Source organism: Rattus norvegicus, chromosome 1, assembly GCF_036323735.1.
Source record: "Rattus norvegicus strain BN/NHsdMcwi chromosome 1, GRCr8, whole genome shotgun sequence".
NCBI lineage: Eukaryota > Metazoa > Chordata > Mammalia > Rodentia > Muridae > Rattus > Rattus norvegicus.
The window spans coordinates 102,730,666-103,005,910 of NC_086019.1; the positions used below are offsets into that span (position 1 = coordinate 102,730,666).

Below are 275,245 nucleotides of genomic sequence, written 5' to 3' on the forward strand. Positions count from 1 at the left end.
TATGTGGTCTGTGGATTGCATCTTGGGTAATTTGAGCTTTTGGGCTAATATCCACTTATCAATGAGTGCATACCATGTGTGTTTTTCTATGATTGGGTTACTTCACTCAGGATGATATTTTCTAGGTCAATCCATTTGTCAATGAATTTCATAAAGTCATTGTTTTTGATAGCTGAGTAATATTCCATTGTGTAGATGTACCACATTTTCTGTATCCATTCCTCTGTTGAAGGGCATAGGAGTTCTTTCAGCTTCTGACTGGTATGAGGTGGAATCTCAGGGTTGTTTTGATTTGCATTTTCCTGATGACTAAAAATTTTGAACATTTCTTTACGTGCCTCTTGGCCATTCAATAATCCTCAGCTGAGACGTCTTTGTTTAGCTCTATATTCTCTGGAACGATACAGAGAAGATTAGCATGGCCCCTGTACAAGGGTGACAGGCAAATTCATGAAGCAATCCACATTTTTGGTACAAAGTGGGATACTCAAATCAGAAGGAGGACACAATATTGGGACAAAACAGCTATGTGACCTTTTTTGTAGCAAATTTTTCCATTTTCTACCTTCCTTTCCACTTTTTATCTCACAGTCAGTAGTGAAAATTGGAAAGTGTTTTAATGCTGAAAACTAGCTGCTGTAGGGCACCTAGAGATGGGATCTAGAGCTCGCAGTAAAGACAGTTGTTACTGAGTGTATATATGTTGGGTATCTGCAAACCAGTGGCATCCTCATCTCCAAAGACGAAGGCAGTACTCAGCAGTTTCTGTGGGGTTCTCATTAGACTTCCAGTCATTTCTGCAGGTCAGCTTCACCTGTTCGACACAAATGTGTGCCATGACAGTCCTGTGAGGACAGCCTGATGGGAATTGGGTCTCACCCTCCTCACTCTGTCCCTGTTTCTCTGCTTCCTGGAGTTTGGTCTGACGGGTTAGGTTTATATCCAGCTAACGGGTGGTATTACTTGCTAAAGTCCTAAAAGGTTGCAGGGACTTGGTCTGTCTGTTTAACCTCATCCCCAAGGACAGTCCTGGGAAACTTGAGCAGGGGGACAGCTGTCCTTTCCAAAGTGCAGGCAATCTGGTAGAGCCAATCAGGTAGCCCCATAAACCATTACTCCAGAGATGGGAGTGAGTGCTGACCATCCCAGGGATTCTCTGAAAATGTAGGCACCTGTAGTCAACACTTGGCAATACTTCAGCAAACCACATACTGTATAGGAATGGCCAGGGCCAGGGCACTGGGCTACCCCAAGTGGGTAGTGACCCAGCCTTCAGCACAGGTCAGTTCTCATGCACACAGGTGTGTTGCTACCAAGACTGAAACCTTCAGATTCTATTGGGCATATTTTCTTTTTAGGAATGAAGAACAATTCTCCTATTTTTGAGCCATTCTTTTGTCATTTCTACAAAATTACATGTAAGTTTACAAATATTTTTAAAAGATAGAGTGTTGTAAATATTTAATATTCTGTTAATTAGATTTTAAATCGGAACTGGCAAGTATTCTGTTTTTAGGGTTTTTTATGTTTTATTATACTTGATTAGAAAGGAAAATTGTACATTTTTTCTGTTTTTATGAGTAATTTAATGTATGGGAAATAAAATTTTAAAAGAAAAAGAATGTCATTCCTTTTTAGAAGTGCTTTGATATTTGTTTTTCTTTAGAGAAATACGTTTTAAATCTCAGACTTGCCTTAGGCTATGTAAATAAAAATTGCTTTGTACACCTATCCTGCCTCTGTGGCCCAGGCACTTGAATACAGTCTTTCAACTCTTTCAGGCTTGGCACATACTAGTCAGTGAGATGGAGAAGATACCACTGCATGAGTGTGCTCTGACTTCAGTGGCTGTCACTGGGCACTGACACATGTAATGGGACTTGAGTTAGAATTTATTTCCCTGAGTAACCCTGATGCTAGTGTATTCCCAGGACAGAAGTACCCAAGTGGTACTGGTTTTGAAGGCATAAAGTAGTCATGAAGAGCAGCCGAGGCTTGGCACTGTTAGAAACCATGGAAGAGCATTGGTGAAGGTACAGCCTCAGTTGTAGTTGATGGCCCAGAATTGAATGGTCATGCAAAGGACTTGAGGCTTTGCATCATGAAGAGAGCCTAAAAGAGACTATTGGTGAAATCTACTTACAGGAGAAGACGCCAGTATATTGGAGATGCCAGTACCATGGGATTAACACCAAGAATAGCAGCAGCAGTGGGGTGGCTTAACCTGAGCCTAGAGTACTACAGAGGGCAGAGCTGTAGAAGTGACACCAGCCTTTTGGAGGAGCACACAAGATTATGTGTGGATCCCAAACACTGAAACCAGAAGCTGTAACGTTGACGTTGTCTTTGGAGACCCAATTGTTTGACATGTCAGGACCATCAGCTATCTGCTGGGGAAAGCTTCTAACAGGGAGTGGAACCAGGCCAAGAGAAAGAAGTTTGTTGCAGTCAACAAAGATGAAAGCATATGGAGCTTTGAAGAACCCTTTGACCTCAGACATCGAGATGTAGAGTTTGGAGTTTGCCCAGCTGGTTTCCTGTCTTGCTTTAGGGATTAGAGTTAAGTGATTGGATGAATCTCAGGACTTTCAACATTGTTGAGACTGCTGTAGACTATGGGGACATTTGAAGTTATAGTAAATGTACTTTGCATTATGCTATGATTAGATATGGCCCCTATAGGTTCATATATTTGAATAAGTCTATGGGTGCCAGAAAGAGGAATGTGATGGTTTCTTTATGCTCAGAGAGTAGCACCATTAGAAGGTGTAGCCCTGTTGAAGTAGGTCTGGACTTAATGGAGTAGGTGTGTCACTGTGGGTGTGGGCTTGAAAACCTTCATCCTAGCTACCTGAAGGCCAGTATTCTGCTAGCAGAATTCAGATAAAGATGCAGAAGTCTCAGCTCTTCCTGCATCATACCTGCCTAAATGTTGCCATGTCCCTGCCTTGATGATAATAGACTGAACCTCTGAACCTGTAAGCCAATTCCAATTAATAATATCCTTTATATTGCTTTAAATACGTTTAGTTATGTGCCTTGAAGTCCTGATTTCTCAAAGACATTTAACATGAAGGGGTACTCTATTTGCTCAGAGGCTTTTTTTAGCATCTAATGATATGATCATAAGGTTTCATATTTGAGTGTGTTTATATAATAGATTATGTTGATGGATTTTCATATATTGAACCATTCCCACATCTCTGGGTTGAAGCCTACTTGATCACTGTGAATAATGGTTTTATGTGTCTTGGATCTTATGGAGTATTTTGCATCTATATTCATGAGTAAGATTGGCTTAATGTTCTATTTCTTTGTTGGTTCGTTGTGAGGTTTAGCTAGCAGTGTAACTGTGATGTTGTGAAATGAATTAGGTAGTGTTCTGTCTCTAGTTTGTAAAATAATTTGAGGAGTATTGGTACTAGCTTTCTTTGAAGGTCTGGTAAAAATGTCCACTATTCATCTGGCCCTGCACATTTTTTGGTTGGGAGGTTTTTGATTACTGTTCTATTTCCTTAGTGTGGGTGGGACAGTTTAGATACTTTACCTGATATTTATGTAAGTGTGGTACATGGTATCTACCTTGAAAAACCATCAGTTTCGTGTAGATTTTCCAGTTTTGTTACATATAGGATTGTGTAGTAGGATTTGATGATTTTTTTCTTGTTTCCTCAGTTTCTGTTATGTCTCCCTTTTCATTTCTGATTTTGTTGGTTTGGATACTGTCTCTATGCCCTTTAGTTAGTTAGACTGAGAGTTTATCTATCTTACTGCAAATGCAAACATTGCTCTATCAGAGAACAAGACTTAGTTCCCAACACTTACATCAGGCAGTATAAACTGTATGACACAGTAGCTCCAGGATAAACACTTGTGATTAGTTTGAGTCCACCATGAACACCCACATTCATGTGCATATACACATGTGCATGCACACATGCACACATACACACACATAGACAGAGACAGACAGACAGATGGAGATAGAGAGTGACAGATAGAGAGGTTCTCAAAAGATGCCACCACTTTTTCACAAGAGCAGTCCATCAATCTCTTATCACTCAGTGCCATTTATAGTCTAGTTTTCCAAAATCCTCTAGCAAAATTGTTAAAGTCATAAAGCACATAAATTCAAATTCTTATAATTCCAGCCCCATTTCACTGGTACAATGTTCATTTTCATTCCATTCTACATTAATTTGTACTAATATCCTGACTAAATCAACTCTCAACAGAAAGAAGATACACATTGTTACTATTCCTATAATTACTGAGAATTGAACTTGGGTCCTGTGAAAGAGCAGCCAGTGGTCTTAGACACTGGGCCATCACTCCAGCTCCTTGACATGCCCTTTCAATGCTGCTGATATCTACTAATTTAAAGATATCTCTGTCCATCAATCTTTGAAGAAAAGTAATGATTTCAAATCCAAATTAAAATACATCCCCTCCACACATACACAGACACTTTAGTGAGAGAACTTGTAGGAAAACAGGATGTAAATGTGGTATTTAGTTGTGGGCTGGCTAACGCATTCAGATAGTCCATTAATATCATGGTGAGAAGCCTGGAGGCACTTAGGAAGACATAGTGCTGAATAACGAGCTGAGAGTTCTATGTCTTGAACTATAGGATGATAGAGAGAGGGGAGAGACAGAGAGAAAGAAAGAGACAGAGACAAGCAGACATACACAGACAATGACATACACACAAACACACACACACACATGCTCAGAACATCTGGGTCTGCTATGGGATACAATATATGTAATCAAAATTTATAAATAAATGTTCAATAAAAAAAACAATTGCTAGACCAAACGCTTAGCAGTTAAGAGCACTGCATGTTTTTACAGAGGATAAAGATCCCATTCTCAGAAATCGTAGAGTAGCTCACCAATAACTGCTGTAACTCCAATCCCAAGAGATCTACTGGCAAATACCCACTTACCATTATGTAAAATAAAAATAAAGTTTACAAAAAGTAGCATACTCTACATCAATGTCACAGCCATGAAGACAACACTCAAAGCTAGTTAAAATGAAATCCTCTAGTCATTCATGGAAGCAGCAAGGGTCTTTTTGAGCCAGCCTCCTCATAGGCAAAAGAAGCCTCATTTTGAACTTAGAGTAGTTCAGCATAGCTGTTCAACTAAGAAAAATATTCACATTGCTGATAGCTGAGTTTTCCTTGTAGTTTCTGTATTTGTGTTCTCTGTTCTTTGTATATGAGACTTATGGCATTGATACATGTATCTGTTAAATCCTACATTACGATTAACAGGTATAAGTGCCTCCTGAGCAATACTATTTCAGAAGGATTTCAATCCATCGTTTTTATAATTTGCAAATGTTTCTGAATGACATTGAATTAAGAATTCTTTTAAATGGGACTGAAGAAATGACTCAGTGATTAAGAGCACTGAGTGCTCTACAGAGGTCCTGCGTTCAAATCCCAGAAACCACATGGTAGCTCATAACCATCTGTAATGGGATCTGATGCCCACTTCTGGTGTTTCTGAAGACAGCTACAATGTACTTATATATAATAAATAAATAAATCTTTTTAAAAAAACCCTACGCAGATTCCATTGGGGAAAGAGCTGAACTCCGAGAAGTGCAGACAATCCTAAGACCATAGGACAGACTGCCACTTCTTGATCAAGGACCTCCACCAAACCAGATACACTCAAACTAATAGAAGAAAAAGTAGGGAAGAGTCTCAATCAAATGTGCATGGGGAAAATTTCTTGAACAAAACAACAATGACTTATGCTCTAAGATAAAGAATCGACAAATGAGACCTCATAAAACTGGAAAGATTCTGTAAGACAAAGGACACTGTTATTAGGACAAAACAGCAACCAACAGATTGGGAAAAGATCTTTACCACTCCTACATCTGATAAAGGCCTAATATCCAAAATATACAAAGAACTCAAGAAGTTAGACTCCAGAGAGCCAGATAACCCTATTAAAAAATTGGGTACAGAGATAAACAAAGAATTCTCAGCTGAAGAATATTGAATGTCTGAGAAGTGCCTAAAGAAATGTACAACATCACTAGTCGTCAGGGAAATGCAAATCAAAACAACCCTGATGTGTCCACCTCACACCAGTCAGAATGGCTAAGATAAAAAGCTCAGGTGACAGCAGATGCTGGCGAGGATGTGGAGAAAGAAGAATACTCCATTGATGGTGGGATTGCAAACTACTACAACCACTAAGGAAATCAGTCTGGAGGATCCTCAGATATTGGACATTGTAGTACCTGAAGATCCAGCTATACCTCTCCTGGGCACATCCCCAAAATATGTTCCAACATAAAACAAAGACACATGCTCCACTATGTTCATAGCAGCCTTATTTATAATAGCCAGAAGCTGGAAATAAACCAGATGCCCTTGAAGAGAGGAAGGAATACAGGAAATGTGGTACATCTACACAATGGAGTACTACTCAGCTAACAAAAACAATGACTTCATGAAATTCATAGGCAAATGGATTGAACTAGAAAATATCATCCTGAGTGAGGTAACCCAATCACGAAGAAACATACATGGTATACACTCACTGATAAGTGGATATTAGCCCAAAACTGAATTACTGAAGATAAAATCCACAGACCACACGAAGCTCAAGAAGGATGAGCAAAGTGAGGATGCTTCGTTCCTTCTTAAAAGGGGAACAAAAATATTCATGGGAGGGGTTATGATTGCAAATCATAGAGCACAGACTGATGGAACAGACATTCAGAGCTTGCCCCACAGGTGGCGCATATATATATATTTTTTTGACCAAAACTAGATAATACTGGTGAAACTAGGAAGTGCATGCTGACAGGAACCAGATATAGATTTCTCCTGAGAGGCTCTGCCAGAGCATGACAAATACTGAGGTGAATGCTAGCAGTAAACCAAGGAACTGAGAATGATACTCCCTGTTGGAGGAATTAGAGAAAGGATTGAAAGAGCTGCAGTGGTTTGCAACCCCATAAGAATAACAATGCCAACCAACTAGAGCTCCCAACTAAACCACTACCCAAAGACTATACATGGACTGACACATGACTTCAGGTGGCATATGTAGCAGAGGAGGGCCTTGCTGGTCACCAATGGAAGGACAAGTTCTAGGTCCTGCCAAGGTTGGACCCCCAGTGTAGGAGATGTGCGGGAGAATGGATGGGGTGAGGAACACCCTTAGAGAAGAAGGGGATTGGGATGGGATAGGTGGCTTATGTTCTGGGAAACCGAGAAAGGGAAAAACATTTGAAATATAGATTTTTTAAAAATCCAATAAAAGGGAAAAAATAATTCCCTTGAATATCTCCGCTCTTTATATTGTGACCATGTTCAGAAGTGGACTGACTTAGCATTCTTCGAAGTAATTGAACCTATATGTGAACATATCCAGACTCACTGATTAGAATCCTAAAGCTTCCTTTGTTGAAAAAAAGCATTGCTCAATGCAATCACCATCAAAATCCCAACACAGTTCTTTTTTTTTTATTATTAACTTGAGTATTTCTTATTTATATTTCGAGTGTTATTCCCTTTCCAGGTTTCCAGGCAAACATCCCCCTAATCCCTCCCCCTCCCCTTCATTATGGGTGTTCCCCTCCCCATCCTCCCCCAATTGCCACCCTCCCCCCAACAGTCTAGTTCACTGGGGGTTCAGTCTTAGCAGGACCCAGGGCTTCCCCTTCCACTGGTGCTCTTACTAGGATATTCATTGCTACCTATGACGTCAGAGTCCAGGGTCAATCCATGTATAGTCTTTAGGTAGTGGCTTAGTCCCTGGAAGCTCTGGTTGCTTGGCATTGTTGTACATATGGGGTCTCGAGCCCCTTCAAGCTCTTCCAGTTCTTTCTCTGATTCCTTCAACGGGGGTCCTATTCTCAGTTCAGTGGTTTGCTGCTGGCATTCGCCTCTGTATTTGCTGTATTCTGGCTGTGTCTCTCAGGAGCGATCTACATCCGGCTCCTGTCGGCCTGCACTTCTTTGCTTCATCTATCTTGTCTAATTGGATGGCTGTATATGTATGGGCCACATGTGGGGCAGGCTCTGAATGGGTGTTCCTTCTGTGTCTGTTTTAATCTTTGCCTCTCTATTCCCTGCCAAGGGTATTCTTGTTCCCCTTTTAAAGAAGGAGTGAAGCATTCACATTTTGATCATCCGTCTTGAGTTTCATTTGTTCTAGGCATCTAGGGTAATTCAAGCATTTGGGCTAATAGCCACTTATCAATGAGTGCATACCATGTGTGTTTTTCTGTGATTGGGTTACCTCACTCAGGATGATATTTTCCAGTTCCAACCATTTGCCTATGAATTTCATAAAGTCATTGTTTTTGATAGCTGAGTAATATTCCATTGTGTAGATGCACCACATTTTCTGTATCCATTCCTCTGTTGAAGGGCATCTGGGTTCTTTCCAGCTTCTGGCTATTATAAATAAGGCTGCTATGAACATAGTGGAGCACGTGACTTTTTTATATGTTGGGGCATCTTTTGGGTATATGCCCAAGAGAGGTATAGCTGGATCCTCAGGCAATTCAATGTCCAATTTTCTGAGGAACCTCCAGACTGATTTCCAGAATGGTTGTACCAGTCTGCAATCCCACCAACAATGGAGGAGTGTTCCTCTTTCTCCGCATCCTCGCCAGCATCTGCTGTCACCTGAGTTTTGTTTTTTTTTTTATTAACTTGAGTATTTCTTATATACATTTCGAGTGTTAGTCCCTTTCCCGGTTTCCGGGCAAACATCCCCCTCCCCCCTCCCCTTCATTATGGGTATTCCCCTCCCAGCCCTCCCCCCATTGCCACCCTCCCCCCAACAGTCCAGTTCACTGGGGGTTCAGTCTTAGCAGGACCCAGGGCTTCCCCTTCCACTGGTGCTCTTACTAGGATATTCATTGCTACCTATGACGTCAGAGTCCAGGGTCAGTCCATGTATAGTCTTTAGGTAGTGGCTTAGTCCCTGGAAGCTCTGGTTGCTTGGCATTGTTGTTCATATGGGGTCTCGAGCCCCTTCAAGCTCTTCCAGTTCTTTCTCTGATTCCTTCAACGGGGGTTCTATTCTCAGTTCAGTGGTTTGCTGCTGGCATTCGCCTCTGTGTTTGCTGTATTCTGGCTGTGTCTCTCAGGAGTGATCTACATCCGGCTCCTGTCAGTCTGCACTTCTTTGCTCCATCCATCTTGTCTAATTGGGTGGCTGTATATGTATGGGCCACATGTGGGGCAGGCTCTGAATGGGTGTTCCTTCAGTCTCTGTTTTAATCTTTGCCTCTCTCTTCCCTGCCAAGGGTATTCTTGTTCCCCTTTTAAAGAAGGAGTGAAGCATTCACATTTTGATCATCCGTCTTGAGTTTCATTTGTTCTAGGCATCTAGGGTAATTCAAGCATTTGGGCTAATAGCCACTTATCAATGAGTGCATACCATGTATGTCTTTCTGTGATTGGGTTACCTCACTCAGGATAATATTTTCCAGTTCCGACCATTTGCCTACAAATTTCATAAAGTCATTGTTTTTGATAGCTGAGTAATATTCCATTGTGTAGATGTACCACATTTTCTGTATCCATACCTCTGTTGAAGGGCATCTGGGTTCTTTCCAGCTTCTGGCTATTATAAATAAGGCTGCGATGAACATAGTGGAGCACGTGACTTTTTTATATGTTGGGGCATTTTTTGGATATATGCCCAAGAGAGGTATAGCTGGATCCTCAGGCAGTTCAATGTCCAATTTTCTGAGGAACCTCCAAACTGATTTCCAGAATGGTTGTACCAGTCTGCAATCCCACCAACAATGGAGGAGTGTTCCTCTTTCTCCACATCCTCGCCAGCATCTGCTGTCACCTGAGTTTTTGATCTTAGCCATTCTCACTGGTGTGTGGTAAAATCTCAGGGTTGTTTTGATTTGCATTTCCCTTATGACTAAAGATGTTGAACATTTCTTTAGGTGTTTCTCAGCCATTCGGCATTCCTCAGCTGTGAATTCTTTGTTTAGCTCTGAACCCCATTTTTTAATAGGGTTATTTGTCTCCCTGCGGTCTAACTTCTTGAGTTCTTTGTATATTTTGGATATAAGCCCTCTATCTGTTGTAGGATTGGTAAAGATATTTTCCCAATCTCCAACACAGTTCTTTAAAGATATGAAAGGGCAATTCTCAAATTCATCTGAAAAAAAAAAAAAACAGAAGAGCAAAAACAATTCTTGTCAACAAAAGATCTTCTGGGGTAATCACCATCCCAACCCTCAAGCTGTACTAAAAAGTGATAGTGATAAATCAGCATGGTATTAGTACAGAGAAAGCAAGGTTGATTAATGGAATAGAACTGAAGACCCAGAAATTAAACCACACACTTACAGACACTTGATATTTTACAAAGAAACCAAATATATACAATGGACTAAAGAAAGCATCTTCAATAAATGGTGCTAGTCCAACTGGTAGTCTGTATGTATATGTAGAAAAATGAAAATAGATGAATATTTGTCATCTTGCACAAAGCTCAAGTCCAAGTGGATCAAGGACCTCACAATGAAACCAGATACACTGAATCTAATAGAACAGAAAGTGGGAAAGAGCCTTGAACTCATGGGCACAGAAGAAAATTTCCTAAACAGAACACCAAAGCTCAGGCTCTAAGATATAGAATTGACAAATGGGACCTCATGAAACTGGAAAGTTTCTGTAAGGCAAAGGACATAATCTATAAGACAAACCTGCAACTTACAGATTAGGAAAAATATCTTCAGTAATCGCACTTCAGATAGAAGGCTAATATCCAAAATATATAAATAACCATCAAAAAATGAAAAAAGCCAATCAAAAAGTGGAGTATAGAACTAAACTGAGAATTCACAACACAAAAATCTTGAATGGCCAAGAAGCAGTTAAAGAAATGTTCAGAGTCCTTAGTTATCATGGAAATGCAAATAAAAATGACTCAGAGATTCCACCTTACACAAATCAGGATCTCGAAAATCAAAACTCAGCTGACAGCACATGATGGCGAGGATGCGTTGAAAGAGGAACACTCCTCCATTGCTGGTAGGATGGTTAACTGGTACAGCCACTCTGGAAATCAATCTGGAGGTTCCTCAGAGAATTGGAAATAGATCTACCTGAAGACCAAGTTATACTACTCTTTGCATATAAACAAAACATGCCCCACTATGCCACAGGGGCATGTGTTCCACTTGCTAATAGTGGCCTTATTTGTAATATCCAGAAGCTGAAAACATTCAGATGTTCCACAAGAAAGAATGGATACAGAAAATGTGGTTCATTTACATACTGGAATACTACTCAGCTATTAAGAATGAGGACATCATGAGTTTTGCAGACAAATGTATGGAACTAGAATATATCCTGCATGAGGTCATTCAGACCCAATAGGACATGCATGGTATGTACTCACTAATAAGTGGATATTAGCCAAAGCAGTACAGAATTCCCATGATACAACCTACAAGACTCAAAATGGTTAGCAGGTCAAAAGACCCATGTGAGGATGCATCAATCCTACATGGGAGGGAGGAGAAATGAATCATGGAGGGTAGAGGAAAACTGCACAGGGAGGGAAAAGGAGAGAACATGATCAGGTATTGAGGGACAGGAAACAGAGCTGAATCTCTGAGTGACAACAGAAAGAAGGGAAACAGGCAACCTCAGAAGATAGGAGGTGGGGGAGCACCCTATAGAATGTACCAGAGACATGAGTGGTTAGAGACTCTCAGGACTCAAAGGGAGGGACCCTTGGATGAAGTACTCTATTGTGGGGAGGGGAAACTTGTAGAGTCCACCTCCAGTGAAGGGTCAGGACGTCAGATGAAGAATAGGATTGCTATCCCACAGTCAAAAGTTTTTAGTCAGAATTGTTCCTGTCTGAAAGAACTACAGGGACAAAAACTGAGAAGAACATGAGAGAAAGGAGGTCTAGAGACATATCCAAATGGGGATCAAGCACAAGGGAAGGCCCAGTGCCCTGACGCTGTTACTGATGCTTTCTTGTGATTGCAGCTTAGTGTGGCTGCTCTCTGAGGCCCAACAATCAGCTGAAACACTTAGATGCAGACACTAGCACCCATCCAGTGGTCAGAAGCCTGGGAGCCCAAGGGCTGGATTGGGGAAAGGCTGGAAGAAGCTGGGGAGGAGGTTGTCCCCAAGGGAAGGCCTGCAGTCTCAACTAACCTGGACCCCCAGGGTTTCTCAGACACTGAGCCACCAACCAGGCAACATACAACAGCTAATATGAGGCTCCAGAACATATACTGCACAGAACTGCCTGTTTTGGCCTCAGGGAGAGAAGATGCTCCTAAGCCTTTTCAGATTTAAGGTTTCAGGGATTGGGGTGGCCTGGTAGTGTGGGGACAGTTGTGTGGGGACATCCTCATGCAGGCAGAGGTCTGTATGGCAATAGGAGTGATGGTGGGGAGCAGACTGGGAGAGGGATGAAGACTGGACTGTAAAAAAGAATTAAAGGATAAAAATAAATATATTCAATTTTTTTTTTAAAAGCATTGCTTTGAAAATGTTCCCATGTTCTCGTTTTCAACAATGGAAATCTTTCTCAGCTCTTCTGTCTTAGGTCATGTGATAGTTATTCCTGGTAGTCAAATTGGCTATATATAAAATTAACTAAAACTCCAACAGTTTAGTACTGTGAGGGATTTTGCTTGATTATACATTTTTAGGTTATAAAACCCTTTTTTAAAAATCAGGATCTTTCAAAGTCAGAAGAAATACCATTAATCTTGGCCACAGTTTATGATGGCAGCCTACATTTATAAAGGTCATTGAAGATGGTAGTTCTTTCTCCTTGACATCATGTCCTACTGCTTGCTTACAAGTTGATTTTTTTAAACTGTCATTAGAGGCTACTTCTTTGTAATTCTGGTATACACTGAAGATCAGCTGAGACACCCAGGTACATGGACAGAACCACTAGTGTACTCTCCATCAGTCCATTTGAAGTCAGCCATTGATGGACTAGTTTGACTGGACCTTGTAAGTGATTCCAATCAATCCACTTCCTAAGTACACAGAGAGATCCATTCCATCCCTTCTGTTTGCTTAGATACCTTTCTTAATATAGCTGCGGCCTTGTTTTACCTTCCCACAGAAGATATGCTGGTAAAAATAGTGTCCCATTGAGTTTTTCAGATTTTCCTGCTCTTCTCTCAGGATTGTTTCAGGTCTGATACATACCAAGTGAAAAGTAGCTGCACTTTACCTGATCCAACCATGGAAGCACAGAAAAAAATCTTAGTGTTTCCTAAAAATCTCTCTCTTATCTTTAATACTCTTAGCACCCTTCCCCGATGGGCCGGATTGTTTATTTTGCTGCAAGTTGAATAGTGGGCCCTGCAAGCTATCTGCCTTCATTCCAAATGGAAGGGGAGATAATGGAAGAGAGGATAGGGTATGAGAGAACAGGCTTAAGTCCTGCTGAAATGCAAATGTCTTGACCTAGAAAAGTTCTACCTCTGGAATGGAAGCCTGGTAGAGAAACCATCTTTCCTTGTCCATTCAGTGCACTAGCAACATACATACCTGAAAAGCGTTGGCTCTTGATTAGGTGGGGCCGGAATCGCTATGCTGTGCACCTTCGCCACACTCTAACCTTAACGGAAGTAACCATGTCACTCAGGACTTGCTGGCCAATCAGGACCTCAAGTCTGACCTGCCACTCAGAAGTGGTGGAGGGTGCTTCCGGGTTCCACGTAGCTGTTTCAAAGCTGTAGCTGAGGAGGCTTGAGTGGTTGGTGTGACCTGATCTGTGTGCTACGGCTGGGTGCTGTTGGAATTCAGGCGAACATTGAACTCACGACATGGTGAGTGTATATATGGCAGCTGCTTCCAATGGGAATGGGGCAGGCGATTGAACAGTGTGGAGCTAGTGTGGTGAGTCCTCCTTGGGGCTGGGTGAGAACCGAAACTTAACTTGAATACCTGTGAGCCACACCCTGAGCATGGAGGTAACCTCTGAATAACTTTGATCTGTCACTACCTCTGTGTAGGCATTTGGGGCATGGGGTTGTGTGTTGAAACAGCCTTAGCAAGATCGCAAGCACAGAAATGCCTAGTTTCTACAGTATCTTTTACAATGTTTACACTTGTTTTAACATTGTGATGTAAGATATATGTGGAGTAAATGAGAAAGTTGTAAACATCACCTCTTAATATTTGTCAGTCAAATATTAAGCTGTGAAGCATTGTTTTAGACTCATCCGTGTTTATCCCATTGTGTAACAGTGTTTACCGACTTCATACACATTGTCTCCTCCCCCTCCAGAAAGTAGTGTAAAAGATGATATTCTTCTTAAGAAGCTGACTTGACATAAGATACAGCTTGTGCAAGAATTCCACATCCCAATTTTTATACTTTGTGACTTCTACTTTGTTGTCCTTGTCGTCCTTTGTGATCTTCAACCAAGGACTGTGGCACTGTCTCTGAACTGTGGTTTAATCCCTGGGAGCTCTGGTTCATTGGTATTGTTGTTCTTCCTATGGGTTGCAAACCTTTCCATCTCCTTCAATCCTTTCTCTAACTCCCCCAGTGGGGACCCTGTTCTCAGTTCAGTGTTTGCTAGCATTCGCCTCTGTATTTGACATGCTGTGGCAGAGCCTCTCAGGAGACAGCTATGTCTGGCTCCTGTCAGCATGCACTTTTTGGCATCTACGATATTGTCTAGTTTTGGTGGCTGTGTGTATATGGGCTGGATCCCCAGCTGGGACAGACTCTAAATGGCCATTCCTTCAGTCTCTGCTCCAAACTTTGTCTCCATATCTACTCCTATGAATGTTTTTGTTCCACATTCCAAGAAGAACTAAAGCATCTGTACTCTGGTGGTCCTTCTTGAGCTTTATGTGGTCTGTGGATTGTATCTTGGGTAATTTGAGGTTTGGGGCTAATATCCACTTATCAATGACTGCATACCATGTGTGTTTTTCTGTGATTGGGTTACCTCACTCGGGATGATATTTTCTAGTTCAATCCATTTGTCAATGAATTTCATGAAGTCATTGTTTTTGATAGCTGAGTAATATTCCATTGTATAGATGTACCACATTTTCTGTAACCGTTCCTCTGTTGCACGGCATCTGGATTCTTTCCAGCTTCTGGTTATTATAAATAAAGCTGCTATGAACATAGAGGAGAATGTGTCTTTGTTGTATGTTGGAACAACATTTAGGTATATACCCAGGAGTGGTATATCTGGATCCTCAGGTAGTGGAATGTCCACTTTTTTGAGGAACCTGCAGACTGATTTCCAGAGTGGATATACCAGCATACAATTCCACCAACAATGGAGGAGTGTTCCTCTTTCTCCACATCCTTGCCAGCATCTGTTGTCACCTGAGTTTTTAATCTTAGAAATTCTGACTGGTGTGAAGTGGAATCTCAGGGTTGTTTTGATTTGCATTTCTTTGATGACTAAGGATGATGAATATTTCTTTAGGTTCTTCTCAGCTGTTCAATATTCCTTCCTGATAATTCTTTGTATAGCTCTATACCCAAATTTTAATAGGAACTAAAGTTGTTGTTCTTCTTTTTTTTCCTTTCTGACTGTGTTTTTTTTTGTTCTTGAATATATTTCTTTATTTATATTTCAAATGTATTCCCTTTCCTGTCCATAAGCCTCCTATTTCACTTCCCCTCCACAATAAGTGTGTTCCCCCCCATCCACTCCCTTAACTGCACTCCCCCCAACCCCGGGACATTCCCATGCAAGGGGGTCCAACCATGGCAGATACAAGGGCTTCCCCTTTCACTGGTGCCCCAACAAGGTTATTCTCTGCTACATGTGTAGTTGGAGCCCTGGGTCAGTCCATGTAGTCTTTGGGTAATGGTTTTAGTCCCTGGCAGCTCTAGTTGGTTGGCATTGTTTTTCTTATAGGGTTGCAAGCCCCTTCAGCTCTTTGAATCCTTACTCTAATTCACCCAAAGGGGGGATCCTGTTCTCAGTTCAGTGGTTTGCTGCTAGCATTCACCTCTGTATTTGGCATGTTCTGGTTGTATCTCTCAGGAGAGATCTCTATTCAGTCCCTTTCAGCATCAACTTTTTAGCTTCATCAATGTTATCTAGTTTTGGTGGCTGTACATATATGGGTCACATGTTAGGAAGGTTCTGAATGGCTGTTCCTTTAGTGTCTGCTCTAAACTTTGCCTCCATATCCCCTCCAGTGGATATTTTTGTTCCCCCTTTAAGAAGCAGTTGAAGTAGCCACATTTTGGACATCCTTATTCTTGAACTCCCTGTGGTCTGTGGATTGCATCTTGAGTAATTCGAGCTTTTGGGCTAATATCCACTTATCAATGAGTGCATACCATGTGTGTTTTTCTGTGATTGGGTTACCTCACTCAGGATATTTCCTGGTTCATTCCATTTGCCTATGAATTTCATGAAGTCATTCGTTTTGATAACTTAATAGTACTCCATTATGTAGATGTACCACATTTTCTGTATCCATTCCTCTGTTGAAGGACATCTGGGTTCTTTCCAGCTTCTGGCTATTATAAATAAGGCTGCTATGAACATATTGGAGCATGTGTCTTTGTTGTATGTTGGAGCATCTTTTGGGTATATGCCCAGGAGAGGTATAGCTGGGTCCTCAGGTAGTGGAATGTCCACTTTTCTGAGGAACCTGCAGACTGATTTCCAGAGTGGTTGTACCAGTTTTCAGTCCCATCAACAATGGAGGAGTGTTCTTTTCTTTCTCCACATCCTCGCCAGCACCTGCTGTCACCTGAGTTTTTAATCTTTGCCACTCTGACTGGTGTGAAGTTGAATCTCAGGCTTGTTTTGATTTGCATTTCCCTGATGACTAAGGATGTTGTACATTTCTTTAGGTGTTTCTCAGCCATTCGTTATTCCTCAGCTGAGAATTCTTTGTTTAGCTCTATATTCTATTTTTTAAGAAGGTTATTTGGCACATATACTAAAATTGCAACGATAAAGAGAAGATTAGCATGGCCCCTTCACAAGGATAACATGCAAATTCGTGAAGCGATCCACATTTTTGGTACAAAGTGGGATACTCAAATAGGAAGGAGGACACAATGTTGGGACAAAAAAGCTATGTGACCTTTTTGTTGTAGCAAAATTCTCCGTTTTCTACCTTCCTTTCCACTTTTTATCTCACAGTCAGTAGTGAAAATTGGAAAGGGTTTTAATGCTGAAAACTAGCTGCTGTAGGGCACCTAGAGATGGGATCTAGAGCTCCCAGTAAAGACAGTTGTTGTTGAGCATATGTATGTTGGGTATCTGCAAATCAGTGGTATGCTCATCTCCAAAGACGACTGCAGCTGGCCTGTTAATACAGTACTCAGCAGTTTCTGTGTGGGACTCATTAGGTCAGCCTCACATGTACCACACGAATGTGTGCCATGATAGTCCGTGAGGACAGCCCGATGATAATTGGGTCTCACCCTCCTCACTCTGTCCCTGTTTCTCTGCTTCCTGGAGTTTGGTCTGACATGTTAGGTTTATATGCAGCTAACGGGTGATATTACTTGCTAAAGTCTTGAAAAGTTGTAGGGACTTGGTCTATCTGTTTAACCTCATCCCCAAGGACAGACCTGGGAAACTTGAGCAGGGGGACAGCTGTCCTTTCCAAAGTACAGGTGACTCCTGTAGAGCCAATCAGGTGGCCCCATAAAACATCACCCCATAGATGGGAGTGAGTGCTGACCATCCCAGGGATTCTCTGAAAATGTAGGCACCTGTAGTCAACACTTGGCAATACTTCAGCAAACCACATACTGTACTGGCAGGGCCAGGGCCAGGGCCAGGGCCAGGGCCAGGGCCAGGGCACTGGGCTTCCAAAAGTGGGTAGTGACCCAGCCTTCAGCACAGGTCAGTTCTCATGCACACAGGTGTGTTGGTACCAAGACTAAAACCTTCAGATTCTATTGGGCATATTTTCTTTTTAGGAATAAAGGACAGTTCTCCTTTTTTTGAGCCGCTCTTCTGTCAATTCTACAAAATTGAATGGAACTTTACAAATATTTTTAAAAGATACAGTTTTGTGAATATTTAATATTCTGCTGATTTGATTTTGAATTGTCAATGTCAAGTATTCTGTTTTTAGGGTTTTTATGTTTTATTACACTCTGTTAAAAAGGAAAAATTGTACATTTTTAGTCTGTTTTTGTGAGTAATTTAATTACAGACAATAAAAATTTAAAGAAACTCAAAATAATTTCATTCCTTTTTAGAAGTGCTTTGATATTTGTTTTTCTTTAGAGAAATACATTTTTGAATCTCAGGCTTGCCTCAGGCTCTATAAGTAAAAATTGCTTTGTACACCTAATCTTTCCTCTGTGGCCCAGGCACTTTGAGACAGTCCTGCTACTTTTTCATGCTTGGCCCTTACTAGTCAGTGAGATGGAGAAGGTACCACTGCATGAGTATGTTCTGACTTCAATGGTTGTTATTTGGCACTTACACATGAAATGAAACTTGAGTTAGAATTTATTTCACTGACCAACCCTGATCCTGATGTATTCATAGCACAGAAAGGTATGGGGAAGGAGAAGGAGGAGAACTTTACTGTTGGACAATATTTGGTTGTCATTAACAATGAGTAGTCTGGTAGTCAAATTTTGATGAACAATAAAAATCCTTACTGGCAATTTGTTTAGTTTCATAGACGGGCAATCAAAAATCTAGATATGGAATTGAACTTATTTGTAGAAACCAAAATTCTGTACTCGCACTAAGTTATCCAGTACAGAAGACTTTAAGATTTGTTTATTTTTTGTATGAGTATAGTGTTGCTGTTTTCACACACACCAGAAGAGGGCATAAGATTCCATTACAAATGGTTGTGATGCACCATGTCGTTTTCGGGAATTGAACTCAGGTCCTCTGGAAGAGCAGTCAATGCTCTTAACCTCTGAGACAGCTCTACAGCCCCCAGATTATATTAAATCATTTCTACCTTCTCATTCCTCCCTACTCTTAAGCTTCAATCCCTGGGGCAAATGGCTGAGTAGCTATTTAACAAGTCAAAGTGGGCCTGGCTGTCAGGTTCTCCTAGTAGCCCTCAGTGTCTTCCATTAGAGGATATAGCTGTCAAATCCCACCCCTCCTTTCACCGCCCAACCCAATGTTTGGGCTGCCCTTCTCTGTACAGCCTTTCCTGATTTGATCTAACCACTTTGGTTACCTGTTCCTTTTCTGCTTTTCTTTTAGAAAGCATTTCTCTCCTTTCTGTTTGGTTTGAGTCTCCTCTCCTCCCTTCTCACAGGCCTCAGGTTCATGACTACTCATAACTTCAGTTTCTTTCTTCAAAGACTTGAAATTTTCATCATATAAGTCTTTAACATGCTTCTATATAGAGTTACTTCACCATGTTCTATATTATTTGAGGTTATTTTGCAGGGTATTATTCCCCTAATTTCTTTCTCAACCTATTTATCACTTTCATATAAGTTTTTTTTTTATTAAACTTCTTTTTTTTTAAAGATTTATTTATTTATCATTATATATAAGTACACTGTAGCTGTCTTCAGATACACCAGAAGAGGGCATCGGATCTCTTTACAGATGGTTGTGAGCCACCATGTGGTTGCTGGGAATTGAACTCAGGACCTCTGGAAGAGTAGTCGGCGCTCCTAACCTCTGAGCCATCTCTCCAGCCCTTTATTAAACTTCTATCTAGGAACTTCCTTTAAAATGTATATCAGCTATAGGACTTAATACTTAATGAATGAAATTTTGAGGTCACTTATGTATACCATCATACCATCTGCCAATAGGATACTGTGACTTCTTCCTTTTCAAATTAAATCCTGTTGATCTTTTTCATTTGTCTTCTGCTCTAGCTAGAACATCAAGTACTGTCTTGAGTAGATATAGAGAGATGGGAAAGCCTTGTGTTGTTCCCGATTATAGTGAAATTTGTTGGAGTTCCTCTCCATTTCACCTGATGTTAGCTAAAGGCTTGCTATACATTTCCTTTATTACTTTTTTTTAAGATTTACTTAGTTATTTTATGTTGGTACATGGCAGCACTGGGACTTGAATTCAGGACCTTTGGAAATGCAGCCAGTGCTCTTAACTGCCGAGCCATCTCTCCAGCCCCTTTATTTCTTTTAAATATGTCTCTTGTATCCCTGATCTTTCCAGGCCTTTTATCATCAATTACTCTTGTGTTTTGTTAAAGGCTAATTGAGTGTCTAATGAGGTTTTTTCCATCACTTTATATAGTGGATTACATTTTTTTTATGTTGATCCATCTTCCCTTCACTTGGGTGAAGCTTAAGCAATCATGGTTAGTAATCTTGATGTGGGTTTTTTTTTATTCCGTTTGCAAGTATTTTATTGAATATTCTTAATTGGATATTTTTTAAATTACATTTCAGATTTATCCCCTTTCCTGGTATCCCGTCCATAAAGCTTCTATCCCACCCTCCCTCCCTTTCTTCTATGAGGGTGTTCCCCTATCCATCCACACATCCCTTCCCGCCTCCCCACTCTGACATGCCCTACACTAGAGGGATTCTCCTCCAGCTGGTGCCCAACAAGGCCATACTAGGCTATATATTCAGTTGGAGCCAAACTTATCCCATACCCAACCTCTTACTACTGAGACATCAGGTTCCTGGGGATCCTTTATTTACTTCTTTATTCACTTAGGTTTTTGTTGTTAATCCATGATAAATTTTTGTTTATGGGATAAAAAGTTCTATCTGGGCTGGACAGGTCATCAGTAAATTTTCTTCTTGGAGTTGACCTGAATTCAGATACCAGCACTCAGGTGAGGAAGCTCATAAACAACTGCTATGACAGATCCAGAGGATCTGACAACTTCTTCTTTGGTGGTCACCTTTACATACATAAAAAGAATTCTCTCTCATACACAAAAATACATACATAAAATTGAGGATAGACTTGTTTTCAAAAGAGCAAAATAAGTTGTTTATCTAAATATCAAAAATCATACACTGTTTCTTTTTTTTAATGATTGATTGATTATAAGTATACTGTAGCTGTCTTCAGACACACCAGAAGAGGGCATCAGATCCCATTACAGATGGTTGTGGACCACCATGTGGTTGCAAGGATTTGAACTCAGGACCTCTGGAAGAGCAGTTAGTGCTCTTAACTACTAAGCCATCTCTCCAGCCCCATAGACTGTTTTTTTCAGCTGTTATCTTTCATTTAGTTTTAAAAGTGTGCATTTCCTCACTCTGCTGCAGACTGTCATCCAATCATCATAAATCATAGGAAACAAAATGGTTTCTAACAGACAGCCTTTTCTTTATCATTAGTAGTCAAAACTATTTTGTATAGTCTTTTTTTCTTTTTTTTTTTTTCTCAGAGCTGGGGACCGAACCCAGGGCCTTGCGCTTGCTAGGCAAGTGCTCTACCGCTGAGCTAAATTCCCAACCCCTGTATAGTTTTAAAACATTAGAATGTTTTAAGGAAATCTCTCTAATCAGAATTGTCCTCACCTGACAATATATTATTTATTATTGCAAAAGAACACATCACAGTGCATGGGGTGAGTGCTGACCAGTGATTTCTTTGATTTCAATTTTGACTATACTCCTGTGGGGGTTTTTTGTTAAAAGAACTATTGTATTCTTGTATCTTGTATTTTGTAGTTAAAAGAACGATTGTATCTTTGTGTCTTCTTTATCAGTTTTGCCATCTATGTTATTTTTCTAACTATGACTTAGTTATGTTGTTGTTCCTCTGAAAAATGATAGGCCTTTATCAATTTTTGTATTTTGAAAATTTGCTATATTATTAGTTCCTTAAGTTTTACTTGATTTGGGGACTTTCTGTACAGAAAGTTTTAGTTTTCTCTTCTTGATTCTAAAGGCTTTACTGTTCTTCAGTTCTTGGGACTTCTATGTTTTCCAATTATCACAGTCTTTAGTGCTTCAGTTTTTACCGTTTAAGTCATCAATATGCTCAACACATTGGTTTGATTTTTTTTTTAAAATTTAAACATATGTTGTCTTTTTGTTCTAATTAGGTTCAATTGTCAACTTTTCATCTGAGGAGTGTCAGTTGAAGGTATATACCCATCAAAATGACTGGTTGCCAAAAGTACAACAATGTCAAGCAACCAGAGCTTCCAGGGACTAAGCCACTACCTAAAGACTATACATGGACTGACCCTGGACTCTGTCCCCATAGGTAGCAATGAATATCCTAGTAAGAGCACCAGTGGAAGGGGAAGCCCTGGGTCCTGCTAAGACTGAACCCCCAGTGAACTAGACTATGCGGGGAGGGTGGCAATGGGGGGAGGTTTGGGAGGGGAACACCCATAAGGAAGGGGAGGGGGGAGGGTGATGTTTGTCCAGAAACCGGGAAAGGGAATAACACTTGAAATGTATATAAGAAATACTCAAGTTAATAAAAAAAATAAAATAAAAAAAAAATAAACTATAAAAAAAAAATGACTGGTTGCTATGTTTGTGAGAGCTTGTGTTCATTGGTGATGAATGTGGATATGTTCTTTCATTGAGGGTAGAAAAATCCCTAAGTAAGTGGTCCTGGTCTGGATTATATATATACCTGATCAGGAGGCAATAACCAAACCAGAGAGAAAGCTAGATAACAATGTTTGCCCGTGGATTTTGTTCCTTTATTTTATAGCTTGAGTTTCTATCCTAAGTAATGGCCTGTGATCTGATGGAATCAGTCAACTAAACCCATTCATTATATGTGATATTTTTGTTTAGAGAATCTAATCACAGCAGCAGCAATTCAAATTAGGACAAAAAGTAGCTTAAAAGTGATTTTTGTTAATGGATAGAACTCATAAACTTGTCTTTGATGAATGTGGAAGGCATCAGGACGTAAGATGGTCAAAACCAAAGTTGTACACAAAGCTTACTTGGCCAGCCTTTTTTGTTTTTTGTGTGTGTGTGTGTGTGTGTGTGTGTGTGTGTGTGTGTGTGTGTGTGTGTGTGTGTGTATTTCGTTGTTGTTGTTGTTGTTTGGGTTTTTGTTTTGTTTTGTTTTGTTTGTATGACCTGGGTGATTGGAGTGATGATAGTATAGAGACAGAGGAATTCAAGGTCAAAGGATATCAGCTTAAATACACTCCAGGAAAAATTAAGTTAGAGGTCATCTGTGTGAATTTTTGTTTTTCTGCCCATGCCCAGAGAAATTGAGTAAGACAGAATTTAAAAGTAATGGGCTGATTTCTTACAAGGAATACTCAGTCTGTTGGGTGATTATTACAAGGGGCTAATTCAAAACTAGAGTAAAAACATTTTAACTACTGGGGCAAAAATAAAACAAAGTCTGTGGTTCACAGAAAAAAACAGCACTAGGTAGTTTCATTGTCTCTCAAGGGCTGAAACCGGCAGTTTTCTAGGAGCTTATAACCACTAAAGAGAAGGCCTTTGCTCTCCATTGGAAGCCTAAGAAGGTGCACATGAGGTCACACTCTCCTACTAAGACGGCAGTGAATGTTATGAGTAAGCAAAGTGATTCAGAGTCCCAGGAAATGACTTTATACAAAAGCTGATGCAACTGTTGTCCAAGCATGGCAGGGTCCATCTCAAGTTGGAAGCCTAACTTGGCAGGGTCACTTATGTTTTACTGGTTCTGGAAACAAGAAAGATGAAAAATGTCATGAATTCTTAGTCTGTGGCTTTAGTTGCTCACTTATGTTTAACAGAATCAGAGCTGCACTGAGGAGACTGTAAGAACTCTCTGCATGAAACTCTGAGGTTGAAGGCTGAGTTGCATTTTGAGACCATAAGATGTTGATCTCCCTACATGATGAGACATCTGCCATGGACAGCTGTGTGAAGGGAGTGGAAGTGACCAAAGAGAAAGATTCGTGAGATGTTGAAGGAGTAGGGCCGTCCAAGTCCTTTGAACCTGAAGCTGCATGAGGCTGAGATGGTGTTTGTCCTGCTGTTTTTCTGTCTTGCTCACTGTGCACCCATTCATCTCTACTGGAATAGAAATGGGTATTCTGTGCCCCCGTATGTTGGAAAGATATAAGTTGTTTTCTTATTTTGCAAGGTGAGTCAATCAAGAGACTGCCTTGACTGTTAAAAGAGACTGGACATTTGAACAGGTACAAGTTCCAGAATATGGGAATCACTGAAGTTAGACTACAAGCATTTTCGTCATGGGATGACCTTGAACTCATAGTGACCAGAGTCAGAATGCAGTCAATTGATCGAAATATCTCCCTCTGTGTGATGATGTCTTTGAGCACTAGTCTGCTGTTAATGATATCTAGCAGCTTATCTAAAGCTTATCAAGGCTTGTGTAGAGAAGCCTTTCTAGATGAAATTACTCATGGAGATTAGGATTAGAGTGTCCATACACATAACCCATTTCCTATTCTTTGTTTCTACTGTTTTGTGGTTGAAATTGATCAGTTAGCTTCTTTCTCTTGCTGTCATGCTGTCACCATTGTAGATTTCATCCCTAAATCAAATAATCCCTAAATCATGTAGAAGCAATTCCTATTCAGTTCTACATGATTTTACTATCCTAATGTTTTTATACTTTTACTTTTGTTGTTTTAATTTTTTTGAAAAATATCCAAATTTATTGTACTACCCACAAGAATAAAACCTTAAACATGATTATATTAAAAAGTATAACTGAAATTTATGAATTTAGGGCATTAATTATATGGAATATTAATTATGTCCATGTTTTTATTTAATTTTTATTGAATATTTTTAATTTACATTTCAAATGTTATCCCCTTTTCTCATCCATAAACCCCCTAGCCCATGCCCCCTCCAGCTCCTTGTATGAGGGTGTTCCCCCACCCAACCACCCAGCCCTTCCCGCCTTCTCGCCCTGACATTCCCCTACACTGGGGTGTCCAGCCTTGGCAGGACCGAGGGTTTCTCCTCAAATTAGTGCCCAACAAGGCCATTCTCAGCTACATATGCAGCTGGAGCCATGGGTCTGTCCGTGTCTACTCTTTGGGTAGTGGTTTAGTCCCTGGGAGCTCTGGTTTGTTGGTGTTATTCTTATGGGGTTGCAAGCCCCTTCAGCTCCTTCGATCCTTTCTCTAACTCCTCCAGTGGGAACTCCGTTCTCAGTTCAATGGTTGGCTGCTAGCATTTTTCTCTGTATTTGTAATGATCTGGCAGAGCCTCTCAGGAGACAGCTATATCAGGTTTCTGTCAGCATGCACTTTTTGGCATCAGCAATATTGGATTTGATGGCTGTATGTATATGGGATGGATCCCCAGGTGGGGCAGGCTCTGAGTTCCTTCAGTCTCTGCTCCAAACTTTGTCTCCATATCTCCTCCTATGAATATTTTTGTTCCCCCTTTTAAGAGGGACTGAAATATCTGCACTTTGTGGTCTTCCTTCTTCTTGAGCTTCATGTGGGCTATGGATAGCATCTTGGGTAATTTGAGCTTTTGGGCTAATATCCACATATCAGTGAGTGTATACATGTGTGTTTTTTGTGATTAGGTTACTTCAGTCAGGATGATATTTTCTACTTCGATCCATTTGCCTATGAATTTCATAAACTCATTTTTAATACCTGAGTAGTAGTCCACTGTATAGATGTATCCCATTTTCTACATCCCTTCTTCTGTTAAAGGACACCTTCTAGCTATTATTAATAAGGTTGCTATGAACATAGTGAAGCATGTGTCCTTGTTATATGTTGGACCATCTTCTTTTTTTACCTTTTTATTGGATATTTTATGTATTTACATTTCAAATGTTATCCCCTTTCCCAGTTCCCCCCTCTCCCATCCCCTTCCCCCTACTTCTGTGAGGATGCTCCCCCTCCCATCCACCCACTCCCAACTCACCGCCCTGGCATTCCCTACACTGGGGAAACTAGCCTTCACAGGACCAGGGGCTTCTCCTCCTATTGATGGCAGACAATGCCATTTTCTGCTACATTTGTACCTGGAGCCATGGGTCCCCCCATGTGTACTCTTTGGTTGGTGGTTTAGACCCTGTGGGCTCTGGGTGGGGGGAGGGAGTCTGGTTGATTGATATTGTTGTTCTTCCTATGGGATTGCAAACCCCTTCAGTTCCTTCAGTCATTTCTCTAACTCCTCCATTGGGCTCCCTGTGGGAAGTCTGATGGTTAGCTGCAAGCATCCTCATCTCTATCGGTAAGGCTCTGGCAGAGCCTCTCAGGAAACATCCATATCAGGCTCCTGTCAGCAAATACTTCTTGTCATCAGCAATAGTGACTGGGTATGGTGGCTGGATCCCCAGGTGAGACAGTCTCTGGATGGCCTTTCCTTCAGTTTCTGCTCCTCTCTTTGTCCCTGTATTTCCTTCCGCGAGTATTTAGTATGTTGGACCATCTTTTGGGTATATGCCCAGGAGTTGTACAGTTGGGTCCTCAGGTAGTACAATGTCCAATTTTCTGAGGAATCTCCAGACTGATTTCCAGAATGGTTGTACCAGTTTGCAATCCCACCAACAGTAGAGAAGTGTTCCTCTTTCTCCACATCCTCATCAGCATCTGCTGTCACCTGAGTTTTTGATCTTAGGCATTCTGACTGGCATGAGGTGGAATCTCAGGGTTGTTTTGATTTGCATTTCCCTGATGGCTAAGATGTTAAACACTTCTTTAGGTGCTTCTCAGCCATTGGATATTTCTCACTTGGGATTTCTTTATTTAGCTCTGTACCACATTTTTAACAGGGTTATTTGATTCTCTAGAGTCTAACTTTTTGAGTTCTTTTTATATATTGGATATTAGCCCTCTATCTGATTCTCTGCAAATATCTCTGAACTATCTCTCCTGGGCTATGTTGTTCATTTATGGTCAATATTTACATTGCTAATGTTTTCATTTGTTCATTATAACTTTAAACATCTGTTGCCTTTGAGTAAGATCTTATCAATGTTACAGTTTAAACTGGGAAATTTCAGGTTCCTGGAATATGAATACAGAACTACAGTGAATGTTTAATTATCTGTAGGAAGTTCAATAAAAACCTCAGAGGGTCTTTCTATCTTTCTTGTTTGTTTGTTTTAGTTGTTGGGGGGTTTTTGTTGTTGTTCTTTTTTTGGGCTTTTTTTTTTTTTTTTGCTGTTGTTGGTTTTTTTTTTATTGATTTTTCCATAAGAGACAGGTTCATAATAGGTACCACTGGTTTTCCTGGAACTTATTTAATGTCACTTCTGTCTCTGTTCCGCAGAAAGGAGCGACACCACAGAGTTCTTCTCAAAGCAGTTTATTCAGCAATCTTTCTTTTCCTTTCTTCTCTTTCCCTCTCAGCCCCCCCCCCCAGCACACTCCCTTATATCCTCCCTCAACTCCGCCTCCTCAGTCCAGACTCAGTTCATAGGTCCACGTCACATGGCCTGATCTTGTGTCATGGTGCGCCTGCGCAGCTCTCACAATGGACGTGGCTAGTTTCAGGTGTGTGAGGAAGTCAGGTGCTAGTCATGAGACTTAGCTGCAGTCCTGGGCGCCATCTTGGGACTGCCGCCACACCCGCTCCCCACAATTTAATAGACCAGTCTGGAATCCAAGTCAATGAAAAACACCTGCCTCTACTCGGGGAGTGTTGTATTAAAGGCATGAGCAAATAAACCCAGCTTGTTCGTAGTTTTTTATAGTTCATACTTGTTTATACTAACTTCTCAGTGGTGTTAATCAGTTGCACCTCCCCCTCCCCCCTCTCTCCCTAATCTCTATTAATTGGCATTTCTTTTGCTATACTATATTCTGTTAAAGGGTACATCAATGGCAGGTGAACCTCATAATTAGGTTTTCTTCTAAAATGATTTCATGGTTATAGCAGGATTTCTCGATCATGGGCCGAGTATGGGAATCATCAGAATTATATGAATATATTGTCAATGAAATACTCGTTTCAGTGTTATCACTATCATGCTTTGTGTTGTACACATGTATGGGATATTTTAGGATGCACTGACCTATGATGATGTACACATAAACTTCACTTGGGAAGAGTGGTCCTTGCTGGATTCATCTCAGAAGAGACTTTACAAAGATGTGATGCTGGAGACCTACAGGAACCTCACTGCTATAGGTAAAACTGAATTTTCCTTTAAGTTTTAAAATAAGGGGGTTGGGAGACAACTGTTTCTTGGTTATTGATGCTCTTTTGTAATCCTGAGTGAGAATGAGGAAGAATGAGGTGAATAAAGGAGACATGGTTCTCAGGTTCACTGAAGATAATGGCTTATTGATGCATTTACAATAATGTATCATACATTTTCTGGTACTATATTTTAGGATACAATTGGGAAGACCATAATATTGAAGAACATTGTCAAAGTGATAGAAGACATGGAAGGTAATTTTCTGTGTGTGAAAGCTGATTGAAATGTGCTTTTGAAGAAAATTTGCTAAGTTTAACGAGAGCTACAGTATAGAACTGCCATGTCCTGTACTTTCATACCACTCAGAGATTGCAAAGTGTATGCACACTGGGAAGGTGATGTGTAAATATCCACAACCTTCCGTTAAATAGTCCACAGTAAAGTTGCTGTTACTCATACACTTGTCTAAATTTGCTAAGTTTGGTGAGAGGGGAAGTTTATGAGAGTTAAGAATGTTGCTGTGGAGGAACCCTAATCCCTACACTTCATGTCTACGAGGAACAAAAGTCAAGCTGTGTGAAGGCAAGGTGGAAAACTTTTATTTGTTATTCTTTTAATAGGTAAACCATATGTCACACTGGATACAGGCCATATGAGCAAAGGGCTATTAGAAGAAGAGAGCACCTCTCATTCCTAGAACAACTAGATGCTATATGGTTGTCTCCACTTTGAGGAGACTTTCTGGATGGGATACAAGTTTGTAATCACTTAGTTTTTCATGTTCATTTGGAATACAACCACATACTCATACTGCAGAAAATCACCATGAGCATTAGGAATGTGGAAATTCTGTTTGTCCTTCACCTTTCAAATACAGGATGACTCACAGTGTAAGAAAACTTATGAATGCAATCAGAGTGGTAAAGGTCTGCGTACCTGCAGTTTTCTTCAAATCTGTGAAAATCTTCATGTAGAAAAAGTCTGGGATAAGTGTGGGTCATGTAATAAATGCCCTGACCATCATGGGGGTCTCTAGTGATGTAAAACAACCCACAGTGAAAGACTGGAAACAGTGGGATAAAAGCTTACGATCTCATTCTACCTTACAGTTAGAACAGATTGTAAAATTAGTTCAAACAGATAAAAAAGATCTGTCAGTGTAATGAATGTGATAAAACTTTTACATGTTCTAATTATCATTGCAGGCGTGAAAAAAGCCATGCCTCAGAGAAACCATATGAACAAACTCAGTGTGATAAAGCCTTCCGTTATCACAGTCATCGTCAAAAGCATAAAAGAACTCATACTGGAGAGAAACCCTCTGAAGGCTTTCAACATAGTGAAGCCCTTGCAAGTCACAGTAGTCTCCAAATACATAAAAGAACAGATTATGGAGAGAAACCCTACAAATGTAATCAGTGTGATAAAACCTTTGCGCATCACTCTACTTTGCGTTTGCATAAAAGAACACATACGGGAGAGAAACCATATGAATGTAATCAATGTGGTAAAGCCTTTGCACAACGCAGATATCTTCAAAAACATAAAGTAACACACACTGGAGAGAAACCCTACAGGTGTAATGAATGTGATAAAGCCTATTCACAACAGAATCGTCTCCGAATACATAAAAGAACACATACTGGAGAGAAACCTTATAAATGTAATCAGTGCGGTAAATCATTTGTATGTCACGCTTATCTTCAAACTCATGAAAGAGTTCATACTGTAGGGAAACCTTACAAATGCAATCAATGTCATAAAGCCTTTTCAGACCCCAGGTATCTTCAAATACATGGAAGAACACATACTGGAGAGAAACCTTATAAATGTAATCAATGTGGTAAAGCCTTTGTGTATCATTGTGCTTTGCATTTGCATAAAAGAATACATACGGGAGAGAAACCTTATGAATGTAATCTATGTGGTAAAGCCTTTGCACAAAGAAGTCATCTTCAAATACATAAAGTAAGGCATACTGGAGAGAGACCCTACAAGTGTAATCAGTGTGATAAAGCCTATTCACAACAGAGTTATCTCATAATACATAAAAGAACACATACTGGAGAGAAACCTTATAAATGTAATCAGTGTGGTAAATCATTTGTATGTCTCAGTCTTCTTCAGACTCATGAAAGAATCCATACTGGAGAGAAACCTTACAAGTGTAATCAATGTGATAAAACCTTTTCACAACACCCTAGTCTCCAAACGCATAAAAGAGTACATACTGGAGAGAAACCCTACAAATGCAATCAATGTGATAAAAGTTTTTCACAAAGTGCTACCCTCCAAACGCATAAAAGAACACATACTGGAGAGAAACCCTATGACTGTAAACAGTGTGGGAAAGCCTTTGCAAAGCAGTCTACTTTGTGTTTGCATAAACGAACACATACTGGAGAAAAACCTTTTCAATGTAATCAATGTGGTAAACTATTTGCACATTACAGTACTCTCCAATCCCATAAAAGGAATCATACTGAAGAAACCTTATGAATATAATCACTGTGGTTGAAGCCTTTGAAAAATCACAGTAGTCTCTAAAAACTAAAGGATTCATCTGGGAGAGGAACCCTATGAAGGTATTTGATGTGGTAAGGTCTTTGGACATTACCGTAGCCTTCATCATTAAAGTATTTATACTGGAGAGAAACCTTATGAACAGAAGAAATGTGCTTTTGCACATCACAGTTATCTCTTAATGTAGAAAAGAACAGATATTAGAGAGAAATGCCTCAAGTATAATAGAAGTGATAAAGTCTTTTCACAACACAGTTATCCCTGAATGCATTAAAGAAAATAGACTGGTGAGAAACTCTAGGAATGTAATCAATGTGGTAAACGCATTGCATAACATGGTCTTCTTTGAATAAAAGAACACACACTAGACAGAGACCCTATGAATGTAAGCAATAGGGTAAAGACTTGAAACAATTTATACTGGAGAGAAACACTATAAAGCTATTCCATATGGTGAAGTCTTTGCATGTAGTCTCCAGATACACAAAAAATAATGCTGGAGAGAAACCCTACAAATATAACTGATGTGATAAATCATTATGTTTGAATACATAAAAGATACTGAAGAGAAATCCTATGAATGTAAGCAATGTGATAAATCCTTTTCATATTAAGTTGAACATGAACTTTATAAAAGATTATATACTGGAGCAAAACCCTCCAAATGTAGTCAACATAATGAAGCCTTTTTACATCACAGTCATCTTCAAAGTCATGCGAAGAATCATCCTGGAGGAAAGCCTTATAAATGTACTTAATATTGTAAAGCCTTTGGACATTTCTGTAATCATCTTGACAGTATTCATACCGGAGAGAAATCCTGTGAATGCAAGCAATGTGGTAAACCCTTTTATCACCAAATGCACAGAAGAACACATGCTGTAGAGAAACCTTATGAATGGACTCACTGTGCTAAAGCCTTTACACATCACAGTAGTCTCTTCATACAAGAACACATTCTGGAGAGAAACCCTATGGATATAATCAATGTAATTTGCATTTGCAACAGTAGTCTTTGACTATATAAAAATACATACTGCATAGAAAGTCTATGAATGATTTAGGACTTTTAAGAAGTCATAATGAAGGGAATCTGACTATAAATATTTGGTAAGATCAATACATTCAGCTACACAAGATTGTTCTAGAGAACAGTAATCAGATAAGTGTCAACCATCTATTCAAGCACAATGTTCCTTTTCATTTTAAATACACCTGCAGACTCATCTGGACAAAACCACTGGATTTAAATGAAAAGGAAACAACCCTTTTAGATTTTACACTTCTCTTTAATTACACAAATAACTCATCCAGGTATAAAACTTTATGAGTGTGTATTGCTGTCTTTTCTGTTGCTGTTCTAAAACATAATGTCTAAGGCAACCTGTAAAACTGTTTAATTTGGCTTATGGTTCCACACCATCAAAGTATCATTACATTAGTTCTGAGACATGGCAGTAAAGGAGGATGCTCAGAGCTCACATCTTCAACCTGCATTATGGAGCAGGGAGTGGGAACTAGAAATGGCATGTGGATGTAAACTCTCAAGTGACGTATTTCCTCTACTAGGGCAGCGTTACTTAAATCTTCCCAAATGATACAATCAACTTAGAAGGATGGATTTCTCTGACTACAAACACACATTCTTGTTTTCTCTTACATGAACCACGATAAGGAAGAACTGTTGGTAAGCCTGTAGACGCCTCAACACAGTTGTTATAGGAGTGAATGCTTATACAAGAAAAACATGAGTACACATTTATTTGTTTAATAATTTGTTTATTTTTAATTATGTGCTGTCAGTGTATTTTTATATGGCTTTGTGCATGTACATACTGGTTCTGAAGAACCCCATGGGTAGTCTTGGAGCAGGAGTTACAAGAAGTCATAAAAAACATGACCCTTGGTCCTAGAAATAAACTTGTCTTAAATGTTTGGCCATGCCTCTAGCCCTGTAAATATTTGAAAGTGTTGATCTATTGTGTTGACATTGGGTAATGAGAAAAACATTCATATATGAGAAAGATCCTATTTCTTCAAACAGTTTGATAAAGATTTTGACATCACATTCAATCACCAGAAAAAATATTGTTCCATCTCTTTTTCATAATAGCCTTGAAGCAAGTAAATAGTTCACCATGTTCACACAAGTCTAATGATTCATAGCTCTGCATGTGCTTTATATTTTGACAGTTTTGAAGTTAGTGTTGAATTATGCTGTATTTGTAACAAATCCCTTCATTAAAGCTTATTTGATGGCCTTTATATTACTTCTGTGGCTACAGGTGTCTTCTAGTGGGCTTTTCCTTGGTGGCAGGTGTCTTTTGGCTTTAATGTATATAATATAATGTCTATAAACTAAGCAGTCCAGTAAGGGTGTTTGTGAATAGGTGGGGGCTCTTGTTCCTGGTTTTGTTTGTCATATTTTCACAAATTCCCTAGAGGTGTTGTTTTCTTATTCAGCCTGGCTTGAATGTCAGTAATTAGGGCTGCATAGAACTCTAAGTTATCATACATCTCCCTCCTGAGTACAAGTCCAAAAATAGAAGATTTACCCCCAATGTATTCCTGTTTTGACAACACACTTTAAAACACTAATTGTTAAAATGCTTAATAGAAGAGAATATGAGAAAAGTTAAATACATAATGTGTGTATCCAAAGTAACATTTTCACCTATCTGGTAGAGATGTAGTAAAGTAGGATAAACTGTAATCGAATGTATATCTCACAACATAGCTTGATATGCTATAAATATGCATGTATTACTCGGTGCTCCATGCTTCTTCATCTTCACATTAGTTATCCATTGAACACTTTATCTTGAACTATTGACTTTTAAGAGAATTACTTAGAAATGCTAGACAATGTAACATAAATAAGAATTATTAAAAGAATCTGGTGTGTGTGTGTGTGTGTGCATTTATATATGATTGCATATTGTGGAAAGGGTTTTATTTACATATATGTTGTTTTCCTAATTAAAACCAATTTAATTTATGTATTTAAAGATTTGCCACCATGTACCAAATGCATGACAGGTATGAGTGGAGACCAGAATGTGGCATCTGACCCTCCACGACGCAAGCTACAAATAGTTAGCAAGGTGTTTTGTAGGTGCTGGGAGTCGAAGTATAGCCCTGTGAATGAACAGCCAGTTCTCTTAGGGACTGAGCCATCTGTTTACACTCATGAACCCCATGAACATGTCAGAGCAGTAAGATGTGAATGGCTGACCCTAAGTCCATCTTTACCTCAGCCCTGTTGACTCAGAAGAAGTAAAGTTGATGAGCATCGGAAACTTACACTTGATGTGAAAAGAGCTTCCCAGCACAAATCACCACAAAATGAGGAAAGGATGCAAAGAATGATGAGAGAAACTGCAAATACATGTCTTTAGAAAGTGGCTCACCACAAGACTCAGCTTATGTCAAATGTGGTAAATCAGTGGCAGTCAGAACTTACAAGGACACATGACTACCCTTCCTGGAGTTTATGACTCCTGTAAGGAAAGAAAAGAAACCTCCAGGCATGAAGATCTACTTGTTTGGATGGGATCGTATTTTGCTTCCTTGCAAAATGTTCATTAAGGAGCCCTGAGTGGTTGGACTCCTGATGACATGGAGGTTGTTAGGGAACTCAAGACTGAAAGAGAAATCACTCTAAGGCTGGGGAAGTCAGGTGTGTGCAGAGAGCTCTGGAGTATGGATGAATTGTCAGGGTGGGAGCTTTAAGTGTGAAAGCCAGAGGATCAAAAGGCCAGAAAGCAATACTTGTGGATTACCAGAGGTCAAGCTAGCTCCTGTTGTACTTTCTGTATTCACTCAGCTGTTTTGGGTCAGCCTCTCCTCAGGTCTCCCATTCTTCACAACTATAAGTAAGCAGGTGTCAGTGACAGCACCCCGCAGTCCTCCCATTGGCATGACCCAGTTGTACCTTAAACTGAGGAGTCTCGACCGACACTGTCATCCTTGTAACCTATTTGCCTGGTAAGAATAATAATTTTCTAAAGAGCATTTATAGATCTCCCTTTGGCTACCATGCAATGAAACAGTGTACCCTTTGACTTTTGAATTTCCCCTAAACTCTCAATCTGGGAAAGCTCCTCCAGATGAGAATGTCTTTGTTGAATAAGAAAGGAGCTAAGAAGCAGGAAGGGATTTTTACAGTTGGGAAAGATTCATATTGATTGGTTAGACTGCTTAGTTGTGCATATATCTTGCGTGCATATCTATCTACACCTGTTAGGAACCCAAGGATAATTGACTAATTTATATCTTCATCATTGGTCCAAAGAACTCACACTGAATAATTCAGTAATTGGCTTTTTCTTTTCCTTTGAGATCTCTCCCCCTCCTCCCTCTCTCCTTCCTTACACCTCTCTCTCTCTCTCTCTCTCTCTCTCTCTCTCTCTCTCTCTCTCTCTCTCTCGTCTGGAAGTCAGTAGAACATCAGACAGACAGAGCCTTGTCACAGCTAGGTAACTTGATTCTTTAATAAGAATGAGTGGCTAAGCCCATATTATGAGTAGCCAGTACCTTGGCTCTTGTCCTGACTTGAGTAACAGAAGAAAGTCCCATTAAATGTAGCCCTCTTGCTTCCTTCCAACTATGAGCAATATAGTTTTCCTTTATCATTGACTCAGCAAAGTTTTAACTCAGTCAAGGACTGAGTTAAGGTGTCCTTATGCTACAGTTAGTGAAACCCAGACTCACACAGAGTAGTTTTGCAATATGGTTAAGTGTAACTGCTCATCTTACTCATCCCATCATTCTAATGACTCAATAAAGGAAGTTGAAGTCATCTAAGACAGGCATTGTGACACTGGCCTGTAATCATGGTGCTTAGAAAATGGAGACAGGGGGCTGGGGATTTAGCTCAGTGGTAGAGCGCTTACCTAGGAAGCGCAAGGCCCTGGGTTTGGTCCCCAGCTCCGAAAAAAAAGAACCAAAAAAAAAAAAAAAAAGAAAAGAAAAGAAAATTGAGACAGGAATTTCAATGCCGTGTAGTGAAAGGCCCATAGAACGAAGGGAGATGGTGACTGACTCATGCCAATGTCCAAAGTCTTCCATGCAGCTCCAGAACTTCCAGACCATGACACCACCAGGTGTTGGCTGAGGTAGTTACTATGCTGTGTTTCCTATTCTCTTGTTTTTGTCCATGTCAGCCTAAGTCACTTCATTCTCAGACTCCTGTAGCTCATTAAAGAGTGGAATTCTCTGAGCTGCTGAAATGGCTCAGCAGTTAAGAGCGCTGACTGTTCTTCCTGAGGGCCTGATTTCAATTCCCATCAACTACATGGTGGCTCACAACCATAGATAATGGGATCCAGTGCCCTCTTCTGTGTTTGACAGCTACAGTATACTCATATAAATAAAGACTTTCACAAAAGAGTGGAATTCTCCTGCAATTGAAAGCAGTTAGCCTCAGGTGGGAATGAGATCCTTAATTGCATATCCAAAAAAAGTTTCCTGCCATAAAACTATATGAATACAATCAACAGAAATGAACATGTTTTATTCATATAGCTGTGCATACATACACATAACAAGGAAGAATTTGGAAAGTATGGAGAAAGGACAAGAAAGATAGAAATTGATGTAACATTTTAATTAAAATGTAAAAGAACAAAAAGTTAAAAAAAAAAAAAAGCTGCCAGAAAAAATAGGATGTTAGTTAAGTGCACTGGTTGCTGTTACATAGGACACAGTTTCTATTAACAAAAATGGTCTGGTAGCTAATCATTTCCTATATCCCCAGTCCCAAGGGATCTGATGGATTTTGCAGATATTGTGCACAGACACATGCATGAAAACACCCATTACATAAAACCTTAAAACAGAGTTCTCTTCAATGATGTCATACCCCTGAGTCATGTAGCCAACTGTACATTACACACACACACACACACACACACACACACACACACACACACAAAGGATTTGCACAAGGACCATTGGTTTCGCCTTCAAACCAGACTAGAAGAAATAGTTTGTTGTGGCCAGTGCTGGGAGTAGTAGGGTAGACAAGCTCCTGTGGTCACCATTATGAAAAAGGACCTGAAGGAGCCAGGGCTTTAAAATTTCCCAGCATGTACTAACCCCATGTGTATTGGCTGGGTTTGTGTGTCAACTTGACACAAGCTGAAGTCATCACAGAGAAAGGAGCCTCAGTTGAGGAAATGCCTCCATGAGATCCAGCTGTAAGGCATTTTCTCAACCAGTGATCAAGGCGGGAAGACCCAGCCCATTGTGGATGGTGCCATCCCAGGGCTGGTAGTCTTGGGTTCTAAAAGAGAGCAAGCTGAAGAAGCCAGTAAGTAACATCTCTCCATGGCCTCTGCATCGGCTCCTGCTTCCTGACCTGCTTGAGTTGCAGTCCTGACTTCCTTTGGCGATGAACAGCAATGTGGAAGTGTAAGCTGAATAAACCCTTTCCTCCCCAACTTGCTTCTTGCTCATGATGTTTGTGCAGGAACAAGTACCCTGACTAAGATACCATGTTATGTGAATGGAGGCTGACCAGATTGGTGGCTATACAGTTTGGGGAGGTTAGCTTCATTCAATGAATATTGAATTTCCAGCTAGCAACCACTTTTTTCCTTGATATGTCCAATGCATTTGTACAGTTAAGTCAACTCAGAGAATTGAGGAAAAGGCCATTGGCTGTACCTGTATTTGGTTGGTCAAACATATCTTTTAATGCCATTCCCTCAGCCAGTAAATCACTGCTCTTATCTCTTAATTAACTTTATTTTCCAATGTTTTCTGGTCATTAAGAATTTCTTGGGGCTGGGATTTAGCTCAGTGGTAGAGCGCTTACCTAGGAAGCGCAAGGCCCTGGGTTCGGTCCCCAGCTCCGAAAAAAAAGAACCAAAAAAAAAAAAAAAGAATTTCTTTCCTTTTTTTACAATGCTATTGATTATTTCTTTTAGAGCAATGTCTCCTGTGTCTTAAGCATGCTTTTGCTATACAGTTGAGAGTTGCTTTGAGCACCCAATCCTGCCTCTGCTGCCAAGTGCTGGGAAGACAGATAGTCTTGCAACTTTTTCCAGACAGGATCTTGGCTGGTCAGTGAAAAGGAAAAAAATAGATCAATGAATGAGTGTCCTCCAATCTCTCTGGCTTGTATTGGGACTTAGAAATGAAAATAGACCTATGTAAGAATTGAGTTCTATGATTAACTTTGAAGCTCATATAGTCACAGCAAAAACATGGGATGGGAAAAGGGGCTTTGACAGTAGTTGATACTAACAATGAGCAGTGAGGTAATCAGCTTCAGATGATCATCAAGTGTTGGAATTGGCCATTTTTCCCTCACATCCAAAACCCAGGCAACCAAGGATTTCAATTTTAAAAAAATAATAAAACCTGAACTTATTGTGAATTCAAATTACTGTAACTCAACCAAGAGAGATCAGGGTAAAATGAAGTGGCCCTGCTTAACAAAACTGCACATTTCCAGATTTCAGATGTTCATCCTGAGAGAAAAGGTATGGGTAGAACTTTGTGTACACTAATACAAATCCCTAGGCTCTAGGATCACAAAGTGTGGTTGAACTCCTTGCAATGTTTTTGGCATTATACTCCATCATTCCCACCATCCCGTTCCTGCCTCCAAGCCCTGCCACAGATCCTTCACTGTTTTTTAATGTATGGCCTCCTTTTGCTTTAGCAACAGTTATTTGAATGTGTGTATGTTTGGCTACAGGAACTCACACCACTCAATCAAAGGGATGACTACATAGGACATTGGGTGTGTAATGTAATGTACACAAAAAGCATCCTGTGCCCAGAAGAGGAGGAAATGTGCTCTGGAAGATGTGAAGAACATCCACAGAACTATACAATTTCCACAATGAGGCCTTTTCTGCCTCTAGGGTGAAAGGGCAGAGCTGGAAAGCCCTGTGCTGGTAGAGTCAGTTGATATCTGTTCAATAACTAGTGTAGCTGCTACTGTCCTGGGGCCAAGCTGGGTGACCCCAGCCGCTGATGCACCATGGGAAAGCCTAGCAATCAAGAGCGCTAGTGGGAGATAGCTTGCTTGTACTTCCCAGAATTTTCATCTTGTGCAGCTGTAGGGAGCTGTGAAGGAGACCACAAGCCAGACCATGGTGAGTGTGTTGTGGACACTGTCCCCAGAAAAGGAAGAGCAGATTGGCTGATGTATCAGAATCTGATCTGCTAGATTAGGAATGGACTGTGAGCCATATTGTAGTTCTGTTGTTAAATGCGGTGATCTTGGCAGGGCCCTTAGACTCTCAGTCATCCTGAGTGTACATTCCATGAGGAGGGTAAGGGTCTGCAGCACTAGGAAGCTACATTACAGACAGTACCCACAAGTGGGCACACACAGGCACTGCTATTGGTGTGCACTATGAAGAAAGGCAGTTTGAAAAATGAAAGCCTGTTTTTTTTCTTTTGAACATTGCATTTTTACATTCAGTTTTGCATGACAAATTTCCAAACAGTTTAAAAGCTGATAGAAAGGAGGTATGGGGGTTATCCTTCAGCAATATTAGATTGGAATCATTTTAACTTTTAATGAGCAGCAGTGGAATATGTAGCAAAGGATGGCATTGTCTGGCATTAATAGGAGGAGAAGCCCTTGTTACTGTGAAGGCTCATTTCCCCAGTGTAGAGGAATGCCAGGATGTTGAGTTAGGAGTGGGTGGGTTGGAGGGGGTCTTCATAGAAGCAGAGGAAGGAGAGAGGGAACATTTGAAATGTAAATACATAAAATATCCAGTAAAAACTAAAATGAAAGTTTCCGGGCTGGAGAGATGGCTCAGCAGTTAAGAGCACTGACTGCTCTTCCAGAGGTCCTGAGTACAATTTCCAGCAACCACATGGTGGCTCACAACCATCTGTAATGAGATCTGATGCCCTCTTCTGGTGTGTCTGAAGACGACAGCTACAGTGTCCTTATATGTAATAAATAAATCTTAAAAAAAAAAAAGAAAAGTAAGTAAGTAAGTTTCCAGGGGAGAAAAGTAGGAAAGGGGGTTGTGAATGTTGATATAAGAAACTACTTCCTCCTCCAGCAGTGACACCACCTTCAGGTGACAATGACCTGCACATCTGTTGCCATGGCGATGGCCATACATTCCCAGCATACATTTGGTTCAGCTCCCACCTTCACCTGGGAGTAGTTACGTCACAGTTTAAATAAAAGGCAGACCCTCTCCTGCCCCCTTCCCCTTCTCTTTCTTCTTTCTCTCTTACCTACACTGGTCTCCCATCATCCTCAATAAACCTCTTCCTTGTGGCCTGGTATGGTCTGTCCTGACGCGAACTGCAATTCTATCACAACATTGGTGCAAAACTCCGGGATCTCCTCACACTGTGCCTGGTCCCAGTGACTGACTGCTGCTGCATTTTTCCAGCACCGTGGGCCCAGTCCACCATCGCTAGCACGTCTCTCCCACAGAACCTCCTCCTGGCCACTGCGAGACTCACAGACTTCCACCATGTGAGTTGCTGTTGCACGTGACCACGCAGGACATCCAGACTTCTACTAAGTAAGCTGCTGCCTGCCTTGGTCCACCACTTGGTGCTAGCTCTTGCCACAGGGTTACGTTGTCGGACAGGCCTACACCAACGATACGGTTTTAAAATTCTCGCACAAACATCGGCAGATTGGAAGGAGTTGGCAGGGAAGACCCCTGATTTCCGAAGTAGGGCATGGCCAATCTTTATGGGATGAAAGGGTTAATGCTTCACAGACACGGTCCTTATGACCAGCCTTCTAGCTGACATACAACGGAAGACTTGGACCCTTGAGCGAAAATTCCCTTAGAAGCAGTTCTCGATCCCCTCCCACTTCCGGGCTCTTGCAGCCGTTTAGAAACTCCCAAGCCGGGCTGGAGAGATGGCTCAGTGGTTAAGAGCACCGACTGCTCTTCCAGAGGTCCTGAGTTCAATTCCCAGCAACCACATGGTGGCTCACAACCATCCGTAATGGGATCTGATGTCCCCTTCTGGTGTGTCTGAAGACAGCTACAGTGTACTCATATACAAAATAAATAAATAAATCTTTTTAAAAAAAAGAAACTCCCAAGCCTGGATACAGAAGTACATGGTCTCTAGAGAGTCTAGGTGACAACTTAGACATCTAGCTTAATGTTCATGCCAGTAAGATTAATTTAATAACCATCTCCCCAATGGCTGGGATGACTCCTGGAAAATTTCAGATCTCTGAAGTGAACACCCGACTTGAGGGCATCAAAACTAATACACATATGCAATAAGGTCTGGATTCAGTACCCGTTAGACAGTGGCTCCAAATGTCCACATAATGGCACATCTGATCCAATAATCTTTCGGGATCTTCATACATACTGCCAGCAGTCTGGTAAATGGAAAGAGGTCCTCTATGCCCAAGCATTTACCTATCTTCCCTCCAACCCCTCTCTGTGCTCCTCTTGTAACACCCACAGATAACAGTCTTTGCCAAAAGGGTCAGGAAACTGCATCATTGCCCAGTGCCAGGAACCGATCCAAATTGCTGTCATCCCTGTATCGGTTATCCCATCTAAATATTATGATCTCTTTACTTGATTTCTCTTTGACCAGACAAAAGATGGTTGTAAAAAGTGGCCAGACAAATATGGGGACTGCCCATATTGGTCTTTTCAAATGCATATGCTACAATCGTGGATTTTTTTTAATCAACAAGGCAAGATACTTTTTCTACATACAAGACCCATGGAATCCCAAGTGGGAGACAGGAGTTGTTGCTAAGCTCTACCATGAAAAATCAAGCAGGATCTCCAGTAAGTACTATCAGCATCCAGAGAAAATGTGTCTCAATTGCCCAACCTCTAGATATCAGAAAACAAGGAAAAGTAATCAAAAACTGCTCCAAGTTTCTTACGTCTTTCACATACTCCATCATAAATGGCACTAACTTGTCATTTTGCCTTTTGCTTCAGACCCTGACCTCGGCATACCAACTCCTTATGTTGTCTTAGAAAAGGCTTTCAACATTGTTGAGACTGTTTTAGACTATGAGGGCTTTTGAAGTTATATTGAATGTATTTTACATTACCCTATGGTTAGGTATGGTTCCCCATAGACTCATATGTTTGAATAAGCCTACAGGTACCACGGAGTAGTTATGCTTGGCCCAGGGAGTAGCACTATTAGAAGGTCTGGCCCTGTTAAAGTAGGTGTAGCCTCATTGGGGTAGATATGTCACTGTGGGTATGGGCTTTAAGACCCTCATCCTAGCTGCCCGGAAGCTAGTATTCTACTAGCAGAATTCAGATGAAGATGTAGAAGTCATATATCTTTTGTACCATGCCTGACTGAATGTTGCCATGTTCCTGCCTTGATGATTATAGACTGAACCTCTATATGTAAGCCAGCAGCAATTAAATGATGTCGTTATAAGAGTTGCCTTGGTCATGGTGTCTGCTCCCAGCAGTAAAACCCTAACTAAGAAAGTGGGAGTGCTTCAAGTTTCTCCCCATTTAATTTGATGTTGGCTAATGGTTTGCTGTATATTGCTTTTATTATGCTTAGTTGTGTTCCTTGAATTCCTGATCTCTCCAAGACATTTAACACGAAAGGGTACTGTATTTTGTCAAAGGCTTTTTTAGCATCTAATGAGATGCTCATATGATTTTTGCATTTGAGTTTGTTTATATAATGGGTTGTGTTGATGGATTTTCATATGTTGAACCATCCCTGGGATCAAGCCTACTTGATCATTGTGAATGATGGTTTTAATGTGATCTTGGTCCTTGAGTATTTTTGCATCTGTACTCATAATCAAAATTTGTTAATGTCCTATTTCTTTGTTGGGTCTTTGTGTGGTTTAGCTAGCAGAACTGTGCCTTCATGAAATGATTTAGGTCGTGTTCTGTCTATTTCTATTTTGTGAAAGAATTTGAGGAGTATTGGTATTAGCTTTCTTTGAAGGTCTGGTAAAATTATCCACTAAATCTATCTGGCCCTGAGCATTTTTGGTTGGGAGGTTTTTAATTATTGCTTCTATCTTTTTAGCATTTGTGGGACAGCTTAGATACATTGTCTGATATTTATTATCTTTGGTACATGGTATCTGTCTAGAAAAATCATCTATTTCATCTGAATTTGACAATTTTGTTGCATGTAGGCTTTTGTAGTAGGATTTGATGACCTTTTGAATTTCTTCTGTTTCCATTGTTATGCTTCCCTTTTCATTTCTGATTTTGTTGATTTGGATACTGTCTCTATGCCCTCTAGTTAGCTAGGCTGAGCGTTAATCTATCTTGTTGCAAATGCAAACATTACTCTATCAGAGAACAAGACTTAGTTCCCAACACTTACATCAGGCAGTGTAAACTGTATGACACAGTAGATCTAGAATAAATACTTGTGATTAGTTTGAGTCCACCATGAACACATATATTCATGTGCATACACACGTGTGCATGCACACATACACACATACAGAGACAGAGACAGACAGACAGACAGAGATAGAGAGTAAGAGAGAGTCTCAAAAGATGCTTCCACTTTTTCACAAGAACAGCCCATCCGTCTTTCATCACTCAATGCCATTTATAGTCCAGTTTTCCAAAAATGTTCAGTATCCTTTAGCAAAATTTTTCAAAGTCATAAAGCACATAAATCCACCTACCTCCTAAGACCAACCCCAATTTACTGGTATGAATTATCATTCTCATTCCATTCTATTTATTTTTTTGTACCAAAAATAATAACCTTTCAACAGAAAGGAGTTACATATGGTTACTAGTCCTGTAGGTACTGAGAATCAAACTTGGGTTCTCAGAAAGAGCAGCCAGTGCTCTTAGACACTAAGTCATAACTCCAGCTTCTTGGCATGCCCTTTCTTTCTTTCTTTCTTTTTTTTTTTTTTTTTTTTTTTTTTTTTTTTTTTTTTTGGAGCTGGGGACCGAACCCAGGGACTTGCGGTTGCTAGGCAAGCGCTCTACCGCTGAGCTAAATCCCCAACCCCTTGGCATGCCCTTTCAATGCTGCTCATAGCAACTAATTTAAAAATCTCTCTGTCCATCAAACTTTGAAGAAAAATAATGATTTCATATCTAAATTAAAATACACCCCCCCTACACAGACACTTTAGTAAGAGAACTTGTAGGAAAACAGATGTAGATGTTATATTTAATTGTGGACTGGCTTACACTTTCAGATAGTCCATTAGTATCATGGTGAGAAGCTTGGTGGCACTTAGGAAGACATAGTGCTTAATAAGGAGCTGAGAGTCTATGTCTTGAACTATAGGATGAGAGAGACAGGGGAGAAAGACAGAGAGAAAGAAAGATAGGGACAGAGAATTAGAGGCAGAGACAGACACACAGACACACATACTCATAATATCTGGGTTGGCTGTGGGATTTTGAAACTTCCCAGCGTACCTCATGACGCACTTCCTCCAATAGGGTTACAACTCCTTATCCTTTAAATCTTTTAATATTGCCACTTTGAGGACTACGAATTTAAATAAATGGACTTATGGGGAGCATTTTTTTAAGATCTATTTATTTATATACAAGTACGCTGTAACTGTCTTCAGACACACCAGAAGAGGGCATCAGATCTCATTACAGATGGTCGGGAGCCACCATGTGGTTGCTGGGATTTGAACTCAGGACCTCTGGAAGAGCAGTCGGTGCTCTTAACCGCTGAACCATCTCTCCAGCCCTATGAGGAAATTTTTAATCAAACTGCCACAAATACTATGCTTAACCGTTCCCAACTTTGACAGTCCTGGGGCTGATGTCACTTTCATCACTCATAATAGTCCACTTGTTGAGAGTAAACTATTAAAGCAATAAAATAGGAACACTGTCAGTAAACTAAACACTTTAGCCTAAGACTCGATCTTCAACTGTAAAACTAGCATGAGACAAATCCAAAGGACAGAGATAATAGGATGAAAGACACAGGGACAAAGCAATCCCATTATCTGAGGACTGGGAGATGATACATTTCCCTACACAGGTGAGCATGTGTCAGCCCATTGAGGCCTCAGTCTGGAGAGAAGATTCAGAAGGGACAAGGTCTCCAAGAACTGGAGCAAACCTGGCAGGAATGAACTGACTTTAATGAAATCCTTAACAGAAATGAGAATTTTTTCCCTTTTTTTTTTTTTTTAATGTATAAAAAGTTTTGGGGCTTTATTTCCACAAGCTATTTCACTACAAACATTTTAATTTTATAAAAATAACACAAAAATAATTATCTCTATGGCTAATAGCACAAACTTAACTCACATCACATACTATGCAACTATGCTTTGAGATTTTTGGTGCACTATGTAATCAAACACGTACAGAAATCAAGTAAGTAGTTTGACCACATTTACAGATAAGGACATCAAGGTTTAGAGAAATCATTATCTTGCTCAAGACCACACAGGTAAGAGGTTACTAAGCCTGGGTTCACTCTAAGTAAAACTGACTTGAACACTTGTGTACTCAACCTTATGGCCACCATAACTGCTAATGCTTTAGGAAGTCCATGGAGGGCCGACCTGCTGCTCTGACTACTCTGTGATCTGTTTGGTCTGTGACTTCTTGCATATCAATGGCCCCAGAAACAGCAGGTACAAGTAATTCCTATACAGATATAGGTATACAGATATAGATATCATATAGATATATCATATACACACACATGAAATAAAAATAAGTCTTAGAAAGTATACATCACCAAGTTACATTAGTCTAGGCATTCATAACTGCAGCAATGACCACTCAAAGCACAACTCAATGTAGGCAAAATTACATTTTAATAACCAATTTAGGAGAGTGTTCTTAGGGTAGAAAGTGTTCTTTAAACTTCTCCTATATTAAAAAGTAATGAGAGGCAAAATTCCTCTAGGACCGGCACCTCCTGTGTTCACCGGAAGTCCCACACCCGCGGATCCCGGCCCGCAGCAGCTCTCCGCTCCCAAACCCCGAGGGAGAGAGACCCCACCGCCCGATCAGGTGGGCACTCCCGAGGCTGCAGAGCGGAGGAGACCACCAACACTGCCCACCCCCGCCCACATCCCCGGCCCAAGAGGCAACCGCACAAGGCCTCTGGGTTCCCGCAGGGGAGGGCCCAGGGGCGGCAGGACCCCCGCGCCCGAGACACCGCCGGAACCTGAAGGAAACAGACCGGACAAACAGCTCTCCGCACCCAAATCCCGCGGGAGGGAGAGCCAAACCCCCAGAGAGGCGGACACTCCCGGGAAACCAGAAGAGACCGCACTCCGCGCACACCCAGACGCCAGAGGAAAACACCAAACGTCATCCGGAACCCTGGTGCACGGAGGCTCCCTTAAAGAGCGGCGCAGATCCTCCCGGTCGCCGCCGCCGCGGAGAGGACTCAGGCAGCACCCCACGAGCAAACCCGAGCCCCGGAACCGCAGGCAGGACCAACCCCCCCCCCCCCCCCCCCGCAAGAAACCCGCCTGGCGAACTCAAGACACAGGCCCACAGGAACAGCCGAAGACCTGCAGAGAGGAAAAACCACACGCCCGAAAGCAGAACACTCTGTCCCCACAACTGGCCGAAAGAAAACAGGAAAACAGGTCCACAGCACTCCCGACACACAGGCTCATAGGACAGTCTAGCCACGGCCAGAAACAGCAGAACAAAGTAACACCAGAGACAATCCGATGGCGAGAGGCAAGCGCAGGAACCCAAGCAACAGAAACCAAGACCACATGGCATCATCGGAGCCCAACTCTCCCACCAAAGCAAACACGGAACATCCAAACACACCAGAAAAGCAAGATCCAGTTTCAAAATCACACCTGATCATGATGCTGGAGGACTTCAAGAAAGACACAAAGAACTCCCTTAGAGAACAAGTAGAAGCCTACAGAGAGGAATCGCAAAAATCCCTGAAAGAATTCCAGGAAAACACAATCAAACAGCTGAAGGAATCAAAAATGGAAATAGAAGCAATCAAGAAAGAACACATGGAAACAACCCTGGACATAGAAAATCAAAAGAAAAGACAAGGAGCTGTAGACACAAGCTTCACCAACAGAACACAAGAGATGGAAGAGAGAATCTCGGGAGCAGAAGACTCCATAGAAATCATTGACTCAACTGTCAAAGACAATGTAAAGCAGAAAAAGCTACTGGTCCAAAACACACAGGAAATCCAGGACTCAATGAGAAGATCAAACCCAAGGATAATAGGTATAGAAGAGAGCGAAGACTCCCAGCTCAAAGGACCAGCAAACATCCCCAACAAAATCACAGAAGAAAACTTCCCCAACCTAAAAAAAGAGATACCCATAGGCATACAAGAAGCCTACAGAACTCCAAATAGACTGGACCAGAAAAGAAACACCTCCCATCACATAATAGTCAAAACACTAAATGCACAAAATAAAGAAAGAATATTAAAAGCAGTAAGGGAAAAATGTCAAGTAACATATAAAGGCAGACCCATCAGAATCACACCAGACCTTTCCCCAGAAACTATGAAGGCCAGAAGATCCCGGACAGACGCCACACAGACCCCAAGAGAACACAAATGCCAGCCCAGGTTACTGTATCCCGCAAAACTCTCAATCAACATAGATGGAGAAACCAAGACACTCCATGACAAAACCAAATTTACACAATATCTTTCTACAAATCCAGCACTACAAAGGACAATAAATGGTAAAGCCCAACATAAGGAGGCAAGCTACACCCCAGAAGAAGCAAGAAACTAATCGTCTTGGCAACAAAACAAAGAGAATGAAAGCACACAAACACAACCTCACATCCAAATATGAACACAACAGGAAGCAACAATCACCACTCCTTAATATCTCTCAATATCAATGGCCTCAACTCCCCAATAAAAAGACATAGATCAACAAACTGGACACGCAACGAGGACCCTGCACTCTGCCGCCCACAGGAAACACACCCCAGAGACAAAGACAGACACCACCTCAGAGTGAAAGGCCGGAAAACAACCCTCCAAGCAAATGGTCAGAAGAAGCAAGCTGGAGCAGCCACTCTAACATCAAATAAAATCAATTTTCAATTAAAAGTCATCAAAAGGGGCTGGGGATTTAGCTCAGTGGTAGAGCACTTACCCAGGAAGCGCAAGGCCCTGGGTTCGGTCCCCAGCTCCGAAAAAAAGAACCAAAAAAAAAAAAAAAGTCATCAAAAAAGATAAGGAAGGACACTTCATATTCATCGAAGGAAAAATCCACCAAGATGAACTCTCAATCCTCATCTTCGATTGGTTTATATACAAGTGTGCAATTTCTAGGCTTGAAAGTAAAATGATGCTATCTGGTGCTGGATAGAGGAGCCTTATTTTTTATTATGGCAGCTTGCTATTTTTGTAACATGGTGATTTGGTTGAACACAATAAAGTACAGTAGTAACTGATCTCCCCCTCTTCCTGGATGAGTGAGGAGATGATTAAATGTTGATGTCAGCATCCATGAGCATATTCAGATGAGCTTCTGCTTCTGTTGAAAAGGATGCTGTGCTTGATTGTGGGCCGAAGCTTTGAAGCACTACTTGGCATTTCCTTCCTTGGAGGTCTCACTGTTTAAACATAACAGATTTGATAGCTTGTTGGTAAGGTGAGGTCCAGCTTGTCTCCACTAGGTCATCCTCATGTGAATCCGGTGGTTATACGGCTTTGTTCTAGGGATATTTCATTTTTTTAATAACGGTTTTAGCTGACATTCATGGAGAGAATGAATCCTTAGAACTGTGCCACTAGTGAAAGGAAATCCTGTCTAGAGTATGTTTCTTTACAAAGCTGTGTCACACCATCCTTTGGGCCCTCTGCTGGAAAAGTAGAATCAAGTCTCAAATAATGCCTTTTAAATTGTATCCTCTAGTATTATAGATGTAGGACAGTACTGTATCATACCTCTGTGGATGTAAAACAGCCTGCACCTGCTTTATGATACGTAGTAGTGACCGTGCTTTATCAGAGCTGTTTTTAATGATGTTGCTCAGAATGTTTTCTTTCCAGATGATGATTGAGAAGCTAATTTAAAAAAAAAATGGTGCCAGGTACCACAAGAGTAACAGAACTGTGCTGTTTTCTCGGGTTTTGTTTTTTTACTTTTTTTTTTTTTTAATGGAGTGTGCTGGATGTCTCTACAGCCTTGTTCAGATGACTGCAGAACCTGGAAAAGCTGCTGCTGCTGTTGATGCACAACACACTGCTATTATTGGTCTTTTTATACAAATATAAATATATATATACAGATATATAATTTGAATTTTTTGAAACTTTACCTGTGCTGTCAACTTTCGAAAAAAGCACCCCCGTTTACTGTGTTGAGTTGGCACTGTACAGAAATTAACAGCCATATTGGTCTAGAAATGTTGAACTTAAGTTTTTTCCATTTGTACAGGGGTAACACACTGTATTGAACATGTAAGGTCTTATATACGTGGGTTTGACTACAAAAACTAATAAAGTATTCTAGAAGGCGGGTGAGTAAGTTGAGCATCACTCCGTTCTGCAGTGTCGAGCATGTCTGCTTGAAACAGGGAATAGACAGGCTCTTCCCATTGTGTTCATGTTTCTTGCCTTTGATTTTTCTTCAGGCCTTCGGCTTTCTTCCTGTATGCCATAATAAAACAGAGTTACAATCAATGCTTGATGACAAATGGTCTCAGGGCTGGGTTTGCTTCTTCTAAGCATATTGGCATTCATATGTATTTTTCCACATCAAAGCTGAAAAATGTCAGGGCTCTCCTCGTGGTTTCTTTACCTGATGCAGAAGCTAACAGATTCAAGAGTATGTTCTTAACAGTGGTTAACTCCTCCCAGAAGCACATCCAGGTTAGGAGAGGATCTGACTTTGCTATGTTCCTATTTAAGCTCTAATATCCTCCATAACAATGACTTCCAGGCCTTTGTGAGTCGTTTTAATGTATCTTGCATTCCATTGTCATCCACTTTAAAATTGTCCCATGGGAAGCACAAAAGCAAGCTGCACACCCTCCGGCCGCGACCTGCCTGCAGGTCTCGTGCAGCAAGCTGACGTTGGAGGCCGACATCTTCGTGACCAGGGGACAGAGTAGCCAAGATGCTGGAGCGAGCTCCTCTGAAGGCCGCCGCTCGCTGAAGGCCGCCGCCGATGGAGACCGGGTCCCGTCGGTTCTGGGGCTGAAGTCTTCCCTGTGTGGCTGCGGTCCAGCTAAAGACGGCGGTTCTGGCACCGGCTCGCGGCGAGGTCGGCGGAGGGGGTCCGAATTTGCCCGGCGCTGCCTGAGGCTGCCCTTTCCACAGGGGCGCTGGAGGGGAACCATTTTTTTCCCTTTGCAAATCAGGAAATCACCGATGGAGGGAATATTACATCTTCCAAAGTGAGGAGGAGGCTTCAACTTGAATTACAGCTACCCTTGAAAAATCATTTTTCCTAAGGTTGCTGGATAACTTTCTAACTAAGCAGCTTCAGATGTCCGTGAAAGTAACTCTGTTCAGAGTTTTTTTTTTTTTTTTATTATGTTCATCTATTTTTCTTTACTTTGATAGCAATGCCACATATGAAGAGCTCAGAGGATATGTTATGTCAACCACCTCTTTCCATCATACGAGATTCCGAGGAACTAAGTTATAAGACTCGATGGGCATTGCTTTTACATGCAGAGTCACCTCCTGAGATCTCATGAGATGCAACATAACTTGACATTAGAGTTAAAAAGGATTCTCCTTCTACAATGAAGGCTCCATTATGTGCTTTATGTCACAAAGGTAAACTTTTTTTTATTATTTCTAAATGTATTTCCTTTCTAAATAAGTGTATGTAGACACCTTTGTTGACAGGCATACCCCACATCTGGCAAAGCTGTTATCAGACATAAAATTGAAATTCTAACTTCAAAGGAATAACCTTCCCAATATATCTAACAATAAGACAAAGCCTGAAACCTGGTGTTTCACATGAACATCCCAAAGAGAAGTAACAAGATATGGGGATGAAACTTTGCTGCCAAGATGACATTCTCCCATAATATACAACATTAGAAAAAACAGACCATTAACAAAATTTGTGGTTATTATAGCATAGTGGTTTTGTTCCCGATAACACCTGGCGATGCCATATTAAAGTACTTCTTGACCCATGGTTCCTAGGAAAAGAATTGATCACTACTTATAACTGTTCCTTTAGGAAAGTCCTAAAGGCCTGGCCTTGTGTTTTTATTTGACACTCGGTTTAAACCGAAGTGCTTGACACTCTTTTACCCTGGACTGAAAGGATGAAAAGGAATATTCAAATAATTATTTGTGAATGATCTCGACATAATTAATGGAAACTTGCAGCAGTACCTACTACCAGTAAAAAAGGATCTTTCATTCTTTGATTTAAAGAACTCACAGTGTTATTAACTAGGATGCACTGTGTATTTCTTGAATCTTTACAGTGTGAAAAAGTTTCCTTAATAGCGAGTTACTTCAGGTGTGAACATAGCTCTGTGTGTAAAGTGCTTTCAAACAATTGTTCTGTCCACAATTTGAATGCACAAAAGCCATAACCATAACAGACATGTTAGTGCACACATTTATTCCTAGTTTTCCTATGGTGAAATACAGGTTTGATCAGGGAGAATACCTGAACACTCAAGGGCATCTAACCTGAAAGACATAATAAGAAACCACAAGAGCAAAGTCTTAAACATTGCAAGGAATGTAAGAATGTATGAAATCTTGTCCTTTGTCCTCAAACACAAACCTTGATACGCACATGTCAACACTTACAGAATAAAGGACCGTGCTCTGGTTGGTTTTCTATGGCTGTGATAAAGAGAATAGCTAAAAGCAACACATGGAAGAAAATGTGTATTTGGTTTGAACATAGAGCATACAGTGCATCATGTAGGGAAGAAAGGCTGAAACTGAAGCAGACCAAAAATCATGCAGCCAGGAAGTGTAATAAAATCAATGGAAGAATTTTGTTTCCTGGATTGCTGCCTAGCCTCATGTTCAGCCATCTTTCTAATACTTCTCAGTACTACCAAGAGTTCACAGTGAGCACATCAATCACTATGCAGGAAATTGCACTACAGAGTTTCCTGCAGTACAATTTGTTGTATGCATTTTCTGAATTGTGGTATCTCCTTCCCCAAAACTGATCAGTTTTTTCATTACACACACACACACACACACACACACACACACACACACACACATTATAATTGACATCTTGTCAACTCAACAAATACACAATTACCAACTGTTAACCTTTGCTTTTTACATTAATCTCAGGATTTTATGTTCTATGATGATATAGCACAGTCCAACTTTTAAAAGTCCTTATTTCTTTCAAAAATGTCAACACTTTAAAGAATCACTGTTTCTTTAATATATCCATTCTCTTAACTGTGGACTCCTGAAAAATCAAAGTGAAGTTACATAGTTTCTTCCAAAGAGGAAGAACCATTGCACAGTGCAACCCAAAAGCACAATAAAAACCCAATGACATAAATAACTGGGTGTTGCTGAGTCCTGCCTGGTAAGGACAGAATGACATGGTTCCTGCCCCTGGGACAGGATCGGCAGACAAAGGCCTCTATGAGTGTCAGTGGCTGCTGTGGGTATAAAGGCTTTTGTTGTTGTTTGTATAATAATGTAATAATGTAAATAATATTTTACATTTGTCCATCAATGAATACCCCCCCATTAACGTTAATGACTCCATGGTAACCAGAAGGAACCCAAATCTGGAAGGCAAAGACGTGGCTAATATTTCAGTAGAATGGTAACATTAGCTAGGATGTTCTGGACAGCCCTTAAGGCTGTGGAAAAGAACTCTAAAAACATGGGTTCGAAAATGCACAATTTATCAAAAAATAAGAATGCACTATGAGCTATATGAGAGGTTTGAACTATATTAGAGGTTTCACGAATCTAAAGGAACAAAAGCAGCTGAGCTGAGCCAACTTGTCAGAGGGATGAGGAAGGAGATAAAGAAACGTAGGGAGTGGTAATAGCCAGAGATCCCATCCAGCTAAATTTTTGTTTTTATGCCTACACACACAGATTTCTGAGTTCAAGGCTGACCTGGGACAGAGCAAGGTTAGGCCCAGGTGTGATAGAAATAGTAATTCCGGGTTTGGGTCCCACCCAGCTAATTTATCATCTGTGCTTACAGAGGCAGATCTCTGAATTCTTTTGCACTATTAAAAGAAAACGTATGCTTGCTGTCTGCTAAGAATTAAGGGGCTGCAGTCACTGGGTGCCAATTGACAGGGTAATGAAGTGGGAACATGGAGTAAATGGCTAGATCAATATGTAAAATAAAAGACTGGGCTTATGATCCGCAAGTGATGAGTTATCCAGAGAATCTTTTAGAATAGTGAGAGAGAAAACTTGGAAAACTGTTTAGAGCAGAAAATAGAGAGGGGAGTGGGTATCTGGAGAACTCCAGAGAAAGCAGAACATAGAGGAACCTGGAAAGCTGTCTCGAGCAGTTCGTAGGCCACTGACTTGGATTCACATCCATTCCCATACACACTTTCCTCAGAAACTCACTCCAAGCTAAGACTGGCCTTTGGCCAGTTAGTTGTCCAGTGTTGAAACTCAAATCTTCTTTGTCGAATGGGGATGATATAGCTTCATTTCCCTGGTTTTGCCATCCACAGCACACACAAAAATTGTCACATAGACTCGGACCAAATCATCCCATTGGCCATCCCAATATCCTGGATCACTGACATGTTATAGGTTCACCGGACTTAGAACATTGCTTTAAATGGTTCTCAGACATTCAAGATTCCTCCATTCAGAATTCTGTGTTTAGCTTTGTGTATATATATATATATATATATATATATGTATATATATATATATATATGTATATATATATATATATATATTACAGATTCAATATGTGTTATACATTATAGTATACTTAGTAGATCAAGGTAATATGGGGTTCTTAATGAGACCCAAATTAAGAAAATTATACCTGTTAAAGGACAGTTGACATTTTCCCTTTCTTTTCCTGCTAAAACCATTAAACTTCTATTTAGTTCTATATTGCTTCCTACGGTGTTTTTCATTCATCATGTTCCAAGTTAAAAGTCAACTTTATTTGATTTGTTCTTTCTCAATAATACTTCGATTTATACATCACACTTTGTTTCCATTGTTTCATGGTGTGTTCTGTGAACTAGTTGATAGTTTACTAAATTATTAAATGTAAAACGTCTGCTTTTGTAATCATTTCCTATGTATCTCAGCCTTGAGTTTAAGTATAATCAGGCTCCCCTGCATTTAATCAGGAATGCTTCTCTCTTCTAACTGAGAAGAGACTGCAAGTTTGGCCTACTTGTAAAATAAAATTGACATTACACTTGAATGGTTGCTCCCGGTTTTAGATACCAGAACAATATTCACTTAAAAAATTTAATTTCGGGGTTGGGGATTTAGCTCAGTGGTAGGGTGCTTGCCTAGCAAGCGCAAGGCCCTGGGTTCGGTCCCCAGCTCCGAAAAAAAAGAAAAAAGAAAAAAATTTAATTTCATTTTAGATGGGTTGTACTATGAAAGTGACTTTATAGACCAGCATGGATATGAATTTGCCTCCAAAGTCCTGGAATTAATAGCATGTGCTACCATGCCTGGCAATATTCATTTTTGAAAATGGTTATATGCTGACTGATGGCAAGCACATGAAATAACCTTTAGATGGAGTGTGTTGTTACAACACTTCAATGTACTTTTTTAATGTATATGGTTTACTTTTGTTCTTTTCCATACTCTGTGTGTGTGTGTGTGTGTGTGTGTGTGTGTGTGTGTGTGTGTACAATGTAGTTCACAAACTCACAGTGATCTTTCTGCCTCTTTGCCCTCAGTACTGGGACTGAAGAAATGCTCTACCATACCCAGCTTTAGAAATAAGTTTTATGGTATAAATTGTCTCTATTTTTTAATAAAAATAAATTTATTCACTATTTGTTTATGTATGAGTGTTTGTCTAAATGTTTGTCTTTGTACTCCAGTCATGCCTCTTGGCCAGGAAGGCCAGGGGATGTTGTGAGAATTCCTGAACCTGGAGTGACACATAGTAATGTGTGGCCTTATATACTGAGAAAGACGAAACTTGGGTGCACCATAAGAAATTTCAGTTCTCTAAGCTTTTGAGCTGTTTTCTACTGCAAGATTTCTTTTCTTGATAATGTTTTCAGTCAAAGGCATTCTAGATCACTTGGGGGCCAGAGTTCTATTGAGTAGGCCCCAGCAGGTAAGAGACAGGAAAGTGAACCACACTAAAAGATGAGAAAGAAATCCAGGTACACACTGACTTTATCAACTTGGATCAGAATTCAGAGAGTGTAATATCACGTGGTTCACTGTTAGCAAATTGAAAACCCATTTACAGTTTGGGAAAAGGATTCCAGGCAAAAATCAGTCCAATTCTAAGTCCACAGTAAAGCTTAGTGTGTGCTTACGTAGAACCCCTTTTACAAAGTACATGTGACTGTGACAGTGGGTTCTACAGGTAAAAGACCTGGCTAATGTGGTTTCTGACCAATAGCAGAGATGTCAACAGGGCATAAGGGACATGTGACATGTGCCCTAATGATTGGTAACAGTGAAAGAAGGAAGGAGTTTAAGACAGTCATTTTAAAGAATTTGGGTAAGGTTGGACTCCACGGCAAAAGTTACGTGAGGTCTGCCTACACAGAGAGCAAAAAGGTCACTGGGTCGTTAAGAAAGTCCACTTCCAGCCTTTTAGGTTGCATGCAGGTATTTTATTTTCTTCATTGAGTGCAAGCCTCTGTATATTTAAGATTCCTGGTTACCCTGGATCTGTGGGTGCAAGGACCTTTGTGCCCCCACATCCTGCTCCTCATTAAAGAGTGGAACTCTCTTGAAAGTGAAGGAAGCAGCATCAGCCAGGGATGAGCTCCCTACATGTTTATCCCAAAATACAACCTGTTCAGTGGATTCATATTCACACAGCCAACACACATGGAGACAGCAAGTTATATTAATATATTTGAGCGGACTTAGTCACACATATGAAACGAGAAAGAAATTGGCTAGGAAGAATTTAGGAAGTACTGGAGAAAGGACAAGGAAGAGGAAAATGATGTAATATATTTAATTAAAATATATAAAAATAAATGTTAAAGAAAAAGCAGTTGCTAGACTGATGGTTTAGCAGGTAAGAGCACGGCATGTTTTTACAGAGGATATGGATCCCATTCTCAGACACTGTACAGTAGCTAGCCAGTAACTGTTGTAAGTCCAGTCCCAAGGGATCTGATGTCTTCTTCTGGCCTCTGCAGGTGTTGTGCAGAGATAAGTGCAGGCAAATACCCACCCACCACTATGTAATAAAAATAAAGTTTACAAAGAGTAGCACACCCTACCTTGATGTCACAGCCAGAAGACAGACAGCACTCAAGGTCAGTTAACATGCAGTCCCTATGATAGTTCATGGAAGCAGCTATGGCCTTCCTTTGAGCCAGCCTTATAGGCAAAAGCAGCCTCAATTTGAAGTTAGAATAGTTCATCATAGTTGTTCATCTAAAAAGAACATTCACAGAGCTGATACCTGAGTTTTCCTAGAAGTTTTTGTATTTGTGTTCTCTGTTCTTTGTATATGAGAATTACGGCATTGATACATATATCTGTTAAATTATACATTATGATTAACAGGTATCAGTGCGTCCTGAGCAATCTATTTTTACAATGTCGTGTACTTGACTTTCTGCTAAGACCTACAGTACGAGGGATTTCTGTCCATCATTTCTACAATTTCCATATGTTTCTGAATGACTTTGAATTAAGAATTCTTTTAAAGATCTCTGCTTCTTAGACTGTGACCATGTTCAGACATGGGATTTATTTAACTTAGGATCATTAGATGTAAGTGAACCTGTGTGTAAACATATCCAGACTCCCTGAGTAGAATTTTAATGCTTCCTTTCTTGAAGGAAAAAAAAAAGCATTGCTCAATGCAGTCACCATCAAAATCCCAACACAATGCTTCAAAGATATGGAAAGAGAAATTCTCAACTTCATCTGGAAAAACAAAAAAGCCAGAATAGCAAAAACAATTCTTAACAATAAAAAGAGGGCTGGAGAGAGGGCTCAGCGGTTAAGAGCACTGACTGCTCTTCCAGAGGTCCTGAGTTCAATTCCCAGCAACCACATGGTGACTCACAACCATCTGTAATGGGATCTGATGCCCTCTTCTGGTGTCTGAAGATATAGCTACAGTGTATTCATATACATAATAAAGGAATTTAAAAAAAAAAACAATAAAAAGAAGGGGAACCACCATCCCTGACCTCAAGCTATAACAGAGCAATAGTGATAAAAACGGCATAGTATTGGTACAGAAACAGACAGGGTGATCAGTGGAATTGAATTGAAGAAACAGAAATAAAACTACCACTTACAGAAACTTGATCTTTGAATGGAAAAAGAAAGCATCTTCAATAAATGGTGCTGGTCTAACTGACAGTCTGTATGTAGAAAAATTTCATATATATATATATATATATATATATATATATATATATATATATATATATGTGTGTGTGTGTGTGTGTGTGTGTGTGTGTGTGTGTGTGTGTCACTTTGCACAAAGCTCAAGTCCAATTCGATCAAGAATCTCAACATAAAACCAGATACACTGAATCTAATTGACAAAAAAGTGGGAAAGAACCCAAACTCATTGGCACAGGGGAAATTTCCTAAACAGAACTCCAATGGCTCAGGCTCTAAGATCTAGAATTGATAAATGGGAACTCATGAAACAAGAAAGTTACTGTAAGGCAAAGGACAAAGACAATAGGACAAACCAGCAACCTACAGATTGGGGGGGGAAAAAACCTTCACTATTCCCACATCTTATAGAAGGCTAATATCCAAAAGATAAAAAGAACTCACAAAGCTAAAGACAAAAAAATAAACAAGTCAATCAAAAAATGGAGTATAGAACTAAACAGAGAGTTCACAGCAGAGGAATCTCGAATGGCTGAGGAGCACTTAAAGAAATGTTGAAAGTCCTTAGTGACCAGGAAAATGCAAATTAAAATGACCCTGAGATTCCACCTCACACCAATCAGAATGGCAAAGATCAAAAACTCAGGTGACAGCACATGTTAGAAAGGATGTGGAGTATAACAAAGACACGTGCTCCACTATGTTCATAGCAGCCATAATAGCCAGAAGCTGGAAAGAACCCAGGTGCCCTTCAACAGAGGAATGGATACAGAAAATGTGGTACATCTACACAATGGAATATTACTCAGCTATCAAAAACAATGACTTTATGAAATTCATAGGCAAATGGAGGGAACTGGAAAATATCCTGAGTGAGGTAACCCAATCACAGAAAAACACACATGGTATGCACTCATTGATAAGTGGCTATTAGCCCAAATGCTTGAATTGCCCTAGACGCACAGAACACATGAAACTCAAGAAGGATGACCAAAATGCGAATGCTTCACTCCTTCTTTAAAAGGGGAACAAGAATACCCTTGGGAAGGAATAGGGAGGCAAAGTTTAGAACAGAGACAGAAGGAACATCCATTCAGAGCCTCCCCCACATGTGGCCCATACATATACAGCCACCCAATTAGATAAGATGGATGAAGCAAAGAAGTGCAGGCAGACAGGAGCCGGATGTAGATCTCTCCTGAGAGACACAGCCAGAATACAGCAAATACAAAGGCGAATGCCAGCAGCAAACCACTGAACTGAGAACGGGACCCCCGTTGAAGGAATTAGAGAAAGGACTGGAAGAGCTTAAAGGGGCTCGAGACCCCATATGAACAATGCCAAGCAACCAGAGCTTCCAGGGACTAAGCCACTACCCAAAGACTATATACGGACTGACCCTGGGCTCCAACCTCGTAGGTAGCAATGAATAGCCTAGTAAGAGCACCAGTGGAAGGGGAAGCCCTTGGTCCTGCCAAGACTGAACCCCCATGAACATGATTGTTGGGGGGAGGGTGGTAATGGGGGGAGGGTGGAGAGGGGAACACCCATAGAGAAGGGGAGCGGGAGGGGTTAGGGGGATGTTGGCCCAGAAACCGGGAAGGGGAATAACAATCGAAATGTAAATAAGAAATACTCAAGTTAATAAAGATGGAAAAAAAGAAAGAAAGAAAGGATGTGGAGAAAAGGGAACACTCCTCCATTGCTCATGGTATTGTAAACTGATACAACCACTCTGGAAATCAATCTTAATTCATTTCTTCAAAAAATTAGAAGTAAATCTACCTGAAAACCCAGCTATACCATTCTTGGGAATATACCTAAAAGAGGCCCCACCATGCCACAGGGGCACATGTGCCACTATGTTCATAGTGGCCTTATTCGTGATAGCCAAAAGCTGAAACAACCCAGTTGTCCCACAAGGAAAAAATTGATACAGAAAATGTGGTTCATTTACACAATGGAATACTACTCAGCTATTAAAAATGAGGACATCATGAGTTTTGCAGACAAATGTATGGAACTAGAATATATCCTGCATGAGGTAACTCAGACCCAAAAGACATGCATGGTATACACTCACTAATAAGTGGATATTAGCCAAAAAAAGGACAGGATACCCACGATACAATCCACAGGACTCAAAAAGGTTAACAAATCAAAGGACCCATGTGAAGATGCCTCAATCCTACTTGGGAGGGAGAAGAAAGAAATCATGGGGGCAGAGGGAAGGAGGGACCTGGTTGAGAATGGGTGCACGGAGGGGAAGAGGGAGAACATGATCAGGTATTGGGGGACAGGAAACAGGACTGAATCCCTGAGGGACAGCAGAAAGAATAAAAACAGGCAACCTCGGGAGGTATGAGGTAGGGGGACCCTGTAGAATGTACCAGAGACCTGGGAGGTGAGAGCCTTTTAGGAGGGACACAAAGGGAGGGACCCTTGGATGAAGTACTCTACCATGGGGAGGGAAAACTTGTAGAGTCCACCTCCAGTAGAGGGGCAGGACATCAAGTGCAAGGATAGGGTTGCCATCCCACAGTCAAAAGCTCCCACACAGAATTGTTACAGTCTGAGGGAATTGCAGGAACAAAAATGGAGAAAGGCATGAGAGAAAAGAGGTCCAGTGACAGGACCAAATTTCGATCCAGCTCAAGGGGAGGCCGGGTGCCCTGACACTGTTACTGATGCTGTTGTGTGCTTGCAGTGAGGAGCCTAGCATGGCTGCCCTCTGAGAGGCCCAACAAGCAGCTGAAAGTGTCAGGTGAACATACTGGCACCCAGCCAATGGACGGAAACCCAGTACACCTGTGGTTGATCTGGGAAAAAGCTGGAAAAATCTAAGGAGGATGGCCCCATGGAAAGACCAGCAGTCTCAAGTGACCTGGACCCCTGAGATCTCTCAGACACTGAGCCACCAAACAGGTAGCATACACCAGCTGATATAAGGCCCCAGACACATATACAATAGAGAGACTTGAGAGATTTAAGAGATTGAGAGACTTGAGAGATCCAAGATCCTTGAGCCCCCAGGGAGTGGGGAGGCCAAGTGGGGTACTGATGGGGGTAGGGACATCCTCTTGGAGACTGGGGTCGCAAGAGGTAGCATGGAATGGGGAGGGGTCAGAGGGCAGACTAGGAGGGGCATAAAGTCTGGACTGTAAAAGAGCATTAAAGAATAACAATAAATAAATTTTTAAAAATTTTTATTTAAAAAGCATTGCTTTGGAAATGACTCCTAGGTTCTCCTTTCCTGCAACAGGAAAGAAATCTTTCTCAGCTCTTCTGTCTTGGCTCTTGGGATGGTTTTTCTTGGTAGTCAAATTGGCTATACATGGAATTAACTGAAACTGCAACAGTTCAGTACTGTGGGAAATTTTTTGATTATAGTTTTTTAAGATGTAAAGCCCTTTTTTAAATCTGAGTCTTTTTTAATGATAAGAAATACCTTTAATATAGGCCACATTTATGAAGGTCATTGAAGACCCTAGTTCTCCTTGTCTTCATGGCCTACCTCTGGCTAGCAAGTCCAATTTTTTTAAGTGAAATTAGAGCAACTCACAGCAGCCATTGTTGGACTACTTGGACTGAAGCTTGTAAGCCTTTCCAGTAAATCCACTTTCTACATATATAGAGAGATCCATTCTGTCAGTTCTGTTCATCTAGATACCTTTATTAATACGGCCGAGTGGTTTTGTTTTCTCCCCCTTCTCACAGAGGAAAGTGTGCTGGTTCACAATGGTGTTCCATAGTGCTTATCAAATGTTTCCTGCTTTTCTCCCAGGGTTGTGTAAGGTCTCATACCTACCAGGTAAAGAGTAACTGCAATTTACCTGACCTAACCTTGAAATCACAGAACAAAAATCTTAAGTGTTTCCTAAAAAAAAAAATTTTAAAAAAATCTATTTAATTAATACTCTGGGTACCATTCCCCTGTGGACCAGACTGTTTACTTCACTATATGCTGAATGATGGCCAGAAAGCTATCCCCTTTGATTCCAGGACAGAGAAGGGGACTTGCTGGAAGAGAGAATGGTAGGGGAGAAATTGGTAGGGTGTTAGAGGACAGGCACAAGCTCTATTGAAATGCAAATCTCTCCAGATCTGGAAAAGGTCTAGCTCTGGAATGGAAGCCTGTCCCAGGAACCATCTTGCCTAGTCCCTTCAGTGCACTCTCATCCTACACACCTGGAAAAGGGTTGGCCCTAGGGCAGAAGCCAAGGACAGGAAACACTACGCTGTGGCCCTTCATCAGACTCTAATCTTAAGGGAACTGCTCATGTCACTCACGACTTGGTGACCAATCAGGGCCTACAGTCTCCGCCAGTCAGAAGTGGAGGAGGGTGCTTCCGGGCTCCATGTTGCTGTCTCATTGCTGTAACTGAGGAGGCTTGAGTGGCTGGTGTGTCGTGCTCTGTGTGCTACTGTTGGGTGCTGTTGGGGGTGTTCAGGCGAGCTCTGAACTCGCGACATGGTGAGTATATGGCAGCTGCTTCCAGTGGGAAGGGGCAGGCGATTGAACAGCTGGAGCTAGTGTGGTGAGTCCTCCCTGGGACTGGGTGGGAACCGCAGCTAGACATGGCCACCCATGAGGTTGTTTTCTTAGCCACTCCCTGAGCATGGAGGTGACCTCTGAATAACTTTGCTGTAGGGCTGTATTTGATCAAGCATTTGGACTGTGGACTTGTGTGTTGAAACATTCTTGAGATGACAAACACAAAAATGCCTAGTTTCTACAGTATTTTCTACAAGTTTTGCACTTTGTTGTAACATAGTGATGTAAGATATACTTGGAGTTAATATGAGGATGCTGTAAATATCACCATTTGTTGCGGGTAGTAGTCCAATATCAAGCTATGCAGCATTGTTTTAGACTGCTCTGAGTTTATCCCATTGTGTAACAGTGTCTGCTGACTTCATAAGCCTTGTCATCCCCCCCCCCCCCCAGGAAGTAGTATAAAAAATGTTATTCTTAAGAAGCTGACTTTGCATAAGATACAGCTTGTGCGAGAATTCCTCATCCCAACGTTTATACTTTGTACCTTCTACTTTCCTTGTCCTTTTCGTCCTTTAGGATCTTCCACTATGTCACTGTCTCGGGTCTCTGGAATAAATGCTTACGAAATACTTCTGAGGCTGTCTTTGCTGTGTAAATCTCCCTTCTGCACAAGTGACTAGACTTGCAGTCTTCTGCCCCTGTTTAAATTGTTGGATGTATAACCTGGAGACTGAACGTAAAAGAGACTGGAGGATGATGGCATCTGTGGAATGCGAAATATGTTCTAGGCTGGGTCGTCTTTGAGCTGGATCCGGTGCTGGATACATACTATTATTAAAAAGATATTTCTTTTTTAATTGCTTATTTACACTCCAAATGTTGTCCCCTTTCCTGATCTCCATATTCTAAAAGTTCTTCACTCCATCTCCCTCTTCACCTCTGAGATTGAGCTCTCTCCCACCCCTCCCCCACCCCCACTCCCAGTTTAACTGCCATCCGCCCATCCCTCTTCCCTGGGGCATCCAGTCTCTCCAGGATTAGGCTCAAGCTCTCCCAGTCAGGCCAGACAAGGTAGTCAGTCCTCTGCTACACATGTGCAAGTGGCCTCAGACAAGTCCATGTGTGTTTGATGTTCTCATTGTGTATGTAGAGATTTCTCCCTGGGAAGGTATATGAATTCTAGAACAGCTGCATTTTTAGGCTTTTAGGGAAAGGTTTCTGAGACATGCTATGTTGACTCAGGTGGCCTTGATCCCTGTCTGTTGCTCTACAGGGCAATGGGCTTGCCTTCGTCTTCCTTAAACTTTCTGAATTCCTACGTTAAAGGGCTGTACCACACTAGAGTTTTAAAATGAACCATCTGCCTTCCAGTTTCTGGCTATTTTGAATAAGGCCGGTATGAACATAGTGGAGCATATGTTAACATCTTTTGGGTATATGCCCTGGAGTGGTATAACTGGCTCTTGAGAAAGAACTATTCCCAGTTTTCTGACTAAGTACCAGATGGAGCTCCAGAGTGGTTGTACATATTTGCAATCCTACCAGTGATGGAGCAGTGTTCCCTTTTCTTCATATCCTTGCCAACATGTGCTGTCCCTTCAGTTTTTGATTTTAGCCATTCTGACTGATGTAAGGTGGACTCTCAGGGTTGTTTTGGTTTGCATTTACCTGATGACTAAGGATGTTGAACATTTCTTTAAGTGCTACTCAGACATTTGAGATTTCTCTGCTGAGAATTCTGTTTAGCTCTGTATCCCATTTTATTTGTTTTTGTGGTATCTACCTTCCTGAGTTCTATATACACTTTGGATATTGGCCCTCTGTTGGATATAGGGTTAGTGAAGATCTTTCCTCGATTTGTAGGCTGCTGTTCTGTCCTAATGACAGTGTCCTTTGCCTTACAGAAGCTTTTCACTTTCAAGAGGTTCTATTTATCACCTGTTGATCTTCCAGCCTGAGCTATTGCTGTTCTGTTCAGGGAGTTCTGTCCTGTGCCAATGCATTCAAGGGTATTTCCCAGTTTGTCTTCTATTAGATTCACTGTATCTGGTTCTGTGTTGAGGTCCTTGATTCACCTTGTGCAGGGTGATATGATCAGCTTGATTCTTCTATATGCTCACTACCAGTGAGACCAGCACCATTTGTTGACGATCCTATCTTTTTCTACTGTATGGTTTTAGCTTCTTTGTCAAAGGTCAAGTGTCCATAGGTGTGTGGGTTCATTTCTGGGTTTTCAATTCTATTCAACTGATGTACCTGTCTGTCTCTGTACCGGTACCATTTGGTTTTTATCACTATTACTATGTAGTATAGCTTGATATCAGGGATTATGATTCCTCCAGAAGTTCTTTTATTGTTCAAGATTGTTTTGGCTATCCTGGGAAGGGAATTGCATTGAATCTGTAGATCGTGTTTGGTACCATGGCCAAATTGACTTTTTTTTTTTTTTCAAAACTAGGTTTCTCTGTAAGGAGCTAGTGGTCCTGGAACATGTTCCGTCAGCCAGGCTGGCCTTGAACTCAGAGTTCTCCCTGCCTCTCCTCCCAAGTGCTGGGATTAAAAGCATGTGCCATCAGCCCCTACCTGTCTTGCATTACTTTAAATTTCATTTTCTTTTTCTTTTTTTTAAATAGATTTATTTACTTGTTTATTTAATGTATGTGAGTACACTGTAGCTACCTTCAGACACACCAGAAGAGGCAGTGGATCCCATTACAGATGCTTGTGAGCCACCATGTGGTTGTTGGGAATTTGAACTCAGGACTTCTGGAAGAGCAGTCAGTGCTCTTAACCTCTGAGCCATCTCTCCAGCCCCAGGTGAAGAAATTCTTAACCATAGTTGGCAAATGGTCCCAAAGCTGGGAGGGTTAAGGTGTGGATACACAAAGGAAATTTAGAGACAAGCCTGAATACTTATGAGTTAACCTGTACAACATGTACAACAGTAGTACATGTCTTCCTGTAGACCAGGCGCCCCAGCCTGGCCCTTCCCTTGATGATGCAGTAGGGCACCCCCATCTTTCAACACAGAGCAGTCAGGAAAACCACCAGCTCAATGGGGTCTACATCATGGGCAATCACCACCAGCTGAGCCTTCTTGTTCTCCACCTAGGTGGTGACTGTATTGACCCCTCCTCTGAGCACAGGTGGTTTCTTAGTTGGGACATCCCCTTTGCCCGCAGCTTTCTTCTCAGCATGGGCCAGCAGCCTTTGCTTCTTCTGTTTTGTCTCTGGCCTGCACTTGTGAGCGAGCTTAAGCAGCTGAGTCTCTGTTTGCCTGTCCAGGGCCTGGGTGAACGGGTTAATGGCAGGAAGTACTTTGAGCCACTTATAGAGGATGGCTCTTTGCGCTGCAGCCTGATATAGTGAGGCCATTTGACGAAGTGCATGAAATCTCTTTAGGGCTGGATGTCCTGCCGGATGCCGAAGTGATGGGGACCGGGGCCACCTTCTTCCCCTTGACTTTCTTTGCTCTGCTGGAGAAAAGAGCAATACCAATGTTTTAACAGCTAGGTAATAATACTCCATTTTGTAAATAGACCCCATTTTCATTATCCATTCTTCAGTTGAGGGACAACAGTGTTGTTTGTAGAGTCCGTGTAGTATGAATAAAGCCACTATAAACATTAATTGAGCAAGTCTCTTTGTGGTAGGATGGACTATCTTCTGGGTCTATACCCAAGAGTGGGGTAGCTGGGTCTTGAGGTGAAACTACTTCCCAGGTTTCTGAGAAACCACAGTTGCTTTCCATGGTGTCTGTGTTTGCAATCCCACCAGCAATGGAGGCCAGCGTGAGCTCTCACTTGAATTATTAATCTTAACCATTTCTACATGTGTGGGATGGAATCTCAAAGTATTATAGAAAATATTTAATCTCAATCTGGGGTTTCTACCCTCCTTTGAGTATTCAGTTCCCAAATAAAAGACACACATCCTTTATAATTATGGCCTTATATTCATTGCTTTAAACAGCACCAGAACTGGGCAGATATCTACCCTTTCTGCTACTGTGTCTGTTTCCCTGCCAGTAACCCACCTATATGATTTTCCATGTTTTATCAGGGCTGTTCTTAACTCCAATTAGCCAGCTTCATTGCCATTTTTTTTAATTTTTATTGGTTATTTTGTTTATTTACATTTCAAATGTTACCCCCCTTCCGAGTGCCTCCACGAGGGTGCTCCCCCACCCTGCCTATTCCTGCCCCACTGCCCTTGCATCCCCTATCAAGCCTTCACAGAACCAAGGGCCTCCCCTCTGTTTGATGTCTGACATGGCCATCATAGGGCTCTGGCACCTGGTGCTCTCCACAGTGATCTTTGACCCAACCAGATGCTCAAGTTCAGGCGATGGGGGGGAGAACTCAGGCAGTGAGGGGGAACAGCCACCCCTGCTGCTGGTCCTTCTCCTTTCTACCACTGCTGAGCCAGGAGACTGACTAGCCGGTAAGAAGTGCAGGGCAGCTCCAGGAGAGCCAATCTCTTCTCCAAGCGGCAATGTTACAGCTCTTATGACAGAAGCTCTGACGATGGAATAATTCCTGCATACCTTTAATTCAGAACACAACACGTAAATACCGATTTTTGGATTGGTCAGTGTCTGACGCAGGTACTTCCTATTGGTTTGGCCTGAGGGAAGACCTCATCTACATATTCGGGGGCGTGGTCTTGTCTCTGTCTTGAGCCTATGTGACCTGTGGCACGTCCTCGCCTGTGGGGGAGGGGTTTGGGGCGTTGTCTTGAGCTTACATAACCTGTGGTCACGTCCTCAACCGGGGAGGAAGGGCTTGAGGCATTGCTCTTGCTCTACGGGACTGCGACTGCTGGCTGTCTCAAACCTCTCTCCTAGGGTCTTTGAGGGGTACAGCTACGTGAGGCCCTGATTGGGAGACTGGGAATGCACCTGCCGCCCCTTTTGGGTCTCCCGAGTATTCGACCAATCTCGACCAGGAATCAGGGTACTTTTCACTGCCCACTGCCCCACAGCTATCCTCTGCAAAATACGCAGCTGGAGCCATGGGTTTTTCCATGTGTATTCTTTGGTTGGTGATTTAGTCCCTGGGAACTCTGGTTGATATTGTGGTTCTTATGGGGTTGCAAACCCCTTCAGCTCCTTCAGTCCTTCCCCTAACTCCTCCATTGGGATCCCCCTTCTCACCAAAGGGTGAATACCTCAGTCCTACTTAGAAGGGGGAACAAAATAATCATGGGAGGTAGAGGGTGGGAAGGACTTGGGAGGAAAAGAAGAGGGGGAGAGGAAAAAGGGGGGACAGGATCAGGTGTGGGAGGAGATGGGGTTGGGGGGGGGGAGGTACAGAAGGTCAGGTAATTAAACAGAGCTGTGTAGCAATGGGAGATGGGAAACTAGGGGTAGCCAACAGAAAGTCTCAGATGCTAGGAAAGCAAGAGACTCCCAGGACCCAACTGGGATGATGTTAGCTGAAATACCCAATAAAGGGAAGAGAAAACCTGTAGAGACCATATCCAGGGGTTAGGAATGGCCCAGGGTTGAGGGATGGGGCACTCGCCCTTCTCAAAAATTTAACTCAGAATTGCTCCTGTCTAAAGGAATTACAGGGAGAAAGAGTGGAAGGAAAAGCCATCCAGAGACTGTCCCACCTGGGGATCCATCTCATATGCAGCCACCAAACCAAGATACTATTGCTGATGCCAAGAAGTGCTTGCTGGGGTTGGGGATTTAGCTCAGTGGTAGAGTGGTTGCCTAGCAACCGCAAGGCCCTGGGTTCGGTCCCCAGCTCCAGAAAAATAGAAGAGGAAAAAAAAAAGTGCTTGCTGACATGAGTCTGATATGGATGTCTCCTGAGAGGCTCAGTGAGAGCCTTACCTATACAGATGGGGATGCTTGCAGCCAATGATGGTCATTATTTTAAGATTCTTAGCCCATGGAATCATTTTTTCTCTCTACATTCCTCTTTCTCTTCTCCTTCTCTGCTCAGACACCAAGCCCAGGAACCCCAATTCAAGCCTATGTCTATTCTGCCCAGGGTTTTTATTTACAAATCAGGAATAACTTGGGAGCAAGGTCACGTAGTATGACCTGCTGCAGACTCTGTCTCCTGTCTGGGGGCAACCTGGCTTTAGGTGCCAATATTTAGCATTACAATACAAACAGCCTTTAAGTGTTTCTCAGCTATTTGAGATTCCCCTATTAAGACTTCATCTGTACCCCATTTTTAATTGAATTTTTGTTTATTTAGTTGAACATCTACTCTCTTGAGGTATTTATATATTTTGTGTATTAGGCCTCTATCAGTTCTGGAGTTGGTGAAAATCTTTTCTCATTCCTTAGGCTGTCTTTTTGTCCAGTTGACTGTGATTTTTTTTCCTTACAGGAGCTCTTTAGTTTCATGAGGTCCCATTTATTAGATGTTGATATTAGCACCTGCAGTATTGCAGTTCAGAAGGTTGTCTCCCGTGCCAGCGTATTCAGAGCTGTTCATTCAGGGATATTTCTGATCCATCAATTTCAGTGTGTCTGCTTTTATTTTGATTCACTTGGACTTCAGTGATAAATGTGGATCTATTTCCATTTTTCTACATGCAAAGATACAATTTAAGGAGCACCATTGGTTGAAGGGGCTGTCGTCTTTCCACTGTGTATTTCTGGATTCCTTAGCAAAAATCAGGTTTCCATAGGTGGTTGGAACTATGGCCGGGTCTTCCATTTGATACCTTTGATCAAAGTGTCACTTTTCATGCCAGAATCATGCAGTCCTTTTAACATACAGGATTGTTCTAGCTATGGTGGATATTTTGATATTGCACATGTGGTGGTGAATTGTTCTTTCCAGGTTTATTGACAACTTGGTTGGAATTTTGATGGGGATTGCGCTGAGTCTCTGAATTGGTTTGGTTAGGATGACCAAACTGCTATACTCTTAGTGATTCATGAGCACGAGAGATCTTTGTGTCATCTCGTGACTTCTTCAGTTTCTCTATTCAAAGACATGAAGATTTCATCACACAAGTCTTTGATGTGCTTTTGTATAGAGTTACTCAACCATATTCTATATTATTTGAGGGTATTTTGCAGGGTGTTGTTTCCTCCAATTTCTTTCTCAGTCTATGTATCACTTTTATGTGTTTGTAGTTGAACTTCTATCCAGGCACTTCCCTGAAAATGTTTATCAGCTGTAGGACTTTAATAATGGAAATTTTGAGGTCACTTACGTTAGGATTTAAATATCAGCCCGTGCCTGGACAGAAGACACTCAAACACCATGGTTCCACGTGGAGAGATTTAATGAGAGAAGAGTAGAAGAAGAGAGAAAAGGCGGCCAGCCATGGACACATGGGAGGGGGGAGGGGAGGATAGGGGCAAGAACAGAGAAGAATAAAGAGCAAGAGGGGTAAGAGAGGGTAAGAGGAGGTAAGAGAGGAGGGGGCAAGCAGCCCCTTTTATAGTGTCAGGCACAGCTGGCTGCTGCCAGGTAGCTGTGGGGGTGGAGCTTAGACAGAATACCAACATTCCCCCAATTTTGTTTAATTACAAAGAAAAATTAGGGGCGATGGTGAAGCAGGAATAGGGTCGTCGTGATCTCTGACTACTTCCTGCTTGCTTTGGGGCGATGTGTCTAGGGGGAACCTAGAAAAATGGGTATGGGAATGTTTGTCCAGTCCTAGACTTGGCTGTCTCCCTGTTGTCCAGGGTCTGTGGAACCATCTGAGGATAAGTCAGAAGGAACCGGTCCAATAGAAGCGTCTGTGTCTGTAGAGGAGATTGGAACATCTGGAGGTGGCTTCTCTGAAGCTGTCCCGGGTGTAGTAAGCGCCTGGACTTGACAAGATGCTGGAGCACACATATGTATTTATTATAGGCAGAGATTAAGTGCATTTGGGAGAAAAGAAAAATTTTCTTAGATGTACATTTGAAACCCAGAGGAATCCCACCCTTCAGAATAGGTAGTAAGTGGGAACTTCAGGCAGATGTACTTATCTGGATGGATTCTATGTCCATGAGAGGTAGGTCTGAGTGGGTTTCCTGTAGCTTATAAGTTTACAAAAGAGATAACAACATGAGTCAACAACCTGAATATTCTTTTTTTTTCTTTTCTTTTTTTTTTTTGGAGCTGGGGACCGAACCAAGGCCTTGCACTTGCTAGGCAAGCGCTCTACCGCTGAGCTAAATCCCCAACCCCCTGAATATTCTTTAAGATAAGCTTTTTGTGGAGCCGAAGGAACAAGAGTTTGTGATTACAGTTGGACTGTGTGGTGGGAAGTGTCATTAGTTAGGCAGATTATAAGAACTTGAATAGGACAGTGGTATAGCAAGAAGAGGAAATATGAAGCATTTAATCAATGAAAACCGAGTTTAGGTAAGGAAGTAACAGATTTCATCTTTGAAAGTTTACACCTGAACTAGTTGCTAGAGGCTGAGTTCAGAGGTCTGTTTCTTAGTTGGTAAGTTAGAGTGTCTCAGCTGTCAATGTAATCAGAAATCTGGGGAAGAATAAACCATAATCTACCATTAATATATTATTTGAAAAATGACAGAGTCCATTAGCCAACCGTTCCCCGTGGTCTCTATGGTCTTCATGGCAACTTGGGCAGAGTCAGTCTGGCTTTCGAGCCCAGAAGACACAGAGCCCCCCTCCCCCCCTCAGAATGGATATGTGTGACATGAGAAATGACTTGATTTAGGTAAATCATCTGACTCTGAGGGTATCCAGCTTTGTCCAGGGTCAGACCTGTGTTTCTCTGTGGTTGTCATAGCACAATCCAGGCAGACTCTCGAAGCTGTGTTCATATCTTCTGAGACCTTGTGGGACAAACTGTTTGTTAAAGGCTTTGGGAAATTCTGTTTGTCCTAAACTTAAACATATTAATAATTACCAGACTTCTGACAAGATTGAGGCCTAAGATCTGCAGGGCAAGGGAGAGGCTCAAGCACATGGGCGCAGGCGTGCGTAGCTGGGACACTGGTACACACAGAGAGAGCTCGCTTGTACGAGGGTCTTAGGGGTCGCATGTGTGTGGGAAGGCAGGCCTAAGAGATAGGGTTCCTGAGGAACGGGGTCAGACCTGCTTTTCACAGGCACAAACCAGGAGCTACAGCAACGAGGAAGGGAGAAGAGGGAGGTCTGAGGATGAGGCCAGACAGAGATATTGTTTTCTGATTAGTGGAAATTAGACCAAAACATCCCAGGATATGAGGACAGGCGGCGAAGACCTATATACCCATGGGTGAGAATAAGGATTAATTGCCCCGACCTGTGCTAGGGCTAGATTTAGAGCCGGTGCTCCTGAGCCAGAAAGCAGTCTATCCAGGCCCGGCTGGCATTAAACTGTCTCAAAAAGAGAGAGAAAGTCTCACCCAAGGGAAAAGGTCCTAGAACAAGAGTCAGTAAAAAGATTCATCCCCAGAGGCAGCACAGGTAGCTCCAAGTTTGAGAACACTCCCCTGAGACCATGTGTACACCATGGAAAGTCTGAGGTAAAGAAAGCACACAGAGGTTGAGTAGGTACAGCTCACCAGCACATGCTTGAAGAGGGCGCACTCATTGGTGGGCAGCTGTAAGCAGGGCATCATGGCGATGGGGAGGCCTGCTGGAATGGTGGACACCCTGAGTCCTACAGCAGCCAGCAGATGGTGGTGGTGCTGGTGGTTGGATGGCCTAGATGATGTGGTGGAGGCAGCAGCTGCGATCAAAACAGAAGTGGCAGCAGATGTAATGGCAGGACACACGCGCGGCGGCAGTGATCTCGGGTCATGTGCGCAGAAGTGGCGTGCATCTCCATTCTTCCTTGCCAAGGCCAGCGTGAGCACACAACCCATGGCAAGTGATCTCGACTGCACCCTGGGCCCTCGACAATGCGGCTGGGGGCCGCCTCAGGTAGCAGAGGCATGTAGTGGGAAAGCCTATCCTCTGCAGTCGGTGGCGGGGTGGCCTGGGCGCCAGGCCATGTGGGCACGGGAAGATCATAAACCCCATCCGTGTCATCCCAGGTTTCAGCACCAATGTTAGGATGAAAAATGTCAAGAAACAGGACTGGAGAAATGGCTCAGAGGTTAAGATCTCTGCTTTTCCAGAGGTCCTGAGTTCAATTCCCCAAAACCACATGTGTCAGACATGGTGGCTCATAACCATCTATAACGAGATCTGGTGCCCTCTTCTGGCATTTAGGTGTATATGCAAGCAGAATGCTGTATGCATAATACATAAATCTTTTAGACTTAATGCCATTATTCCTCAAAGCATTTTACAAAATAGAAACAGAAGGTATATTACCAAAACCCTCATACTCAACACACTTAAAATCTCAACAAAAAAGAGCATTACAATCCAATTTCCCTCATGAACACAAATACAAAAATACTCAATAAAATACTTGCAAACGGGATAAAAAACCATGATTCTGAAATGCTCCTGCTGTATCCTGTCAGACCACCGTGGACTAAAGCTACACATCACCAACAACAGAAATGCCAGGTAGCTTACAAACTCTGAACAACCTTTACTGGGTATAAAATATGTCGGACAGTGATAAAGAAATTAAGCACTTCTAGAATTCAATGAAAATGAATACACGACATATCCAAACTTATGGGACACAACGTAAGTTGTGATAACAGAACAGCACAAAGTGCATACGTTAGAAGGGGGGGGGGGTATGTCTTACTAGCAACTTAATGTAACACCTGAAAGAAAGCTCTAGAAAAAAAAAGGAAGCACACCTTAAAGGAGGACATAGCAAGCAACTATCAAACTGAGGGCCAAATCCAAAAGGAGAAAACAATACAATAACAAAAAGCAACAATCAGTGAAACATATAATTCATTCTTTGAGAAAAATCAACAAAACAGGCAACTCTGAGCCAAACTTAAGAGATGGAATTTTCAGGACCTGCTGTGATAGGATAGCTTGGCTCTATTGCTAACCTATTTCCTGGGAGTTGATGATTATATGCGTATGATGGTGTCTAGGCAGCTGGGTTTGGGGTGATTATAGGTCTAGGTTCTGATTTCTGGGTTTGTTTTATTTGAATGGGAGTTTTGTTCCTGGATTTCTGTTTGCCCTCTGTATTTTCGGAGAGTGCGTTGGCTGAATTTTGCGTATTTTACTATCCTACATGGTCAAGGTCACTATCCTGGTATGGTCAAGTGGGAATATTTGCTGGTGTTGGAGACTTGACGAAGAGGAGACAAGGGAGATATGATCTCACCTATCCATCGGAGGCATAGATGAAGGAGGTGGTGCCCTTGCCTCTGCTGTTCTCTTCCAGTGCTAAGGACAACTATGAAGACTCACAGAACTTATGGAATGTCTCTTTATATTGAGGAAATTTATTGTAATGACAAAGTTCGTGGTACAACTACCCTAACACTTTTAGGCTGGGAATGGGAAATCCAAGAATCTAGTAGTAGCTCAGTCCCATGAGGCTGGTTATTTCAGGTGGTCTTCTGTAGAAGATGATTCCAACAGAGGTGCTGGCAAGTGATTGCAAGCAGGTGAAGAGGAGCGAATCTTCCTTCTTCCAATGTCCGTATGTAGGTCTCCAGCAGAAGGTGTGGCCCGGATTAAAGGTGTGTGCAAACAAGCCTGGATCTGGGACTCATTTTGTTCAAGTCTGACCTTGAACTCAGGAATATCTCCTTGCTTCAGTCTCTTGGGATTAAAGGCATGCGTGTACTGCCTTGCCTGGGCCTAAGCTTTTCATAGCCACTATGCTTCAAGATCTCCATGCAGAGATCCAGGTCAGAAACGTATGTTTTCTAGCCTCAAGATATGGATCACAGGTGAGCCCTCCAATTCTGGTTTGTAGTTCATTCCAGATATAGTCAAGTTGACAACCAGAAATAGCCATTACAGAATAGGAAGACGAGAGTGTCTGTGGTATCTACTTGAGGGGTGGACAATAGGAGAGGAAATTGCAGCACTAGGGCCAGCCATGAGTATTGGGTCTGCAGGCATCCTGCCTTCTCCGATACCCAACATCTTAATACTGAATCATCAGGTTCCTGGGGATCATTTATTTACTTCTATATTCATTCAGGTTTTTGTTGGTGATCTACAGTAATTATTTTTAGTTTACAAGATAAAAGCTTTTGTGTGGGCTGGACAGGTCACTCAGTAGGTATTCTTCTTGGAGTTGACCTGAATTCAGATACCAGCATTCAAGTGAGGAAGCTAATAAATCTCTGGTGTATCACCTGTACACACATGAAAAGCATTCTCTCTCATACACATTAATACAAAAATAAAATTGAGGATAGACTTGTTTTCAGTAGAGCAAAACAAGCTATTTAGCGGGATACACTGTTATCTTGCATTTAGGTTTTTTTTTTATTAGATATATTTCTTTACTTATATCTCAAATGTTATTCCCTTTCCCGGTTTCCTTTCCGTAATCCCCCATCCCCTCCCCATCTCCCATACAGGTATTCCCCCATCCAACCCCCTTACTGCCACCCTCCATATTCCCATGCACTAGGGATCCAACCTTGACAGGACTAAGGCCTTCCCCTTCCACTGGTGCCCCAACATGGCTATTCTCTGCTACATATGCAGTTGGAGCCCTGGGTCAGTCCATGTATAGTCTTTCAGTAGTGGTTTAGTCCCTGGAAGCTCTGATTGGTTGGTATTGTTGTTCTTATGGGGATGCAAGCTTTCAATCCTTCCTCTAATTCACCCCAAGGGAGTCCTGTTCTCCACTTAGTGGCTTGCAGCTAGCATTGACCTCTGTATTGGACAAGTTCTGGATGTGTCTCTCAGGAAAGATCTATATCCGGTCCCTTTCAGCATGCATTTTTTAGCTTCATCTATCTTACCTAGTTTTGGTGGCTGTATATATATGGGCCACATGTGGGGCAAGCGCTGAATGGCCATTCCTTCACTTGCTGCTCTAAACTTTGCTTCCATATCCCCTCCTATGGACATTTTTCCCATTTTAAGAAGGAGTGGGAGCATCCTCATTTTGGTAATCCTTCTTCTTGAGCTTTCTGTGGTCTGTGGATTGCATCTTAGGTAATTAAAGCTTTTTGGCTAATATCCACTTATCAATGAGTGCATACCAAGTGTGTTTTTCTGTGATTGAGTTACCTCACTCAGGATGATATTTTCTAGTTCATTCCATTTGCCTATGAATTTCATGAAGTCATTGTTTTTGACAGCTGAGTAATACTCCATTGTGTAGATGTACCACACTTTTTGAATCCATTCTTCTGTTGAATGGCATCTGAGTTCTTTCCAGCTTCTGGTTATTATAAATAAGGTAGCTATGAACATCATAGTGGAGCACGTGTCTTTGTTGTATGTTGGAGCATCTTTCAGGTATATGACCAGGAGAAGTAGAGTTGGGTCCTCAGAGTGGAATGTCCAATTTTCTGGGGAACCTCCAGACTGATTTCCAGAGTGGTTGTACCAGTTTGCAGTCCCACCAACAATGGAGGACTGTTCCTCTTTCCCCACATCCTTGCCAGCATCTGCTGTCACCTGAGTTTTTGATCTTAGCCATTCTGACTGGTGTGAGGTGGAATCTCAGGGTTGTTTTGATTTGCATTTACCTGATGACGAAGGATGTTGAACATTTCTTTAGGTGCTTTTTGGTCATTCGATAATCCTCAGCTGAGAATGTTTTGTTTAGCTCTGTACCCCGTTTTTTAATATGGTTATTTGGCTCTCTGGAGTCTAACTTCTTGAGTTCTTTGTATATTTTGGATATTAGCCCTCTATCAGATGTAGGATTGGCAAAGATCTTTTCCCAATCTGTTGGTTGCCCTTTTGTCCTAATGGCAATGTCTTTTGCTTACAGAAGCTTTGCAGTTTTATGAGGTCCCATTTGTCAATTCTTGATCTTAGAGCATAAGCCATTGGTGTTTTGTTCAGGAAATTTTCCCCAGTGCCCATGTGTTCAAGACTCTTCACCACTTTTCTTTATTAGTTTGAGTGTATCTGGTTTGATGTGGAGGTCCTTGATCCACTTGGACTTAAGCTTTGTACAGGGTGATAAGAATGGATTGATTTGCATTCTTCTACATGCTGACCTCCAGTTGAACCAGCACCATTTGTTGAAAATGCTATCTTTCTTCCATTGGATGGTTTTAACTCCTTTGTGAAAGATCTAGTGACCATAGGTGTGTGGGTTCATTTCTGGGTCTTCAATTCTGTTCCACTGATCTATCTGCCTATCTCTGTACCAATACCATGCAGTTTTTATGACTATTACTCTGTAATACTGCTTGAAGTCAGGGATGGTGATTCCCCCAGAAGTTCTTTTATTGTTGAGTATAGTTTTCACTATCCTGGGTTTTCTGTTATTCCAAACGAATTTGCAAATTGCTCTTTCTATCTCTATAAAGAATTGAGTAGGAATTTTGATGGGGATTGCATTGAATCTGTAGAATGCTTTTCGCAAAATGGCTATTTCCACTATATTAATCCTGCCAATCCATGAACATGGAAGATCTTTCCATCTTCTAAGATCTTCCTCAATTTCTTTCTTCAGAGACTTGAAGTTCTTGTCATACAGATCTTTCACTTGCTTGGTTAAAGTCACACCAAGATATTTTATATTATTTGTGACTATTGTGAAGGGTATCATTTCCCTAATTTCTTTCTCAGCCTACTTATCCTTTGAGTAGAGGAAGGCTATTGATTTGTTTCACTTAATATTATACCCAGACATTTTGCTGAAGTTGTTTATCAGGTTAAGTAGTTTTCTGGTGGAACTTTTTGGGTCACTTAAGTGCGCTATCATATCATCTGCAAATAGTGATATTTTGATTTCTTCCCTTCCAATTTTTATCCCTTTGACGTCCTTTCATTGTCTGATTGCTCTGGCTAGGACTTTGGGTACTATACTGAATAAGTAGGGAGAGAGTGGGCAGCCTTGTCTAGTCCTGGTTTTAGTGGGATTGCTTCAAGTTTCTCTCCATCTAGTTTGATGTTAGCTACTGGTTTGCTGTATATGGCTTTCACTATGTTTATATATGGGCCTTGTATTCCTGCTCTTTCCAGGACATTTATCTTGAAGGGGTGCTGAATTTTGTCAAATGCTTTCTCAGCATCTAATGAAATTACCATCTGGTTCTTATCTTTGAGTTTGTTTATATAGTGGATTACATTGATGGATTAAACTATCCATGCATCCCTGGGATGAAGCCTATTGGATCATGATTGATGTGTTCTTGGATTCGGTTTGCAAGAATTTTATTGAGTATTTTTGCGTCAATATTCATAAAGGAAATTGGTCTGAAGTTCTCTTTCTTTGTTGGATCTTTGTGTGATTTAGGTATAAGAGTAATTGTGGCTTCATAGAAGGGATTTGGTAGTGCTCCATGTGTTTGTATTTTGTGGAATAGTTTGGATAGTATTGGTATGAGGTCTTCTATGAAGGTCTGATAGAATTCTGCACTAAACCCATCTGGTGCTGGGTTCTTTTTGGTTGGGAGACTTTTTTTTTCATCTTTATTAACTTGAGTATTTATTTCTTATTTACATTTCGATTGTTATCCCCCTTCCCAGTTTCCCCTTCCTGGTTTCGGGCCAACATCCCCTTAACCCCTCCCACTCCCCTTCTCTATGAGTGTTCCCCTCCCCATCCTCCTCCCATTACCGCCCTGCCCCCAAAGATCATGTTCACTGGGGGTTCAGTCTTGGCAGGACCAAGGGCTTGATTGGGAGACTTTTAATAACTGCCTCTATTTCTTTAGGAGTTATAGGCTTGTTCAGATGGTTTATTTGTTCCTGATTTAACTTTGGTATCTGGTATCTGTCTAGAGAATTGTCCATTTCCTCCAGATTTTCCAGTCAATTGAATGAAAATTCTCCCTATCTGGGATGATGTCTTTGAACACTTGTCTGTCATCAGTGACATTAAGCAGGGAGCTTATTGAAGCTTATGTAGGAGGAGCCTTTCTAGATAAAATTAGTCATTGAGTTTAGGATTTTAGTGTCCATAGACACAACCCATTTCCTATTCTTTGTGTCTACTGTTTTGTGGTTGAAATTGATTCTTCAGCATCTTTCTTCTGCTGTCATGCTGTCACTATTATAGACTTAACTCCTAAATCAAATATGTCATGTAGAAGCAATTCCTGTTCAGTTCTACATGATTTTGCTATCCTAATGTTTTTATGGTTTTAATTTTGTTGTTTTTATTTTTGAAGACTAGGTTTCTCTGTGTAGAACTGGATGCCCTAAAAGTAGGTGTGTGGACTAGAAAGGCCTTGAATTTAGAGATACACCTGTCTGGCTCTTTTGGCCTGGGATTATATATGTGTCAACATGCCTTGCTTTTCTGGTTTTATATGATTGGCCCATGAGTTTGGAATGTATGTTTTTGTACATGCCAAGCATATGATGTTATTCTGTGCTTCACCCACATCTTGAATTATGAAATTTAGCAGTGTTATTCTTTTTCCCAAAATAGCATGTGTTCACAACATTAATTCTGACTGATCCCTCTCATTCATTTGATTGTAAGAGTGTAACATTCTTCCTACATGGTGTGCTTGTTTTGAAATTTTAGAATGATTATGACTGTTTTGCATGTATGCATGCATATGAACCTCTGTGTGCTTGGTCCTTACTATAAGCAAAAGATGGTCTTGGAACTCCTAAACTTGGAGTAATAAATGAATACTTCTAAGCTTCCATGGTAAGTCCTGGCAATTGAGTCCCATATCTAAGACCAACAAGAGATATTATTACTGAGTCATCCCTCCTGCCCTATGTTGTTTATTTAAGATCAACGTTTACATTGTTAATATTTTCATTTGTTCATTATAACTTTAAACATCTCTTGCCTTTGAGAAAGGTCTTATTAATGTGACAATTTAAACTGGGGAATTTCAGGTACCTGTAATATGAATACAGAATGAGTGTGAAGGTTTAATTCTTTCCAAGAGGTTTAGAAAAAACCTCTGACTTTTTCTATCGTTCTTGTTTGTTTGATTGGTTTTTGCAAAAGAAACGGGGTCTTAATAGGTACCTCTGGCTGTCCTGGAACTTGGTTAATAGACCAATCTGGTATTGACAATGAGATACACTTGCCCCTGCCTGGTGAGTGCTTAAAGACATGAGCTAATATACCCAGAATGATCATTGTTTTCTCTTGTTAGTAATTGTTCATACAATTTCTCTGATGAATACTCAATACTGTTCACCTGTTTGCTTCTGTCTCTCTGTCTCTGTCTCTGTCTCTCTCTGTCTCTCTCTCTCTCTTCCTCTCTCTCAAGTGTCATTTCTTTTACTAGGCTATATACTGTTAAAGAGCATAGCAATGGCAGGTGAACCTCATAATTTGGTTTTCTTTTAAAATGATTTCATGGTTATAGCAGGATTTCTTCGTCATGGGCCAAGTGTGGGAATCATCAGAATCATATGAATATATTGTCAATGAAATATTCATTACAGTGTTATCACTATCACGCTTTGTGTTGTACACTCGTATGGGATATTTTAGGATGCACTGACCTATGATGATGTATACATAAACTTCAGTCGGGAAGAGTGGTCCTTGCTGGATTCATCTCAGAAGAGACTTTACAAAGATGTGATGCTGGAGACCTACAGGAACCTCACTGCTATAGGTAAAATTGAATTTTCCTTTAAGTTTTAAATTAAGGGGTCAACTGTTTCTTGGTTATTGATGCTCTTCTGTAATTTTTTATGAGAATGCAGTGAATAAAGCAGACATGGTTCTCAGATCACTGAAAATAATAGCTTAAATTTTGCCTAATTTCCAATAATATATCATACACTTTCTGGTACTATATTTTAGGATACAGTTGGGAAGACCATAAAATTGAAGAACGTTGTCAAAGTGATAAAACATATGGAAGGTAATTGTTCTGTGAAACCTGATACAAATATGCTTCTGAAGAAAAGTTAATGTGTTCTGGAAGTTTTAAAGATCAGCAGCAGTGTAAATAAGCACAGCTTTAAGTGTGCTAGTGATTATTAAATTCTAACAAAGCCAGGTCCTTGATGTCAGCTAGCTGATTGGTGCTTGCAAGACATTCCTCAATGACAGTATTTCTTAACACATATAATTGTTTGAATCGTATCACCATTAGAGCTACCCTGTAGAACTGCCATGTCCTATACTTTTCATACCACTCAGAGATTGCAAAGAGTATGTGTGCACTGAGCAGGTGATGTGTAAATATCCACAACCTTGCCATAAGCAAATAGTCCACAGCAAAGCTGCTGTTACTCACACACTTATCTTAAATTTGCTAAGTTTAGAGCAAGGGGACGGTTATGAGAGTTAAGAATGTTATTGTGGAGGAACCCTAATCCCCATACTTCATGTCTACGAGGAACAAAAGTCAAGCTGTGTTAAGGCAAGGTGGAAAACTTTGTTATTCTTTTAATAGGTAAACCATATGTCACACTGGAAATAGGCCATATGAGCGTATGGATAATGAAAGAAGCAGAACATCTCTCTTTTCTAGAACAACTAGATGATATATGGTAGTCTCCACTTTGAGGAGACTTTCTGAAAGTAATAAAAGTTTGTAATCACTTAGGTTTTCATTTGGAATATCACCACATACTTATACTCCAGAAAATTCCTATGAGCATTAGGAATGTGGAAATTCTGTTTGTCCTTCACTTTTGAAATATAGTATGACTCACAGTGTAAGAAAATTTATGAATGTAATTAGAGTGGTAAATCTGAGAATTCTTGCAGTTTTCTTCAAATCTGTGAAAATCTTCATGTAGAAAATGTCTGGGATAAGTGTGGGTCATGTAATAAATGCCCTGATCATCATGGGAGTCTCTAGTGATGCAAAACAACCCACAGTGAAAGACTGGAAACAGTGGCATAAAAGCTTACGATCTCATTGTACCTTACACTTAGACCAGATTGTAAAATTAGTTCAAACAGATAAAAAAGATCTGTCAGTGTAATGAATGTGATAAAACTTTTACATGTTCTAATTATCATTGCAGGCGTGAAAAAAGCCATGCCTCAGAGAAACCATATGAACATACTCAGTGTGATAAAGCCTTCCGTTACCACAGTCATCATCAAAAGCATAAAAGAACTCATACTGGAGAGAAACCCTCTGAAGGCTTTCAACATAGTGAAGCCCTTGCAAGTCTCCAAATACATAAAATAACATTTTCTAGAGAGAAACCCTACAAATGTAATCAGTGTGATAAAACCTTTGCACAACACTGTTATCTTCGAATACATGAAAAAACACATACTGGAGAGAAACGTTATAAGTGCGATCAATGTGGTAAAGCCTTTGCATATCATTGTACTTTGCGTTTGCATAAAAGAACACATACTGGAGAGAAACCTTATGAATGTGATCAATGTGGTAAAGCCTTCGCCCATAACAGTTATCTTCAAATACATAAGGTAACACATACTGGAGAGAAGCCCTACAAGTGTAATCAATGTGATAAAGCCTATTCACAACAGAGTCATCTCGTACTACATAAAAGAACACATACTGGAGAGAAACCTTATAAATGTAATCAGTGCAGTAAGTCATTTGTATCTCTCAATCATCTTCAAACTCATGAAAGAATTCATACTGGAGAGAAACCTTACAAGTGTAATCAATGCGGTAAAGCCTTTTCACAACACCCTAGTCTCCAAACGCATATAAGAACACATACTGGAGAGAAACCCTACAAATGTGATCAATGTGATAAAGCCTTTACACAAAGCAGTAGTCTCCTGATGCATAGAAGAATACATACGGGAGAGAAGCCTTATGAATGTCGTCAATGTGGTAAAGCCTTTACACGGAACAGTACTCTCCAAAACCATAAAAGGCATCATACTGGAGAGAAGCCCTATGAATGTGATCATTGTGGTGGAGTCTTTGCATATAACAGTGGTCTCCAAAAACATAAAAAGAGTCATCTGGGAGTGAAACCCTGACAAGGTATTTAACATGATAAAGCCTCTTCACATTTCTGTAGTCTTCATCATCACGAAAGGATTTATACTGCCGAGAAACCATATGAATGGAAGAAATGTGATAAAGCCTTTGCATATCACAGTTATCTCTTAATGTAGAAAAAACCAGAGATTAGAAATTGTTATTAGAAGTGTTACCAAAGTGGTGAGGGGACTCAATTAGCCAGAGCCAGGCTGATTCCATGACAGGATGCAATCTGGCAGTTTGGCAGAGTGAGCTAAGTTTTTGTTTGCCAGAACTGGCAAAGTGCAAAACAAGTCAATTTCAGGAAAAACCAACCCTTAAGGGCAGCCAATCATGAACTGTGGAAGCTGCTTACCACTTAACTTGAGCCAAGTATAATTAATTAGCAAAAGTCTCCCAAATCCCCTTAGCTAATCAAAAGGCACCATAGAGCCTCAAAATAGAGCCAACCAATCAAGGGAAAGAAAAGTAAAAGTCACCCACTCCTACCCTAACAGTTTTTAAATTGACCCTGAAAAGTCTACACGTCTGTCTTCTATCCTGGTATATTTCAGACCCCTGCCTGCATGTTCTCTGCATAATAAATGCTTTTGCCATCGAATACTTTTTGAGTCTGAGGAGTCACTCTTCATGAATCATGGAATCTTACGGTGATAAAGCCTTTTCACAGTACAGTTATGTCTGAATACATCAAATAAACAGACTGGAGAGAAACCCTATGAATGTAATCAGTGTGGTGAAGCCTTTGCACAAGACGATCATCTTTGAATACATTAAAAAAAACATACCATAATGAAATTCTATGAACATAGTCAATGTGGTAAAGCTTTTGCATATCACAGTCAACTTCAAAGCCATGAAAGAATTCATACTGGAGAGAAATGCAATGAACATATTAAATATGGTAAAGTATTTGCACATCCCAGTTATGACTGAATACGGAAAACACATCCTGGAGAGTAAACTTAGGAATGTATCCAGCATGGCAAAGCCTTTGCATATCACAGTCATCTTCAAATATATAAAAGAACACATACTGGAGAGAAACCCTACAAATATAACCAATGTGAGAAAGCCTTTAAACATCACAGTCATCTTCAAAGGCATGAAAAAAATTATGCTGGAGATAAACCCTGTAAATGTCTCTAATGTGTTGAACCCTTTGCCCATTTTTGTAATCAGCATGACATTATTCTTTGGAGAGAAATCCTATGAATGCAAGCAATGTGGTGTTACTACACATAATAGTTATCAATGAATGCAAGACATATACTGTAGAGAAATCTTATAAATGGACTTGCTGTGGTGAAAGCTTTGCACATCACAGTAGTCTTCTATTACATAAAAGGACACATTCTGGAGAGAAACCCTACGAATGTAATCAATCTTATAAAGCCTTTGCATGTAGCAGCAGCTTTTCATGAGAAAAAAATTCATACTGCAGAGAATTCCTATAAATGTACTAAATTCTACATTTCAGTGTAGTCTTTATACAAGAGTTAGGGATGTTAGTCCTTGAATCTTTTTGGAGCTGGAATTATGGCCTTCATCAAAAATCTGATCCTTGGTCCTGGAATGAACTTGTCTTAAATGTTTGGCCATGGCTCCAGCCCTGTAAATATTGAAGCCTTTATCAATCATCTTGACATCAGGTAATAAAAAAAAATAACTCATACAAGAGAAAAATGCTATTCCTACAAACAATTTGGTAAAGATTTTGACATCACATTCAATCACCAGAAAATTTATTGCTGTACATCTTTTTCTTAGCCTTGAAGCAAGTAAATAATTCACCATGCTCACAAAAGTCTGATGGTTCATAGCTCTGCATGTGGTTTATACTTTGACACTTTTGAAGTTGTTGAAGTGTTCTGTGTGACAAAGCTTATTTGATGGTCCTTATATTGCTTCTGTGGCTATAGGTGTCTTCTATTGTGCTTTTACTTGGTGGCAGATGTCTTTTGGCTTCAATGTGTATAATAAAATGTCTCTAAATAAGTGGTCCATTTTTTTATTTAAATACTGGACAGCATGTAATTATACATTTCAAGGAAGGGTATCTGTGAATCAGTGAGGGGTCCTTGTTCCTGGTTTTGTTTGTCGTATTCACAACCCTTGAGGTGCTGTTTGCTATCCAGTCTGGCTTGAGTGTCAGTAATTAGTTTAGGCTATATAGAACTCTTGATTATCATGTGTCACCCTCCTGAGTACAAGTCTAAGAAGATTTACCCACACTGTATCCTGCTTTGTCAATAGGGTTTAACAAGATTAATACTGAAATGCTTAACAAGTCTAATCACAACCACAATGAAGAGGCCAATTGCTCTGAATGAACCATTGTTATCTAAGACACAAAGTAACAAAAACTGAAAGTCTCATATAATGATGGTACAAATACAAACTAGCACAGCTAATATGAATTACAGTAAGATGCATCCTCACCAAATTAAACATTGCACTACTGTACAATGCTGCTATTACACTGTTGGCTTAGTAGCTAAGAAAAGTAACTACTATGCCCAAACATCTGCAGCTCTCTGTGTATTGCATTGTCCATGAAAGCTAACATGTCAAGGTAAGTGTCCATCTACAGAGACCAGTGAAGAACATGTGGGAAGTAGACTAAGTGAACGACAGTTCTTACACTGACATGGACACATTTGGAGGAGGGCATTAGTATGTGGAGGCATAGTGATGCTCTTTGCTCTTTATCTTATTGGGTATACATATCTGTAGACTTGATTAGTGCACCGAAAGAGTGGTAAAGCACATCCTGCTGTGCTTCAGATGCTAAAAGAAATCATCTCAGGCTTGCTGTACTCCTTAAGGTCAAGTTGTGGGCTTGAATGTAGTCATTGTTGTAAAGGTATAGGCTTACATCTATTTTACTGTTTCGGTTTGGTTTGGTTTTGAAGATAGGATTAATACAAAATGCCCTTTTCCTGTTGTAGATTTGTGTTCATATGGATGTTTGTTCAATGTATGGATAGAAGCATTTAAACTGGTACATTTCCTAATAGTGGACAGAGCATCCCTTTGATGAGTCAGGTGTGGTCATAGTTTGTAATTATTTTATATGCTGGGTGTTTTTTGAGTGTTTTACACCCATAATCATTGGGGATTATGTTGTGAGAATTTCTGGGAGGACATAACACACATGAGTACATGGCCTAGATTGGAAACCCATGACAGAGCACAATAACAATTACACCAAAATCCAGCTCGGTGAACCAGTACATTTCTTAGGGTTGTTTACAGGAATGGGGTTAAGAGGTTACTTACAAAAACAAAGACCACTCAAAAGTATCTGCATCACTAAAAATTCCACTCCGACAAGATTGCAACCTTGGAGTGCTCTACTCAACTTGAAGGGAGCTCAAGTCTAAGATTACCTCAGGAGCTCAGATGACCAGAATTTCCTACTACATAAAGTGCCTGGTTTTTCTATAAAGAGGAAGGTTCTTTAAGAATTTTGCAAGTTTCAGCTTTATCTAACATGACTCGGGTCACTGAGTTTCATGAGCTTCCCCCTCCCTTCTGAGGAAGGGTGTTTCAATTGATTTTCAGTGTTCCACCCATGCCTGTGGTTCTTACATTCCGCCTGTTCTAACATGAAGTTCCCTACACCTCGGTGTAGGGGGCGTAGCCATCCATCTATGGCTAAGCACTGAGCTCCTATGTCACTTGATCTCAGAAACTCAATAGTAGTTGTGTGTCTCTATGATACACCATTGCAAAAGAAACTCTTTCCCTGATAGATTGCAGCTGACAGCAATACTTATAATACTGAAATAAGCACAAATGTTTTAAGGGCAATTTGACTAGCAAACCACTTCTGTTTAACAATAGCGGTTGCATTGTTAGTCAGGTTTCTGTCCTCCTGTACAGAAACCTGTTGGTTGTGCCCACAATCGTGCACAGCAGGCACATTCTGACTGCCACAGGGCTGACAGCTGTGACAGTCTTACTTCCCGAAGCCCCCCAAACCCTCCCATCTTTATGAGAGCTATCCATTACAGAGTGAACTTAAAGCAGTCGGCTTTATCTCTCCATATCCTACAACCAAAGTTTGTGGTGTCTCGTTCTGACATGCCACCAATACCAGTGGCTTATGGTTTGTGGGGCCTGTGGCATCCCTGACTGACAGTTGGTAAGGAAGTAACCCACCATTGACACTGGGATTCTCTTTTAATAATTTTATGGCCTTCAGTGTGCCCTTGCCTACCCATGAAGGTAAAGAGGTGAACCTTACCTACTGCTTTAATAACCCATTCTCTTTTTCAGTTACTCCAGTCCCAATAGTGTGTATGGTAGGTGGAAGTAGTTATTGTAACTGTTGTCTTCAACTGACTCCTGCAAATCAGTATTTGCAAGCTGAAGACCATGGGTACTTATCAGTTCCTGGTTTATGCCCATATGAAAGGCTGGGGTGGGTGACAACCTTTTTAGTGGTTTTACCTATTGTTTGCTTTTATAAAAACACCCAGGAGAGAACTGTTATACAAGTGAGGGTATGTTTGCTTCTCTTGATGACCAGGCAAAAGCTCTACATAGTTGTGGTTTAAATATGCTTGGCCCAGGGAACGGCACTATTAGGAGGTGTGACCTTGTTGGAGTTGATGTGGCCTTGGAGAAAATGTGTCACTGTGCAGGGAGCTTTGAGACCCTCTTCCGAGCTGCCTGAGGATGCTGAGTCTTCTGACTGCCTTCCGAACAAGATGTAGAACTCAGATTCTACTCCAGCACCATGCCTGCCTGCATGCTGCCATGCTTCCTGCCTTAATGATAATGGACTGAACCTCTGAAGCAGTAAGCCCACCTCAATTAAATGTTGTCCTTTATAAGAGTTGCCTTGTGTCATGGTGTCGCTTCACAGGAATAGAAACTCTAAGAAAATAGTCTATTTTCTAATCCTTTATGGAACAAGTTAATTGAAGTTAAATTTAATTTAAAGTTCATTTATTTATTTGTAAACATTTTGAAAGATGTAATTTATTTTTTAACTACTTGTATGTGTGTGTATATGAATATGAGTATAAATTCTTATGGAGGACAAATAAGTTGGGTCTCTCTTGAGCTCAAGTTATAGGTTGTGAGCCACCAGACATGGGTGTTAGCAATTAAACCTGAATCTTCTACATACATAGTATGCACTATTCATTTCTAAGACATTTTTCCAACCTATTATTTCTGATGATTTGTGTGTGTGTGTGTGTGTGTGTGTGTGTGTGTGTGTGTGTGTGTGTGTGTGCATTTATGTACAGGGTGCCTAAGAAGGCCATGGGTTGGTCAGATTCTGGAAACTGGAATTACAGGTGATCATGAACTGCTGGACATGAGTACTAGGAACTTGAGTTTTTCACAGAACTTGGTTGTAACTGCTGAACCATATCCCTTTTTCTCTGAGCAAGTTAGATTAAAGTGCTTGTCAATTCTGTTTGTCATCCCCTTTGTAGCTTACCCTACAAGGACCTTAGCTTTCTTAAGTTTCCTTTCAGTCACAATTTCACATGTCCCTCCCCACTATCAAGTTATAACAGAGTATGAACAACTTAAGAGTATGAAAATCAATGTCCCAAGACTGTCTATAGCTCTTTTATATTTAGAGGCACAGGATGTTGCAGGATTTCTTCAGTAAGTGTTTTAGCTATCAAATATGTCTTGTTAGAGCTTAATTCTCCCAAAAGCTTACACTGGTGCTTGACCCTTGCACTCTGTGTAGACTGTTCCCTGATGTTCCTTCCTTTACATTCACCTGTGTGTCTTTAGGATGCTTTTCTAAGTATGTTAAGTACTCCGATGTTACCATTATTACATCCATGCAACAAAGCCAACTTAGAGATGTCTGGCAACGTAAGAGCAAGTTCCAGGGCCACCATTTCATGACAGATAGTATAAATATGATGGTAACCTTGGGGGAGTACTGTGAGTGCTTGCTGCTAAGCCTGAAGAACCTGAGAACCCATATAATGAATGGGAGAACTGACTCACCTACATACCTGTTCCATGGTAGACTAGGCACCTCACTCCCCATCATACACCTCGCTCACACATCATAAATAAGTGGGTTTTTTTTTAATGCATTAGCAAGGATTAATATAGAATGAGTCTGTTATCTGGCTTAATCATCCTAGAGCACATCCATGGGACTTGTGTGTATTTCCCTACATCGAGATGCCTCAAGCTTCGTGGTTTAGCATAGGTCCAAGGGAGATAAATGGCCTTTTTTTTTTTTTTTTTTTTTTTTTTTTTAGGTCTCAGGCTACACTCCACTTGGGTCTGGCTTTTGGTCTGAATGGCAGCTATAGCTGTAGTCATCCTTCTTGCTTCTTTGAAAGCCCCAGGCTAGGCAGTTCCTACTTCTATCGTACTGTTTTACCAAAAAGAAAAATGTATAGTTTACTCTTGGATTATTGCCCACCCTTAGCGAGAGCTTGGCTCTTTTTATTTGTATTGTTTCCTCTGCATATCCATCAACTGCTGACCATTGCTCTGGTGCACTTGGGGGTTTCCATGGATGACAAAACATTTGACTTTAGTATTGACCAAAGCTTGAGTGTTTTGTACATTAAAAAGGAATCATTTAGTCCATGATTTGGCATGAGGCCTCAAGGTGCCACGTATGGTCCTCACTCCTGGGCAATTTTGGCTCTCCTGTCAGAGGAGAGGGAGACATCTTCCTCCACAGCAGATGGTTCATTGGAGAGTCTCTGCCCCTCCCTGTCCCTCTGCTGAGGTGTTGGTCAGACTTAAAAGCCTTCTGAAAACTCACAAGCCCAGCATTTGACTTTCTGTCAATTGTCTTCCTCCTACAAACTCCATCTGTACTCAAATCTTGCCACATTTGTTTTTAGTAACGTGAAGTAAGCAGGGTCCATTGTGGATTTTCCTCTTTCCTCATTTCTTCCCTGACTCTTCAGCACCTTCTGAACTGACTTGTATGCCAATCTAGATCTTTCAAGTCTATGAAAGCAATTCCTATCTCACAAAGATCTCAGCTTTCCAACCTTATGGGACTCACCAAATCCACTGGGGTAGCACACCAGTTTTGTAGTCCTTGGTGAATTAACTTCTTTAAAACTTTCCTTCCAATGCAATTTTATCTCCCTCAGTGACCTCAGCACCAAACAGCTCTTGTCACCTTTACTTCATTTTCTCCCCCTTTGCTATCCAACTCTTCCCATTGTGTGGGGTTCTGCCGTGAGGTCAAACCCCCTTCAGTGGATATGTATTTTGGTGTCTTTTCTTTTTCTCCTGGGGCACTAAACAGTCAAATGTTCCCTTGCTCAACTACTATGCCTATATAGTAAAAGGCTCATTCTTTTTTAGTCTACCTGGCTTCTTTTAAAATAAAATTTCTGGACTAAGATCTTTTTTTTTCTTCAGCCCATATGTTGAACTGTACAATTGTAGTTGAAAACAATTAGTCAGGCAGTGGCGGTGCATCCCTTTAATCTCAGTCCTTGGAAGACAAAGGCAAGTGGTTCCCTGAGTTCAGGGCCAGCCTGAACTATAGAGTTGAGTTCCAGGGCAGCCAGGACATCACAGAGAAACCCTGTCTCGAAAATAAAAATGGAAACAAAAACAAAATTATTAATTGAAGTCTTTGGGGTTAAAAGATTCAGGCAGTTATGACTATTCTCTCCTGCTCAGTTCATTCTAAATATATCTTTCCAATCTTTTCTTACTCATGTTTCTTAAATTTAATTCTTCATAAAAATATTTTATTACTCCATATGTATGGGTGTTTTGCCTTGATGCATATATTTATATCACATGCATGTAGTACTTGAGGAGGCCATAAGAGGTCATTAGATCCCTTGGACTGGAGTTCCATCCAATTGTGAACCACCTTGTCAGTACTGGGAAATGAATCAGAGTCCTATAAAAGAACAGCCAGTGTTCTTAACAGCCATCTCTCCAGACCCTTAAGTTTTCTTAAAAATCTTCACTTTGGGTATTTATTAGACATGTTAGTGCTACTTGAAAATAATATTCCAGTCTCTAAAGAATGCCAATATAAGCCCTCTAATTAAACTTTCCCATTCAAAGCATATTTCTGAATTAGAGCTGTTTTTATCAATGGACCTACTTTGTCTGTCATAATTTGTTTATTACCTCCCACTTACAGAGCACTGACTCACAAAACCTGAGTTAATCTTCAACTTGGAGCATGGATTTGGGCCATGAAGTGTAGCAGAAGCTTTTATCCAGAGCCTGCCAGATCAGTGCATGCAAACTGAGCAAAGGAGGTCAACAAGATAGGTCATCATGTTGATAGTGTGGTGATCTCCCCCCCCAACAAAAAAACCTTATTTGATTCCCATCCAGATACCAACTACCTTTGATTTTTATAATTTTGACAAAATGGGTTGACTATTTCCTTGATAATTTTTTTCTCTGAATTTTAGATTTTCACAAAATTTAATCCCTATGTGGTGGTTTATATATGCTTGGCCCAGAGAGTGGCAGGATTATAAGAGTTGCCTTGGTGGTGTCTATTCACAGTAGTAAAACCCTAAGACAGCCTACATAGACTTTAGACACTTTCTCTTTGACTTTTTGATAGAAGTTCTTATTTAACCTTTGAACTTGCAGTCTAGATAAAGCTGGCCTTTAACTCCTAATTCTCTTAGTTTCATGACCCACATGGTCCTGTTCTGCTACCTTCCAAGATTATTGCATAGTTTACCTAAGTTCTCAGTTGTCCTCCTTCCCTCCCTGTTGTATACTTCTTTATTAGTCCTTTGCTGACAAAATCTTCCAAGCTTGGTCTCTGATGACCTCTTTTCTCCTTGAAGTACTTCCATTTCAGTAAATGTAAAATAAGAAAGAGATAATGTATCATGGCGAGATATGGACCACAGAGTATTTACTTAGATGAAAGAAAAAAAATCGATGCAATTTTATTGTAGGAATGACTTAAAGCTAATCCATTACTAGGTAACTTGCTATTTGCTTACTTTAACTTTGAAATGAGTTTTTCACATTTGTCATAGGATACACAGATTCAAGACTTGATACCTATCATGGTTACAAAAGAGATTGATAACTTGGAAAAGTTGAATCTGTAGCTTCAACTGAGTCTTTAGCATAGTTCTGGTATCCATCTGTAGAATGTATAAGAAAATGGAGTATCATAATTTCCAGGATGGTGGGTTAGAATTTTGTTCCATGTCACTATGTGGATATAAAAGGATAGTAGAGGAAAGGAGATATTGCAAGAAGAGATAATGAGAACATTTGCTGGAAATGAAAAAAGAAAAAAGAGGTATCTGGACATCCAGGATGAGGGAGGTACCCAGGAGTCAATGCAGGCAACCTTAGCCAAAATGCCCAATAGTGGGGAGATGGATCCTGAAGAGACCACTTCCAATAGCCTGACAGGACACCCAGTGGAGGGATGGGGACGCCAACCCACCTATAAAACTTTTGACCCAAAATTGATCCCGTCTAAAAGAAATGCAGGGACACAGATGGAGCAGAGACTGAAGGAGCAACAGAGCAGTGACTGGCCAAGCTTGAGACCCATCCCATGGGCAGACACCAGCCCCTCACGCTATTGCTGATACTACTTTGTGCTTGCAGATAGCAGCCTTCTGAGTGGCTTTATCCAGCAGATAACTGAGACAAATGCAGATGAGCATAGCCAACCCCTGGGCTGAGGTCAGGGACCCCTAGAAGAGTTAGGGAAAGAACTGAAGGCCCTCAAGGGGATAGCAACTCCACAGGAAGACCAATAGTGTTAACTAATCTGGAACCCTGGGAGCTCCCAGAGACTGAGACACCAACCAAAAAGCATACACAGGCTGGTCTGAGGCCCTCAGCACATATGTAGCAGAAGGCTGCCATGTCTGGCCTCAGTGGGAAAGGATGCATCTAATCCTGCAGACTTGATGTTCCAGTGTTGGGGGACATGGGAGGCTGTCCTCTCAGAGATGAAGAAGAACGGGGCAGGGGAGGAACTCTGAAAGAGGGGACTGAAGGGGATAGCATTTGGAATGTAAATAAATAATTTATGAGAGAGAAACAGAGAGAGAGCAGAAAATCTGAAGGGAAATGAAAGAAAAAGGGAAATAATCCATACCTCACCCCTCATGACCATGAGCAGAACCAAAGTCACAATCTTAATGTCAACGCAGAATCCCAAAATCCTTTTGCCTATAAACTGATATCCGTGGCCAGAAGAAAAACCTATGGTTTGGGAGGAGGGGGGAGTTAGGTACATTAGACTAGCCTCAAACTCATCAAATTACCAAGAGCTGGTTTTTTGTTGTTGATATTGTTTGTCTAGAAAAACAGAGATTTGTCACCTTAGACCCTTCTAAGGTGCAAGGATTAAAGACATGCACAATCATACCTGGCCCCAAATGTCTTAATGAACATTATCTGCATTTTCAATCCCACAAGAAAGTCTCCCATACTGGGTAAGGAAATCCTGTGAATAAAAGTAATAATGGCAATATCGCCACACAAAATATTAGTAACAGAGATACCAAGCTCTTAATACCAAAGTATATTCAAATGGTCACTACCATCTCTTTTTCGACTGTATTACCAACAACCCAGGTTTGAAAGAGGGATCTTTGAAAGATGGTACCTTGAAAGTTCTTTTCTACACACACAAGACTAAAAGGAAATGACTATTTTTCAAAAGTACAAAAGCAAAGGAACAAAGTCCTTAACACAGACATGAACTGTTGAAAGTGTTGGAGAAATGAATGGAGATAACTAAAGATAAAGCCATGGGCAGTTACTTCCAGAAGAAGAATATGAGTTGTATCTATTTTATTGATAAGTCTGGCATGGCATGGTCCAGTATGCTTATAATCCCTCCAGGAGCCAAGTGTTTCAAGATCACCCTCCACTATACAATGAGTTCAAGGCCATACAAGAGACCATGTATCAGAGAAGAAGAAAAATGTTGATTAAAAATTTCAGAAGCTATATGATAATGTAAATTTTCTGCCTAGCAATCAAATGAGGGACTATCCTATATATTAAGAAAATATATTTGCCAACCATTTATTCAATATTAGATGACTATTTAAAATAAAAAAATGAGCTAAAGAGATAGCTCAGCTGTTAAAGGCTAGGCTCACAACCTATGTATGAGAATTTTAAATATATTCTTAAAAAATATAAGAACATTCAAATTATGAACCTTTGCGAACTATTGGTGTAATGTATATTTTTTCAGAAATGAAAAATAGAGCTACCATATGATGAGCCTATCCTGCCCCTGGATAAATATCTGATTAAATTAAAATCAGGAAACAATGGGGCTGGAGAGATGGTTCAGAAAAGTTAAGAACATCTTTTGCAGATGTTCTGGGTTCAGTTCCCAACTGACCCATATAACATCTAACGACTGACATTAAACTCTAGTTCCAGGGGATTCGATGCCTTATTTAGGCTTCCTTGGATGTGTTATAAACTTAAACTTAAGACAGGTGTGCACACACACACAAAATAAACATAACAAACGTTAAAAGGATCGAGTAGCTATGTTTGCAGCACCATGTTAACTGAAGCATTACTACAAATAATAGATGTGGTATATTGTGGTAGGAATACCCTTTTTCTAAATATAACCAGATTAATGAGCGAAAGACTATATGAAATGAGGGTTGTTGGTATGTAGTCATATTAGCTATCATCTCCCCAGCATCTATTTTTCTCAGTTCCCATGTCCAGGTCTGAGGACAAGAAGAGGTTGAACCATGATGCTATATTCATGTCATACATAAGACTGAGGAGGAGGTAGAGGGGCAAGGAGTGGAAGGGCTCAAGACCCAATGAAACCTTCATTTTAATAGGTTTGTCACGGAGACAGAACATTTGGTGGCAGCATCTGTGCCTTTTGCTTTCTTGACCTGGGTATGGTGGACCCATAGTGTAATGTTGCCTATTTTCATAGCTCTAGAAGTTGAGAAAATCATTATGCGGGGTCCTTTCCAAGTCAGTTCTAGTGTTCCTTTGGCTACTCAGGTGACCCAGACATTATCATTAAGCTTGAACAAGGGGAAATTTGTGGGGGGTTCAGAGGTCTGTGGGATCTCTCACTGCCCAATAAACTGTCTGTATAGAAAACTGAAATGTCTGTAGTGACTTGAGAAAGCAATGGTTAAAAAGTTTTGCCAAGGTTTCTCAGAAAACTGGGAGTAGTTCTACCTCAAGACAAGCTATGCTATTCCTGGATATATACCCTAAAGATGCTCCACTATACCACAGGGATAGTTGCTCAACTATGTTCATAGTAGCTTTACTCATAATAGCCAGGCACTGGGAACAACCACCTAGATGTTCCGCAACTGAAGAATGGATTTTAAAAAATGGGATACATCTACACAACAGAGTACTATTCAGCTATTAAAATAAAAGACATCATTAATTTTGTAGGCAAGTGGATGGAACTTGAGAATATCATTCTGAGTGTGGTAACCCAGCCTCCAAAGGATATGCATGGTATGTACTCATGCATAAGTGGATATTAGTCAGAAGAAGAAGCAGGATACCCATGCTACGCTCCACAGACCCAAAGAAAATAAACAAGAAGGAAGGCCCAAGCAACGATGCTTGAATCTTATTTAGCATGGGGAACAAAATAGAAAGAGGCAGGTGGAGAGAACAGGGTGGGAAAAGGTATGAGGAGGGGAATTGGAAGTTTTCAAGATCAGCTGTGGGGAAGAACAGGAGAGATGGCCAGATGAGTATGAGAATGAATGGAAATACACAATTGTCAGGAGTGAGGAGTTGGGGGGCATCTCCAGGACAAGACAGAGATCTGGGATAAGGGAAGAGCCTAAGAATCAATGGGGGTGACCTTGGCTATGACTCACAACATTGGGGATACAGAAACTGAAGAGGCTACCTCCTGTAGCCAGACAGGAACTCCTCTGTGGAGCTATAGAGACATCAACCCACCCACAGAACTTTCAACCCAGGGGTGGCGTGAGTGGAACAAAAACTGAAGGAATGGCCAACTACCAGCCCAACTTGAGACCCATCACATTGGCAAGCACCAATCTCTGACACTAGGAATGATACCCTGTTATGCTTCCAGACAGGAGCATGTTGTCCTCTGAGATGCTCCATCCAGCAGCTGACTTGGAAAGATATAGACATCCACAGCCAAATAGCCAAATAGCGGATGGAGCTTCTGGACTCGTGGAAGTACTTAACCTCATAGAGACTTGATGTGACAGTGTTGGGGAGAACCCCCACCTGCTCAGCAGAGGAGAGGGGGTATGGAGGAAAGGTTGTAGGAGAGGGTGGCCAGGAGGAGGGCAGTGAGCAGGATGTAAAGTGAATAAGTAAAAAATAAAAATGTTAAAACCTCAGATAGATAGATAGATAGGTAGGTAGATAGATAGATAGATAGGAAATCAAAGTATTGCTTAAGATTGTTTGTTTGTTTGTTTGTTTGTTTGTTTGTTTTGAGAGAGGGTCCCACTATGTAGCCCTGGCTAGCCTGAACTCACTATTAGGCTAAGATGACTGGTGAATTAGACCCAGGTATACATCCATCTCCACTTTCCCTATATCAGGAGCCATAATAGGACAAGCTAATAACTAGCAGGTGACCTTCCTGAGATGGTCTGCTTCAGATTATAATATAGTCTGTGACAGATTCTCTCTTATTTGGCAAGACCATAAGAGAATTCATTTTAGGAAAGATTCCTGCTATTAATATGCTTTTCCTGTCATTATTAAACATATATAACAATCACTAGGTATTAGCCCATCCCTTTTGAGAAGATCTCTGCAGATCCATGAAGAGGTACTGTCTTGTAGTGAGGCTATATGAACAAATAGGACAGAGGATAATATATTGACTGGGTTTATCTATACAAAACCTCACTAATAGTTATGGTTTTAAACATCCTGTGAGCCTGTAGAGCTGTGACAGGTGATGGATGTTGAGCCAGGTAATTACTCCTAATGGAATGCAAACATTCTCTGTTGTAAACTATTTCAATTTATGAATTGATTTTTTTCGGGTGTGAACTTGTGATGAACTTTTTAACGTGATCATATATTCTGAAAGATGTATACATACTGAGGACAAAGAGATGAGAAAAAAGAGTAGAGAATTTTTTTCCCTTCCCTTGCTTAGAGAATTTTTCCCTTACTAGAATTTTTTTTTGCTTTTCCCCACTTAGATTTTTCCACCTTTCTCCAGTTAGGATCTCTCCGCTTTTCCCATTAGATAACTTTCATAGGAAACTTTTTATAACTTTGTAATAAATGCTATAATTACTTTTCTATGTGTTCCTTTTTCTTCCTGCAACTTCTGACTAGCAGGCTGAAAGTTAGAACTGAGCAGTTCCTGCTGAGATAGTACAAATGCTATTTAGTTAATCCTTTGCTGTTTGAGGAAGAGGTGCTAAGTGTCAGAGACTGCAGTTCCTGGCCTCAGAGGAACACAGAAGACAAGTCAGCTACAACAGCAAGGTAACTTAGACTTAGATAAGTAAACTTTTAATTATACAGCAACCCTAAATACCTTGTAAGACAGAGTCTTAGCCTCCACTAATCCTCTTCCTCCTCTACTGCCTCAAGAAGAACGGACAAAAAAGAAGACCCCTGCCAGGCCTGCCACCCCTCCCACCTCCCCACCCCCACATCCCTATGCTGGGATTACAAGTGTGCAGGACAAAACCCAGATACACAATAAATTATATTCTCATCATATAATCCTGGCTGCCCTATATAAGCCACACTACCTTCAAACTCATAGAGATCCACCTGCCTCTGCCTCTAGAGTGCCAGGCCTAAAGGTGTGCGCTACCATCTCTAGCAGAATACCTAAGTATTTTTATGTGGGTGCTGAGACTGAAATGAAAGCTTTGTGCTTGTAAGGCAAGTATTTTACATATTGTGCTATCTCTTCAGCATAAAGTATCTTTATTTCGAAAGAGAGGCACTCAGTATCCAGCTATTTTCAGTTTATTTTAATTAACCTTATTGTTAAGGAAGTTTCTAGCATTAAGAGCATTTGGGTCTTTGTTTTGTTTTGTTTTATCTGAGACAAGTCCTTGCTGTCTGGACCAGACTGGTCTTGGATGACTTATCCTCCTGCTTCAACTTTCCAATTGCGGGGATTATAGACTAGTATCACCAGGCTCAGCTAAAGTTGTTATTATAAACACATGTTGAACATTTAAAATTCTTCTACTGGTAGAAATTGTTAAAGACTTTTTTAGGTTTACTTATATTTTATGTTATATGTCTAGGTGTTTTGCCTGCATGTGTGTATGTATACCATGTACCTGCAGAGGCAGAAAAGGGTAATGGATCTCCTGGAGTTATAGATGATTGTGAGTCACCCTGTGGGTGCAGGGAATCAAACCCAATTCCTCTGGAATAGCACCCAGCACTCTTAAATGCTGAGTTATCTCTCCAGCCCAAGAACATGTGGGAGAGGGGGGAGAATGCGCACACGAGCTTGAGCATAAATACATGTGATGAAGGTGTCCAGTTAGATTCCCTGAAATTGGAATTACAAGCAATTATGAGCCATCCATCACATGACCAGTGGAAATCAAACTCAGGGCCTCTACTGCAATTTTACAGTTCCTCTGTAAAAGATTTCAGGTAATGCAGGGCATGTGGTGCACACCTTTGATGCCAGCAAACCTGAGGCAGAGACAGGTGGAACTCTGTGGGTTTGGGTGTTGGTATCAGGAATTGCCTTCAGCAGCGATGCTGTTTAGGCTGTTTGGTCACTGTTGCCATGGAAATGACCATACATTCCCAGAAGACCTTTTGGCTCAATTCACAACTCCACCTGGGAGTAGTTACATCACATTCCAAATAAAAGGCAGACAGCTTCTGCGCTCTCTCATTCATTCTCTCTCTCTCTCTCTCTCTCTCTCTCTCTCTCTCTCTCTCTCCCCCCCCCCTTCCCCCTTGTCTTGTTCTCCCATTAAATCTCTCCACGTGAAACCATGTTGGTTTGGTGTGCTCTATCTGGATGGGCTCAGGCCAATATTTAACAACAAGATATTTTAATAACAACATTGGGGCCACACAGGAATTTCTAATCCAGCCAACACTGTAATCTAAACCCAGAGTTGCATGTGTGCTTACTTTTGTCTAGTGGCTTCTGAAGTTTTACACCATGCACGGCCTCATTGCTGTATGTCTGTGAAGAGGCAGAGCATCGTAATGGAGAGAATATGATGAAGATAGAGGAGGGAGGGAGGGAGGGAAGGAGGGAGAGAGGAGAGAGGGAAGGAGGGAGAGAGGAGGAGGGAGAGAGAGAGGAGGGAGGGAGGGAAGGAGGGAGAGAGGAGGGAGGGAGGGAAGGAGGGAGAGAGGAGGGAGGGAGGGAAGGAGGGAGAGAGGAGGGAGGGAGGGAAGGAGGGAGAGAGGAAGGCTAGCTTACCACACCAGAAAAGAGAGAAAAGGGAGAAAGGAAAGGCAATGGGGATGAAGGGAGAGAGAGAAGAGGAGGTAGACAAGAGAGAAAAGGGACAGTGGGAAATGGGGGAGGAGAGGAAGAGAGGGAGGAGAGAGGAAGGTGGAAGAGAAAGGAAGAACTAGAGAAGGAGAAAAAGAGAGTGAAGGGGAGGGGAAGGAGGATCAGGAGGAAAAGAGGAGTGGGGGAGGGAGAGAAGAGGCTAGAGCTAATATTGTGCTCCAAAGTGTTATGCCAGAAGGTTTCCCTCTGGTGCAATGGTTCTCAACTTGTGGGTCAGGACCCCTTTGGGGGGTTCAATGACTTTCACAAGGGTTGCATATCATATATTTACATCACAATTCATAACAGTAGCAAAATTGCAGTTATGAAGTAGCAATGAACATAATCTTAGGGTTAGGGGTCACCACAACATGAGGAAGTGTATTAAAGTGCCACAGAATTAGGAAGGTTGAGAATCACTGCGCTGGTGGTTCTCAGAAGTGTGTTGCAAATGCTGTGATTATGCAGTGCTTAGGAAGCACAGCATCAGAGAGGGTGTGGAGACCAAGAAGTCATTTCTAGTAAGCAACACCTACCTGTTCCACAGGGAAGTGGCCACCACGGGGTGATATAAAACAGATGTCTATATTTAGGGATCTGAGCAAGGTAAAAAAAAAAAAAATGCCAAGAGTAGCTGAACCTTGCTTTTGCTGTGAGAAAGCATAGTTTAGTTAAATGGGTGCTGAGGCAACAGAAACTTTTTTTAAAATTTTTTTAGATTTATTCATTTATTATATATGAGTACATTGTAGCTGTTTTCAGATACACCAGAAGAGGGCACCAGATCTCATTACAGATGGTTGTGAGCCACCATGTGGTTGCTGGGAATTGACCTCAGGGCCTCTGTAAGAGCACACAGTGCTCTTAACCACTGATCCATCTCTCCAGCCTACACAGTCTATGTCTTTTTTTTTAAATAAAAAATACATCTTTTTATGTAAAAAAAATCACCAGTATTCTATTATAAAAATTCATAAGAATTATATGAATTAAGAGGCTGCATTTGCAAGGTAAAAGACTGAAAGACTATTAAAACTATATAAATTCTTTTTAAACTAAGTAGAACGTAAATTAAAATTCAGCAAGCAACCACACAATCCTTTCCTTCTCTTTTTCTACTTCTATGAACCAGAGCTTTTCTATGTACTCAGACTGGTCTTAAACTCTTGATCTTCCTGTCTTGGCCTCAAAATCCTGAGATTACAGACCATCACACCTAGCTCCAATCAGGACTCGTCTGAAAGTGAAAAGATACTGTTAAGTACTTTAGAACAAAAAAAACCTCATAAATTAACAGAACCAGGCACAGCAGTGAACACACACCTGTGGTCCCAGCTACTTGTGAGGCTGAGGAAGAAGTCATTTAAGGCCAAGTGTTTGAGGTCAACCTTGGCAACTCAGCTACTCCTTTAACCCACTCCCCACAAAAGGAGACAGATCTATGATATGTATCCCGTAGATAAGGTAGGTGGGAAACAGTATTCCCTGGTGTGCCTTGCTCCCTCAAAGTCAAGGCTGACTAGCACAAGCACTGTGACATGTGGTTAGCACCACTAAAGAAGTAAACAGTTGCGGTCCCATTCCTTCTACTATCCCCCACCCCACACTGGAGACTGTATCTAGTGGTTTATGTGCTAGGTAAGTGTTCTAGCACCGGGCTTTACTCCTGGCCCTCTTCTTATGTTAGGACAGGGTCTCACTGGCCTAGAACTAATTCTGTAGTCCAGGCAGACCTTAAATCTATAACCTCGGCCTCCCAAGTATCTGAGATTACAAGCCTGGGCGTCCTGCCTGACCTAGAGGTGGATTTTAACATGAAGGCTTTCCTCCTCCATGAGACACTTAACACACAGTAACCACAATAGCTGAGATGAAATTTCAATGGGTATTAAGTCTCTGGTCAAGCTCCTCTCCCCAATGATTCCGGCTTCTACAGGTGAGAAGCTGGCAGAACTGTGGGTTGGTCTACTGCATGTGTCTCCCTGGGACTGCTAATTTTCTGGAGGATTCTGGGCCAGATGCTGCTCCCATTCAACTTCAACCAACTTGTACAGCTCCAATGTGGCCTGGGCATCTTCTACCGAGGAATGTCCACTTAGTCCAGTCTGGATGTCCCGACTCAGCAGCTTCTTGGTGAGACGCTTCAGTGACAAAGTGACATTTTCTGGGCAGTCAGCCTTCCGGTTGAGGAGTGGTATTTGGGAAGTGTCTCGAGTGAGGGACTTGGGATGAAAGTACTGTAGGGCTTTGTAGTCATTGTGAATGGCATGCCCTACCACTACCTTCCCTGAGAGTATCTTCAAGATCTGACTCCGAGCAGTCTTAAACGGGGTAGCATTAACCATGTGGCACTTCCGGATGCCACTCCACCTGGTCCGGTAGTCCACGATATAGCAGGGGGGGCGGATGTACTCATCATAAAGCACATCTCCATTGTAATTCACGATGCTGCAGCGAGCCAAGGAACTCACACGCCCCTTGGGTCCGGTGCCCACCATTTCACAGTCTATTGCCACCATCTTCCTTGGCAAGCTTTGAGGGACTTTAGGGCACTTATCCTCTGGTTGAGCTTGGGTGGAGTTCTGTACAGCATTTTTCTTCAAGGGCTTCTTGTTGGAGCCTTTATCCTTTGACTGAGCTTGGGTGGAGTTTTCTGTAGCAATTTTCTTTTTCAAGGGCTTCTTGGAGCCCTTCTTCTGGGTGCGTCTCTTAGGCTTTGGAAGGGCACTCTGAAACTCCCCAAGCAAATCTATTTTAGCCACAACAGAATCAGTCTTCTTTGAAGGAGCAGGGGTCAGCCATGACGATGCTTTCTTGTCTTTGGACTGCTCTGAGTCCCTCTTGGAGGCAGCTGCCTCTTTTTTCTTCTTTAGGCATGAAAGGATCTTCGAAATGCTATCTACTCTTGAAGTTTCCCCTTTCTTTGGAGGTTCTGAGTTTAATTTAGACACCTTGCTAGGGGGTTGGTTCTTTTTACTCAGAAATCCTTTCTGTTCCAAGAACCTTCGCTTCTTGACAAAACGTTGATGTTTGGCATTTCCTCCAAATGCCTTTTTCGAAGGTTCCCCAAAGTCCAAATTCAGGAGTATGGTAGACATGAGGTCAGTGGATGGTGGGAGAAAGCTGGGAAGAGTGGCTCACTGATGGAAAAAGGATGAGAGTCTCATTCTCTATGGAATCCCGTAGTTCAACATGAGGAGATCTGCAATTAGCCTTGGGGGCAAAAGTAATCCTGATACTTGCACCATAGGCCTCCAAGTTAGGTCCCACTAAAATCGCAAGCGTCCGGAGCCGATGCAGGCGCGCGTCGACGTATGCCCGGACGGCAAGAACGCGGGCGGCAACGGGAAGGCGGCCGGCGCACACGTGCCCGCAGCGCCCCCACCTCAGGCAGCGAGGCCAGGGACTCAGAGTGAGTGAGCAGTGGCAAGGGTGGCGGCGGTGGCGGCGTGGGTGGGGGGCGGGGACGGGATGCGCTCCCCGGCCCCTCGGCGGTGGAGATACAACTCGAAGGTGGTGGGCCGCGGAAAGCCACAGTCTATGTCTTAATGGACTCCACTCTTTAAATCAGGCACTGGGGGTCTTTTCCAATCCCAATGAACGTGAGCACATGCCCACCACGCTGCAGGCAGCCATATCCATCACTCAGCCTCTAAAGAGATCTGTATAGACCACCACAGTGAATGCCAGCTCCAAGCCTACTACCTGTCTGCGTATGGTGTGTGGCATCAGCAGCAGATGCCTTAGTCCACAACCATTACATCCAGCATGATCACCCGGCCTGCCCTCAGCACTAGTAGCTACATCATCACTAATCTAGCTTTCAACCCTTTTAAAAGGTCCCCTAACATCACAGTCAGACTTCTGTCTCCCAGCACTCCTTCTCTGGTCTCTCTCTGTCTCTGTCTGACTCTCTCTATCTCTCTGTCTCTGTCTCTGTCTCTCTCTGTCTCTGTCTCTCTCTCTCTCTCTCTCTCTCTCTCTCTCTCTCACACACACACACACACACACACACACACACACACACACACTCACTCACTCACTGAGACAGTCTTTTTGCTCCCTACACCTCCAATAAATCCTTTGCATGAAATCTGTTGCATGGTGTGATGATCTTTGCAGCATACCTTGGCCCTGACATACCAAGGTACTCTGCCACTAAATCCTAACACTGGTGCCATACAGGTCACTCCACCTGCAACAGATCCACCTTCTGGTCCACCAATCCTTTGGCCTTCCATCTATCAACAGCAACTGGTGAATGGATCCTCTCAGTTGGCTTAAATGCTTCCCTGATTCTCTGGTACTCTTGGAGGCAGAGGTACCCACCTCTCACCCTTTCCTTTGGGTGAGACTTAGATCTTGAGCATAGTTTTCACCTTCTGGCTTCATTCAAAAGTCAGGTATCAGTTACCATGTCTCCTTGGGTCCTGGTTCCCAACCCACAAGGTGACAACCTACTGTTTGTCTTGTGCCCTCTTCATTCAGTCCCATGTGCTTGAAAAAAACCTTGGACTTCAGGCCTCAGAACTCCTCCTCTACCTCACCTCTGGGAACTAGGCCATCTTTATCTCCTGGTTCCTCCTGGGGGATGCCTCTTGGAGAACCTCCAACTGCTCCACTTAGCACTCGACTTAAGGGCCTCTGTCTTAATTAGGGTTTCATTGTTATGAACAGACACCATGAGCACGGTGATCCTTATAAAGGACAACATTTAATGGGGGCAGGCTTACAGTTTCAGAGTTTCAATCCATTATCATCTCGGTGGGAAGCATGGCAGCGTGCAGGCACATGTGGTACTGGAGGAGCCAAGAGTTCTATATGTCGATCTGAAGGCATCCAGATGTGGACTTTCTTCCAAAGGCAGTAGGAGGAGGGGCTCTTCTTCCTTGGGCAGAATTTAAGCACAGGACCTCAAAGTCCATGCCCATAGTGATGCACTTCCTCCAAGAAGGCCACCCTTCCTAATAGTGCCAAGCATATTCAAACCACCAGAGCCTCTAAGCTTATCTGCCTTTGAGGTTGAAAATGGCTTCAATATCCCTTAGACAATCAATCCAAATGGACCAACCAAGCAATTGGAACAGAAAAAAAAAAAAAAACAACGCATTCCCTATTTCCCTATTTCTTTTTTTCTCTGCTTCAAGTGCTGTTTGTTTTTGATTGGCCCCCCACTCCCACCCCCACCACTGTGTAAATGTCTTATCTTTACATTAAGGCTGGTGGATCTGTAAATTTGTTCAAAGTGGGAACAGGAGCCAGACCTAGCAGAACCTGGCGTCGGGAAGCAAAGGAGCAGGCCAGATACAGAGTGCACACACCCGGCGCAAACCTTTTCTCTCTGGAGCGTCTGATGCAAACATAACCCCCTAAGCTCCCTATGGCTACCTTCTCTCCTGCTCGCTCCTGGTTATCTCTGGCTCCGGCCCGCAGTCCCTCAGCTTCAACTCCCTGCTCCTTCTTGGAGCTTATAGGAACACACCTGCTCAGTGTTCTGCTTTGTGACTCCCTCTGTTCTGCCATAGACAGTTGGCCTCTGTACAGACCAACGGCAAAATAGTGGCATGCTTGATTTCCAAATTCTCACAGATTGTAACAACTTCTGCCACCACACAAATGATCCCAAAGTCTCGTCTCTAAGGTTCTACTTTCCCCTCATAGATCTTTAATCTCTATGATTTCTCTGAGCTCTGCTCTCAAAAAAAATCTTTTAAAACTATGCTGTAAGCTTTCATCTAGCTCTGGTAAAGCACTGCTACTATTAGCATAGTCACAAACCCAAGATTTTAGATTTCCTTTGGCTTTCTTCTAAATATAGACTTAAAAGTAAGTCTCGTTGTGCTAAAAATATTTATCTAATCTATATACATTCAGTCTTCTGGATAGAGGGGAAAGACCCCACTTTCATGGTCTCTACACATACTGAAAATCAAGGTCAAGTGAGCTTTGAGCCTTCTATTCCACAGGAGGAGTCTGTCTTCCCTGAACTCATCTTAAAGAATGTTCATGCTTTAAACCAGAAGCACTTCCCACGCTTCTACTATGATACAAAGGTGCCGAGTCTACTTCCTTTCTCAAGACGTTGATTTCAGTGCAGGTTACAAATGATGGTAAAGCTAATAATATAGCTAGAACCCACCTTTTTTCTTTTAAGCTTTAGGAACTCAGTTTGAATTTGCCTCGCATGGGTCAAACCAACTCCAGATAAGTGCTGCCAATCAGTAGATTGTTCCTCCACCTGCCTATTTCACTTATCCCCGAGGGTTGGATCCCCCTCTTCCTGGCTTGGGAACTCTCTTCCTCTACCACCAGGAGCATGGGCCTAAAAGTAAGAAAAAAAATTCCCCTAAACTCCTTAACTTTGTCTTCCGCCATATATATACATATATATATGTATATATGTATATATATGTGTGTGTGTGTGTGTGTGAGAGAGAGAGAGAGAGAGAGAGAGAGAGAGAGAGAGATTATATATATATAGGTATATAGGTATATAGGTATAAAGGTATATAGATATAGATATAGATAGATAGAGATAGAGATAGAGATATAGATATCTGTTTCAGCATCCTGCCAGGTCTAGATGTTCCCTCAAAATCTAAATCCTGGGTAGCTTCAAAGAGGTTAGCCCAGGTGGTCCATCCTCACAGACTGCTTCAACTAGGTCTGCACTGTAATAGGCACAGATCGTCCCACAGAGCCAGAACAATGAGGAAAACAGCCTGCTCTTCCAGGATTTGGCCAGCATCCCACCTTTCTTAGGTCCCCAAAGATGTCGACACTCTCAGAAAGTAGGACACGGTCTAAAAAGCAGCATCGTGCCTTACCCGGTCAACTCTTCCTATGTCCTCACCTTTTATAATAGACAAAATGGAGGAATGTTAGAACGCAGGCACACCCACACACACTGCCTTTCCTCAGAACTCAGTGCTAACACCTGCATCATTGCTAGTCACCAGCCATTTAAAAGGTCCCCTGCCATCACAGCCAGCTCTAGCTCCTGGTCTGTCTGCTGCTCTTTCTCTGACTCTTGTCACATCCCCACTCCTAGATAACCTTTTACTTCCCCCACTCCCATCAATAAATCTCGTGTGAGATCTGTGTCATGGTGTGATCTTTGCAGCATACCTAGGCCCAGACCACCAAAGTACTCTGCCTCTAAATCCTTATAGCAGCACTTCAGACTCCATGGCAGTGCCCAATCTGGAGGGGCAGAGGGTAGTGTGTTGTGCATCCAGAAGTGCACATCCTGACAGGCCTTGCAGGGAGAGAAGTGGTAGCCCAGGATGTCTACACAGTGAAAGGGGTTGGGGCGGGGGGCACACCAGAATGTCTGCACTGCAGAAAAGAAAGCAGTGAGTTACCCAGATGTCTACATTGCAAAGGAGCAAATGGGGGTTCGTCAGGGATGTCTACACCATGGAGAGAAGTAGGTTACCCATTTACACTTTCTAAAGAGAAGTGGGTTGGCAGGTATACCTGTATAGAGAAGAGATCACCTGGGGCATCTGCACTGCAGGGCTGATGGGAGGAAAAGGGAAAGTCGATTACCTAGGATGTCTGTACTTTGGAACAGAGAGAAGCGAGTCATACAGATAGTCCGTGTTATAGGGGGGCTGTTTAGATGGTGTCTGCCCAGAGTGGTCCTTGCAGAGGGGAGCCCACGGGAAGAGCAGCTTCCTTCTCCACCAAGGAAATAAGGCTCTAAAGATGTGGTTACAGAACAAAGCGGGAAGCAGCAAAGGAGGTGCAGAACGGAACTGTGTTTTAGGAAGTGGAGTGCCTTTAAGGACCTGTTGCACAGCCTTGAGGAGACCACTCTTGTATGTGTATTGTTTGTATATATGTCTATGCACCATGTGTATACCTGATGCCCACAGAGGGTAGAAGAGGGCATCGGATTCCCTGAACTGTAGTTACAGACAGTTGTAAACCACCACGTTCTTAACCAGTGACCTACCTTTTCATCTCTGTACTTTTTGTGTTTTGAGACAGGGTCTCACGTATCCCAGTATGGCCTTGAATTCCTGATCCTCCTGCCTCCTTAGAGCCGGGATTATGAATGTGTGCCATCATACCTAGTTTTATGCAGTGCTGGAAATCAAACTCAAGGCGTCAGGTATCCTAGGCAAGCACTCTACCAACTGAGCCTCATCTGCAGACCCCAGAATTTCTAGTTATACAGTATCTTTTGAAGGGGTTTCACAGCTTCCCTTTAGTTTGCCCTTACTTTCTGGGACCTTGGACTGACTATAGTGCGTTATTTAGAGTCCCAGTTCATTGAAAAGAGGGCCTTCTTAAGCCTGGATTAGATCACACGGAGTCCTGGATACTGCCTCTCACCTCTTGCTCCCTTGGCCTAATGAAGAGCTGGGAAAGAGCAGGAGTCTGGCCTCACTGGGAAAGGGATCGCACACATAATAGCACGGCCCAGTCATGGACATACGTACGATTGCTTCTCGACTAACACCAGAAGTCCACCCAAGTATGGGCCCCAGCTCATACAACCTGGAAACCTGGAGCTCGAAATCCGAAGGCAGCGTGACAAGCCACAGGGCGTCTTTTCCAAGCAGCTTGGCTGATTTGAGCGTCCCTTGGCCATCCTTAAGGAAGGGGGAGAAAGAGACCTGGTGCATCTGGTGAGTTTCCAGGACGTCCTGGAGACTTGGTATTGTTTACTTACGGTGTGGGTTTTTGCTCATGGGCGCCAGTGCCAGGGAAAACTGGACTTGGGCCCCACCAGGAGCAGTATCTTCTTTTAGCAGCCAAGCAGGTTCTCCAGTCCTTGCTTCCTGGGTTTTAATGAGCTTCCTTGCAGGGTGGGATGTTTCACCTCCCTTTAGTACATGCTGTTTCCTAACCCCTCCAAGATGGAAAGCTTTATTTCAGAGGAAACTGCTTCACAACAAACAAGCAGCAAGCTCTCTTAACTGCTGAGCCAGCTCTCCAGACCTTAAGAAAAGCAACCCTAAGGACCCTAAACTCTGGAGATTTGTGCATGGGCCTCTGTGTGTGCACATGTGTGTCAGAAAGAGCATCTGATCCTCCTGAACTACAGGAGTTACAGGTGACTGTGAGCCATTTGATGTACGTGCTGCGAACAAAACTTAGATCCTCAATGAGACTGGTGTGTCCTCTTAGCCTCTGAGCTGTCTCTCCAGCTCCCACAGCAGTTAGTCACTGTGCGCACCCCTGATATTATGGACTGGTGTGGTAGAAGCCATCTTGTGAAAAGTGAAATGAAAAGTGTATCTCTAGGTTCTACCCACAAGTTATCAGTAGCAACCTCTGTCCGAAAAGTCAACCAACAATGGCTTGGGCTAGTCATACGGTTCATTAGATAAAGATGCTTGCTGTCCACCATGACAACTAGAATTTGATCCCGAAACTCATATGGTAAAAGAACCAACTCTATCCTCTGATCTCCATAATAAGCCCACATACATACATACATACATACATACATACATACATACATACAAACACATACATACACACATATACACACATACATACATACACACACATACATACACACACACAAACACACACATACATACATACACACAAACATACATACACACACATACATACATACACACACATACATACACACATACATACACACACAAACACACATACATACACACACATACATACATATACACACAAACACATACATACACACATACATACATATACACACAAACACATACATACACACATACATACATATACACACAAACACATACATACACACATACATACATATACATACATACATACATACATACATACATACATACATACATACATAACAAAAAAGTAAATAAATGAGATCTAGAGAAATGGCTTAGCTGTTAAGACTACTTGCTGTTTTTTGAGAAGTTACATGGTGGCTGACAATCTGTCACTCCAGTTTGAAGGTATCCAATGTTCTCTTCTGGCCTCTTCAGGTACATACATACATACATACATACATACATACATACATACACACACACACACAAATTATAAATCTTTAAAAATTCTAAATTATGATTATTAGTTTTCTGACTATTTGGAGCCCTGCCTGCCCTGGAACTCACTATATAAACCAGACTGGTCCCAAATTCAGAGAGGCACCTGTCTCTGCCTCCCAAATGCTGGGGTTAAAGGTGTACATGACCAGGCACATGACTTACATACATGTGGGAGACAGTGGAGGACGTCAGATGCCTTGGAAATAGAAGTTATAGGGTTATAAGCCACCTGACAGGGGTGCCAGTAACTGAACTTGGGTTACAAACAAAAGCAGTGCTTCGTCATACTTTCCCTTGGTAAACTGGAATGAATGTCCGCTCACCCAAGAGTGGAAATGAACCACCAAAGTCCAACTTGGTGAACCAACAAGTTCATCGGGGTTGCTTACAGGAAAATGGATGAGAGGTTACTCATAAGACTCCAAGGGAGCTACATCACCAAAGCCCACCTCAGCCTGGGTGACAGAGCGCTCTCTCTGCATAATTTACAGTCAGCTCTGAGGCCTCTGTCTCTTCTGGGCAGCTAGGTTGGTCTCAGTATCTTTCTTGTACATGGGGGACTGGAGAGGCCTGGTGCATTTGGTCAGTTTCTGGTACTTCTTGAAGCTACTGAGTTTATTTCTTGCAATTTTTTTCTAAGATTTATTTTAAAATTATGGAAGGAGAGGATATGTTCACATGGGTGCTGTGGAGGCCAGAATCATTGGATCCCATGGAGCTTGAGCTATAGCCAGTCAGCTGGAGCCTACTGACCTGGGTGCTGGGGACTGAACTGGGGTCCTTGCCGAAAAGCAGTGCCTTCTCTTAAGAGCTGAGCCATCTCTCTAGTGCCAGCTTCCTGAATTTTAACAAACTTCCCTAGAGGAAGTTAAATGTTTCCCTCTCTTTAGCACATTCTGCTCTTAGTGAGCTTCCCTCCAAGATGGGATGCTTTACCTCAAGAGCACCACACCACACCACACCACACCACACCACACCACACCACACCACACCACACCACACCACATACCACCAATGACTTTAAAAACAATGTCTTGAGACAATGCCAAATGCAACCTGGGAGGCAAAATCTCTCCCGGTTTAAACTTCTGCTGTAGAATAGCCTTTTAAACACTCCCTGAGCAAGATCCAGATCCAGCTTTAAGATTTAACCTTGAGGGGGCTGGAGAGATGGCTCAGCGGTTAAGATCACTGACTGCTCTTCCAGAGGTCCTGAGTTCAATTCCCACCAACCACACGGTGGTTCACAACCATCTGTAATGAGAGCTGATGCCCTCTTCTGGTGTGTCTGAGGACAGCTACAGTGTACTTATATATAATAAATAAATAAATCTTAAAACTGTCTTTAAAAAAAATGATTTACCCTTGATCAACATTCTAACATTCTCCCTTCCCACAGCAGGGTCTTTTATACTGCATACTCCCTCTCCTCCAAGTTCCACAAACCACTCGTTTTTTGTTTGTTTTTTTTTTTTAAATATGGGACATGAAAATGAATGGGTATTAAAACCCTGCCCTCCTCAGAAACCTGTTAATCTGATTGGCAAGGCAGTCACAATACAATCCAGGACAGATGACAGCAGCGGGCGACCTGTGAAAATACTAGAGGCTATGTGGTAGTTGAAGACCAGTCAGAATGAGTCCAAGTGATCTGGAACATGCCCTAGTCTTAGAACAATGCTGAGATGGTGACACATCTTAATCACTACTTTACTGGCTTAGCAGAGTGAAAGCTAGAGCTGGGGATATAAGTCAATTGGTAGAGTGCCAGCCGGGCATGTATGAAGTCCTTCATTCCACCTATCCATCCTCACACCATATAAACCAGGTATGGTAAGACAGGCCTGCCATCCCACCGCAGGCTCATGGCATTCAGTGGTTTAGGGCCATCCTCTCATTCTGATTTTCCCTGTTGTGTATGCAAGGCCAATTAGAAGACTGGATGTATCAGGTGGGCCGAGCCCTAAAGGATTATATGGGGTTGGGGATTTAGCTCAGTGGTAGAGCACTTACCTAGGAAGCGCAAGGCCCTGGGTTCGGTCCCCAGCTCCGAAAAAAAGAACCAAAAAAAAAAAAGGATTATATGAAGTTTAATTCAACTGCCTTCAAACTGCATCTTCAAGTATAGGTTTCTCATCCTACCATATGAATAAGGTTTTCTAAGTAGGGGTTTTCGAAAAGGCTAGAGCAACCATCTAGCAAATGGGGAAACAAAGTATCCTTTGCTGCTGAGAATGATACTGGGCATTGATGTCCACCCCAGGTAAAAATTGTTCAATGGAGACAAGCTACAGTGTGGATTCCTGGGGTACCATGCAGGATACCCACAATCCCTACACTTGTGATATCTTTTCCCTCACATGTCTTCAGGTCCCAATCCCACTAAATGACTTAGCTAAGGCAGGACTTCGACCTGGTAAACATTCGGCACTCCTCAAAAACCTTGTAAAGTGGGTTTGTTTGCCAGAAAAAGCCATTACTTTGTACCCATTCCTATAGTCCCCAAGTCTCCAGAGAGGACATCTGGTTCTCTATTAACAGACTTCCAACAGATAAGAGCTCCACACTAGTTCTAGGCTGTTCCAGCTAACCTGCCCTCCTCTCACCACACCATAACCCCTTATAACTGGCAGACTCTTCCATCAATATTGCTATCTTCTCTGCTCCCATAGCCCTGGCGACTCCCCACTTTTTCCCTCTGCTTTTCTTTGCCCCTGACAATAATGGAGTGAACCTGTTGACAGTTTCTTGACTACACCACATTGCATACAGAGAGAGAAAACTTCAGTAATGGAATCTTATCAAACAAAGCCTTGCCTTTCCAGGTACCTAACAATACCTATTAATATGAGGGTTTTAGACCATGGTCACCAGAGTGAGTCAAGGAATAGGCCTGGGGAAAGCCCTTACAGGTAGAGAGGGAAAACAAACTAAAACCTCCTTCTCTGTTTAAAGTGTAAACGAGTGAGGTAAATTTCAAAAGAAGGGTTGAAGACCTTTTTGATAAAGGAGGAGGCAAAAGGTTGTTCCAATGGTCTGAAGATATACATGCAAATCTAATGAGAGGTGAAGATACTATCTTAAGGTAAGAGATAAAAAGGGTCAAAATAGAAAACTCTCAAATAAAGAGAAGGGGAATCTAACACTCAACAGGAAATGGTCCTTGGTGTAGTAACTCCTAGAAAGCAGCAGTTATCACAAAGACTGATGGAAAGCTGGGATGCTGTAGGTGCATGGGCTAACCACATTACCTTTGACTCATTTTTGTTTTTATATTTACTATTACTTTATGTTTGTTTTGCTTGTAAGTGTGTTCAGGCAGCAAGTACATGCAGCAGTCAGAAGAGGGTGTCAAATCCCTTGGAACAGGAATTTTATAAAGATAGCTGTGAGCTGCCACATGAGTGCTGGAAGTTGAACCTGGTTCTCTGAAAAAGCAGCCAGTGTCTTTAACTGCTGAGTTATCCCTCCACTCCCCTCTAAGGCTAGCTTTAGCCCCTGGAATAGCCATTCCATGCTCGCCTGTGTCAGAACATACCTCCTGTGGTTAATAAGATAAAACCTATTTTGGAACTTATTAATTTAGCAGACCACTAGATTCCACCTATCCAAAAGCTAAGAATGTCATCAGATAGCATCTGAGGCCTACAGGAGACATCCCTCTACCTTGCTGTGACCACCTTTCTGGTGTACAATATATTTTAAATTGTCTCAATGATGACTTTCTTTGTTCTACAAACTACAAAACTTTGTGAAGCTTGCCTCCACACTTGAACATAGAATTTGGAGTAACTCCAATCTGTGTTCCCAGGCCATTGTCATTCAAATTTGGCTCTAGAATAAACTATCTCTTATTCAGTTTAAGGTAAAAGATGTGGGTTTTTCCACATCAACACTGGAGATCCTGGCCCACTTGTCATCTGAATACCGTGTGCTTCCAACTCTCTCTGCTTCTCTAGGGCTATCTGGAGGGGTGTTTGCCTGTACCACACTTAGCAACTGAGAATAGTTTCCCAATATATCCAGGGATGAGCCCATGACATTACTGTGATATGCTAAATTCTTAGAATTATTCAAGGGTGTGCCAGGTAAGCTTGGGAGCTGGGAGGCGGGTGTTTTTTTGTTTTTGTTTTTTTGTTTTTTTTTTTTTTTCAGATCATATCAGAGGACATTCTCTATCATGGTATCCACTGCACATAACAGAAAAGGTTGTGGAGAAATAGGAAGCACAATGTTTGCGCTAAGATTATCAACAGACAACAGGGCTCTAATCTAGGCTTTTCTTCACATTATAATAGAAGCTGTTCCTGTGGAAATTCAATTATACTCACGATCCCTCAGTTTGACTTCAAGGGCCTCACCTAAATAAGTTACTCACCTCTTAGCTGTAAAGCTAAAGACATGTTCACAAAGCTATGAACATGCCCCAAGAAACCCCATTTCCCCTCAGATCATCAATTCCAAAGCTAATCTCCCATTTACCCTCCAGATTCTTCAGTCTACTATGGCAAAAAAGCAAACAAACAAAGCCAAATGACTACATTCCTGCTGGGAAAGGGGCAGGGGTGGGGTGGTTGAGCAAGAGACCAAGAGGGATATAAGCATCGAGCCTTGGAGGGGAGGACCAAAGGAGTTACCCTGCACGACCTGAAGAAGGTATGCAGGAAGATGCAGCTTTCTAGAAGAAAAGCTTGCGGTCTGCTGTTTGGGGGAGGGGGTGCATATAAGAAATAAGCATCCACCTGAACACCCCAGATGATAACGGAAGACAGAAGAAACCAAGGACTCTGTAATCTTGGAAACTCATGGCCTGTGGATCTCCACTGTGAATTCAGGATTTGACGAGGCCTGTCCCCCAGACCTCTCTCAATGTTCCCTGAAACTGTTCCACAAAATAAAACACATAAATTTTTAAATACATATACTAGTGAAATTATATCCAAACAAAATCCTTTATTTTTATGGGTTTCATTTTCCCTGTGTGGTTATGTGTGTGTGCTCACGTGTACACATGCATGTGTAGGCCACAGGCCAACAATGGTGCCTTCCTTACTCATTCTACAACCTATTCTTTTCAACATCTTTATTATTACTTATGTGTATGTGAGTATTTCTGCGTGAAATGTATGCTACATGTGTGCAGGAGCTTGTGAAGAAGACCAGAAGAGGACATCACATGCCCTGTTTTAGGTGGTTGCGAGCACACCTAACTGCTGAGTCATCTCACCAGCTCTACATCCTATTTTTTGAAATAAAGTTTCTCACTGAACTTGAAATAAACCAATCTCACTAGGTTGGGTGATAGCAAGTTCTGTGGATCCTACTGTCTCTACTCCCCCACCGCACCCCAGCACTGAGTTTCCAGGCACACCACTTTGCTCAGCTTTTTATCTGTCTTGAGGATACAAACAGGTCCTCAGGCTAGACAAACTGAGCCATCTTTCTAGCCTACAAACTTTGCATTAAAAAATTCATAGGCCACATTTATGCAATATCCATGATTTGTTGACTCCTGGTATATATCTTGCATGAACACATATGAAGAATTGGTAAGATGGCCCACTGGGGGAAAGCCTTAAAACCTAAATTCAATTCCCACAACCCAGATGCTGTGGTGTACATCTGGATTTAAAGCACTCCAATAGCGAGTTGGATAGATGGTGGAGAAAGGAGAACATCTTCTGGAAGCTCACAAAACAGCTATCCTGGATCATGCATGCAATGCAGTGTCAGAAACAAGAGATTCTATATCCACAGATAGGAGAAAACACTCTTGAAAGTTGTCCTTTGACCTCCATGGCTCACAATACCAGCATTCACACACAATTAACTTTTGAAAATATGACTGAATGGTTGGTTCCAATATTATCTCAAACACACACACACACACACACACACACACACACACACACACACACATGCTATAGGTAGAAAGGAAAAGCTGCTTAGACCTGAGCTAATTTCAAAAGAGAAAAGCAATATGAACAGTGAATGCCCTAGATCTCATTTATTCAAAGACATCCATATAATAAAAAAAAAGATGGTGGAAGCTCAATATAGAAACTGTTAAATAAAAATAACAATAGCTACAGGGCAAGATGGCTCAGTGGATAAAGGTGACTGTCACCAAGTCTGACAAATCCAAATGCAATGCCCAAGATCCACATGGTGTGAGATCACTGACTTACTGATTTACTTATCTGACAGCCACATATACCTAGCAGCATGTATATATAATACATACATATATACACATATATATATGTATATATATGATAAATGAATGTACTTTTTAATAATAAACTACTGCTTTCTTTTTTGCAGTTAATTCTATAGAAAACGCCATGAAATTTCAAGATTACATACAAGTCCATACAAGCATTGACTAAATACAGGCACATGTGTATATATACTTACATACATTTATATAGTTCATACATACATACAATGCCCATTTATAAAACCACCCTACTATTCCCATGGCTGGCACTTAAGGGTTTTACTGAACTCCCACAACAAATGGAATATCTTAATGACTTAATTATGACTTTATATTTTAATGACTTAAATTATCTTAAATTTTCCAATACTTTAGTAAAATTTATCTTATATTACATTCTACAAAAACACTTCTAAAATTAGTCAAAGTGAATGTGAAATGAAATTCATGTTTAACAAGACAAATATAAACATATATGCCTATCATTACCAATTTGTGACATTCCTCATGCATGTTTGCTGTCTAAACAATCAATAAACAAATAAATGTTTTCTGTAATATTAATCAGGTGATGTGCAATTAGATTTTGCCATAAAATGAACTTCAAGTAAATAAAGAAATTTCATTTTGGAATATGCTGATAAGCTAGGAATTCATTTCTCAGTAAAACCTGTTATGTAGAACAAACAGCACCTATAAAAAACTACTTGTGGTATGAGTCATGTAATATACATGCTGAATTTGGACCTGTTATGGACCTTCCTTCCTTCCTTCCTTCAGAACACTTAGGGCATCCCCACTTATGAACTGATGATGGGACTAATCTCTGATACAGAAATGATTTCCAAGTCATGGCATTTCAAAGCCTACTCTTCAGTGAGTTCCTCTACAATATGCCAAATCTGACCCACACTGAGAGAGACAATGGTCTCATGCTAGAATGAGACATTCGATGCCTATGAAGTTAATGTGTTACTGAAGACTTTTCCACATTCAGAGCACAAAGGTGTCTCCTGAGTGAATTCATTTATTTATACCGTTGGAGCTGGGCATTAGAAGCCAAGACATTCCTAGTCACTGCATTTGGAAGGCTTCTTCACCATGTGAATTTGATGGTGCACACTCAGTTGTGTATCTGACTAAACAATTTTCCAGTCTTGACATTCCTTAAGGCTTGTCTTCAATGTGAGTTTGTAGATGAGATGTCAACTCTGACTTCTGTAAGAACACTTTCCCACATCTCTCACAGATAAAAGGTGTTACCTTCCTGTGAATCAACTTATGTTTAGAGAAAACTGACCTGCTTCTAAAGGCTTTCCCACAATGAGTGCACACGTAAGGTCTCTCCCCTGTGTGAATTCGCTCATGCTCTTGGAGTTGAACCTTAGTACAAAAGGCTTTCCAACAGCTGTTGCATTTGTAAGGTCTCTCCCCCGTGTGAATTAGAAGATGCACCTTTAGCTCAGATGGAGAACAAAATGACTTCCCACAGAAATTACATTTGTAAGGCTTTTCCACCATGTGAATTTTTTCATGTCTACTCAATGTTGACAACTGTTTGAAGGCTTTCCCACACACAGAACACACATACGGTCTCTCCCCTGTGTGTATTCGAGAATGTGCCTTCAGTTGAGATGTTTTACTAAATGATTTCCCACAGTCAGGACATTTACAAGGCTTCTCTCCTGTGTGGATTTGATAATGTGACTTCAATTGGGATGGATAATTAAACAACTTCCCACAGTCAGGGCACTTGTAAGGCTTCTCACCAATATGAAGTTGCTGATGGGGTGTCAAAGTAGACTCCTGGAGGCCTGTCTCACATTTCTGAGAGACAAAAGGTTTCTCTTTAGTGTGAATTAACTGGTGTTTACGAAAAGATGACCTGCTACTGAAGGCTTTTCCACATTCAGTGCACACAAAGGGTTTCTCTCCTGTATGGATTCTCTCATGCTCTTGGACTTGTTCCTTAGTAGAGAAGGCTTTTCCACAGTGGCTGCATTTATAAGGTCTCTCTCCTGTGTGAACTCGATAATGTGCCTTCAGTTGGGACATTTTGCTGAACAGTTTCCAACATTCACGGCATTTGTAAGGCTTCTCTCCCGTGTGATTCTGATAATGCACCTTGAGTTCACATGGGAAATTAAATGACTTCCCACACTCATGGCATTTATAAGGCTTCTCCCCTGTATGACTATGGCAGTGCACCTTCAGTTGGGATGGATAATTAAATGACTTCCCACAGTCACTGCATTTGTAAGGCTTCTCCCCAGGGTGAAGCTTTTCATGCCGGTCTAGTATTGACTTCTGATTGAAGGCCTTTCCGCATTGAGAACACACATAAGGCTTCTCCCCTGTGTGAATTCGCTGATGCACCTTGAGTTTGGCTGTTTTACTGAATGACTTTCCACACTCACGGCATTCATAAGGCTTCTCACCCGTATGAATTTGACGATGTACCTTCAGCTGGGATGGAAATTTAAATGACTTCCCACAGTCATTGCATTTGTAAGGTTTCTCTCCGCTGTGACTTTGTTTATGGGATGTCAACTCTGATTTACGTAAGAAGGCCTTCCCACAAATGTCACAGATAAAAGGTGTGTGATTCTTGTGAATCAATTCATGTTCATAGAAAGCTGACCCATCACTAAATGCTTTCCCACACAGAGTACACACATATGGTTTCTCTTCTGTGTGAATTTGCTCGTGCTGTTGGAGTGCAGCCTCAGTGCAAAAGGATTCCTCACAGCTGCTGCACTTGTAAGGGTCCCCTCCAGTGTGAACTAGATGGTCCACCTTCAGCTGGAATGGATGGCTCAATGAATCCGACACATAAAGGAAAACCTTCCCACCACTGTAGGAAGCAATCGGTCTGTCCACAGTGAGAGTGATCTCAGGTTTATGCAAAGATATGGCATAGAGTACCTCCTGACACTGAGAACCTTGATCTGCTTTCTCCTGAAAATGGTTCCCATAGATCAGTGGTTGTTTGTGGCTGAGAACGTCTCCATTCCCAGTACTTCTGTATGACTCTCCTCCATGAGGAACCACACGGTCAGCATTACAAGAGCCTGGCATAAGAAGCTGACTTGATGCAACAATGTCAATGAGCCGATCCCTTTCATTCGGACCATTTGCTCCTAGGTTTAGGTCCAAACTTTTTGGAAGTGAGCAATATTGTGGAAGACCCTCTTGTGTTGAAATAAGGTAGGATCTCAAAGGGATGGTTTCCCCAGGCTTTTGATAGTCATGACCACTATTTTTGCTCAGAGTTTTCTTGAGGAAAGAAACAGGAGGGAAAGGTAGAATCTGGTTTTGTTGACCTTTCTTTGTAATGTCAGCACCCTGCCATAGTTCTTGTAAAAGGGAACACCATGAGCCATCTCTTGTGACTTCACTTGCCATATTGCTATGAACGGAAGCTTTCTCAGACACTTTCTGTGGCGAGGTACCAGTTCCTGATTTTTCTACAAACAGAAAGAGATGAAGGAATAGCAGAGTGAATAGAATGGAGGATGAACCAATCATACAGATGGACTGAGACTGAACATTAATGCCTAAGCCCAGGTACTAATGATGCTGATGGTGCTAACAATTAGAAACAAGTAGGAAAAAAAAAAAACTTGTGGATTCAAAAACGAAACAAATAGGGATTCCAAAAATAACAAAATAAAGTACCAAGAGAAAATATTTCAGAAGCCCAGAAGAGAGAAAAATGACTAGCCAGACAAAAAGCCTTTCTGATTTGAATAATGTGGATCCCAATTTCTGATCTCTAAAAATGAAGGAAGGGAACCATCTTAAAAGGAACTGTCCTCACATCTAAATAAGGCAGGAGAGTCTGTAAGGTCAAGGACTAAGAAATATATCTTAAGACAACAATGAGAACTGCATGTTCAAAATGAACAGAGCCTTTAATGAATACCTATCACAGAATGAGAAGAGGAACATAAGGCCTAAGGTGCCACAACTAAGTGGAAAAAAATGAAACAGTCCAGGAAAGAAAATCAATGAATTCAGAGACAAACACGGAAAGCAAAACATATATAGATACCACACATTTGACAGTAAGAACCCAAAAGACAAAACACTAATTCAAAAGTCGGTTATTAGAACACACAAAGTACACCCAGTCCTTTCTCCATTACTTGAACAGTATATTAATCAACTTGATCAATGTCAGCTGTTCACAAACAAGATGTACAAATAAAAATTCTTCTGCACGTATACATGGGAATGTAACTGGTCATCATAAAAAGAAAATGCCTGAGTTAGTTCACTTAAGTTTACTCCTCTCCATGGACAGACAAGCTCATCCCACAAACTCACCTTTCAGAAAGTCTCACATTGCCTCACATCAACAATAAACAGACTGTATTTATTATAAAAATAAAAACTCCAAGGAGGAAACAACCTAATGGTGATCACCACTGGTGATCACCACTTGGTGAGACAACTGACAAACTGACAAACTGACAAAGGCCCACCTGGAAACAACGGCTCACCTTGACATCCCTGGCCTGGGAATTCAGCCTTTCCTGCCTGGGCCTCCTTTCCCTTTTCCAGCCTAAAGATGACTCCGGGGCTGGGAATGGAGTACCCTGTTAATCAAAAGAATATTGGATTTTTGGGTAGTTTCTTGTCTTTAGAGATGATCCAATGAAGCTTTGCACTGCCTCATTGGGAAAACCAAGTCAACACTCTATTTTGTATAATTAATATTAGTAGGTGAACAAAAGAATAAAGCATCAGGACAAATTCAGTAAATACACATACATGTAAGCAAGCACGCACACACATGTATGCGCACACACACACAGGTACACAGAGAGAGGAAGAGAAAGAGGGAGGAAAAGAGGGAGAGAGGGAGGTAGGGAGGGAGGGAAAGAGACTGACAGAGACACAGACAGACAGAGATTACACTTCTGATACCCCCCCACATCCCCCAAGCTCTGGAAAAAGAAGAAAGGAAATCTCCTCACTAAGGCCCATCCTGGACCCCCAGCCAGCCATGCTCGCTCACTGCCATGCTCACCCACTGACAAGAGGTGGCTGTAGATCTCCAGCATCACCTCCTGGTACAGGAGTCTCTGAGCAGAATCCAACTGTTGCCACTCCTCCTGGCTGAAGTTCACAGTCACATCCTCAAAAGACATCCACCTCTGTAATGATGTACCAAAGTTCACTGAGAATCACTCATCATTGGCAAATGGAAAAGTTATATATAAAGTTAAGTTTTTAATGACATTTCACTGCATTTTCCACAAAACATCTACTTTCCATTAATTGGGGGTGGAGGGATAGAGAATGCTTATAAAGCAATCAATCCTGCCATCCGTCATACACAGTCACATTTCTTAAGTACATTAGAAAAGGATTCTTTTTAATACTCTAAGAAAGAGTACACAGCACAACACTGATTAAGCAACAATATTCCAGGTTAGAGTTATGTTGGATCCACTGGATTCAACATTATGAATTTGGCATTTAGAAGCTGCTTTAAGTACTGACTTCTTGCTTGGAAACTAAGTGCCAGATGAAAGCGTGCCCTCTCTGACTTCACTCTGTATCCACCTTCTTGACTTTGGGTCACCTATGTACCTTTGCATATTAGCACACAGTACTCAGAGCAGCAGTCTAAACCACCCCAATCCTCTTCAAAGACAAAGATACAGAGACTGGTCATTGTCTTTATCTTTAATTTTTCCTCTTGAGGTTGTATACTAAAGCAGAACCAACCAAGAACCTCCTCTTGTAATAAGGACTTCTTAGTTATACATGTGGCTGCTTACTGATCGCTATGAAAACAAGACCACTACCACCTGACCCCTAGTACAAAAATAAACAATTCTCTCTCACACTCCCTCCTTTCCTCTTCAAACAGAGCTTCATTCTGTGGCCTGACTGGCCTGGAACTCACTGGCCCAGAACTTGTTATGTAAATCAGGATGGCCTAGAACTGCAGTTATCCTCCTGCCTCTGTGTAATAATTTCTCAAGATGTTTCTATTAAGTATTTTGTCCAGGTGAGGAGAAAAGAACAGAATATACCTGCATTTTATCTTATTAACACTCCTTTCTTTCTGTAGATGTACAATGTACCTCATATAACTTCTCATACGACCTAGAAAAGAATACTCACACAAAAATAAATATACTAACCTTAGACACGGATTACATCATTTGAACAAGGTAATTTCAAAGACCACAAAATCTTACACACAGCTAATGCTAATAAATGTAAGCTTGACTCCATCTTCCAAAGCTCCCACAGGTTTTGGGTGTCTTATGGCCCTTGGCTTCAGAAACTCCAAATTAAGTTCATATGGACACCTCTTAAAACCATTTTCTATAGGTCAACTCGGGATCCTTGGTCTACCTGACTAGAACTTGTGATGGTCACTGTTAATTGTTAACTTAATGTGGGAAGACATGTCCTGATTACAGAAGAAACCATTCTTTGGGCATGAGATTCTAGACTATATAAGGTAGAGGAAAAACAAAAACAAGGACTGGGCTAGAAAGATGACCTAGCAGTTTAAAACACTTGTTCTTGCAGAATACCTGGGTTCGATTCCCAGCACCTACATGGTGCCTTACAACTATCTATAACTCCAGTTCAAGGGGTATCTAATGCTCTTGTCTGGTTTCTAAAAGCACCAGATTGTGCACATACATGAAAGCAAAAACATAAATCATACATATACAATTAAATAACCATCTGATATGAATTCTTCAAATTACACAGTCCACAATGTTGCTCTGAGTCTCCCTGGGCCAAGGACCACTACCCGACATGTGTCACCATCATACTAGACAGCACGTTTATGTTTAGATACCAGTTTACCAGAAAGACAAGGATCAGAGTGCAGGTTAAGTGACACCATCAAAAAGCAACTGAGCCAAATATAAAGCCTGTCACAATCTAAAGGATAACCCAAGTTCTTAGAAATGATTAGTGACTCTGGATGTGTGGGCACTGGCTGGACCTTTCAAGAAAGACTACATATGATAGTAAAAGGAGTTACAGATGATGTGAAAAATAACTTATGGTTATGTAAAAAGGTGATCATCTCAGAGATAAATTCCAACACACAAAGAAAAGGATAGCCTCTAGTATTCGGTTACATATAACCTAGCAACAGAAAAGATGATGAACAGGATGGGACCTACACTGATAATTTCTCAAAGAAGGAGTTGGGAATGCAATTCATTCTATTTTTACTTAGGTATGAAAATCTTAATATTACAACACTGACAACCTTCGGGCTCCCACACACATAACTGAGCACATGCTATTTCTTTCTGAGCTGCAAGCACTTTTGACAGATCTTCTATTCTGACCCTAATGACACCTGCCAACAGGCAAAGCACTGTCACTCACATGCTGCTTCTCTATGTAAAAATATTTTTTATTAAAATTCTTTACATTAAAAAAAAATTCCTTACATTAACATGTTAGGTATATTACTGTAACTAAAATGGATAATTACAGAAATATTCTGTTAGAATGCCTAATAGAGAAAATATCAATTAATTACATTCATATGAGGCTTCTGTTGGAGGAGTCAACAATTTTCCATATATTTCTTCCTATGAAAAGAATGCCTGCACAGCTGGGCTTAGTGGACACAGTTTGAACTTCAGCACTTCTAAGACAATTAGCAGATGGATCTCTGAGAGTTTGAGGCCAACTGGATCTACATAGTGAGTTTCAGGACAGCCAGGACAACAGAGAGAAAAACTTGCACCAAAACCAAAACAAGCTCCCCAGAATGCATGCACCCCCAAAATTCACATCTCCTTTTAATAGATAATCAGTTCATGACAGTGGAGCCTTCAGATAACCAATCTACTAAGACTTCAAAGCCTTAATAACTGAGTGAAGCATGGGGAGCCTTTGACTCAAAAAAACAAGAGTTCAGGACTAGCCTTGGTTATATAGTTAGTTTGAAACTACCTTGGTCAACTAAGAAGACCCTTTCTTTTAAAAAAAAAATGTTTGGTTTTTTTTTAGCAAAAAAATAAAAAAATATTAAATTAAAAAAAAATTTAGGGGGCTGGGGATTTAGCTCAGTGGTAGAGCGCTTATCTAGGAAGCGCAAGGCCCTGGGTTCGGTCCCCAGCTCTGAAAAAAAGAACCAAAAAAAAAAAAAAAAAAAAAAAAAAAAACTCAGAAGAAACAAAAATGAATGGTAAAATAATATAAACAATAAAAACTTTTAAAAAAGTCACATGTGGTGGTATATGCCTGTAATCCCAGCCCCTGGAAGGTGGAGGCAGAAGGATTAGGAATTCAAGACAACTGTCAACTGCATAGGGGTTTGAGGCTAGTTTGGACTATGTAAGACCCTACCAAGAAACAAAGACTGAGGATGAGGAGCAGAAAGAACAATGGCCAAGTAAGTAGATGATCAAAAAGTAAAAGGACACCAGAGTGTAATCTCAAGCACATATTATGAACATATAAATTAAATCTGCAAGCAAATGCCCTGCTCTCAATGACCTGATCAGCAGTGATCAGTAAGACTGCTAATCCTGCACAGCTCTACCTGGCTGCATTTACCCCAGCAGTGGAAATGCTGGGTGTCAGACAACAGACCTCACAAACTTACTTGACTGCAGTTTTCCAACCTGGCTTGACTAAGTGATACTCAAGCAGTGGCACCAATAGCATTCGTCTGCTTCCTTGGGACACAGACACACCTACACTTGATATTTTTAGTGTAGCTAATTTTAGGCATTCCAGTGGAGGGAGCCATGGAGGTTTATATAGCATTTCCCACTCAGCTGAGGAAGCTTAGCTTTTCCTGTTTCCTGAGCTACACAAACAAGTCTCTTGCTCATTCGAGTTTATGTGGAATAAGCTTTACAAGTAATCCAGCCACTCTGGAGGCAGAGGCAGGTGGATTTCTGTGAATTTGGGGGCAACCCAGTCAATAGAGCAAAGTCTAGCCCAACAAGGGCTACTCAGTGAGACCTTGTCTCAAAAAGAAAATGAAAACTTTCTCACTCTATGACTTGCCTCTCTCAAGAGGAGGGAACTTACACTGAGGAGAGTGGAGGGCTTTTGAGATGGGAGAGGGAGTGACTAGGGAGGGAGCACAAAGAGGTTAAGGGTCATGATAAGCTGATGACACGCAGACAATAGAAGACACTGGCAGACACTGCACAGAATAAAGTGAAATGACACAGAAAGCCTAATTTTCATACTATCCATCCAAAAAAGTCACATTTCAAAATGCCACAAATCATGAGAACAGGTTTATGTGCCACTAATCAAACATCAAAACATTTTTGAAATTCTGCTTTTTAGATTTTTTAATGTTATAAGTATGAGTGCTTTACATCTGCACGTGTATGCACCATATGTGTGCCGTACGCTTGGGAGGCCAGAAGAGGCCATGGGATCCCCTGCCACTAGATTATAGACAGTTGTGAGCTACCATACCAGGAACTGAACCTGGATCCTCTGAACACCCAGTAGTCTTAACTGCCAACTCATCTCTCCAGCAACCTAGAGTTCCTTTCAAAAAGAATAGCAACTGAGCTAAAGGATGGCTCAGCAGATAAAGGCATCTCCACCAAGACTGACAATGGAAATTTGATCCCCAGGACCCACAGAGTAGAAAAAAATGATTCCTAACTGAAGTTGTCCTCTGACATCTACACTTTGTGACACATGACAAATAATGATCTTAAAAATTAACAAAAGAGGGGTTGGGTAAATTTAGCTCAGTGGTAGAGCGCTGGCCTAGCAAGCGCAAGGCCCTGGGTTCGGTCCCCAGCTCCGAAAAAAAAAAAAAAAAGAATTTAAAAAAAAATTAACAAAAGAATGAGGGAAGCAGCACATTAAAAATAAACAGTACTGTTTATTTAATAAATCGCTTAGCAGAGTTCACAGTTCAGTTCCCAACACCCAAATGGCGGTTCACACTGCCTGTAACTCCAGGTCCAGTGGATTCTACACCCTATCTGGCTTCCTCAGGCACCTGCTTGCACACAGTGTACATGTGCAAACTCATGCAGGCACAGACATGTAAATATTTTGAAAAGCTTTAAAAATAAATAGCCAGGCATGGTAGAACACACCATGTGTCAGCATGTGGGAGGCATAGGCAAATTACTGTAAGTCTGAGTATAGCCCGGTCTATATAACAAGTTCCAGGGCGGCCAGGGCTACCTAGTAAGAATCTTGCCAAATGAATTCACTCATTCATTCAAATACAACAAATGGCCAAGGAGCCTATTCATCCTATTATGACAGATGCAGGGGCTGAGATGGCTCAGCAGTTAAGAGCACTGACTACTCTTCCAGAAGTCTTTGTGTTCAATTCCCAGCAACAGTATCGTGGCTCACAACCATCTGTAATGGGATCTGATGCTCTCTTCTGGTTTGCATAAAGACAGCTACAATGATGCTGGCCAACTCTCCCAGCACTCCTCAGTACCTGTGGCTCCTCCCAGCACTTCCAGCCCTACCTCTTATCCTAAACCTCTTGGTCTCAGCAGCAGGGCTTCCACTTCTCTTATCCTAGCTGAATCTGTACACAACTCTGCACTCTCTTGGCCTCTTTGCCCTGGTTGGCAGCTCCCGACTTGCTTTCCCTCCCGCCTCTCTCCCATCACGGTCGGGTTTAGTCTGTGGGGCCACGTTCATCCTGGTCTCTTCCCTCTGCCTGCTTTCTCCCTTATATCTACAATAAAAATCTTGCCCATACTTTAGAAATCATGTCCTCCACCCTTTATCTCATTTTTCATTCAATAAATAGCAGTAATTGGGCCTAGTGAGAAGGCTCAAGCCTACCCCAAGTTTGATCACTGGAACCAAGAGGGAAGAATTCTATAAAGTGTCCTCTGACCTCTATGCCCACAAAAAAGGTAATGACATAATCACAAACACATAGGCACACCTCACACAGCAATAAGATGTTTTAAAATGGAAAACTAGTCAGACATGATGGTACACATCTTTACTAGGTAGGCAGAGGCAGGTGAACCTCTGAGTTCAAGGTTAACCATGAACTATACAGTGAGTTCCTGCCCAGCCAGAGATATACAGTGAGACCTTGTTTCAGACAGATATGTAAAACATCTGAATGGTAGGAAAAGCATACTTGGGCTGGGAGTGAGCAACAGAAGGTTTTAGCAAGAGCAAGAGATTTCCAGCCCACAGCGTAAGCTTAGCCAGAGATATATTAAAGAAAAAGTGAAATAGCATTTCCATGATTCATTCAAATACAGGCACATATACCCTGATATTTACTTAAGCACCTAAATCTAGCAGGGCAGTGGTGGCACACACCTCTAATCCCAGCACTTGGGAAGCGGAGGCAGGTGGACCTCTGAGTTCAGGGCCAACTGCCTACATTGAGAGTTTCAGGATAGCCAAAACTATACCAAGAAACTCTGTCTCAAAAAACTAACGAACGAACAAAAGAAAGAAAGAAAAGAAAAGTTAAAAAAAAAAAAGAAACAACTAAATCTGTGGTGTTGTTTTTTTTTTTCTCACATACACACAGTTCTAGGATTTACCTGAATACATCCCATTTAGACACAGCAGGCCCTACCAATGGCAGTTCCACGGACAAAAGGCAGGCGCAGGGGTAAACAAAGAATTTGGCTGGGTAGACAGAAGCCTAAAAGTGGGTGGGTCTTTGTTTCTGGGAACCACCTTTAATCTTCCCCCAAAGGACAGCTACCTTGAGCTGCTGGTCAACTGGGAACAGTCTGCATCAGCTGAGAGACCCCACCCTGCTAACAAAGTCTGCTCATTTCTTTCCTTTTCTCCCCCTGCCCCCACCTGCAGCTTACACCCCAACAAACCTTTCGTTTATGCATGGAGGAGTCTAGTTTAGTGGTTTACTGTGCCTTTGCTTGCAAACCCTTCTCCTGGGGCTCCTCCCTACAAGAGACACCACACAAATTCAGAGCAGCTAGGATTTTGGGACTAAGGGCCCTGGACACATGAAAGGAAAAGAATTCTCAGATGACAGTGTAGCAGGCTCACAGGACAATTCAGAGTGTGGAGTACCAAGACAGCAGCCTGGCCAGGAAGTTTCCTCAGGGAGCAGGGAATTGGCTTGGCAGTCAGACCCTGGAGCACACTGACAGACTTGAATCCCAGGCTGGCAGCTGGGTCATAGGAGCTCAACTGGCTGTGTCAACTGGGCCTCAGCTTCTCCTCTTTAAAATGGGACAACAGCATCAGCTCAGGAGCCTCCTGTGAGGATTAGCACTGGGCCTGGCACACAGGAAGCTGCCCCAGCTGCTGTCAGCTGCTGATAACTCCATGAGCAGGACATAGAAACACTTGGAGAAAATATCAGCACAATGAATATCTAATGCATAGCATTACTCATTGAAAAGAAAAACAAAAGAGTTGTGCATCAGGAAAAGAATGTATGGACAGACAGGCAGCTGGAGTCACACTGGACACAGCTGTTAGGGAAGAGGGATCTGATAAGAATTGCACGCACGGTTAGGTATTGAGATTAGCAGTCTGAGAGGCTAAAATTAATCCTTTCCCTTTGATGTCCACTTTAAACTCTACCTGCCCCAGGAACACCAGAAGGCAGACCAACACAGTTGTTCCTCTTTAAGATTTAAAATACCTTATAAAAGTGTGGTGGCATCAGAGCTTTTTGAGACACATTAAGGGAAAACTACTTCTTCCTGGCCAAAAGAATGAAATCTCAGCTTTACCTCTAGTCCAGGGTGGAAACAGGACTTTTTGATCTGCTCTAAAGATTGGAACTTTATAAACTATTGTCCCATCTGAGAAAAGTTAATCCAACTCCTGGTTACTATCACTTGGACAGGGGACACCCATTAGGAAAGCAGAGCCATCTGAGGACATGGTTAATAGTTGGGAGTAATAGTTATCACACTAGCCAGTCTCCCACAGAACAGTGCTTACAGACCTTCACTATTAAGCTTCAGGCTTTTCTGAGCTCTAATACAGAAACTAACGTTTCCTTCTCTTTCACAGATGCTGGCCCAAAAGCATACTAAGCATGCTTTCTCTGGTACACTAGGCTTCCTCAGTTTCTCTGAAAATGCCACACCCACAGCTGTCCCTTTCTACTGTGGCTTGCTGGCCTCATGGCCTGGATATCAGGCTTATGTCTCCTCTATCTCCCTCCTCCCTGCAACTACAGGATGCCTGCCTTGTTACCCTGCTCTGTTTCCCTAAAAGAAGACATGAGACATAAAATGGACCCATGAGACTAAGAACTGAAAATGAAAACGCTACCTCTCCAGATTCACCATTTCTTACAGGGATGGGCATAGCAGGCAAGCTTTAGGAACCGGGGATGGCAAGATGTCAAAGAGGAACAAACCAAAAAAAAAAAAAAAAAAAAAAAAAAAAAAAAAGAGAAGTCAAGAGGAAGAATTTGTCATTAAGTAGATGAGACATTATCTATAGTGATGTAGACATGTAATAATCCCACCAGTGGAGAGACAGAGACAAAAAAAAAAAAAAAAAAAAAAAAAAAAAAGTGCTGCATTTGATAGCAGCCTGGGCTATATCGAATTCCAGGCCAGCCTCACATTATGACCCTGTATCCAAAGAAAGAGAGGGCAAGGGGGTGGGGGTAATTACTTAGTGTGGGCATTATAGAATCAATTAATTCCTCACTAGATTAAGGTCATCTCAGAAGTCTGCAGCTTCCTGCATCTGCCCTGAAGACCCGAAGAACCAAGCACAAAGTCGCCCCAGCTTACCTCACGTGACTCATGCTGCTCCTGTGCACCCAATGGCTGGGTTCTCTGCTGGAAAATCGTATCTTCAGCCATGTCCTTTGTCTTCTATCTTGAGGCTTTCTTGGTAGCAAATCCAAACCCCTCAAGTGTCACAGATGTTGAAGAAGGGCACAGCAGGAAATCCTGAGGCCTGAAAGATTTCAGTGGTCTCAGAGACCCCGGAAATCACTAAAAGACAACGGCCCAACATCCGAGCATCGGTTGGTGAGGGCCTGTATGGAAGATCAGATGTAGGCATGTAGAGGACACATCAAAGCCCTGCTCTTGTTATTAGTCTGGGTTATAAAACAAACAACAAAGAAAACAAAACAAAAATTAAAAACCACCCATTAGGAAGAAAGGACACACTGCGGTGCTCATGGGTTAACGAGTGGAAAACCAATGTGCTAACTTAGTCATTGCAAAATGAGGACCTGGATGTTTATTATAGGGATCCAAAATGCCCTGCCAGAGAAGGCTCACTAAGCCCTCAGCCCCTGCCTGAAAGGAGGCAAAATACTAACAAAAACTCGGTAAGCTGCCAACTTAATTGTGATTTCATTTCAAACGATCTTTTCAGCTACACATAAGCATTAGCATTCTGCTTGATTTGCTCACAGGTCACTACATAGAAGAACAGGGGTACACATTCAAGTTGTTTTCATTCTAAGGAACACCCTGGCCACTGTATCTATGTACTCCCTTCTGTAGTCAGCATCTAAAAACAGCACTCCTGTTTCCTGTTGCACAAAGAGCTCAGGATGACAGCCAATTCTGATTCTAGTGTGAGTTTCTAGTCATTTCCCTGTCCACACACAGCCACATTAAGAAAAATTGGCTTACCCAATTCTCAGTCCCCCACCCCGAACACCCCACCCATGTCTGTCTATCCCTTTCTCTCTCTCTGTGTGTGTGTGTGTGTGTGTGTGTGTGTGTGTGTGTGTGTGTGTGTGTGCGCGCGCGCGCGCACGCGTTTGAGACAGGTAGCTCTGGCTGTCCTGGAACTTGCTATGTAGACCAGGCTAGCCATTAACTCTCACTGACTAAGCCTTATCAGTGCTGGAATTTAAAGGTATGATCTACTACTTTCGGATTAATACACAGTTTTTTAGGGACTCCATAGCAGCACAAATACTGGAGTACAAGTACTATGGCCCAATATTATTTTGGTCAACTGCCAATCAGTGATCTTTAAGATCCCCAAGAGAGGCAAGCACTGATGCACATAATCTCCAAAGGATTCCCAAATATAACTCTAAAGTGCCCGAAACAATGAAAATTTGTTTTTAATATTCGGGTTTATTCCTTCAATAATGCCGGCCCACCCTGAGGTAAGAACGAACTAGTTGGTAAAGGAGACCCAACAGCAGCCCATAAAACAAAATTCCTTACTTTTACAGATCTTAGAAGAAATCTCTTGAGCTCAGCAGCTGAGATACTTGGAAGCATGCAATGCCTGGGTCACCCTTCCTACCTCATCAGTGACAGCCTGAGCACACACAGTTCAGACACCTGTGGTCCTGACACTTTCTTTGGTAAAGCCGACGCTGTTTCTCTTCACGTAGTACTATGAGGAATCAAGCCTCAGTCACTGGCCACACGAACACTAACCAACCAGAGTCGCCCAAACAAGCATCCTACAACACCCGCACCAGGCTCCATCGCTGCCTGTGCTGACTCCTACGCCAATCACGGCCTGAGTGGGTCACAAGCCACCTCAAAGTCCTTGCTCTTAGGCTCCCGGCTCCCACCCGGGACCCGCTCCCGCAGCGCCCACTCACTGAGTCCTGCCCCCAGTGTCCTCAGATGACAACTTTCATGGACGACTTGTGAAATTCCACAGGAGAGCACACTGAGAAGTGACAAAACACACAAGACTCGGAAAACCGTCGAGAACAGGGTGAATACGAACCAAACGACCCCCGCCCTATCCGACGACCCCTGCAGCCACCTCAGCCCGTCCCTCAGCACAGACCAGCGCTCCGCGCAGTACAGCGTCCCTCCTTGCGCCGCCGCGGTTCACCTCACACAGCACCTCAGAGAGCTCTGCACACCGCACGCCAGACGGCGACTTCCGCCTATGGAAGCCAAAGAGTCCCGGATGGAAAAGTTCCAAACCACCTCGCGGATCCGCCAGCGAAGTAACACTAGAATTACTACAACATTTAAGATTTCACGGCCACTCTATTTCCGGTGTCTTTTAGATTTCCGGCAGGATTTGTCCACGCCCAGTAGAATACTGCGCATGCCCACTAACACTTTTGAAACTGAGTGCCTGCCAGCAGTCAGCATGGCAAACCCGGTGGTGCCAGTTTCCTTGGAAACTGTCAGCGTTGTCCGTCCTCCGCTGACGTTGGAGGCCACCATCCAGGAACTTGGATTCCATATGGTCAGGAAAGCTAAATACAATGCCTTTGAGTGGAAGTATGAAAGCTGTCCCATATGGTGTGACAGCCTGGCAGGAATTATGATATTCTAAAGAGACATTTTGTGCCCCTTCTTTTATAGACTATTGAGACAACGGACCCCAGAGATAGAAATCTCTTGATGGGAGAAAGGATGTGCTAAAGCGAGGAGGCAGTCAGAGCACGGACTTGTCACGGGAAAATAGATTTCATACCATTCTGACAACTTCTTAGACCACTTTGCAGGACAGACAGGAGCCAGAGACAATGTTAGTGAGGGGCCAAAAAACTAAGATCGCTTAGTTACATACCTCTTGCCTTCTATTTAAACCTAATTCTGCAAGGGAGAAGGGATGAGAGAGTAGAGCAGTAGCTTAGCAGTTGTGTGCACAAACTGCCCTAACTGGCTCAATTCAAGCATTCACATCAGCTCACAACTATCTGTAACTCCTGTTACAAGGGGACTCTCTTCTGACTTCCAAAGGCACCAAGCACACAGACATTCATGCAGATAAAACACCTATACCCATAAAATAAAAACTGAAATCTTGCCCAGTGGTGTTGGTACATGCCTTTAATCACAACACTCTGTAGGCAGAGGCATGCAGACCTCTGAGTTCAAGGCCAGTCTGTTCTACAGAGCAAGTTCCGGGATATCCAGGAGAAATCCTGCTCCAAAAAAAACAAAAACAAAAGGATTAAATCTTAGTCAAGTATTTGTCTCATACCTTTAATTCCAGCACTCTGGATGGAGGCAGAGAAAGGCAGATCTCAGAGTCTGAGGCCAGCCTGGGCTACATAACAAACTATAATCTCATAACTCCATTTTGCTATTGTGGAAAGGTACAATAGACAAGATAGATGTCCATTGTTTTTAAATTGTATTTTCCTAAATTATGCAAACGCTTTTGAGAAAAAAAACTTTAATGGGTTAACAAACTTTCAAATTAGTAAAATGGTCTGAGCTCACCTTTAATCCTAGCATTTAGGAGGCAGACAGGCAGATCTCTGTGAGTCGGAGGCCAGCCTGATCCACATGGTGAATTCCAAGTTAGACCGTATTACATAGTGAGACTATCTCAAAAGACAGTGGAATAAAACAAATAAAAGAATAGAGTGTACATCCATGTTTTTCCAAGGCAAGGTGCATCTGGGAATATCTAAAGACCTTTCTCGTTTTCACTTTCGTAGGCTCTGTATAGCCATACTGGACCTCTTGTTCCTAGGCTCAAATTGAATACATCTCCTTTTATCTGTTTGTTTCCCTATTTGTCTCTTTGGTTACAGATGGTGTTGGCCAGATCCCAGCTTGGTAGGGCTTTCAGGACCAGACTATAACACTAAAAAAATTTTTGGTGACATATCTTTGGAACTCAGGTCTTCAGGCTTGTCAGAAAGCACCTTTACCCACTAGGCAATCTCGTTATCCCCTTACCCGCTTACTCACTTTCTCTCTCTCTCTTCCTTCCTTCCTTCCTTCCTTCCTTCCTTCCTTCCTTCCTTTCTGTTTGTTCCCTTGTTTCCCTGTTCTTTCTCTTCTTTACTCTTTTCTAAGACAGGGCGTCTCTGTATTCTGGGCTGGACTTAAATTCTCCACTCATCTGTGTCAACCTCACAAGTGTTTCCATTACAGTTTCCTGTCCCCAATTCTGGCTGAAAGAAAATTTCTTGTACCTGACAATTTAGAGCCATTTCATGGCCACCACTGACCAAAAGAGCTTATTTACATATGCATAAAGTTCTGAGTGGTGGGTGTCGGTTATTGCTGGTTTCACGTACAAGACAACAGTGAGACAGACGTGGAACAAGGAGGAGACTGGGGAGAGCAGGTCAGAGGATGGTAGCAGACAGCTCTGTAGAATGCATTGACAAACCATTATACAGTGCAATTCTTCACCAGAATGAAGGACGCCAGCAAGATACTGTTGTCAGCATTTGTGGGTGTGGGCATAGGAGGCATACTCCATCTGCCACCCTCAAGATCCTAAGGAGTTCTCCTAGAGACTTCTAGAGAGAGATATTCAAGCCAAACAAGGATTTATGGCTTCCATATTGAAAGTAGTCTAGAGTTAACAATAGAACTCAACATTTTATTAAAGATATTTTTAAAGATGTATTTATGTATATGAGTGTTTACCTGAATGTACACATGTGCACAATTGTGCCTGGTGCCCCCTGGAGAACGGAAGAAGGAGTTAGGTCCTCTGGAACTGGAAATAGTCCTACAAATAGTTGAGAACTATCATGTGGGTGCTGGGAATGGAACCTAAGCCCCCTAACAAATCCTCTTAAACAGAGTCATTAATGGAAAGAATCTCAAAACAATTTCACTAAAAATCAGAAACAAGGCAACCTTATCCATTCTCTCCATATCTACTTGATATGGTACTTGGAGTTTTAGCTACAGCAGTAAGACAACTGAAAAAGATCAAGGTAATACACATTGGAAAGAAAGAAGTCAAAGTATTTTTATTTGCAGAGGATATAATAATGTACATAAGTAGCCCTAAAAATTCTACCAGGGAACTCCTATAACTGATAAACATTTTCAGTGAAGTGGCTGGATATAAGATTAACTCCAAAAAAAAAAAAAAATCCAAAAAACAAAATCAAAACAAAAAAATCCATCAGTAAACTTTCTGATATACAAATGACAAATGGACTGAGAAAGAAATCAGGGAACTGAAACCCTTCACAATGGCCTCAAATAAAATATCTCAGGATAGAGGATCCAGCTATATCTCTCTTGGGCATATACCCAAAAGATGCCCCAACATATAAAAAAGACACGTGCTCCACTATGTTCATCGCAGCCTTATTTATAATAGCCAGAAGCTGGAAAGAACCCAGATGCCCTTCAACAGAGGAATGGATACAGAAAATGTGGTACATCTACACAATGGAATATTACTCAGCTATCAAAAACAACGAGTTTATGAAATTCGTAGGCAAATGGTTGGAACTGGAAAATATCATCCTGAGTGAGCTAACCCAATCACAGAAAAACACACATGGTATGCACTCATTGATAAGTGGCTATTAGCCCAAATGCTTGAATTACCCTAGATGCCTAGAACAAATGAAACTCAAGACGGATGATCAAAATGTGAATGCTTCACTCCTTCTTTAAAAGGGGAACAAGAATACCCTTGGCAGGGAATAGAGAGGCAAAGATTAAAACAGAGACAGAAGGAACACCCATTCAGAGCCTGCCCCACATGTGGCCCATACATATACAGCCATCCAATTAGACAAGATGGATGAAGCAAAGAAGTGCAGGCCGACAGGAGCCGGATGTAGATCGCTCCTGAGAGACACAGCCAGAATACAGCAAATACAGAGGCAAATGCCAGCAGCAAACCACTGAACTGAGAACAGGACCCCCGTTGAAGGAATCAGAGAAAGAACTGGAAGAGCTTGAAGGGGCTCGAGACCCCATATGTACAACAATGCCAAGCAACCAGAGCTTCCAGGGACTAAGCCACTACCCAAAGACTATACATGGACTGACCCTGGACTCTGACCTCATAGGTAGCAATGAATATCCTAGTAAGAGCACCAGTGGAAGGGGAAGCCCTGGGTCCTGCTAAGACTGAACCCCCAGTGAACTAGATTGTTGGGGGGAGGGCGGCAATGGGGGGAGGATAGGGAGGGGAACACCCATAAAGAAGGGGAGGGGGAGGGATTAGGGGGATGTATGCCCGGAAACCGAGAAAGGGAATAACACTCGAAATGTATATAAGAAATACTCAAGTTAATAATAATAATAAATATATCTCAGGATACCCCTAACTAAGCGAGTCAAAGATCTGTATGTCAAAAACATCAGGTCTTTGAAAAAGAAAATGGAAGAAGATAGCAGAAGGCGAAAAGATCTCCCAGGCTCATGGATTGGTACAATTAACATTGCTAAATGGCTATCCTACCAAAAAGCAATCTACAGGTTCATTAATCTCTCCAGGACATCCATCATGACAGGCGTGTTGGATTTTGTCAAATGCCTTTTATGCATCTAATGACAAAAAATCACGTTGGTTTTTCTTTCACTTTGTTTATGTGGTAGATGACATTTACTGATTTTTGAATGTTGAACTATTCCTGAATCTCCGGGATGAGCCCACTCGATCATGGTGGATAATCTTTTGGATGTGTTCTTGGATTCTTTTACAAGTATTTTATTATTTTTGCATCTGTGTTCGTAGGGAAACTGGTCTGTAATTCTCTCCCTTTGCTGAGTGTTTGTATGGTTTGGGTATCAGGGTGACTGTGATTTCATAAAATGAATTGGGCAATGTTCCTTCTGTTTCTATTTTCTGCAATAATTTAAGGAGAATTAGCAGTAACTCTCCTTTGAAAGTCTGGTAGAATTCTGTGTTAAAATCATCTGGGTTTTGTTGCTGTTGTTGTTGTTTTATAGGAGGTGGTTGTTGTTGGGTTGTTTTTTTTTTTTTTGAGGGGGTTGGTTGGGAGAATTTTAATGACTGCTTTTATTTCACTAATAGTTATAAGTGTATTCAAATTATTTATCTGGCTTTAATTTAACACTGGTTAATTGGTACCTATTGAGAAAATTATCCCTTTCTTTTAGATATTCCCATTTGGTGGAGTACAAGTTGTTAAAGTATATCCTTATGATTCTCTGGATTGTCTTGGTGTTTCTTGTTCTTGTTATGACTCCTTTTTCATTTCTGACTTTGAAAATTTGGATATTCTTTCCGTGTCTTTTAGTTAGTTTGGATAAAGGATTGCCAATCTTATTTAGTTTCCCATTCTAAAGCTTTCAGGTATGCTAATAAAAGATGTCTCCAGAGTTTCTATAAAAGCACTTAGTGCTATGAACTTGCCTCTTAGAACTGCCTTTGTTATATCCCATAAAGTTTGGGTATGTTGTTTATTCTTTTTATTCAATTCTAGAAAGTCTTTAATTTCTTATCTCTGACCTGATTCGTTATTCATCAGTAGAGAGTTGTTTAGTTTCTATTTTCCTTGATCCCTTGAGACCTACTTTAAGTTTGAGTGTGTGGTCAATTTGGAGAAAGTTCCAGAGGTGCAGAGAAGGTATATTCTTTTTTTGTTGGGGAAAATATTCTGTAAATACTTGCAAGGTCCGTTTGGTTTATAACATCCGTTAGTCCCAGCATTTCTCTGTTCAGTTTTTGTCTGGATGATCTGTCCTTTGATCAGAATAGGGTATTGAAGTCTCCCACTATCGGTGTACAAAGGTCAATATGTGAATTAGCTATAGTAGTGTTCCTGTTATCAAAGTGGTGCCCTGGTATTTAGGGCATAGATATTAAAAATTGAAATGACATCTTGGTGGATATTTTTCTTTGATAAGTACAAAGTATTGTTCTCCATCATTTTTTAAATTAGTTTTGGGTTGAAGTTTATTTTGTTAGATATTAAAAAGACCACATCAGTTTGCCTCTTAGGTACATTTGCTTAGAGTACATTTTTCCAACACCTTACCCAGAGGTAATATCTATCCTTTATGCTGAGGTGTGCTTCTTGGACACAGAAAAAAAATGGACCCTGTTTTCAAACCCATTCTGTCAGTCTATAAAAAAAATTAATGGAATTGAGACCATTGATATTGAGATGTCAATGATCAATGATTATTGATTCCTATTATTTTATTGTTGCTAGTGATGGTGGTAATGGTTAGGATGGGGAGTGTGTGTGTGTGTGTGTGTGTGTGTGTGTGTGTCTGCATGCACTCACATGTGTGTGTACATGCACATGCTTCCCTTCTTTTATTTTGTTGCTGGCATGGATTGTTTATTTCCTGTATTGTATTCTCATGGGTATAGTTAATCTCCTTGGTTTGGATTTTCCTTCTAGTATCTTCTATAGGGCTGCTTTTGTGGATAGATATCATTTAAATTTGACTTGATCCTGGAATATCTTGTTTTCTCCATCCGTGGTAATTGAGAGTTTTGCCAGGTATAGTAGTCTTGGGCTGTAATCTGTGGCCTCTTAGGGTCTGCAGCACATCTGTCCAGGCCTTCTGACCTTTAGATTCTTCATTTAGAAACCAGGTGTAATTTTAATAGGTCTGTTTTTATATGCAACTTTGTCTTTTCCCCCCATTGCAGCTTTTAATATTCTTTTTTGTTCTGAATATTTAGTGTTTTGACTGTTATGTGGTAAGGAGACATTTTTTTCCTGGTTCAATCTATTTGGTATTCTGTAAGCTTCTTCTGCCTTTGTAGTCACCTCCTTCTTTATATTAAGAAATTTTTTCTATGATTTTATTGAAAATATTTTCTTGGCCTTTGAGCTGTGTTTCTTCTCTATCTTCTATTACTATTGTTCTTAAACTTGGTTTTTTCGTAATGTCCCAGTTTTGCTAAACAGTTTGCACAAGGAATTTTTTAGATTTAACATTTTCTTTAATGTATCCATTTCTTCTTTGTTATCTTCGGAGCCCGAGAGTCTTCTGTCGCTTGTATTCTGTTGGTGGGGCTTGACTCTGTAGTTCCTGTTCGCAACCCTGAATTTTTCATTTCCAGAATGCCCTCAGTTTGTGTTTTCTTTATTGATTCTATTTCCATTTTTAGGTCTTGAACATTTGTATTTTCATTTCCATCAATTATTTGTTGTTTTGTTTTTTCTTGGCTTTCTTTAAGGAATTCATTCATTTCATCTAATTGCTTATGTTTTTCTGGCTCTCTTTAAAGTATTTAGCCATTTCCTTTTTAAGGGCCTCTATCATCTTTGTATACTTGCTTTTAAGGTCTCATTCTTGAGTTTCAGCTATGTTGTATAGTCAAGGGCTGCTGTAATAGGACAGCTAGGTTCTAGTGGAGAATATTGTCCTGGATGTTACTGTGTTCTTATCCTGGCATCAGTGTTTGGGGTGATTATAGTTCTAGGTGATGGTTTCTGGGTTTGTCTTTGTTGTGTAGGTGTTTTGTGCCTTCGGTTCTGTTTCCTCTCTGGATTTTCAGAGTGTGATGGCTGTGTGTCTGTTTGACTGACCTGCTCTGTGATATGTTTACAGAGGATGCCTCCTAATGTTGGAAACTGGCATGCAGTAAAGAGTCTGGGGAGGAAGGTCAGGAGTGGGTGGTCTATGGGATCCATAAGAGGTGTGGACTTGGAGGAAGGGAGGCTGCAGCTTGTCTTCTGGTGTATCTTCTGGAAGAAGTCTGAGGGATTGGATCTGCCAGGGAAACAGAGCAGAGAAGGTCTGTGGGCGAGCTACCTGTTTTTCTGGAAGATGTGGCCTCTGTACAGGTAGGACACAGGAACAAGTAGAGGGAGGGCAGCTAGGAAAAAGATGGTTTGTGGGAGCCACAGGAAGGATAGACATAGAGGAATGGAATGGCTGCAGCTGGTGTTCTGTTGCAGTGCTAGGGTCAAACCTGAGGGACTATGCTGGGTGAACAGAAAACCCATGAGTTTCAACTAAAGTCAAGGAATAACTCATTTCAGGACTTCCATCTACTAAATGGAAGAATATCAAGATACTTAGTTGCTTCCAAAGTGAGGACACAGGTATTTATTATAGGGATCTAAAATGCCATCACTGGTAAAGCTCACCAAGCCCTCAGCAGCTGCCTGGCGGATGGTAACTACCAATAAAAGTCAGTAAGCTGCCAAGTTAGCTTGTATTCACTTTCAAACAACCCCTTCAGCTATACATAATAAGCATTGGTATTCTGTTCAATTTGTTCACAGGTCACTAAATAGAAGAACAAGGGATTGCATTCAATTTAGATTTATTCTTAATGAAATATTGGACATGATATTTCATGCAGTCCCTCCTGTGGTCAGTGTGTAGAAACACTATTTGTTTCCTGTTGCCTAGAGTTTATGGTGACAGACAATTTTGATTCTATTCTGTGTTTCTAGACATTTCCCTGTCTATCCACAGATACATAGTCAATTTCCTTCAGACATATTACTTACATTAACTGACCAATCGTTGGCCTAGAAAATCTGCAAACATGCACCAGGACCTCCTCATTCTAAGCACTTCTGTAGTAGTGAGTTTTTGCTACACCACTTCCTGCTCCTAACAGATCATATGCACACAACTACCCAGGAGCTACCTTTGGGTCTACAAATGAAAGACATGCACACATTAGCTTATTTTTAAAATGCCTTGGCACTCCTAAACCTTTCCCTGTTACCCCAGACCCAATCAGGGAAGTGTCCAGTGGCCACCCAAATGCTCATATGGCTCCTGCAGCTCTCCTATTCCATGTCCTACAGAATTCTTGCAATTCAGCTGTTCCTTTCTGCATCCTAGCTTGCACAACTCTTAAGAATTCTGCTCCGTGCCCAGTCGTTGGCATCTTTATTGCTTGATCAAAAACCAACTGGGGACAAAAACCTTCAGCATTTGGACACACAGTTTCCTTATTGAATCAAATCATTAGGACCAATCCCTAACACCTCACCTTTTCTGTCTAAATGAAAGAAAAAAAACTCTTCTCTCAAATATAAATTGAGTAAAACAACAATAGTTATGTAAATCATAGAGTATGATTGTCTAAGTTAGGCTTTTACTGCTGTGAATAGATACCGTGACCAAGGCAAGTCTTATAAAGGAAAACATTTAACTGGACTGGTTTACAGTTTCAGAGATTCAGTCCATAATCATCAAGGCGGGAGCATTGCAGCACTCAGGAAGATATGGAGCTGGAGGAGCTGAGAGTTCCGCCTTTTGTTCCAAAGGCAGAAGACTCACTTCCAGGCAGCTAGGATTAGGGTATTAAATCCCACACCCACAGTGACACACCTACTCTAACAAGGTCATATCTCCTAATAGTGCCACTCTCTGGCCCAAGCATACACAAACCATCACAACAATATACAATTAACATTGAGTCCATCATATTTCTCAATTAAACAAAGTACTTTATCATCATTCCTAATGTAAAGTATTTACGATTCTATACCTGAATTATGTTTTGATTTTAGCCTGTGGCACCATCTGAAAAGCTTGTTTTTTACTCTATGTCATATCTTTTAATGTTAAACGACTTAAGTTTGCTTATAGGACTATAAATAGTCTGCAACCCTGTCAGAAATCCAAGGGCTAATTAAATGTTGGCTGAATAAATAGGAAGCATAAAAACATAGCTTCCAAAACTTAAACAAGTAGAAACAGGGACCTACCTGGACAGTCCCCTAATTACTTAGAATGTTGAAACATCTGTCTTCAGCATTTTGGCCCAGAGCCATCTGGCAGACCCATAAATGAAGTAGGAATATGAAAGACTAGCTAACTCTGTCTTGGCAGAGATTAGTACTTGCCTATCTCTTTGTCCTTTTCTAGATAATATTTTTTTTTGTCTGTAGATGGATAGGGCAATTTCTGCCCAATTGCTACCTTGCCATGGTAGGCAACCTCACCTGGAGATAAAGATGTTCAAATCCTCTTTGAAGGAGAATGGGGAAGCTATCAGGAACGGACATGTCTCATGGTCAAAGGAAGTAACATTAAATGTCACATTCTGTAGATTTCTCATGTTTTTGAAGACTGTCTATAAAAAGTATACTTGAACTGTTAAACCTTAGCTACTCTTAGCCATTTCTATTTGAGCACATTGAAAGCATGTTTATCACAATCAAATTAGGATATAACATAACTGTGAGTTCACTATCTGGCCCTTAATTTGTGTTACTTAACCATCTTAAACACTTTGTGATAGCAGCTATTAAAAGAACTGTGTCAAAGCCTTGTATTCTTAAATGAGTTGCATAGACACAATGCCTATCTAAGAGTAATAATATTAATTTCAAATTTTGTATTAATATACAGATTTATATCAATTAAACATTAATTCTATATCAATATATAATTCTGTGCCAATATAAGAAATTATATTTAAGTTTACATCAATTACAAAGATTTCTACCAATGTGCGATTATGGCTACATCATAATGCATTCTTCGAGAATAAATTTTGTAATCCATCCCATCTACTTCTTCCCTGTTCAAATGACCATTCCCAAATGATCCCTTAAAATGACAACCTATCTATAATTTATAAAATAACCATAGCCAGACACTCAAACCCAAGGAATTGGACCGAGAACTTTCCATGGCTTCTTCCTGCTGAATAGGGACAACAAGAAATTATGTAAAAGGTTGGGGAGGGGCAAGAAAATTAGGAAAACTGGTTAAACTTAAGAAAGCTAGCTTTCGCATCTGTTGTCTGGTCTCTGTATGCTTAGAAGGCTCAGAGGCTTGCCTGAAGTTCTGATTGGATGGATTGAAGTTCTCCAGGATGGAGCACGCTGTCTGAAAGGTTGGATGAGACTAGATCATCTGGAATCAGTAGTAATTCCTGAAGCTGTTCTGAGAGAAAGTCTTTGGACAGCATCAGGAATCAGGGTGCTGGAACAGCAGGTCAGGTCAGTTCAGCATCTCTGAGGATGAATCTAGGCAAACCTGTACCTTCTGTAATACATGAATCTCACAGCCAAAATTTTAGTACCGTTAAGATACTTGTTTGGATTGTACAGGGTGAACAGATCTGTTAAGAATGAAATTCTGTTTCTTGCTTGAGCAGGTAAAAGACACCAGTCTCTTTTATGAGTTAGTTTTATCAATAACTAATTATAATAAATCTTTATTTGTGTCATATGAAGGAAGGCATGAAGCATCCTAAGAGTTCCATAAACAATGAGATCTATTGTCTGATTTTAACTGAAGTTTTCGCTAGAGACATGTCTATGTCTAAGCCAGTTATAGGGCTGTTGCCTTGACAAGGAATAAACAGACCAAGTTACCCTGTCCTGTTTGAGTTTCTTGACTTTTTCTTTTCTGTAGCTAAGATCTTCAGGAGGTCTCCCCCTGTCATATCTGATCCATATCACACTGGAAGGGGTCCAAAGCCTTTTCTCTTTTCCTGTCAACACAAATACAGAACCTCTTTCCCCAAATAGGATGCTCTTGGGTCAATAACTGAAAATCATTAAAGGTATAACTTGACCTCTCTCCCAGAGAAATTTTAATGTAACCACCAAACTCATAACCACACGCACTCCGATAATTGAAACAATTCAAAGCAATTAAAGCAATCTAAACAAATATTTTCTGCTGAGACAGTGCTTCTGTCTCCAACTTTTCAACCTACAATTTAAGATCAGAAGCCTCAATATGTATATTATCTATGTATACTTAAATTCTCTCTATTGTGGAGATTGATATCTCTGTGGGCACATATTGTAGTATGCCCCTTTCTCTATATGTAACTCTCAAGGCCTAAATTTCTACTGTTCGAGATAGGTTAGGCTTCCTATCCCCTGTTTTCAATCTAATTTTTTAAAAGACCAAATGCCTCAACATTTATACATCTCTGTATTTAACTTTAATTAAATTCCCTTCTACTTGCTATATAAGCCTATTTACAGCCTCCATTTTTGTCATACCAGGGAACCCCACAAATCTCATGTGGACCCATTTGAGAATTTGCCCTGGTGAGACTTTTAAATTTCTCTAAAGCATGTTTTTCATTCACTCTCCCTACCTTCTCCCTGCTGCGGAGCGTAATATCTCTGTATACTTAAGAACATTTAAACAATTAACATTATACACACTTCTATTCTTAAAAACGATTAAATCAAACTGTAAAAAATCCCTGTCCTGCTTGTAGGAAGCAGGCTGTGTCCACCATCTGCCTTTTTGCCTCTCATTGTCTAACTCCTAGCAGTGGCCTGACTCTTTGCACACCAGGGGCTCCCAAATTCTCAGTTTAAGCTCTTTGTATCATTTTTAAACCATGGGAAGAAATATCCCCATGTGGCTCAGGCAGATCCTGAATAGTCCCTTCTATTCTTAAAAAAGAATTGAACTAGATTTATGCACCTCTATCCTTTATTTTTCTGATGGCTGGAGGCAGGCAGATTTTATTGTCTGCTTCTTACTGTCTTCCTCTAAACAGGCAGCTCTGGGGTAAATCCCTGCCATTGGGTGTGTTCTAGTTTTGCGGCTTGCATGGGAACCACATCATTCATGACTAGACTAGCTGAGAAACCAAATCCCCCCTCTTCCTAAATTTGTCTCGTGGTGCGTGTGTATTGTCTCTTTCATTCAGGAATCTCTAAATTATTTAAACAGTGGGTTCTCGCACATAACGTTGCATGCCATCTCTAGCAGAGAGTCTTTGCTATACCACTTTGTTGCAGATCCTAGCAGATCACACGCGTGCACCTGCCTGGAATCTATCTTTGGGTCCATGAATGAAAGACACACACTTTAGCTTTTTTTTAAAAAGATGCCTTGGCTACCTCAAAGACTGGGCACTCCTAAACCTTCCCCTGCTACCCTAGGCCCAACCAGGGAAGTGACCAGTGGCCACCCAAATTCTCGTATGTCTTGTTGGCTCTCTTCTGCAGCTCTCCTCTTCCATCTCCTACCTCATCCTTGCAATTCCGCTCTGTTCCGCTCTGTGCCCTGACCCACGACTCTAAGTGTCTCCACCCAGTGTCCAGCCATTGGCTGTGGGCATCTTTATCAAATGATCGAAAGCCAATTGGGGACAAGGACCTTCAGCGTTTGGACATGCAGGTTCCTGATTGAATGAAAACATTAGAACCAATCCCTAACACACTTCCACCCTGTCTGTAATGCGATGTCCCCTCTGCATCAGTGTCTCGCCCACCTCGTCCAGCAAGGAAGACGCAACACCGTCGGATCCTTGTCAACAGCCTTTATTGCAGGACCACCTCATTTCTGATACGGGGACCTCAAGCAGCAAGAGCGCTCACCTTATATAGACAGCAGGCTGAGGCTATGCTAATTGTCCTTCAGGGATTGGCAGAGCACGAATCACCTCATTAGCATGGTACTGCTCCCTCATTAGCATATTACCCGCCAACTGATGCCAGGTGCAAAGCCTGAGTATGCGCAGTACCGTTGTTCACCACAGGAGGGCGCCCTACACATCAGCGTGCAGATATAAGCACCAATGACTTCAGGAACCTCTAACCAGTGAGGCATAGGACGGTCAGGCTGACAAACTGCCTCCTAACCAGTAACCTCCTCCGGGCCTCTGAAATCATTGCCAACTTGATGACAACCAACAAGTGCTTCACAGAAAAATATAATTTACCCCAAATCACTTCCAACAGAAAGTATTAAAGTAACATGCCCCAGTGTGGAAATAGTCTCATTCTAGTCAACTGTCAATCAGTGGTCTTACTCTTGTAAGGGGGCAGAAAGCACAGCAATACATAAGTAGATTGCCACGAATTCAAGGCCAGCTTGGTGTTCACAGGGTGTTCATACCTGAAGAAAACAATAAAAAGCATTTGAGGCTGAAGAGATAGATGGCTCAGTAGTTAGGAGCACACTGTCTGCTCTCAGCACCCGCATGCTAAAGGAGCCAACTTTCTGGCTTCTGTGGGCACCAAGCACACATACATGCAGTCAACCAACCACTCGTACACAAAATGAAAATAAAATAAAAAAAATCTTTAATTCGTGGTGGCACATGCTTTTAACTCTATCACTTGGGTGAATTTGGGGTCAGCTTGATTTGATTCACATAATATGTTCCAGGATAGCCAGGGCTACATAACAGAGACACCCGTTTCTAAAAATAAAATAAATTATTGCAAAACAAACAAATAAACTCAAAATTAGAATATCAAGTATTAATCAAGAAAACATTCCACAGAATTGCATCCATGATGGAGGCATTTTTTCAGTTGATGTTCCCCTTCCTGGATCACCCTAGCTTGTGTCAAGCTGACGAATAAAACTAACCAACACACAGGGACCACAATGTACAGGGAACCTAAATAAACCCCAGAGAACCCTAAATAAGCCCCAATTTGGGGGTTCAAATAACGTGCTCCAATATGGATGTGGTACTGATGCAGGAGAAACTTGAAGGAATATATATGCTATAAAGAATTTGTTAATTAACTCATTTAGGAAATTAATTACCCAAAGTAGAAATTAGCTGAAGGAGTGCTGTCTTCCATTATGATGGGAAGATAAATAGTTCACTAACCAGGTGTGTCAAAAAACCATAAAGAAAAAGAATTATATCGTAATTGAAGTTTAGGGCTTCTGAGAAAAACGTTTCTGCTGATGTTCATTCACCAAGACTGACCTCTAATTTGGCTCCCACCCCAAGTCCAAGAACATACCTCTAAGGACGGCTCAAGGGTCAGCACGAGGTGACAACCGTCATTAAGTCCTGGTCTACCATTGAGTCCCTGTGCTCTATCCTCACCCCACTCCACCAAAAACCATAGTTCTTGCCAGGTGGGCAGGAGGACCCTTGGTAACAACTGTTTGAAAAGAACAACTACACTGGGGTAGTTTAAAATAATCCTGCTAATATCTTTGCGATGGAAATCTCTCATCTATCAAGTGGCCGGACTTGCAGTTTCCTGTCCCTATACGATTATTCAAACTGTAATGTGGGGCCTGAACCCATATGTAGACAGCATGTGGGGAATGTATAGAATGTATAAGCATATGTGGAATGTATAAGCCTAAGGCCTATGTAAGCTGACAAATATGTCTGTTCAAGGCTGGTTCCCTTTTGTGCTTTAGTTAAAACCAGTTAGACACTATTAGGAAAGATCTTTTTCCTTCATTAATCTCTAATCATGTGAAGTCATTTCTTACTGGGAAGGCATTTTAATTCTGGCTGTCAGTTACTGATCATTACCCTGTCCACTGGCTTGTTTGTGTATCTCTAAAGAATTTATGCAAAGTGAACTTAGAAATTAAGAGATGGGTGTGTGGCACAGGTCTTTAATCTCAACGCTTTGGAGGCAGAAGCAGGCAGATCTGAGTTGGAGCCCAGCCTAGTCTACACAGTGAGTTCCAAGATAGCCAGAGCTACATGAGACCCTGCCTCAAAAAAGAGCAAAAGCAAGCAAACAAACAAAATTCTTCTTAAAATTTTCCTTTTGCAGCTCTAGGTCCCTACAGGAAATACCATTCTGGGGTTGGAAATTATCTGGTTCCAGCACGCAGCACAGAGACTCTGCTGACTACAGAACTCACATCTAAATTAACATACACATCTCCTGAGTTCCCCTCCATTCGTTAAGTGAATTTTTAGCCCTTGTTACTGCAAATAACAAGGCAGATTGAGAATGGTCCTCTGTCTCCTCCATTTGAAGTCAAAATGTAAAGAACTAATTTTTCCATTTTTCATATATTTTGTTAATTTTCCTCTTCTTGGGAATCACAATTTGGAGTCGAATCCTGCGCATGTCCTCATAGTAGGTCCTCCACTCACAGCGCCTGTCCAGAATGCAACGCTGTTACTCACAAACACCTCCGGTCTCTGTGTTTGTGTCTCCATGGTTGTCCTTGGCAGCCTTGCTTTCTTGGCTCCTACAGAGCCAATCACGGCCCGAGTAGGCTGAGTGCGTCACAAGCCTCCTCAAGATCTGCACCCTGAAACGCCCAGCTCCTACCTAAGGCCGGGTTCCGCAGAGCCCACTCCCAACGTCCCCAGCGATTCACTAATCCTCCCAGGACAGCTTTCACAGACGACACTGTGAAATCTCACAGGACAGTACACTGCGGAGTGACAAAACACGGACTCGGGAAACACTGAAAACACGCCAAGAATGGAAAGAAACCAAACCAGCAGATCTCCACCTTAGCTAGAGACTTTCCTCGCAGTTCAGCAATACAGCATCCTCCCCGGACCCCTGCCACTCACTTCACACTTCTCAGGTTTAACAAGAACTCTGACCAAAACCAACCCGGAAGGAAAGAAAGGTTTATTTGGTATACAAGCAGTTCATAATCTAGAGAAACCAAGATAGGAATTCAAGCAGGAACGTGGAGTCAGGAACTGAAGCAGAGACCGTGGGGGAAACATTTCTTACTGGTTTACCCTGCATGGCTCACTTTCTTATGCAACTCATGACCACCTGTCCAGAGGTGGCACCACCTATGATAGGCTGCACCCCTCCCACATCAATCATTAACCAAGAAGATGCCCCACAGACATGCCCACCCGCTACTCTAATGGAGGCAATTTTTCAATGCTGGGCACTTCTAATCCTCCCCGTAGCCTGAACATCTCCCGTCAGGCATTCCCGAGTTAATGCCTCTTAAAGCTATAGTTTATCTTATTGCCCCGGCTTCTTCTGGGCGCCTCTCCTTATCTTTGCTCCCCAAGATGCTTCTAGGCAGGCCTTCCACTTACATTTCTGCTGCTATTCTCTCGTTCCTTTCTGGTGTGGTTTGTCCTACTCTGGGCAGAGCTCCTTTATTTCTCCTCCCTGTGTTTCCTCCTCCAGGAACATAGAAGTTCTCTCTCTCTCTCTCTCTCTCTCTCTCTCTCTCTCTCTCTCTCTCTCTCTCTCTCTCCCTCCCTCCCTCCTTCCTTCCCTCCCTCCCTCCCTCCCTCTCTCCCTCTCTGTCTCTCCAACCATTGGCCGTTGGCTCTTTATTGGTCAATCAAAAACCAATTGGAGACAGGGACTGTCAACATTTGGACAAGAAGGTTCCCGAATTGGTGGCCAAATCAAAATAAAGCATTCCAACCAATTCCCAACACAGATTAACAATAATTTGTGTTGTATCACCTTCCTTAGATCATCATCTGAAATGAAATCACAATCACCTAACTTGCTACTACAAACGGGGCGTGTGTGCTTAGTTTTACAACTCTGTTTCTGCAAGTAATTTTTCTTATGCCAATTTGCAAGCTGTAAGAAGTGCACAGACAGCTGTCCTTTGTGAGTTGTGTCATATGCAATTAGATTGCTTATGAAAGGATCACTCCAAGCACCTCAAGGAGTATATTTATTTGGAAACGTGCTAATAGACTAAGAATTGGTTTCCTTGTAGAGTCCTTCATGTGATAACGGCACCATAACGTCACTGTAAGAACTGGTGTGAATCACCGTGTATCTACTAAAATGTGACGTTGTAAAATGCCTTCCCTTATCTAGAAGGCACGAGAGCTCTTTCCTCGCATGGATTCTGTACAACTTCGGTGAGGCTGAATATCAATATCTCATTTACGGCATTCATAAGGACTCTGTCCGGTGTGAGTTTGCTGAAGTCAACTCTGACTTCTGGAGGGAGACATTTCCACTTCTTTTTTTGGCAGACAAGAGTTATTTCTCTAATGTGAGTCATCTGTGCCTACTGAAATCTGACCTACCATCAAAGGCCTTCCAACAGTCAGTGCACACATAATTTCTCTCTTGTGCAAGTTTCCTTGTGCTTTTGGAGTTGGACTTTGAGGCGAAGCTTTCCCAAAGTCACTGTTTGTAAACATTGTCCCCTCTGTTAATTCTTTGGTCCTGTTGGATGATGACTCCATGTTGAAGCACTCCCATATTGATGGCCAACATGATGCTTTTCTTGTACAAACTGAGATGTTCCTTTTGGGTGAAGTCTTTTCCACAGTTTATATATTCATTAGGTTTCTCACTGGTGTGAATTAGTGATGTAATAGCCTGTAGTGTTTTGGAAGTCTCTTAGATGACCCTGACCACAACTCCAAAAAGGGCCTATCATGCCTGGTGTTAGGGTTTGTTGGACAGTCTTTTGCTCTTGGAGGCTGCATTGTCAGCTTAGATGAAAACATTTCATTTAAACCACACACATGCACACACACACACACACACACGTATGTGTATATGTATGTGTATGTGCATGTGTATGAGTATATGTATATGATGTATATGTAAATGCATATGCAAATGTACATACATATGTATATGTATGTATATATAGACGTATATATACATGCACATTTAGACAAAGACATGCATTATGTGGTTTTTTAGGTAGATAGTTCATAATTTGACTCCTTGTGAATTTTTCACATATCCTGATTGTAATTTTATGCTCCTTCGGTATTTAACTCCTTCCCTGTCCCTAACTGGAGGGCCCCCTTTTCCCATTTCCCCAGTCAGATCACCTGTACCCTGCTATTTTTCTCTATGAAAAGTGTAGAGGCTTTGAGTCACATTTGCTGAAGAGATCCAAACGAAGAAGCACCACAAGAGAAGTAGGCTTTACACAAAATGAGTTTCATGCTGCTTATTTTTTTATTTTTAAAATTTGTATATTATCCATCCTGAAAATTACACTTTTAAAATATCCCAAGACTCTAAGAATCAAAAACACTGCAACAGGGGCTGGTGAGTTCGTTCAGCAGGTAAAGGCACTTGGCACCAATCCCGATGCCCTAAGTTTGATTCCAGGACCCACATGGTAAAAGGAGAAAGCTGACCCAAGAAGGTTTTTCCCTGACCTCCACAGCAAGCTGCATCATGTGTGTGCAGAGGATGGGCATACAAAAATAAATGTTATTTTTTTTAAATCCATTAAAATTAACATAGAGTTATATTAAGCATGTGATGTAAAACAAATTAAAAAAATCTCAATTCTCTAATTTCTTTTAAAAAAGAATGATAACAGCAATTAGAAAGATTGGGAGTTAAAACTGAGAATTTATTTCAGAAAGGAATAAAAAGAAACAGAAAATAGGGCCTGGAGAGATGGCTCAGCAAACAAGAGCATTGGCTGCTTTCCCATGCGTCCCAAGTTCAGTTTCCAGATTGGGCATCTGTAATTGCCTTCCAAGCCGCACCAGGGGATCTGGCGCCCTCTTCTGGCCTCTACAGGCACTTCACCTGCGCGCCTCTAAGATTAACCTGAAAGGCGCTTACCTAGAACAAATTCATTCCGGATGTTCTCACACAGAATGGAGAGTAACTATGGATGGAAGACAGAGGTAAGGGACTCGGGATTAAAGGACACCTAAAAGAATAATAATCTCAACTGACAGTAAAGTGGTCTACCAAAACAAAAGGGAATGACTGGGCTCCAGCTCTTAATTTATCAAAGCACCAATACAGTTTTTCTCTAGGGCTTGGAATTGACAACCTGACTTTGCAGCCCAACTGCCAAGCATTAAGCCCGAGCCGGCTGCCCGCTGACCGCGTGAACTCCAGCCACTTATGTCACTCTGTATCTCAGGCTCCTCTGCTTGATTTATTTAATTTATTTTTAAAATGATTTTGTTTAATTTATCAGTTATTCATTTCACGTGTGTGTTTGCATTTCTTTGGCATGTATGTACACCACCTGGTGTCCGGTAACCACTGAGGTCAGAAGAGGGCACTGTAACTGGAATTAAAGGTGTTTGCAAGCTAATATGTAGATCCTGGGAATTGATGCTCTGGTCCTTTGCAAGAGCAGCCAGTGCTTGTAACTACTGAGCCGTCTCTCCAATTATCTGCTTGCTTGCTTGCTTGCTTGCTTGCTTGCTTGCTTGCTTGCTTTCTTGCTTGCTTGTTTTGAACCATCTCTCCGACCATCTATTTGTTTGTTTGTTTCATGTTTTGCCTGCATGTACGTCTGTGCACCAAGTGCTTGTGTCTGGTGCCAGAAGGGGTCTTTAGATCATGTGAGTCTAGCACAAGAACAGATTCGAACTGCCATGCCATGGGTGCTGAGAATTGAACCCCGGCCTTCTGGAAGAGCAGTTGGTATTCCTAACCAGTAAGCCGTTTCTTCACTACCCACCCCACCCCCCTTCTTTGCTTTAAATAGGGAGCTATCTGGGATAGAACACTGTCTGTCTGAGAGAGCTGTCGCTGTGTCTGGAGCACACAAAGTACCCAACGAGTGGGTGCAACGATTGCTGCTGTTGGGAATAAATATGCACAGCTGAAGATGAGGCCAGTAGCAGGAAGCTCACACGCTCAAGGTCCCAGGTCCTGTATCCTGCAAATGTGCCCCAACCCCCACAAAGGGACATTCACACGTCTACAGAAAATCTGATGAGTAGGCCAAAGACAGTTGTGCAGGAGAAGAGAAGAATTTACACATAGGTTGCTGCGGAAATGGACCTGTCTCTTAGATGGGTAGTTACAGAAACCACGTAATTGCGTGCTGGAGAGTGCTAGTATGCAGAAGAGGGATGGATCTAAACAAGAGAAACCAAGAAGCTGAAGCATGTCGTTTATAAATTATAGGATCTGTGTCATGACCCCTGCCTGCAATGTCTGCATTCCAGGCGCTGAGGCAGGAGGACCAAGAGTTTAAAAAGAAGGGGGGGGGGTCCTTAGCTACATCTCATCAATTTGAAAGAAAACGGGGCTGTGGGATACAGCAGTTAAGAACACTTACTGCTCACCAGAGGACCTCTGCTTAATTTCCAAGAACCACATCGAGTCCCTCACAGTTGCCTGTAACTCCAGTTGTGGGGTAAAAGGATCTCATGCCCTCTGACTGCCAAAGGTACTGTAAATATGATATATATAAACTCCCTCAGGCACACATACACACACACACACACACACACACACACACACACATTTTTAAAAATCTTTAATGAGAGAGTTGTGGCTTTCAATTATGTTTCACCAATTTTTAAAAGATGTTTTTATTTATTTATTTTTTTTAGGGCAACTGTGCCTGTGGAGCATGCGTGCGCCTAGGACTCTCAGGGCGAGAGGCCATCGGAATCCTTGACACTGGAGAGTTCTTCAGCCCTGTTACCTCACCAACATAAAACGAAACAGTAACAATGTAACAGCTCGGCCTTCCTAGCCTGCACAGACTGCTGTCCATTTAAAAAGCACACACACAAAGGGGCTAGACGGATGGTTCAAAATACTTGCCCTGCGATTATGAGGTCCTCAGTTTGCATTTCCAGACCCCAAATAAAAAGCCAAGTGCAAAAGAGCGCTCCCATAACCCCAGGGGTGGGGGGACAGACAGGGGGAGTTCTAAGGCCAATTGGACAGCAGGACTATGTCGATGGATCAGAGAACTTTAGGTTCAATGGCAGGTCCATTCTGAAAGAAAGAAAGAAAGAAAGAAAGAAAGAAAGAAAGAAAGAAAGAAAGAGAGAGAGAGAGAGAGAGAGAGAGAGAGAGAGAGAGAGAGAGAGAGAGAGAGTTCTGGAGAGATGGCTCAGCGGTTAAGGGCACCAGACGGCTCTTCCAGAGGTCCTGAGTTCAAATCCCAGCAACCACGTGGTGGCTCACAACCATCTGTAATGAGATCTGATGCCCTCTTCTGGTGTGTCTGAAGACAGCAACAGTGTACTCATATATAATAAATAAATCTTAAAAAAAATTAAAAAAAAAAAGAAAGAAAGAAAGAAAGTGACTGAGGAAGACATGCAACATCCATTTCTGGTTTCACATGCATGTGCACATACATACACACCCTCAAATAAATAAGTAGTGAATAAATAAGAAGGTTTACAAGGAGAAGCACGTGTCTCTCTTCTACTCTCTGCTCCATTCCTGGCTGGGTGCATGAGACCATCTTGGAAGCAAGAACTGGGAATCTGCCGCTTCCGTTGTCTTCCACGGAGATCCGGAGAACCAAATCTGAGGAAGCTCCAAGTTACCACAGAAGATGCATCTTGCTGCTCTGGATCTAGCACTCGGCGTCTCTGGGATGAATTCACATCAGCAGTCGTGTTACCTCTGGACTTCACGCTCTGTGTTTCTCTTTCTGACGGCTTGTGTTTTCTCAGGCACTGCAACCTAAGTGGACATCTGGAGGCTCCAAGCGGAGGTGCTCAGCCTAAAAGAAGTGGCTGGACCCAAAGGTTTGCAGAGGCACTGGAAAGCTCTGGAAAGGCAATGGCCACAGGGCTATTCTTCTCACATTTGACAGGGATTTCCAAGGCCTGAGGTAAAGCGCATATTTAAATATCGCAGAGTGGATGAAGTTTGGGGAAGTTCAATGGGGAAGCTGGAGTAGGGGGGGACTTTAAGTTTGAACTAAAAATAAGGAGCTATTCATTCAAACTGCTCTCTCAGACTTTAAATGGGAGAGCAGGAAGCTGGTAACTTAGTTGTACTTTTCAAAGTGGGGACAAAGGTATAGTCTTCAGATGTGGGGAAGTGAAGGCAAAATGAGGCCCATCAGGCCTTCAGCACCGGGCTGGAACCTGGGGACTAAGAATAAAACTTGGCATGAGGTCAACTATTTTATGTTTCACATATTTTGTCTACATATCATAAGCATCAGAATTCCTGTTTGAGGGCTGGAGAGAGAGAGAGAGAGAGAGAGAGAGAGAGAGAGAGAGAGAGAGGGCACTCTCAGCAGTTAAGAGCACTTGTATCTCTTGCAGAGGACCTGGGTTTGGTTCCCAGTGAACCTGGGAGAGTAGGGCCTAAAGTCGAGGCAGACTAAGGTTTCAAGCAATATCCAACTTCCTCAGAGCAAGAAGCTCTCTTAAAGGATGCACCACACATGGCAAAAACATGTTTTTCCATGAAGGCACGGATATACCAATAACAATAGCAATTGTAATGAATAATCTGAGGAAAAACGCACTCCTATCTGCCTCATCTGGGAGGGGCACAAAAGAGCACTCCAGGAAGAACTCCATGTTTCTGAAGAAAATTAGTTCACAAGACTCTTGTATTATTTTCTTGGAGTTTTCTCATAAGCACTCAGAGTTTCACTCACACGACTTCATTCTTGAGCTGTGTTCTGACACCTAGCATTCGCATGCTAGCTCACAACTCTCCAGAATTCCAGTTCCAGTGGACCTGATGCCTTTTTTTTTTTTACCTCTACAGGCAGCAGGCACATGTGTGGTGCACATACATATGTACATGCATACATACATACATACATACATACATACATACATACATACATACAGGTAAAGCACTTATACATAAAATGAATAAATCTTTAAAAGAATACCTGGGATTTTGCTGTTGGTTTGTTTTTTGTTTGTTTTGTTTTGTTCTGACATGAGACAAGTGGGCCGAGTGCATTCCACAGTTTGCCCTTAAAGTCAAAACAGGGAAGAAAGGAGGATCAGCCGGAAGGCTGCTCCACTGTAAGGAAACACCATCCCCACCATCTCACATGGTCCTTTGTGTTAACAAGGCAGAAACGAGAGGGCGAGGTGGCACGCACCTATAATTCTGCTACTCGGAAGGTGGAGGCAGAAAGGTCAGCTCAGACTCATCTAGGTGAAGAGGGCGGCCTGAGCTATAGAACCAGAAACGGCTCTGTTTATTGAAGTGGAAATCTAGTAGAATCATTATATCTAGGGTAAACACTAGAATGAAATCGTTGTTTCCATTATACCTAGGGTAGACATCCCAAAGACTGTGTTCTGCTATCCGTAGAGTCCTTTTGTTGAAGGAGATTTTCAGTCTTTGCATGACTTGGGTCACAAGACAGTCCCGGCAGATCTGAAATGTCTTACATTATTGGGTATGGCAGAGAGTGCACAGTAAGGACTAACTTTTGGGTGATGTGATGTTCCCCCTCATGAAACATGTAGATTAGGGGCTTTGGTATGAGAAACTGGCTTTTAAACCCAAAAAAGCAACTTTTGTGTAACTCTCAATAAATATTCTTCTTGGACTACCGCTGAGGTTCAGCTCACTGAGGCTGGACTTCCTGCTGCCTCCGAGCCTGATTACATTCTAGAGTGACCTCTTTCTTCAGTTGTCCAACATAACACTAACAGATTCTGGCTTGAAACGAAGCAACCCTCCCCTGCTCCCACCCCTGGTAAAGTACAGTGATAATTCTTCTGTTTCCTGTTACTTCTCACTCCTATTCCGGGTCTCTAGACACTTCTTTGCCCATTCACAGCATACCAGGCAGCCTATTTTCTTAACAAATAGTTAACTCAGTTAACTTACTCAAGAAACCTACATCCTCACACCCACCCTCCACTCCCTGAACACTTCCTAACTGCCCATAGTGAGCTGTCACAATGCACCTGAATGGGGCCATTTTCACCAAGGATTTTTAGTAACCTCCAAGAGTCGACCAAAAGACTTCCTGGCTGTAAATCACCTCTTCTGCATCCCCATTCCCCAGACTGCTGAAGTTTATTGCTACCTTAAAGGTCAACAAATGCTTTCCAGGGATGTAAATACAAGACTCAGTTCTCACCTTACTGGAGATAAAAGGTAGTTATTCCGAGTCGAATATGTGTGCCACTGGCCTTTCGCAGCGCAGCTGGCCCGAGTAACAAGTCAGATGTGGAAATGGACACACGAACTTTTACAGTCAAGAAACAAGAAGTGAAATCAGGGCATTGTCTAGATAGTCTAATAGGGACATAGGGAGGTAGTCTGAGGGCTTTTTTTGCTTTGCATTGGTAGAAGCTATTGGCCCATCAATATGGTTAAGTTTTACCTGATAGTTAAAAAGATGTAGTGACAGCTACGGAAGTGGGCGATCCAAGATTCCTAACACGGACTGATTATAGCCTAGAATCATTTTGCCTCTAGATGTAGAACATTCCAGAACATTCCAGTTCTCCACAGTCAGGGAGCTCTTCCTTGTCAGCTTTGAAAATCTTTGACATTAGGCAAAGCACACTTTCCAGGGAGCTTCGATTCACAAAAAGAACCTCAAATAATCTCTTCCAGGCCCCAATAAGGAAGCAGCATTGTTTGTTTAAATGCTAGTCACCGATCCCTACTGTAGCCACAGGGTCCTTGGCAGGAGCCAGCACTAACCCAACTGTCCCCAAGAACAGGGTGTGTGTGTAGGATGGGGGACGGTCTGGTACTTGTGGTACTCTGACCTGAAGGTGCAGGCCTGTGTTCTAACACTGTGTTTTCTATCAGAAGAGTTAAATAAGGTAAAATCCCCCTTTAAAATTTGTAAAGAAGCCTCTGGGCAGAACGTCAAGTTCCTCCAGGACCATGGAATCAAAATGTATACCCAGGCTTTGTTTCTCCCTGGAAACTGTGCTGCTCTGGGTTAGTCTCACACATAAGCCTGTGAGGCGGACCTCTGGCCACTGGGAGTAAGTCACCGACCAGCTGATGTTATGAAAACCCAGCTTGTTTCTCTTAAGTTCAGTTATGCATCCTTCTACAGACATAAAACCTGTTGAGAGCATGAGACAGAAACAAAGCAATGTATGAAGAGCTAAACACAGTGGGAACTTCAGGTGAAGGAGCCGTTTCCAATTAAAACCCAGAAAGGAGCACCACTGAAAATGGGAGGGAGGAGGGGAGAGGGAGGAGGGGAGAGGGAGGAGGGGAGAGGAAGGAGGGGAGAGGGAGGAGGGGAGAGGGAGGAGGGGAGAGGGAGGAGGGGAGAGGGAGGAGGGGAGAGGGAGGAGGGGAGAGGGAGGAGGGGAGAGGGAGTGGGGGAAACAGAGAGGGAGAAGGAACAACAAGGGAGAGGGAGAGGGAGAGGGAAAGGGAAGGAGAGGGGGAGGGGAGGGAGAGTGGGGGAGATGGTGAGGGAAAGGGAGAGGGAGGGGAAGATGGTGAGGAGGAAAGAAGGGGGATGGGCACTGTCATCGGAGGGATCCGGTGCTAGCTTGCCGAAATACTTCGGACAGCACAGCTTTTTCATTTCCTTCAGCCCTGAGTGGATCTCAAGCAACTGCAAAGAAGCTCCCGGTTCCCACTGGGACTGCTCCTACAAAGGCCACTCACTGAATTCTGCTTCGAAAGTTCTCACATGACAACCTTCACAGACGACGGTGTGAAATCCCACAAGAAAGCACACTGGAAAGTGACAAACACAGACTCGGAAGACCCACAAGAACAGAAAGAAAAACAAAATGAAACAGGATCCCCACCTCACCTGTGCATTCCAGGGCAGCCACCTCAGGCATCACTCACTCATCAGTAATCAGTGCTGAGCAGTGCAGTGGCCTCTCTACCCTGCAGCCATTTGCCTCACACTGCACCTCAGAGAACTCTCAGAGTCTTTGATGTTAATAGTCCAAACTCCTTCAGTCTTCCACCCCCAATAAGAACAAAGAACAGAGAGAATATATTGGAAATGTCCCTTCTGGACAACTTCGGGTTTGATTTCCAGAACTGACTGGATTACATCTGTGCATGCCTATTAACATGTTGGAAGTTGGTTTGCCTGTCTGCCAACAATTATTGAGAGTTCTGAAAATCTGTCATGCCCGACCCATAAGATCTTGATATTTTCTAAAACCACCATCTAAAATCCCAGAGTAGAAGTGTGGAGGCTTTCCTACATTAGCAGAGGACTCTATACATCTGCATATCTGGCCTAAGAGAACCTGACATTGCTCATTCTGAAAAAGCATCTTTTCTCTACTCTTTACCATCACCCACCCCCTCACGAATTACCAAAGAGGGAAAAGTGGGTAACGGTTATTAGAAAACGTGAAGTATGAAATGACCTTTCTCTCGACGTTAGCTCTTTCTGTTAAAAGTCAGATTATTCATTAAATCTGTCAATCAATAATACCACCAGAAATGTTAAAGGATATTAATGCAAGGTTGGACTTCAGAGTCAGTTTTCTTTAAGAGTGCAGCTCCTGGCAGGTCATGTCAAAGAAATAAAAAGACGATACTAAGTTGGAGGGGTAGAGATCTGGGAAGAATTAGTGGGAGGTGTTGGGAGTGAATGTGATAAAAAAAAAAGGCAGTCTATGAAATTCTCGAAGAATTAATAAAACAAGTCTTTGTTTGTTTATTTGTTTTTAAAGAGTGGCTGTCAAGATGGCACACAGGTATAACAACTCATTGAGAAGCTTGACATTCTGAATTCTATTTCTGGAATTTTGTTGGTAAAAGGGGAAACCAACTCCTGTAAGTTATCAAGTTGTCCTCTGTCTTACATGTGCATAACATGACATATATAACATACACATAGATACATATAAACATGCATACACATATTATATACATATACACACATAGATGTTCACAGAGAGAAAAAGGGAGATACACAATTAAATGTCAATCTTTCAAAAAGAAAAAAAAACAAAAAGAACTCACCTCTAAGACAAACAATTAGTGCAAAGTGTGGCACTTTCTTAATTTTTTTTCAAATAACTGTAAGGTCAGCAATATAGAGGATTCAGTTTGCTGGGCAGTGGTGATGTACGCCTTTGATCTCAGCACTCGAGGCAGAGGCAGAGGCAGAGGCAGAGGCAGAGGCAGAGGCAGAGGCAGAGGCAGAGGCAGAGGCAGAGGCAGAGGCAGAGGCAGAGATCTCTGTGAGTTTGAGGCCAGGCTGGTCTACAGAGCTAGTTCTAAGACAGCCAGAGTTATAGAAAAACCCTGTCTGAAAAATAAAAACAAAATAAAACAAACAAACAAAAAAAAAAGGACTTACCAAGAGTAAGCCTTATTTGGGGAAAGAAGAGGTTGGTTTGGTTTTTGTTTTGTTAGTTCTGGTTTTGGGGGGTATTTTTGTTTGTTTTTGTTTTTGTTTGAGACAGAATTTCTCTGTGTAGCTTTGGTTCTCTGGGAACTGCTCTGCAGACCAGGCTGGCCTTGATTTCAGAGATCTGCCTGCCTCTGCCTCCTGAGTGCTGGGACTGAAGGCGTGAGCCACTATGCCTAGCTGTGAGCCTGATTTGTTATGAAGAGATCTGATCTAGGAAGCATAGGCATCCTCGCTATTGATTGAATCCAATGGCACAGCAAATATGGTATCCAAAAGGAATGGGTAACTTTTGTCTTGAGTCTCATCAAGGAAGAAATTGTTTTCTAATCCTATTCACTCAGAAAAGCACATAAAGTGACAACCAGATATTGTCAATCTAAGGCTCAGTGTCTCTCTGCTTCTGGCAAATGGTTTCAGGTCTAGTGACCACATCTTATGCACAGATACACTGCTCTGAGTGAGGGGCATGAATGGGTCACCAAAGAGAAGTGGGGGGACACATGAAGTCGTGTGTTTAGCTGAGCGTGTAGGAGTTAGTAGCTATGGATGTCCAAATTGTAATGAGATCGGTTGCACTGTTTTCAGTAAACGTCAGTTAATTCTAAGCAGCTGAGTCCAGAGTGTGTAAGCAGAAAGTATACAAGCTCCAAGAGACTTCAAAGTACATTATTAACTAGGTTACGTGTTGGGTGTGGTTTGCGAAGGTGAGTTACAAACAGCATTTCTCAGAAAAATTATTCCCACATGCCAGAAGCAAAAGAGGGAGGCCTGTGTTAAATGATAATCTGAGAAAACAACTCATAGAAATCTAGACTCTATCCCAACCTGAGAGCAAACAAACAGACAAGCAAAAATAAATAAAAACAAGTCTACTTATGAAATTAACAGCATAGGAACACATATGAAGGAAAAATATGTATATATTTAACGAGTCTGAAGACGTTAAGTAGAACGTATAGGCATTGGTTGGCCTTCAGCAAGACAAATACAGGGTAAAAGAATATCATCAGCTCTTCGGCTAGCCTTAACTTGGTTGCCCTAGAGAAGGCCAGCCTTTCAAAACTTTCATTGTAAGACTCACGACTCTCAGTTTACAAACACATGACCTTTCAACGCTCAGAGCCAGTCCCATCTCAGAGGCAGCAGCTGCCTAGAGTGGGACCCCCAAGGAAGTGGAGGTTTAGAGTAGAGGGAGGCAGAGGGAAGGGACTACAACGCTAAGGCTATGAAACATGAGCCATCTCAAATCCTACCAATAGTTTTCCACTTGGAACTAACTCATCTTTATTCGTGCAAAGATTGCTTGGTATCAGGTACTATTCCTGGTGGACGGGTTCTGCATTGGTCCTTGGATGGTAGCACTGGGGTCCCATGGTATCAGGCATCCTCTCCAGTCCACAGAGCTCTACTGTGAGGACACAGAAGAGGATCTGGAGTCAGGCAGTGGTAATGATTGTACAACACAATGAGCACCCTTAAAGCCACTCACCTGTGCAGCACGGCGGTTGAAACAGTATAACGCATATTTCCCATGGCCACTATGAACCACCTCCCCACTACAAAGGAGAAAAAGGAGGTAATAGTCATATTAAAGCAGGCTTACTATCATTGGAAGTTACAGGGTAAAATGGGAATAAGACACCAGCACATACCAATTAGAATAGCTAAAATGATAAAAATGAAAAAAATCTCAAGTCCTATTAACTCCAAATGCTATAAAGAATGAAGAACCATGTAAACTGAGCCAAATACTTAACTTTACTGTACAGTCCACTCATGCTGACAATATGATTCCTTCTGATGCTTATCCAACTGGCAGATAGATAGATTTGCAAGGAGGAAGGAAGCATTTAGTTATATGGTGAGAATCTGCATATGGCTTCCATTTACTCCACACCCAGGGCATCATTAATGAATAACTATGGGAGAAAAAAAAATCCCCAACAGTGCACTAATAGCTCTGAAGACAGTTCTCTCTCTCTCTCTCTCTCTCTCTCTCTCTCTCTCTCTCTCTCTCTCTCTGTGTGTGTGTGTGTGTGTGTGTGTGTGTGTGTGTATGAGAGAGAGAGAGAGAGAGAGAGAGAGAGAGAGAGAGAGAGAGAGAGAGAGAGCTGTGAGGCATGGGGACAGCACCAGGTGGGTACCATAGCACAAGTGTTTCTTCTTGTGTCTAGCTCTGCAAAGCCTAGAGCTCACTGTGTGTTTTCTGGATGAGTAAATGAATGCATGCTACATGTAGTCTACCAAGGAGCCTCCCCTTGCTAGATTTAGTTCCCTTTAGAACATCCCCTATCCCCTGACACTCACCCAAACCCAACAGTCTGTGAGGGACCTGGTCGAGGCAGGATGCTACAAGTAGAAAGCCAGTTTGGGTTATACGGCAAGACCTTGACTCAAAACAAACAAACAAACAAACAACAAAAAAACAACAACAAAACCCAAAAAACAAAAACCAGGGTCAGAATTGTTTAAATATCAAAGCACTTGACAATAATGTTTGAAGATTTGCTTTAACACATTAAATTGGATAGCAAAATAATTGAGTAGGAAGATCCTAGACTCTAATTTTAGTTCAGATCCAACACTGGTGCTGGAGGGAAGTTTGTAAGATGGGGAAGGAAATGTTTTCTATCTGACTCTCCACAGTTCTCTAACATCTGTCTGGTCTCTACCAGGTCAGTGCAGAGGGCAGAACTTTAAATACCTACGGTCTGTGCTTCCCCTCTTGTAAACTGGAGTTTCTGGTTTCTTCCCAACTTCAGTAGGTCCCTCAGGAATTTCTCTTCATGTGATCTTCTGTCTCTGCTCACTCATAGGGGCCCAGGAACCTTTTTCAATGCTGCTGCCCAGGTGTGAGCAGATGGCAGGGCACTTGAAGAAGACCCTCCTTTTGATACAGGATGTGAAAAAAGCAATCATGGAGAGATGCTAGAAAGTGCAGAAATTGGTACAGAGCAGGACAGACTATATATTCTCATGCCCTACACATTCTTCTTTTCCTACTTATACCCTAGTACTGGCTATATCTCAGGATACTGGTTTCAGGCAGGGGCCAACAAGATCAAGTAGTCACAAACAGCATAGAGTGATGAGTTCAAAATGAGACTGTCTTAGTAAGGCTTTACTGATATGAACAGACACCATGACCAAGGCAACTCTTATAAAGACAACATTTAATTGGGGCTGGCTTAGAGGTTCAGAAGTTCAGTCCATTATCAACTAAGTGGGAGCATGGCAGCATCCAGGCAGGCATGGTGCAGGAGAGGCTGAGAGTTCTTTGTCTTCATCGGAAGAACACTAGGAAAAAACTGGCTTCCAGGCGGCTAGAATGAGGGTCTTAAAGTCCACGCCCACAGTGACACCCTTCCTCCAACAAGGCCACACCTCCAAATAGTGCCACTCTGTATCAGTGAATTAGTTAAACCACTTTGGTTCCCAGAGGGTTGCTCTTCCAGTGACCCATCAGAGCCCTCTGGATTTGTGAATGAAAGACACACATAAAAGCTAATTTTGATATGCCTTGACTAGCTCAATGGCTGGGCATTTCTAATCCTCCCCATAGCTAACAAATCCACCTCCATTATTCCTGGGTTAATATCTTTTAAAATCTATATTTTATCTTTGTTACCCTGGGTGACCTCTTATCTTTGCTGCCCAAGAAATGTCTGACAGTCCTTTCGGTCCTTCTTGTATCTACATTTTGGACATTACTCCCTCCTATTTCTTCCCTTTTGGTCCATCCTACCCCTTCTCCTGATGGAGCTTTCTTGCTCCTTCCTTGTTCTTCCCCGGGGAACCTAGAAGTCCCACCTTATTCATACTGTCCAGTCATTGACCATTGGCTCTTTATTGATCAATCAAAAACCAATTGGGTACCTTCAATTATAGGACATGTAGATTCCTGATTTGGGTGGCTGAATTAAGACAAAGCATTAGAACCAATCCCCAACATCTCATCTTTTCTGTCCAGAGAGAGAGAGAGAGAGAGAGAGAGAGAGAGAGAGAGAGAGAGAGAGAGATCATTTCTTAGACATAAATTGAGCATAAGCATAATAATTATGTAAATTATAAAATAACTAACATCCAGTCTATCATAATTGTCAGTAAGATAAAACACTCTACCATCTATCCTAACTTAAAGAACTTATAATTCTATATCTGAATTATGTTTTGATTTTAGCTTGTATTACTATCTGGAAACATCCTTTCTTTCTTTCTTTTTCTTTTTTCTTTTTTTCGGAGCTGGGGACTGAACCCAGGGCCTTGTGCTTGCTAGGCAAGCGCTCTACCACTGAGCTAAATCCCCAACCCCGAAAACCATCCTTTCAAACCTATATAATCTCTCTCAATGTTAAACAACTTGAGTTTGATTGTGAGGCTATAACTAGTCTTCAACCCCATCAAAAGTCCAAGAACAAATTAAATATGAACTGAATATACAGAAAGTGAAACACGTAGCTTCCAAAACTTAAATTGTAGAGACAGCTGACTACCTGGACAGCCCCTGATTTCTTATAACGTTGGGGCATCTGTACTCAGGCTTCTGGCTCAGAGTCGTCTGGTAGGCTTTGAAATGAAGCAGGAACTAGTTTGTTTTGTCTTGGCTAAACTAATCTGTGTTCTTTTCCCCCCTCCCGCCGACTCCTGTGTGTTCTTTCTTGGACAATACTTTTCGTCTGTATTTGAATAGGGCAAATTTCGTTTAGTGGCTACTTTGCCATAACCGGAGCAACTCTCTATGGAGGTTTTGATGCTCAAATTCTTCTTTGAAGGGGAATGGGCAAGCTGTCAGGAGCATATATGTCTTATTTTCACTGACCCTTAATAATAAAACAACATTAAATGAATGTGGATTTCTGATGTTTTTGAAGACTATCATCTATGTAAAGTATATCTGAGCTGTCAAACCTTAACTGCTCTCAACCATTTCTATTTGAGTAAATTGAAAATGTTTTATTATAATTAAATCAGAACTTAACATAACCATGAGCTTATTATCTGGCCTTAATTTGTGTTACTTAATCATCCTAAATAGTTTGTAATAACAGCTATTAGAAGGACTAGGTCAAAGCCTTGTAATCTTAAATGAGTTGTATAGGCACAATGCCTATCTAAGAGTAACAATATTAACCTCAAATTTTGTATCAATATACAGATTTACACCAATGAAAACCTAATTTTATACCAATAAATAAATTCTGTACCAATGTAAGAAATTATAACTTCAATTTTTCATCAATTATAAATATTTCTATCAATGTAAGATTATGGCTACACAATGCTTTGTTCAAGAATAAAATTTGTAATCTATCTCAACTTTTTCCTTCCTGTTCAAAATTATGACCATTCTAAATTATCCCTTAAAATGGCAACCTATCTATAATTTATAAAATAACCATAACCAGACACCCAAACCCAAGGGATCAGGATGATGACTTTCCATGGCTTCTTCCTGCTAAATAGGGTGACAGGAAATTCTATAAAGGTCTGGGAAGGAGTAGGAAAATTAGAAAAATTTGTTAGGCTTAAGAAAACTAGCTTTAGCATTTGTTATCTAGTCTCTGTATGCTTAGAAAGCTCAGGTCTTGACTGAAGTTTTGACTGGAACCATCTGAAAAGTTAGATGAAGCCAGATCATCTGGAATCAGCAGCAATTCCTGAAGCTGTTTTGAAAGCAAGTCTCTGGACAGCATCAGAAAGCCAGGGGCTGGAACAGCAGGTCAGTTCGGTGTCCCAGGGATGAATCTTGCCCAAGTTGTAACTTCTGTAACATATGAATCTCACAACCAAAACTTTAATTCTATTAACATATTCATAAGGTACACAGATCAGTTAAGGATAAATTTTGTTTCTTGTTTGAGAAGGTAAGGCAATTGTCTTTTTTTTTAAAGATTTATTTATTTATTTATTTATTTATTTATTTATTATGTGTAAGTACACTGTAGCTGTCTTCAGACACACCAGAAGAGGGCATCCGATCCCCATTACAGATGGTTGTGAGCCACCATGTGGTTGCTGGGAATTGAACTCAGGACCTCTGGAAGAGCAGTCAGTGCTCTTAACCACTGAGCCATCTCTCCAGCCCCAGCAATTGTCTTTTTTATGAATTACTTTGATCAATAAGCACTTGTAATAAATCTCTATGCCATTTGAAGGATGGCATGATGAATCTTAAGGTTTCTATCACTAATAAGGTTTAGTTTAAATTTATCTGGTTTTGGCTAGAGACCTTTTCATGTCTAAGCCAGTTACTGGGCTGTTCCCATGTCAAGGAATCAGCAGATCAAGTTACCTGCCCTGTTTGGTCTTCTTGATATTTTCTTTTCTGTCTATAGCCAAGATTTCAGGGATGGGGGGGTCTTACCCTATCACATCTAAACCATATCACTCTGGAAGGGGTTCAAAGCCTTTTCTCCTTTCCTTCAACACAAATATAAAGCCTCTGTCCCAAAATATCATGTCTTTGGTCCAGTAACTGGAAACCATTAAAAGTATAGATAGAAGTAATTTAACAGCTTGTCCCCTCTCCCAGAGGAATTTTAGTATAACCACCAAACTCATAACCATACACATTTTGATAATTAAAACAACTCAAAGTAATTAAGATAATCTAAATAAATATTCGAATCTGTTGAGATAGTGTTTTTCAACATCTCTTTTCTGTCCTCACACAATTAATTTTTTTTGATAGTGATACCAAGGCCTAAGTTTATACTCTCTGAGATAGGTTTAGGTCCCCTAACCCCTGCTTATGACCTACAATTTAAGATCAAAAGCCTAAAAGTATTTATTTATCTATGTATTTGATTTTAAATAAATTCTCTTCTACCTACTGTATAAGCCTATTTCTAGGCTCCTCTAGATTTCTCATAACAGGCAAACAATCTCAGAAATTTCATGTAGACCAGTTCAAAGATCTTGAGTATTTGCCTTTGCAAGACCTTTCCAAATTTTCTCTAAAGTATTTTTATTTTCATTCAAACTATTCTCTCATTTCATGTATTTATTTTCTACATTTGAAATCAAAGGACTGGATTTCTTTACTCCATGATTATTTCAGAACATTTAAACAATTACCATTATACTCCCTTCTTTCCTTAAAAACAATTAAATCAAATTTCTGTCCTTTATTATCTGCTTGTAGGAAGCAAGCAGTGCCTACCATCTGATTCTGCGCTCAGCAGCCAGCCTGTGCACAGCAGGGGCTCCCAGCACCTCTGAGCTGAGGCTCTCTGTATTGCTCTAAACTGGGCGAAGAAATCCCCACATGGCTTGAGTAAAATCTGTAGCCTGCTAAGAAACCAATTCTACCCCCAGATCTTTATCTAACACCATGGTATGTGTGTTCCACCCGAGAATCTCTAAATAATTTTTAGTAGTGAGTTCTTGCCCCACTTTGGGCACCATCTGTAGTGGTGAATTGGTTAAACCACTCTATGCTCCCAGCAGGTCACACTTCTAGCCACACACCAGAGCCCTCTGGATTCCCAAATGAAAGACACAAGACACACACACACATACACACACACACACACACACACACACACACACACACACACACCAGCTAAATTCGATATGTCTTGGCTAGCTCAATGGCCAGGCACTAGCATATATTTCCCTCTGGTACTCCTGGCTTAACACCTTCTAATTTGGAGGAGACATTGGCTAAGACTATCTGCCACCTGAACTCCAACTTTCTGCAACTCAATTCTTAGCTCCACTCACACTGTGGATTTTGCCCTTTATAGCCAGTCTCTCATGGTCAGAGCAGGCTATGTGAGTGGCTTCCTTGTAGGAACACATGGCATCCCCAGGAAGACTCCAAGTGTCAGATTGCTCAGGCTCGGGTGACAAAAGCAAGACACTGAGCAACTTAAATCATGGGTTTGTTTTTCTAAGCTCTAAGGCTGGACGTCTCAGAGAAGAGTGTGTGCAGGGCAGATTCCTCTTGTAGCCTCTCTCATCTACCTGTGGATGGCATCTCCTGAGTCTAAACACTGTTCACTCTGGCTCTATGTCCCAAGCTTCTCTTCCAATAAGAACACATTCATATTGGATTAGGACAACGCTAATGTCCTTGTTATAACTGAACATCTTTTATATACCATCTCTCTAGACACAGTCACATTCTGAGGTGCTAGAGGCTAGGACTTTCAGCACATGAACTTGAAAGTGAATCAAGGCATCCCATGATGCTCCAGGAGGGTATATATTTGTTTTTGCCCCTTCTCCAAGGAGGGCAGTGGGTTTAGGGGGCCTAGTTTATACTAGTAGTCTCTGTGCCCTGATCTCTTTCCTATGAGACCACAAACAAAGAAGTCATTGGCACATGTGGGCCATAAGGAGGTGTTTGATGTGGGTAAAACTCAGTATGACCACTGAGAATGGGCAAGGTGGCCCATGTGGCCACCGAGGCATGCTGGTATGCAGATCGGGACAGTATCTCTAAGTGCACAGCAAGTGTTGTTCTTTATGATCCCACAGAAATCTCCTCAGACTGAAAGTTTGGACTATGGTTAATGTTGTTTGACAAATGAGAGGAAAGACTTGGAGGGGACATTGGCCAAGACTATCTGCCACCTGAACCCCAACTTTCTGCAACTCAATTCTTCTCTTCTGTTGCCCCATATGCAAGTCTCTTGGCACCTGCTTTGAGTGGTTCATAGCAGGACCACCTAGAGAAAAGCACCAAGTAAATTAAGAAGACCCCCACTGGGGCCACAATCTCATGAAATTGCCAAAGGTCTTGTCTACCCATCTTACTCAATTATTGGGGATTCTCATAAGCCCCTACATGAATTTCTCCACCAGTAGCATCTCATGCCTTAAAGAGTCTCTCAGTTTCTGAACTACCCAGGGAGAGCATGTTGCATTCATTCACATTCTCCATTTCTTGTTTATTAATTCATCCATGCTTATATCCCCTCATCCTAGGGGAACCATTTAATGCTTCTCTTCCCCACTCCACCCCAAGTTTCTTTGTAAGTTTCTCCTGAGTCCTGCCCCTGCACAGGCTGACTATCTAGAAGCTGTGGGTAGTTACCTAGGACATTAGATAGTGACAGTGGAGTGGGAGGAAGCCACAGATAGGGTTCAGGGTTAGGTTCTCCTCTCTTAGTATGGCCTGCATGAAGCCCCCCATGGAACATTTGTTCTCCAAAAGCCTTCACAGATCAGGTGACATATGGGTGGGAAGTCCCTCTTCTGTGGTCACTCAGCTCTCTGAACTTATTCCTGGAGATTCTTGTGACACAAAGCCTGGCACCATCAGTCACAACAACCTGCTTCCAAGAGCTTAAATCCCATTCTGTGCTCAATCATAAGACCTCAGCGCCTTCCACTGTGCTATGCTAAGGCTGCTGTTGCTGCCTCTCGTAGTGTGGACAGGAGCTCATGGGATATACCAAGATACCTCTAATTTCTTTGCAGCGTCCCTGGCTCAGGATCCGGGATACCAGCTGGTGAGGTCTAAGAAACCTAATTGCCCCCTGCTCATCAGAGGCATAAAGAGCAGTGACACAGGTAGATGGAAATTATTCTATGAGATAAAATTACAGAGAAATCCAGGACTAAGTGAGTGTGACTGGTAAGCAGTGAGGTCACCTTTAAAATCTTGGGGGTCCTCCAGGAATGGCTAGATGGGGTCTATGATTCTCCTCTCATGGGGATCCTATGACACTGGGGCTGCTTGAAGGAACATTGCCTTCTTGAGGCACAGTCTCCTCTGTTGGGATAGCCTTTTTTACTTTGTTTGAAGGCACGGCTCGGCTCGGTATTTTCATTTGTTAATTCTGTACTGCTGGAGAGGTTAGTGCTGGCAGGATTTGGTATTGTCATCTCTATAGCCTATCAGCTGCGGTTTTCTATTTTGTAAATATTCACCCTTCCTCCCCCTCCTAAAGGAACTCTAGAGAGGTAGCAGAGGTTGTTTTGATGCTAAGTGGTTGTAATAGAAATCTGAGGGACAGTAGCTCTGTCAGGAAGAAGGGGAATGGAACTTCCAGGCAGAGACTGTCACAGGAGAAGAAAGTCTGGTTAAGTTAGATGAGCTAGCTGGGTGACTGCCCAAGAAAAAGGCGTAAGCTTTAAATGATATTAAAAGTCTCTGTGTCATTATTTATGCTGCTGATGGGTCTGAGAAAGTCCCTTTATACTCTTCTCTGTGGTACATTTGGGGTCAGCACTATAGCTTATGTCTCCGTCTCTATAGCTCGCACACGCCTGACATTCACATCTCAGGACCCCCAAGATTGTCTGTCTCAGTAACCCTACTTATTCCATGTCCTGAGCCTGTGGGAAGTGGACACCCCACCCCCACTTTCTCCTAAATGTCAGTTGTCCTCATCCACAGTGGCCTAAGACCACCCTCTTCTCAGTGCTGACCCTCCTTCCCAGACCTCAGCACTATGGCACCAACTTCACCTGTCTGGTGACTTTCTCTGTAGCTGGTGTGACTGTGGAGAAGGCCGTGTTACCTGTGAGTGAATCTAGAACATCTAGTTCTTCAGAGTATGAGAGGACTAGACGGTGCTGTTGGAGAGCCATGATGACTGAGTCCTAGAATACTGGCAGAGTAGAAGTCATATAAGAACACAGGACCTGTGCCTCTGTGAGTGTGATTTCTTGGAGATGGGGTCAGGGTGTTGGCATACCTCACTTTTACTCGAAGTGACGAGAGAACTTCCTTTGCTGACATCATGATATGCAGAACCCCAATAAGTTCCTCTCAGAAACTAACACAGCAAGACCACCTCCTCATGAAGCTGTTGCTGCTGTTATAGCCCTGCTTCTAATCTGCCTCACCTTGTTCAAGTGAGCCTCAGCTCTGGGTCTCTGCGTGGAGCAGAGACTGTGGCCAGGGTATGTGAGAATCCAGGCAGCAACCACTTAACAAATATGCCTGTATCCTGGGTGTCCAGAAGAGGCTCTTGGTATCACCGCATCATCAGGGCCACTGGTTGATCTGCCAGAGTCACATCCGCAAAGACAATGCAATGATCCTTAGTCTGAACAAAGCAGGCTAAAAGAGTGAAGTCTCTCGGGAAGAAAGAAGCCAGGACAGTAAAGGAAATAAACTGCATTCACCCTGCCACCAGGCCAGTATCTTGGGTAAATGATATAGGTGTCCCAGGACCCCATGATCCCTCAAGAAATGGCCTGTGCTGACCTATGCTGCTGTCCCATTCATCAGTCCAGTTGTATTTGTGTCTTGTACTCCCTTGACTCTTTTAAGGCACAGCAAGTTTTTCCAATCAGGAAACGATAACCAATGAGAAAACAGTTAGTGACAAGATTCCCAGGGGAAATGTGTATACAAGATTACATAAAATCACATAGGTTGAGACCAGGGCTTATCGTCAGTCTGCATATATGTGGAGATAGAGTGCACTAGAGACTTGAATGTGGAGTTTATGAGGAGGAAATAGATGAGAGTCTATAGTTGTTAGTCTCTGCTGATTAGAACAGCCACTCTGAACGATTCAAGCTGGCTCAGGGGTTCAGGTCATCTCTATTCACCTGTAACCTGGACAGTGAGGTGGAAGTATAGAAGGCCTAGCATGTCAGAGCTCCCTGAAGGATGTGTCTCCCTGAAGGATTGTATAGGATGTTTGCATTGGAAAGATGTATGCAGGGGTTGGGGATTTAGCTCAGTGGTAGAGCGCTTGCCTAGCAAGCGCAAGGCCCTGGGTTCGGTCCCCAGCTCCGAAAAAAAAAAAAAAAAAAAAAAAAAAAAAGGAAAGATGTATGCAGAAGTGGATCCTTCATTGTCTGGAGGATGGTGCTCTTTCTGTCTCTGTCTCTGTCTTCCCTCCCCCTCTCCTCTGCCTCCCATCCCCTCTCAGAGAAGCACTGTTTCCACAATCCTCAGGAGCCTGGATCAGAACATGAGACAGGGTGAGTATATTCCCAAGCATGCTTCTCTTGGTAAGTTACTTTTTCTGTGGCTGTGACAAAACACTGACCAAAAGTAACTTGAGGAAGTTTATTTTAGCTTCCAACTTAACTCCCAGGCAACTGACCTTCCCTGGAGGAAGTCAAGGCAGGAGCTTACTTCCTGTTTACTTCTTACTGCTTACTTCCTCTGGGTGACTCAGCTTTCTTTTGTCATCAGTCTAGATCCACCCTTATAAGAGAAGGGATGGGGGTGGGGACTAAGAGTTTGTACAGTACACACCCAGACACCAACTTCTCAACACAAAGGAGACTTAATACCCCAGAGGGAAAACGTGGGGTGGGATGGGGAGGTGCCTCTAGATTGGGCAAAGACAATCAGCAAAAAGCAGATTTTGTTGTTGTTGTTTATTTTGTTTTCTTTTTTTTTTCTAAGAGTGGGTTTTTTTTTTTTTTTTTTTTTTTTTTTAAGGACAAAGGGAGGAAGCCTGGGCTAGGGTAACTTGGTAAGTCCTGATTGGACAGGTTATTTAGCCAGTGTAGCCAAATAATGAATTTTGATTGCAGGACCTTTGTCTCAGGAATGAGTTTGTGGCCAAATAAGGGAATGGACCTTGGATGTAATCTAGTGGTGCTTAGCAAAGGAGAGGGAAGGGAAAAGGGCAAAAACTGTCAGTGCCCTGTTGGCAAAGCTGGGACCTGTTAGAGAGGCCTTCAACCTGCCTAAGGATGGCACTGCTCACAATGAAGTGGACCCTCCTCCATTAATTAGCAACCGGAAATAACACCCTCCCCCCAACCCATACCCCCTGTCCGATATGATGGAGGCAATTCTCAATTGAGGTTGTTGCTCTGTCTCTCTGTCTCTCTCTCTGTCTCTCTCTCTCTCTGTCTCTCTCTCTCTCTGTCTCTCTCTGTCTCTGTCTCTGTCTCTGTCTCTCTCTCTCTCTCTCTCTCTCTCTCTCTCTTTCCACTCCCCGACTCAGAGAAGCACCATTTCTATAGGTGTGTCAAGATGCCAATCAAGATTAGCCATCACACTGGCATCCAGCCCCTCTGCATCCTTGTCCTCTACCTCTTCTTCCTCTGTAAGGTGCTCCAGAGCATGTCTGTGCCAGTTCTGAATACACTTTGCAGTTAATACTCAGGAAGTCAGGCAAGAGGCTTGTAGCTTCTAGGCCAAGTGGGGCTACAGAGTGAAGTCTTGCCTCTAAAACAGCACAGTCCAGGGTCCCATTGATGGATCTGAGTGGGAGCTCAGATGCTAAATAAATCTTGATGATCAAGCAGCAGCCCACCTGAGAGCACTGAGCCAAGTCTCCACGTCAGAGACGTTGCAGACTTCAAAGACTCCATCAATATCTATAGATGGTAAAATGAACATAAAAGTCATGGATGGTACTAGTGTGGTCTCTCTGAGTAACTTGAAGAATTTTAGTTGTCAATGACTGGCTTGGTCAGCCCTGCAAGCGAATCACCATCACTCTGGTTCCTCCAAGAATGAGGAGCTTCTGACATATTGAAGTGGAGGTGAAGAGCTCATAACCAAATCTGGAGTTAAAGGATGGTTCCACATGGAATGGAGTTTGGATATTCTCCAACTTTAGATCTGAAAGTGGGCAAAACCACAAATAAGAGAAGAGTCTCGGAAAATGCCCAAACCCTCCACCACTCAGAGTCAGGAAGATGAGGCAGAAGAAGCAAGAGCACTGGGAACAGAAGCCACTAAACAAAGCTACTGACAAGGATGGCACAGAGATGGGTCCTTTGGTCACAGGTGATTGATAAATTATTTCTCTGCCAGGGAAATGAACCAATTCAAGCCAGATTATGTTATATTAAATGCAGATTTATTGGGAAGCTGCTCTCACTGAGAGTTCGCTGTCCTCAAGGACTGAGGCCAGGGAAGTCACCATGGGGAGGGGAGCAGGAAGGAGGAAAAGAAAAGAGAGAAAGAGCATACACACGCTCTCAGAAAGAGGAGAGAGAGAGAGAGAGAGAGAGAGAGAGAGAGAGAGAGAGCGCAAAATGTCTCGATTATGTAGGCAGGAACCTCTCCAGAAGGGGCAGCCCAGCCCTTGAGCTAGAAAGTTCAGAGTTGGTGGTTGGTGGCAGGGTATGCCAGGTAGGGACTGAGGGATGCTAGGAGAACCTGGATGCCAGGTTTGTTTTGATATGTAAAATATCCACCTCAGTCCCTTGTCCTGGGGTCCAAAACCAAACAGCGATGGGAAAGTGAAAGAGGAGAATGGCTGGCTGTTTCACAGGCAGACAGGTGCAGCTGGCCAAGGATGAGAATGACCTGGGATTCAAGTGAGCCGGATCAAACCGATATTCACACCACCAGTCTGGGGAGGAAATCTCTTGGGATTGCTGAGCATTGGGGAAAGATGGTTCAGAGATTAAGAACACTTGCTGCTCTTGAACAGGTCCTGAGATCAGTTCCCAGTACCAAGACCAAGAGATTTACAATTTTGCCTATAACTCCAGTTCTGAGGAATCTGGTGTCCTTTACTGGCCTCTACAAGTACCATACACATATGGCACACAGAAACGTATGCCTACCTACATACAGACACTTAAATAAAAAACAATATTTCCAAATGTCTGGGTATAGGTTATAGACAACCACAGGAGAAACCTATAGCTTCTTCTTGAAAAAATATTAAAATAATAAAAATCAGATCGAGCAGAAAGAGCCCCGAATTCTCCAGTAGCACTCTAAGTTATGATGGAATCATGATCATGCCAGCACTCATGGTAATGGCTCAAAAGACAAATAGAATGGTCTGCTGTTGTTTTGAAACCACCAGTGCCCACACTCTATCCCTGCCTATTGAGAAGGACCATTGATCTGTTTGTTATAGAGGGAGTTTGGGTATACTGGTCAGGACATTACAGGGTAATTGGCAGACTTCCGGTCCAGAGAAGATGGCATTGACTCACCTCCACCTCCTTTCTTTAAGCAAGAATAATACACCTCAAAAATAATGCAAGAGGCAGAAAAAACAGACTCGAGGATATGTTGAAAACGCCAGTTGGAGGGTTGGGGATTTAGTTCAGTGGTAGAGCGCTTGCCTAGCAAGCACAAGGCCCTGGGTTCAGTCCCCAGCTCCGAAAAAAAAAGAAAAAGAAAAGAAAAGGCCAGTTGGTTTGGGACTTGGGGTTGAAGAACAAAATAGAAGAGGAGCATTTATATCTCCATCGCACACAACATCTGTATCCTCACCAAACACACCCTTTACCAGAAGAGTCTTCAGAACCTATCTATCCACAGAGAACCCCACAGTGCAAGGCAGTGGTGTGAGCTCATGGGCTCACCCATCTCCTATGTGGAGCCCTCTCTACAGCATTATACTACTGCTTCATCCTTCACTGACCTTAGAACCAGTTTCTTCAAGCTTCTAGCAGAGACTGAGGGCCAGTAGTTCTCCAGGAGTTCTCCAGACATTCAGCACCAGACAGACTGCTGAGACATCAGCTTGTGAACTAGCAAGCTTGGTCTCTAGTGTGAGACAACCATCATTTGGACTACCCACACAGTATCAGATTCAAACAGGTCTGTTCTTCTAGAGAACCCTGACTAATACATACACACATGCACACACACGCACACACACACACACCAAGCAAGTTCAACGTGTTTATTTTTCCTCAGTACCGAGTGAGTCTGGAAGTTCTAGATCAACCTCTTTACAACAGATATCCCTCTGAGGCCTCTCTCTTTGGCCTGCAGAGGGAGTCTTTGCCCCATGACCTCACGTAGATACCCTGTGTGTATATGTCTGTATCTGTGGTGGTTAACCGCTTGGAAACTTGAGATCCAGACTCGCCCGAGACATTGCCCTGAATACACTGCTGGGTGATTATCACGATTAGGTTAACTGAAGTGAAAAAAACCCATCCACTTTTGGTGGCATCATTTCATGGGTTAGGATCCCAGACTATACAGTAACCTGAGAGCAGTCTTTCCTCAACACTCTGCTTCCTGACTAAAGGTGAAAATATGGCCTGCCGCTGCACACTCCTGTAGCCGTGACTTCACCATCACGATGGCTTGTAACCTCCAACCCTGAGTCAACGTAAACCATTTTTGTCTTTAAGTTGCTTTTATCTGGATATTCTTCAACAGCAGCAGCAAAGTTATTTTGGCAATTAGAGTTCCAGTCTCCCCCTCTTCTTAAAAAATCATTAACACACTCTCTCTCTGTCTGTCTGTCTGTCTGTCTCTCTCTCTCTCTCTGTCTGTCTGTCTGTCTGTCTGTCTCTCTCTCTCTCTCTTCCCCCCCCCCACCTCCTTGCCCACCATGGTTTGAGTGTGCCACCGTGCACTGGTGGGGGTCAAAGGGCAACTTTTGAGAGTTAGTTCATTCCTTCCACAATGTGAGTGACCAGGCTGAGTGGTAAACGCCTTTGCCTTCTGAGCCATGTCGCTGACCATCAACCCTTTTTCTTTCTAAAGTTTATTTATTCATTCATTTTACATCCCAATCTCAGTCCCCCTCTCCTCCCAGTACCCACTCACACAGACCCTCCCCCGTGCCCCCTTCTCTTCTGAGAAAGGGGAGCCCCTCTGGGTATCACACCATCATCACCACCCTCACCGCCACCACCACCACCACCACCATCCCCCCCACAGCACATCAGGCCACTTCAGGACTACACACATCCTCTTCTATTGAAGCCAGACATGGCCACAGTCAGGGAAAAGGGATCCACAGGCAGGCAACGGATTCAGGGACAGCTGCCACTCCAGTTGCTGGGGGACCCACATGAAGATCCAGCTGCACAGACGGGGTGGGGGTGGGGCCTAAGTCCAGCCTGTGCTCGCTCTTTGCATTAGCCTCTTTCTTAATAAAAACAAATGAGAAACAAATGCGACAGTTCAGGAGCGGAGGGCGGCTCTTCCTCGCTGACTTTGGCTCCCATGATGCCACACAGGAAAAGTGGAAGTGTTTATTTTCCAAGGGCCTTGATATCGCTGATAACCTGCGGGTGGAAAGTTCCTTCCTTCTCTGTGGTCAGTCACCCTGCCTCTCTTCATTCCTGGGCTAGGTCAGTAGGACGACTTCTCAGTCCTGTGACATTGAAGCCTATGACCCTCGAACTGACCAAGTTTTCTGTCTCTGGAGCCTAGGACCTTTCACTGCGTGATGCTGTGGGCACAGCTGCTGCCCCTGCTGTGGGCAGGTGAGTGGGAACAGGGACAGGGCTAGTGGGACAGAACCAAGATAACGCTCATTTCTTTGCAGGGTCCCTGGCCGTGGAGAATTATGAGCTCTCATTGACTGAATCAGTGACGGTGCAGGAGGGTCTGTGCGTCTTTGTACCCTGCCAAGTCAAGTACCCTGCTTCCGGGGGTTCTGTTTTTGGCTACTGGTTCCAGGATGGGGCCAACACAAACCTCAACTCTCCAGTGGCTACAAATGACCCACATCGACCAGTACAGCAGGAAACTCAAGGTCGTTTCTATCTCGTGGGGGGCATAGATACTAAAAATTGCTCCCTGGACATCAGAGACGCACGGAAAAGTGACACAGGAAAGTACTTCTTCAGGTTGGATGGAAGTGTGAAATACAGTTTCCGGAATCGGATGCTCTCTGTGCATGTGACAGGTAAGAGGGCTATATGGAGGTCCTTGTTCTAAAATCTCTGGGTGCCTTGGAAACCACATAATGAGGCTGGTTGGGGGGCGGGAGCCTGGCTTGAAATAGGGCCAGACGCAGTGATCCCCACCATGTCTTGTGTCCCTATTTCTCTCTGTCCAGCTCTGACTAAGACCCCTAACCTCCAAGTCACATCTACCCTGGTGTCTGGCACTTCTACCCGAGTGATCTGTTCTGTGCTCTGGGCCTGTGAGCAGGGGACACCCCCCATCTTTTCCTGGATGTCATCTGCCCTCACTTCCCTGGGCCGCAGAACCATCCTCTCCTCAGAGCTGAACCTCACACCTAGGCCTCAGGACAACGGCACCAACCTCATCTGTCAGGTGACCTTCCCTGGTGCTGGTGTTACTGTGGAGAGGACTCAACAGCTCAGTGTCACCTGTGAGTGTCAGGACCTGGGTCCCTGGGGGAGGGAGGATAGGGGTGTGGGATGGAGAGGTTAGAACTGGGTGGTGAGTCCCGAAAGCCAAGAGAAGAGAAGAATACCAGGGTGCAATGCCAGCAGCCATGTCTCCTCTGAAAAGCAAACAACCGTGTCTGTCTGCACAGATGCTCCACAGAAGCTGACCATCAGGGTGTCCTGGGGAGATGGCACAGGTAGGGTCAAATGTCTCCTCCCTGGGATGGGTGGAGGGACTGCCTCTGCAGGAGATGAGGAGGTATTCTGGAGCTCAGACAGGAGGAGGCTCAGGATGGGGAAGGGAGTGATCCCCCATGCTCACTCCCCCACCTCACCCACATAGTGCACTCTCCCGGAGACTCAGTCTTCAGTGCCAGGACTGTGTCTTCATCCCCAGGTTGCCCTTGCCCCTCCACCCCATCCAGTGCCTGAGTCCAGCTCCCCAGTTCTTTTCCTCTCTGTGAGGTGATTTTGTCAAATTCAAAGTGTGAGATGTGTCTTACTCGGCCTCAGACTCTGTAATAGGATAGAGACAGCGACTTACACAGCAGAAATGGACTCACTGACTCCAGAAGTCAGGAGACCCAGTTCCATGTGCTATCTCGTTTGGCTCCTGGTGAGGGTACCTGTCTGGGCTATAGCTGATCTTTTCTGCCTCCTATTCTTAAACAACAGAAATGGACTACATAAGCACTCTGCCACCTATTTATAGTCCCAACAATCACATGTTTGGGGCCTCTATTCTACAACATCATCTATCTTAATTACCTCCCAAGGCTACATCAGTTGTCAGGGCCCCAGTATATGGATTTTAGTGAAATATAACTCTGCCCATATAAAAATTTAATAGTAATAGTTCTTGTTGTCTAATGTCTCCTGTCTTGGTTGACCATACACAGATATCCTTGCATGCACATTTAAACACACACACACACACACACACACACACACACATCTTCACACACCACTTTGTAACTTTACCATTGTTAGTTCATTTATTATTATTATTTATATACCACTGAGCTACACCCTAAATGGGTGTTGTTAATGGGGTTCCTAAAGAAATTACCTCCCCTCAAAAGTCAAGGCCCTAAACTGAACTCAAAGTTACAAGAAGCCAGCTCTCTGGGGATAGCAGAAGCAAAGCAGCTACCAGAGTTGCTATCTCAACCCCAGACACCCAGTGGGTGCAAAAGGAGACAACAAACTCTGCAGTTTCAAAACAGCTTGGCTCAGGAAAGCAGCTAACTTCCTTATTCTGCTCCTAATGCCCCCTTGCCCCCTTTCCTGTCCATAGCCACAAAACCCCAGCTGCACCCTACTGAACTCTGGTCATTGTGTTCCTGAGTCCTGTTCCTTGATCATTGTGTAGCCCAATCTGGAGACACCCTCTGGTATTAAATAAAGCCTGCCCTCAGTGTTTGAGGTTATCTAGAGTCTCATCTCTTGTTTCCTCCTACAAACTTAATTCTTACTTATCCTCACGGTTCCTCCACAGTCAAACTCACATACACTGCCACAACACATCTGTCAGTCAATGGCAAGTGACTAAATTAAATTTTCCCTCCTCCAGCTTAGTTTTCTTGGAGCCTTCCTCCTTCACACATATTACTGGCACCATGGTTTTCTAGTGCTATGATGACATATTTACCCATTTATCTCCTGAAAGAGCACCAGCATACTCCTTGTCTTTCATTCCATAAGTGACCTACATGGAAACTCTGTACATTTGTGGCATGTCCACAAAATTACTTCCTAAGGAAGAAAATTCCAGAACAGAGGGTCACTTGTATTTCACATACACAACTGCCAAACTGCACAGCCTGGACTTTGTCTCGCTCATGTTTCCAGGAACAAGATCTTTCCTTAACAAACAGACCCACCCTCCCGACGTCACGTGTGAAGTCGCTGTATTTTTTTCATTCACATTATCATCCTCTCAAGGAACAAGGGTCTCTTTTATGGTGTTTATGTTGTTTATTGGTCTGTGGATGTGGATCAGTTGGTAGAGTGTTATCTTAGCATGCAGGAGGCCTCGGGCTGAATCACCAGCATTGCATAAACCTAGCATGGCAATCACACTCTCGTAATCCTAACATGAGAGGTTTTGAGAGAGAACTTGAGAGGTTCAGAAGTCTCCCTCCCCTACATAGTGAGTCTGAAGTTGCCTGAAGTATTCAAGACCCTCTCCCACAAAACAGAAAGAAAGAACGAAAGAAAGAATGAAAGAAAGAAAGAAAGAAAGAAAGAAAGAAAAGGAAGGAAGGAAGGAAGAGAGAAAGAAAGGAAGGAAGGGAGAGAGAGAGAGAGAGAGAGAGAGAGAGAGAGAGAGAACAACAATAATTTGTATTTATTGGTCTATGACAATTTCCAAAGTTATCTGAAGAGAGATTTCTATTAAGGAGGCAGCTGTTTGCCAGGTGACGAAATGTTTCCGTGTCCTTTGGCTATCATAGGGTGATTTTGCCTCACTGTGGACAGAACAATGTGGCATTGTCTCTGGACAGCTCAATTGTTCTTCATGTCCCCTGCCAGCATTCCTCCTCCTGGAATCTCCTTGGACTTTTAGGACAGCTCCACCATGAAACCCATCACCTGAACTGTGCCGTACCTGCTTTGGGCACCAGTGAGCTCCTGGGATACAGTTGAATTAGTCAGGCCTTAGTGATGTGTTCTTGAGAGACAAAGGCAAACTCTCCAGGACAAGTAGGGCATCTGAGTTGACAGATGCCTAGGAGGGAAGAGTGGGACCCAAGTAGGTTCTGATGAGCTCACACTTCTAAGGGCTACTGTCTGTCTTTCGTCTTTATGATGAGAGGCCGTTAGCCATCCGGGGTTGCGGGGTGGGGGACGGGGATGGGATGGTAAAAGGAGATAATGTAAACGCAGTAAAAGGAGGAGAAAGGCTCTCTGCAACTGGGCTCAGCTTTCTGTCTGCCTCCTCAGAAACTAAAGTCCTGCAGAGTGGAGCATCTCTGCAGATCCAAGAGGGTGAGTCCCTGCGCCTGGTCTGTGTGGCAGACAGCAACCCCTCTGCCATGCTGAGCTGGAAGCGCCAGACCCAGAAGAACTTCCGGCTCTCTAAGGGTGATGAACTTCAACTGCCACGGGTGGAGTTGGAGGACCAGGGAAAATACATCTGCCAGGCTAAGAACAGTCTGGGTACTCAGACAGCCTCTGTGAGCCTCAGCATAAGGAGTGAGTTGGAAAATGATGGAGGTTGGGGGCGGGTGAGGCATTGGGATCACAGCCTGGGAAACCCCCCGCTGATCCCTATCCCTGTGTTTCACTCCCCAGGCCTTCTACAGCTGCTGGCACCCTCCTGCTCCTGGGATTCTGAGGGTCTGCACTGCAGCTGCTCCTCCAGAGCCTGGCCTGCCCCGTCCCTGGGCTGGCGGCTGGGGGAGGGGCTGCTGGAGGGAAACAGCAGCAATGCCTCCTTCACAGTTATGTCCAGCTCTGCAGGACCGTGGGTCAACAGCTCCCTGAGCCTCAGTGTGGAATTCAGCACTGACCACAGACTCAGCTGTGAAGCTTGGAATGACTATGGAGTTCAGAGAGCCACTATCGTGCTGGTTCCAGGACAAGGAGTCTCACAGGGTAAGGTGTGGAGAAAGGGATGATTTATGTCTAGACTCTAAGACATCAGGAATGACCAATATGGGGCTGACTCAGGTTAAAATGGGGCTAGCGTTCGTGGTTTCCTATCTGTTGGCTTGGTGAGGGATTGGGGACACACAGAAAGATATGGAAGAAAGGACCTAGACCAAAGTGGGAGTGGACATTCTCACATGGAATAGATTAGAAAAGGTCGGATGCTAAGATGCCTGCTCAGGAAGAAGACTTTTCATCACCCCAGGTCTCTCTTGATTAGCAGACAAATCAGAAACCAGTGGAGGAGCGGTTCAGGGGGCCATCTGGGGAGCTGGTCTTATGGCTTTGCTTGCTGTCTCCTTCTGCCTCATCTTCTTCATGTGAGTGGTGGTCTCATTTGGTGAAGGCTTCTTGTATTGATTGTTCATTGGTTAAAGGATTCCTAAACTCCGCCCAGTGAAATGATGAGCTAGGCCAGGGCTAGCAGAAGCCCCCTGCTAACCTGGTCAGGTATTGATACAGCCTGTTCAAATCATGCAGTCCCATTCACTGAGAATCTTTAATCCACAGAGTAGTTCTATCTCCGGCCCCTGTCCTTGATCTTCCCTGGTCCCAAAATTCATCTACCTGAGCTGAAAAAAAAATAAATAAATAAACCTTCTTCTCTTTCTCCAGAGTGAAGTTCCTCAGGAAGAAATCAGCATTGGAAGTAGCAGCCATGGAAGGCAACCACCTTGCCAAGAACCTTGTCTCCACCATAAATAGTGCAAGCATGATTTCGTCCAACATTCCATTGAGATACCCCATCCAGGTACCCAGACAGCCCAGCACATTAAAACTGGGCTTCTGTTTTGTCAAATGTCTCTTTTGGTATCCAATTTTCCTCTCAGAGACACAGGCTGGGGAGCTGTCATTTCCCCCCACCTCTATCCCCTGCTTCCAGCATTTCCCCAGGCCTACCCATTGTTCCTGTTAGCAAAGCTCTTCCCAATGTAGCTGCCTCCTTTCCCTGGGCCTCAGCACTGGTCCCATCAGCCCAGAGTAAACTTGCATAAAGGAATTCTAAACACGGCTCTTGAGCCTTTACAGTCCAAATATGTGTTGTCTAACAGAAATAGAATGTCAGGCTGGGCAGACCTATAATCTCAGCACTCAGGAGGCTGAGGCACGAGGATGAAGAGTGTTGAGCGCCTGGCAGGGTGACTTGTGAAATCCTTATAAACTCAAATGTGAAAAGAGAGCTCAAGTGTGGCTCAGCATAGAGCACGTGCCTTGTGCAGAGAGAAACGGGATGTGGCTTGGAAGTGGACTGTCTGCATAGACTCTATGGGATTGTGACCCAAGGGTAGGGCCCTTGGTTAGATCCACCAGGGAATGGGGTGTGGCTCAGAGGTGTAGTGCTTGCCGGAATTTAACAGTGAGGCTTGTGAGGTGTAGCTCTGTTGTAGACTACTTTTCTAACATATGTGAGACCCTGGGTTCCATTCCCAGTAGGGGAAGAGAGAAGGAGGAATCGGGGACGAAGAGAGACAAACATACAAAGGCACAGAAACACAGAAAGACACACACAGAGAAAGACAGAGACAACAGATTGTATGGGCACATACCTAAATTCCTGGCACTTAAGACACATGAGGAAGGAAAATTTAAAGCTTGAGATTCTTGGGCTACATGGGGGTTTCCAGGACAGTCTGGGCTATTTAGACACTAATTTTAAGATTTAACAGGAAAGTAAAGAAGTAGACTGTTGGCCACATATGTAACACAAAACCTTCATTAGTCACATTAAAAAGCAGAAACGTGTAAAACAGATTTCATTCCATATAACCCATCCAAGTGACTGTGATTCTGATTTGTTATCAGTAACCATATGTATCATTTATTAATGACATATCCACATTCTTTTTAATTTGGGGTACTCAGACTTCCAGATCCAGTGTGTACTTTGTTCTCACAGTAGTTCATCTCCCCTGAGACTCCCTCATATTACGTGTGCCACATGTGGCTAGCGTCATATTCAACATCAAGACCTACAGCATTCTTTGGGCTAGTGTTTCTTGATCCGTCCTTGAGTGAAGCCTTCATCATCCTCCATTCATCAGTTAAAATATCCCAAGTCTAACAGGCAGGCTATCATCTGCCTCTTGCAGCGGCAGGCTTATCCCTGCTCTCCCCATAGACTGTGAGCCCCGCCAAGGTGTGGTAGGTCCAGGCTTGAGAGCTCACTGTAGCTCCCTGCTTCTGCCCATCAGATTATAATTAGATGAAGTTTTAATTTTATTTGGCTTTATTTTATCTTATTTTTGAAATTTTACCTACTTATGTTTTTGGAGAAAGGGTCTCTGTGTAGCCCAGTTGTTCTGGAACTCACTATGAAGCTAGAGTTTGCTTCAGACACAATCTTCCTTCTAAGGCCTCCCAAGTGATGGGTTGCTGGCAGGACACATCTGGCTTCACCTTCATTTATTTTCGACAGTCTGATGCTGCCATTTGTGAGTTACTTAACCTGAATCAGACTATGTTCATCCATAAAATGGGAAGGGGGGGATTGTGAAGACTCGGTGAGACTCTATAAAAAATTAACCTTATCTGAGGTTGGGGTGCTGCATATCGTGAGACCCTTTGCATATTATGTCCAAGGTCTTGGATTTGGTTACGAATGCTGTGTATACAGGGCATGTGCACAGAGACACATAATGGGGGAATGTAGAGGAAGGGGCTGGACACATTCATATTCATGTTTACACATCAGTAAGTAAGGCGAATGAGTGGAGGCATGGAGGGAGCACTCAGGAAATACATGTGAGGTAGATAAATGAACGAATGCACACCTAAGCCCCAAGCTGCTTTAGTGACTCTTGCTGCCATCTGCAAAGACCTGACTGATTCCCTTCTCTAATCTGGTTCCAGGATCATCTGAATGAATCAGAGTCACAGACCCAGAAAGAAGAGCCACCTCTTGCCACAGCCCCAGACATCCCAAAGGATGAGCCCGAACTTCACTATGCCTCCCTCTCCTTCCAAGGTCCGAGGCCCCAGCAGCCAAAGAACACGGAGACCATCAAGTCTGTTTACACAGAGATCAAGATTCACAAGCGCTGAAGCTCCTTGCCCCATGTGTCAGTCACAGTGCTGGCTGGAGTCCCAGAAAGGCATGGCTGAAGATAGCATGTGTTAGGAGCATATTCTGGCATCAGTGGCCCTCTTAACCAAAGGATATGTAGTGGAAGGAGGGAGTTTTGGAAGGAGAGAAGGTTACAGAGATTCCTAGGTTCAAATCCATATTCAGTGTTATTCCCAGAGAAGCCACCTTTTTTCTTTGTGCCCCCTCTTCCTCCTCTGTAAAGTGGAGTCATAATCTGAGGAGTACCAAGGAGAGAATGTGTTTATTGTTGATTATATTGCTTTATGTTGCCTGAGCAGTGGGGAAGAACGTTTTGTCTTTATTGCATAACTTGAATTTTACTTGTATATTTTTAAAGAACATATGTTAGTTCCTAAAGTTATTCTGTTTTGAAGTGTGACTGTGTTGTAGCTACCTGTATCTCAGATTGGACTCATTGGACATTCTGCAAACTCTTAAAGATCATACAGATATCAGCCCAGACTACTATACCCAGTAAAATTAACAATCATGGGGCATAAAGCTAATATATAAAGATCTCCCACAAATCAATAAAAGTGACAGACAATTCAATACAAAATGGTAATATGTGAGTGGTAAGCAAACATACAGAAAGGTGACCAATCAGTGCTTGTCAACGAAATATAAATAAATACAGTACACCTACCAAATTGTTCAGCAATTTTGCTCACAACTGCAGACCAAAAAACACAAGATACAGTTACTCATCAGACTTGCACAAGGGTTTGCATGGAAAAATTGGGGATGAAGCTCAGTGGTGGAAGGGTTGCCTAGTATGTCTGAAACTCTAATGTGTTTGACCTCAAGTCCTATAAAATAGTGAAATGCACCCAAAAGCCCATCATTGAACAATAGAATCCAAAAAAGAAAAAAGAGTCTCTGTGTTAGGTTATTAGCATGAGGTTTAGAAACAGGAGAGCTCAACTGGACTTCTTTACCCTTCCCTTCCCTTCCCTTCCCTTATCTTCCCTTCCCTTCCCTTCCCTTCCCTTATCTTCCCTTCCCTTCCCTTCCCTTATCTTCCCTTCCCTTCCCTTATCTTCCCTTCCCTTCCCTTCCCTTATCTTCCCTTCCCTTCCCTTCCCTTATCTTCCCTTCCCTTCCCTTATCTTCCCTTCCCTTCCCTTATCTTCCCTTCCCTTCCCTTATCTTCCCTTCCCTTATCTTCCCTTCCCTTCCCTTATCTTCCCTTCCCTTCCCTTCCCTTATCTTCCCTTCCCTTCCCTTCCCTTCCCTTATCTTCCCTTCCCTTCCCTTATCTTCCCTTCCCTTCCCTTCCCTTATCTTCCCTTCCCTTCCCTTATCTTCCCTTCCCTTATCTTCCCTTCCCTTATCTTCCCTTCCCTTCCCTTCCCTTCCCTTCCCTTATCTTCCCTTCCCTTCCCTTATCTTCCCTTATCTTCCCTTCCCTTCCCTTCCCTTCTCTTGTTTTCCTTTTCTTTTCCCTTTGTTTTTTTTGCATTTTATTGCAAATAGATTCTTTTCTCATAAAATATATCCTGATTATGGTTACTGCTTTTTTTACTCCTTTCAGTTCTTCCTCACCTTCCCTCCCATCCATATTCATCCTTTTCTGTTTCTTGTTAGAAAATAAGAAATTAAAGACTTTGTAGAATTTAATGAAAATGAAGGCACAACATACCCAAACTTATGGGATACAATGAAAGCTGTGCTAAGAGGAAAAATCATTGCTCTGAGTGCCTGCAGAAAGAAACAGGAGAGACCATACACTAGCAGCTTGACAACACACATAAAGCTCTAGAACAAAAAGAAGCAAATACACCCAGGAGGAGGAGAAGGCAGGAAATAATCAAACTCGGGGCTGAAATCAACCAAGTAGAAACAAAAAGAACAATACAAAGAATCAACAAGACCAAAAGCTGGTTCTTTCAGAAAATCAACAAGATAGATAATCCTTTAGCCAGACTAACCAGAGGGCACAGAGAGAGTATCCAAATAAACAAAATCAGAAATGAAAAGGTAGACATATCAACATAATCTGAGAAAATTAAAAAAAAATCAGATCCTACTACAAAAGCCTATATTCAACAAAACTGGAAAATCTGGATGAAATGAACAATTTTCGTTCTTTATTTCTTCTATGACCAAGTTATCATTGAGGAGAGCGTCGTTCAGCTTCCATGTGTACGTGGGCTTTCTGTTGTTATTGTTCTTATTGAAGACCAGCCTTAGTCCATGGTGATCTGATAGGACGCATGGGATTATTTCAATTTTTTCTTATCTAACCAAGCAAGTAAAAGACATGTATGACAAGAACTTTGTCTCTGAAGAAAGAAAGTGAAGAAGATCTCAGAAGACAGAGGATTTCTGATGCTCATGGATTGGAAGGAGTAATATTGTAAAAGATGGCCATCTTGCCGAAAGCAATCCACAGATTCAATGCAATCCTCATCAAAATTTCAACTCATTACTTCATAGAGTTAGAAAAAGCAATTTGCAAATTCATTTGGAATAACAAAAAACAAACAAACAAACCAGGGTATAGAAACTATTCTCAACAATAAAAGAACTTCTGGGGGAATCACTATCCCTGAACTCAAGCAGTATTACAGAGCAATAGTGATAAAAACTGCATGGTATTGGTACAGAGACAGACAGATAGACCAATGGAACAGAATTAAAGACCCAGAAATGAACCCACACACCTATGGTCACTTGATTTTTGACAAAGGAGCCAAAACCATCAAATGGAAAAAAGATAGCATTTTCAGCAAATGGTGCTGGTTCAACTGGAGGGCAACATGTAGAAGAATGCAGATCGATCCATGCTTATCACCCTGTACAAAGCTTAAGTCCAAGTGGATCAAGGACCTCCACATCAAACCAGACACACTCAAACTAATAGAAGAAAAAGTGGGGAAGAGCCTCAAACACATGGGCACTGGAGAATATTTCCTCAACAAAACACCAATGGCTCATGCTCTAAGATCAAGAATCGACAAATGGAACTTCACAAAATTGCAAAGCTTCTGTCAGGCAAAGGACATTGTCATTAGGACAAAATGGCAACCAAGAGATTGGGAAAAGATCTTTACCAATCCTACATCCAATAGAGGACTAATATCCAATATATACAAAGTACTTAAGAGATTAGATTTCAAAAAATCAAATAATCCTATTAAAAATGGGGCACAGATCTAAACAAAGAATTCTCAGCCGAGGACTACTGAATGGCTGAGAAGAACCTAAAGAAATGTTCACCATCCTTAGTCATCAGGGAAATACAAATCAAAACAACCCTGAGATTCCACCTCACAGCAGTCAGAATGGCTAAGATAAAAAAAAAAAACTCAGGTGACAACAGATACTGGTGAGGATGTGGAGAAAGAGGAACACACTCCTCCATTGTTGGTAGAATTGCAAGCTGGTATAACCACTTTGGAAATCAGTCTGGAGGTTCCTGAGAAAATTGGACATAGTACTACCTGAGGACCCAGCTATACCACTCCTGGGCACATATCCAAAAGATGCCCCAACATACAACAAGGACACATGCTCCACTATCTTCATAACAGCCTTATTTATAATAGCCAGAAGATGGAAAGAACCCAGATGTCCCTCAACAGAGGAATGGATATAGAAAATGTGGTACTACTCAGCTATTAAAATCAACAACTTCATGAAATTCATAGGCAAATGGATGGAACTAGAAAATATCCTGAGTGAAGTAACCCAATCACAAGAAAAGAAAAAAAAAAACCACATGGTATGCACTCACTGATAAGTGGATATTAGCCCAAAAGCTCAAATCACCCAAGATACAATCCACAGACCACATGAAGCTCAAGAAGGACGACTAAAGTATGGATGCTTCAGTCCTTCTTAGAAGGGGGAACAAAAATATTCATATTAGCAGATATGGAAACAATGTTTGGAGCAGAGACAGAAGAAATAGCTATTCAGAACCTGCCCCACCTGGAGATCCAGCACATATACAATCAGCCACCAAACCCAAACAATATTGCTGATACTAAGAAGTGCATGCTGACAGGAACCTGATCTACTGTCTCCTAAGAGGCTCTGCCAGATCATTACAAATACAGAGGTGAATGTTTGCAACCAACCATTGAAATGAGAATGGGGTCCCCATTGGAAGAGTTAGAGAAAGGACCGAAGGAGCTGAAGGGGCTTACAACCCCATAAGAACAACAATACCAACCAACCAGAGCTCCCAGGACCTAAACTACCATCCGAAGAGTACACATGGACACACCCATGACTCCAGCTGCATATGTAGCCAAGGATGGCCATGTTGAGCACCAATGGGCAGAGAAGCCCTTGAACCTGGCAAGGCTGGACCCCCCAGTGCAAGGGAATGTCAAGGAGGGAAGGTGGGAAGGGGTGGGTGGATGGGTGGGGAACACTCTCATAGAAGAAGGGGGAAGGAGTATGGGATAGGGGATTTAGGATGGGAAGCCGGGAAAGGGGATAACATTTGAAATGTAAATTTAAACAAATCCAGTAAAAAATGTTTTAAAAAAGAAAATAATAGGTCTAATAAAACACAACAAAAATACAATAAGATAAAAATAAAAACCATCACCTCAAACCAACAAAATCAAAAGAACACAGAAGAGAAGGCACAAGAACCAGGGATCAACTCAACCACACACTCAGGAGTTCTATAAAAAAACACTAAACTGAAAGCTCTAATACGTATGCAGGGAGCCTGGGGCAGACCCATGTGGCCCTAAGCTTGCTGCTTCAGTTTCTGTGAACTTATTGCTCAGTTGATTTAGACAGCCTTGTTCTCCTGGTGTCCTCCATCTCCTCTAGTTTTCACACTCTTTCCACCTCCTCTTCCACAAGGTTCCCTGAGAGCAGAGGTGAGAAATTCGATGGAGACATCCGTTTAGAGCTGTGCATTCCAAGATCTCTCTCTCTCTCTCTCTCTCTCTCTCTCTCTCTCTCTCTCTCTCTCTCTCTCTCTCCATATTGCCCATCTATGTCTCTTTATGTTTGTTCCCATCCTCTGTTGTAGGAATATTCCCAGATGAAAGATGAAGGCGGCACTGGACTACGGTATAGCAGAGTATCTTATAGTCATTTTACCACAACTTTTCTTTTTAAAGACCAGTGCTATTTGGTTTTAGCCTGGGCCTCTAGGTTATCTATTCTCTGATTCTTGATCACCAAAACAGTGTCAAGTATAGGCTCCATCTTGTGGGGCGAAACTTAAGTCAATTCAGATTTGACTGCTTGCCCCCACAAACTTATTTGCAGACAGGAATGTATTGTAAGGCAAAGGGTTTGTGTCTGAGTTGCTGTATACTTTTCACTTTTTATAGCCTGCAGAGTAACTTCCTGTACCAAAGATACTAGAATGTATGGGTAAAAGTACTATACAGGAACCAGTTTGCCCTCTCCATGTTAAATGAGTTCTGTAGGTGTTGTCTTCAGCAATGGGGCCTTACTCAGTTGTGGAGAGCAAACGGTCTTGGCAAGAACCTGGGTTATTTGGGGATTTCCATGGGACCCCTTTGACCAACAACTCAATTGGATGTAACCCAGTCCTGGTATTAGAAGCTTCCTTTGGGGACAAGAGATGTCCAGTTGGGATGCTGTCTCCTCCATTATTTGGAGACTTCATCAGGATTGCCTTCATATATTTTAAGAAGTTTCCACTGCACTAGATTTCCATACTACCCTCTAAAACGTCTTTCAATTCTAGCTGTCTCTCTTCACATTCCCTCCCTCAACCACATCTCTCTTTCCCAATCATCTCATCCCCCAATTCGACCCTTCTCAAACCATAAAATCTATTTTACTTCCCCCTCCCAGGGACACCCTTAGTGCCTTCCTCTATATCTTAATTATCTGGGTCTATGGGATGTAGGTTGGTCATCATTTACTTAATGCCTAATATCCACATATAAGTGGACATATACTGTAGAGGAATTTTAATCCAGCAACATGGCTGTTCTGACAGGAGATCACATCCAGAGACCTCCTAAATCTGTGTGATTTGGCTGGAATGATACATCTTTAATTCCTCTGGCTGGAATACAGACATGCCTTTAGTACTTTCTTTTAATCTAAAACAATGATATCTGATCGAGGGGCAGACAAAATGATGAATCAGACGAAAAATTGACAGGAGTCAGAGATAGGATATACCCAACTGAAGTGAGAATTTCTGGTTTTATTGGAGACTCAGTTGTGTCATGTGATGTTTTTCTGAAAGCTGTCTTATGAGAGGATGTTCTGCTGAGAACAGACACGTGGCATTTTTCTGGAAGTTGCCTGGTGAAAGGACATGTGGTGTTTTGCTAGAAAGGACACTTGAGAGGATACATGATGTTTGGAGAGAGTATAAATATAACCCAACAGACAGTGGACAACTTTATTGTATTGATTCATCATGCAACTCTTTGGTGGTCATCTTTGGGCTTTGCTGGTTGGTTCACTTCATTTTCTTTACTGATCATTGCTTCTCATGACTTCATAGAGAGAGAAATCACCAAAGAACTTCTGATGTTATTCTAACTGCTTCTTGATGCTTTCATGGACTCCTGCCAATTGACAGATCTTAGTGGTTTCTTCTGGATTGGGACATTGCTACTGATTCATATTTGGTGTTTGCCAAATGGACTGGACGGCCACTGCTGATTTGTTTGGTGTTTCGCTAGTAAACTGAACTGCTGACAACAGATTGGAATTACCCCAAAAAAAAAACCCTATTTCTAAACAGGTTCCTATTTCCCCTGTTTTCTGTTAACCTTTCTTTCCCCCTACTGCTGGTGAGTGATAGCCCAGACATGAAGTTGAATCATTCAAAAAAAAATTAAAGTAGGTTTTGAAAAAAATCTAAGCCTACCTCCTATTCTTATGAGAACAGACAGGGAAAAGAGACTACTTAAAGAGCAGTGAGGAGAAACACTTGAAGTCAGTTTGATTGAGTTCAGTTGAGTTCTGAACAGTTCAGTTCATAGAATTCAGAGGCAGTTTTGCCAAGAAGAGCAATTGAATGAGAGGCTGTGAGAAGCCACTTTTGAATCAGTCAGCTAGGAGAGGCATTTGAGCTAGAACAGCTGAGTTGAACCAGCCAGCCAGAGTTCAGAAAGAATTAGTAAGGGTGGCATATTTAGCAATAAGCCTCCAAGGAAAATAAGATACTTTTATAACATAATACATTTATTTTCTATGTCTATGCTCTATTTATTACTATAGCTCTATGGTACAACTTAAAATCAGAATAGTGGGACCTTCATCAATTCTTTAATTATTCAGAATTGTTTTATCTATCCTAGGTTTTGTGGTTTTTTCCATATGAAATGGAGAATTGTCCTTTCAAGATCTGTAAAGAATTGTGCTGGAATTTTGATGGGGATTGCATTGAATCTGTAGATTGCTTTTGGTACAATGTCTATTTTTACTATATTAATAATTCAGACCCTTCCATTTTCGGATATCTTCTTCAATTTTTTCAAAGACTTGAAGTTTCTATCATAAAGTCTTTTATTTACTTAGAGTTACTCCAGGATATTTTTATATAACTCGAGTCTATTGTGAAAGGTGTTCTCTGTGGTTTCTTTTTCAGTCCATTTGTCGTTTGTGTATAGGAGGACTGCTGATTTATGTGAGTTAATTTTGTATTCAGCTACTTTACTGAAAGGCTTTATCAGCTGTAGGAGTTCCTCAGTGGAATAAATAGAGTCGCTAATATCATATGCAAATGGAGAGCGTGAACAATCTTATTCCTGATTTTGGTGGGATGGATTTCAGTTTCTGTTGGGGTACACTGTGTGAAGGTGTGTCTCTGTATATTCAATTGTTAGTTCTGTTGCAGAGCAGAGAGCTAATATTTTATAAACATTTAGTTCTTTCTCATCTGCCAAGAACAATCTAGAATTATATCTGGTTGGCTTTAATAAAGATCTCACAGCCAATAGCTGGGCAGGAAGTGGAAGGTGGAGCTTCAGGCAGAGAGAGAGAGACTATGGGAGAAGAATTGAAAGGGAAGAGGATTTGTCAGTGGACTCTGGGTGGGTGGATAAACCAGAGTGGAACAGAGAGGTAGACTTGGCCATGTGGAGGGACATAGGCTAGCATTAGTCAGAAGCTTCAAGCAGAGAGAGGGACTCTGGGAGAAGAATTGAAAGGTAGAAGATTTGTCAGTGGACTCAGAGGGGGGTGGATGAACCAAAGTAGAGTAGAGAGGTACACCTGGCCATGTGGATGGATGTAGGCTAGCATTATTCAGGACAGAGTAATCAGGAGACTGCATAGCTATGGCTTTAAAATATTAGTAAGACTTTTGTCATTATTTCTATCACTGGCATGCTCAAGAGAGTCCTGGTATAAATTTCTCTCCATTTAAGTTGATGCTGGCTATGGGCTTGTTGTAAGCTACCATTTTCATGTTTAGGTCTATCCCTTGTACTCCCAAGGGCTTCTACCATGAAGGGTTGCTGGATTTTGTCAAAGGCCTTTTCAGCATGATCATGTGGGCTTTGTTTTTTTTTTTATTTCAGTGTGTTTGTGTGGTGAATTACATTGCAAATTTTCATATGCTGAACCATCCAGGCATCTCATAGGTGAAGCCAACTTCAAAATGATGCATTTTGATATGTTCTTGGATTCAGTTTGCAAGTATTGAGTATTTTTGCTTCTATGTTCATAAGGCAAACTAGTCTATAATTCTCTTTCTTCATTAAGTCTTTACATGGTTTGTGTATCAGGGTAACATACAACTGTGGCTTCATACAATGAATTTGGTCATGCTCCCTCTGTTTCTGTTTTGTAAATAATTTGAAGATGATTGGCAATAACTCTTCTTTGAAAAACTGGTACAATTCTGGTCCAAGACCATCTGACCCTGGACTTTTTTATGTTGGGAGATTTTAATCTCTGCTTCTATTTCACCAGAGTTTACAGTTCTGTTTAAGTTGCTTATCTGATCTTGATTTAACTTTGGTTAGTAATATATATTTCTTTTTTGATTTTCTAATTTGTTGGAGTAAAAGTTACTAAAGGGTGTCCTTATGATTCTCTGGATTTTCCCAATATCTATTGTTGTGTCCCTTTATTGTTTCTGATTTTGTTAATTTGGATATTCTGTCTATACTTTTCAGTTAATTTGGATAAGGGTGTGTTGATCTTATCGATTTTCTCAAAGAATCAACTCTTTGCTTCATTGATTCTTTGTATTGTTCTGTTTCTGTTTTATTCATTTCAGTCCTTTGTTTATTTCTTGCCATCTATTCCTTTTGAGTGAGACCTCCTCCCCCTCTTCCTCCTCCCTCTCCCTCTTCCTCCTTCCTTCCTTCTCCTCCCTTTCTCCTCCTCCTCTTCCTCCTCCTTCTTCTAAAGATTTATTATGTGTGTGTGTGTGTGTGTGTGTGTGTGTGTGTGTGTGTGTGTGTGTGTTTTCAATCTTCAGACACACCAGAGGAGGGCATCAGATCCCATTACAGATGGTTGTGAGCCACCATGTGGTTGCTGGGAATTGAACTCAGGACCTCTGGAAGAGCAGTCAGTGCTCTTAACCGCTGAGCCATCTCTCCAGCTCAAAAGATTTCTTCTTTTTTTTTTTTTCTAGAGCTTTCAATTGTGCTGTTAAGTTGCTAAGATGGTAACTCTCCTGTTGTTGCTGCTGCTATTGTTGTTGTTGTTTAATGCAAGTCCTTTTAGCTATGAACTTGCCTATTAGAACTGCCTTCATGAACGGCCATTCAGAGCCTGCCCCACATGTGGCCCATATATATATACAGCCACCAAAACTAGATAAGATTGATGAAGTTAAAAAATGCATGCTGAAAGGGACCAATGTAGATCTCTCCTAAGAGACACATCCAGAGCATGTCCAATACAGAGGTCAGTGCTAGCAGCAAACCACTGAACTGAGAACGGGACCCCCTTGGGGGGAATTAGAGGAAGAATTGAAAGAGTTGAAGGAACTTGCGACCCCATAAGAACAACAATGCCAACCAACCAGAACTTCCAGGGACTAAACCACTACCAAAAGACTATACATGGACTGACCGAGGGCTCCAACTGCATATGTATCAGAGAATAGTCTTGTTGGGGCACCAGTGGAAGGGGAAGCCCTTGGTCCTGCCAAGGTTGGACCCCCAGTGTAGGGGATTGTTAGGGGGGTGGTAATGGGGGGTGGATGGGGAGGGGGAAACCCAGATAGAAGGGGAGGGGGAGGGGCTAGAGGGCTGATGGACAGGAAACCAGGAAAGGGAATAACATTTGAAATGTAAATAAGAAACAACCAATTTAATAAAAATGGTGGAAAAAAAAGGAACTGCCTTCATTGTGTCCCGTAAGTTTGGGTATGAGCCGTATCCATTTTCATTCAATTCTAGAAAGTCTTTAATTTCTTCCTTAATGTCACTCTTGACTCATTTTTTTATTCAGTGGAGAGAGAGTGGCTCAGTTTCCATGCTTTTGTAAGCTTTCTGTTATATCTGCTATTGTTGATATCCAGCTTCAATCTATGGTGGTCTGATATAATGCAGGGCATTATTTTAATTTTCTTCTCTCTGTTGAGACTTGCTTTATGTCTGAGTATGTGGTCAGTTCCATAAGGTTCAGAGAAGAACATATATTATTTTGTGTATGGGAAAAATTCTGTAAATATCTGTTCGATTCATTTGGTTTATAATAACTGTTAGGTCCAGCATTTCTCTGTTAATTTTTGTCTGGCTGACCTGGTGAGAGTGGGGTATTAAGTCTCCCACTATCAGTAAGTGAGGGTCGATATGTGGTTTAAGCCATATTAAAGTTTCTTTTGCAAACTTGAGTGACCTTGTGTTTGGGGCAAAGATGTTAAGAATTGCAATGTCCTCTTGGATTTTTTTTTTATCTTTTCTGATTAGCTTTGATTTAAAACCTATTTTGTCAGATATTAAAATGGCTGAGTCATTTTAATACAAGGTATTTTTTTTCTTTTTCTTTTGTTCGGAGCTGGGGACAGAACCCAGGGCCTTGCGCTTTCTAGGCAAGCGCTCTACCACTGAGCTAAATCCCCAACCCCTGAGGGGACTTTCTTTTCTAGTCTAATCTATTTGGTGTTCTGTATGCTTCTTGTACCTTTATAGGCATCTCTTCTTTGGATTAGAAATTTTTTCTCTAGCTGAAATGCCCAACAAAGGGGAGGAAGAACCTATAGAGACCATATCTAGAGCTTGGGCAAGGCCCCCAGTTGAGGAATGGAGCCACCCACTCATCTCCAAATTTTTAACCTAGAATTGCTCCAGTCTAAAGAAAATATGGAAACAAAGGCGGAATAGAGATGGAAAGAAAAGCCATCCAGAGCCTGCCCCACCTAAGGCTCAATCCCATATACAGACACCAAACCCAGACACTATTGCAGATGCCAAGAAGTGCTTGCTGCCAGGGGCATGGTATAGCTGTCTCCTGAGAGGCTCTTCCAGAGCCTAACAAATACAGATGTGGATACTTGCAGCCAACTATTGGACTGGGCACAGGGACCCCAATGGAGGAGTTAGAGAAAGGATTGAAGGAGCTGATGGGGTTTGCAACCCCATAGGAAGAACAATAATATCAACCAACCAGACCCCTCAGAGCTCCTAGGGACTAAACTACTAACCAAAGAGTACACATGGAGTGACCCATAGCTCCAGCTGCAACTGTAGCAGAGGATGGCCTTGTCTGGCATCAATGGGAGGGGAGGCCCTTGGTTCTGTGAAGTCTCAATGCTCCAGTGGAGGGGAATACTAGGGTGGTGAGGTGGGGGTGGGTGGGTGAGCACCCTCATAGAAGAAGGGAGAGGAAGGATGGGACAGGGAGTTTGCAGAGTGGAAACCAAGAAAGGGGATAACATTTGAAATGTAAATAAATGAAAAATCCAGTAAGTTTTTTTTTCTCCTATAATTTTGTTGAAAATATTTTCTGGGCATTTGAGCTGGGTTTCTTCTCCTCCCTCTTTTTCTATTATTCTTAGGTTTGGTCTTTTCACAGTGTCACAGATTTTTGGGATGTTTTGTGTCAGGAGGTTTGTGGAGTCAGCATTTTCTTTGACCAGTGTGTCCATATCTTGTATTGTATGTTCGGTGTCCACGATTCTCTCTTCTGTCTCTTATAGTCTGTTGCTGAAACTTGCCTCTGTAGTTCCTTTTTGACTTCCTAAATTTTTCATTTCTAGAATTCCTTCCATTTGGGAGGTTTTATCTTCCTTCCTTTCTTTTTTTTTTTTTTTTTTTTTTTTTGGTTTTCTTTACTGACTCTATTTCTATTTTCAGGTCTTGAACACTTTTATTCATTTCCTTCTACTATTTGTTTGTGTTTCCCTGGAAATCTTTAAAGAATTCATTCATGTCCTCTTTAAGAACCTATATCACAGTCATAAAGGCTGTTTTAAGATCTTTTTTCTTGTGCTTCAGCTATATTGGAATATTTAGGGCCTGCTGTTGTAGTGTTTCTGGGCGCTAATGGAGCCATACTGTCTTATCTGGTACTGATTGTACTTTTAAGAAGGCATCTAAGCAACTGGGATTGGCATGATTATAGTTTCAGGTGCTGGTTACTGGTTTTTCTTTTTGGGGTGGTGGGTTTTGTTCCTTGGTTTCTGTTGACTCTCTAGATTTTAGGACAGTATTGTGGCTGTGTTTTGATTGGGAGGAAATTTTCTGTGAACCTGATAGGTGTGGCCCCTAGGGGTTCCAGGTAAAATGTGTTTCTAGGTATTGGGAGGTGAGATTTAGGAATGAGGTTAGGTAGTCTGACAGGATTCGTGGGCGGGAGAAAAGCAGAGTGTTCCACCAGGATCTGTTTGGAATGGGGCCAGAGAGTGAATAGAGGTCATTTTTGAAGGTCTGTTTTAAAGCTGGGATTGAGACTCAGGGATTAAATCAGAAGAAACAGAAGGAGAGAAGGGAAGATTTGTAATAAGACTATTTGCTTCCCTGGCAGGAATGGCCTGTGGGTCAGTATGGAGTACCTGCTGGTGTTGGAGTCTGGGATAGTGGGAAGAGTTCGCCAAAGTAAAGTTGGAGGAGATTTTCATAGTACATTAGGGATAGTGTCAGAAAGGAAAGGAAGATGATAACAGGTGGTCTGCTACAGAGCTTGGGATGAACCTGAGGGATTTATCTAAAGGAGCAGAAGGAGAGGTGAAGACCTGCAGTCAACCTACCTGCTTCCACATCAGAAGTCTGGATCGGGATTCTTGATACCACTGTGGGGGTGAGAATGACTAGAAAAAGAGGAGGTTCTGAGGGCTCCTCCACAGTGAGAAAATAGGTGGATTATCATGTGTTCATCAGAATGTGTTCTTGTTAGTGAGCAGTGCATGAACACCCGACTTAGCAGTATCCAACCACATCTACATCGAGAAACTCAATAAATCTTTGATATGACTTGAACTCAAGCCAGGTGTTGGACTCTACTGAGGTTTTCTGTTTCCAACTCAACCTCTCTAAGTTCTCAGGCGCCACATTCTCCACGGTTTCTGAATGATGCACAGGTTCTATAACCTGGACACATCTTCATCTGGCATCCTCGTTGGTACTGAAGCCTAGTTCTCCTTCAACTTCCCTGTCCATGGTTCATGTTTTTTTGTCATAGTACCCAGTTCCCAGCAGTCTTGATCTACTTGAGCTCCTATAATAAAGTATCAGAAGATGGACAGTTTTAAAGTAACACATTTGGACCTCTAGTGGTTCTAGAAATGAGACATCTAAACACAGTAGATCTGGTTCCTTGTTGTTTTTTTTTTATCCTCATGTATCAGAAGTAAAGGATGAAATTTTTTTTGTGTTTATTCATAAGGTCCCTGGTCCTATTTATCTAATAAATGATGTTCATAATCTAATCATCTCCCTTCTCAAAGGCTCTATCTTTCACTATAATTATATTAGAGTTTCTAAGGATGAATTTTGGATGGATGTAGACATTCAATCTCTATCTCTCGGTAGGGACAGGATCCCTTTCCTAGTTAACTTTAACTGTCACCTTGACATAAACTAGAGTTATCTCCAAGAAAAGTCTCCCTTGAGGAATTTCCCAGGTCAAAATGCCCTGTTGGCATTTCTCTGGGAGACTGTCCTGTTAGTTGGCATAAGTGTTGACATAACATAAAAGTCTTAGTTACTTTTCTATTGCTGTAACAAAACACTATGAGGAAGGCAACTTATAAAAAAGAAGCACTGAGTTTGGGTCAAGTTTCCAGAGGATAATAGAGTCCTTGACGACTATGGCAGGGAGCATGAAACAGGCAGGAATAGTATGAGAGCAGTAGTTGAGAGTTTTCATATTATCCACAAGCAAGAGACAGAGAGCTAACAAGGAATTGCATGGGATTTTGAAACTTCAAAGCCCATCCCCTTACTGACACACTTTCAACAAGATCACACCTTCTAATCCTTCCCAAATAGTTCCAACAACAAGGGAATCAAGCACTCAAATATATGACCCTATGGGGAAATTCTCATTGCAAAAATCACCACAAGGCCTAAGCCCACCTTGGTTGATCTCATTCCCTAGGCAGGTGGTCCTGCATGTATAAGCGACCTATTTGAGCAGCTCGGTATATCTTAAGCATCATTTTCCTATGCTTTCTGCTGATGTACTCCTTTGGCTGTGAGTGAGTTCCCTAGTTAAAGGCAATGCTGTGGGAAAGAGCAAATAGACATGCCTCCAAGTCCCTGCTTGAGTTCCTGCTGTGACTCAACAACAGACTATATATAACCTACAAGTGTAAGTCAAATAATCCTTTTGTCTCCTAAGTTACTTGTGGACAGGATAGCTTATCACAGCAGCAGAAAGGAAACTAGAACAAACATGCTGCCCCTAGATATGTTACCAATACACACAATTTCAGATCCAACCTTCACAGGATCTTGTGAAATAGGCCTTCTCTTTTCCTTCCTGCAATCATATATTAAAATATAGGGTCCTCTTTGTCTATTATTCTAAGAGACTACTGAACTTTGCCTGAGTGTGGTCAGCCTGCACCACAACTTCCCACTCCTCTGGGCTGTAAGCTCTACTGGTCACAGTAGAAAGTGATTTGAGGTCCAGTAACACATTTCTGTCCAGGCTAGACATGGTGGCATGCATCTATATTCTTGTAATTTGGGAGGTGGAGACAAGAATGGTCTAAGCGAGCCTGGACTACACAACAAGAGCCAGGCATCTCAGAGAAGAAGGGGGATTTTAAGTTTGAAGATAGTGTAGGACCTATAATAGGAACTATTTCAGAAAAATAAGTACTGACCATATAGCTCAGTGGTAGAGAACTTGCTTAGAATCCACTACTGAGGGGCAAGAGGTATGGCTCAGCAATTGTTTCTTTTACCTAGCACCCATAGGAACATGTGTTCTGTCCAGAGCGCTACAAAGGAAAAGGGTGGGGTCCTTTCTAGTTAACCTCACAGATCCACTCCTTCCCTACTAGGTACCCACGAATAAGGTCATTCAAATCATCTTACAATCTCACTTTTAACTGTATGAATTCTTCTCTTAGGAACTGCCCCTCACACACAGTAGCCACATCCCTGCCATTTCCTCGCACCACTTCATGTTCCACATCACTGTGCAGTCCCCTGTGTTCTATCCTTAAAGTATACAAATATCTTCCAAAAGCCAATTCAATGCGCACATAGACCAGCTTCCAAGCTCCCTTAAGCCCTACACTCACCTAGAGGTTCATCACAACTCATATTTAAGCATCTGAAGCTGTCTACTCCTTGCCTCATTTTTGATAGCCAAATTTTAAAAGTACTTTAATGTTTTTGCATACGTGTTCATGCTCATGTATGTGTACATGCATAACTGTCATGGCTCACGTGGGAAGATCAGAGGACAACTTTGTCAGTTATCACTTTGTCCCTTGTTTGAGACAGGGTCTCTTCTTATTGTGTTGTGTTGTGTATGCTAGGCCAACTGGCCTGAAAACTTCCAGAGATTCTTCTGTGGTGGTCTTCTATCTCACTGTGAGAGGTCAGGGATTACAGATGCTGTGCTTGCCTTTATGTGGGTTCTGCAGGTGGAACTCAGGTCTTCATGCTTATACAAGCATTTTGCCTGTTAATCCATCCATCCATCATCCCAGGCTCCAAACAATGTCTTGATACTGCACTAAGTATTCACTCCAAGTACAAATGAACTCACAAAGTGAACTAAAACCTCTATCAACACTTGAGCAAAATGACAGAATCTCTCCAGTCATTGCTGTAACAGAGAGCTCAAGTGACTAATGGGCTATTTGTAAATGATTCAGTACACTTTAGTTCCCATAACTCCAGTTCCCTTTCTATCAAATTCATGAAGGAAACCTTGGGAAATCCCCAAGTTTCTCCCATTTCTTTGTTTCCCCAATGTCTTTGTTTCTTAAATACTCTACCTTGGAAATATCAGGGAGAAGGAGAAAAGGTGACTGCCTCACTTTAAGGAATAAACCTAAGCTCATTACAATTTTGGAGCTTGTGCGGGCAGCCCTTCTACAGACAATGACAGAAATGAGGGGTTGGGGCTCTACCGAGGATGGCTAAAGACTTCTTTTTAAACATATATTATTTATTTTTATTTTCTGTGTATGAGTGTCATGCCTGCATGTATATATGTGTTCCATGAGAGTGCAGAGGACATAAGAGGGTTTCAGATCCCCTGGGACTAGAGTTACAAGTGGTTATAAGATGCCATGTGGCTGCTGGGAACTGAACACAGGTCCTCTTCAAGAGCATCAAGTACCCTTAACCTATGATCCATTTCTCCAGTCCCTAAATGGACAAGCTTTATAAGGTGCTTATAGAAGAAAAATAAATAGAATGCCTTTATTTGGTTAAGGTGAATTTTAATGAAATGGTAAGTTATATACTTTCTATTTACAGAACAGTTGGCAGTTTTGGGTTTTCTTTTCTTACCACATGAGCATTCACACTAAGTTTGGGCTTTCTTTTATTTGTGATAGATCCCAAGAGTAATGTCAAAAGAATAATTCCCAGACTCAGAATGAATTTTCTGGTGTGTGCTGTGTGTTGGCTTCTGACTGGAGGCTTTTCCACATCTGAAACACATACATGATTTTTTTCCCCTGTGTTAATTTGATGGTGTGCCTTCTGTTGGAATATATAACTGAAGGATGTATCACAGTCAGGGCATTTCCAAGATTTTCTCCCCTTTGAATTTGGTGATGCATTTGCAGTTGGGAATGTATGACTGGAGCCACAGTCGTAGCACTCATAAGTCTTCTTGACAATGTGAGTCCACTGATGGGATGGCAACCTCAAATTCTAAAGGAAGAACTCCCCACATTTGTCACAGACAAAAGGTCTGCCCATAGTGTGAATTACCTGATATTCATGGAGAGCTGATTTGTGATGAGGACATTCTTGTATTCGGTACATTCGTGCTGTTTAAGTGACTGCTCAGGGCTGGGAGTTTTCCTGCACCGGGTACTCTTTTGTATGATTTTTCTTTTCTTAGAGGAATCTCACGGTTGACATCAGAAGAGTTGAGTGAGGAGAGCGGACCAGATGCAACAAAATCGTTAAGTTATTTTCTGACACGGTTTTGATTTCCATCACTTGCTTGATGGATAGGCTTCAAACTTCTTGCATCTGAGAACTTTGTAACTCGCTTTTCATAGAAACGAGGTGGGAGTCTGAAGAGAATGGCTTTCCCCTAGGCTCTTAACGCTCAAATCCAGTCTGTGCTCAGAGTATCCCTGTCAATAAAAGCATCCAAGAGTGAGATCTTGTTTGGCTGATGTCTCCGTAGCGTCACCATCCTGCCAGAGTTCTAAAGTGGAAGAACATGAACCATCTCTGTGACCTTCACTTGCCATATCATTTAGAAATGAAGCTTTACTAGAAACTCCATACTATGGAATATCAATATCTTTCTGGGGAAAGATAAAGAAATAAGTTTAAGGTACATTGTGTAAGAGGTATCATACAAAGGCAAATCTCTTAATTAGGTAATATGACGATGATGGTGGTGTCAGGGGTGGATATACACACCCCCTGAGCACATGCCACTACAGACCTATGACATATCAAACACTCATCTATCCAGCACTCAGCATGTGCCAGGCAACTTCCTATGCATTAGACACAGAGACTCATTCAGTTTTCACAATCACTCCATTTTAGGACAGTGAGTGGTTGCAGGAGCATAGAAAGCTTCAGTCAGGGGCCCAGATCACTTTGGTCATTTGTGAGGAAAGAAAAGGCTGGGGAAAGGTAGTTATCTAAACTTATGTAGGTCATCTAAACAGGCATCACAGGGTAAGCAAAGGAGACAAGAATTTCAGAGCAATATTAGTGGATAGCTGAAGCTTGAAGGATGGGATTTGAGTACAGGACTCATTAGAGGCATAGAACTGCAGGCTCATATATTTAGCCAATTTTAAAAACAGAGTTTTTGTTAATCTTTTGTGGTACTGATGGTTGTACTCAGGACTTTCTGCAAAGTAGACAAGCAGTCTGCCACCTTTCTGCCCCATTTTCTTAAATAGCAATTGTACGCATGTGGTGGTGCCTGCTTTTTATCCTGAGGTTACACTGTGCATGCCCAGGTATGCATTTGGACTAATTCTTTTTAACTTTTCACTTCACTTGGGTCATGGGGAAAAAAGCCTATATATTTAGGGTACTTCTCCAAAAGGCCAATGTAAATAATGAGAAACTATGCTAAAAACATTCCCAGACTTGTACAGATGCCAAAGCATCCAATGTGTTATAAAGACAGTTATTGATACTTATCACCCATCCTACGATTGTGTTGGCTTCTGCTTTCTAATTCAAATTGAGCCATGAAAATGAACTCCAAGTGCCACCACAACTGTGGGGGTCATTGTGTTGAATTTCAAAAGCAATTACTCTCTAATCTCTGTCATTGACAGTTATATTGTGAGCAGCATAAACCACTCAGGTAGATGGTTATATTGGGAACCAATGGTTGTAACTAAATACTACTAAATGTGTGTGTGAACAGACTAACTTTAACTTTGTACCAAAATATATTAACAATAAAAGAAATATAACAGAGTGGGGTATAACAAAACAGGAAAGGGGGTCAACAAACTCAAATGTAATACATTAAGGCCAAGAACCCAGGAAAACAGGAGAATCGGGGGTAACCTCTCAGATTTTATGATCCCAATTTCTGATCTCCCATCTTCCTAAGCAGCTAAACAAAGAATCAGATGCATCTGAGGCACAGTCACCCATGACCCTGGGACAAGAGTCCCCTTAACAAAAATCACAGGGCTGAGTGCTCCCAACATACTGTTCCTTTCTGATTACTACTGGAAGAGAAGCACATGAAAGGCCAAGCCAGAGATGCCACAATTAGGAGGAGAAAACAAAAAGGGATCTAGTACAGGTGGACCTGTGAGACAGCTAAGAAGATACAGGTGCTTACTGCCAAGACTTGGGGCCTGTGTTTGATGTCAGAAACACATGTGGTGGAAATAGAGAATTGACTTCCACACATTGCTGTGGATGTATACACCCATCCACACACCTCACTCCATCCCCACACACAAATCAATAAACAAATTAATTAAATGTAAAAAAAAAGGGGGGGTTTGCTTAAGGCTCTAGTACAGGAATGGAAACCAATGGATTCAGAGAAAAACAGCAGGAAAAATAGAAACTGCTTGGCATAAAAATGAAAAACAGAAATGTAAATAAAGAAATATATCTAATAAAAATAAAATTTCAAAGAAAAAAATGAAACACAAAAAGGTCATATACACCAGAGAGCTGGGTCAGCAAGTGGAGTGATGAAGTACTCTATCTATGTAGCTGTTAGACTAAACTCAGAATGAGGGATCAGTCTAGCATATCAAATGATGAGCAGTAAGATGTGTAAATATAAATTCTTGTTCATTTGCATGTTAGCGTGCACGCTGGCAAAGGTCATCAGAAGGACTATGTGGCTGAATAGGTAGTTAAGTCATGATCAGGTTAGGCCACTGCCCAGGCCTCAACTTTGAAGAGGTCTTACCATGTTCATATTCCACATTTAGTACAAAGTACACTGTATCCATTGCTTGTTAAAAAAAATGGGAGGGGGTGTCCTGGATAGTTTTTTTTTTTTAGAATTATTTATTTTTTTTATGTATATGAGTACACTGTAGCTGTCTTCAGACACACCAGAAGAGGACATCAGATCCCATTACAGATGGTTGTGAGCCACCATGTGGTTGCTGGGATTTGAACTCAGGACCTCTGGAAGAGCAGTCAGTGCTCTTAACCACTGAGCCATCCCTCCAGCCCCTGGCTAGTTTTTAATATCAACTTGACACAGGTCAAGGTCATCTAAGGAGAGGGAACCTCAACTGAAAAAATCCTTCATAAGATCGACTTGTAGGCAAGTTTGTAGAGCATTTTCTTGATTGACGAGTGGTGGTGGAAGGAGTCCAGCCTACTGTGGGTGGTGGGGGCTCCTGGGCAGCAGGTGGTCCTGGGTTCCATAAGAAAGCAGGCTGAGCAAACCCTGGACAGCAAGCCAGTGGGCAGTCCCTCTCCAAGGCTTTTGCATTGCTCTTGCTCCAGATTCCTACCTTGAGTTCTTGTGCTTACTTCCCTGGATGATGACCTATACGCTGGAAGTGAAAGGAAACCCTTGCCTCCCCGAGTTGCTTCTGGTCATATTGAGGTCGCCTACATGTGCCCCAGCTGGGAACTGGATAAGTGAAGTAACAGATGGTAGCCCTCAAATGAAATCCGTCTCTGATTGGGTAATAGTCACTGATCTTGACACCTGTAACATGGCGTTTTAGTCTACCCCACCCATACCTCAATCAATGGCTTTCTCCCGCCCCTGGATGACCTCAGAGCTTGGAAAGAGATATCCTGTAAATGGAAAGAATACTTAATCTGCTTGTAAATATTATGGGCTTATGTTTTTCTTAAATCAACATTACCAACAGGGCACAGAATACTTAGAGGCACTCCAATGAAATGAACTACTAAGACAAGCCAAAGCAGGGAGTGACACATTTCTGATAGCTGCACCATATTTTGTAAAGAGAAGGAAAGAAATCTTCAATGAAGGCTGTTTTAGATCCCCAGGCCAGCTGTGCTCACCCACTGGTATAGAGGTCTCTGTGCAGGGTCCAGGCATGAGCACTCCTCTGAAGTCCACACCGTCATGCTCAAATGGCACCAACCTCTGAAACAACACAGCTCAGTCAACTGCTGGCCCCTGACAAATGAGAAAGTCAGCACAATGCAAATTCTTTCAGTAATGTTTCAACAGCGATGTGGCATTATCATCTAAAAAAATACCCATTTTACATTGTATTTGGGGAATAAAATTTAATTTAAAAGTAATAAAAATAAAGATCATTATCCTTTGCATGTACAGTTATCTTTTCCCCTCCAAAGAGGGCCCAAGATGGAATCTCAATGCTATTCTAACAAAGGACAAATAGCACGACGGTCAGTAAGTGTTTCAGGCAACACTAAGGGTAAGCACCCTCACCCAAGCTTCTCCTGTTCCAGAAACTCAGACGCTTGCAAAGCAGCAAAGACACAGGCTCAGTTGTACAGATAAAGGGAACACGGTAGAAATGTCTACAAACCACAGTTAGTAGAGTCAAATTAGGGACGAGGAAACATACTTAGGTGTGGTCGACATGATACTTAGAGTTGGAAAGCTTAAACTGCTGGTGAGAAGTTGTATGTGGGATGGGTGATGTGGGATGGTGATATTAAGAAATCTCATTTGACTTTTTTAGGTATGTGAGTGACAGCTACGGGTTTATTAAAAAGTTATCGTTAGGATCTAGGTAAAATATTAAGGCCTAGATGGAATGTTAAGGCCTAGGTAACTATTACCTGGCTAGCCTGTCATTATAATAACAACAAAACAACATCAACAGACAAAACCTTCTCCTATGTTTCTGCCATTACTAGGAGACTTTTTTTTCTTTATTCTCTTTTTCGGAGCTGGGGACCAAACCCAGGGCCTTGCGCTTGCTAGACAAGCGCTCTACCACTGAGCTAAATCCCCAACCCCTCTAGGAAATTTTCTAATGCCAACATTGTTTACATTTTCTGTATGTTCTGTGCCCTTGGAAACCAATTATTATAGAAGTCGGTTAGAACTGTTTTGTATAGTTGCCCACAATAAGCTTGAACCAGAACTAACCACCCCACAGCACTTCTTACACCTATGTATAAGAAAAGCTGCCCCTGGGATGGACCCCATCACTACAGAGACACATACACCAACATAGTAAACTATTTGGGATAAGACTTCAATTTTGAGTAATGGTCTAGTAAAGTTTAAGTCCCCAAGACCTTCCTGGGAACTGACACCCTACTTGGCAGAAAAAGACATGTACATGGGTAACTGACATCATGGTTGACCAGTTAAGACATGAATGTTAGACAAGTACCATCCTGGTAGACAAGTTAGCACATGGATATTATACAATGCAAGTCCCCTGCCATAGTTGATAAATACCTCAACCAATGGGAGAAGGATAAGTGTACAACAAAGACATATTCCTAAGGAAATCCCCTATCCCTAAATCCTGATTGGTGAAATGACTTGGCACAGATGTTTGTGGATTCTGTGCTTAAAACCCTGTAGAATCATAACTCAGGGTCATGGTTCAGTCCTGGGATGTATGCTCAATAAACTATCCCTGCCTGCCTGAGATTGATAGTGTTCATATGGTTTGTGAAGAGATTCCTGGACCCCAACAGTTATCCTCTCTCAGAGGTACACCCTAAATCATGGATGAAGTGATACAATGTTCCTGTTTTCCCACAAGTAACCTAGCAGGCAAACCAATCATACACAATTTAAAAAAAAAATTACAGACAAGTCGTTTGAACTGTGTCTGATGGTGCACACCTTTAACTCCAGCAATTGAGAGCAGAGGCAAGTGACGTCTGTGAGCTCCAGGCTAACGTAGTCTACATAGTGACTTCTAGGCCAGCCAAACCTACGTAGTGAGACTCTGTCTTAAAAACAGAAACAAAAAGCAAGTCCCTAAGAAGCAGAAAGGAATCAAAAAGAAATATTGTTCAGAACCCCATCAATATGAACAACCAACACATTAATAAGCATTTTTAATGAAACATGGGGAAGGTTATACTGTGTAAGTTAAGCTGCTCTCCAGACGAATCAATTCTTTGAAACATTCCAGAACCTTTTATGTGACAGAACATCATACTGCCACCTACAGGAGAATAAGCAGAGCTCAGCGTGCGCTCCATTCTAAGGGCCACAGGTTTGTGCAACCGAATAAAGCATCTTCTAGCTGCAAAGAAAGGGAGAGAGAAAGAGACGAACAGACAGGCAGAAAGAGGAAGTGAGAGAAGAAAGAAGGGAAGGAGGGGGAGATTAGCCACAATAATAACCTTCACCTTAAGATCACGCTAATAACATGTTATAATGGTGTGGAAAAACAAATTTCACATTATTTTTAAAATGTACTCAACTCGGGCTGCAGAGATGGCTCAGTGGTTAGGAGCACTGACTGCTCCTCCAGAGGTCCTGAGTTCAAATCCCAGCAACCACATGGTGGCTCACAACCCTCTGTAATGGGATCTGATGCCCTCCCTCTTCTGGTGTGTCTGAGGACAGCTACAGTGTGTGCATGTATATAAAAAATAAATAAATTTTTAAAAAATGTACTCAGCTCATGAAAATGCAGTGTCCTCCAAGACACATCAAACTGGAAATGCAGCTGTTTGATATTTTATTTGTTTAGTTTTAATGTCTTTACATCCGTGTGTGTGTGTGTGTGTGAGAGAGAGAGAGAGAGAGAGAGAGAGAGAGAGAGAGAGAGAGAGAGAGAGGGATCAAGCATTCATTTCATGGCACTCATGTGAAGATCAGAGGACACACTGCAGAAGATGGTTCTCTCCTTTCACCCTGTAGGTCCCAGGGATCAGGCTCAGGTCACCAGGCTTGGAAGCAAGACCATCTGCTGCGTCATCTCAGTGGCCCCTATTTACTTGTTTGTTTGCTTATTTAATCAGCATAAAAGTATTAAGTTTCATTATAATATTTCTCAAGTAAATGTTGTTGGTTTTCTACTCCCTCCCATGTCCTCCCTTCCCCTTCCACATGCCCTCCTCAGTCTGCTCTGTTTCCAGGCTCATGGCGTATGTGTCCTTTTGCTCACATTCTCCTCAGATCTTCTTGTCCTCCTCTCGTGAGCTCCTGTCTGGACTCCTGATCTGTACCTACTCTCACACAGACATTGAAAGTGAGAGTCTGAACATGAGAGAGAATGTGTGGTTTTTGTCTTTCTAAGCTTGGGTCACCTTACTTACCATACTTTCCAGATCCATCCATTTTCCTAAGATTTATTTATTATTATATTTATGTGAGTACACTGTCGCTGTCTTCAGACACACCAGAAGAGGGCATCGGATCCCATTACAGTTGGTTGTGAGCCACCATGTGGTTGCTGGGAATTGAACTCAGGACCTCTGGAAGAGCAGTCAGTGCTCTAACCGCTGAGCCATCTCTCCAGCCTTTTTTTTTTCTTTTACAAAGAGATTCTCTGTGAGGCCTTGGCTATCCTGGATCCCTTTTTGTACACCAGGCTTGCCTAAAACTCAGAGATCCACCTATCTCTGCCTCTCAAGTACTGGGACTAAAGCATGTGCCATCCCCACTCCACCTGTGATTTCTTTCTCAGCCCACTTATCGTTTGTAGAGAGGAGAGCTACTGATTTTCTCAGTTTTTCTTGTATCTAGCTAATCTACTGAAGGTATTTACATTCTGTCGGGGTTCTCTGGTAGAAATTTTGGGATTGCTTATGTATACTACTGTCTTTTGTACAAATGATAATACTTCAACTTCTTCCTTTCCAATTTGATTTCCTTTAGTTGTCTTATTGCTCTAGCTAAAATTTCAATTATTATATTGAATAGACATGGAAAGAGTGGGCATCTTTAGTTTCTCTCTATTTAATTTCATGTTGGCTAGTGGCTTGCTGTAAACTGCCTTTATTGTGTGTCGGTAGGTAAATCCCTTGTATCCAAGACTTTTTTTTTTTTTTTTTCGGAGCTGGGGACCGAACCCAGGGCCTTGCGCTTCCTAGGCAAGCGCTCTACCACTGAGCCAAATCCCCAACCCCTATTTACTTATTTATATGTAAGCACACTGTAGCTGTCTTCAGACACACCAGAAGAGGGCATCAGATCTCATTACAGATGGTTGTGAGCCACCATGTAGTTGCTGGGATTTGAACTCAGGACCTCTGGAAGAGCAGTCAGTGCTCTTAACCACTGAGCCATCTCTCCAGCCCCCAAGACTTTTATCATGAAGAGTTGTTGGATTTTTTTTTCAGGGGCTTTTTTTCTGCATCTAACGAGATGATCACATGGCTTCTTTCTTTCATTTTGTTTAAATGGTGGATTATATTGACAGATTTTCATATGCTGAATCATCCCTGGATCCCTGGGATGAACCCTACTTGATCATGGTAAACAATCTTTTTGATATGTTCTTGGATTCAGTTTGCAAGTATTTTATCGATTATTTTTTAATTTATGTTCATAAGGGAAACTGGTCTATAATTCTCTTTTTTTTTGAGTCTTCTTATGACATCTTTAGAAACACAGCAATTTCAAGATCAGAATGGGAAGTGAGATAATTTCTTTTAAAAATGTAAACAAATAAAAAAATAACTTCAGTGTGTTTTATTTTCAAAGCATCCACTCCATACAGGAACAACACCATTTAAAAACAGTCCAAAAGAACACAGATAGCTGTTCAAGATACACATATGGGCAATATATACAATTCACAAAGCTCCAAGTCAGTGGTAATTAGAAATACAAGCCAGAGGGATGGTGCAACAATTAAGAGTGCTTATACCCCTCCATCAGACCTCAGTTCCATTCCCAGAATCCATATCGGCCAGCTCACAACCTCCCAGAATTCCAGCTCTAGGGCATCTGAAACTTCCCTCTGTTCTCTGCAGGCACCTGAACATATATGGCCTACACATAGGTAACACACACACACACACACACACACACACACACACAGGTAACACACACACACACACATAGGTAACACACACACACAAGCACAAAGTAGGTAAATAAATATATTTAACATATATCAAATCATAACTATAAAACAGAGGCTGGGAATGTGGCTCAGTTGGCAGAGTGCTGACCTAGCATGCACAGAACTCTGAATTTATTTCCAGAATCACATGTAACATGTGTGGTGGCACACATTTACAATCTTGGCACTTGGTAAGTGAAGACAGACAAATCAGTAGTTTGGGATCAGTCTTGGCTATCGAGAGAGTTCAAGGCCAGCCTGGGGTATATAAAACCCTATCCAAAAAAAAACCCAAACAAAAAAAGTAGTTGGTGAGATGGCTTGTAGAGTAAAAGTCTTTCCCATGCAAGTTTGAAGACATGAGCTTAAGCTTAATTCCTCAAAGTTATGGTGGAAGGAGAAAACCAACTCCTTCCGGTTGGCCTCTGACTTCAACATACTTCATGAAACATGCACATGTACACACTAAATAATAACAAAACTTTTTGAAAATTAAAAGATAAACCATAGTCAAAATATTGTTTTCATTGTAATGTAAACAATAAAAACATGGTGGATTTTCAGAGGGGAGGGCACATCATCCTGTTAAGTGAAATAAGCCAGGCTGAGAACTGCAAGTCTTGTTTTGTGCACAACCTAGAAAAAGCACAATGTTATGAAAGTGGAAGAGAGACCATCAGAGGTGTGGAGGGGAGAGAAAGAGGAGAGAGCAATTGACGGCCAAATCAAATCAAATCTGTCACACATAACAACGTGCCGATAAGAACTTAAAACCAAAATGAGACATCACTTCACATTCATTTAAAACATAATCGCTAAAAGTAGAAAGTGGCGAGTTCTGAGGGGGTTAGAGGAACTGAAACCCCAGGGCATTACTGCTGAGAATGTGACATGGCACAGCTGTGGCAGAGAGCTTGATGGTGGAAACTCCAACAGACACAGACACAAGGCACATCTGACCCATCTACCACTGGTCGTGCACCCTGGAGGCTGAGACCATGTTCTTGAGATAACGCACATGATAGGGGACCCAAGCATAAGAACTTCTTCTTGTGTTCACCTCACCAATGTTGAGAGCTCAGTGTATGTTTGATGGATGAATGAAATCAATGTAGGCTTCAGTTACCCAAGAACCCTCCTCCTGCCAAAACACTCACCACAACCCTATACCATCTTGGTCCTTCAGTACCCACCACCTGTTGAATTTAGAGTGGGTTGGGCCACTGTGAAGCCAGGCATGAGGTCCCCAGGCCCCCAGCTAGAGCACAGAAAGCCCCTCAGAAGTTGAGTGTTAGCGGGGAAATGCTGTCTTCAGGACATTGTGTAGCCAGTGAACATAAGATCTCACAGCTTCTGTGGCTGCCTGTATAAGAAGGGGCTTGCCCACAGGCAGTCACGGACTGGGAAGGAACATATGGGGCCCTATACCCCTCTGTGTTGGTTAGTTTTTTGTCAACTTGACACAAACTAGAGTCACCTGAGGAAAGGAACCTCAACTGAGGGAATTTCCTCCAGTGGACTAATCTAAGGGATGTTTCCTTGGATGCTGACTGACGGAGGAGGGTCCAGTCCGCAGTGGGAGGTGTCACCTCTGGGCAGGTGTTCTGAGCTGACCATGGAAGAGAGGACAAGTCGGGAAGTCACATGTTTTCATGGCCGCTGTTTTAGTTCCTGTCTCCAGATTCCTATATTGTCTTGATTGCCCTCAGTGATGGAGTTATGACCTGAAAGGTATAAAATGTAATAAACTCACCCCTCCCCCAATTTGCTGTTAGTCACACTGTTTTACTACAGCAACAGAAAACAAAATGATCATAGAACTCTTTTCTATGATGGATTTTGAGGGAGGACAAGTGTCTTCAATTTAGTACCCAAGGATGAGCCCACCATGGCCTCCAGTGGATAGCCAAACCTGTAGACGTACAGGAAGTCCTGGTTAAAATTCATGGGTCACAAAACAAACCAAAAAGACATTAATGTGGGGAAAGGCTCTGTAGGGAGAGGGACAACATGGATGAGAGGTAGATGAGAGGGTGGGAGTGAGAGATTAATATGATGCACTATACGCATGTAAGTCAAGGAACAGCTTAATAACAACATGAAACAGGGATGGCAGGCACTGCAATCTCAGCAATGGAGAGGGGAAACTAGTTCAAGGCCAGCCTGATCTACATAAGGGTGTCAAGTACCAGAATAGCAAGGGCCAGTGATGAATTCAGTGACAAGGTGCTAATGAAAGGACCAGGCTTGGGTCCACAGCATTGCAAGAAATGAAAAATAGTGACTCAGAGTAAGAGGAACCATTATGTCCCCTGTGTCTGGTTCCAGTTCAGTGATAGGATCCCCTCCCTCCCTCCACTCCTCTCCCCCTCCCTCCTTCCTGTCTCTCCTTTAGGTGCCTCTCAAATGGCTGTTAGGGCCTTGGCCTCAGGGTTTGCATCTGCTGCATGCAGAGGGTAGGAGCTCCAGTCCTCTGTGGTTGAACTCTGTCAATGGAAGTTTCTGGCTTCTTTCCAACTTGGGCTGGCTCTGGCAACACTTTCTCTTGCACCTCACCTCCCATCTCTGCTCACTAACAGAAGCTTGGGAATCCTTCTCAATACAGTTGCATCTGCTTACTGCTCTTGGTGTGGGTGGTGACTGGAAACTCAGAGCCAAGCCTCCTATTGCCACAGAGTGCAAAAGGATGTTGATAAACATAAGCTGGAAGTGTTGTTGGTGGTGACAGTGCAGGAGGGTCTCTGTGTCCTCGTGCCCTGCACCTCTCTCCTCAGGTTTATGGCCACACAGGTGCTAATACAAGTCAAGAGTCTCCAGTGGCCGCAAACAAGCCGGAATGGCAAGGGTCGAAGGACTCCCAGGGCCGATTCCATCGAACTAGAGACAGGCAGAACAACTGCTCTCTGGATATCTGAGATGCGCAAATAGGTGACAACGGTTCCTACTTCTTTCTGGGAGAGAAAGGAAGCTCACAATGGAGTTATTATGAGAAGTGAGTGTCTGTGCATGTGACAGGTAAGTTGTGGGCTCTAGCTATTCCAGAAGATGATGGGAACCACAGGATGGGAATGGGACCCCATTCTGGATGTGGCTGGGGCTGGGGCTAGAGCATCAGGACTCTGACAGAAGCTACATCAGAGCCAGGGCTTTCCTCACAGCTGCACCTCACACACTACCTGATCTTACATGAATCCCCTTTCCTCACCATCGTACACACACACACACACACACACACACACACACACACACACACACACACCCTCCTGCTTGGAACCCTGGAGCCTGACTGTCCCAGAAGCCTGCTCTGTGCTCTGTGTCAGTGAGAGGGGGACATCCTTACCTTCTCCTGGATGTCACTTGCCCTCCGCCTCCCTGGAGCCTGACTGTCCCAGAAGCCTGCTCTGTGCTCTGTGTCAGTGAGAGGGGGACATCCTTACCTTCTCCTGGATGTCACTTGCCCTCGCCTCCCTGGGCCCCGGGATCACCTTCTCCTCAGTGCTGACACTCATGCCCAGGCCCCAGGCCCCAGGCCCCAGGCCCCTGACACCTACCTCATCTACCAGGTGACCTTTTGTGAAGCTAGTACACTGTAGAGAGGGCCATCCATCTCAGTGTAACCTATGAGTAAAGGCAGAACAATCTGTCCATGGTATAGAGACAGGAAGGTGGGACTGGACAACCATGGTGAGTGAATCTTGAAGACCTGCTGAACTAGAGACACAGAAGGGCACAAACTGAATCCTTCTAGACTGATTTCTGGGATGGTGTCAGAAATTTCTGCCTTACCTCATGCTCACTCCAAGTGAAAAGAGAATTCCACTCTGCACATGCTACAGAGAACTCTTAATCCATGCCTCTCAAGATGGGTCCTTGCTGGGGACTCAGCTGAACCAGCTTTGCTCAGACTCAATGTAGAAAATTCAGTATGAACCACTCATTTAGCCTCCTCCTCAGTGATCTTTGGTACTTGCAGGGATATTCATGAATGACCAGCAATTTCTTCCCTGTCTCTCTATGCAGATATTTTACCTCCAGTTGGTGAACCTCCTGGAGAATTTTTAAAAAATTATCTTTAGTTTTCAGATTGGCTTAAGTTCCATAGTAGAACTAAGTGGTGAATACCAAGATTTCCTACATACCTGCTGCCCTCGCCTGTATATAGCCTCCTGTGTTACCATAATGTGTACCTTTGTCACCAAGAATGAACATTCACAGACATGTCACTCTCACCTAGAGACCACAGGTCTCATCAGGGTCCACTATTGGTGTCATATGTACTTGGGTTTGACATGTGTATGATGGGCTTTCCCACCGTGGAGTCAAACAGAAAGTTAACTCTAAAAGTCTCTTGGGGATGCTTTATTGTTTTTATTTGCTGCCAATCCTCATGCTCTTAACCCTGACCTCTGCCCAACCATCAGCCCTCACTACCCTGTTCACACTGTTAATGGCATGTGTTCTTTACTGGACAGAGAGCCTATCAGAGCAGGGAGTTTCCTTCAGCAACAGTCAAGAGATGCTAAAATAGGTACCTGATTCTGGGTAGTAGAACTCTAGGAGGCACTGCCATATAGTACCTTGAGGGTTCTCTGGGTCTGATTCTAAGCTCAACAACTACTCCCCTAACAACTCTCATCTAGCCTCTTCAGTAGGCACAAATGTCCACAGTGATCCTGAGAGATGAGCAGAAGAGACCAGGAGAGGGACTCAGCATCTTTGGGAAGAAGAAAAGGAAGAGTCTGTCTATAGCTGAATGATTTGGAGAGTAGGATTCTGGTCCTGCTGTTACCAGCACACAGTTGGGAATGATCGTTTTGCTCTGCTGAGAAACTATAGTTGGCCAATAAGCTTTTAATGGTCTTCACGATTTCCTGATCTCTGTTCCCTGGGTAGCAGACAGTGTGGATGGCAGGAGCAGAGACAGGTAGAGCAGAGACAGGTGGAGCAGAGACAGGTGGAGCAGAGGCAGGTGGAGCAGAGGCAGGTGGAGCAGAGGCAGGTGGAGCAGAGGCAGGTGGAGCAGAGGCAGGTGGAGCAGAGGCATGTATTTACTCTCGCATTATAGTTCTCCTGCAAGCCACCAGTGTCAAAACTATTAGCCCTACAAGAGTATTTTTCTTTTCTAGGCTTAGGACTCTGTCTTTACAAACAAAATAGAATTTGTCTAGCAGGTTTTCTGACTTTGATCAAAAAAGGCAAAAATAAAAAATAAATAAATAAAAATTAAAAAAGAACAAAATAAAACTCAACAACAAAGGTGTTGACATAGCTCAAGTCCCAATGATGGATCTGGATGAGATTGCTTCTACATACTTCTGAAGAAAGACTCAATAAGTAAATGAATGTCTGTGTCATTTACCAAAACAGCAAGCTGTCTCCATCTCATATGTGTCATAGCTGTTGGAAATAACTCATGGGCATTTCTAGGTGTCATTGGTGACCATAGCGGTCATGCACATCACAATTCTGTGGTTGCCATGAGTAATTTAAAGAATCGGGCTGCCAATGACTCACACAGCCAGCCCTGCAGATGGAGAAAACCGTGAGAAGCATCACCACTCTAGTTCCTTCAGGGTTGAGGAGTCTCTGATATATAAGGTGGAGATGGACAGTGGATACCAGAGCCTGGAGTCAGGGGAAGGGTCCAAATGGAATGGAGTCTGGGGACTCTGCACACCAAAGTTTAATGCAGTCAAAACAATAAATACAAGAAAAGCCCATAGAAAATACACCAAACTCTCAATCTTTCAGAGTCAGAGGCATGAGGTAGAAGAAGCAAGAAAGCCGTGAGAAGAAGCTACTGAGCAGAGCCGCCTATCAGGAGAGTCCAGAGATGTGTCCTGTGGTCACAGATGATGATGAGGTGTCAAGGTGGGGACTGAGAGTCAGCCTCAGATGCTGACAGATGCAGCATACTGGAGTGAGAATGACACTAATATTTAACTAAGAGGACCAAGGTGATCTTGCTATTCAAATGTCTAGGATCTAGGTGGGAAGAAAGCCTTCTTATTGCCAATAACTGAAGAGAGAAAGGAAGGTGAGGAGGTGGCACTGTGGGGGCTAAGGATGCAGTTAATCAGAGCCAGAAAATGGGCCAGCAACAGGAAGTGGCTGTGCTTAGTAATCATCAGCCATTTCTATCAGTGCCCATGCTATGTCTCTAGGGCAGGGTTCTCCCCCACTGATCACTAAAATACCTTACAGACAAATCTTATGGAGGTGTTTTCTCAATTGGGGCATCTTTCTCTCTGATGACTCTAGCTTGTGTGGAGTTGACACATAAAACCAGCCAATACAATATCTTAGAGATCTGACTTATATCTCATGTCAAGCCAGCAATTATACAGGGAGAAGGGCCAGCTAGGAGTGGGAGGACCAAGGCAGTCAATCATTCAACACATAAGCCTTCCATTTCACATTCCAATCCTTAATCCTTATTCCAACATGAACGCACACATGTACACACACACAGAGAGAGAGAGAGAGAGAGAGAGAGAGAGAGAGAGAGAGAGAGAGAGAAAGCCATGTGTCTCAGTTAGGTAGGGTTCTACTGTTATGAACAGACATCATGATCAAGGCAACTCTTACAAGTACAACATTTAATTGGGGGGCTGGCTTACAGGTTCAGGGGTTCAGTCCATTATCATCAAGGCAGGAACATGGTACCATCCAGGCAGGCATGGTGCAGGAGGAACAGAGAATCTTCATCTGGTCTGCTAGAAGAAGACTGGCATTCTCAGACAGCTATGTGGAAGCTCTCTCAGAGCCTACCCCAACAATGATACACTTCTTTCAACAAGGTCATACCTAATAGTGCCACTCCCTGGGCCAAGCATATTCCAACCACAATACCATGTGACAACACAAGGAGATGACTGACTGCCTACATGCCAAGAAAGGATACCCTCTGAAGAAACCAACTCTTGCCACCAACCTCCTTAATCTCAGATGTCCAACTCTAAGGGCTGAGAGGCAGTAAATGTTTATGGTTCCCGATACATGGTCTATGGTTTGCTCATCTCTCTGTATCCATGGGATAGTGGTCCCAGGACCATGTATAAATGTCTCATATAGAATGGGTAGTGATCTAAGGCTGTAATGTAGCTCAGTTAGTAAAGTGCTTGCCTAGCCTTCACAAAGCCCTGCGTTCAATACACACTTACTCATAAATTGGCTGTGGTAGTATATACCTGTCATTTCAGAACTTCAGAGGTAAAAGAAGGAGGCAGAAGTTTGTGATCATTCTCAGATACATAGTGAATTTAAGCCTTAGACCTGAACAAAGCATTTATACCACCCCCTCTAAGGCTCAAGTATAGCTGTTGTTGGCTACTTTGTGGGTTCATCTTTCTTCTACCCTTTCAAACCCCCCCCAACACTACATAAGATAGAAAATGGATAGAGATAAAAGAAAAAAGATTCCTAAATAAAGTCAGGGATCAGAAAAGAGGGGGTGACATTATTGTTAGACTACTTCCTGCTAATTAGGATCAACAAGTTCCTTAGGGCAAGTTTGATCTTCACCATCAGGATATCTAATTTCTTCTTGTTGTTTTTAATTTGTGCATGACCACTTAAGAAACCACGACCAAAAACAACCATCAAATACCAACAATAAACCACAACTACCAACAGCCAACAACCAACAACCCATATTACCCCTCAAGCCCTAGCATTTGTAGACCCTCTAAAAAGTCTCCAGCATTCCAAACATTACATAATCACAAAAACTATCTGCAGCTAGCAAAATCACACCCCCTCCTAGAGCATGAGGTAAATCATAGTCACCTGCTGTGGAAAATCTGAAGCAGCCCCACATCCCCACACCTGGGATTAAAACAAGAATACATTCCCATAGTATTTCTGTGTTATCCAAAGAAACCAAAACTCCAGAATTCTCACCACACTGAAGGAACATTATGGAAAGAATGAAAGAACCCAGACAATAGAGAGAAATGTTATCTTCTGAATGCAACTCAGCCATGACACTCAGGGACTCCCAGCAGCTGAGGCTACTCGAAGTGGGCTGACTTAACAGTCATAAATGGCAGAGAGGCTCATGGGGTCCTGCCCTTCCCTGGTGAAGTGTTGGCCACTGTGTCTGTGAGAACTGGATTCTGAGGCCCTGAAATAATGGGAGGACTACAGTTTAAACCTGTAAGCAACCTTACTTCAGTTTTAGTGTACTTTTATAAACCAATGTAACAAAGAAAGTAATAATCCAAGGAAGGTTGAGTTCAGAGAAACATGTAAATAAATGTCAGCAAGCTCATAAGAAATGTTAACAAAGTAGTCCTTTCCCAGAACTTTCTCAGGACAAGCCAATTTAAACACAATTTTTCCTGGCATATACTACAGATTATATTTGAGAAGGCACAAAAACAAGGCAGAAGGCTGTTAATACCCAGATTTCGAAAATCCCAGAGAGACCACCAGGAACCACAACTCCGATGCAAGCACACAAGAGTCTTTATTCAAGGTTGAGTTTGGGCCACAAACCTTCCTGATACAGCAGGATAAGAGAGTAGCCCCAAGGTCTAGGATAAGGGGGGTTTATAAAGGAAAAAATGCAAGTGGGTATGGGGAGAATGGGGGTGTTCTAAGCCTTGGCATTACATGAGAGGGTAAAGGAGTGTTGGCTTTTAAGCTAATTGGTTTATAGCACCTAGTTAACCCACAAGGAGGGAACATACATCAAAAAAAAAAAAAAAAAAAAAAAAAAAAAAAAAAAACCTTGACCTGGGAATGATTTAAGTTTCTTTATCCCACTCTGTTGTTATCAGCTAGTTGTAGCTGCTGTGTCTATTTTGCAACTGCCAGGGTCATCTTGTGATTTTTCTCAGGCCTCAAGGGTGGGGGCCATGCCTCTCTAAGGGCAGCTGAATTTAAAACAGACTCTTAAAAACAAAATGGAGTTTATTTCTGCTACTCTCATCCATACAAGGCCGTATCCAGATTCAGGGTACCTTGATCAGAATGGGTTCTGACATCCAACAAGAATAAAAAAATAAACTGAATGTAAATGTTTGCCACAGGAGGGACAAAATCACATTCACGAACAATCTAGGGAACAAAATCACCTGAGGTAGAAGGTCTGCTGCTGTTTGCCAAGGACCAGCCTTGGTTTGGAAAGGGGTTCTGAGGAAGTGAAAGAATAAAGATTTTAAACTATCCCCCACTGACCCTGCTGTGAGGACAAGTGCACCTCACAGCAAAGAATAACATAACATATTTTGGGGATGTAGCCTGGCTATAGCCACCACAAACCATCTGGCCTCGATAAGGCCTGACTCAACAGTCCTGAGAAAAACGAGAATTAGGGTCAGCTTGCCCCAGAAGCAGGGCTGCCTAGAGTTGAACTGAGCCCAAGTTACAAACCAATGAAATTGCTTTGTGTGACTGTTGCCAAATACCTATGTAATTTTCCCTATAAATCCCTTCCTTTAATTGGGCTCGGGGTCGACTCCTCTGTCTCCTGTGTGAGATACGTGTCGTCCCCAGAGCTCTGGTTCCTCAAATACACCTCTTGTTTATTACATCAAGACTGGTTTCTTGTGAGTTCTTGGGGGTTGCGTTGTCTCGAGATTTGAGTGGGGGTCTTCCCCACCCTGGCGGTCTTTCAGAAGGAGTATTTGGGAGCAGCAAAACAAACAACTTGAAGTCAAATTATGAGTCCAAGCTGGCAGCCTATGTTCTGCAGGAGACTGATTTCCAGATTGCTTTCTCTCTGTTCTGCTTTCTTTCTCTCTGACCTGCTTTCTCAAGAGCTCTTTCTCTATGTTCTGCTTGAGACAGTTCTCCAAGCAGTTCTTGCTATTACAAAAAAATTCTCAGGATAGCTCTTCTCTTGAAGATCATAAGTCCAGTCTTTTATTTTACACATCAATCAAGTCATTTACTCCAAGTTTCCTTTTGATTATCCTATGAATCAGCATCCTGTGACCCCAGCCTCTTATCTTAGGAGACAGCAAGCACACATTTTCTTTAAACATTACAAAAGAATTCAGAGATTTGCTTGCCTTTGTTAAGCACAGACAATAAGCTAGCTCTATTCCAGGCTGATCCTGAACTCAGGAATTTGTCTGCCTTTGTAAGCATAAACAACAACAACAACAACAACAACAACAACAACAACAACAAAATTTAGCTGGGTGGGATCTCCTTTTGATCACCACTCCCTAAATCTCCTTATCTCTTTCTTTACTATCTTTCTGACAAGGTGACTCATAGTATAAGTGCCTGTTCCTTTAGATCTGTGAAGCCCCTTATACAATTCATATTACATCCTTATATTTTTGTGTAGTTGTGAAAGGAAAATTATACAGATTTAAGGTTTAAAAATATAAATTAAAAGAGTAAGTTTCAAAATTCACAGACACAGGGCTAAACACTGTAAAAAGCAAGTCCAGGCAGCCCCGCCCAGACTAACAGACCATAAAGATAAAGAAAAGGAATGCAGGAACCAGCCCAAGTTATCGGGATTGACTCGTAAACTATTTGGCAGGAGGGCACCTACCCCAGCTTACTCAGAGTCACACTTTAACCAGATGTCCTTCAAACCCTGATAAGCCCCTAGCTTCTAAAATCCTAAACGCCCCAGTCAGCATGTACTCTTCTGCTGTGCTGTAATCTCACTGCTATGTTTGAATGAGCCAATCACTTACAGCCTCGCCAAAAATTAGCTGCCACTGTTTGAAACAGCCAATTGTGTGAAACCTCGCCAAACCCCCTAGCCTTCCCTGTATAAACCCCTGAATTTTGAGTTTCGGGGTCGACACCTCTGTCTCCTGCGTGGGATACGTGTTGGCCCGGAGATCCCCATAATAGATCTCCGTAATAAACCTCGCCTTTGCTTATTACATCCAAAATGGTCTCTCTGTGTCTGGGGTCCACCATTTCCCAAGACTTCAGTAAGGATCTCTCTTCGGGGATCTTTCATTTGGGGGCTAGTCCGGGATCGGTGTTTCCTGGGACGCGCCATCCTGAGACTTGAGCTATTTTTCAGTTGAGAGGTTATATACGTTCAAACTCATGTTTCTAGAGTTCTTTTCCACAGCCTCAAGGGCTATCCTGAGAGTCCCAGCACTTAGTACTTACCGTCTTGCTAATACACACTACTGCCTCCCAGACTCGTGCTGTCTCTAATTATCACAAAGTCATTAACTTTAACAGGGAGGATATTCTTCAAAGGAATATAATACAAGCAAGCCCTACACCCACAGCAGTCATCGACACTCATAGACACCCATGCCTGCTGGCCTTGTCCCAGGGGCAGGACCCGTGTCCTTCTCTCCCCTACCAAGATCATGCTGGATGGCAGCCGTTTCTCTCGTAGTCTCTTACAGTGCCCCAAGGCACTGTTCACCACGTGTTGTTCTTTGACTGCTACCTTGTGGATAAACTGTTGACTGATTCTGCCTTCAGTTGTGGACATACTGGTAAGCCACCAGACTACAATGGTCAGTTTCAAACTCATGGTCCACACAGATGGCCCTGGTTAAGTCAGTGGGCCACAAAACAAAACAAAAAGATATGAATGTCTTCGGGTAGAAGGAAGGTTGGCAGGGATAGTATGGATATACAGAAGATGGCAGAGACAGTAATCAATTTATCATATACATCTGTGAAATTATCAAAGAATAAATTTAATTAAAAAAATAGATAATACTATATATCCTAGTTTCTTTATGTTGCCGTGATAAAACACTGACCAAAACAACTTGGGGGAGGAAAGTGTATGTTCGGCTTGCAGTTTTGTCACAGTCCCTCACTTAGGGAAGCCAAGGCAGGAAGGTGGAGGGAACTGATGCTGAGAGTACATAGGAATGCTGCTTGTTGGCTTGCTCCCTCTGTCTTATTCAGCTTGCTTTCTTACATAGCCCAGGATCACCAACTCAGAAATAGTACTGCCCACCATGGCCTGGGCCCTCCTACATTAATCAGCACTTTAAAAAATGCTCCATAGACATGCCCACAGATCAATTCAATGGAGAGAATTCTTTAGAATTTCCCAGGCGTGTCAAGTAACAACTAAAGCTAACAATGACACTGTGGATAGGGATGTACATGCCTATAACTCTAGTACTCAGGAGGCTGAGACAGAAGAATCCCGAGTTCAAGACCAATTTGAGCTAAATAGTAAGTTCCCAGTTGGTGTAGGCTACATTCATAGCAACATTAGATGGATGGATGGATGGATGGATGGATGGATGGATGGATGGATGGATGGATGGATGGATTGGTGGGTGGGTGGACGGACAGATGGATGGATGGGTGGATGGATGGATGATAGATGGATGGATGGGCGGGTGGGTGGGTGGATGGATGGGTGAGTGGGTGGATGGATGGATGGGTGGGTGGATGAATGGATGGATGGATAGGTGGACGGGAATGGATGGATGGATAGGTGGACGGACAGACAGATGGATGGGTGGATGGATGATAACACCATACAAATAGTAGAAAATAGATTTAGTGCTGCCAACCATCCTCTGTACATCCTCCCATGCACTTTAACTCATTTCTGAAGTATATATGATCCCTGGCACAGTGTAAACTCTATGCATGCTCTAGTATTTGAGGAGTATTGGTTAGGACAACATCTACTCAGGATAGACACATTATTTATACTGTTAGTCCATGATTGGTTATATCTCTGGAGGAAAACTCAGAGACCACTGTGTTTTCCTACCACACTTCATGCAGGCTAATCTAGCAGACATGAGAACAAAACATGGTGCAAAGATCAACCCAGTAAAAATCCCAACCCAACAAGGACTGGGGAAGGTCCCAGGGCTTTATCCCTAGTAGAGGAGCTCTTAGCAGCTGATGGCTCCAAAGGGAGAGTCACTAACCTTTGGAAATGCAAACCCAGTAAGTTGTCTCTGCTCTAGGAAATGGCCACATGTTCACATGGGCAGCACTAATTGGACTCAATGTCTGTTTTTAAAAATAAGGACATGAAGTTGAGAAATGTAGCATGACACTATTCATATGACATGATACACACACACACACACATACACACACGCGAGCTGTGTGTGTGTATGTGTGTGTGTAAGAGGAACAAAATGACTTGAACATAGCTCCATCATCAAAGCCCACGCTAGCATGGATAACAACTCACCAAAGTGAAACCTAGAGTAAACTGCACAACTTGCAGGCAGCTCAGCCGGTTGGAAAGTGTCTCTTCCAAGCGATTCACCCTGTCTCTGTTTTTTGTGGGTGGATCAGCTGATCTGAGCCTCTTCTAGGCTACCCAGTTTGTCTGAGAGTATCTCTCAGAAGTCCTTACTGCTTATATATGCGTGAAGAAGAAGAGATCTAATGAATCTGCTCAGTTTCAGAGACTTCCTGAAGTCTCTGAGTAGTTTCTTTCCTGAATTTAACATGCTTTGTTACAAAGTGGAATGTTTCATCTCTCCTTAGAATACCCTATTCTCTAATGAGCTCCCCAAGGAGGTGGAGAATTTTATCAGCTACATAACGTGGGAGAAGGATAGGGAACCCTAGAAGGTATTTGGAGGTAAGTAGTGATAGATAGATATGATCAGTATACATTGTATAAATATATTTCTTTCAAATAATCAAAAGTTTTCTTTTACAAATAGTTAAACGTTATTTTTACAGGGATGCAGGCAAGAACATCTAATGATCACTTCCTCCAAGACATCTACTGTAATTTCCTTCTACCCAGAGTAAATGACCACTCCTTCCATAAGATCCTGTCATGAATGCTCACCCTTGTATCCCCAGATTATGAGCTTTTGAATTTTACAAGTTCTTCATTTATCAAGCCAGAGATCCCTGATATCAGACATCTTGTGGAATTCACCATTACACTTCTTTCCCATGAAGCGTTGTGCCCAGTTCATGGATGCATAGAGACTGATAATGAGTGCATGTCGTACATGACTCAGAGTCATTTTGGGAAGGATCAGGTAAGGGAAGCTAGAGAGATGGCTCAGTGGTTAAGAGCTCATAGTGTTCTCCCAGAGACCTGAATTTGGTTCCCAGAACCCATGTCAGGCACTGCACAACTGCCTATAACTCTGGCTCCAGAGGATCTAACACATCTGGCTTCCAAGGACAGCACAGCTATACACACACACACACACACACACACACACACACACACACACACACACGAAAACCACACACAATCACACACATAAGTAAAAGAAAAAGACCAGGTAAGAGGACAGCATCTTGGAGAAAATGTTAGTTTCTCTTCTCCTTGCTGTGAGCAGATTCCTAATAGTAGAACCTGAAGGAAGAAGCATTTTTGACTCAGATCAGAGAGTATAGTCCACTGCGGTAAGAAACGCATGGCATGGGGACTGACTGGGGTAAGAAAGCATGAAGCAGCTGGCCATAACTCAGGGGGTGGGAAGGAGTCAGAGCAGAGTGTTGGCTCTCAGAGGTCTCCCCACTCCCATACAGTGACCCTCCTCTATTAGCCTTCACTCCCAAACCAAAAATCCCATGAACTTGCAAAGAAGTACCACAATGAGTCAAGCTTCAAACACAGGAGCCTGTGGGAAATACTTCAAGTTTTACACACATACACACACACACACACACACACACACACACACACACACACACACCACACACACACACACACACACACACACACACACACACACACACTGCATTCTTTAGGTTTCTTGATTCCTAGTACCATTGTCAGCCCCAGATATGGAAAACCTCATCAATGCATAAATTACAAGTGGGAAATTCAGTTTTCTGACTGAAGAGGAAAGAAAAGTGGGGAACTGGGTTGAAATGCATTGAAAGCTGTGGGTACTTTTAGAGGTCAAAGTGTCAGTAGCTCACAAAGGAGGATGAAGGGGTAGGACTAAGACCAGTCTATATTTATGTGATTTAGCATGGAGCAAAGGAAAAAAAAAGCATGGTGAGAAATATCCAGTTACATTTGAACATCATTCAAACTGAACTTTTTTCTTCTCTTCCTCCTCTTCTTCCTCCTCCTCTTCCTCTTCCAAATCCTCCTCTTTTTCCAAATCCTCCTCCTCTTCTTCTTCCTCTTTTTCTAAGTGTAAGTAGGACTCATACGGTATTTGGGACATTTTCAATACCAAGAAATATAGTGATTATCCATTTGTTTTTATATTTGAACATCAGTTAAGTCAAGAGGTCTCGCTCTCCTGCACCCACCAGGACTCACTTCAAGAGGTACCAACCAAAACTCTTACTTCTGCTTTCTTACTGACCTAGCACCTAAAGAAAAGCCCCACAACACGCATATTCACCCACAGCAAGGTTTCCAGGCCAGACATAGCTCTGTCTCTCCCTCCTAGCCACTGGAGATAGCTGGGAAGGATCAGTTCCAAATGTCCAAGGGCCGAATGCTCCACAAAATGTGGAGTAGGCAAGTGGGTATGGGGGAGGGGGAGTGGAAAGGGAAATACAATGGGCTCAGAGCCTGCCGCCAACATCTTGTCTTGCACCAGTACTCAGGGTTCAGCTTCCGCCTACATTTCCCTTTCTCTCTCACCCCAATCTAACACAGACCAGCTGGGGAAGGAGGCCAACTTGTACAAGTCCAAGATCCTCCTAAGGCCACGATGTCACTGCTGATGTTTCTGCTATCTTTGCTGTTGGATGGTGAGTGGGCCGGAAGCCAGAGTGACCCAGATTGGGGCTGGAGCTGGGGCTGGGGCTACAGAATATGCCTCTGTTTCCTATAGGGTCTCAAGGTCAGATGGAGAAATACTTCCTACAGGTGCAGAGAATTGTGAAGGCACAGGAGGGTTTGTGTATCTTCGTGCCCTGCTCCTTCATCTCCCCTGAGAATCGTTGGTTTAACTTGTACCCAGAATATGGCTACTGGTTCAAAGAAATCAGAAGACAATCACTTCAATATCCAGTGGCCACAAATAACAAAGATAAAGGATTAGAACAGGGAGCCCCAGGGCGATTCCAGCTCTTAGGGGATCTCTCCCAAAAGAAGTGTTCTTTGCTAATCAAAGATGTTCGGTGGGAAGACTCAACAAAGTATTTCTTCCGGATAGAGAAAGGATATGAGAAATACAGTTTTAAGGAGGCGTTCACGCTGCAAGTGGAAGGTAAGAGTTGTGGACATAGCAGGGAACCCCTGTCTCTCACTGGAGGAAGGACAGTGGGAAATAAACTATGATGCAAAGAACTTCTGGGAGGGACAGCTGGAGTCACAAGATTGGCATCCTCCCCCTTAGCCCTGACTCAGAAACCAGACATCTTCATTCCTGAGATCCTGGAGCCTGGGCAGCCAGTGACCATTGTCTGCTTGTTTTCCTGGAACTTCGAGCAATGCCCAGCTCCTTCTTTCTCCTGGATGGGGGCTGCTGCCTCCTTCCAAGAAACCAGACCACACACCTCCCATTACTCAGTGCTGAGCTTTACCCCAGGACTTCAACACAATGGTACTGAGCTCACATGTCAGCTGGACTTCTCTAGGAAGAGCACACAAAGGACTGTCCAACTAAGAGTGGCCTGTGAGTATGATATGATGCTTTGGGCTATGCAGAGTCCTGGTGATGGGAGGTAGAGAATCCCCCAACTTCATGCTCAGGAGAGTTCGTGGAGGAGGGCTGGGAATGTCACTCAGTTGGTAGAGTGCTTGCCTAGCATGCACAAGGCCCCGGGTTCCATCTCCAGCAGCACATATATGAGAAGTGGTGGTTGCACATTTGTGTTCCAGCCCCTAGGAGGGGGAGGCAAGAGGATCAGGAGTTCCAGATTATCCTTGGCTACGTAGCATATAGATATGCTAGAATCCACACGATCTTGTATAAAAGGAGACAAAGGGTTGCTGGGGAGATGGCTCAGCTGATAAAGAGTTTGACACACAAGTATGGCGAATGGATTTTGAATCCTCAGAGCATACATAAACGCTGGTCAGGCATGGTAGCCCCACTGGTGACTGCTAGCTAGATTGGCTACCCAGTTGGCAAGCTCTGAATTCAATGAAAGACCTTGCCTCTGTAAATAGTGTGTACAGTGATTCGGGAAGGCACCCTACATCAATACTTGGCTCACAGACACACTTAGGTGCACACATGGGCATCCATAAACATATGGCATGTTCACCACAAACATTCAAAATGAAGCAGAGGAGGGCACACCATCCTGGGTGTGCCTGTACCCCGGGAGGCAGTGGTTGGTCATGTGCCTTCTCTGGGATGGTGGTGCTTTTCTCTCCCTGAGGGACTTCTCATGAGGAACAAAGCACTCCCCTCTGAAGTTGGCTCACAATCTTCTCCCAGATGCCCCCAGATCTCTTGCTATCAGCATTTTCCGTGACAATGTATCAGGTACGATGGTCTCCTGGGGTTGTGTAAGACTATTCCAGTCCTCTTTGGGAAATGAAAAGTCTGGGGAGGGGGGAAGAGAGGAGGCCTGAACTCCTTCTACTGCTTCCTCCTACCCTCCATCTTGCTCCCTCTTCCTTTCCTTATGTCTATCTCTCTGCCCCTCTTCATCCATCTCTTTATATTTGTCTCTCTCTCTCTCTCTCTCTCTCTCTGTTTGTCTGTCCATCTGTCTGTCTGTTTGCATGTATGTCTCTGACTTTGTGTCTATCTCTATGTCTGTAACCATCTCTATCTGTCTCTATGCCTATCCTTCCTCTGTCTCTGTATCTCTGTCTCTATTTTTGTCTGTTTCTCTCTTCATCCTTCTCTATCTCTCTATCACTGCTCATCTCATCCTCTCTTCTCTGTGTACGTCTCTTTAGTCCCAGAACTGAATAGGAATCCTTCACATCTGGAAGTTCAACAAGGCCAGTCTCTACGTCTCCTCTGTACTGCTGACAGCCAGCCCCCTGCTACCCTGAGCTGGGTTCTAGAGGATCGAGTCCTTTCTTGGTCCAGCCCTGTGGGGTCTAGAACCCTGGCATTGGAGATGCCCTGGGTGAAAGCTGGGGACTCTGGACACTACACCTGCCAAGCAGAGAACAGGCTAGGTTCCCAGCAACAAACCCTGGACCTCTCTGTGCTGTGTGAGTATGCTCTACCAAAGGCTCCTGGTTCTGAGAAGGGGAAGGGAATAACATCAGGCTATGGCAGTCAGACCACTGGGCAGCTTGTGTTGGGGACCCAGTGAGTGATTCACCCACCCACAGCTTCCATCTCTGGGAGGGATGCTCTGCCCAGGGAGAAGGCCCTGGCCTGCCTGGAGCCAGTTCCCCGTCTTCATTGCAGATCCACCAGAGGACCTGAGAGTGACTGTTTCACAAGAAAACAGAACAGGTAGAAAGAATGGGCAGAGGAAGCTGGGCATCCGGGTTGGGGGTGGGAGGCATCCCAGCTGATGGACCACTTGGCAACTCTGCCTTCTCTCCTCCCCAGTGTTGGAAATCCTCAGGAATGGCACCTCCCTCCCAGTCCTGGAGGGCCAAAGCCTGTGCCTAGTGTGTGTCACCTATAGCAATCCCCCAGCCAGTGTGAGCTGGTTTGGGGCGACACAGACCCTGATCCCCACCCAGTCTTCAGAGCCTGGGGTGCTGGAGCTGCCTCTGGTCCAGAGAGAACATGAAGGAGAACTCACCTGTGCTGCACAGAGCCCACTGGGCACCCAGCGCATCTCTCTGAGCCTCTCTGTGCACTGTGAGTGGGGGGAAAGGACATTGGGGACCTGTGATGAGAGCCCAGCTGCTGACCCTTCTCCTCCTTCTCCTCCTCCTTCTCCTCCTTCTCCACAGACCCACCCCAGATGTCCAGACCCTCCTGCTCCTGGGATTCTGAGGGTCTGCACTGCAGCTGCTCCTCCAGAGCCTGGCCTGCCCCCTCCTTGCGCTGGCGGCTGGGGGAGGGGCTGCTGGAGGGAAACAGCAGCAATGCCTCCTTCAAGGTCACCTCCAGCTCACTTGGACCCTGGGCCAACAGCTCCCTGAGCCTCCTTCAGGAGCTGGAACCCAGCCTCTGGCTCAGCTGTGAAGCCTGGAACACCCATGGGGCCCAGACCACCTCTGTCCTGCTGCTACCTGGTAAGGACCCTTTGGGACTTAGATTCAGTGTGGAGGAGCTCAGTAGGGTAGGCCGCAAGGCTCTGTAGTTGGAGCAAAGTCTGGGAGGGTAAGGACCCATGGCCTAAGTATGTGTGAAGAGGAAGGGAAGGCCGAGGATGCAGTCATACTTTCTAGAAGGAAATAAGAAGCTTAGGTGTGGTGTGCAATAGAAAATGGAGTCCAGATTGTTCTGTAGTGTGTGTAAGATCACATACACATGAGATACGCTCATTCTTTTTCAGATAAAAACAGTTCCGCAGCATTCTCCAAGGGAGCAGCTTTGGGCTTTGGCATTACAGCCCTCCTTGCCCTCTGCCTCGTCGTGATCATGTGAGTTGGAAGGAGCTAATAAGGGGGCTGGGATATGGACCTCCTGGGAGAGGGAGATGGAACAGTGTATAACAAGTAGGAGACTATCCCCTCAGCATGAAGACCCTACAGAAGAAAGGAACCCAAGAGGTAACCTCAAGGCCCAAAATCTCACGGGGCAGCACAATCCTGGATTACATCAATGTGGTCCCCAAGACCAGGTCCCCGGTGAGTGGCCAGCTGTGCTTTCAAACTAACATTCCCCGCCAATTCTGCACACATCCCTTCCCTAACCCTCCTACCCCCATGCTTTAGAGACACGAAGGAGAAAAAACATCTAAGATGAAACCCAAACCCTGGCTCCCCCTAAGTCTTCACCTCTTCTGTCTTCAAGTCTGAGGAACTCTCTCCAGGACTCTGCTAATATTTCTTCCATTATTGTCACCAGCAAGGACATGACATGTGTAACTACTTGATCTGTAGTTGCTGTGCTGGGGATAGAACCCGGAGCCATGTGCATGCCTGGTATACTCATCCCCTCACTGGGGGATTCTAGGCAGGTACTCTACCATTGAGCCACACTTCCAGCCCCTTTTTAGTGGATGCCAGACAAGCGCTGTACCACTGAACTACACTTTAGCCCTAAAGAATAATTATTAATCTTGTGAAATGGTACATCCTACTGATTAAATACAGAACTCAAAGTCCGATGGCTGGGCTTATATGCCTTGCCCCTCCCCTTTTTGTTCATCACCCATGCTTTTGAGCAGTCACTGAACTCCTCTGTGCCTCAACTATAATAATAGGCCAATAGTGGGATAATAATATATAATGTAATATATTAAATAATAACATAACATTATATTGTTATTTAATAATTATTATATATTATATATTTTTATATATTGCATCTGTAAAATATCAGAAGAGTCTGTGGTCCTAATTGAGAGCTCAGTAAACTAGTTACAACCATGAGATCATAGCTATCTAATGATGACCCAAACGAACATCTGTCCTACAGCTTCTTCCCTGCACTCCAGACCCTTATGGAACCCGCCAGGCAGCATCTACACTCAAGACATCTGTGGGCATTTCTTACCTGAGCCTGTGCTAAAACATCTGACCAGCCTGGCCCTTTGTTCTCCTCATGCATTCATCTCTTTCTCAGCAAACAGTAACGGCCTTCCCCACGCAAGCTAAAGCCTTAGCATAATCTTTTGGCCCTGTTTTCCACAACTGATCCATCGCCAGATTCCCTTCAAAATTCACCCAAACTGCTGCACCCTAGTCTTTCCTCAACTGTGCAGTTCATGCTTCGTCTCTCAGCCGGATACCACAGCTGCTTTCTTTGTTACCTCCTCTGATTCCGCTCTTGTCTTTTCCACTCCGTTTCTCTGCATGTAACATCCTGTAGAAACCACACAAGCACACCTTTCCTCTGGAATACTACTCAGCCAGCAAAAGGAGCAAAGTCTTGATGCATAAGACAATTAACTTGAGTCTTAGGGAGACACAGATGGAGAGTGTCTGAATGTTGCATACTATGTGATTCCATGTGTATCCCACTGACCAAGTCACAAATTCCAGAGACAAGGCTGGAAATATAGCTCAGTGGGTAGAGTTCTGGCATGCACAAATCCCCAGCCCAGAACGAGAGTGAGCATAGTGGTGTATGGCAAGCACGTAGAAAGTGGAGGCAGAAAGGTCAGAAGTATAAGGTCTTCCTTGACTGTACATGAAATCTAAGGCCAATCTGGACTCCATGAGACAGATGACAGGTGAGTAAATGCTTTAGGGAAAGGGGAGTGATAAGTGAGACTCTCAAGTTGTTCAATGATGACCCAGGGTCCTGAATCTTGACTGTAGCAGTCACGTGCATGTGTTTAACTAGTCAATGAGAACAGCAACAAAGGACTCCGGACTGGGCCTATACTTAATCACATAGGGAACAACCTTGAGGTCTTCAGATTCCTGCACGTGCCCAGCTCAGGAGCACAACCCCAGCATTCCCAGGTAAGGCACACACTCCTGAGCAGGTCTCATTAAGGAGCAATGCCCCTGCTCAGTTTAAGGTCATAGATAAAGAAGAAAACATGACAGAAGTGCCTTTGGGCATGTTCAGACTAGCCTATAAAATGGATAGGAACTCTTTGAAGGGGAGTTAAATAGGAGTCTCCCCTAGAAGGTGGGCAACAAAGTGCGCTGTTCAGATATCAGCATCCTTGTGTGAATATCGCCTCACAATTAAGGTGTAAACAGTGGAGACTTGGAGTAAGGGCACAGGGACCTTGTGCAGAGTACAGAACGTGGTACTACTTCTGTGACATTTGATTTTCCAGAGAGGCCCTCATGTAGCCCAGGCTGGCCTCAAGTTCTCTCCATAACTAAGGATTTTCCTGTCTAGCCAAGGACAACCTTGAACTAACTCCTGGTCCTCTTGTTTCCACCCTCAGAGTGCTAACATAAGAGGCATGTGCTTGATTTGTGTGGTGCTGGACACGGGATCCAGGGCTTTGTGCACGCAAAGCAAACACTCTGCCCTGAGCTACATTCTTGGCCCCATTCTTGACATTTTTTTAAACTCTCTGATCATTCCAAAACATAGAGTTGAAGAAAATCATAGATCAAAATGCCTTAATTCCCTACTACCCTCTCCCCCTTTGCCCCCAGTGATCGCTTCTTTAGATTTCCAACACCATTTGGGGGACTTCTTAGTAGCACTTCCATTTGTCTTACAAGACTGTGTAGTCGCATAGAGCACCCTGTACTTTTAATTTCAAGGTTTAATCTTTATTTAGTATTATTTGTCAGTAGTATTATTGCAAGTTGTGCATACATGCCACGGTGAACATTTGAAGGTCAGAGGACTACTTTTCAAGAGTTAAACCTCTTTTGGTTTTAGATGCCAAGGATGGAAGTCAAGTCTTCAAGCTTGTACTATTAGCACCTTTACCCACCAAGCCATCGTTCCGGGCCCGATCTTAATCATTCATTCATTCATTCATTCATTCATTTTACTTATTCACTTATTCACTTTACATCCTGCTCACTGCCCCACTCCTGGTCACCCTCTCCCACAATCCTTCTCCCACGCCCCATCCCCTTCTCCTCTGAACAGGTGGAGAAGGACCTTTCTTAGGCTTACAACTCCAGACTCTTTTAGAATAATTAAGTTTGTTGCTTCCTTCCTGGGGAGAGTTTTTCCCTGAGACTGCCTGGCTCCTTGCTTCATTCAATGCTCTTTCACTTGATAATCACCCCATCCTAAGTGCCCAGAATGACCTATCCGTTCATTGTGTACTTTAACATTAATATATAGTCATTGTGCTTATTGATGGGCACGATGCACCACTCTACTCACACAGCACACTGATCGAACTGGGGTAATTCACATATGCTCTCTAGCTCAGAATTAAGTATCTCTTTGTGGGAAGGCTATTTAATCTATAGCTATGACTCTCCTTTTATTTTGCTTGTTTTCAGTTTGGTTGAGACGAGGTCTCAATATGTAGTTTGGCTAGGCTGGAATTCACTATGTAAAACAGGCTGGCCTCAAACTTAGAGACACACACCTGGCCCTGTCTCCTGAGTGCTGGCATTAAAGGCATGTACCCCACTCGGCTTTATGTTTTATTTTTACTCTTAATTATGTGTGCAAGTGAGTGCACGTGTATGTGCGCATATGTGTACCTTGTGGGTGCAGTTCTTGTAGGGGCTAGAAGAGAGCTCAGATTCCCTGAAGTTAGGTGGTTAGGATGGGCCGCCGGGAGAGGCTGCTGTGAGTGTGGGTCCTCTGGAAGTGCAGCAAGCACTCTGAATTGCTGGGCCATCTCTCTAGCCCCAACTCCTGCTTTATTTTCTTCACAGCATTCATTACTTGCATTCATTAGATTTTTGTTTGTGTATGGTTTGTTCCTTGATTCCTGTTTCTCTAAAGCTAGAGCCCCAGTTCCCAAGCCAGTGGCTGGCACATGCTAGATGCACAACTGCTTACTGAGTGGGTAGTAAAGCATGTTTTGCTATCCCCTCAGGCTCGGAATTGGAAAGCTGAACCAGACACCCCTTCTGGGATTTCGCCCCTGGACACTCACTCCCCTAAACCAAAGAAGAAGCAGAAGGACCCACGTTTTACATCCCCTGGTTTCCCAGACCCCAGACCATCCTCTCAGGCCCCAGTCTCTGAAAATAACCCAGAAGAACTCCATTATGCTGCTCTCAACTTCCCCCGCCTCAGACTACGGGAGACCCAGAACCCCCAAGACACCTATTCTGATTACGCAGAAGTCAGAGTTCATTGAGGGTGTTCTGGGCTTTACGACTGAGACCTAAATGGTAGAGTAGTGAAGAGAGAGGGCCTCCAAAAGAAAGCATATTCTCTCCTTAAAAATAACCTGGGGGCAGGGGCTGTTAAATGTGCTTGCCACCAAGCTCGATGAACTCTTCGATTGATCCCCAGGATCCGCATGGTGGAAGTGACCTCCCACAGTCTTTTGACTCCTCACATGAGCATTATGGCTCACGCCCTTGCGTGCAGACACACATAAGTTAATAAACAGATGTACAAAACAATTTTTTAAAGATGACAGCTCCTGTTTGGGTATGTTCTAAGTGTGTCTCTCAAAGGCTTACACTCAGAGGGAGAGGTGATGTGTGCTCTTTCAGGGGTGGGACATGGTAGAAATGTTAGGTCTTGGGGCATTGCACAGCCTTTGGAAGGTGTCAGTGCTGGTCCCACAGAGTGGACCAGTTCTCAAGCCAGGAGGTTACAAGTTTGGTTGCCAAGCTCTCTTGATCTTCCCATGTCTTATCTCTCTCTCACGCACTCACACCGAGATGCCATCTGTCATACTATGGTGGAGGCACAGGCCTTCATCAAAGCCTATGGAAGAGTTCAAAGTCCCACTCAACTGTTGCTTTCAGTGAGAAAAAGCCCACCCAAACCCGTCTTCAGTGAAGATGAAGCAAGAAGTCGGTCATCTTAAATATTGAAATAAAAGGTACACTGATCAATTAGAGCCTCTTTCTTCGTATCTTGGTGTCTTAGTTAGGGTTTCTATTGCCGCAAGGAAACACCAGAACCAAAAATCATGTTGTAGAGAAAAGGGTTTATTTGTCTTACACTTCCATATCTCTGTTCATCATCAAAGGAAATCAGGACAGGAACTCAAACAGCACAGGAACCTGGAGGCAGGAACTGATGCAGAGGCCATGGAAAGGTGCCACTTACTGGCTTGCTTTTCATGGTGTGCTCATCCTGGTTTCTTATAGAACCCAGGATCAACTGCCCATCAATAACTAATTAAGAAAATGCTATATAGCTGAATCCAATGGAGGCATTTTCCCAATTAAGGTTCTGTCCATTCAGGTAATTCTACCTTGTGTGTCAAGTTGACATAGGTCCAACAAGCATGCTCAGTTTTCTATTGCTATAACAAAACACCATGACCAAGACAACCTGTGAAAGAATGCATTTAATTTGGAGGCTCATGGTTCCAGAGGGTTAAGAGTCCATAATTATAATAGCAGGGATAATGGCAGGTAGGCAGGCAGCATCAGGCATGCTGCTAGCTTTGATCGAGAGACCCTGTGGCTTAGTTATTTTTCTATTGCCATGAAACATGAAACAGAGAGCTACATCAGAATGATGTGGACTTTTGAGACTTCAAGCCTGTCTCCAGTAACATACCTCCTCCAACAGCAACTTCTTCAACAAGACCACATTGCTTAATTCTTCCCAAATGTTCCACCAACTTGGGGCCAAGTATTCAAACATATGAACCTATAGGGACCATTTTCATTCAAACCACCACACTCTGACTCATTGAGTAAGGTAGAAGAGTTTTGGAGATTATTCCTGACATCATCTCTTACACACACACACACACACACACACACACACACACACACACGCACGCACAAAATGGGTGTGGGGAGAGACTCAGCTAGACTCTAGAGTGGGTGAACATGACAAGTTGTAGGGTGGACACTGGAAGGTCCTCCACAAAAAGCAGGGTGGGTGTCCATTAGGAACGTAAGGATGGGAGATCCTATTATACTCCAGTTGAAACTCTGAAACTTCCCCTTGAATGACTCTTTTGCCTTGGAGTTTGTAAGTCTGTGTTACTAAAGGAACAGACTTAGGCAGAGGTCAGTTATTTCAAAATACATGTGTTAAAGTCATGACTTTTGCAATAACGGCTTAGGACTTGAGGGAAAAGTGCTATTGCCCAGAACTCTCCAGGACCAGCAGTGTTGTGTTAATGGTGGGGGTGGAGAAGAACACCAGCCCAGGAGTCAGGAAACCCAGGTTAAACTCAAGGGACCACCATGATGCCTCTTCAACCAGCCTCAGGGACCAATATCTTCAAGACATGTAAGCACAAGATAGCTTTATTTTGCTAATGGCTGATCCAGGGTTGTTCTGTTAAAACTCTTTCCTGGACTAACATGATGGCTTAGCAGATTAGGCTATTTCTCACCAGGCCCAGAGGCCTGAGTTCAATCCTCAGGACCCACCTGTTGGAAGGACAGAGCTGACTCCCCCAAGTTGTCCTCTGACCTTCAGATACAAAACATAATTTTTAAAGACTCTGTTTTTATCACCATTTATGAAGTCTTTTACTCACCAGTGATTTATTTCTTTTGAGTTTCTTTTTGTTGGCTGGTTTGTACTTTTAGACAGAACCTCCCTCTGTATAGCCCTCACTGGTTTGCAACCCACTAGATAGACCAAGGTGGCCTTGAATTCATGGAGATCTTCCTTAGTCTGCTTCCTCAGTGCTAAAATTAATAGAGTGGGCCACCATGTCTGACTGGTTTTTTGGTGTGTGTGTGTGTGTGTGTGTGTGTGTGTGTGTGTGTGTGTGTAAATAAGTATGTATGTACATGCCATACATGTAGTCTGGCCTCAAGCTACACATGTAGCAGAAGATATCTGATAAATTATTTCTCTACCAGTGAAATGAGCCAATTCAAGACAGATTAGACTAGACTAGATTAGACTAGATTAACTAGACTAGACTAGACTAGACTAGATTAGATTAGATTAGACTAGACTAGACTAGATTAGATTAGACTAGACTAGACTAGAGGACTTGCAGGTTTATTGGGAACTGCTCTCAGAAGAGTTCACCTGCCCCAAGGACCAAGGCCAGGGAAGTCACCACGGGGATGGGAGCAAGAAGGAAAAGAGAGAAAGGGTATGTGTACATACACAGAGAGAGGAGAGAATGAGAAGAAAAGAGAGAAGGAGAGCGCGGAGACCAAACCGTCTGGAGTGTATACTGAAGAGCCTCTGGGGGAAGGGCAACCTAGCCTCCTGGCTGGAAAGTTCATGGTTGAGGGTAGGGTCTACCAGGTAGAGACTGAAGGATGCTGGGAAAACCTGGAGGCCAGGTGTCCTTTGGCACGTAAGACATGCATCTCAGTCCCTTGTCCTGGGGCCTAAAACCAAACAATAACCCAGAACTTCCGGCCCTCTGGTTCTATCTCCCAAATGGTGGTTCACAGGCATGTGCCAACCACACCTGGTTTATGGAGTACTGGAGACTGAACCTGGGGTTTGTGCATATTAAGCAAGCGCTTTACTGCCTGAGCCATATCCCAAACCCAACTCTGATATTCCAAGAGTCAGCCAGGAGCTGGTGAGGATTTAGCAGGCACAGGCGCCTGCTGCCAAGCTGGTGGATGACTTGAGTTCTATCCCTGGGACCCAGTGAAGGGAAGGGAGAATTAACTGAGATAGGATGAATAGAACGGGCAGCAAGGCTTAGCCCACCAGTCCTAAATCAAAAGTTTAAGCTCAGCTCAAATTCCAGTTGCTCTCTCCCATCCAAACTGCTTCACCGTGACCCTTGACCCTAGAAGGAACAGACTGGTTGACTCTGAAAGTACTTTTTAATTATTCCATTCCCACTTCTTAGCCTTGCTCTGCAAAGTCTTGGGGGATACAATGACCACTAAAAGGAGAAGTGATTCTTGATCCAAACGGCCACGACTGTAGCCTCTCTTGGCGAAAGCTGGGTTTCTGACTCTCTGCAAGGTGAGTATCTAGAAATGGGCTTTCCTTGGAGCAAAAGTAGGAAGACATGGTTGGCTTCAGCTCAATCTTTCTGTCTTAGGGGGAGCTGTAAATAAAGATTTGTTCACTATTTTATGGGTATGAGTATTTTATGGGTATGAGTGTTTTGCCTGCATATCTGGAAGTTTGGTGTGTGCATGTCTAGTGCCCGGGGTAGTCAGAAGAAAGCATCAGATCCCGGAAACTGGAGTTATAGGTGGTTGTGAGTTGCCATGTGGGTGCTGGGAACGGAACCCAGGTTTGTTTGTTTGTTTGTTTGTTCGTTTTTTGGAAGAGCAGCCAGTGCTCTTGACCACTGATCCATCTCATCAACCCCTCAATTGGGTATTTCAATTTAATCACTAGACTAGGTTTAATCACTAGAATTAAGAGACTCAGAAGGAAGGACAAAATACCCGAGAGCATGGGTGTGGGCTTCTCTAAGAGGGAATTGCAGATTCTTTTGTCTCTTGAGAAGAGAATAAGGTCCTCTTGCTAGGCATGGTGGCTCACATCTTTGCGAGGCAGAGGCGGGTGGTTTTCTGTGAGTTTGAGACCAACCTGGTACACATATTGAATTCCAGGAACCCTGCCTCAAAACAACAACAGCAACAAAAGAATAGCACCGCACAGCTTGGCCAGTTCCACCACTGTATGATAGCACACAGCTTGTTGGTGTATGTTGGGAACATGGCTTAGTTAGGGGAGTGCTCGCCTAGGATGTGTGCAAACCTGGGTCTGATCACCAGTGTCACAGAAAGAGGCCATGATAGGTGCGCTCTTGTAAGGAAGATGGGGAGTTTAAGATCATCTTTTACTGCATAACGAGCTCAAGGCCAGAGTAAGCTATGTGAGGCTCTCCTAAATGAAGCACAGTAGGTAGTGTCATGCGCCACTAATGCAAGCACTTGGGAGACATATATCTTTGAGCTTGAGCCGAGACCGTTTTACAGAGAGCGTTTCCAGCCCATCCCGGTTATCGTAGTGAGACCCTGTCTCGAAACAAAACAAAACAAAAATTAAACCTAAAAAATAAGTGAATGAATGAATATACCAAGAGATCTCACATCTTGACTTCAAATTCACTCCAAACCCTATAACCTCCCTACCCACCTAACACAGGTTCACGCTGGTTCCTTGCCAGGTGTTGAACCTTCTAGCACTTTGCAGAACGGTTCTTCCATTTGTAAGTTACGCAGTTTGTGACGCTCTCTTCTGGATGTAAAAACAGCTTCTGAAGCAGAAGAAGGTGACAGTGGCCCCATTTCCGGTCCCATTCAGAAGACAACTGAAGAGAAAAATGAGGACTTGGGCCCCAGTGAGAGCTCTCACCCCTGCACCAGTGGCCTCTGCCTCTAGAGGGCAGCACAGCATACGTTGCCGTGCCCCAACATACCAGTCAGCAACACTGTCCAAAGGGCAACCTCACCCCCAGTCCCACCCCAGAGGATACTTTCTCCTGCACAGCTCACCTACTTTACCATCCCCTCCCTGTCCCTCAGATGCCCTGACACAAAATCTTAGTGGCAACTTTGACTTGTCCATCTTTTCCTATATCAAGAGCTCCTGAACATTCTCCATCCTGGATGTCAGAGAGAATTAGCTGCTTCCTCCACCGTCCCAGATAATGCTGATCTGACACTGTTGTCAGAACTGTGTGCCCCACGTCCCCCCGCCCCGTGTGTGTGTGTGTGTGTGTGTGTGTGTGTGTGTGTGTGTGTGTGTGTGTGACTTTTTAAAGGAATTGAAAAGCCAAGCATGGTGCTGTTCCCTTGTAATGCCTGGGAGATTGAGGTAGATGGATTCCTAAGGGTTGCTGGCAATCTGCCCATTTGAGTAGTGAGAACCCTGTCTCAAAAAAAGTGCTCGAAGAATGATACCCGAGGCTATCCTTTTACCTCCGCGCAGAAGTGTATACCCGTGCATGGACAAAGAGTAAAAATACAGACACCCATGTCCAGAACAAGCAGCAAGTAGCGTGCTGAGCCCCCTGTATATTACTGCCTTGTAATAAGGCAAGAGCTTCAAAGCTGAAGAAGTAACTAATCTGGCTCAGGGGCCACACGGCTCTGCATAATGAGAAGAGAGGAATCTTCACTTCAGCAAGCAGGCCGGAGGTCACACCCACAACAGCCAAGTCCCCGGGGCCTTTTTCTCTGCTGATTTCTAAACCCTCTGGGACCCTCTCAATGACTTTTAGGTGAACTTTCTAAACCCTTCTGACCAATGACATTGCTTCTGCTTTCAAGGACAGAGCAAAAAGTCACTGGAGTCTGCAGCAAACCCCAGAGCTAACTTACTGCCGTACTTACCCAAGCTTAATGGTTTACCCAGATTAGGAACTGAGTACAGCTTACTTCCTGGGTACAAGGAGGTATGGCCTCCACCTACCCAGGGCCAGAATCAGAACGAAGGGGAGGAAGCTGCCTTTAAAGAACCAGGTACATAGACAGTCAAGATGGAGAGTTGCCCTCGTTCCAAGTAGAGCTGAACCTGGAGAGTAGCAAAAGAAGAAAAAAGAATAAGCTAGGAAAAACCCCTTCAGTCTGGAGATGGGCACACAAGGATCCCAGAGCCTGTGAGGCTGCTCAAGCTCATACAGTAGGGAAGTAGCAGAGCAGGGAGCAGAAGAGGAGCTGAAGCTTCGCTCAGTGGGACAGTGACCGTCCAGCATGTGCCAGGTCCTGTATTTAATCCCTAACACTGAGAAGACAAACGACAAAAAGGCTGTGCCATCTTTGTTTTGGGGGTACCCACTCCAGCAGTGCAATGGGATGGCCTGCTTCCCAAACACTTCCCAACTTGGCCTTCAGCTTCCAGGTTCACTACACATCAAAACTCATTCTCCACAGGCAAGGGCCCTTCTCAAATATAAGTCAAATGATGTCGCCATGAGCTTGAAATCACTCAAACTGTCTGTCATCAAGATAGAGTCTGCCTGTGTGGCCCAGGAAGATCTAGACCTTACGTCGGTCACTTTCAACCCTCTTGTCGCTGTCTGCTTCTATCTGCTTCCCCAGTGCTAGGATTACCGTTGTATACGGCCCAAGCCCTTCCATTCTCTTCCAGTGAAATCGGGCTGAGGGATACAGGTCAGTGGTAGAGGGCTTGCTGGGCATGCCAGAAGCTAGATTCCACCCCAATGGTACAGATAGGAAGGAAGGGAGGGAGGGAGGGAGGGAGAGAGGGAGGGAGGGAGGGAGGGAGAAAGGAAGGGAGGGAGGGAGAAGGGAAGGGAGGGAGAAGGGAAGGGAGGGAGGGAGGGAGAAAGGAAGGGAGGGAGGGAGAGAGAGAGAAAGGAAGGAAGGGAGGGAGGGAGGGAGGGAGGAAGGAAGGGAGGGAGGGAGGGAGAAAGGAAGGGAGGGAGGGAGGGAGAAAGGAAGGAAGGAAGGGAGGGAAGAAGGGAGGGAGGGAGGGAGGGAGGAAAAGAAAGGGGGGAGGAAGGTAGGAAGAAAGGAAGGAAAGAAGGAAGAAAAGGGAGGGAAAGAGGAAGGGAGAGACTATTTACTGCAATGCACACTGGAAAGACAAGAGACAGAAGGATCAGGAGCTCAAGATCATCATCAGCTACACAGCAAATTTGAGGACAGCCTGAGCTATGTGAGATTCAGGAGAGAGGGAGGAGAGAAGAAAGGAGAGGGACATAGGGAAAGGAAGCAACAGAATGGGGGAGGGTAGCTAGTGGAAGAACAGAAGAACATTGGGTGAGCACTTGCTGAGACTGCAAAGTTTGGAACTAGAGAAACGTCCTGGTGTTTAAGAGAACTTACCTTTCTTGCAGAGGACCTGGGTTCAAGTCCCAGTACCCACCTGGCAGCTCACAATCATCTATAACCAAGTTCCAGGGGATCTGATGATCTGATGCCGTCTTCTGGCTCTCTCAGGCTCTTTACGAATGTGCTGCACAAATAATACAGGAAAATACCATATTTGTAAAGTAGGTGTTTTTGGTTTTTTTTTTAAGAGGTCTCAATTGTGTTCCCAGTACCACAAAAACGACTTATAAAAAAAATTCAAAGGTTCGAAATCTTCAGCTGGGCATGTAGCATGTAGGTAGAGAACTTCCCTAGCATGTACAACATCCTGCATTCAACCCCCTACATGACATAAAACATACATGGCACATATCTGTAATTCCAACCCTTGGGAGGTGGAAGCAGGAAGACCCAAAATTTCAGCTACATAGTGAGTGTGGGACCATCCTTAGCTACGCAAACCTTTGCCTCCTACAAAAAAAAATAATTAATTAAATTGAATAAAGAAAAATTCTAGCCTTTTCTTTCCTCATTCTTATGCTTGCTGTGACCAGAGACCTGCTCTGTTTTGTCCACTAGACCCGTTAACTTCCAGGTCTTCTAGAACCTTCCTACACACCCTTCTCTAAGCAAGTGTTTCAGTGCTCTCGTTACCCTGATTTAATATCATCAGATACTCTGGTTGGTTGAGTTTTGTTTTGTTTCTGAAACAGAGTCTTAGGTAGCCCAAGTTGGCTTGGAATTCCCTATGTGGCTGAGGATGACCTTGAACTCCTGATCCTACTACCATAATGGTAGCAACACGGCCGACTTCCAATAAAATATTTCTTAAGTAAACAGAGAGAAGGGCAAAGGCTTCTCAACAAACTGCAGTGGCAGTAAAGGGATTGCAATGTCTCCAGCCAAGGGGCTGAGGGATGACTTAATAGTTAAGGACCCTTGCTGCTCTTCAGAGGACCTGAGTTCAGTTTTCCCTGTAATTTCAGCTCCAGGAAATCTGACCCCTTCTTCAGGTCTCTGCAGTTACTCTACTTACACATACATACATGCACACAGGCATACACATAATTGAAAATAAGCATAAATCTCGAATGGCAGAATGCTGGCTAACGTTAGCTAAATTGATGGCTCACCTTATGTTTAAAAGTCTTAAAAGTATTGTGCTTTTGCTTTGCAGAGAGCTGTAAAGGAAAATTAGACCTCCAATGCCGAGGGCTGTTAAAGGTTGCTCTCATAATTGCCTGGTCATGTACAATTTCTAGCAAAATTGAAAGCTTATACAAGATAATGGGTCATAAGGTCAACTGCTGCTTTTGCTTCTGTAAACAAAAGCTTGTTTTGCTCCAGATAACTCTCTTCTTGTAGGTAAACGGAATGTAACTTTATGTTCCTTGACTTCACAATCCCCTGACTGATGTGGCTGGGCTGTATTTGGGGATCCCAAGTCCTGGATGTATACCTAGTACCAGTAGCTGAATAAAAGCCTCTTCTTTGTTTAAAAGACTCTCAATGACCCCAGACCCATAATAGCAGCAAGGACAGTGTTTACCTATACTATTAAGAGTCTCACCAAAACCAATCACATTGGCCTCGTTTCTAAAATGGGGAAATGAAGCAAAGAGACTAGGCAAAGTTAGAAGTCACATGTGATAGGATGACTAAGTTTACCGGATGCCTAGGTTTACCGTGACCTAGGGTCCCCAGTCTAAAAGTCAGAGTCTTAAGAACATCCTGAGAGTGACAACAGAAATACAGAGGGAGACACAAGTGTCTAGGCCTAGATTCCTAGGTCTGTGGGAGCAGTCTGGGGTCTACACACCTGGGTCTGATGGAGGAGGTTAGGTCTGATGGAGGAGGCTGGATCTGAATCCTTGGATCTAAGTGAGGAAGGTGAGGGTCTGAGGGAGGACGACTAGAGCCTGGACTCCTGGAAGGCTGGGACTTGATCCCTGAGCTTGAGGTAGGAAGTCTTTGGTCTAGAACTATAGGTCCAAGAGGCAAGAGTTGGTGTTGGAGAGCTGCTGAGTCCTACCCTGGTCCTGTGGATCTAAATGGCTTGCCCCCGTCTTCCATCTAGGTGGGAAGCTATTAGCTACTAGCCACGCCCCAGAACTGCCCCCTTTACTTGTAGGCCCTGCCCTCTTCCTTCTTTTGCCCCTCCCTTTCCTGTTAAAGTTCTAGAAAGATCTGGAAAAGACGTCAGGTGAGGCTGAGGAAATGGACGAGCCAAAAGACGGGGCTTTGTTTAATGGGTGAGTGAGATAAAGACCTTCCAGGAAAGAGGGCCTTGCTAAGAAGAGGGGGCTCAGAATATTAGAGTGAGCAGTGCCTTGAACTGAAAGTATCGTTTGAAAACCAAATAGACAGATTCGGGTATTAAGATCTAGAATTCTCTTGGTGGCTGACTGTTGAGCAAGATTATTTCCAGATAGGGGGGCAGAGGGAACAGAAGTTTGAGGTCATCCTCAACTACAGAGCCTGGCTACATGAGCTCTCGTCTCAAATAAGTAAAATAATCACCAAGTTAAGCCTGAGACACAGCAGCTGGAAATTGAAACTGACATGTTGGGGTCCTGGGATTAATCAGCAAAGGGAATGAGACAGTGGGTGGAGGAAGTCACAGGTACTGTGTCTCCTGGAGACTGTGCAGAGGTACCAGGCAGATGGTGACGTACCGACTGCCCTGTTATCTTCCTAGGGACAACCTTTCTTTGTCTTCAGCTGGGACTGAGTCATGCCCTGCGTCAGCCACTCCAGCCCTGCCACCCTCGCTCCTGAGCACACTAGACCCAACCCGCCTGGGGCTCCCAGAGCAACTGGCCTCTGTCACTGTCCCCATCCGCCTAGACACCCTGTCCTACCTCCTACACAGTGCTCTCCTGGGGACCTACAACCTCCAGCAGTCCTTACCACCTTGCTCCTGCTCTGCCCAGCCAAGCCACAGCGGGCCAGACACAGTCAGGAGGCCACCCAGGAGATCTGGCCAGGCCCGTGGGGGCTGGGAAGTTCGGCGCAGGCCTTCCCGGGGCTGGGGCAGGGGTCGGGCACAGCCACAAAGGGGCCCTGGAAGAGCTGAAGAGCTGGTGAGGAGCATGGCAGGGGGACCTGGGGCTGGCCCCAGTACTCCACCAGTGACACCACCATCCCAGGATGGACAGAAGGAAGCTGGAGGACTGTCGGAAGACTGGGAGACAGACTACTAGGACACTGAAGAGCAGGGATGTTCCCAGGGTCCAGCGTTCTTCATACATCAGAGGTACCCTGAGAAATATCATTCCTACAGTCTCCCCAGTTCCCAGACTACAACCTCTGAAGGCCTCCTGCACATTACCTGATAAAGCCCAAACCAGTCCTAGACAGAAAACTCACGTGCCCAGGCCCACAGCATCCCAACCCTAGCTACTATTCCAGCTCCCAAGGCTGCTCCAACCCCATTTCTAGACCAAAGCCCCACCCAGAAGCCCTTTCTCTCTCTCCATTCCACAGTCAGCCCATCTTCACCACCACCCCCGCCACACACGCACACTCACTTCTTGGCTTTCAGTCCAAACCCCCTCTCATTCCTAATTTGTTTATTTGCTGTTTTTTTGTTTGTTTTGTTCTGTTTTGAGTGCTAGCCTCCAGGGTGCCAGTCAAACTCTGAAGTAAATTGCAATCCTCTTTTATTTTTACCTTGAGAGAGAGTCTCGACACGTGTCCAAGCTGGCCTTGAACTTGCGACTCTCTTGTCTCAGCTTCCAGGTATCTGGGATTATAGGTCTGGTGTACAAGGCCTCCCGTCATTCCCAGCTCCTTTTGCTTTGTTTTAAAATCAGTCACACCAGTCCTTCTCTCTCAGTCAGTCGACTGCTAAGATTGGTTAGGCTACTAGCCTGGGCTCACTCCACACTTCCTGGTTCTCACTTTGCATTCACCATATCTCATATTCACCTTCATTTAACAACAGCACTCAGCTCAACTCCAGCCCAGTATCTGCTATGTCCCAGCCCAGCTCTGACAAACCCTTTGTAGGGCTTCTACCCTACAAAGAACACCTCGGCCTGACATGTCTAGACACCTGTATTCAGCCCCACCGTTGCTGCTTCCTGTCCCTCGAGCTGGGAAGTCCGGGTTGAACAATAAAAGGATGTCTACTCTTATCTCATTGTGTGGGCTGTGCTTTCTGCAAAGTTCAGGATACCCAGGGTGGGGACTGGGAATAAAGCCTGGGAGATGGGGAGGATCACAGACAGAGGTTGATGGGGCCCCTTTGTCCCCTGCTTCAGCAAATTCCATTGGGGCCTCTGCTGCCGCTGCTGGAAGCTGCTGGGCCGTGGAGCCATTGTGTGGGGAGGCTTAAGGGATTTGGGGGGACCACGAGGCGGAGATGCCAGCAACCTGGCTCGGCTCAGTATCCACAGAGGGACTGTGGCAGAAGGAGGGCTCAGAACAGACTCTGCCACTCAGGTAGGCACCAGCATGAAACCAGCAGCCCCCTACCCAAGAAGTCTAGGCTCCCAGGCCCTTCTCTCCTGGGAACTTGAATCCCAGCTCCAGCCCTTCCTCTCCAAGAGCCAATAGAGGTTTATGGACATCTTCCATTCAGAATGAAGAATCCAGATGTCCAGTCCTCTTCCTTCAGATCCAGGGGTCCAGGCACCTGCCCTCCTCCCTCAGACCCAGGGGTTCAGACACCTGCCCTCCTCCCTCAGACCCAGGGGTTCAGACACCTGCCCTCCTCCCTCAGACCCAGGGGTTCAGACACCTGGCACCTGCCCCCCTCACTCAGATCCAGGGCTCTAGGCACCTGCCTTCCTCTCTCAGATCCAGGGGTCCAGGCACCTGCCCTCCTCCCTCAGACCCAGAGGTCCAGGCACCTGCCCTCCTCCCTCAGACCCAGGGGTCTAGGCACCTGCCTTCCTCTCTCAGACCCAGGGGTTCAGACACCTGCCCTCCTCCCTCAGACCCAGGGGTTCAGGCACCTGCCCTCCTCCCTCAGACCCAGGAGTTCGGGCACCTGCCCTCTTCCCTCAGATCCAAGAGTCCAGTCTCCACCCCTGCTCTCTTCCTTGAGGTCCATAAGTCTATTCCCCCACCTTCCTTTCACTCAAGGGTCCAGAAACCAACCCTCCTCCCTCAGGCCCAGGATAACCATTTATAACCTCAGCTCTCCCCTTTTCACAGATCACCATGTACAGCTTCATGGGTGGCGGCCTCTTCTGTGCCTGGGTGGGGACCATCCTGTTGGTGGTAGCCACAGCGACGGACCATTGGATGCAATACCGGCTGTCAGGGTCCTTTGCACACCAGGGCCTGTGGCGTTACTGCCTGGGCAACAAGTGCTTCCTGCAGACAGAGAGCATCGGTGAGCCTTGAGACCAGGGTCTGAATGGTGCTAAGGTCTAGCCCTCCCCCAGAGCACAGCCTCACACCATCACCCCTGGCATTCTGAGGGAGAGAGAGGCACAGTTTCTGGCACTAGGATACTCAGCAGGGGGTGGAACGGCTTTACATCTCTGGATTGTTTTCTAGTTGCAAAGACAAGATGTAAGGTTTTGTGGTTGGGTGAGTGGGGTGGCAGAGGCAGCAACGAGGCTGAGTTACCTCACTTTTTTTAAAACATTTTTTTTATAAGCTATGAGCTGGGTGTGGTGGCATAAGCCTGTCATCTCAGCACTTTGGATATAAAGACAAGAGGATTGTGAGTTTCAGGTTACATAGTCCCTGTTTCAAAATACAAATAATTAAATAATAAATAAATAAATATTATGAGCCAATAAATAGTGTTAGGGACAGGGCCCAGAGAGGTTGTTAATGGGCTGCATGGCAGATGAAAGACTCTTTCCTGTCTACTGTGTACCAGGTCGTGTAATTATAGATATATGGATCCATGGATGGATGAATAGACTGATTAATTGCTGACTGATTGGCTGATTGATTGATATAGATAGGATAGGAAGATGATGGGTAGATGGGTGAGTGACTGGATAGATACATAGATTGATACATAGATAAGAAATACATGATAGAGTGGATGGATGATAGATAGGACAGAAATATGATGGATAAGACTGATGGATAGAAAAATGGGCTATAGAATGGATGGATGGATAGACAGACAGACTGACTGACATACAGAAAAAAAGAAAGAGTGGGGCAAATTAGATAATAGGATAGCAGGAAAAGATAGGTGAATAGATGGATAGATAGCTAGGAAACGTCTTATTATTCTACTTCTATGACAAAATATTGTGACCAAGGCAACTTATGAACAAAGAGTGTTGGGGCTTGCTTACAGCTTCAAAGCGTTAAGAGTCCATGGCCATCATGGACTGGCATGGTGGCAGGCAGCCAGGACAGGTGCTGCAGCAGTGGCTAAGCAATCAGATCTTAATCCACAAGTAGGAGGCAGAGAGAGACACTGGGCCTGGCATGGATTTTAGAAACCTCAAAGTCCAAACTCCTAGGGGCATACCTCCTCCCAAGAAGTCCACACCTCCAAATCCTTCCCAAACAGTTCTACCAACTGGAGAACAAGCATTCAAATATATGAGCCTATGGGGTCTAGTCTCATTCAAACCAGGCAGGCAGGCAGACAGGCAGACAGGCGTACAGGTAGGCAGGCAAGCAGGCTAGCCAGCTGGCTGGGTAAGATGGCTTATACCTGTAATTCCAGAACCAGGAGGCTGAAGCAAGAGGATTGCCTGTCACCCAAATAAATAAAAGGTACATAAATTCTAACCTTGAAGCATCAGAGAGAGAGAAGTAGATCCTTGGGGTTCACTGGTCAGCCAGCTTAGACCACTTGGTGAGCTCCAGGCCAGCAAGAGACTGTGTTTCAATGAACAAGGTGGAGAGGTCCTGAGAAAGAAGACTCAGCTAGGGCCTCAACATGAACATACACACATGCACCCACATAAACAGGCACAGGCACACATGATGGAAGAGGAATGGCATGGAGAAATATATTACATAGTATATACTAGGTATGAATATATAACACTAATGAATAATATGCTCTAGTCTACATAGTACATTCGCTATAACATGGGAAATTAGTAACAACTAATATGTTTTGTTTAATGTATCGAACCACACAGTATGTGATAAGCTAATATATCATAATACATGTTACACTGCACAAGATTTTCTATATATATATTAATTATAATTACTGAGTTTTATGTCTGAAAACAACAGTAATCAGCTTAACCGACTCAGTGCTTACCTAGCTCAAGCACTTTCGATGGGTCATGCCCCTTCCCTCTCCCGGGAATGCTGGTGGGCAGTTTGGCCGTGTGTAAGGATTGGACAGAGGCAGACATGGTGGTGCACCCTTGTAATTCCAGCATTTAGGAGAATCAGGAGGACCCAGACTTTCAGGAAAACCTGGGCTATGTAGTGAGAGCCTGTCTTACAGAGGAAAGCATAGTATCTTAAGCCTGTAAGTCCAGCACTTGGAAGGTGGAGGCTGGAGAATCAGGAATTCAAGGTCAATCTTAGCTGCATCATGAATTCAAGGACAACCTGGGCTACAACAAACCTAGTCTCAAAATGGTTACTAAACATCTATCATCAGGGGCTGGGGATGCAACGGAGAGTGAGGACTTCAGCCCTAGTCTTTTCAGACACATAAATACAGTTAAAAGGACAGGAGTTTTCAGATACAGCAAAGTATAATGAACGGAACAGAAAGGAGCTGCAAGATAGAGATCATTGTCAAGAGCATGTGGGGAAATATTTCATGAGGCCTATGTGTAAGGCAGCCTATGCTGGGAGTGTTCACAGCAAGAACCAAGCCAGCCCCTGTTTTCAGGGAGAAGTCAAGTGGCGGGGGGTGAAAGAAAAGAGACAGTTAGAACCCAGAGCAGAGGGTGAGGACAGTGGTCACAATCAGGACAATGCTTCCTAGAAGAGGTCTTGAGAGCTGAGGCTTTGGAGGATGAGTATGGGTGTAGCAGGGAAGTGTGCCAGGTCCAAAGAGGGAAGTGGTCAATTAAATCCATGGAAGAAACAAGGCATGATGGTCCCAGAGGTAGCAGCGCAGGAGTGACTGTATTATGTCCCCACAGCATACTGGAATGCCACGCGGGCTTTCATGATCCTGTCTGCCCTGTGTGCCACCTCGGGCATCATCATGGGTGTCCTGGCCTTTGCGCAGCAATCCACCTTCACCCGCCTCTCCAGGCCCTTCTCTGCTGGCATCATGTTTTTTGCCTCCAGTGAGTGACCCCACCCTTCATTCCCCACCCGAGCTTTCCAGCTCCTCAATCCCATTCCAGCACCCACTTCTGGTCTCTCTCCACCCCATTCCCTCTCTCAGACCCAGACCCAACACCTCTGACTTTCCTTCCTTCTTTGCTTTTACCCTGCTTTTTCACTAGAGGCTATCACCGAGTTCCCTCCTTTCTTTCCTATCTCTCTTTTGTCCTGGTGATGAGAATAAAAGCTCAGAAAGAAATTCTACCACTGAATTACACTCAGCCTCACATGGGGATTCTAGGCAGGGGCTCTACCACTGAGCCACGCCCCCAGCTCCTCATTGGGGGATTCTAGGCAGGGGCTCTACCACTGAGCCACGCCCCCAGCCCCTCACTGGGGGATTCTAGGCAGGGGCTCTAATACCAACTAACACCCCATAGAACTTAAGAAAAATCTACACTTACAGTAACAGTCTTTTTATAGATGTTCAGCTCAGGACCAACAAATAAAGAGACATATAAGGTAAGACCTGTCAGAATTTCATTACACAGATAATAAATGATACATTTCCTGGCATCTCTCATTGCCGTGACCAAATACTTAACAAGAAACAACTTAAAGGAGGTGTTCACAGTTCGGTTCACAGCTTGAGGGCACAGACCATTATGACCAAGAAGCAGAGAGGTGACAGCTGGTACTCAACTCACTTTTTTTTTTTTTTTTTTTTTTTTGCTGTACATAATCCCAGCCCATGAGATACTGTTGTCCACATTCACAGTGGATATTGTACCTTAGCTAAAATGTTCTGGAGGGGCTGGTGAGACGGCTCAGTAGCTAAAGACACTTGTCAAGCCTGTCAAACTGAGTTTATGTCCCCAGAACCCAAGTACTGGAAAGAGAAAACAAAATCTTACAGATTTGTTCTGTGACCTCCTCACAAGTGCTGTGGCTGGTGCACACACACACACACACACACACAGAGAGAGAGAGAGAGAGAGAGAGAGAGAGAGAGAGAGAGAGAGAGAGAGAAAGGGGGTTCTCTTAGGTGATTCTAACTCTAGTAGAGCTGACAGAGAAGACTAACCATCACAAATGAGGTCAATGCACACAAACTGTGTCTAATCCCCAGCTCCTTCTGTCCCAGAGGCAGCCCTGCTATCTCAGGCCCAGCATATTAATAGCTCGCCCTAGTCTTTGCTGTGAAGAGACACCATGACTACAACTCGTATGAAAGAAAGCATTTAATTGAGACTGGCCTACAGTTTCAGAGATTTGGTCCATTCTCCTCATGATGGGGAGAATGATGGCCCTCACGACACTGAAGAAGTAGCTGGGCACTATGTACCGCGTTGGCCAAGAGAGAGACACTGAGTTTGAAGTGTTTCTTCAAACATCCCCTGGTGGGTGTTTCTGCTGGGCACCCTGAGCCACCTGTTGGTTCATACAAACTCTAGTGTGATCCAAGGAGCTCTTTAGAGTAATTAAGGTGCACTATAACTCAGAACATCCTACTGCAAGGACGTAGCCCCCCGCCGCCCACTAGAATCCACAGAAAATAAACTCAAACGCTTTCTTGTGCTTTCCAGCCTTGTCCTCACCCGATCCCATTCCTACTGAACCCCATATCACCTTCACTCATACGACTGCCCCCACCCCCATCAACCTTCCCTCTTTCTTATCTCCAATTCTCCTGCCCAACTCCATCCCACCCCATTCTCTCTCCCCAGCCCTTTTCGTCCTGTTGGCCTTGGCCATTTACACCGGAGTCACCGTTAGTTTCCTCGGCCGCCGCTTTGGGGACTGGCGCTTTTCATGGTCTTACATCCTGGGCTGGGTGGCCCTGCTCATGACCTTCTTTGCAGGTACTGAGGCAGAAGGGTGGGAAGGTTGAAACCTGGGGCACGGCAGGCAATCTCAGAGAGTGAGTTGACAAGGTATCCTACACAGCTCTGAAGGAAGACTCTAAGGAGTCTGATGACCTTAACGGAGGGAGGAAATAAGGATTCTTTCGGGCTGGAAAGATAGGCCAAGAGGGTTTAGGGTTATCAATGGAGATGTCTGTCCACACAGGAATTTTCTACATGTGTGCCTACCGGATGCATGAGTGCCGGCGCCTATCCACCCCACGCTGAGCCCTGGGGCGAAACTTGCAGCCGGAAGTTACAACGAGGACATTGAAGAGGAAGGGGAGGACCTAGAGGCCGGAAGTCCTGGTTCCTGAGGGAATGAGGGGGCTCAGTCCTGTATTCTAGCCCCTGACCCCTCTGTCCTGTGTGGGGAGGAAAAGTAGGGTCAAGTGGGAGGGAACTGAGACGAAGACATAAGCCTCCACCTGCACTGAGGGGTGGTAGAAAACAGAAACTCCTTTAGAGAGTGATTTGGGAATCTAATAAAACTGATGTGAAACTATCAAAGTGTGAGTCGTTAAGGGTTGATTTAGAGAAAAGCAGGCTGGGGTGGGGAACAGTGTGTTCTGATATGGTAGCCTCATCCCTCCGTTATACAGGGGTGGGAACAAGATAAATGGGTCCTTACCTAGGAGATAGCCATGGTTTAATGTCTAGAAAAGGATGTGTGGGATTATAGGATGAACAAAGCTTACCTGCTCTTCACCCACCTATGCTCCAGGCAATTTATCTCTCCTCTGATCCCTGGATAGGCCCCCTCACTAGAGACAACACACAGCTCTATCCCCTCTCTATTTTATTTTACCTATTTTTTGGAAAGTCAGGGTCTCATGTAGCCCAAGCTATCCTTAAACTCATTATCCTCCAGCCTCAGACCTCCTGAGTGTTGGGGAGGCAGACCTATGCTGTCACATCAAGAGATGGTGGAAACATTTTGCACTTGCCTGTTGAGGTGTTTCCCACTACTGGAGGACATGACGCAGAGGCCCCCAAGTGACACTTTGTCTTCCACTTCTCACCCTCATCTTGGTGCTAAGACACCTATGCTGGAGGGTCCAACCGAGGTGGTGTGACTTCTCACTATATCTGTTAGATGAGAATGTAGGAAGGTCTTTTCCTCCTCAAGCCTTTTGGAATCCTGTCTGTCCTGAACAGAAGCTTTGACTAGGAATGTGGAGTCTCTGCTCACACTTACTCAAGTCCTTCTTCCTATGGGGCTGGTGTTTTGACCCCACTGCCCCTTTACTGTTGTAAACTCTAATGCTAGAGTCTAGGAGTGCAAAAACCACAGGAAAGTGTGACACAACCGTCTCCTCAGCCACATCTCTCCTTTCAGTTAATTCATACCCTAGTATGATTAGCCCACCTCCCACCTCTGCCCACCCCCTCCAAGTCCCTCCCTAAGAGCTTCCAGGAAATCAGTTGTCTCCAACTGTGGAGAACCTGTGACAATAGTCTAAACCACTACCTAGACCACGAGGGTAGACACCCCCAGAGCAGCCAGCAAGTAAAGACTTCAGCAGGGCCCTCCCCCACCACACAGGAGAGGAGCCAATCCGAGAGGGGAAGGGAAGCCACTCAGGAAGGGAGTGTGAGAAGAATCTGACCAGACACCAGGCCTAAGGCTACAGAGGATTCTCTGACAAAGTCACTGCTTGCTGGCTGTTTCTCTGGCCCAGTGGACTAGAAGTCCAGGTGCATGGCCTTTTCCTTTTTCTAAGAGCCAACACTCTGGGTCATCTGTGTCTTTGTCCCCTAAGAAGTGGAAACCCAGAGCTGTGTCCATGGAGCCCTACCGGTCCCTGGCCCTGCTTGCTGGCTGTCTGGGCCTGATTTTTTCACTGATTGCTCTGAGCACTGACTTCTGGATAGTGGCCACCGGCCCCAACTTCTCTGCCCACTCTGGCCTCTGGCCAACAAGCCCAGGGACTCAAGTAGCAGGTAAAGGGGCGATGGGCTCTTTGGCGGTGGGTATGGCTAGTGGGAATGGACACCCAGAATCATCGTCTCGCATTAGGTTATATCCACGTGACACAGGTCTGCTGTATCCTGGCTGCCCTGTGGGGCCTGGTATCCGTGAGCTTCCTGGTTCTGTCTTGTATCCCATCCCTGTCTGCTCCTGGCCGTGGCCCTATGGTCTCAACTGTCTTGTCTTTTGCTGCAGGTATGAATAGGATCTGGGCTGCACTGGGACACCTGGGCTGGTGAATACAAACCAGCTCAGCTGTCTCTTGTTCTTGTCCCCAGCTCTCTCCATCATAGTGGCCATGGCAGTGTACACCAGCGAGAGATGGAGCCAGCCTCCATCTCCCCAGGTCCAGACATTCTTCTCCTGGTCCTTCTACCTAGGCTGGGGCTCCGCCATCCCTTTCCTCTGTGCAGGTGACTACTCTAGCCTCTTCCCTGGGGGAGGACCATGATGAGGGCTGGGGCAGGGAAGTGCAGGGCACTCAAGTACTTAACCTCCCATCCCCCCCTCTGTCTCCACACCAGGCTGCCTGAGCCTGGGTGCTCACTGTAGAACCCGTCGGACTGAGTACGAAACCTTGTGAACAGAAGCCAAGGACATCAGGGTCAGCAGGATGTTTGGAGCCTTGTCCTCTCAGAAGCTATAAAAGGAAGGCAGAATTCTGTTTCTGTCCCTCCCACCTTGCCTTATCCCTCAATTGCTTTCTTCACACACTCAATAAAAGCATGCCGAGATCTAATTGTTCCAAGATCAGTTTAGCCAAGACCTAGACCTAGCCAGGCTTCTCACCCCAGTTACTCAGGTGGCTGGAGAAAGGAGCATCACAACTTCAAAGACTGCCTGGGCAACATAGTGAGTTCGAGGCTGGCTAAGGCACTAGGGCACCAGAGTGAGACCCTGCCTCAAGGTGCAAAACTAAAAAGAGAGCTTGGGTTATGGCTCAGTTGTAGAGATTTGCTGAGCATGAATGAAGTCCAAGTTGCATCCCCAGCACCTAAGTCAACCATACGTGAGCCTGAGCTCTCAAGGAGGGTTAGAACCATGCAGACCTACCTACCTGCAGCTTATTTTTGCCCTGTGTGGACATAATCTCCCTCTTGTCTTTAGTGTCTTTCTTTCTCCTGATTTCTATCTTTCTCTTTTCTTCCCCAAATGACCACCCTTCTCTGTGGGTCCACTCTGGGGACATTGATATGCACCACACCCAAGCTCTCTTAACCACCAGCCTTTGTCACAGGCAGATGACAGCCACAGCCTGAGGATGTGGGAGAAAAACTAAGCCCAGGCATGTCATTTTCGGTTAAACATAGAGGATGGGACGCAGAGCCTCCTGCCTGCTAAGGCAAGCCGTCGACCACCCTAGCTACGTCCTCAACTCTTAGACTTCTTGAGACAAGGTTTCACTAAGGGCCCAGGCAGTCCTTGAATTCACAGCAGTCCTACTCTGCCAGCCTCTCAGGTAGTAGGATTAAGCATTCATTAGCACACGAGTGCTATGACAGAGAGGGTACAGAAAGGGGTGATTTGTCGCTTGAATGTGGAATGTGGGGGTGGTGGGAATTTATGACAGAGGAACAGACAGGAACTATGGCCTCCATTGCCGCAACTAACTTTCTCCTAAGGATGGTGGCAAATTGGGCAATAACTGTAAGCAGGGAGAAGTGTCCCCAATGTGAGACAGGTCTCCCTCCAGTGACCTGGAGGGGAAATTGGAAGGTCGGAGAGCAGCTAGGAAGGGACAGGGCTTGGGGTCAGAGGCACAAAGGAAGCCAGGAAAGCACCTGAGGCTTCGGTCTGACAAAGTGAGATGGCAGAGCTGTAACAGGTTTGGTGGAAGCCCATGATCTTGGTGTCCATGTGTTTGAGCGGCCATGGGGGAGAGCCAGGAGCAGGTGAGGTTCCCATCTTGGGATCAGATGAGGAACCTGGGGCCAGAGGCGACAGTTTGGTTGCTTTCTCAGATGGCAGAGTCACTGTCCTCCAGGAGAGGAAGGCTCTACTGGAAAGAAGCAACAGGACATCAGCATTTACCAGGGGGAGTGGAGAAGAAGGCTGAGCCGGGCCTTCGGGCCTTCGTGGGAGAAGAAAGGTCACAGACTGAGAACTGGGAACCAGGAGAGCTTATGGGATACCACGATGGTTAAGGGAAGAGAAACTTCTAGACCATCTTAAGTCAGCCATGCAGTAATTGCAGCTTTGACGCTCCCCTTCCTCCTCTTGTTCCACACCTGTCCTGAAACTCACACGCAGGTCAAGCTGGCTCAAAACTGAAGGCAATTCTGCTTCATCCTCCCAGGTGCTAGGACTGCAGCAGACAAGCAGCGAGGCCCCAGTTCCAAACTTGCTTTCTGAGCTATCACTCTGTTAAGACAGCCTCTGGAGCTAGGCTCAGAAGTTAAGGGCTCAGTTCCCAGCACCTACATTAGGGTAGCTCAAAGCCAAAGGAGTATCAGTTCTAACACACACACACACACACACACACACACACACACGCACACACACACCACACACTACACACAATTAAAAATAATATTCTACAGTCTAGAGATACAGCTCAGCGGTTAAGAGCACCAATTGCTCTTCCAGAGGTCCTGAGTTCAATTCCCAGCAACCACAAGATGGCCCACCACCTTCGTTAATGGGATCCGATGCCTTCCTCTGCTGTGCTTGACTGAAGAAAGCAACGGTGTACTCACATAAAATAAATTAATTTAAAAAATAATTCTAAAGATAAAATTCAATTTACTTTAAAAGTAGGAAGTTTTAAATAGGAATTTTGAAAGGGAGGCTGGGCTTGGTGTTGCACTCCTTACACTTGAGAGCCTGAGGCTGGAGGATTGCTGCAAGTCTCAGGTTGGCCTGCACTACATAGTGAGTTCTAGGCCAGCTGAGGGCTACACGGGGAGGCTGACTGAAAGCCAAACAGAACGGAACACAAAAAGCTGGGAATGGTGGCGCACGCGCGCCTATAATCCCAAGACCAGGGAGACAGAGACTGAAGAACCGGAAGTTCAAGGGCGACCTGGGCAACTCAGATGGTTTGAACACACCATGGGCTACAGAGTTAAATAACCCTGCTTCAGAACAACAATCCTGACGGGTGTAGTGACCCGTCTTTGATCTCAGCACTTGGAAGGCAGAGGCAGGCAGATCTTTGTGAGTTTGGGGACAGAATGGTCTACAGAGTGAGTTCCAGGACAGCCAGAGCTACATAGCGAGAAACTCTACGTAACTCTCAGAAAGAAAGTCTAGAACAGAGACCAAAAATGAGCACGCTTCTGGGGGAGGGTGTCCCTTTAAAAGGCTGCTAGGGGAGAGGGTTCTGGAATCTCTGCGGCCTCACAGAGAACCATCCTCCCTTCCCCCAACCCCGTGGGCTCTCTGTCCCAGGGGACCAGGCTGTAAGTCATTTTCTGGTGTGTGTATGTGTAGGGGTCGAGTTTGGGGAGGGCACTGAGCCAATGGGGCCACCTTCCTCAAACGGAGGAAGGAAATGCCTGGAAGTTAGTCACTGAGCTGCTAGGTGTGGGGTGGGGGTAGGCACAGTGGCAGAACTGAGTGTTTTAGAGGGGGTCATAAGTTCTTAGGTAAAGTAGTTGAGGAAGAGGCCAGTAGTTTGGAGTCATGGGATATTGGGACATTTTTGTTTGTTTGTTTGTTTGTTTTTGTTTGTTTGTTTGTGATAGTCTCACATAGCCCAGACTGGCTTTGAATTCATGATGTAGTGAAAAATGACCTTGAACTTGTAATCCTTCTGCCCCTATCCCCCCAAGAGCTGATGGCAGGTGCCTGCTTTATACTGTGCTAGGGCCTTGTGCACGCTGGGCAAGCACTCTCCTACCAAGCTATACTCCTAGCTCCTGTTTTATTTTGTATTGTTTGGTTTTGTTTGTTTTAGTTGAGATAGGCTCTCACACTGTAGTCAGCCTGGCCCAGAACTCATTATATGGCCCAGATCTGGCTTTGGACTTTTGAGCTCTTGCCTCAGCTTCCTTGAGGTTAGGAACCCAGGCAAGTGGCTGGCGTTGGGGGGATCTTGAGGTTGCCGGGTAGGAGTGCTTGAGGGAGGGAGGCCTTCTGACATGGAAGAGCTTCCTCCTGAGGAGCGGTGTGAGCCAGTCCTACCTGTGGTGTTCTTGGCAGCTGCCTCCTTGGCATGGGGGTGAAGAAGAGCCTTCAGACTGGAGGCAATTTGCTTAATCTCTTGAGCAGCGTCCTCACAGTACTATCCACTACTACCAGCTACTGGATCCGACAACAAGGGGGACACAGTGGCCTATGGCAGGAGTGTACCCATGGCGTCTGCTCCAACATGCCCTGCCAGAGTGAGACCTTCACTTGCTTTTACACCAGACCACACCCCAGAACCCACCCCTACCCCCACCCCCAGATGGGCTTTCCACCCCAGGCTCAGATCCAGCTGTCTTCTACCCTCAAGGCCCTTTCTCCCCAGACCTGCCTTGCTGCCCTCTCCCGTCCCACATCCTTGAACACCTGCTTCAAAATGGAGACAGATGAGCTCTAGATGCTCCTGGCGCGCGCGCGCGCGCGCGCGCGCGCGTGTGTGTGTGTGTGTGTGTGTGTGTGTGTGTGTGTGTGTGTGTGTCTGTGGTGGGGCAAGGGTGGCCAGAAGAGCTCTTTCATGGCAGCAAGGTGTCTAGCTGATGCTACCCTGTCTCTCCAGACACCTTGGCAGTGACCACAGCATGCATGGTGCTGGCAGCAGCCTTCAGTATCGTAGCTTTGGGGATGGGGATAAGGATTCAGTGTCAAGAGGCCGAGTCACTACGTAGCCAAAATACCATTGTCTTACTTTTTCTCAGCGGTGAGAAGGCAGTTACCCCCATGTAGGAGGGGTGGTGGTGGTGGTAGTGGTGGTGGTGGTGGTGGTGGTGGTGGTGGCAGTGGTGGTGACAATTCTGAAGGAGTTGGGCCTAGAAAGACTGATTGGCAAGGTTAGAAATGTGTGCTGGGGGAGGGATTTTGTAGCTGATGGAAGCCGACAGAGGGGATAGGAGTAGGGAATGTTTCTAACTCTTATGCCTGCTCTTGGGCCTTTTCCTTCTATTGCGTTCTCTTATTCATCCTCAATGGACTTTTGTTTTGTCTCATTGTATCTTGTTTTGCTCTGTTTGACTGTCCTCTCTTTTCTGAAGAGGAGAAGGAGTGGGTCTTGGGGAGATGAGGGAAGCTGGGAAAAGTTGAGGGAGAGGAAACTGTAGTCTGGGTATATTGTATATGGGAAGAATCTATTTTTAAGGAAAAAGAAAAAGAAAAAAGGAGGGGGAAGAAGCCCACGAAGGTGGAGATAAAGGGAATCTGGGCGTGGTTTTACAAGTCAAAGACAAGGGCGATTCTGAGGGGTGGGCTTGGGTGTAGTCCCTACCTGGTCACACTCACCTGAAGGGCGGGTGTGGCCCAGGGCTGCTGCTGCTGATTGCATTGACCGTATACACTGCAAAGAATGCCTGGAAGCCAGAAGTCTTCTTCTCCTGGTCCTACTTTTTCGGATGGTTGGCTTTACCCTTCTCGTTTATTGCGGGTAACCAGCACTAGGGGAAGAGGGTAGAAACTACCCCTTTAGAGGACTCCCCTCCCCAGAAACTTCCCAGTCACCTATTCTCCCAGGAAAGCCCACAATGACTTCCAGGGACCTCCCTGTCCCCGCACTCCAGCACACCCGATAGAGACGCCCTTGGAGCCCCCATCCCTAGTTGCCAGGCAGGCCAAGTCATCCGACCTGTGGCCCACCTTCCTCCCCCGGCTCTGCACTCCCTTCCTGCCAGGCTTCTGCTTTCTGCTTGCCGACATGATCATGCAGAGCACCGAAGCCATCAGCGGGTTCCCAGTGTGCCTGTGAATGCGGCCTGCCTGGGGCAGAATAAAGGAATGGCTTTTAGCATCGTCCCTGCGTGCTTTTCTGCGGAACGTAGAGACATAAGCTTGAAGACTACAGGGACACGGATAAAGTGACTTGTAGAGAGTTAAGGAGGTCAGAAGGAATATGGGAGGGTAGGAACGGAGACGTGAACTGTGAACTCTGGAACCAGGTGTGTACCCCGGGGATTTGCAGGAGATGCGGAAGTAGGGAGAGGGTGTGCAGACAAACCGACACCGGGTAGTCCTAGGGAACGTAGGCGCAGAGGATGTGGGCACAGGGAGAGAGTACGGGACTCGGGGGAGTCATAAAGGACGTGGGGGGGGGGGGACGCCAGGGAGGAGGTGGGGACGAGCGGACACTGGGAAGTCACGGGGAAGGAAAGTGTAGACGCTAGGACAGGAGAGAATCCGCAGAAAGAATGCGGAGGCAAACAAACAAAGGCGTGGGAAAAAAGGCACGATGTGAGTGTGGGATCGCGGACATGGGGACTTGGGGGTGCTGAGAAAGGAGGAACCTAGATGTGAATTGCAGATCTGGAGACAACAGGAGTTGCAGAGAAAATTAGGGTGAACAAACCCTCAGCAGACTTCACTCTTTGGAATGCCCTTTTCCCTACTTCTGTGCAACGCCCCCTCCACCCAGCGGCCCGCCCTGGATCCCGCCTCTCCCCCTGAATTCCGTTTTTTATTGGCTTTCTCTGAGTTTTGCGGCGGTTGATTGGTCGGTGTTGCGGCGCGCAGGCGCAGAGACAGATATGGGGGCGGACTGTGCGGCTGTCTGAATTAAGCGCAACCCGATCCGGCCAGAGACTGCTGCGTGAAGATGGCGGAGCTGCGCGCGCTCGTGGCTGTCAAGAGGGTCATCGACTTCGCCGTGAAGGTGACTTTCCCCACCCCCACTAGGTCCCAGCACCCTGAGACCGCAGCTATGAACGCCCAAGATCAGGAGCGTACCCCACATAAGAGAGCCTTTCAAATGTCAATTTCTATTGCCCTTTGACCCGACGTCAGTCATACCTGGAACAAAATTCAAGGGCTGTGCGTTTTTGACAATCAGATCCTTCTGAGGTCACGACCCTCTTTCCCTCTCTCTCAGTCCCTTGATTACTGTGGTCTGGAGGAGTATTAGTCCCAATTTAACACGTGGAGAAACTGAGGCACAAAGAAGTCACTTCGCAAGAGAGAAGCAGAATAGAGACTTCTATGTGGGGCTGCGATTCCATCCATCTTTACCTTCCAGGCTGCATTGTCTGCCTTCCAAGTACAGCTACATGGGGAGCCATCTGGTTCCATGGGACTCAGAAACTGCCTCCCCCATATAGTCATGGGATGCTTGAAATTTTTTTTATCTAGAAAGAAAAGGAGAGCTGTGCTTGCTGGAGAAGCAAGTTCAAAGGAGCCAGTTTGACCAAGAAGGCAGCCGAGTGTCAGGCATTTCACTGTCCATGAGCTGTTTGAGGGCAGCACCACCCCCACCCTATCCCCCAGGACCTGGTTTCTCCCCCAGTGAGAAGCTGCTATCGCCAGCATTGAATCAGACTGGGTTCCCAGGCCAGTCTCAGTGCTTGGCCTAACCTGAACTGAAAAAGATGGTGGCAAGTCATGTTTGTGTGTCTCCACTGTCCTGAGATCTCCTTCTGGGTTCTTGAAATTTCCTAGCATACGGAGGATACACCCAAGAGACCTCAGGGATTTGTAAAAACTGACTATAACATTTATTTTAATACCTCCATCCACACACCCCAACTGAGGAATGAGATAGGAGACAGGAGACAGGAGACAGACTCGGAGATTGAAGTGGGTACAAAGCACCAGCAGACATGATTCCTGTACAGAGATTGATCTCTTTGTACATCTTCTGTACTCTTAGAAACAGAGGCTTGAGGAGGCCCTGTTACTTGCCAGATGCCCACCCCCCCTTCCCTGCACCCCCAGCTGGGTAAACAGCAAGTGTCAGGAGTACAGGCAAGTCTGGCTGTTTGCCTGTTTGCTAGAGAAAAAGCAGCTTGGCTTGAGGTTGTTTCTAACAGCCTATGACAGAGATGGTGCTGCCAGACTCATTGAGATACATGTGGGTTCCTGGGAAACTCAACCACCATTTATGTATGTATGTATGTATGTATGTATGTATGTATGTATGTATTTATTTATGTGTGCTGGTGGGAATCAAACCCATGACCTTCTAAATGGTCGGCCAGGCCAGTACACTGAGCCATAGCTCCAGTCTTTTTTCCATTTTATTTTTAAAATTATTATTATTATCATTATCATTATCATCATTATTATGTGCATTGGTGTTTTGCTTGCATGCATGCATGCATGTCTGAAGGTGTCAAATACCCTGGAGCTAGGGTTTACAGACAGTTGTGAGATACCATGTCCAAAGCCCAGGTCCTCTGGAAGTGTTCTCACCCACTGAGCCATCTCTCCAGTCCCCAGTGTTAATTATGCCTGTGTGTGTGGATATGCACATAGAAGTGTAGGTGCCCGTGAAAGCTGGAATAGAGCATCAGAGCCCCTAAAGCCACAGTTAGAGGTGATCCTGAGCTGCCTGATGGGCGTGTTGGGGATTGAACCTGGGTACTTTGAAAGAGTGCCTAGTGTTCTTAACTACTGAGCTATCTCTCCAGCCCCTAGAGACAGTCGTAGTTGGTCCAGGTTGGCCTGGAATTCATTGTGAGGTCGAGGATGGCCTTGAACTCCTGGTCCTCCTGCCTCTACTTCCTGAGTGATGGGATTACAAGTGTGTACTATCACTCCTGGGTCTCTACAACTTATTCTGAGGTGTTTAATTGCCCAGGCTGGCCTCAGACGCTTTCATCCTCAACCTCTCAACTGGCTTTGATGCTGGGCCTGCAACACCACACCCAGCACCCTCAGCACCTAGAATGAGCTCTAATCCCAGCACCTCCTAGTGCAAAGCCTGCCCATGGTCATCTAGGCTGTGTTCCAGTGTGAGCCAAGAGTTTAAAGGCAAACACAGCGTGGTGTCAACCACCCCCCACCCCATTTCCTTGGAGTCAGTGGCACTTCCCTCCCATACTATGCAGGGTTTCCTCCTTCACATCCAGTGTCTGATGACACCCTCCTTCAGAAGGGCAGTGAGTCAGACCTGCCTAGCCTGACTCTAGATACCGCCTTTTCTCCTCTAACACCCAATGTCAGAACTGATGGACTCTCCGTTCTCAGCCCCAAACCTAATGCACCATTGTTTCCTTTCCAGCCCCAGGCCCTACCCCATTAGCCCCCGTCTCACCTGTGACCTAGCTCCAGTCTCCCCCTGAGATCTTGGCCTCTCCCCTCCCCCTGAGATCTTGGCCTCTCCCCTCCCCCTGAGATCTTGGGCTCTCCCCTTCCCCTGAGATCTTGGCCTCTCCCCTCCCCCTGAGATCTTGGCCTCTCCCCTCCCCCTGAGATCTTGGGCTCTCCCCTCTCCCTGAGATCTTGGGCTCTCCCCTCCCCCTGAGATCTTGGGCTTAACCTCCCCCTGAGATCTTAGGCTCTCCCCTTCCCCTGAGATCTTGGGCTCAGCCTCCCCCTGAGATCTTGGGCTCTCCCCTCCCCCTGAGATCTTGGGCTCTCCCCTTCCCCTGAGATCTTGGGCTCAGCCTCCCCCTGAGATCTTGGGCTCTCCCCTCCCCCTGAGATCTTGGGCTCAACCTCCCCCTGAGATCTTGGGCTCTCCCCTCCACCACTTTCTCATCCAACCTTGGGAACTTCCTACACACAGGGCTGACCTTGTCTTGGCTCCCCATCACTCTCCATACAAAGTCCCACCTCCTCAGGCTGGCTCTGGGGACCCTTGGCTATTTGGGGACCCTCCTGGAACCTTCTCTTCCTCTTTCCGCTTCCAGACCTCCAGCCTGTATTCTGTGTCAGCTGATTCTTTTGCTGTGATGTCCTTTCTGCTGTACCCTCTACCATCTCTCTCCTGTTTGGACAATTGTGACCAACTGATTATGTCAACATCGAATGAACCTCCTCTCTCCTGAAGGCCCCCAGTCTTGTCCTACCAGCCCTTTCCATAGTACATTGTGGTCCTCTCGTTTACCCCAGTGTGCCACCTGCACCCCCATTTCCAGACTGGCAGCTCCTTGCAGCCTGAACCGTATCTCACTCAACTCAGCATTCCTGGTATCACCCAGTCCCTCATGGTGTTGGTTCTAAGATCACCTTTTCTGAGGCCTTCTGTGATCCTTTGTTGCAGATCATGGTGCTCAGAGGTCCTACCCTTCCAACCCCCATCCTCCTACCATGTAACCAGCATCACTTTTTAAATCGGCATTCCGGAGTTTGAGATCTTGTCGGGGAAACAGTGTCTGATGTGTTCACAGTGGAAACAGTCTCAGGCTGCAGGCATACCATCAGAATGGTTCGTCCCAGTGATAAAATAGCCCTTAAAATTATTTTTGCTTTATATGCATAAATGTTTGCCTGTAAATATGTTATGCGCGGTATTTGCACGCACTGCTCTTGAAGGCCAGGAGAAGGCATCTGATCGCCTGGAACTGAAGTTACAGATGGTTGTGAGTCACCATGTGAATGCTGGGAACTGAACCCCAGTTTGGTGCAAGTGGAGCCAGTGCTCTTAACCTCTGGGCCTCATTCTCTTCCTCTTGGCAGTATTGCTTATGTGGCAGTACCTACTTTGTGAGGGTTAATTAATTTTTGTTATTTATTTATTTACTTATTTATTTATTTAAGATCATGGACATGCCACAGCACTACTGTGGAGACCAGAAGCCAACTCAAGGGAGTGGGCTCTCAGAGATCAAGTTCAGGTTATCAGGCTTGGCAGCAAACACCCTTAATCTATCAAACCATCTCAGCGGCTCGAAAGTGTAGCCCAGACTGATTTGGAACCCTTCATCCTCCTATCTGTGCCTCTTCGCCATAGCCTACTGGCAAGTGCCACCACAGTTGATTGTTGGATTTAGGAAGTCACTAGAACGGTGCCTGGTGTGCACTGAGTGCTGTTAATGATTTGGGTGGGTGGTGGAAGTCTCTTTAGCAACTTCCTTAAAATATAACCGGTGCTTGCCCAAGCAGGGAGAAAGAAAGTGTTAATAGGTATTCAGCAACTCCGTGAGGTGCTTGTTTCTGGCCAGGAACACATTTTCCATGAGGGTTAGCCCTCTGAGTTAACCAGGAAAGGCTGGAGGACAATCTGAGGCCCAGAAAAGAATCTCCCGACCAAGGAAGCATGTGTCCACCTGTGCAGTGGCCACCCCACCCCTTTAGTGCTTAAGGAAACACTGGCTCCCATACCTTTCCTTCACTGCCCTCGTTTTCACCCCCCCCAGCCCCAGACCCTAGTGTTACCAGCAGGAGACCTTCTTTATTTGCTCAGTGCTCTGACCCCACAGTAGCCAGGCTGTCACTGGTGCGTGCTGCCAGTGTGTGATCTCCCATCAGGCCTCGCTGCTCTGCTTGTTCTGTGCCCTACAGGTGCCCTTTCCCATCAAGCTCTGCTAAGAGTGTGGCACAGACCCAAAGGGAAGTCCATGCACTGTGTCAAGGGTCCAGGAAACTGCATTTAAAAACCTCTCTTTAAAAAAAAAATTAGTGTGTGTGTGTGTGTGTGTGTGTGTGTGTGTGTGTACAAGCAAGCACATGGGCCGAGGTCAGAGGACAAATTGAAGGAATCAGTCCTCTACTCTCAACATGTAGATCGTGGGGATCAAAGTCAGGGTATTAGGAGGCACCTTTATCCACTGGGCCTCTGTTTCCTTTATGTTTGTCTTTAGTTGTTTTTGTTTTGTTTTGTTTGAGTCAAGAGTTTTAAGTGTCCTACACTGGCCTTGAACTTGCTCTCCCGCCTCCAACTCCCAAATACTGGGATTATAGGTGTGCACCCCCACATTCTACTAATAGAAACCGCCCAGCACCATAATCCCATCCACCCAGGGAGCCTCCTCATGAACACCAAACGTCCAAGCCCATCCTGAGCTACCATGAATCCAAAGCCATACTGAGCAACATACTGAGACCCTGTGTCAAAATTAAACAGGGGAGCACATTGCTGCTGGTGATGTAGTTCCGTGAACCAACAGGCTCTGGGTTCAATCTCTTAAAGGGATTAAGAGATAGTTTGTGTTGGCTACAGCAGAGAGGCAGGTGCACTGAGATGAGGGAAGCTTTTCTATAGGCCCAAGATATGCTACGCGGAGGCATTCTTAGCCTTTGGGTTGATGGAAGCTAGTGGTCTGCTGAGGTAATAGATTCTAAATGCCTTTATCTGTTAAGCACGGATGTTAGTTCGGGCACAAAGGAGGGCCAAGACTAGACTAGAACTAACCCAAGGTAAGGTAATTAACCTCTGGACCTATATTACAGTCTCTTCACAGTTCTGATATTCTAGGCACAACCTTCAGACACAGCTGATTTTCAGGAGTTTCCTTCAAAAACCAAACCCCTCCCCCTCTTGGAAGTAGTGGCAATAGACACACTTGCTAACTCCATAGAGCCTCCTGCTTCCAAGACAGTCTTCAGTTAGACCCCGTCCCTGGGCCTCAGGTGCTTCAATGGGGCGATAACAGCGGCCGAGCTCCCTGGCTTACAGGACAGACTACAAGAAGCCAGGCTGTTAAAGCGAGTTAGATCCTGGGGCAGAGCCGCCTGCATAAACTGAACGAAGCCTAAGATGCTGGACAGAGCTCTGCCCTGCACCTAAAATACAAGCAAGGGAGAGCTGGAGCCGCCACTCAGGGGTGGGGTGCTTGCTGGCATGCTGGGCTGAAACCTCACCCCTGCCACAGAGAAAACTAAGACACCGCTGCAGACCTGCCAACCATTGTTTCCTGACTTAACCCCCAGCAAGCAGCTGGAAAAGGTCTGTCAGTCCCACTCAGCAGGTGACCTAGTAGATTCCTAGGCCCTTTTTTCCTAGGGTAGCCGAAGTGAGGTCAGCCCTGGGCCTCCCTCCAGTCACCAGCACAGGCCTTTGCTGCGGAGGGAGTGGCCTCTCTGTCTTAAAGAGGAAATTTCACGTAGTGCTTTTTTGTTTGCTTTGCAGTAGGGTCTGACTCATGTCACCATGCTTGGTTTACCTAATGCTGAGGGTGGAACCCAGCGCTTCATGCATGCCGGGAGGCGACCTCCTCAGCCCTGCCTGGATTTTATTTTATTTTATTTTTTAAGGCAAAGGTTTTTGTTTGCATGTTCTGCGCTGGTGTGTCTAAGGGCACGGGCAGATGCCCTGGGGCTTTAGTTGTGACCTTGTAAGACAGTTCTTGCTGGCTTGTGGACAAGTATCTGCTGCCCAGCTAGCGATATGCATGCAGGACAGTTCAAAACCATATCTGTTATCTACTACACTCATGACAGTCACAACTCTAAGGCTAGCCTGGGCCACAGAGCAAGTTCAAGGCCAGTAGGGGCAAATTTGTAAGTCGCTACCTCAAAGTAAAAAGAGATACTGCCATGTAGCTAACTGGCAGAATGTCTGTCTAAAATTCACAAACTTCTGCTAGAATCCCCAGTGAGAACCTGGGAGCGTGGCAAGCCCTGTCTCACGTGCCTTTGGAAGGCCGTTGGTGCCTGTCACAGTCACAATAGTTCAGTACTGCTGGCCTCTCTACCGTGAAGCCACTGCGCTCTACTCTGGTCACACTGGCTTCCTCTGACTCTCCCCCCCCCCCCCCAGCTTCTTTCTACTTCAGGGTCTTAGCACCTCCTACCGACCTCGCTGGAATACCATTCCTCACACTTTACCTGGTCAGCCTCGGTCCTTGTTCAGATCTTAGCCTAGGGGCCACTATCCAATTGAGCTCTTCTCTAACAGCTTTCTCAGGCCCCTGTTACCTTTCCTCCGAACTCTAGAAACTCCTAGAAACCATCGGTAGTAACTTGGGGGCTGCAGGACTGTGTCACTGTCAGCCAGGCACTGTTCGTATGGGAGAGGATGAGAGCTGGTCTCTGAGGCTAGAATAACGCATGATGTTCAGTACAGTGGCTCAGAGCAGGACTCCTACATGGCAACCTTCCATTCATGGTGGGTGGCAGTATCGTCTCCATCTACTTCTTCAGGGCACTGGGAACAAGGTGCATCTAATGACACACACCTGAAATCCTAGCGTCAGAGGGAAGTGGAGTTGTCCATCGGTCTCCACATGCATACCATGGCACACGAAGGCACACACGAGCACACAACGATAATATTTAAAGTAGTTTTTAATTTTATCTGTCTGTGTACATGTGAGTACAGAACATGTAGAGACCAGAAGAGGGTGTCAGATCCCCCTGGAGTTGGAGGTACAGGCACTTGTGGAACTCCGGTCCTCTGGAAGAACAGCAAGTCTAAAGAACACACAAATGTAATAAGCCAGTTCTTCCCTGGGCCTCTGAAGGGAGCACTGTGCCCACATCCTGAGTTCAGGTCCATGCAAGTAAACATGACTGTTTTGGGCTGATCTCACTACTTGGCCAGCCATCAAGCTTCTGAACTTCCCACCTCAGCCACCGTAGTGTTAGGTTACAGATGTGTGCAACCACACTTGGCTGTTGGATGCACTTCTTTGGAGGTATCCTGGTAGGTATTATTCACTGGGACTGAAGCATATAAAACGTACACACACACACACACACACACACACACACACACACACACCCCAAGAGTAGACACAGTGTCCAAACAACCGTGTCAAGTGTCCCTGCTGCTTAGTAAAATCTGAATGAGAAATGAGAGGGTGGCCTGGCATCATGTGTGAGTTCTGGAACCCATGACCCTAATACAAGAACGCCTTGGCTCTTTGTGGACCTCTGCTGACCTAGGTGTGTAAGGGTCAGCACTACAGCCCTGGCCTTAACCTCCTCCCTGATCCTGTGCCTTCCCTGTGTGCTACACAGATTCGGGTAAAGCCTGACAAGTCTGGAGTGGTGACTGATGGTGTGAAGCACTCCATGAACCCCTTCTGTGAGATTGCAGTGGAAGAGGCTGTGCGACTAAAGGAGAAGAAGCTGGTGAAGGAGATCATTGCTGTCAGCTGTGGCCCCCCACAGTGCCAGGTGCTCAGGGACCCTGAGTGAGTGAAAAGTCTGTGTGACTCCCACAACTCCTAGGTCTGAGGGAGGAGGATTGAAAGCCTGAACCCTGGGTCTGAAGGAAAAGGCTGAGTGGACACATGAGTCTGAGGGAGGAGGCTGAGTGGACACATGAGTCTGAGGGAGGAGGCTGAGTGGACACATGAGTCTGAGGGAGGAGGCTGAGTGGACACATGAGTCTGTGGGAGGAGGCTGAGCATCCCCCAGTCTGAGAGAGGAGGCTGAGCCTGAACCTACCTCAGTCTGAGGGAGGAAGGCTGCAGCCTGTATCCTGGGTCTGAGGGAGGAGGACTGGGGCCTCGACCTATGTCACCGGCATGATGTATGTATAGTAACTGCTCTGCCCTCTTCAGGAGACCATCCGAACTGCTCTGGCCATGGGCGCAGACAGAGGCATCCACGTGGAAGTGCCAGGGGCAGAGGCAGAAAACTTAGGCCCCCTGCAGGTGGCCCGGGTCCTGGCCAAGTTGGCTGAAAAGGAGAAGGTGGACCTTTTGTTCCTGGGCAAGCAGGTTGGTGTGCCAGACCTTCTGTTACCCACCCCTCACCCTGCTTAGGATGGGGGTGAGACCACACTGCAGCAGGCTCAGGCCCAGCAATTTACACAACCAGGTCAAGTAGCAGAGGACCCTGCCATCTCCACTGACAGAGCGTGAGCCGGCAACACAGGCATCCAACAGTCTGTGCTGTGGGCTCATGTGGGTGAGATGGGCCTGGCCCAAGCCAGGCATAGTGTAGGGGCAGTAACAGGCTAAGAGCATGCTGCAGCATCTGGCTTGATAACTGTGTTATCAAGGGGGGGGGGGGGGACTGGGAACAACCAAAGAACATGTCTGTGTGTCTGAGGGGCAGAGACGCCAGGGAAAGGTAGGAATTCAGGAGACAGGCCTTGAAACTTACTTGAGCGTGTTTGTCATAGGCAGTAGTGAGTCACAGCTGGTCTGTGAGCAGGAGAGGGGCAGGATCTCCTCTGGGGCCAGGACAAATGGCCTGCAGTTTGTAGAAGTGGACCAAGTTGATGACAGGGCCACATCAGGGCTCACAGAGGCTGTCTTGCTGCTGGTTGGCTCACCGCTCCCCTCTGGAGATCCAGGGACATTCACCTTCCTGTGGGAGCTGCCTCCAGCCTTCTTCTCACAAAGATAAGCTTTGTGGTATCACAGGAGATGGCAGAAGAAGGGGGTGTAGGAAGAGTCACAGGCAGAAAGGAGACAGAGGAAGGACAAGACAGGAGGAGATCAATGGGGCATAGAGGCTGAGTACAGGAGGCTAAGGAGATGGCTGGGGGCGGGGGGTGTCCTAGGGACGGGGGAAGGGCCCCAGGAAACCAGGCCAGCCCTGAGAGAGGATGTGGGTGCAGGACATGGGAATCCTGCCAGCACTGTAGAATCAGATAACAGAACACATTGCCAGTAGCCAGAGAGTCAGTCATGGGAGAATTCCCTAAACTGAGGCCAAGTGCTGAACCCAAGAACAAACCAAAGAGACAGGTCCTGGTAGGGTTGGGGTCCAGGTGTCCCTGGAACCAGCTGTTGGTAGCCTGGCATTTAGCAGCTCCAGGAACAGCAGGGCTTCCTCTTCAAGTTTCAGCTGGAGTCCTGGGCCCATCCCAGAACCTATCAGTGGAGTGAGGAGGGGAGAGTGGATAGAATGTCCATACTGGCTTTGCTTTTGTTCCTCTGGGTTTCTGCTGGGTCTGGCACCTGTCCTGGCTGCCTTGGAAGTTAGGTGAATGAGTGACTGTACAGAGGTCAAAAGGGACACCAGGCTGCTTATTTTCTTGGTCCCGGGGAGGAAATCATGCCAGACCAATAATCTATAGCCCCAGGCAACATTTGCATTGCCAATGAGGTTTTATTGGTACACCCATAAATGTTCATTTACATATCGCCTGTCACTTGAAAGCTATGTGACTTGCTGGAACAGCTTAGAAAGGCTAAATAAATTACTTCCAGTCTTGCCTGCTGAGAACTGTCATGGATAAGAAGTCTAAGTGGGCTGGCATAAGTCCAGCCACCATCATAAACTCCTCTCTATCCCTCCCTCTCTCTTCCTGCTAGGCTATTGATGATGACTGTAACCAGACAGGTCAGATGACAGCCGGACTTCTGGACTGGCCGCAGGTGAGGCTGGGGTAAGGAGCACCTGACCTCATCCTCCAAGCTCGGCTGCTCTCTGGGGCCTTTGCACCCGCTGTCTTCACTTCCCGGGGTGCTGTTCCCACAACTTGCTTCTTGGCTTCCTCAAGGCTGTGTGCTTCAGGTCTCTGCTCAAAGGGACTGGATCAAACATTGTTCTGAAGAGACTTAAACATTGGCCAGTTACTAGACTATCAAGGTTTTTGCAACAGCTTTACTGAGAAATCAGGAGCCTACAGTGAGCTATGCACATTTAAAGTGTATGGTTTGCAATGAGAGACCTTGCCTCAGAAAGTAAGGTGGAGAGAAAGATGGCTCAGTGGATAAAGGGGCCACCAGGCCTGATCTGAGTTTGATCCCCTGGACCCCCATGGTGAGAGCAAACTAACTCCCCCAAGTTACACACACACACACACACACACACACACACACACACACACACACACACACTAAATAAAATAAGTATAAAATTTAAAAATAAGACGGACCATGATTGAGGAAGGCATTGCTGTTGTCCAGCGGATCCCAAATGCGCCTGTCTGCTCGCACATGTATACAAACACAGAGTTCAAAGTCTGACACATTTGACACAGGGCTGACCTATGGAATCATCACCGGAGTCATGATAGTGCACCTCAGTTGTTTAGGTTATGGTGAGATGGCTCAGCAGGTAAAGGCACTTGCTACCAAGTCTGACCACCTGAGTTCTGTTGTTGTAAAAATATAAAAGAAAAAAAAAAAAACACAGTCTTTTTACCCGCTCTAGGTCTGGCACAGCAGTGCCCCAAGATATCCGCTAGATATCTTGCCAGAAGCGTACATCCCAACTCCATGTGACGGAGTTGGCCGCCGCCACACACTCTCTTACAGTTAAATCTGCACATGACAGAACACATGACACAGTAACCTTTGATCTAATTGATAAGATATAATGGCCCACCTAAACGTACAAAGCCTGGTGCACATCCATCCCTGAAGAACATTCATAACAACCTGTAAAGGTACAGTGTGGGATCTTAATGTCAGCGTCCATGTTGTCCCGCAGCTACTCTGCCATCTCCTACTCTCCTACTCCCTCAAACTTTTCTCCCACCCATCCTTCCTTCTCGTCCAATGACAGGCCTTGTTCTATCCTGTACTGCCCTCACCTGTATTTTACAAATTAAATTGGGAGAAGGTTCTGATGAAGTCACCTGAGTCCTGAGTATGTGACTAGGCAGCCTTTCTTGGGGCAGCAGAATTAGCATCAAAATACAGATAACTCCAGGGCAAACGGCAACAGGGTTGATCTCAGAGATGACTGTTGACTCCTCCTCCCTCCTCTACCTCTTGAGTGCTGTGGTGACAGGCATATACCCGTAGCCCCCGTTTGTGTGGTGCTAGGGATGGAACCCAAGGCTTTGAACATACAAGGCAAGCATTGTACCAACTGAACTACATCTTCGGTCTTCAAGGTCCTGATTCCACAGCGGAATTGAAAACTTGGTTCAGGGTTAGAGAATGAATGTTGAGGGCTGGAAAGATGACTTGTCAGTTAAGAGCACTGGCTGCACTGACAGAGGTCAGAACGTGGTTCCTTCCCAGTGTCCATATCAGGCAGCTGCCTGAGACTCCAGATCCAAGGGGTCCAATACCCTGTTCTGGGCCATGTGGGCTCTGTACTTACTATAAGCGCACATATACAAATCATGTTAGGAAAACAATAAATGTAGCTAGTGTTAGAGTAGCAGAGGGACCACAGGCTGAAACAGTATACAACAAAAAGCAGACTCGTGGAAGTGACATGTCTAGTGTGGTCTAGCCTTTCTCTCACTATCTCTGAAAGTTTTTTTTTTTTTATTTACACATATGTGTGTGCTTGTGTGCATTTGTGAGGGCGACCTTGGAGGCCAGAAGGCAGCATTGGATTCCCTAGAGCTGGACTTGCAGATGGGTGTGAGCCATTATGTGGGTGCTGGAATTGAACTCAGGTCTTCTGGAAAAGTAGTAGGTGCTCTTAACCACTGAGCCATTTCTCTAGTTTCTAGATTTATTTTATTGTTAATTATGTATATGTGTGGGGTGGGAGGGGAAACACTGGGGTGGGAGGGGTTATGCGCACATGTGTGCAGGTACCTACAGAGGCCAGAAATGGACATCAGAGCCCTGAAGCTGGAGTACAAGGCACTGACATGGATGCTGGGAACCAACCAGGACCTCTGCGAGAGCAGCCAAGTGCTTTCAACCTCCAAGCCACCTTTCTAGCCCCATGCCACATTTGAATGAAGTGAAGATGAGCTCCTACTCTACCCCCAGGGTTTGCAGTGCTGTGGGGGACCCTGAGTTTACATATCACAGGACTCTCGTCACTTGCTTTAGTCTCCTCAGTTCACTTCTCTGCTGCCTATGCTCAGCAGTGGAGCCCAAAGCCTGCTCAGTGCCTGTTTGAATTCACTTTCCTCCGATGCTGTCTCCTCCAGGGTACATTCGCCTCTCAGGTGACACTGGAGGGGGACAAGGTAAAAGTGGAACGGGAAATTGACGGGGGTCTGGAGACGATTCGCCTGAAACTGCCAGCTGTGGTGACTGCTGACTTAAGACTCAATGAGCCTCGCTATGCCACACTGCCCAACATCATGGTGAGTGGTTGGCGACAAGCCACCGGGACCTACTTTGGGCCTCTTCAGTGATTGGATGACACAAGACAAGGGCACAAGGGATATAGATCCAAAGGGAAGGGTCACCTCTACCAGTGGCAAAAGTTAATGGGCTAGTGTAGCAAGAGGAGGACCCATCGGGGTTACAAGTGGTAGGAAGTCTCTACATACAGCAGAAGGGTTTCTTCCTGACATCCTAGCCAGTGGGAGTCCACTAGATAATTCTGGGTAAATAGCAAGACTTCATCTAGTCTTGGCACATGGTCATTTTTGTGAGTTAGAAGTCATTGTTTAGAACATCTTGGAGGGAGCTAAGGTCTCTTGGTCACCAAGAAGTTGATTCCAAATCCTCACAGCGAGCAAGGTGAGTTCTTTCAGTCAGCTTGACCAAGATGTGTGGTTAGTGGGTCACCTTGGCCAGTATGGAAGGTTAAGTGTGCCACCGTGGCTAGTAGGAAGGTTCAATGGGTCAAGCCAGCCAATGGGGAAGCTTCAGTAGATCAGCTTAGCCAATGGGAAGATTCAGTGGATCAAGCCAGCCAATGGGGAAGATTCAGTAGATCAGCTTAGCCAGTGGGAAGATTCAGTGGATCAAGCCAGCCAATGGGGAAGATTCAGTAGGTCAGCTCAGCTGCAGTCTGTGGAGTCGTCATAGCCAAAAGGACATCTGTTTGTCCTGGACTCTGTGAGGAGCTTAGGTTGGGTCACCGAGGGAGATCTTCTGCAGTAGCAGAGCCTCCTAGGGCATCCTAGCCTGAAGGGACAGACTGCATCAGGTTTAGCTATGAGAAATCACACTCCCGGCCTGCGGAGAAGTCCTGAGAGATTCTGGCAACAGGCATGGCTTCAAACACGAACCACTCACCAGGAGGAGGTTGGGTCAGGCAAGGGCTTTGCAGCTCCCTGAGCCACTGATTGCTGTGTGCAGAAAGCCAAGAAGAAGAAGATTGAAGTGATCAAGGCTGGAGACCTGGGTGTGGACCTGACCTCCAAGGTCTCCGTGATCAGTGTGGAGGAGCCCCCTCAGCGCTTAGCAGGAGTAAAGGTAGAGACCACGGAAGACCTGGTGGCCAAGCTGAAGGAGGTGGGGAGGATCTGAGACCCTCCCTGATATGCCACAATAAAACTGTGCCTTTCCAAGACACTGCCTCTCTTTCCTCATTCTTTGGACAACTTGCTTGATTCATTCATCAAATGTCTACCTAAATCCCCCCATGTGACAGGCCCAGTGCAGGGTGAGGCTGGGCCTTTGAGTCACATCCCAGCCATTGACTTCACAGTAAAGGAATGGATGCTGGCAGAAGCAACTGTAGTACAGGCTGAGGAGGGCTGGGTGGGGAGAACCCTCCCAGGAAGATGGAGTCAGATGAGTGCTGGAGGAATATCAGGGAGACAGGGGCTCATGGCTGCGGAGGGTTTGCTAAAGTCTCCGAGCGAGCTGATCCCCACTGAGACTGGCACCCCACAAAGCCTGAGGCTAGAGGCTTGTGTCTGTTCAGGGATGAGTAGACCAATAAGATACTAAAAACTCGTGGGCTGGGGATGTCGTTCAGTGGCAGAGCACTTGCCTAGCGTGCAGGAGACCTGTATTCCCCCGGCAACAGAAGACTCAGACTCCGAGTCAACCATGGTGGCTTTTGACTGAAATCCCAATGCTTGGGATGCCAAGATAGGAGGAGCACCGTGAACTTGGAGCCAGTGTGGGCCTCGTTAGTGCAAAAACAAAAGCATGCAAAAAAAAATGTTCTCAGATGAGGTGAAGAGGCCAGAGCCCTACAGTCAGACACACAGACGAGGTCTTCACGGTCATCCTTATAAAGCTGCCCCTGGCTGACCAGAGCACATGGGGATGGCTTGATGTTATAATTAAGGTGACAGGTTCCACGACTGACTTCTAGAGTTCAAATCCCACCTGGCTGGTTTCTGACTCCAGGGCTCTGAGGCAGATGTTCTTAGAGCCAAAGTTCCAGCTCATCAGGTTGGATTAGAGTAACAATAGTTATAAATCCAGGTTGCCTGTTGTGGCATGATCAGTCACCCTGATGTTTCATGGCTTAAAACAGCACTAGGCTTAGTTTGCTCATAAATCTGTAATTTGGACATGTGCAGCAGCCATCTTTTGTTTGTGGAAACCACCAAGCTGCCAGAGCCCTCCTCAAAGCTTTTTTTTTTGTTGTTGTTGTTGTTGTTGTTGTTGTTGTTGTTAAAGATGATATTATTTGTATTGTAACTATGTGTAGATGTAGAGGGAGGGTGTGCGTGTATGGCTTCAGGTGCCTCTAGAAACCAGAGGTAAAGGAGCCACTGGAGTTAGAGTCAGGTGGCTGTGAACCACAGGTGCTGGGAAGAGAACTCTCACAGAGCCTCCAGCAAGAACAGGAAGTAACCACTCGGCTTGAGCCTTCTCTCCAACCCTAGAGTAGCTTTGATTGACTGACTGATTGACTGATTGATCTGAAGTTTGTAGGCATGATGGTTTTCAGGCATTATCCCAGAACTGGGAGCAAGAGGCAGAGGCAGGCAGATCTCTGTGAGTTCAAGACCAGCATAGTCTACATATCAAGTTTCATAAACAGAACTACATAGTGAGACCCTGACTCCAATATGACTCCATCCTATCTTCATATCCTGCTTTTTTTTTAAATTATTTTTGTAACCCGCTAATTCTATCCGGTCCTGCCTGCTGTAATGTGGGCTGATTTTGTTGACTGGCCCCTGTGCGAATGGATAACCACAGCCACTGAGCTCTGGAGTGCAGTCATCTTGTCACGTCCAGAAGATAGCATTTCCCAACATGTCCTTCCTCCTCCAGCTGTGACATTCTTTCTACCTCTTCTTCTGTGATGTTCAGGGGGGAGGGGGAATGGCGCCGATGTCCCATTTAGGGCTGAGTGCTCAAAAACCACTTCATCCCAGCACTTTAACCAATTCTGAGTCTTTGCATTAACTGCTACTCACCGCAGAAAGGCTTCTCTGACCAAGGGAGAGCAACACTTACCTATGGCAAACACTCTTTAAAAATAGACTTACCACTGGATATAGTGCTGCACTAGGATATAGCTCCCAGCACTGGGGAGACAGAGTCAGGCAGATCTCTGTGATTCTGAGCCCAGCCTGATGTACAGAGTGAGTTCGAGTACGGCCAGGGCTACAGAGAGATCCTGTCTCAACTTTTTCTCATTTATTCTTGAATCTTATGTGTATGTTGGATCTGAGTATATGTATGTCTGTGTGCTACATTCATGCATGCAGTTACCACAGAGGCCAGAAGAGAACATCGGGTCGCCTAGAACTGAGGTTACAGATAATTAGGAGCTAGCATGTGGGTGCTGGGAATTGAACCCTAGTCTTCTGAAAAAGCAGCCAGTGCTCTTAACCTTTGAGTCATCTGTCCACTCCCAGCCAACCCCTTGTGGAGTCAGGGTCTTCCTACGTAAGCCAGACTTGATTCAGACTCAAGAGCCTCTTACCTCAGTTAATGCTGAGGTTACAGGCATGCAGCGAGACCTTTGGCAGGCTGGGACTCTGGGCCTCAGGCAAGGCTGTGGGCCAAGGGCCATGATTCCTCCCCAAGGGGCTCCTCCAGGGGCTGCACAGAAATGGAAGCTGTGCTCCAAGGATTGTTTTGCCATATAGCAAGTGCACTGCTATATGAGCACATATATGAGTCTGAGAACAGAGGGTGGTTCTGGGCACCTCCTCTAAGTCTTCCTGGTATGATTACCACAGAACTTACTAAATCCAAGCATAGAATAGAGACTCTGCTCTCTCTTTCTCTTATAGCCTTTATTTTTAGGTTTATTGCCTTGTTGGTGAGATAGGGCCTTGGTATTGTTCCAGGTTGACTTGAATCTTGCTATGTAGCCCAGGCTTGCCTTTAGCCTCCTAAGTGCTGGAATCTCAGGTGTGTGTTATCAGGATAGCTCCATGTACTTGCCTGTTTAGGTTTAGTTCCGGGGCTTGAACTCAGAGACTTACAGTTGTTAGGAATAGCCATGGGAGCTTCTAGGCACGGGCTCTACCACTGAGCCACACCCCTAGCTCCTCACTGGGGAATTCTAGGCAGGGGCTCTACCTCTGAACCACACTCCAGCCCCTCACTGTGGGATTCTAGGTAGGAGCTCTGCCTCTGAGCCATATACACAGTCCTTTAAGCAGTGCATGCCCAGGCCACAGCTATATCATCAAGCCACACCCAGCCCTCTCTTTGAGTGTTTCACTAAATTGGCCTTAAACTGACTGTAGAATAGGCAGGCTTTGAACTTTGAACTTCAGGCAGGCTGTCCTCTCTTAGCCTCTCAAGTGCTGGATGGAGCCACAGTTACCTGCTTCCCATGGGACTGTAGAAGGTCGTGTGGGAAGCACGTAGCTAAAGCTTAGAAGCTAACA

The 275,245-nt window shown here is 43.5% G+C and overlaps 11 protein-coding genes, 1 long non-coding RNA gene, 1 other non-coding gene and 1 pseudogene across 39 annotated transcripts; 11 read left to right on the forward strand and 3 right to left on the reverse strand.

Moving 5' to 3' along the window:
* Positions 1 to 363: 363 nt before the first annotated feature.
* LOC120100171 (U6 spliceosomal RNA) lies at positions 364 to 470 on the forward strand. The gene has a single exon (XR_005499963.1). It is a non-coding gene; the product is annotated as a U6 spliceosomal RNA (small nuclear RNA).
* Positions 471 to 12,464: 11,994 nt separating this feature from the next.
* Positions 12,465 to 33,433, forward strand: Zfp950l4 (zinc finger protein 950 like 4). Its single transcript, XM_017590095.3, has 4 exons — positions 12,465 to 13,840; positions 27,879 to 28,005; positions 28,212 to 28,272; positions 29,224 to 33,433. Exons 1-4 carry the CDS (start codon positions 13,838 to 13,840, stop codon positions 30,515 to 30,517), a joined length of 1,485 nt encoding a protein of 494 aa, XP_017445584.1. The 5' UTR covers positions 12,465 to 13,837; the 3' UTR covers positions 30,518 to 33,433.
* Positions 16,933 to 17,032, forward strand: Rnu6-658 (RNA, U6 small nuclear 658; annotated as a pseudogene).
* Positions 33,434 to 61,189: 27,756 nt separating the features above from the next.
* Positions 61,190 to 83,316, forward strand: Znf431l12 (zinc finger protein 431 like 12). Its single transcript, XM_017590097.3, has 4 exons — positions 61,190 to 61,421; positions 78,870 to 78,996; positions 79,188 to 79,248; positions 80,366 to 83,316. The coding sequence occupies exons 1-4, from the start codon at positions 61,419 to 61,421 to the stop codon at positions 81,312 to 81,314; spliced, it is 1,140 nt and encodes a 379-aa protein (XP_017445586.1). The 5' UTR covers positions 61,190 to 61,418; the 3' UTR covers positions 81,315 to 83,316.
* A 15,168-nt stretch (positions 83,317 to 98,484) lies between these two features.
* On the reverse strand, positions 98,485 to 111,932 carry Isg20l1 (interferon stimulated exonuclease gene 20 like 1). The gene has a single exon (XM_039100892.2). It carries the CDS (start codon positions 100,882 to 100,884, stop codon positions 99,778 to 99,780), a length of 1,107 nt encoding a protein of 368 aa, XP_038956820.1. The 5' UTR covers positions 100,885 to 111,932; the 3' UTR covers positions 98,485 to 99,777.
* Positions 111,933 to 113,800: 1,868 nt separating this feature from the next.
* On the reverse strand, positions 113,801 to 154,065 carry Zfp715 (zinc finger protein 715). 19 transcript variants are annotated; one of them, XM_017590089.3, is made up of 6 exons: positions 129,749 to 130,007; positions 129,555 to 129,625; positions 127,756 to 127,924; positions 119,064 to 119,190; positions 118,534 to 118,629; positions 113,801 to 117,495 (listed from the first exon to the last, which is right to left on the reverse strand). In XM_017590089.3, the coding sequence occupies exons 3-6, from the start codon at positions 127,825 to 127,827 to the stop codon at positions 115,196 to 115,198; spliced, it is 2,595 nt and encodes an 864-aa protein (XP_017445578.1). In that variant the 5' UTR covers positions 127,828 to 127,924; positions 129,555 to 129,625; positions 129,749 to 130,007; the 3' UTR covers positions 113,801 to 115,195. The 19 variants fall into 19 exon arrangements, with proteins under 19 accessions (XP_017445578.1, XP_017445567.1, XP_017445566.1 ...); XM_017590078.3 differs by having other exon boundaries at positions 127,756 to 128,006; XM_017590077.3 differs by having other exon boundaries at positions 127,756 to 128,069.
* A 19,974-nt stretch (positions 154,066 to 174,039) lies between these two features.
* On the forward strand, positions 174,040 to 182,616 carry Siglec5 (sialic acid binding Ig-like lectin 5). 3 transcript variants are annotated; one of them, XM_006228946.5, is made up of 9 exons: positions 174,040 to 174,357; positions 174,420 to 174,782; positions 174,936 to 175,214; positions 175,383 to 175,430; positions 178,180 to 178,431; positions 178,531 to 178,833; positions 179,108 to 179,207; positions 179,503 to 179,638; positions 181,738 to 182,531. In XM_006228946.5, the coding sequence occupies exons 1-9, from the start codon at positions 174,321 to 174,323 to the stop codon at positions 181,927 to 181,929; spliced, it is 1,710 nt and encodes a 569-aa protein (XP_006229008.1). In that variant the 5' UTR covers positions 174,040 to 174,320; the 3' UTR covers positions 181,930 to 182,531. The 3 variants fall into 3 exon arrangements, with proteins under 3 accessions (XP_006229008.1, XP_038960534.1, NP_001099719.2); NM_001106249.2 differs by having other exon boundaries at positions 174,241 to 174,357; positions 179,111 to 179,207; positions 181,738 to 182,616; XM_039104606.2 differs by lacking the exons at positions 179,108 to 179,207; positions 181,738 to 182,531 and having other exon boundaries at positions 174,106 to 174,357; positions 179,503 to 179,640.
* Positions 182,617 to 223,228: 40,612 nt separating this feature from the next.
* Siglec10 (sialic acid binding Ig-like lectin 10) lies at positions 223,229 to 232,299 on the forward strand. Of its 3 annotated transcripts, NM_001401363.1 has the most exons (12): positions 223,253 to 223,366; positions 223,504 to 223,598; positions 223,682 to 224,059; positions 224,189 to 224,467; positions 225,239 to 225,286; positions 225,709 to 225,972; positions 226,175 to 226,222; positions 226,322 to 226,579; positions 226,675 to 226,959; positions 227,223 to 227,310; positions 227,406 to 227,517; positions 231,321 to 232,299. In NM_001401363.1, exons 2-12 carry the CDS (start codon positions 223,559 to 223,561, stop codon positions 231,585 to 231,587), a joined length of 2,067 nt encoding a protein of 688 aa, NP_001388292.1. In that variant the 5' UTR covers positions 223,253 to 223,366; positions 223,504 to 223,558; the 3' UTR covers positions 231,588 to 232,299. The 3 variants fall into 3 exon arrangements, with proteins under 3 accessions (XP_063139873.1, NP_001388292.1, XP_038960553.1); XM_063283803.1 differs by lacking the exons at positions 226,675 to 226,959; positions 227,223 to 227,310; positions 227,406 to 227,517; positions 231,321 to 232,299 and having other exon boundaries at positions 223,229 to 223,366; positions 226,096 to 226,222; positions 226,322 to 226,544; XM_039104625.2 differs by lacking the exons at positions 223,253 to 223,366; positions 223,504 to 223,598; positions 223,682 to 224,059; positions 224,189 to 224,467; positions 225,239 to 225,286 and having other exon boundaries at positions 225,844 to 225,972; positions 226,096 to 226,222.
* A 443-nt stretch (positions 232,300 to 232,742) lies between these two features.
* LOC102550061 (uncharacterized) lies at positions 232,743 to 247,155 on the reverse strand. Of its 4 annotated transcripts, none has more exons than XR_005499027.2 (7): positions 245,825 to 247,155; positions 242,776 to 244,428; positions 240,923 to 241,085; positions 239,159 to 239,248; positions 237,661 to 237,841; positions 236,462 to 236,582; positions 232,743 to 236,340 (listed from the first exon to the last, which is right to left on the reverse strand). It is a non-coding gene; the product is annotated as an uncharacterized LOC102550061 (long non-coding RNA). The 4 variants fall into 4 exon arrangements; XR_010063003.1 differs by having other exon boundaries at positions 236,462 to 236,636; positions 239,119 to 239,248; XR_001835746.3 differs by lacking the exon at positions 240,923 to 241,085 and having other exon boundaries at positions 236,462 to 236,636.
* Positions 241,304 to 243,242, forward strand: C1h19orf84 (similar to human chromosome 19 open reading frame 84). The gene is made up of 2 exons (NM_001401774.1): positions 241,304 to 241,355; positions 241,802 to 243,242. The coding sequence occupies exons 1-2, from the start codon at positions 241,321 to 241,323 to the stop codon at positions 242,304 to 242,306; spliced, it is 540 nt and encodes a 179-aa protein (NP_001388703.1). The 5' UTR covers positions 241,304 to 241,320; the 3' UTR covers positions 242,307 to 243,242.
* Lim2 (lens intrinsic membrane protein 2) lies at positions 243,523 to 249,693 on the forward strand. Its single transcript, NM_053771.2, has 5 exons — positions 243,523 to 243,549; positions 244,267 to 244,447; positions 247,155 to 247,304; positions 249,012 to 249,146; positions 249,355 to 249,693. The coding sequence occupies exons 2-5, from the start codon at positions 244,273 to 244,275 to the stop codon at positions 249,414 to 249,416; spliced, it is 522 nt and encodes a 173-aa protein (NP_446223.1). The 5' UTR covers positions 243,523 to 243,549; positions 244,267 to 244,272; the 3' UTR covers positions 249,417 to 249,693.
* A 1,138-nt stretch (positions 249,694 to 250,831) lies between these two features.
* Positions 250,832 to 251,899, forward strand: Nkg7 (natural killer cell granule protein 7). The gene is given in 4 exon segments (NM_133540.1): positions 250,832 to 251,132; positions 251,209 to 251,355; positions 251,439 to 251,573; positions 251,685 to 251,899. Coding segments are annotated over 4 exon segments (498 nt in total). The 5' UTR covers positions 250,832 to 250,975; the 3' UTR covers positions 251,744 to 251,899.
* A 2,557-nt stretch (positions 251,900 to 254,456) lies between these two features.
* On the forward strand, positions 254,457 to 257,345 carry Cldnd2 (claudin domain containing 2). Of its 2 annotated transcripts, NM_001109143.1 has the most exons (5): positions 254,457 to 254,561; positions 255,304 to 255,485; positions 255,845 to 255,985; positions 256,583 to 256,702; positions 256,947 to 257,143. In NM_001109143.1, exons 2-5 carry the CDS (start codon positions 255,317 to 255,319, stop codon positions 257,018 to 257,020), a joined length of 504 nt encoding a protein of 167 aa, NP_001102613.1. In that variant the 5' UTR covers positions 254,457 to 254,561; positions 255,304 to 255,316; the 3' UTR covers positions 257,021 to 257,143. The 2 variants fall into 2 exon arrangements, with proteins under 2 accessions (NP_001102613.1, XP_038943304.1); XM_039087376.2 differs by lacking the exon at positions 254,457 to 254,561 and having other exon boundaries at positions 255,317 to 255,485; positions 256,583 to 256,673; positions 256,947 to 257,345.
* A 488-nt stretch (positions 257,346 to 257,833) lies between these two features.
* On the forward strand, positions 257,834 to 271,998 carry Etfb (electron transfer flavoprotein subunit beta). Its single transcript, NM_001004220.1, has 6 exons — positions 257,834 to 257,920; positions 265,888 to 266,046; positions 266,436 to 266,594; positions 268,143 to 268,205; positions 270,680 to 270,838; positions 271,785 to 271,998. The coding sequence occupies exons 1-6, from the start codon at positions 257,864 to 257,866 to the stop codon at positions 271,953 to 271,955; spliced, it is 768 nt and encodes a 255-aa protein (NP_001004220.1). The 5' UTR covers positions 257,834 to 257,863; the 3' UTR covers positions 271,956 to 271,998.
* Positions 271,999 to 275,245: the final 3,247 nt, after the last annotated feature.

Coding starts and splice junctions, on each gene's coding strand:
- Zfp715 (XM_039100894.2), bottom strand. CDS start 127,827: ATGGCTGAAGATACGATTTTCCAGCAGAGAACCCAGCCATTGGGTGCA. Junction 119,191..127,755: donor AGCAGCATGAGTCACGTGAG/GTAAGCTGGGGC, acceptor ACATCATTACAG/AGGTGGATGTCTTTTGAGGA. Junction 118,630..119,063: donor CAGCCACCTCTTGTCAGTGG/GTGAGCATGGCA, acceptor TTTGATTAACAG/GGTACTCCATTCCCAGCCCC.
- Lim2 (NM_053771.2), top strand. CDS start 244,273: ATGTACAGCTTCATGGGTGGCGGCCTCTTCTGTGCCTGGGTGGGGACC. Junction 244,448..247,154: donor CCTGCAGACAGAGAGCATCG/GTGAGCCTTGAG, acceptor ATGTCCCCACAG/CATACTGGAATGCCACGCGG. Junction 249,147..249,354: donor GCTCATGACCTTCTTTGCAG/GTACTGAGGCAG, acceptor CTGTCCACACAG/GAATTTTCTACATGTGTGCC.
- Znf431l12 (XM_017590097.3), top strand. Junction 78,997..79,187: donor CAGGAACCTCACTGCTATAG/GTAAAATTGAAT, acceptor ACTATATTTTAG/GATACAGTTGGGAAGACCAT. Junction 79,249..80,365: donor AGTGATAAAACATATGGAAG/GTAATTGTTCTG, acceptor TTATCATTGCAG/GCGTGAAAAAAGCCATGCCT.
- Siglec5 (XM_006228946.5), top strand. CDS start 174,321: ATGCTGTGGGCACAGCTGCTGCCCCTGCTGTGGGCAG. Junction 175,431..178,179: donor GTCCTGGGGAGATGGCACAG/GTAGGGTCAAAT, acceptor CTGCCTCCTCAG/AAACTAAAGTCCTGCAGAGT. Junction 178,432..178,530: donor TGTGAGCCTCAGCATAAGGA/GTGAGTTGGAAA, acceptor TTCACTCCCCAG/GCCTTCTACAGCTGCTGGCA.
- Isg20l1 (XM_039100892.2), bottom strand. CDS start 100,884: ATGTCTACCATACTCCTGAATTTGGACTTTGGGGAACCTTCGAAAAAG.
- Siglec10 (NM_001401363.1), top strand. CDS start 223,559: ATGTCACTGCTGATGTTTCTGCTATCTTTGCTGTTGGATG. Junction 225,287..225,708: donor TTTCCGTGACAATGTATCAG/GTACGATGGTCT, acceptor ACGTCTCTTTAG/TCCCAGAACTGAATAGGAAT. Junction 226,580..226,674: donor TCTGAGCCTCTCTGTGCACT/GTGAGTGGGGGG, acceptor CCTTCTCCACAG/ACCCACCCCAGATGTCCAGA.
- Zfp950l4 (XM_017590095.3), top strand. Junction 28,006..28,211: donor CAGGAACCTCACTGCTATAG/GTAAAACTGAAT, acceptor ACTATATTTTAG/GATACAATTGGGAAGACCAT. Junction 28,273..29,223: donor AGTGATAGAAGACATGGAAG/GTAATTTTCTGT, acceptor TTATCATTGCAG/GCGTGAAAAAAGCCATGCCT.
- Etfb (NM_001004220.1), top strand. CDS start 257,864: ATGGCGGAGCTGCGCGCGCTCGTGGCTGTCAAGAGGGTCATCGACTTC. Junction 266,047..266,435: donor GTGGCCCCCCACAGTGCCAG/GTGCTCAGGGAC, acceptor TGCCCTCTTCAG/GAGACCATCCGAACTGCTCT. Junction 270,839..271,784: donor CCACACTGCCCAACATCATG/GTGAGTGGTTGG, acceptor TGCTGTGTGCAG/AAAGCCAAGAAGAAGAAGAT.
- Cldnd2 (XM_039087376.2), top strand. CDS start 255,317: ATGGGGGTGAAGAAGAGCCTTCAGACTGGAGGCAATTTGCTTAATCTC. Junction 255,486..255,844: donor CTCCAACATGCCCTGCCAGA/GTGAGACCTTCA, acceptor CTGTCTCTCCAG/ACACCTTGGCAGTGACCACA. Junction 256,674..256,946: donor TGGTCCTACTTTTTCGGATG/GTTGGCTTTACC, acceptor CCTTCCTGCCAG/GCTTCTGCTTTCTGCTTGCC.
- C1h19orf84 (NM_001401774.1), top strand. CDS start 241,321: ATGGACGAGCCAAAAGACGGGGCTTTGTTTAATGG. Junction 241,356..241,801: donor GACGGGGCTTTGTTTAATGG/GTGAGTGAGATA, acceptor TTATCTTCCTAG/GGACAACCTTTCTTTGTCTT.